The sequence below is a fragment of the Lontra canadensis genome, unplaced genomic scaffold, assembly GCF_010015895.1.
Source record: "Lontra canadensis isolate GAN:19392208 unplaced genomic scaffold, GSC_riverotter_1.0 scaffold8, whole genome shotgun sequence".
Lineage (NCBI taxonomy): Eukaryota > Metazoa > Chordata > Mammalia > Carnivora > Mustelidae > Lontra > Lontra canadensis.
Genome location: NW_022631002.1, coordinates 18460146 through 18746723, shown reverse-complemented (window position 1 = coordinate 18746723; position 286578 = coordinate 18460146). Strand labels below are relative to the sequence as shown.

The 286578-nt window shown below is 44.3% G+C and overlaps 8 protein-coding genes, 1 long non-coding RNA gene, 1 other non-coding gene and 1 pseudogene across 24 annotated transcripts; 6 read left to right on the top strand and 5 right to left on the bottom strand.

Annotated features, from left to right (window-relative positions):
- The first annotated feature begins 4094 nt into the window (after positions 1-4094).
- On the top strand, positions 4095-20546 carry CMTM2 (CKLF like MARVEL transmembrane domain containing 2). The gene is made up of 4 exons (XM_032854304.1): positions 4095-4507; positions 4651-4809; positions 19370-19471; positions 19912-20546. The coding sequence occupies exons 1-4, from the start codon at positions 4268-4270 to the stop codon at positions 20125-20127; spliced, it is 717 nt and encodes a 238-aa protein (XP_032710195.1). The 5' UTR covers positions 4095-4267; the 3' UTR covers positions 20128-20546.
- An 11182-nt stretch (positions 20547-31728) lies between these two features.
- Positions 31729-35261, bottom strand: LOC116865802. Its single transcript, XR_004382267.1, has 3 exons — positions 35182-35261; positions 34347-34474; positions 31729-32151 (listed from the first exon to the last, which is right to left on the bottom strand). It is a non-coding gene; the product is annotated as an uncharacterized LOC116865802 (long non-coding RNA).
- Positions 35262-35597: 336 nt separating this feature from the next.
- CMTM3 (CKLF like MARVEL transmembrane domain containing 3) lies at positions 35598-42430 on the top strand. Its single transcript, XM_032854305.1, has 5 exons — positions 35598-35785; positions 38788-38943; positions 39977-40072; positions 40449-40569; positions 42090-42430. The coding sequence occupies exons 1-5, from the start codon at positions 35627-35629 to the stop codon at positions 42116-42118; spliced, it is 561 nt and encodes a 186-aa protein (XP_032710196.1). The 5' UTR covers positions 35598-35626; the 3' UTR covers positions 42119-42430.
- Positions 42431-51168: 8738 nt separating this feature from the next.
- CMTM4 (CKLF like MARVEL transmembrane domain containing 4) lies at positions 51169-113154 on the bottom strand. The gene is made up of 4 exons (XM_032854301.1): positions 112840-113154; positions 61315-61491; positions 53015-53113; positions 51169-51438 (listed from the first exon to the last, which is right to left on the bottom strand). Exons 1-4 carry the CDS (start codon positions 113023-113025, stop codon positions 51274-51276), a joined length of 627 nt encoding a protein of 208 aa, XP_032710192.1. The 5' UTR covers positions 113026-113154; the 3' UTR covers positions 51169-51273.
- On the top strand, positions 109781-109887 carry LOC116866004. The gene has a single exon (XR_004382299.1). It is a non-coding gene; the product is annotated as a U6 spliceosomal RNA (small nuclear RNA).
- A 17949-nt stretch (positions 113155-131103) lies between the features above and the next one.
- Positions 131104-155664, bottom strand: DYNC1LI2 (dynein cytoplasmic 1 light intermediate chain 2). The gene is made up of 13 exons (XM_032854300.1): positions 155486-155664; positions 155236-155309; positions 153032-153148; positions 148716-148946; positions 143120-143289; positions 141996-142089; positions 140874-141009; positions 138552-138663; positions 137889-137948; positions 137047-137088; positions 136523-136640; positions 135450-135566; positions 131104-134075 (listed from the first exon to the last, which is right to left on the bottom strand). Exons 1-13 carry the CDS (start codon positions 155590-155592, stop codon positions 133975-133977), a joined length of 1479 nt encoding a protein of 492 aa, XP_032710191.1. The 5' UTR covers positions 155593-155664; the 3' UTR covers positions 131104-133974.
- Positions 155665-160421: 4757 nt separating this feature from the next.
- Positions 160422-210194, bottom strand: TERB1 (telomere repeat binding bouquet formation protein 1). Of its 13 annotated transcripts, none has more exons than XM_032854288.1 (19): positions 209931-209991; positions 209434-209513; positions 203713-203775; positions 194168-194278; positions 193851-193979; positions 191107-191238; positions 190145-190205; positions 189724-189839; positions 189503-189625; positions 184730-184882; positions 183960-184091; positions 182806-182931; positions 181573-181730; positions 173598-173947; positions 172117-172181; positions 171700-171795; positions 165399-165548; positions 165031-165096; positions 160422-160786 (listed from the first exon to the last, which is right to left on the bottom strand). In XM_032854288.1, exons 3-19 carry the CDS (start codon positions 203747-203749, stop codon positions 160599-160601), a joined length of 2193 nt encoding a protein of 730 aa, XP_032710179.1. In that variant the 5' UTR covers positions 203750-203775; positions 209434-209513; positions 209931-209991; the 3' UTR covers positions 160422-160598. The 13 variants fall into 13 exon arrangements, with proteins under 13 accessions (XP_032710179.1, XP_032710178.1, XP_032710180.1 ...); XM_032854287.1 differs by lacking the exon at positions 209931-209991 and adding an exon at positions 209720-209853; XM_032854294.1 differs by lacking the exon at positions 209931-209991 and adding an exon at positions 161138-161175 and having other exon boundaries at positions 160587-160673; positions 209434-209601.
- Positions 210195-211495: 1301 nt separating this feature from the next.
- Positions 211496-239784, bottom strand: NAE1 (NEDD8 activating enzyme E1 subunit 1). Its single transcript, XM_032854285.1, has 20 exons — positions 239654-239784; positions 236621-236724; positions 236472-236532; positions 234847-234877; positions 234056-234127; positions 233248-233327; positions 232691-232800; positions 227296-227405; positions 226158-226220; positions 225702-225765; positions 225123-225214; positions 222523-222582; positions 222300-222433; positions 220083-220158; positions 219733-219772; positions 217299-217385; positions 216477-216569; positions 213633-213747; positions 213501-213550; positions 211496-211733 (listed from the first exon to the last, which is right to left on the bottom strand). Exons 1-20 carry the CDS (start codon positions 239704-239706, stop codon positions 211624-211626), a joined length of 1605 nt encoding a protein of 534 aa, XP_032710176.1. The 5' UTR covers positions 239707-239784; the 3' UTR covers positions 211496-211623.
- A 4655-nt stretch (positions 239785-244439) lies between these two features.
- Positions 244440-245261, top strand: LOC116865792 (annotated as a pseudogene).
- Positions 245262-248690: 3429 nt separating this feature from the next.
- On the top strand, positions 248691-257680 carry CA7 (carbonic anhydrase 7). Of its 3 annotated transcripts, none has more exons than XM_032854281.1 (7): positions 248691-248858; positions 251450-251647; positions 254408-254526; positions 255299-255394; positions 255498-255560; positions 256061-256216; positions 256907-257680. In XM_032854281.1, exons 1-7 carry the CDS (start codon positions 248819-248821, stop codon positions 257027-257029), a joined length of 795 nt encoding a protein of 264 aa, XP_032710172.1. In that variant the 5' UTR covers positions 248691-248818; the 3' UTR covers positions 257030-257680. The 3 variants fall into 3 exon arrangements, with proteins under 3 accessions (XP_032710172.1, XP_032710173.1, XP_032710174.1); XM_032854282.1 differs by lacking the exon at positions 248691-248858 and adding an exon at positions 249427-249762 and having other exon boundaries at positions 251523-251647; XM_032854283.1 differs by lacking the exon at positions 248691-248858 and adding an exon at positions 249701-249762 and having other exon boundaries at positions 251527-251647.
- A 16824-nt stretch (positions 257681-274504) lies between these two features.
- On the top strand, positions 274505-279314 carry PDP2 (pyruvate dehyrogenase phosphatase catalytic subunit 2). Its single transcript, XM_032854280.1, has 2 exons — positions 274505-274639; positions 276734-279314. Exon 2 carries the CDS (start codon positions 276788-276790, stop codon positions 278381-278383), a length of 1596 nt encoding a protein of 531 aa, XP_032710171.1. The 5' UTR covers positions 274505-274639; positions 276734-276787; the 3' UTR covers positions 278384-279314.
- Positions 279315-286578: the final 7264 nt, after the last annotated feature.

Sequence of the window (286578 nt, the reverse complement as noted above, 5' to 3'; positions counted from 1 at the left end):
GACCGTCTCCACCCTGGTGCCACGGACCCACTGAGTACCCACTTTTCCATTACTGCTCTATTACCGAAGCCCAGCCTCTGCTTATTTCCAGGAGTGGCCTCTATCTACCCATTCTTGTCCTTTATTTGGCACACAAAGCTGCAGTTTGGGCTAGCAGTTAAAGAACCCAGTACTGGAATCCAGAAGAGAGGACAAAGGCAGCCCACAGATGCCAGGACAGACCCAATTCCAGCCATTTCTTAGGAAAGAACAGAAGTCAACAGCATAGGCATTCACTCTAGAATACCAACCCTGCTCCCCAGATGTGTTCCTGCCTCCTTGGGATACGTGAACCCACAGAATAAATCTCAACTAACTTCTAGACTAGCGATTCTACCTGCAGATTTGGGAATGCAATTAAATTAATAAAGTGCTAACCTAAAATTTAATTTTTATATCAAAAAATATATTACAGAATAGAATGCAGGATTTACATTAATTTAACATATAGGATTATTAAAAATCATATATATGGAGGTAGGGCCCTATACCTCTAGTGTTTTTCATGCTCACTTTCTTATGCCCTTTAAAGGAGAATATAATGGGAAAGTTGTCAGCTTTTTTTTTTTTTAATGGCACTCTTTAATGACATTAAACCCATTTCTGCTAACAAAGTCATATCCAGGACCTTAAAATCACATAAACTCATGTCTTGGAAGATGCAAGAATTTTGCTGCTAATAGTGCCTCTTAATATTAATCAAAGGGAAAGTTTTAAAAAGACACCCATCCTTAGATGGGTAATTCACCAACTTAAAATATTTTATGAAATCACATTTTCATGTAGAGTTGACAGTTTTCAATTCTGTATTACAGGATCTTGTCAACAGTTTCATTACAGCTGTGTTCCTTTTAATAGTTGCCATCCTGGCAATGCAAGAAATGGAAAGAAGGCATTTATTCTATGTTGGAGGGGTAAGTCAAAGCCTTCATGACCCCATTTAAGATTAGTATTTCAAGGGTGCCTGGATGGCTCAGTCGGTTAAGGGTGAGCTCCTGGTTTCAGGTCAAGTCGTGATCTCAAGGTCATGGGATGGAGCACCACGTTGGTCTCAGTGCTCAGCAGAGAGTCAGCTTGAAATTCTTTTCCTCTCCCTCTGCCCCTCCCACTTGCTCGCTCTCTCTCCAAACAAATACATAAATCTTTTTTTAAAAAATCAGTACTTCAGGGTGCCTGGGTGGCTCAGTGGGTTAAAGCCTCTGCCTTCGGCTCAGGTCATGATCCCAGGGTCCTGGGATCGAGCCCCACATTGGGCTCTCTGCTCAGCCGGGAGACTGCTTGCTTCCTCCTCTCTCTCTGCCTGCCTCTCTGCCTACTTGTGATCTCTGTCTGTCAAATAAATAAATAAATAAATAAATAAATAAAATCTTAAAAAAAAAATCAGTACTTCAAAACTCTGCAAAGGGAAACTGGCAGACCATAATTACTTCGTTTACAGAATGATATCCCTACCACCACCCCTTCTTCTGCACTGACTTCTTCAGAAGATGTAAAGTTACATAAATTCTAAACTCATGAAAATCATCGTCCTAATACTCATTCTCCAAATAGGTACAAACTCCCCTTTCGAGAAATGTACACAGTATTTTTTGAAATGTTGCAACAAGGTATTCTTGTCTATAAATAGGGCTTTGACTCTTTTGGATTAGAGAATTGTATTTTAAAAGCATGTGAAAAGAAAAGTATATGACTAGGAAAAAAAAAAGTACATTGTCAAAAATGAATGGCCCCATAGGAAGGAAGGAAGAAAGGAAGGAAAGAAGCTCCCAGCATGTGCCCCACACATAGCCAGGCATGTTCTGACTTGATTTTTACACTTCTCATTTTTACAGATATGAGAACTGAGGTTAAATAATTTGCCCTGGCTCACAAGCCTGGGACAAGCTGGGACTCAAATCTTTACCGTATGAAGAGCACAAGAAATGGCAGATTAAAATGCTTTGAAGATAGAGGGTGGGAACTGAGGAGGTGAGACTTTTGGTTCTGGAAGTTAAGCAATGGGAACAGAAATTAATCTAGAAAAAAAAAGTTTGATTTCTTTATACTCATTCCATCATCAGCAAATATTTGTCAATCCCATTGGATTGTGCCAGGCCCAGGCTTAGTGTTGGGAATAAAGTCCCTTATCCCTGTGGGAGCCCACAGATTAGCTGGGGCAAGACCTACCAAAGGAAAGTGCATTCAAGAAACCAGGGATTAAGTGACAGGTAAAGAGAAACATCCAGAGCAGGCAGGATGGGGGAGGCACCTAGAATCCTGCTATGCACTGCAGGTCCCCATCTACTAACTCAGCCACCAAGCCTTCTCCTACCTGCCAGGGGCTCCCACCATCTGGAACCCCTCAGTTCTTACTTGGATGACAGGAGCCCCCACCACACCCCACCAGGTGTGCCTGCTCCTGTCCTTTTCACCTCACGGTTACTGCAAGTGTGCTTTCTGACTCTGGCACCTGATCTCACCTCTTGATCAAGTCCCAAATCCTGCACTTCCTAGCCTCAACTCTGCCCCCTCCCTCACCAGCTCCAGAGGTCTGAGCCACACCACACTCCTTGGAGACCTCCGTCCATGATCTGAAGTTCTTTTCCTCCCAGTTGGTCCGCTTGGCAACTCCTTCCTGATCTTTTCAAACAAAGCCCAAGAGTCCTTTCTGCTGAAGGGCCTTCTCAGGACCTCATACTTATCCAGAGCTTCCTACAGCTGACAAATAGTCTTCTCTGGTTCTTTCTGATGCCTCAGGCATCCGGTGACGTCATTACCCACCATTACCCACCATTTCCAAAATCCCTTTCTCTGGAAATTGCAGAATGTGCCTCAGCAGCCGGCTAGGCAGACACCAAACAGGTAGTGCTGGGTCAGAGGGGAATGGGATGGGATAGGGAAGCCAGGTTGTCGCAGAGCCGCAAAATTAACCCAGCCTTCCCTTCCCGTGTATGGTCTTGTGTCTGACAGACCCAGTGTCTCACAGCGGCAATCGTGTGTATCCTGGATGCGATTGTGGTCACCAAGAAGATGAGGCATAAAATGAAAAGACTCCTGGGACTCGAATATGAAAGCAGTTCCTCCCTGCTCCTGGAACCCAAGAAGACACCTGAGCCAGGACCCACTCCGGCACCCGGGAAAGCAGGCACGCCAGCAGCGGGGAAAGCACCCACTCCCGCAGCCGAGAAAGCAGGCACGCCGGTAGCCGGGAAAGCACCCACACCCGCAGCGGGGAAAGCACCCACGCCCGCAGCGGGGAAAGCAGGCACAACCGCAGCAGGGAAAGCAGGCACAACCGCAGCAGGGAAAGCAGGCACGCCGGGATCCTCAAAAGCACCCACGCCGAGATCCTCAAAAGCACCCACGCCGGGATCCTCAAAAGCACCCACGCCGGGATCCTCAAAAGCACCCACGCCGGGATCCTCAAAACCAGCCACGCCGGGATCCTCAAAACCACCAACACCCGCACCCTCAAAAGCACCCGCAGCAGCACCCGCGAAGGCACCGGCGAAGACACCTGCAAAAGCACCCGCGCGGGCAGCTGGAAAAGCACCCACGCCCGCAGCGGGAAAGGCACCCACGCCGGCCCCCGCCGCAGACGCCAGGCGCGCATCCACCCAGGCATCCTCGAAGGCATCCTCGAAGCCATCCACGATGCCATCCTCACGGGCATCCTCGCTGCCACCCTCGCGGACATAAGCGTCTGTGCCTCGTCCCTCCCGCTAATCCCGCCACTGAGCTTGCATGCTGTCACCCATCCTGGCTCACACGCGATCATAAAATCAGGGCTGCTAAATCGGGAACATTTGTGCTTCCTCGTGTTGCCTTGTGTGAAAGTCGAGTTACCTTTTTTCGCGCGGTGCCTAACGAGGCTGCCCCAGGGGGCGGTGGCCAGGGCCTTGACCCCGCTGGGCTTCCCACCCATGCAACTCACCTGCGGCTGGAACTGGGGGGAGAAGAGGCGGGGGCTCCCGCATGGAGGTGGGCAACCCTGGAGGCAGTCGGCTGGCACCCACTGGGGTCCTCGCGGTGCGACCGGGCAGCGGTGGCGCGGAGCCAGGTGATGCCGCGCAGGGAGGCGCGGCGCGCGGGGGAGCGCCAGGCGTTGGCGTTCGCCAGTCCTGGCCGTTGGCTGAGCGGGACCTCTGAGCAGGTCGGTGGGCACCAGGCTCGCTCAGAGGCCAGGCCTGTCGGGGGACAGCGGGAGGGATCGGGCAGGCGGTGAGAAGTTAAGAACTCCCACGCAAAGATGGCTGACAAAGGCAAAAAGGGCAAAGCAGCAGCCCCGGAGCCCGAAGCCGCGCCCCCTCCGGGGGACCCCCAACCCGAAGACAAGAAAGACAAGGAGCCCAAGAAAAAGGAAAAGTCGGTGCAGCCCCAGGATGAGGTGGGCACGAGGAAGGGCTGTCGCCGCTACAAGTGGGAATTCAAGGACAGCAATAAAGAGTTCTGGGTTATGGGGCACGCTGAGGTCAAGATCCTGAGCTTGGTAAGTTGGTCTGGTACCCCAGGGGGTGGGGAGGGAGGCGATGATGGGAAGAGAGAGAAGGAGCAGGCTGCAGAGGGGCTCTGGAAGAACTGTAGAGCCGGTGAGAACCCTCTGCCAGAGCTCAGGTGCGTGTCTCCCAGCAGGGCTGCCTCATAGCTGCAATGGTTATGTTCACCGACACCACCGTGCACCCTCTCCTGACACTCATCATCACCATGGAGTTGTCCGTCTTCTGCTTCTTCTTCATTATCTACACCTTCGCCATCAACAGATACATGCCCTTCATCCTGTGGCCCATTTCTGTAAGTGAAAGGAGATGGGGAGCACCTGAGGCTGGGGAGCATTCACGCGTGGGTCTTGGTACCTGAAAGTGACTGAACAGAGAGACATGAGCCACCTGCCCCATCTGTGTCCAGGGCATGGGCTCAGCACCTGCCATGGGGTCAGGGTAGGGGCAGCTGAAGTTGGGTAGGAAAGTCAAAGAGCCCAGCTTTGGGGTCGTGGGGGTGGGCCTCCATGCCAGCTCACACTTGAGTGGGGAGATCACTCCAGAAGGTACCCCATCCCCAGAATTCAAAGAAGAAAACCAGTCTTCCAATAAATCAGTAAAATAAAATGAGAATTTTAAAGAAATCCCTTCTAAAGCAGTCTTAGAACTGCAGGGACTATCCCTGTAAAGGACGTTAAGCATAGAGGCATCTAGGTGGCTCAGTCGGTTAAGCATCTGACTCTTGATTTTGGGTCAGGTCATGACTTCAGTGTTGTGAGATTGAGCCCCTATAGTGCTCAGCACTGGGCATGGAGCTTGCTTAAGATTCTCTCTCTCCTTCTCCCTCTGTCCCTCCTCCATGCACATGTTCTCTCTCTCTCTCTCTCTCAAAAAAAAAAAAAAAAATGACTTAAGCCCAAAGCAGTCACCCATTGGAACAGGAGCTGGGTAAGTTACCCAACCACTTGTGGCCTCTGTTTCCTTCCTCTATAACATGAGGACAGTAATAACCTCTCATGGGATTATGCCTGAGAAATAAATGCAAAGTGCTTGATGCTGTGCCTGAGAACTTAGAGACTTGAAACCCTGGCCATCACATGTGTCACCACAGAGCACACCCACTGAACTCCCATCTCACTACACATTCATAGCATGCCTCCAGCCCACTAAACTCAGGGTTTTACTTGCCTTACAAATGAAACGGTCTCAGAATGGCCAAAGACCCACCCCCAGGCAACTCAGCTTGCAAGTGGCAGAAAAAGGATCAAAATCCAGCTTTGTCAGTAGATTCTGAGCCCCGAACTGCACTTGGTTCTGCTTCTTGATCAAAAGTGCCTCGGGCCCAGGGATTCATTGGTCTCAGCAGTGTAGGTGAGGACCCCCAATATAAGGAGAAAGGCGAGGAGGACCAAATAAGACTCTTGGGAGGGGGATAAGCAGCAGACAGAGTAAAGGGACAGCCAGAGGGCAAGTTCCCAGCCAAAGCACTTGAGAAGATAGTTCCAGCAAAATTAAAAAATCAATAACCCCTAAAAATCCTCCTCCTGCACCTACCTAAAACTACTACAAAAAATGTAAACACAACTGCTGAGGCTGAATGGCTGAGCCAGTAGGAAAAAAAAGGAAACACATGAGTGCCAGAAAGGAAAAACAGGGGTGGCGATGACTCAGCACTGGCATGTGGGTGGGACGGGCCCTGAAGTATTGCCCCAGGAAGCAGGAGTTAGCGGAGGAGAAGCCTTGGTCTCAAGCAAAATGGGGAGTTAGAACTGAGACCCCTGCATAAGCCAGCACCCTGCAAAGACAAGGAAAAGACAGGGAGAGAAGACACCTTTCGCTCCACACACAGGAACAAGAAGCCATGTTCACCTCTGTCTGGGCTTTGAGTGGGGGGGAAAAAAAAAGGAAAGGAAAAAAGACTACCTTGAGAAATAGAAACCTTGAGTCTGAATTTTGTACAGAGTTGGTTTGAATTTTTACTACTTTCACCCTTCACCTTTATGCAGCCTATCTGTACCTGGGAGTTAGCATAAAAACTGATCCTAACTTAATGATGTTCTGGTGATGTCCCTGGGACTGCTGACAGAAACAAATGCAAAGTCACAATCAGAGCATAAAGAGGTTCCCACAGGACAGATTGGGATGGGGAGGAAAGGCTTTTCAAAAACAAACTCACAATCCAAAACTACAAAACACCTGAGTTTTAACATTCCCATGTTCAAGAATTGAGAATCAGCAAACACAACAAAAGAGAGGATTAGAACTCTGAGAATATGAGAGGAATAGAAGAGCTGTCTGGAAATAGTAAGAAATATACTTAAAATAATTAAAGACATAAACAGAGCCCTAAGAGCAGATTAAGACATTCCGAGGACAGAATATACTTTTTTTAAAGTCTAAAATATAATATTTAGAATTAAAATATACAGTTATTGAAATGAAAATGTCAATAAATAGGTTATAAAGCATATCAAACAAAGCTGGAGAATTAGCAAACCAAATGATACAGGGAAATTACCCAGATTATGGCACTGAGAGATAAAGAGAAAAAATATGAGAGAAGTTGAGATAAAGAAAATGGAATGAGAAAGTCCATCATAAGCCTAATAGGAATCCCAGAAGAAGAGACTCAAAAGAATGGAAGAGGAGAAATACTCAATGTGAAAATGCCTGTGAACTCTCCAGATTTAATGACTATTTTTTTAAAGATTTTATTTATTTATTTGACAGAGAGAGAGAGATCACAAGGAAGCAGAGAGGCAGGGAGAGAGAAGGGGAAGCAGGCTCCCCGCTGAGCAGAGAGCCCGATGTGGGGATCAATCCCAGGACCCAGAAAGGACCAAGTAGGATAAACTCAAAGCGATCCACACTGAGACACATTATAATCAAACTGTCAAAAGACAAAGTCTTAAAGACAAAGTCTTAAAAGTCACAAGACAGAAGCAACTAATTTCCTACAGGGGCATCTTTAATACGATTAACAGCCAATTTTCCATCAGAAACTATGAAGCCCCAAGGCAGTGGAATGATGGCCTTAGGAAAGAAATGGAACAATACAAACAAAACCCTGCCAACCAAGAATACTATCTTTCACATCTGCTATCTGTTATGAGTTGAATTGTGTCCCCCCAAAATATGTTGAAGTCCATACACCCAGTACTGTGAATATAACCTTATTTGGAGATAAGGGCCTCTGCAGATCTAGTTAAGACAAGGTCATTAGAGTGGGTTCTAACCTAGTATGACTAGTATCTTTATAAAAAGGAGAGATCTGAACACGGAGACAGATGTGCTCAGAGGGAAAGTAATGTGAGAAGACACAGGAAGAAGACAGGAAGGTGAAACAAGCCAAAGAATACTTAAAGTTACCAGAAGCTAGAAGAGAGACCAGAACACATCATTTCCTAGCACTTCAGAGGGAGCATGATCCTGCCAACACCTTGATTTCAGACTTCGGCCTCCAGATTTCAGACTTCAGTCCTCCAGAGACAATAAATTTATGTTGTGCCTTTTTTTTAGTTTTTGTTTGTTGATGTTTGTTTTGTTTTGTTTTAATTTATGTTGTTCTAAGCTGCCTAGTTGGTGGTACTATGTTAGGGCAACTCCAGGAAATGAATACAATATCCTTCAAAATTGAAATTATCCTTCAAAAATTACCATTTAAAGAACACATTGGGGGCTCAGTTTGCGAAGCATCTGCCTTCAGCTCAGGTCATGATCACGGGGTCTAGGATCAAGCCCCACATCAGGCTCCCTGCTCAGTGGGGAGTCTGCTGCTTCTCCCTCTCCTTCCAACACTCTCCCATGCTTGTGCTCTCACTTGCACTCTCTGTCCCCCTCAAATGAATAAATAAATAAATCTTTTTTTAAAAAATCACCACTTAAGAGGTACCTGGTGGCTTGGTCAGTGGAGCACCCAACTCTTGCTTTCGGCTCAGGCCATGATCTCAGGATCCTGAGACTGAGCCCTGCATTGGGTTCCAGGCTCAGTGCAGAGTATGCTTCTGTTTCTCTCTTTCTCTCTCCCTGTCCCTCTGCCCCCACCCCTGCTTGCACATGTGCTCTCTCTCAAATAAATAAATATATATATATATATATATATATATATATATATATATATTTAAAATTATCATTCAGAAATGAAGGAGAAATTAAGAGACTCCTAGATAAAACAAAATTTGAGGGAGTTTGTTACTAGTAGATCTGCCCTATAAGAAATGCTAAAGAGAGTCCTTCAATCTCAAATGAGAGGACACAAGACAGTAATTTGAACCCATAAAAGAATGAAGAACATCAGTAAAGATAACTTCATAGGTAAATATAAAAGCTAGTATTATTGTATGTTTGGTTTGTAGCTTCTTTTTCTGATAGGATTTAAAAGATGAATGCATGCAAAAATAATTATAAATCTATGTTAATAAGACTATATGTAAAGATATCATTTGTGATGACAACAGTAAGTTTTTATATACTATTGAGACTAAGTTGGTATTAATTCAAGCTATACTATGTAAATGTAAGATATTAATTGTAACCCCAAGATAACCACTAGGAAATTAACTAAATAATGTGTAGAAAATGAAATGAAATTTCAGGAATGAAATTGGTACATTATAAAAAATTAAGCACAAAAGAAGGTAATAATGGAGGAATTGAGGAACAAAAAGATATTATATATAAAAAACAAACATCAAGGGGCACCTGGATGGCTCAGTGGGTTAAGACTCTGCCTTCAGCTCAGGTCACAATCTCAGGGTCCTGGGATCGAGCCCTGCATCAGGCTCTCTACTCGGTGGGGAGCCTGTTTCCCCCTCTCCCTCTGCCGGCCTCTCTGCCTACTTGTGATCTCTCTCTCTGTCAAATAAATAAATAAAATATCTAAACAAACATCAAAATGACAGAAATAAGTCCTTATCAGTAATTACTTTAAGTGCACATGGATTAAACTCTCTCATTAAAGCAGAGATTATCAGAATGGGTTTTTTGAGTGATCCATTTTAAACTGATATAATATGAACATAGGAGACTCAGTTTAGTCCAAAGATACAAATAGGTTGAAAGTGAAAACGGGAAAAGATATTCCATGTAAACAGTGACCAAAAAAGTGCTGAGGTGGCCATACTAATATCAGATTTAATGAAAGACATGAATTCTCTAAGGTGTACCAAGAAAAATAAACAAACACAAAACCACACCTAGGCATGTCATAGAGGCACTGCTGATCACAAGAAACAAAGGGAAGCTTACAACCAAACCAAGAGAAAAGACAACTTACCTTAAAACAAAACAACCCACAAGAAAACCCCTCAAAACCCTCAAAATACTAGACTTAACTTCATATATTTCAACAGCAGTGACACTGGCCAGAAAACACTGGAATGATTTCTTTAAAGGGATGAGGTGGCAAGAGTAAATTAACGATATTTTTTTTAATTTATTTTTTATTTTTTCAGCATAACAGTATTCATTGTTTTTGCACCACACCCAGTGCTCCATGCAATCCATGCCCTCTCCAATACCCACCACCTGGATCCCCCAACCTCCCACGCCCCGCCCCTTCAAAACCCTCAGATTGTTTTTCAGAGTCTACAGTCTCTCATGGTTCACCTCCCCTTCCAATTTCCCTCAACTCCCTTCTCCTCTCCATCTCCCCTTGTCCTCCATGTTATTTGTTATGCTCCACAAATAAGTGAAACCATATGATAATTGACTTTCTCTGCTTGACTTATTTCACTCAGCATAATCTCTTCCAGTCCTGCCCAAGTTGCTACAAAAGTTGGGTATTCATCCTTTCTGATGGAGGCATAATACTCCATAGTGTATATGGACCACATCTTCCTTATCCATTCATCCACTGAAGGGCATCTTGGTTCTTTCCACAGTTTGGTGACCGTGGCCATTGCTGCTATAAACATTGGGATACAGATGGCCCTTCTTTTCACTACATCTGTATCTTTGGGGTAAATACCCAGTAGTGCAATGGCAGGGTCATAGGGAAGCTCTATTTTTAATTTCTTGAGGAATCTCCGCACTGTTCTCCAAAGCGGCTGCACCAACTTGCAGTCCCACCAACAGCGTAAGAGGGTTCCCCTTTCTCCACATCCTCTCCAACACAAGTTGTTTCCTGTCTTGCTAATTTTGGCCATTCTAACTGGTATAAGGTGGTATCTCAATGTGGTTTTAATTTGAATCTCCCTGATGGCTAGTGATGAACATTTTTTCATGTGTCTGATAGCCATTTTTATGTCTTCATTGGAGAAGTGTCTGTTCATATCTTCTCCCCATTTTTTTGATATGATTGCCTGTTTTGTGTGTGTTGAGTTTCAGGAGTTCTTTATAGATCCTGGATATCAACCTTTTGTCTGTACTGTCATTTGCAAATATCTTCTCCCATTCAATAACGATATTTTTAAACAATGAATGAAACAATTTCTTGTCCCTGACCTTCACTGAGAAAACTACTGAAAGATGTACCTCAGGAAGAAGGAAATTAAACCAAAAAGAGATGTAATGTGAAAAAGGAACACTAAGCAAAGAGCCTACTGAGCTTGTGGATTGACCTAAATAAACATTAAGACAGAATTGGGGTTTTAAAAAAAGGTATTAACAGTTTCAGGAGGTGCGGAGAGAACACTAAAACAAGGTAGAAACGAAGCAGCAGCAACCCAGTAACAGGTTAGGACCACAGCAGTGGTGTATGACAGGAATGAAAAGTCACTGATTTAGAAGGACATTTGGTAATGATGTTAACACTAACATATTAAAACATAATTCTGTATTCTGCTAAAGAATATATTAATAAAAAATTTTTTAAAAAGAGTAGAATTCCCAGGCATATAACATCAAACCTAATGAGGAGAAAGAGTGAAAACAGAATAGAGTTAAGTCAATAGAAGGGAAAAGGAGAAAAAGAATGTGGTGTATGTTAAATAGAAAAAGTAAAATGGTAGAAATACCATTTATATGGTATTTCTTCAATAAATGGTATTAGAAATACCATTTATATGGTATTTTATACCAAATATATCAGAAATGGTAGCAAATACAAATGGACAATATTCTTCACTTAAAAGACAGAGGACTCTAAGAATTGATTTTTTTAATCTAGCTATAAGAGATGGAAAAAATAATAAAAGGAAAATACTAACTAAATGAAAGCTGGCATAGTTTTAATACCAGATTAAGCCAATTTTATACGTTTTTTTAATTTATAAAGATTGCCATTTGTAGTAATTCTGAACTTGTATGCACCTAACAAGATAGCCCCCAAATATAAAAAATATATATATATATATATATATATATATAAAGTTATTTATAAGGAAGAATTGGCAAACAGCAACTATAGTGGTAGATTTTAACATGCCTCTGTCAGCAACTGATAGCTTGATCCAATGACATACATAGAACATGTGGAACACTATACCTGACAGAAGAGGCTATATATTCTTTTTAAGTGCACTTGGAAGAATCATAAAAATTCATAAAATCATAAAAAATAAAATCATAAAAAATCATAAAAATCCTCGGGATTCCTCGGTGCCTTAGTCGGTTAAACGTCCAACTCTTGATTTTTGTTCAGGTTGTGATCTCAGGCTCCTGAGATCAAGCCTCATGTTGGCTCCATACTCACCGGGGAGTGTGTAACAGATTTTCCCCCTCTCCCTTGGCCCTTCATGCTCTCTTTCTCTCTCTCTCTCTCTCTCTCAAATAAGTAAATAAATCTTTTTTTAAAAATTACCCTCAGGGCACCTGGGTGGCTAAGTTGTTAGGTGTCTGCCTTCGGCTCAGGTCATGATCTGGGGTTCCTGGGATCGAGCCCTGCACTGGGCTCTCTGCTCAGCGGGGAGTCTGCTTCTCCCTCTTCCTGTGTGCTCTCTCTCTCTCAAATAAATAAATAAAATCTTTAAAATTTATCCTCAATAAGACCACAGTGTAAATGTAGGTAAATTACCAGTAATTGATATCATACAGACCATATTCTCTAATTTCAGTGTAATATAATTAGAAATCAATCAGTAAAATTTAACTCAATCCCCAACTGCCGGGAAATCTAGTGTGTTCTCCAAACATATGAAGATTGAGTATTTATGTACTATTCACAGATACTATCCGTAGAATGTCCCTAAACTATTCAAATTCAAATCTATAGAAGTAGAAAAGAAGACTGAAAATAGTTGTAAGAAGGTACCAAAACAAAATAAGACACTGGAATTAAGAAGAAGGCAATGCCAAAGATAAGAGCTAAAATTAATGAAATAGGATACAAAGATCCACAGTATGGACCAACAAAACAAAATATCTAGTTCTTTGAAAAAGCCATAAAATTGGGGTGCCTGGGTGGCTCAGTCGTTAAGCATCTGCCTTCAGCTCAGGTCATGATCCCAGGTTCCCAGGATTGGGTTCATCAGGATCCCTGCTCCAGGGGGAGTCTGCTTTCCTTCTCCCTCTGCCCCTCCCCACTGCTTGTGCTCAAGCTCTCTCCCTCTCAAATAAATAAAATCTTTAAAACAAAAAGATTGGGGCTCAGTGGGTTAAGCCTCTGCCTTCAGCTCAGGTCATGCTCCCAGGGTCCTGGGATAGAGCCCCTCATCAGGCTCTCTGCTCAGCGGGGAGCCTGCTTCCCCCTCTCTCTCTGCCTGCCTCTCCGTCTACTTGTGATGTCTCTCTGTCAAATAAATAAATAAAATCTTTAAAAACAAAAACAAAAACAAAAAAAAACCCCCAAAAGTTCAAAAAGACATTTTTAAAGATTACAGGGAAAATGTGGACTTTTATGCCAATAAATTGGAAAGTTTAGATAATTGTTAATTTCCTAGAAAAAATATAACATAAAATTGACTCAAAAAGAAATAGAAAAACAAGTTATAAAAAATTCATCCATGTTTTCATTTGGCACTTGTTTCCCTTTTTACACTTAAATCTTTTGGTGAATTTGGAGTTATTTTGGGAGCCTGAGTGGCTCAGTTGGTTAAGCAACTGCCTTCAACTCAGGTCATGATCCCGGGGTGCTGGGATCAAGCCCCAAATCAGCCTCCCTGTTCATCAGGGAGTCTGCTTCTGACCCTCCCCCCCCATTCTCTCTGTCTCATTCTCTCTCTCTCAAATAAATAAAATCTTTTAAAAAACTAATTTGGAGGGCACCTGGGTGGCTCTGGGTTAAGCCTCTGCCTTCGGCTCAGGTCATGATCTCAGGGTCCTGGGATCGAGCCCCGCATCGGGCTCTCTGCTTAGCAGGGAGCCTGCTTCCTCCTCTCTCTCTCTCTGCCTGCCTCTCTGCCTACTTGTGATCTCTGTCAAATGAATAAATAAAATCTTAAAAAAAAAAAAACTAATTTGGAGTCATTTTGGTATATGGTGTGAATGATGACTTCAACTTTATATCTTTTTTTTTCCTTTAAGAGAGACAGGGTGTGCACATGAGCAGGGGGTGGGTGTGGTGGGGGGGCAAAGGGAGAGAGAGAGAGAGAATCTTAAGCAGGCTCCACACTTAGTGCAGAGCCTGATGTGGGGCTCAATCTCACAAGCCCAAGATCATGACCTGAGCTGAAATCAAGTCAGATTAACCAACTGAGCCACCGAGGTGCCCTTCTAGCTTTATATCCTGATGATTGTCCAGTTGTTCTACCCTATCACTCAATTTATTCATTTACTAAATAGTATATCTTTTCGCCACTGACTTCCCTTCCTCTCTCTCTGCCTGCCTCTCCGCCTACTTGTGATCTCTCTCTGTCAAATAAATAAAATCTTAAAAAAAACCCAAAAACAAAAAAAAATTTTTTGAATAAAATTCAAGATTTTAATTTGAGAGAGAGAGAGAGAGCATGTGTGAGAGAATGAGAGAGAACATAAGTGGGGGAGGGGCAAAAGGAAGGGGGTAGAAAGAGCCTCCCCAATGAGCAAGGAGCCCAACATGGTTCTCTGGGGGACCATGGGATCATGACCTGAGCCAGAGACAGATGCTTAACTGACTGAGCCACCCAGGCGACCCTTCCCACTGATTTTAACTGGCATTTTTGTTAAATGTTAAAATCCCAAATGCAGGGTTTATTTCTAGATTTCACGTTTGGTTTCATTGATCGGTCCCTTTTTTCTTCTTTTTTAAAGGCTTGATAATATGTTGTATTATCTAGTAGGCTTTTGACCTTAAAAGCAGACCTATAAGAAAAGTAAAGTATATATGCTTGGCTTATCTGAATGTGGTTATACAAATCCTCAATAAAATATAAACAAACTGAAAAAAAATACAAGCAAACTGAAGCAAGCAATGTATAAGCAAGCAATACATCATGATTAAGCAGGGTATGGGTCAGGAATGCAAAGACGGTTTAGTCTGCAAAATTCTATTAATTTAAAATCTTGTATCTAAAGAAGAAAGCCATATCATCTCACAAGCTTCAGGAAAGCTAGTAATATTAAATACTAATTTTTAGAAAACTCTTAGCAAACTACTTTAAAAGAGAACCTCCTTATCTTAATAATAAGTACCTACCCAAACAGACAATAACCAGTGCATTTCATGGTCAGACTTTAGAAGCATTTCCTTAGCAATGCCTACAGTCCCCCATCCTGTACATTACTGTGCTGGAGATCTTAAATTAGTCCCAATGTAACAAGAAAAACAAAAAGTGTATGAATAGAGAAGGGGTAAAAAAAACTAGCATCATTCACAGATAATAGGATTCTCTACATAGAAAAATCTAAGAGTATCTACAGTGAAATTTCCAGAACTGTTTGAGTGCCGCAGGGCAACCAGAGACAAACACAGTATCGTTTCTGAATATGAGTAATGAACAAGGAGAAAATCTGACTTTTCACGGTAACCATTTAAAACAGCAACAGAAACTAGAAAAATCTTAGAATAAACCTCTTCAAAGATGTGTAAGACTTTACACAGAGATCATAACTTATTGATAGAAAACTCTACCTAGAATTGAAAAGTATATCACATTCACAGATCTGAAGAACCTCTATCATAAAGATGATACCCTTTTAATTCCACAGTAATCTATAAAGTAAATGAAATTCCAACCTGACAGAGGTTGTTCCTGGTACTTTACAAGGTAATTCTAAAATTCTTACAAGGATGGACTCACCCAACAAGATACTGGAATTACGATAAAGCTTTGGTATTAGCTCAAGGATTAACAAAAAGACTAATGCAATTGTTGCAGACTGAATGCGTATCCCCCAAATTCACAGGCTGAAATCCTAACATCTAGAGTGACTAATCTTACAGATTGGGCTTCTAGAGTAGTGCTTAAGATGAAATGAAATCCTAAGAGTGGGACCCTCATCCAATAGGATTAGTGTCCCTATAAGAAAAGACAACAGCGAGGGACGCCTGGGTGGCTCAGTTGGTTAAGCGGCTGCCTTCAGCTCAGGTCATGATTCCAGAGTCCTGGAATCGAGTCCTGCATCGGGCTCCTTGCTTGGCAGGGAGCCTGCTTCTCCCTCTGCCTCTGCCTGCCATTCTGTCTGCCTGTGCTCGCTCTCTCTCCCTCTCTCTCCCTGACAAATAAATAAATAAAATCTTAAAAAAAAAAAAGAAAGAAAAGACAACAGTGAGTTCTCCTTCCTTCTTCCTCTCCCTCATCCCTCTCCCCTTGCCTCTTCTCCACCCTACTGTGCACACCATGGAAAGGCCATGTGGGGACATAGAAAGAAGGCAGCCATTTGCAAACCAGGAAGAGAGCCCTCACCAGAAACTGAGTATGTTGGTACCTTGATTGTGGATTTCCAGCCTCCAGAACTGTGAGAAAATAAATGTCTGTTGTCTAAGCCACCCAATCTGTGATATCTTGCTAAGGTCGCCTGAGAAAATGAACAAAGGAATAAAAAAAGAACTCAGAAACAGACTTACATACATATGGCAATTCGGTATATGAAAGCGGTAGCATTATAAAACCATTGAACAGAATATTTAATAAATGTTCCTGGGAATGTGTGTGTGAGCAAGAGAGAGGGAGAAACTCTACATCACATTAAAATTAAAACCTTACAACAGAAGACATCATAAACAACATTTTTAAAACCGATTAAAAAATGAGATTGGGGCACCTGGGTGTCTCAGTGGGTTAAAGCCTCTGCCTTCGGCTCAGGTCATGATCCCAGGGTCCTGGGATTGAGCCCCGCATCGGGCTCTCTGCTCATCAGGGAGCCTGCCTCCTCCTCTCTCTTTGCCTGCCTCTCTGCCTACTTGTGATCTCTGTCAAATAAATAAATAAATAAATAAATCTTAAAAAAAAAAAAAAGAAAAGAAAAATGAGATCAGGAATATGATGAGACCTTTTATTTCTTCTTCTTGTCTGACTGTTCTACTTCAGTTTCCTACACACTGCTGAACAGGAATGGTGAGAGTGGGCACCCTAGTTTTGTGCCTGATCTTAGAGGAAAAGCTTTCAACCTTTCGACATTGAATATGAGGTTAGCTGTGGGTTTGTCATGTATGGTATTTATTATGTTGAGATATGTTCCTTCTATGCCTGATTTGTAAAGAGTTTTTTTCATGGATGGCTGTTGAATTTTGTCAAATGCTTTTTCGTTGTCTATTAAGATGATGATGTGATTCTTTCTCTCATTCTACTAACATGACCTACCATGTGGATTGAGTTGCATACTTTTAAAACCTCCTTACATCCCAAGGACAAATCCTACTTGATCATGGTAGAGGATCCTTTTAATGTACTGCTGAATTTGGTTTGCTGGTATTTCATTGAGACTTTTTGCATTTCTATCCATCAGGGATTGGTCTGAAATTTTCTTTTCCAGTAGTGTCCTTTTCTGGTTTTGGTATCAGGAAAATGATGGCTTCATTAAATGATTTTGGGAATGGTTCTCTCCTCTTTGACTTTTTGGAAGAGCTTGAAGACTCGTGTTAATTCTCCTTTAGATGTTTGGTAAAATTCACCAGGAAAGCCATCTGGTCCTAGGCTTTTCTTCATTGGGAGATTTTTGATTACTGGTTCATACCAGGAGGAAATAAGCAAAGAAGATACACACAAGTGTGTTCACTGCAGCAGAGTTTGTAATAATAATTTCCTAAAAGGTAGAAAACAACCTAATGTCTCTAGTTTGGTTTCTTCATAGACTACATCAGTTAAAATTTTTGAATTCAACATGTATTCCTCAAAATTGATAAATCTCACAAACTTTGTTCAGTTTAAAAAGCCAGTGCTGTGGGGCACCTGGGTGGCTCAAGTCGGTTAAGTGTCTGCCTTCGGCTCAGGTCATGATGAGAGCATCCTGGGACAACAACCCAAGTTGGGCTCCTTGCTCAGCAGGGAGTCTGCTTCTCCCTCCCCCTGCTCTTGCACTCCCTTTTTCTCTCCCTCATAAATAAATAAATAAAATCTCAAACACACACACACACACACACACAACCAATGCTGGGGCCTTTGGGGGTGCTCAGCCAACTGAGGAATTGATTCAATTTCAGCTCAGGTCATGATCTCAGGGTTGTGAGATCAAGTCTCATATCAGGCTCCGTGCTCAGCATGGAGTCCGCTTGAAATTTTCTCCTCCTCCTCCACCACCCCACCCCTGCCAACCCTGCACAAGCACTTGCCCTCTCCAAATAAATAAATATATAAAATATTTTTTTTTAAAAAAAGACAATGCTAGAAGATATATTTTATTTAAATTTAAATTTCTGAAACACACAAAACAGCATATACTGCTTGTGAATATATAATATGGAAGAAAATACGAATACACTCCTGGGAAACGTATCCATTAGCTCCAACGCGTGTAGTTGCCTGTGAGCAAGGGGTATCAAAGGGCTAGAATGGTGACACTATGGCTCTGAGAAGTTTTACTTCTTGCTTTTTTTTTTTTTAAGCAATCTAAGTAAATATTGCAAGATAATAACATCTGTTTAATCTCAGTAGTTCATGGTTGCTGGAGGTTGGAATGGGGAATGGGAGGTTTGAAATGTATTAAAATTCAAAAACCTGAAAAAGAAAAGAACAGGCCCTTGACAAGTAGCCAGGGAAGGACAATGAACAGAAAACGGCATCACAGGAACCAAGGGGAAGGGAGGGCAGGCCTCGTCCAGGGCTGCCATGTTGGCTGCTGCCCAGAGGATTAAGAGGGTGCACAAACTCTGGGCCACCATCACCCCACGAGCGGTGGGGAGGGCAAGCTGTGTTGCGATGGCCATGCTTTGGCCAATTCTTAAGCTTGGCTATGTCAGGGAGTGGCTGTGCATGGTGCCTGCTGGGAAAGCAGCCTTTTGCCCAGTCTACAAACATCTGGACCTTATCAGGAAGGTAAGGGAGACAAGTATGGGGCAAGCTTAAGGGTGAGGCCAGAAGGGATTCGAAGGAGGGCTGATGATGGAGGAGGCAGTGTGGCCTTGCAAAGGGGAGACTGTCTAGGAAGTAAGATGGGAAGGGGGTGTGGGGACAGGGGTGGAGAAGGCAGCTCCCAGCTCCCAGCTGGGGAGGCCAGAATCCAACGGAGTCTCCTGCCAGCGACACAGCCCACCCTGGATCCAGAGAGGGGAGCTGGCCCCCAGAACAGAAAGATGATGAGGGGTTGTATCGCAATTAAGTTGAACAGTTGTGCATTTACTTAAATGAATATTGGAGGGGGAAAAAAAAAGAAAGAGCCACTAAATGTGTGATTTCAGAGGAGATGGCAGCAGAGGGGTCCATGAAGGCAATTAGGCGCCCTGGGCCTCAACACACAGGGCCCAGCCCTGGGAGCACAGCACATCCACCAGCTGATGCATACTCGTATTCCCACATAGGTTTTTAAAATGAGGCCAAAGTTTGGAAACCATCCCCTCCGGGGGAAGCAATGCCAAGGCTGGGTGTTGAAGGGGGTTTGGTTCTAGTTGAGGTTGGCTCTCCTGCCTCCCACGCTTTCAGGACCTTCTCAATGACCTGTTCGCCTTCATCTTCCTTGTGGGGGCCATTGTCATCGCGGTAAAAAGCCGGACGAGCATGCCGACGCCCTACTTCATCGCTGTGGTGAGTCTTCCGTATTGGGCACTTCATTTGCTCAGAAATCACCTCTTCTGGAGAATGGGTGTTCTCTCCTGACTTAAGGACTTCTTTTCTTTTAAAAAATCTTGGGACCCAGGCAAAGTTTAAAAGTAAAGCTGGTCAGTGTTTCCAGTGAAGAAGATGTGGTCCAGAAAGCCAGGGGAGCTAAGGGCTTCCTCCTGATCCTTAAGGCAATGGGCCACACCCAGGCTGGGCTTTAAGAGAAGGGAAGAGAGATGCATGGGGGGGGTGGGTGTAGGGGGGATAGGGAGGCTGAGATGGGGGAGCAAAATCGGAGTATCTCTGATCTGGAAGTTTGGGGGGACCAAGGGATGTCTTAACCAGCACCTGCTGATGAATTAAAACAAGGAAAGACGATGCCAGCTTTGGAACGAAAAGTAAAAGTTCATTCTTTTGTTTTCCAGATCCTCATCGGTGTGGCTGGACTTTTCGCTTTAATCGATATATGTCTTCAAAGAAAACATTTCAAAGGCAAGAAAGTCAAAAGGAATGTGCTGATTCCCCCTCCACCAAGGGAAAAGCCAAAGGGACCAGAAAAGCCACCGGAAAAGGCAGGAGAAAAGCCCCCGGAAAAGGCACCAGAAAAGGCCAAGGATAAAGGAAAGGGAGGCAAGAAATGACGGGAAAGAGACCCCCGCTGTCAAAGCGATAGGGTGTTTTACCACAAAACATATGTCCGCTGTCTGTCTTGTCTTCTCTCCAGAATGGTTTTCCTTTCCATCCTAGTAATCACCTTTGCTTGGAAAAGAAATTCCTCTTTAAATGGATTTCAAAGCGTAAAGTTGATGTAAACATTATTTTGTTCAACAAAAGTTTTAGTGCAGAGGTCAAGGCCAGGCCTCGGGCTCTTGGGGTACCTGCAGGGCACATGAGCTTTGGGGGAGCACCAGTGTGGGTGACACCGGCTGTCAACAGTGATCAGCCTGAAGGGCCAGAGGAAAACAAGAGACTACAAAAGAAAATGAACATTTTGTTCATATGGCTATTTTTATTTCCCCCCCTTTTTTTAAAAAAAGCATCCAGGTAGTTCCTATGAGAAAAATCAGTTGTTGGCGTGCCTTCCTCTTACTTTGTAGTTCAGCATTGGTCCTCCTGTGAGGTGCACTCGGGAGGAGGGTGAAGAGCTGGTCTCGTCCCCTCAGGGCTCAGGGCCTCCAAGAGCCACAGTCAGGCTGGCGCATGGGCCAGGCAGGATGGGCACAGGAAGAACTGAGGGGACTCCAAGCAGCCCTCTAGGATCTGCAGTGTCTCCCTCAGTGAGGACCAGGGCATAAGCGCTGAGCCAGGGTCAGCTGGGCCCTGGAGCCACAGTTCTCACTCAGAGGCCTCAGTCAGGGCCACAGTCTCACTGGACAGACCAGCCATGTGGCACAAGAAGGGTCATCCAGATGACAGGAAAGCAAGGTCCCAAACTGATGCATGAAGAGCTAGAGGAGATGGGGGGGGCGAGGAATAATGGGGCACACCCCCCCCAGCCCAGCCAGGAATGAAATGAGAGGCAGGCTGAGAGGTCCATTGGAGCCATGGTTGTGATTCGAGTCTGTGGCCTGTGTGCCATGGGGAGTCCCTGAAGTGGCACGGTCCGCCTCTGCCAGAAGAGAGGCTGGAAGGAGGATGCAGCTTGGCATTCCAGGGGAGTGGGGGGAAGCAGGCAGAGCCAGGGGCTTGGATGGCCCCACTCACAGGCCCCCCATGCCTCCAGTCCCTACTCCCTCTGCAGCACCCCAGCACCCACCCAGGCTGGGCAGGAGAGACACAACCCTGCCGAAAGTGGGAGCAACACAAGGGAGGTCCCTTGTACAGAAAACTCAAAAGTGCACCCTATCCTGCCATGTGACCCAAAATTCCTCTCCTCGGGGTTGAGCCAGGACGAATGGTGTATTAGAATGTTCATCATAGCCAAAAGGCAAAAAAGACCCTAACTGTTCAAAAGGAGACAAACTGTGCTACATTCACAAAATGGAATGCTACTCAGCAATAAAAAAAAGAATACCAATACAACATAATGATGAATAATGACAGAAATAAAATAGTCACAATGATGACTCTCACATCATACTGAGTGAAAGAAGGCAGACACAAAAGAAGGAAAGTATCCCACGATTCCATTTCTATGAAGTTCAAAAACAGGGAAAAGTACAGTGAAAGAAATGGACATACTGATTGCTTCAAGAGGAGTTGGAGGACTGATTACAAAGGGGCATAAGGGTATGAGAAAGTTCTTTATTTTCATTAGGGGAAGTGGTCACACGGAGTATACATTTGTCAAAGCATTCAACTGTATATTTAACACCTGTGTATTTCATATGTAAATTTTATCTAAAAATGTAAGCTAAATAGGACCGTACTCAGAATTTCATGGAAAATGGTAGACCTTGCTGAACTCCTCTGTGTGGCCACTCCTCTATTCCCTGGAGGCGGCTCTCTGCGGGGAGGTTCCCCACACCCAGACAGAGAAGGCCTGCGGGCAGGGGTGGGGGGTGGGGGGAGCAGGGCTGGCGGTGGAACATATCGATGCAGCCACCTGTCATGCAGAAAAAAAGGGACCCTGGGACAGGGCTGTGGTCACCAGAGACTTCAGGAAGATGCCCCTTTGGAGCAAAACTACATCAGAATACCTGCTAGGAGTAGTGAATGCATCACCTATAGATCTGGTCAAAATGCAGATTCTGAAAAATCTTACCTAGTATATTCAGAGTAAAGATGGATACCGTGTGCCTAGAACAGAAACTGTGAAGAAGATAATAAACAGCAGGTCTTAGTCGGGGAGGGGAGGGGAAGTTTATTAAAAATATTTTAAAAATTTAACAGAAGGATTGACTAATAGAAGGGACAGTTAGAAATAGGGAAAACAAAGTCCACATTGCTCAGTAAAATAAAGGAACTTGAAAGATAAAGAGAAAATCTCGAAAGTTCTCAGAGCAAGAGAAACAGTACAAAGATATTACTGACACGAGAACAAAACCAAACATCACAGACTACCTGGATATGAGAGGAAAAGGCAGGGGCATCTGGGTGACACAGGTGACTGGATACCCTACTCTTGATTTCAGCTCACGTTGTGATCTCAGGATGCTGAGATTGAGCCCTGCGTCAGGCTCTGCACTGACTCTCCCTCTGCGGTGCCCCCAAAACGAATACATCTTTTTTTTTAAAAAGCAGGGGCAGGGCTGACAGCGGGGAGTGCCTGGGTGGCATAGTTGGTTCAGCAAACAACTCTTGGTTTCAACTCGGGTCATGTTCTCAAGGTCATGAGATCGAGCCCCACATTGGGCTCCCCGCTGAGCCTGAAGCCTAATTTTATTAAAAATAAAATTAAGGTTAATGTCACAAGAGTGGGGCTCACATCCAATAGGATTAGCGTCCTTATAAGACATCAGATAGCTCATTTGCATTCCCTATAGAAATGCACAGGGGGCGCCTGGGTGGCTCAGTGGGTGGCAAACCTTATATCAGATAAATTAGATTTTAAGCCAAAGAGTACAATAAGAGATCAGGAAGGACACTATATCATACTTAAAGGGTCTGTCCAACAAGAAGATCTAACAATTTTAAATATCTAGGCCCCTAACATGAGAACAGGCAATTATATAAACCAATTAATAACAAAATCAAAGAAACACATCAACAATAATACAATAACAGTAGGGGACTTTAACTCCCCCCCTCACTAAAATGGACAGATCATCCACCAAAAGATCAACAAGGAAATAAAGGCTTTCAATGACACACTGGACCAGATGGCCATCACAGATATATTCAGAACATTCCATCCCAAAGCAACAGAATACACATTCTTCTCTAGTGCACATGGAACATTCTCCAGAATAGATCACATCCTGGGTCACAAATCAGGTCTCAACTGGTACCAAAAGATTGCGATCATTCCCTGCATACTTTCAGACCACAATGCTCTGAAGCTAGAACTCAATCACAAGAAGAAAAGTTGGAAAGAACTAAAATACATGGAGGCTAAAGAGCATCCTACTAAAGAATGAATGGGTCAACCAGGAGATTAAAGAAGAATTGAAAAAAATTCATGGAAAGAAATGAAAATGAAAACACAACTATTCAAAATCTGTGGGACACAGCAAAGGTGGTCCTGAGAGGAAAGTATATAGCGATACAAGACTTTCTCAAGAAACAAGAAAGGTCTCAAGTATACAACCTAACCCTACACCTAAAGGAACTGGAGAAAGAACAGCAAAGAAAGCCTAAACCCAGCAGGAGAAGAGAAATCATAAAGATCAGAGCAGAAATCAATAAAATAGAAAAAAACAAAACAATAGAACAAATCAACGAAACTAGGAGCTGGTTCTTTGAAAGAATGAATAAGATTGATAAACCCCTGGCCAGACTTATCAAAAAGAAAAGAGAAAGGACCCAAATAAATAAAATCATGAAGGAAATAGGAGAGATCAGAACCAACACCAAAGAAATGCAAACAATTATAAGAACATATTTTGAGTAACTATATGCCAGCAAATTTGACAATCTGGAAGAAATGTATCCATTCCTAGAGACATATAAACTACCAAAACTGAACTAGGAAGAAATAGAAAACCTGAACAGACCCATAACCAGTAAGGAGATTGAAGCAGTCATCAAAAAATCTCCCAAAAAACAAGAGCTCAGGGCCAGAACGCTTCCCAGTGGAATTCTACCAAACATTTAAAGAAGAATTATTACCTATTCTCCTGAAACTGTTCCAAAAAAATAGAAATGGAAGGACAACTTCCAAACTAATATTAGGAGGCCAGCATTACCTTGATCCCAAAACCAGGTAAAGACCCCATCAAAAAGGAGAATTACAGACCAATACCCTTGATGAACACAGATGCAAAAATTCTCACCAAAATACTAGCCAATAGGATCCAACAGTACATTAAAAGGATTATTCACCACGACCAAGTGGGATTTATTCCTGGGCTGCAAGTTTGGTTCAACATCTGCAAATCAATCAATGTGATACAACACATTAATAAAAGAAAGAACAAGAACCATATGATACTCTCAATGGATGCTGAAAAGCATTTGACAAAGTACAGCATCCTTTCTTGATCAAAATTCTTCAAAGTGTAGGGATAGAGGGTAAATACCTCAATATCATCAAAGTCATCTATGAAAAACCCACAGCAAATACCATTCTCAATGGAGAAAAATTGAGAGCTTTTCCCCTAAGGTCAGGAATACGGCAGGGATGTCTACTGTCACCACTGCTATTCAACATAGTACTAGAAGTCCTAGCCTCAGCAATCAGACAACAAAAAGAAATAAAAGGCATCCGAATCAGGAAAGAAGAAGTCAAGCTCTCACTCTTTGCAGATGATATGATACTTTATGTGGGAAACCCAAAAGACTCCACTCCAAAACTGCTAGAACTCCTACAGGAATTCAGTAAAGTGTCAGGATATAAAATCAATGCACAGAAATCAGTTGCATTTCTATACAGCAACAGCAAGACAGAAGAAAGAGAAAATAAGGAGTCAATCCCATTTACAATTGCCCCCCAAACCATAAGATACCTAGGAATAGACCTAACCAAAGAGGCAAAGAATCTGTACTCAGAAAACTACACAGTACTCCTGAAAGAAATTGAGGAAGACACAAAGAAATGGAAAAATGTTCCATGCTCGTGGATAGGAAGAACAAATATTGTGAAAAGGTCTACACTGCCTAAAGCAATCTACACATTTAGTGCAATCCCTATCAAAATACCATCAATTTTTGGGGCGCCTGGGTGGCTCAGTGGGTTAAGCCGCTGCCTTCGGCTCAGGTCATGATCTCAGGGTCCTGGGATCGAGTCCCACATCGGGATCTCTGCTCAGCAGGGAGCCTGCTTCCCTCTCTCTCTCTCTCTCTGCCTGCCTCTCTGTCTACTTGTGATCTCTCTCTGTCAAATAAATAAATAAAATCTTTAAAAAAAAAAAAAAAATTCCTGTTAAAATACCATCAATTTTTTTCAAAGAAATGAAACGAATAATCCTAAAATTTATATGGAACCAGAAAAGACCCCAAATAGCCAGAGGAATGTTGAAAAAGAAAGCCAAAATAAATAACTAAAAAATCTTAAAAAAAAAAAAAAGAAAGAAAGAAAAAAAGAAAAGAAAAGAAAAGAAAAGAAAGCCAAAGTTGGTGGCATCACAATTCCAGACTTCAACCTCTATTACAAAGCTGTAATTATCAAGACAGTATGGTACTAGCACAAAAACAGACACATAGATCAATGGAACAGAATAGAAAGCCCAGAAATAGACCCTCAACTCTATGGTCAACTAATCTTCGACAAAGCAGGAAAGAATGTCCTATGGAAAAAAGACAGCCTCTTCAATAAATGGTGTTGGGAAAATTGGACAGCCACATGCAGAAGAATGAAACTGGATCATTTCCTTACACTATACACAAAAATAGACTCAAAATGGATGACAGACCTCAATGTGAGACAGGAATCCATCAAAATCCTTGAGGAGAACACAGGCAGCAACCTCTTTGACCTCAGCCACAGCAACTTCTTCCTAGAAACATCACCAAAGGCAGGGGAAGCAAGGGCAAAAATGAACTATTGAGACTTCATCAAGATCAAAGCTTTTGACAGCAAAGGTAACAGTCAAGAAAACCAAAAGACAACTGACAGAATAGAAGATATTCACAAATGACAGATAAAGGGCTAGTATGCAAAATCTATAAAGAACTTATCAAACTCAATACCCAAAGAATAAATAATCCAATCAAGAAATGGGCAGAGGGGGCACCTGGGTGGCTCAGTGGGTTAAAGCCTCTGCCTTCGGCTCAGGTCATGATCCCAGAGTCCTGGGATCGAGCCTTGCATCGGGCTCTCTGCTCAGTGGGGAGCCTGTTTCCCCCTATATCTCTACCTGCCTCTCTGCCTGCTTGTGATCTCTGCCAAATAAATAAATAAATAAAATCTTTAAAAAAAAAAGAAAGAAAGAAATGGGCAGAGGACATGAACAGACATTTCTGCAAAGAGGACAACCAGATGGCCATCAGACACATGAAAAATTATTCCACATCACTTGGCATCAGGGAAATAACAAATCAAAACCACAATGAGATATCACCTCACACAAGCCAGAATGGCTAAAATTAACAAGTCAGAAAACGACAGATGCTGGAGAGGATGCGGAGAAAGGGGAACTCTCCTACACTGTTGGTGGGAATGCAAGCTGGTGCAGCCAGTCTGGAAAACAGCATGGAGTTTCCTCAAAAAGTTGAAAATAGAGCTACCCTACGACCCAGCAATCGCACTACTAAAGATACAAATGTAGTTATCCGAAGGGGCACGTGCACCCGAATGTTTATAGCAGCAATGTCTACAATAGCCAAACTATGGAAAGAGCCTAGATGTTCATCAACAGATGAATGGATAAAGAAGATGTGGTATATATACACAATGGAATACTATGCAGCCATCAAAAGAAATGAAATCTTGCCATTTGCAATGATGTGGATGGAACTAGAGGGTATTATGCTGAGAGAAATAAGTCAATCAGAGAAAGACAATTATCATATGATCTCCCTGATATGAGGAATTTGAGAAGCAGAGTGGGGGGCTTGGGGGGTAGGGAAGGAAAAAAATGAAACAAGATGGGATCAGGAGGGAGACAAATCATAAGAGACTCAATCTCACAGAACAAACAGGGTTGCTGGAAGGTGGTGGGGGTAGGGGTAGGGTGGCTGGGTTATGGACGTTGGGGAGGGTATGTGATATGGTGAGTGCTGTGAAGTGTGTAAGCCTGATGATTCACAGACCTGTCCCGTGGGGCAAATAATACATTATATGTTAATAAAAATAATTTTTTAAAAAGTACATATGAAATAGCCTGTTAAATAGACCAGATGTTAGGAACAAACCAAGTCTCAATAAATTTAAAAACACTGAAATCATACAAAGCATCTGCTTTGATCACAATGGAATGAAACTAAAAATGAATAACAGAAGGAAAACTGGAAAACTGACAAATATGTGGAAAACAACCAATGGGTCAAAGAAGAAATCAGAAAAAGAAATATGTACAGATGAGTGAAACTAAAATACAACGTACAAAACTTATGAGATGCAGCAAAGGCAGTGCTCAGAGAGATACTTACAGGTGTGAAAGCCTACATTTAAAAGGAAGAAGGATCTCAAACAAATAACCTAACTTTACACCTTGATGAACCAGTAAAAGACCAAACTAAACCCAAAGCTAGAAGAAAGTAAACAAGACAGATTAAAGGCAGAGATAAATAAAACACAGAGTAGAAAAATAATAATCGACAAATCCAGAAGTTGGTTCTTTGATAATATCAACAAGCCTTTACCTAATGACAAAGAGAAACAAACAAACAAAAAACTTGTCAGAATTGAAAGTGAGGACACTACTACTGATGATAGAGAAATAAAAAGAATTACAAGATAATTCCATAACAGTTGTATGCCAAAAAATTAGATGAAATGGACATACACACAAGAAACACACGAATTAGCTAAACCGACTCAAGAAGAAATAGAAAACTTCCCGTAGATCTACAAAATATCAAAGTAGTAACCAAAAACCTCCCAACAAATTTAAGTCCAGTACCACCAAACATTTAAAGAATGAATACCAAACCTTCTCAAATTCTTCCAAAAAAACAGAAGACAAAGGAATACTTCCTAACTCATTTTGTGGGGCCAGCACTATCCTGACACCAAAACTAGATGAAGATATCACAAAAAAAGAAAACTATATACCAGTATTTGTTATGACTACAGATGCAGTCTGGTTGGCTCAGTCGGTTAAGCATCTGCCTTCAGCTCAGGTCATGATCCAAGAGTCCTGAGATTGAGCCCCACGTCAGGGTCTCTGCTTGGTGGGGAGTCTGTTTCTCCCTCTGCCCCTTTTGCTAGTGCTCTCTTTCTCACTTGAATAAATAAATAAAACCTTTAAAAATTGTTTAAAAAAAAAAAGATAATTGAACTGACATCGGAGCCACAGTTCAATGGTGGGTAGGATAGTGTGGCCTAAATCTAATCAGTTGATTGTATGGTTACAAAAATCAAAACCAAAACAAAACAAAAACCTATGATGTCTATAGGAATTAACTCCAGAGTTCATAGAATATTAAAAAGGTCCAAGAGGGGCACCTGGGTGGTTCAGTGGGTTAAAGCCTCTGCCTTCGGCCCATGTCATGATCCCAGGGTCCTGGGATCGAGCCCCACATCGGGCTCTCTGCTCAGCAGGGAGCCTGCTTCCCTTCCTCTCTCTCTGCCTGCTTCTTTGCCTACTTGTGATCTCTGTCTGTCAAATAATAAAATCTTAAAAAAAAAAAAAGGTCCAAGATACATTCAATATTTACTTGACATTTTCAGACCTAGAAAAATCTCAACAATATATGAGAAAAAGACAGTCAATAGACAACAACCCAAGAATAACACAAATGGTAGATGATTAGACAAAAATTGAAAGAGGGGTGCCTGGGTGGCTCAGTCGTTATGTGTCTGACTTCGGCTCAGGTCATCCCAGGTTCCTGGGATCGAGCCCCGCATCAGGCTCCCTGATTGGCTGGAAGCCTGCTTCTCCCTCTTCCACTCCCTCTGCTTGTATTCCCTCTCTCGCTGTGTCTCTCTCTGTGAAATAAATAAATAAAAATCTTCAAAAAAAAAAATTGAAAGAGAATACTGTAACCATGCTCTAAGAATAAGTGAAATAAATGGATAGGTAGAAAGTCTTAAGTCTTAAGTTAAGAAATATAAGAAATTTAAGATATTTTTAAAAATCAAATGGAAATTTTAGAAGTGAACACAATAACCAAAATACAAATTTCACTGGGTGTGCTTAAAGCAGAATGGAAATGGCAGAGGAAGGAGTTAGTGGACTTGAAGATAGATCAATAGAAATTATCCAATGTCAACAGAAGAACGTAATAAGATTGAAACAAAATGAATAGAGCCTTGGGGACTTTAGAGACAATACCAAAAGGTCTAATATTTGTATCACTGGATTCCCACAAAGAATGGAGTAAGAGTATGGCAAAAAACTTTTTGAAGAAACGATGGCTGACAACTTCCCCAAATTAGCAAAGGACATAAATTTACAGATTCAAGAAATTCAGTAAACTTCAAACAGAAGAAACAAATAAAAAAATGCCTATCAAGATACATCTTATCAAATTTCTGAAAACTAAAGATGAAGAAAAAAATATTGAGAGTACCTACAGAAAAATGATGCAACTATTTGAATGACTGAGGATTTCTCATCAGGTACCCAAGGAGCCCAGGAAGAAACAGCACAGTTTTCAAGTGTTAAGAGAAAATAACTGTCAGGGCACCCAGATGGCACAGCTGGTTAAGCATCTGACTCTTGGTTTCAGCTCAGGTTGTGACCTCAGGGTCAAGACTGAAACCTGCACTGGGCTCTACACCCAGCATGGACCTTGCTTCAGATTCTCTCTCCCTTTCCCTATGCCCCTCCTGCTCGTGTCCTCTCTCTCTCTCTCTCTCTCTCTCAAATAAATAAATCTCTAAAAGAAAAGAACTGTCAAACCCAGAATTCTATATCCAGTAAAAATACCCTTCATGAATGGGGGTTTAAAAAAAAAAAAAAAGACATTGTCAAAAAGAGGAAAACTGGAGTGCCTGGGTGGCTCAGTCAGTTAAGCATCCAGCTCTTGATTTCAGCTCAGGTCATGATTCCTGGGTCATGAGACCGAGCCCCGAATTGGGCTCTGCACTCAGCAGGGAGTCTGCTGGAGATTATCTCTGCCCCTTTTGCTCTAACCTGCCCCCCACGCTTCCTCCCCTCCACACTCTTTCTCTCAAATAAATAAATCTAAAAAAAAAACAAGAGGAAAACTAAGAGAACATATGGCTAGTAGATCTGCTCTGAAAGAAGTGCCAAAGGAAGTTCTTTAGACAGCAGGGAGAATATACTGGGAAAGAAACACAGAATTTCAAGGATAAAGGATGAGCAACAGAAATAGTAAATATCTTAAAAATTAAAAACAGAATTACCATATGACCCAGCCATCCCGCTTCTGGGTATATAGCCAAAGGAAATAAAAACATCATGTTGAAGAGATATCTGCACCCCCATGTTTATTACAACATTGGACTCTTGATTTCAGTTCGGGGGTGATCTCAGAGTCCTGAGATCTAGCCCTGCACCTGGCTCCTGGCTCAGGGGGAAGTCTGATGCAGATTCTCCTCTCCCTTTCCCCCCGCCTCCTGTGTTCACGCTTTGCCTCTCTCAAATAAATAAACCTTAAAAAAAAGCGGGGGGGGGTAAGTATACAGAGAGTTTAAATTATATCATTAACAAGATATATAATAGATACATGGTACCCAACTAAGAGAGAATTTTTGATCATTTATAGCATGCAAGGAACACTTACAACCTCTGACTCTGTATCAGAACTCAAAATCACAAGAAGTTCCAAAAAGCAGAACATACAGAGTTGTTCTCTGAATAAAATAAATACTAAAATTTGATATTCACCACAAAAGTACAGCCAAAAATTTATCAAACTGAAAATTTTAAAACACCTTTTTAAATTATTCTTGGATTAAAGAGGAAATTTAAAATGGAAACTACGAGCTAATTAGAAGTGGATAAAAACTAGAGCATTATTTTAAGAATGTGTCCTAAGCAGTCCTCAGAGAAAAATTTATAGCTTTAAATGCCTTCATTAGGAAACAAAGACTTAAATAAAGGATAACACAACACACAACAAATAAAATGAAACAAAAACTAGAGGTCAATTCTATTTATGAAAATAAAGGCAAAAATCTCCCCCCAGATAATAACTAAAGGAATCTAGGGGTTTATCAAAAGAGCAAAGCAACAGCAACATGACCATTAAAGGCACATCTCATGAATGTAAGGACAGTGAGCCCTGGGAAAAAATTGCTATCGTCAGTCACCACATTCATAGACTGAAGGAGAAAAACACCACATTCTAAAAGGAGAAATCTGTATGGCAAAAATGCAAAGTAAAAGACAAATGATAAGCCATGAAGAACTATTTGTAACTCAAATTTCAGAAAAAGGACTAATTTCCTGAAAATATGCTTTCTTATGTGCCCATTTTTTTAAACCAACAATTAATAGAAAAACATACAAAGTGTATGAAAAGTCAGTTCTCAGAAAAGCAAATGCAAATGGTTGTTATATATGCAAACAAACAAAAAGCAACCAAAAAAACCCCCGCCTGATTCACTTATAACTAGAGAAATGCAAATTAGGAACGCCCTGAGGGATTTATCTTTAAATACCATTCTCCAGTAAAAACCAGAGCTTCCTGGAGGAATATAGGGCTGGGATGGAGAGAATACAAAATGAACCTGAGGCATCTTATAGGGCCAGAAAATAAGGAAATGGGGAGGAGGAGAGGATGGGGGATGGGTACCCAGAAGCCCACCAGTAAGAGCTAATAAAGGCCAAAGATTCAACAATTTAACCAACAAAATCAAGCATGATAGTATTCAATTATAACCCAAAGAATAAAATAAAAAAATCAGCGCAGGAGAACAGAAAATATTCCTCACGCAGGAATGTAAAGGGAATTAGCAGCACCTTTCTTCATCCCATAGCAGACACTTCCTGGTGCCATCTGAGTGACAGGTTCTGGGCTGGAAGAGGACAGTCTCCCATGCAGCTCACAGCCTGTGGTGGAGGGACAGCAAACACAGGCATCCAGTCACCTCAAGCAGGGGCACCCCTCGGGTTCTCCTTGCCTCCCCCTGGGCCCTTTCAGCCACCCCAGCGAGTTCCCTTTCAGTAAAGTGAGATAGAGATCACTTGAAATAAAATGCAACCATTTTAAATGGAGCATTTGATGTGCTTTGACAAATGCGTATTTCTGCGCAACAATCACCCTCATGAAAATAAAAAACAGTTCCAGCGCTCCAGAGAGCTTTCTCCTGCCCCCAACCCAGGTCACCACTGATCCGACTTTGTCATCACAGCTGAGTTTCGCCTGTTCCAGAAATTCATAAAAATGGAATCATACAGCATGTACCCTTTTGAGCCTGGCTTTTTTCATTCATCATCATGTCTGCAAGATGCATCCCTACTGTTGCATCTGTCTGTGGTTTACTCCTGCTTCCTGCTGAGCACATTCCAGCGGCGGGAAGCCCGCAGTGAGTTCATACTCTCAGCTGTATTGTGCCATTGGGCGTTGTGCAGTTTGAGTAATTAAAAATAGAGCTTTGGGCCCCTGGGTGGCTCAGTGGGTTAAACCACTGCCTTCGGCTCAGGTCATGATCTCAGGGTCCTGGGATCGAGTCCTGCATCGGGCTCTCTGCTGGGCCAGGAGCCTGCTTCCTCTTCTCTCTGCCTGCCTCTCTGCCTGCTTGTGATCCTTGTCTGTCAAATAAATAAATAAAATCTTAAAAAAAAAAAAAATACAGCTTTGAGCCCCTGGGTGGCTCAGTGGGTTAAGCCTCTGCCTCAGGTCATGATCTCCCAGTTGTGGAATCGAGCACTGAGCCCCAAGCCCCACGTCAGGCTCGCTGCTCAGCGGGAAGCCTGCTTCCCCCTCTCTCTGCCTGCCTACCTGTGATATCTCTCTCTCTCTCTCTCTCTCTCTCTCTCTGTGTCAAATAAATAAATAAATCTTTGGGGGGGGGGGAATAGATCCTCGGGTCCCCTGCGGTGGCTCAGTCGGTTAAGCCTCTCCCTTTGGCTCAGGTCAGGATCCCAGGGTCCTGGGACTGAGTTCCACATCTGCTCTTTGCTCAGCAGGGAGCCCGCTCTTCCAGGCTTCTGCCCCTCCCCCGCCTTGTGCTCCAGCTCCTGCGCCCCCATGCACTCTCTCTCTCTCTCTGACAAATAAATAAATAAAATCTTAAAAAATAATAAAAAATAAATTAAAAAATAAAAATAGAGCCACTATGAACGTTCAGGTCCAAGCCTTCTGAAACACACGCGCTTTCATTTCCCTTGGGTAAATCCTTCCAAATAAAATGTCCAGGGCAGGGCACCTGGGTGGCTCAGTGGGTTAAGCCTCTGCCTTCAGCTCAGGTCATGATCTCAGTGTCCTAAGATCTAGTCCCGCATTGGGCTCTCTGCTGGGCAGGGAGCCTACTTCCTCCTCTCTCTCTGCCTGCCTCTCTACCTACTTGTGATCGCTCTCTGTCAAATAAATAAATAAAATCTTTAAAATAAAATAAAATGTCCAGGGCATATGGTATGTCTCTAACATTTTAAGAAACTGCCAAACCATCTTCCGCAGTGGGGGTCATCACTTCCACCCCCATCAGGGGTGTATGAGAATTCCTCTTCAGCACTTGAATGGGAGAGTCCCCTTTTCTGAAGCCATTTTAATAGGTATAAAATAGTATCTCACGGTGGCTCTAACTTGCACTCCTAGATGTCTAATAATATTGAATATAGTGTCAAGTGTTTACTGGACATTCATATATCTTCGTTGGATTGTCTGTTCAAAACTTTGGCCAATCAAAAAAAAAAATTGGGTTGTTTTCTACTTCTTAGTGAGTTAAAATTTTGAGCCAAATTAACACTGATTAGTATCAGGTTGTCTCTGTTCTAACCTTCACCTGGCCTTCTCCCAGGGGATCTAGAGTAAGATCCAAACACCAGGGTCTGGTTCTTTACCATCTGTCTTCTTCCCCTGGCCCTTTGCTCAGTCCTTTCTTCCACAAAGGCTCCTGGCAACCCTCAGAACCCGACATAACCAGGCAGACGCCTATTACCAAGAATCATCTCATTCAGGAGTCTCCGGACACACTGTTGACCCACTCCCCGCAAATTAAGGTGATGCATCCTTGCATCCTGCAAATGCAATCTTCCTAAGCACAGCTGTTGAATGAATAAATAAATGAATGAATGCCTCTTACCCAGCAGGAGGTCCCATCGAAGTCTTCTTTGAGAAAATGACACTGTGGGATATCCCAGAGTGAAGAGTCATCAGATAAGGAGGTGGAGAAGAGCATTCTGGGTAGCAGGGTCAGCAGGCTCCAAAGCCCTGGAGTGAGGAAGGAGCACAATTTGTTCAAGAAACTGTAAGAAGGCCTATGTGTGGGAGAGACAGGGAGCAGAGGACACCAAGAGATAACATTTTTAGTCTAACAAGACTCTGAGCAAGATGGGAATCTCCCCATCTCCCAAGGTTTGGGGGATAAGGGAAATGGGACTGATCCTGATTGAGGATTTAAGCATCCTTCTGGCTGCCAAGAGAGGAAGCAGAGAGGCCTCTTAAAGACATGTTTCCAACAGTCGTGGGAGGGGACGGGAGTATTCTGGGGCCTTCTAGAGGTCTTGGTGATGGTGAGAAGTGAACAGAGACAAAGAAGGCTTTAGGAGGTGAAGAGGTACGGGCCTTGGTGATGGACTGGTGGTGAGGGTGAGGGAGAACAAGGACAACCTCGGGTCTCAGATCTTGGGGGAGAAGGATGGCTGGCGGTGCCCTTCATTGGGGCCCAGGTGCCCTCTGGGAGTCCCCCAGGTATGAATGGGAAGAGGGAGCAGAAGGCATGCTGGGGCAGCCAGTACAGGAGGCTGGGCTGGCCAAAGATGGGAGGGGTGGCCAGGGGAGAAAGAGGGAGTGGGGTGGGGAGCTGACAGCTCCACGAAAAGCGCAGGAGGACGAAACAGGGGTCTTGCCGTTTGGGCGCCTGGCTTCCTGGGTCCTGGACATGAGCAAGGACACGGGTAGGAAGCTAGACGACGCACGAATGTACTCAAGCCTTCAGGGCAGGCAGAGAAGACTGGAAGCCCCGACGGGGCGTTCAGGGGACGCAAAAAGGTCTCGGAGCTCCGGGCCAGGGCTGTGCGGAGAGTGCGGGGGGTGTAAGGGGGCCTCAGGCCAGCCCCACGGACGCTCCCGCCCCGGGGGCCCCGGAGCAGCTGGGGCAACCTAGGCCGGAGGGGAGGAAGGGAGGAGGAGGAGAGCGAGCGGAAGAAGAGAGCTGGGTCGCTCGGAGCGCGAGACTGCTAAGGAGGGGAGGAGGGGACGAGGCAGGAGGGGCGGGGCGGGGCGGGGGCGGGCCGGTGGGGGATGCGCCCCCGCTCCTGGGTCTCGCCTTTTTCTCCTTCCGCACAGCCCGGGTTTCCGCTTCCCTCCCGGCCGCGGGGTGAAGGAGCGGGGCGCGCCTCGGTCCCTGCCGCCGCCGCCGCCATGTGGCCACCAGACCAGGAGCCCGACCCGGACCCGGACCCGGCCTCGGCGCGCGCCGGCCGCTCTCAGCCCGGCGCGGCGATGCCGGGGCTCCGCGCCCTCCTGCCGGCGCGCGCCTTCCTCTGCTCGCTCAAAGGCCGCCTCCTGCTGGCCGAGTCGGTGAGTGCGGCGCGGGGCCCGGGCATGGAACTGCAGAGGCGCTGTCGGGACTCCCGGGCCCCGCCGAGCCCTCGGAGGCGCGGAAGACGGGCGGAGCTGGGAGCACTTCCCGAGGCGTCGGGGGGCGCCGAAGCTCTGAACGCGGGAGGCAGAGACGAGGCGGAGCCCGAACCCAGGCCCTTCGGGCTCCCTAACCCAACAGTGGGGGCTGCTCGGGAAGCCTGAGGCCGGGGCCTGCCAAGGCGACGGGCAGGCCCCTGGAAACTCATCCCGGCGCTGTGTGACCTCGGGCGCCTCCGCCGTCTCTGGGCCCCCGGAACGGGCTGCGGCCCCGCGTCTTCTGGCATCCGTCTTGGGTGCTCCGCTCCCCAAACCCTCCCGCCATTCCTGGCTGCGCCCCGGGAGAAATCAGCCGGCGCGGTGTTTCACGACGCCCGAGTCGGGGTCAGGGTGGGCTCTCCGCGCCCCTGCCTGCTTTCCTGGGCGCAGGGAGGGCCGGCCGGGTCTCGAGCTGCAGGGCGGAGGCCGGGGTGGACTCCGGCCAGCCAAGACGGGGAACAGCGGGAAGTGGGAAGGGGACCCCCGGGATTGGGTGAGGCCCGGGCCGCACAGTGCGGGGTGTGCAGGCCGACCCCTCCCCCCGGGTGCAGGGGGCGGGGGCAGGAGCCCAGCGGGGTGACTTCATCCCCCTCCTCCCCTCCCCTGCTCAGATCCAGCCGCCCCGCCCCCGCCAAGCTCCTTCCTCCTTCCCGCAACCCCCACCCGGGCCCGTCAGGCCTTTGTCTTGGGGACACTACGAGAACTCCCGCACCATCCGCGGGTGGGGCGGGGGCTTGGTGCTGGGCCTCTGTGCAGGGAAGGGAACGAAGTGGCCCTGCGCGGGGAAGGCGAGATAAGGAGCAGCTCTTGTTACTTAGATCCCCGGCAGTTTGGCTGTCCCTCTTGTTATTCCCACTTTGCAGACAAGAAGGCTGAGGCCAGGACGTCTAGGGAATTTGACAGGATTTGAGGGTCAAGTGAGGGAAGGATGAGAGTGGGGATCAGAGGAAGGAGGCTTCTGCCCCAGACCTCTTTTTCCTACTGCCCAGGGCAGATGGCAAGAGGCCTTCCTGCCACTTCTTCTGCCCCTGGGGTCAGCCCAGAGGTCACCAGCCCAACTCTCAAGTGAGGCACCAAGGGCCCAGGACTCAGCCCATACTCCAGGGAGTCGCCTCTCGTTGGCACCCCAGTCCCAGCCTGGAGGTGGATGGGAGCCACTTTTGCAGAGAAGCCTTAAATCCACAGGCCAGTGAGGGACACCAACCCCAACTCCGCTCCAGCCAGCCTCAGACGAGGCCCTTGGTGTAGCTGGGTGTCAGGAATCCAGATCTAGGAGGATGAAGAAGTAGGGAGGAAGAACTGGTTAGAGTTGATCACGAGGGGAGCCACTCTGGTCAATCTTGCCTCCCTCTGGTCACCTCTCGCTGCCTCCAGGCCCAAGGAAATGGGGAGGCTGACGGACACGAAAAGGGAGGAAGTAGCCACCAGGAATCAGGGAATGAGGAAACAGGAATGAAGAGGGGGCTGCCCAGAATCTGGCTTTGGAGGGCGGTGGACAGGAAGGGGAGGGACACAAGAATAGGACTTGCAGCAGGAGCTATGGACGGGGTGGGTCAGGGTCTCATGGCCTTGTTTTCCTGGGAGGCCCCTCTCTGTGCCTTAATTTCCCATCTGTTCAGGTTGAACCCAGCTACTTCCCTGGCCCTGTTCAAGGCAGATGTGGGTGCCTTGGGGACTCCCTGGGATCTCTGCAGCTCATTTGTCTGAAGCAGCCACAGCGTTTCCTGTGGGGCATCTCAGTGTCCCTACAGGGCCCCCTGGGCCCCACTCCAAGCTACTCAGCCATGGACATGCTCAAACCCTGCCCAGCCATAGTGACAGAAATCAAGACAGATAAAGGCCAGCACCCATAGGGCAGGGTTCCCTCAGAACTACAGGTGTGTGGTCAGCCAGCCTTGGGTTCAAATTCCCATGCCTTCTTATTGGCCACATGACACTGAGCAACTCACTTCACCTGTCTGTCCCTCAGTCTTCTGATCTGTGAGGTGGGCTGTGGGCAGCACCCGTGTGTGGGTGGTTGTGAGGATGCCCAAGCCTCAGGCCCTGGCCAGGGAAACAGCGCCTCCTATGGTCTGCAGACCTGGCCAGGGGGCCTCAGCATCTTCGGGCATCGGTTCCCACCCACAGCAGGTAGACAGGGCTGAGGAGACGGTGATCCTTATTCCTTAGTGCGGCGTGCACTGAAGCGGCAGGGTCAACGCTCCCCCTCCTGGAGGTTTTTTCTTCGTATGAACTGGCAGACAGAAAACCCAAAGAATTAAACCGTCAACGCCCACATAGCCACCGCCTAGACTGTACAGTTGTTAACCTGCTGCCGGCTTTGCTTTCTCACGCATCTTATCCTTCTGTCTGTCCACCTGTTAGGTTTTCGTGCAGATTAAATTACCTGCATCAGTACATTTCAACTCTGAGCACTTCATCATGCATATCATTAAATTCAAGATTTGTATATTGTTTCTCATTCTCGGGAGTTGGGTGTCATTTGTTGAAGTGGTTCCTGCTTCATGAGCTGCCTCTGAGACTGCTTGGGTTTGATTTGCCCTGTCGTGCACCATCTAAGTTGGGTGGATTCTGCCATAGAGTCTGCTGGAGTGGGGGGCTGGGTAAGCAGCCGCAGAAGGCAGCCTCCTGGGAGGCTGGATACACATGGGAAGCTGGGGCGTCCTGACTGGGTCCTGACAGGGCACAGGCACGGGAATCAGGGTGCAGACCTGTGTCCAGAGGCCTCGAGGGAAGCAAGCATGTGGGCCAGGGCCCCATGATGGGGTTCTAATCCTGGCAGCTGCAGGATTGTGGGCAGGTCGCCTCCCCTGCTGGAGCGAGTGACCTCTGGCCCTGGCTGCAGAGCCCAGGGCCAGGGGTTGTAAAAAAAAGGTTCTGATTTTTCCTCCCGTCCCCTCCAGGGTCTCTCATTCATCACCTTTGTCTGCTATGTGGCGTCCTCTGCATCCGCCTTCCTCGCAGCGCCTCTGCTGGAGTTCCTGCTGGCCCTCTACTTCCTCTTTGCGGATGCGATGCAGCTGAATGACAAGTGGCAGGGCTTGTGCTGGCCCATGATGGTGAGGGCTGGGCCCAGGAGGAAGAGGCTGGCTGCATTTTGACCCTCATCCTTTCTTCAATGCGCCGGAGGGGCTCTTTACAGTTGGTTGGAGCCGGGACTCCCCACTCAGCAGCCACCTGACCCAGAGGAGGTTGTCTTACCTCTAGGAGGTCTCTGGATGAGGCGGAGAACCCCAGCTGACATCCTGGCCACTGGCCACCAGGTGGCGCTGGTGCTCCCAGCCGGGCCGGCCGGAATGAGCCTCGGCCACAGGAATTCAAGCCATTTCCACAAGAGCAGGACAGGTTAAATGAGGACTTGCGGGGTTTAGCCAGACCCCAGCCATCTGGCAGCTTGTCTGGTCACCCAGGAGGCCCCAGAGCCCCACCTCAAACTTTGCTGTTTGAGAAGGGACAGAAGGGCTGCGAGTGAACCCTAGTTCCTTGGCTTCATATCCAATGTGCTTCCTGATGGGCTGCACCCTGTGTCCCCATTTTAGGAACAGGCGAGCAGAAACCATGATACGTAAACGTCTCTGCCACAAGTATGTGGCACAGCGAGGCCCAAGGCCAGATCTCCCCACTGGAGAGCCAGCAAGAAGCAAGTGACCAGGTTTCCCACATCTTTCTCATCAAATAGGGAGATCTGCGTGTGGGCCCAGCCACAGGGCAAACTGCAGGCTGGCCCACGTCCTGTTGTCCACTGGGCAGGGGATGGCCAGCTGGACCCAGAACGGGGCAGCCCAGCTGCTGGAAGCCTCCAGGGGCACCCGGGCAGGGGCAGGAATGGGGGTGGGAGAAGGACTAGGGAGTGCAGGGTGGGGCCATGACAGGGCGGGAGCCCCAGGGGTGCCAGACCTGCAGGGCACCGGGTGTGTATCCAGCCTGCGGGGCCCATTGTCCCCTGCGAACAGTGGGTTCCAGCCTCGTTCCTGCCACCTGGTAGCCTTCTGAGCCCATGCCCCTCTCTGGGCTCCCAGCCCTGCTCCAGAGCCCAAAGCTGTGCTCCACTCCTGGGAGCCCAGGGCAGTGACCACGCCCACCTCTCCCCAGGACTTCCTGCGCTGTGTCACAGCCGCTCTCATCTACTTCGCCATCTCCATCACAGCTGTCGCCAAGTACTCGGATGGGGCTTCCAAAGCAGCTGGGGTGAGTAGCCACCCTAGCCCTGGAGGGGGTTGCCCAGCAATGCCCCCTCAAGTTCACCCCAGCCCTGATGGAACCCCAGATGCCCCTTAGACACTCAACGTCTGGGGCAGAGTCTGTGCCCACAGGGGATCTCAGAGATTCCAAACTCCTCTTACTGGAGACTTAATCTGCCTCAAGTTTTGAAGGCTGTTTGCCGAGCCAAGGTAACAGCTCATTTTCCTTCTTGTTGGTACCGGGAGGAGTGCGTTTGCTATCTGAGCTACGTATCCGAGCATATCGAGCAGGGTGGCAGCTTCTCCGCTTCTCCTGGGCTCTTGGACTGGGGACTCCCAGCTTCTGATGATGGGTCCCATCCATCCTGTCCCCTGTCTCACAGGTGTTTGGCTTCTTTGCCACCATCGTGTTTGCAATCGACTTCTACCTGATCTTTAATGACGTGGCCAAATTCCTCAAACAAGGGGACTCCGCAGAAGAGAACACAGCCGATAAGGCAGAAGGTGGGTGGCCACCCTGTGGGTTTTCACCTGGGACCCTGACTTCTCAACCCAGGACTGTTGCTGGGGACCTGGGGACCCTGTTCTCCCTTAGGGATACTTGACCAATTGAGGTTGGAGGAGCATTCCCTCTCTCCCAATATGGGCAGGAAATGGGTTCCCAGCCTGGTTCTCCTGTCCCTTTATGGGGCATGGATCATAAAGTGGGCTGGGCTGGCTCCCCAGGGCCTCGGGCTTTCCAGGAAAGGCATGCTGAGGGCAGGCCTGGCACCTCCTGCTGACAAGACCTTCCCTGGTGAGCCCCCAAGGCAGCCAGAGCGGCCACCTACCCTGAAACCCAGGCACCTGCCCAGTTTCACCAGGCTGTGGCTCAGGGGCCAGAGAACCAGGCTCTCATCGTTATCCGCAGCACCTGGGCAAGCTCAGGTTTATGAGCCAGCAGAAACCACCTTCTGCTAAGAATGGATGAGGCTCATCTCCTCCCATCCTGTACTTCAGCCACACCTAGGGTCGCTGTCCCTAGACATTTTCCTTAGGCCTTTGTGACATACTCATTCCCTGCCCTGGGTGTTTCTAGACCACTAGCCCAGTAAGCAAGTAGGAAGTGACAGTGGAGACACGTGTTTGAGTATTGTGGGCTTTGAGACTTGGAGATGGACGTATGATTTTTTTTTTTGATGTAAAATGATTCCTAGCTTATGTGTTAGAATACAGCAAGCCCACCAGATCAGATCAGTCTAACCTTCGGGACAGGGCCAAGGGAGTCAGGGTTTACAGAGGCTCTCGGAGCTCATCCATGACCCGGCAACAGTGTGAGGACAAACTGGGGCTCAAGAGACAGAGTTGGCCGGTGAAGGGGTGTCCCTCCCTGAAATTAGCAACTGGCAGTGGGGCTGAGGCTGGAGGGTTAGCGACTTGGGTGCTTTTCCTTCCTGGAGTGGGGGTTCCAGAAGACTCTAGAAAGTACTATTCAATATTGGACTTCAGGAACCCTTGACTCAAACTTTAAATAGGCCCTTAATGTCATAAAATGTGTCTGGTTACCATATAAAATTAGGACTGGGGGCAAGGGGGACTCAAACTGTAAGATGGCTAAAAAGCAGCTTCCTGATTTTCTAGTATATTTTACTTTCTTGTGCCAGAAAAGAGCGGACCCCACCCTGCCCTGCTGAATTGCATGGTAGGGTTGAGTTTGGTGAGTTTTCATGCTGACAGCCCCAGCCCACTCACGGCCCAGGGGAGACTGGGGAGGGCCTGAAGCAGGAGCATGTGGGCTCCCCGTTCCATGTGGCCACATCCTGGAGGTGACAGCAGCTGCCCCGGCAGGGTTGGGTCCCAGGCCCCAGGCCCCAGGCCAGCCCTCCTGCCAAGCTGCCACCACCAACAGCATAGTCCACGCGGGAGGGGTCTGAGCCTGGGGCTCCAGCCAACAGCCAGAAACCCAGGCAGTCTCCCCAAAAACAACTTCCAGGCCCCACTGGCCTACAAACTCCTGCCAAGCATCCCCTTTGCTTTGCTTTCAGAAGAGAATTCTGACTCTGACTCTGACTGAAGCCCTGCCCCGCCCCAACCACCCGAGCCCCGCAGACCCCTACAGTCGTGCCTTCTGGCCGGGTGCAGTCAAGACACCACATGCGCTGGGAGAGAGGCGGTGACTTCTCCAGCAGCAGTGGGAGCTGCTGACGGAGCCGGCCTCCTCATGGCTCCGAGGTGACATGCCCAAGCCCGGCCTACCCAACAGCACCCCTCGGTTGAGCAGCATCTAATAACCACTGCACACACGGGGGCATCGTGAATAGTCTGCCATGCCTCCTCATTTCTGCCTCACAGACCTTAAGCCTTGTACACTCTCTGCCAAAAATAAGCAAAAATAAGGGGACAGAGCTGATGGAGCCTTGTCACCTCCGTCACCTGCAGCGGGGAGAGGGGGTAAAAGTAGGACCAAAGCCACCAGAGGGCCAACCTGCTAGGCCCCAGGGATTTTTGGCTGCATTTGGTGTCCCACTCACGCCAGGCACTTTGTCGAGAATGATCCTTGCAAGATTCTTTTGTTCCAGGAGCACCAGTTCCCTCTTCGTTTTTGAAGCAGGAAGAAAACCGACCTTTGCTCTCTCCTCTAGGAGCGAGCAGGTCACAGTGCCCAGAACAGGCACCTCACACGCTGGGGGGGGCCATGTCTTCTCCGGAGGACCTGACAGTTGTAGATCAGCTTACCAGGTCCAAGATCCGGATACCTAACCATGAAATAACTGACGGTTTCTGGGGGGCTGGGCAGGCCCGGCCAAACCCTCTTTCCCGGGGGCCCGCCAGCCGGCGAAGGGCTCTCGGGCACTCAGGATGATAGTCTCTCGACACCAGAGCAGGTCTCCTGACTGCCTTTCGAGAGGTGAGATGTGCCTTCTGCGTTCACCTGAGGATATGTGCTGTGTATGTTCAATGGGATTTTGTAACTTTATGTAATTTTTTTTTCTTTTTTTACACAAAAGTAGCTTTTTAAATGGCATTTCCTCTGACCCAAGAGGCCTCATGAATGAGCCAGATCTGGACCCATGTCTTGGGCATTTGTAATCTTTGTTCTTCTCTTGCATATGAAAAAAGCCATAATGGATTAAACCAGACTGACTGTGCTTGGACTGTATGTGTTTGAAAACTCCTCACACCACCCAGAGCAGTGCAGTCCAGTGTCCTATTCAGCACAGATGGCTCCTGTCGATGGTGAGTCCGACAGCTCCGGGGCTCAGCTCCACAGCTCACACCGCCGACACGTCTGACACATGTGCTCTCCCTCACTCCTCACACAGTCCTGGTTCACAGTGCAGGAAACCGAAAGAAGGTTCTGGAGCTTGCCTTGGTCCCCGGAGCCCCTTTGAAGGGGCCCCGGGCCTTCTCACTTAGTGTCAGCGTAACGACCCACAGCGCCTCTGAGGCAGCCACAACCTGGGGCTCTTGTGGTTTGGAAACTGGTTGCACACGGGACCTCAGAGTTGAAGCCTGGGAGGATGCTGGGTCAGCATCTGGCCTAGGCCTTCTGCTCCAGCTTTTGCACACGTTTGAAAACCTGTCTGAAAGTTGGCGTGCAGATGCCGAGAGGCGTGTATGGTGGGAATTTCTGCCCCACCTTGCCTGTGCAGGTAAGCCAGCCTCGCTGCCTGTCGACACCCACACCATGGCCCCTCTCGTGGACGCGGACTGTGTTCCGCCTCCACCTCCGAGGCCTGTTTCAGGAACTGGGTCCACAGCCTTTGAAGGTACTGAGAAGTGAGAGTGAGGACAGAGACAATGCCACTTTTATGTGTCCATTTATTAAACAAGTACTCCTTCATGACAATTTAATACAATATTTATTAGCGATTAGTGTTGAGAAAATTATTTCCCTCTACATACAAAAATACAGATTTGAACACTATGAAAACAATCAGAACAAGTACCATGAAAAATAGGTCCTTCAAAAGAAATAAAGGGGCAAAATTGAGGGCAATGTGAGGCTCTGTCTGCTGTCAGGGACAAACCGCCTGGAGCAAAGGCTTTGGGGCGCCAAAACCACTCCAAATGGATAGAGTCAAACCCACAAGCCAAAGTCTGAGAAGCCAGGAAACCCACCAACAGCATACACCGTCGTGTGCCACATGGCACCACCTCAGAATGCCCACAGCTGTGTCCAAACTAGCAAAGGAAATAGATTTTAAGAAGCAAAATGTAAAATGTTAACATTGCTCCCCAAAGTACCACCGGGCCAAGTACCAATGAATAAAATCATATTAGAGTTATTAGCCATCTGACTTGACGTCCTTTGTTAAAATAATTACATATTCTGACCCTTCAAAGGGACAAAAGAGAAGCTATAATCTTACGTTTCCATAAATCCATTCCTTCATGTTGCAACGGCTCAGCTAGTTTACTCAAGAATTTTCTTGACCAGACAGAACCCACATCCTACAGGGGTGGGAAAGCCAAAGGAGCAGCTAGAGTGTAGCAAGTCTCGATTTCGTGAAGCTCCTCGCAGCAGGACATCTATTTTGTCCAGGCAAAAAATCAGAAAGGGCCATGGAGTCCACCCCACACATCCGTAAACCAATGTGAGGTCCGAGGAGAAGGCCAGCCAGTGGAGGCTGCGCGGGCAGCCTGTCTCCCGCGGGCAGAGGGAAGCCAGCAGCAGGGCAGGAGCACTGGCCCGAGCCGGTGCTGGAAGAAATCAGGCCCGAGAAGGCCCTCAGCCTCACCAGCCCCCAACAATGGGGCTCTTCGCTGTTTTGGACCCAAAGAGGGGGCAGTCAGCACCACGGGTATCCATCCTTTATGAAACCACTTTCTCCTTTCTGCTTGAGGTGAGCAGTGGCTCTCTAACTGACCAAGTGGTTTAAAAATGCCAGATGCAGTTATACTGATTAATAATCATTTCACAGAAATATACTCTTACTCTCAGACTTGAAATAAGCAATAAGTTGCTGGGGAGAGAAAGCAGCAGAGAGGAGACAGGAATAGCCAAGGTGTTTTGTTTTTTTTTTCTTTTTTAAAATACATAATGAAGTTTAAAGGGATAATGGCCAAACCTCAAAACCATCATTGCTAAAAGCAATATTAAAAGGACACAATCTAAAATCATGCTACAAAAATAGTGTCATCTGGTTTAACTAAATGTACATCTTTTTTTTCAATTCCATGATTGACAAGTGTTTATGTGACTGACACACGGAAGGCACCGAAGGTGAAGTGATTATTATTTGTCTTAAAATATACAAAGACAGAATTACCTACTTTGTGGGGAGGGGGAAACACATACAGTCATACCTGTAATAAATAGTTAAGTGTTTTTGCCACGGGTTCCTGAACCCCTACAAACTTCAACATATACAAATAGTTTCAATCCCTACAGTCGCTTCGAGGGAACATCAAAATCAAGTTATTAAAAGCACTGGTTTTATCCACATACGTCAGTTTCATCATGAGGCAGGACTGGAAAACTCATTTTGGGTTACAGAGTGGAAGCGCTGGAAGTAGGCAGCCCCCATGTGGGTCTAGACCGGCCTGGGGGTCCATGCAGGCCTTCTGCCCTCGTCCTCCCCCAGCCCTTGGGTCAGCCAGTTCTCTCTTCAAGCCCTGATGATTTGCCTTCCTCCGTTCTCTAGAGAATGGAACAGAGTTTCAAAACTTGCAAAACCTATTCTGGAAAAGGCAGGAAAGCAAAATGGCCCACAGAGGGAGGCAGTCATCTGTTAGACCTGGCCCTGCCTGGCCTGGGTACCAGCACCGCCCCCCCAACCTAGCGTCTTCACTTCCTGGTTAAACAAAATGCTTCCCACCAGGGTTTGGCATAGTCCTCCAGAGACGACTCAGATTTGACCCATTCAGACTATTACCAAGTCCCATACAAACCAGTCCCTGAATCAACCTGTCACACCTCCTCTCCTCAGAGGCTCAATTCGGAAGAGAAACTTTGGGCCGAGCCCTAATCCCACCAACAGAGCTCACTCAGGTCCTCTGAGACAAGTTCATTAGAACCAGGAAAGTTCTGAGAGCTCCCTACAAGCCAGGCTTTTAACCCCTTAATGAAGGCTCTCTCCTCTCTGGCCTTTGTGTACAATGCATCCCAAAGAAAACAGGCCACTCCCAGGAGTCTAATAAGCAAGTCACCCAAATTAATGTCCTGGCATAAAAATGTAGACAAAAAAACTAACCCTATAAAAATGATGCACTATTAAAGGGTCCATAATCTAAGTTTTACTTTAGGCAAGTTGCCACTGATTCAAGCTCAGTGGGCTTATAGGTAACTTTTTTCTGTACTGTTGATGGAATAAGAAAAACTAGAAAGGCGGGGGGGGAATCCCCAAGGTTGGGAAATGACATCCAAATGGAATAAAAATGTAATCTAGACCAAAGAAGGAAAAACACATCAGGACCCATTGCTCTGTTTCAAGCCTAGGAGTGTATAAATGCCACTTACAGGTGTAAGGAAAAGTCAACCGGAACATTCATTTTCAGAAGGAAATTCCCGATCGAACAGGTATTGAGGGTGTTTTCTGTCAGAGATGGTTTCTAAAGAAAAGCAAGGGACAGGGTCAAATATTTCAAATTACCTTTTCAACCAGACAGTTCTTATGATCTCAGTAATATCTGCTGAGGAGAGAGGAAACACAAGATTTTATGAAGAGCCAGGAAGATTTACAAAGCTCAAGGCGGGCAGCGTCAGGGCTGTGTTCCCTCCAGGCCCGCACACCGAAATCTGAGGCACCCCGTCCAGACTCAAGAGACACCCAGAACCCATGCAGAGCACCAGGGCGGTCCCGTCCCCACATCCAGCTCTCACTCTTAGGCTGATTCCAAACACAAGACCTCATTTTTTCCAAAGCAAGAGGATAGGAAGGTAGGTCACCAAGTACATTTTTTCCAAATGGCCCAGGTCGGTCACCATGTGTGGTGTGATGAAGGGTCCCCCAGTACACAGCTGGGTGTGCTGAGCCCCTCCCTCCTCTCACTGCCCAAACTGGCCCCGCCCCCTGCTCCCACCTCTCCAGGTCATTGCCTAGCTGGTCCTCAGAGTGGGTGCTTGCTGATAAGGTAAGAAACACTCAAAGACAGAACCCCTGGGTTCTGTAAAGTTCACTAGGAACTAAAAAAGCGTCTGGGACCTCACAAGCTCATGGCAATCCCTGGGGCAAGAAGCAACTTTTTATTTTGCTGGAGAGAATCAAGCGGCAGAAGCCTTAAGTCTAGAAAGTGTTTTTTGTTTTGTTTTGTTTTGCCTTTCGCTACCTGTTTAATGTCATTATTTTCCTATAAACAAGATAGGGAGAAAACAACAGGCAGCAGCAAATGACTTCACGGTTGCTTGGTTTTGAACACGGAGGCATGATGGGGACCACTTAAACCATCACTGACTCCCAGAATCACGGAGCTGGCCACACACTGCCTCCACATGTTATTCATCTTTAGGGAAGATCTTGCATAGCCAGAGATTAGAACCCGGTCCACCTCTTAAACACATGCAGGGGTGAGGAATTTCTTCCCAAAGAGCACACGAGTGTCTACAGGAGAAGGACCACACGTAGGATGTGACACACGGAGGCATTATTCCAGGCTTACTTGGCTGCAAGCAAGAATTCACATATGTGCGCAGACAAAGGAGTTGGTGCTTCCTCTCCCCAGGAGACTGCCTGTGGCTTAACTGATATCGAATCACTAAGAAAGCATCAAAGAAAGACCAATGAAACTGCAAATTTTAAAAGAGCAGACACGTTTTCAGTGGAGTCAAAAGCTCTCACCAGAAGCATCCAACACATCAGACTTACCACCTCTACCCATGGGCAAGAGCATCCTAGCAAGGGACTGTCATGGTGCCCCGAGGGCTGGGGGTGGGCTCTGCCTCCCGGAGCTGAACCCTCAGAGCCATGCTGGGTCCTCACTGGCTTCCGTGAGGCTGGGCCAGACTCTGCCCATAAGGGCACTTTAGCTCTGCTTGCTGAGAAAGCAAGGTGTTGGGACTGGACAGGTTACACCATCCCTGCCTTTTGGTAGGCAAAGGTCATCCCTCTTGGACAAGTGTTGCTGCACAGAGTAAAAATTGAAAATAAAATACTTCGTATCAAACTTCTGTGAGAGTGTAATCCGTACTGCCTTTGTCCTTTCCTGGCTTTCTATGAGGCCAATGAGGGTCTTTAAGCCTCCATGACTGTAATCCTTCTGTTTGCAAGGGAAAGACCTCTCCCTCCATGTCTTCAGCAGTGAGAAAAGACACAGGAGAATCGGAGGGAAAAAATACCACATCAACCGAATCAGTGCCAAGACCAACCTTCCCTGAAGACGTCAGTGTCTGCGTCCATCCAAAACCCCCACAAGTTCCCCGAGATGCTTGCGGGTTTCAACCACACTGTCTCCAGGAACAAATTCCAACTTACACAGCAACTGCAGTTCCCATCAAGTCTGGCTCCCACTATGAAAGCCAGCATCATCCTACCAGAAAGCTGAGAAACATGAAGATTGCTTTAGCCTTAAAATCCCCCAAACCAAATCGATGTGGTCCATATTGGAACTATTAAATGCACACGTAGGCTTCCTTCAATTTGGAGAAAAGGGGGAAAAAAAAAAAAAAGGCCTGTTAAGCCCCCCTACATCTAGACTGTCTTTTTGTACACAGAGACAACACAAGGAAAATGCAGGTGGCGTCATACCCGCCCTAGACAGCCGAATTCCCTCCACCAGCGCTCACTGCCACACCGCCCAGTGCGACCATCTGTGTCACCACGTCACCCGGGTTTGTGAGCTAGAGAGTGGGCCTGGCCGCTGCTGGGTTTGCTGGGAGCTAATTAAATATAAAGAAACGTATTTACAAAAAGCAAGGGGGAACCTCATGGCACAAAAGATATTAAATAGTTACAGGGACATAAATAATTCCGAAGATTCTAACACTACGATGCAAACTGACTCTAAGCCCCTCTGTGGCACAAGATGCTGTCACTTATTATCAGCTGTAAGCCTTCACAGTTCTGATGGACTTCAGAACCATTTCTTGCAGCTTTCAACACATCCTCAGGAGACCAATAGGCCCTTTTTCACCGGACAATAAACTGGTTTTATTGTAGTGACTTGGGAAAACTTACGCAGCGAGCCTGCCTGAGTGGTATTCCTGCCCCCCCCATCTCACTTCAAAGGCGGCTTTTTAGTGAGGCCAAGTAACACGATTCCCGGCAGATTGCTGATAAAGCTCAGGGTGGTCTTCCCCAGTGGGCCCCGCTGAATGCAGGGCTGAGTCTTCCCCACCCTGTGTCTAACTGGAACTCTCAGAGGGAGATAAGCCCATTTTTGACCATGCAGACACACTCAACAAATGCAGAATAAATACACAAAAGGAGCAGATAAAATCCAGATGTCCTAATCTCCCCCAAAGTCACTCCATCTACTAAGTTCAAAGTCTGCGACTCCGGACTGGTACTGCCTCACAACACACGCACGGGCCGGGGGCTCCATCCCACCTGCGGGGGAGCGGGGGTCTGCACGGGACACAGACAAGGAGCTTGCACATGTGACCCAGGCCACTGCCCCAGAAAGGAAACACAGCAGAATTCCAGTCGTACTGGATGGCCTGTCCACGGGGCTAACCCCTTGCCCCCACTCTCAGAACTGCAGGCTGAGCAGTGGGACCTACACTGGGAAATCAGAGGCATGGGCAGAGCTGGACGCTTTCTCACCTATGCTGTGTCCCCCGCCACCGCCCAACACACTCACATCCGCTCCCCCCTTACACGGTGCCCGGCCACCACTGCCATCATCCACCACTCCCCGAGGTCGTCCCGGGGGCTCTCCCGGGGCTGCACACTTGTCCCCCCAGCGGGACAGGTCTCCTCTCGAGGGATGGCCAAACACAGAATAAGTAGAGCGAGAAGAAGGTCTGTAAACATTAATAGTTCAGAGAGGGGAAACCCAACAAGGTAAAACAATTTTTCCGTGAACAATACAGATAGTCTCCAACAGGAAGAATACGAAGGACAAAAAACACTACACTATAGGATCAGAGGGGCTCAATGAACACATTCACTACATAACCTTCACTTTCTCAAGAATCCGTTCAAAATCTGACGTCACCAGAATTCTTCCCAACAACTTCCAAGATCAGTGTTCATAGTTAGGACCCTGAGGCACGAAAGCTACAATCTGTGCCTCCCGAAACATCAGTGAAACCATGTGTCGTGGTGGAAATTCAAGTATTTTCAAATCATAGACAAACCTACTCAGAATCACTTTACAACTGTCCTCAGGCATTCAAAAATTAGCACACGTCCCTAAAACAGAGATGTGTCCCCACCCGTGGTCCATGAAGCCAGCAAATGGGCAAGCATTCTGGCCGGTGGAACGGACTGTACTTTTTTGTGTGACTTTTACCTGAGAAGGTAAAACTGCAGGAAGTCTGCAATTCGGCCTCCAAGTAACAAGGGTGGGTAGGAAACTGGAAAACAGGATGGTCCCATATTCCTGGAGGAGATCGTGGGATTCGGGGAGCTGACGCATGGGAGGAGCAGTGGAGTGAGTTCTCAGCAGGACGGGAAACAAAGGGCGACCTTCTCGCATGCCAGCAGGCCTGCCGGGCTGTGCCAGGAGGACAGCAGCTCTTCCCATCCCCGTAGAGTCCAGACCCGGCAAACAGCTCCAGCAGCACACCTGGGGCCAAACCCTCGGCGTCTCCACGGCCCAGGGATGGAAGACGAGGAGCAGGGGAGGGGTCCAGGGGAGGGCTACACGCTGCCCTGGGGCCCGCAGGGGGCCTGGCCAGCAACTACTGCTGGCTCTTCACCCATGCACCTTCAGTCCTTGATTTTTTTACCCCTCTTAGCAGCTCCCATTAATCCAAAGTCTTGACTTGTCACAAAAACATGGGACAGGGTGGCTCAGCGTCAGATGTGAAGCCTGTACTCGGGGACAGTGAGGACCTAGAGGAGATATGGCAGCCAGTGAGGCTGGCGGCTCCGACAGCTACCAAATGCTGGAGAAGCTGCGGGCCTCTCCCAGCCGCCCCTGCCCCCATCTCAGCAGCTGCTGCTGGGGTCCCGCCTCACAGACCCGCCAACAGGGCCACTCTCTGAAAACCCTTTCCCGGAATGAACTTTTACCAAGAGGACAAAATTCAGCTTAATCACAGGAAAATCTGACATGACAAGGAAAAGAAAACTTGGTTGGAAGGGTGGGCACGAGGATGAGAGGGAGGAGGGCCCCTGGGGCTCATGTGTCCAGGCGCTGAATCTCAGGGCGACCGTCCACGTCTCTGGACTCCGTGCGGGCCCGGATGTAGTCACTGGCGCTCTGCTGGTGGACACTGACTCTCCATTTCTGCACAGCCAGGAACGTGTTCACCGCATACACGGCAGTTGCCAAGAAGCCAAATATCTACAAAACACGGGCACGGTTAGTCCTCGGACCATTAGCCGTCGACGGGGTGTCCGGGCAGGACCCGCCCCGAGCGGCTCTTGTTGACCTGAGCCGTCCCCACAATGCCCAGACCCACTGTCATCTGGCTGTCAGACGATGGCCAAGAGTGTAGTTAATCATGATGCCCAGAAAGTCCTGCCTGACCAGAAGACAGACAGCCTGAGGTTTTCTCTTCAAGTATTTTGGATCTATGAAACACACACACACACACACAATTCACAGAAGTGCCTCTTTTTCGTGGCCACTGGTCTCAGGTAAGAAAGTACAATGTAGCCAAAATACCAAACAGAGAGAAAATGAGTGTCAAGCCACAATGCTTGACGTCCCAAACTGTGTCCCCCAAGCCTCTGCCTGTTGCCCAGATGCCTTCCCCTGGACAGCCCCAGGTGGGCAGCTCCTCCGAGAGCAGCAGCAGAATTTTAATGATTTCCTAATGACGGATCAACCTACCGAGTGACACTTAGGTGAACAGCTTGTTCCGTGTTTTTTTACAAACCTTTCGAACTCCCCTTCACATCACGAAAGTGCTGCCTGTTCATTATAAATACAGAACAACACAGAAATGCAAAGCACAGAGAATCAAAGTCTTAACATGATCTGCTTCCTACCCTGCCTGCAAAGGCATTCTACCTTGAAGAGCAAAAAAAAATGTCATCTGACTGCTAAATGGCATTAAGACTGCCCTCTCCTTCATTAAGAGCCCCACACAGACAGATCAGGCTCTTAAAAGCAACAACACTAACAGACACCCAGGGCTCTGTTGTGAACTGACAAAATAAGTGATTCTCAAATTTGAGTGTGCACCTGAAGCACCTGGAAGTCTTGTTACAATGTATTTCTGGTTCAGGGGCTCCAGGAAAGCACAGTCGACTGAGGGTATGATTCCTAGTTCTTAGCTTAGGTCATGATCTCAGGGTCGTGAGATCGAGCCCCGCGTCAGGCTCCATCTGTGCTCAGTGCAGAGTCCGCTTGGGACTCTCACTCCCTCTCCCTCTGCCCCTTCCCACCATGCTCTCTTTCTCAAAGAGATAAATAAATCTTTAAAGTAGGGGGGTTGCATTTCTGATTCAGTAGCTCTGGGGGAGCCTGGGAATGGCCTTTCTTCTTTTTTTTTTTTTAAGATTTTATTTATTTATTTGACATAAGAGATCACAAGTAGGCAGAGAGGCAGGCAGAGAGAGAGGAAGAGAAGCAGGCTCCCCACCAAGCAGAGAGCCTGATGTGGGGCTCAATCCCAGGACCCTGGGATCATGACCTGAGCCAAAAGCAGAGGCTTTAACCCACTGAGCCACCCAGGTGCCCCGGGAATGGCCTTTCTAAAAAGTTCCTTGGTGATGCAGAGGCTGCTGTTCTGGGGACCACACTTTGAGAACCACAGCACTAAAGGAACCAGGACCTCCACTGTCTCAGTAACATCATCATCAGCAAAGAGAAAGCCCAAGAAGAACAAGCAGGACACATGCTAGGGGACAGAGGAGAGCCCGTCACAGTGTGTATGAATTGGCCTGTGTTTTCACCAGCCGAGTGCACTTACCACAGCAGCGATTTCTGCCCCAGTTTGGTGGTTTAAAGCAGCCAGTACGGTCGAAGCGATAAAGAAAAAGAAAGTGCTGAGTCCAGTGTTGACCAAATCCTAAAGAAAAAATAAAGTCACTTGAAAAGAATTTTTTCATGCTTTGCCCTGAAAGCAATGGAAGGATTTTCAAAATAAGAAGCACAACATCCAGCCTCTCTGATGGTTCCGCAGTTTAGTCCTAAAGGCCCAGGGGTGCTGGCCCCATGGAGGGAGGCAGAGATGGGACCGGTGTACGATGTACATCACCTGATAGGTCACCACGGCAAAATTCATGTTTTAACCAACCACACAGTCATTTCTAAGTGAATTTTTCTAGAAACCCAATGGCTAACCCATCAAGGACATGCAGCTTCATTGCCGTTCAGAATTCTGTTGTCATCTTTTTAAAAAAATACGTTCAAAACACCTTGGCATGGACAACACTCCCCGGGAGTCCAGAATATACCAAAACTGGCGATATACCCCCCAACGTGCCCTCGTTCATGTGTGACATTCCGAGCACACTGTTTTCCAACCTAGACAACACACTCAGCCGGACCTCATGCTCTTGCTTACACAGTCTTTCAAGGCTCTGTGTGGCTAAAACCCAGAGGATTTTCTCCTAAGCTCTCCGAAAAGCAAAGGAGGTTACACATCCAATGCTTCCAAGATTGAACTCTTTTCTTAGTTGTTGAGAGGAACGGAGCACAGCGATTAAGTGTCACAGCCCAACTGGGACCTAACCAGGCACGACGTGGGGTAAGCCACTTCACTTCTTGTGTCTCATGTGAGAACAGCACCCACGCCTCACCGAGTTCTCCTAGGGCCCCCGGGGAGCCACGCAGGGCCCCCAACAGCCTGGACCATGCCAGAGCCCTTCTATCATCTCCACAGAGGAAGAACCCAGAGAACATGGAGAACATGTTAGACTGTTTAAGTGCCCGGGGTGGGGGCCCTCAAGGGCCATCTCCTCTTTCTAAAGATGCACGAAGAACAACGTTCTCATCACGAAGGTACTGAGCATGCGTGGCAGGAAGCCTGGCTCCCTCCTGGCGTGGGCTTCTGCGGGGGCTCACCGTGGGCTGTGAGTACCCACAACTACAAAACTATCCAGAAATGTCGGCCAGCGGGGCCACTTTTAGCTGTGGCCAGTGTTCAGCAAGGGCAGATTTTTCACAAATTCCAACCAGGAAGTGTTTAGTTAGAATGCTCAGTTCTGCATAAGGTGCTGTAAGGGTAACGAAGACTATAAAATGTCCTTTCTGAACCAAAGACTATTCAGAAGTGGGGGGCACGCTTTACGATACAATGCTGAGGTCAGACATCAAACAACATTATATGTACATCAGGGGCGACAACAGAAACATACGTGTGGTCAAGGGCCTACATGCCCTTGCTGGTTCATGCTATTTGTCTATGTGATTTCCACATTTGGAAATTCACTTTAAATATCACGCTAGTGCAGAAAGGTCCAAGTATAAGGACGTTCGTGGTAGAGCTTAAAATAGCAAAAAAAAAAAAAAAAAAAAAAAAAATCGGAAGCGAAGAAAATGCTCACGAACTGGGGATTTGTGAAATAAAATGGTTTCGCCACAATGGAACACTATGTGGTCATTAAAAATAATGATGCAGTTGTACGTTTAGCATGGAATATACCTAAGATAGTTTAAGTGAAAAAGTGTGATTCTGATGGCTCCATTCTCCCTGCTTCACACATCACTACGTAATGCCAATGGGAAAGCTAGTCTACCTGGTCTGGAAGGTTGTTACACCAAGTAATACAAGTGGTTATCCCAATGGGTTCTATCCTGTAGGACTTTTTGACAGCTTTACTGAGATGTAACTCATAGGCCACATACTATGCCCAATTAAAATGCACAATTCAGTCACCACGATCGCATTTTAGAACATTGTCAGCACTCCAAGAAGAAACTCATCAGCAGGCAGTTTTCCATTCCCTCCCCTAATCCTAGGCAACCACTACTCACCTGCTTTCTCTCTCTGTGTTTTCCTGTTCTAGATACTTCATATAAATAGAATTATATATTATGTGGTCTTTTGTGACTGGCTTCTTCCACTCAGGAGGACGGTTCTAAGGATCACTCCTGCTGGATCACGGATCAACACTTCTCTCCCTTCCGTGAGTAGGCCATATTCCATCATACGGATACACCATGTTTTTATCTACCTTCTTGTCCGTCTTTGGACACATGAGTTATTTCTACTTTCCGGTTATTTTGAATGACCCTTGTGTGAACTTACAAGGTTTTGGGGAGATGTATGTTTTCACTGGCCTTGGATCATCACATGATTTTATTTTTTTATTACCTGCATCTTCCAGCTTTTCTGTAACAGACACTGCTCGGGACAGCTTAAAAGACTTAAAAGTGGAATATTGCGGTTGTGGGTCAGCATCAACTACTGGAGTTCCTTGTCCGTGAAACAAAAATCAAGGTTTGCAGGTTCATCCTTCACATTGGGGGAACCCACAGACATGCCCTCTGACTGGGCTTTGGGGGCGGTTTAGTCAACAATGGTGACCCATATTTTTTTTAAATATAGAAGTAACATTTTATTTAATATTTATTTATTTATTTATTTATTTTTTAAGTAGGCTCCACACTCAACATGGAGCTTGAACTCACAACCCTGAGATTAAGAGTCAATGCAGTCTACCTACTAAGCTAGCTGGGTGCCCCCTAAAAGTAATAATTCTTGATATCTACCTTCACCAGCTCCATTTTAATGTACTCCTCAATACACGCTTTCATTTAATTCTCACATCAAGCCTATGCAGTAGATATTCCCATTTTACAGGAATGGGCTGAGTCTTTCAGGAGTTCAGAAACTTGACCAATGAGGTGATCCATTTTTTTAGTGCAATTTTTTTTTAATGCTTTTACTGGGACGTGTACTCTCTCAGCCACATGCTTTCCAGTTTGACCCAGCCATCCCCACTCCCTATCGTCTCACACCTCCCACCACTTTATGCTTCCGGTCTGGCCCCTAGAACACCCAAGGGTGCAGACCGTCCTTGTGCTAGGAGATGAAGAGGAAATCCACCCTCCCAAACACAGGCTCCCAGGTGTCTCCTTCGCTGACACACTGGTAGATACAGGGGTGAGCCTCTCTAACTCCACTAACAGGTCAACAGGATGTGGCCTAGAGGGTATGAACCCAAGGCCTACTGGCCATATCTGGCCCACAGATGGGTCTGACATGCACAGCATTCCAACAAATTTGAACACTCCAACATCTAAACACCAGAAGACTGCACATAAAAACTAACCTCTTAAAGAAAAAGAGAAAAAGAAAAAAAAAAAAAAGAAAAAGAAAAAAAGAAGCTTCTAGCTGTTCTTGAAAAGCTGTTCCAGAGACGCCCGGAAGCAACGACACAGCGGGGACTGGGAAGGAGAGCCACCTGCCCCATTGCCCCATCTCCGGCCCATCTGCTCAGGTGCCCAGCCCTGGCAGGCCCACCGTCTCCAACCCCATCTCCATTCCAGAGAATGGGCCATCCAGCAACGTGCCCTCCCCATCCGTCCACACTCTGGGCCCAGTGGGTACCCACACAGCTTTCAAGGCCCAGCCGGCGGCAACTGGCTTCTTCTTTGAACATTCCCCTGCTGACACCCACTCCAGGCTTCTGCCCCAAGGCATGTACTACCTCTTTGCCTCTGTTCCACCAGGCCTTACACAAAACTGGATCTCACGAAGCACACTGACCAAGGGGCGAGCAGCTTGCATCGACCCACCCCATGCTTTTGGTTCCCAAATCCCAGCCCAAAGCAGGTGTCCAACAGATGTCTGCTGGACTGGCCACAGGTGAGACAGCTGTAAACAGGCTCAGGCCCCAGGCTTTCACTGCAGTTGCCCCCAAACCACGAGGATCTATGGCTGGCTCTGGTGTCAGCTCTACACATGGATGCAAATGGTCAATGACTTTAACTCAATCATGCCTGTGTAATGACATCTCCACGAAAAGCCCCAAACCACGGTGTGCGGGGAGCTTCTGAGCTGGTGCTGCACCCCCACCCCATAAGGACAGAAGCTCCAGAATGCTGAGACTCTTCTGGACCCTGCCCTACACATACACATCCCTTCCATCTGCCTGCTCCTGAGTTGTACCCTTTTTGGCAAACCAGTGAGCCTAAGTACAGCACTCCTCCCAAGTTCTGTAAATTGTTCTACAGAATTACAAACCCCAGGAGGCAAATCTGCACTCGATGCAGGTTCCCCGGGAGCCCCATTTGTGGCAGGTGTCTGAGCAGGGGCAGTCTCCAACTGGGCCCTTCTCCCGGGGGTCTGTGCCAACTGCAGATGTTAGCGTCGGAACGGAGCTGAATTTTCGGACACCTTGTTAGTGTCAAGAGAATTAGAGATCTGCTTGGTGTGGAAATACTACACAGATTCAGTTGTCAGAAAAAAAAAAAAAAAGACCTATATTTGGTGTGAAAAGGGGTGTCAGGAAACATTATACCACGAGTCATGGCCAAGGCCTTGGGGCTCTGCAGGTGGCCCCTCTGGGTGATTCAGACTGTCCCCACTCAACAGCCAACCTGGGTTCTTGATCGTGCAAGGTCTGTGGGGTGAGCAGGGGCCACCGAGGCACTGAGGAAGAAGAGCCAGGACAGTCTGGTGTCACGGCAGGCAAGAGGAGAGAGTGCAGCAGGAAGGACACAGAACATTCCAGGGCAGTTCTGCTCGCACTGTTCAGTGGAGGGGGTGGGGGGTGGGGGTACGGAGACAGGGGAACAGCCAAGGGATCCAGGATCATGGAGGCCCCAGTGATCCCGACCAGAGGACTTTCAAGGATGTCAGGTGTCTCTCTTAACCCAGGTGGTTGCTCCACAGCCTGTATCAGTCTTCATTCAACGGTACATTTTAGCGTGTTTTCTGAGTGAGCTGTATTTGACAGTAAGAGGTGAGAAAACAGAGATGGGAAGGAGGGAATAGAGCACAGACCTCCCTCCTTGTTAGAAGTTCGGAGAAGCAGTCTATGACAGGACTCAGCGAGCTGGCTAAGGAGAGCGGGAGCCCCTAGCCGGCTTTCAGTAGCAGGCGGGGATGGAAGAGAGGGGTGGCCGGAGGGAGGAGGGCTGGGCACTAATTAAGGTAAACACGGGTGGGACACAAAGGTGTATGAGCCCCTAATATACAGAGAAAAACAAGTATCACCAGGTAAGTCCCACAGATTCATCAAAATCAAGCAAATCCAGAGCTAACAGAATCTTTCTGCTTGCATCAAATAATTCTTATATAAAATATATACTTTGCAGCTTCCTCCTTATTTACCATTTTCCATGAATATTTTTGTGTCAACAAAGGCTCCTGAAATCACCATTTTTCTAACTCTATACCAATCACACCCTGTTTCACTCATTAGCCATAACTGGCTCTATGAGGACAAAATATTCCCACCACCTTGTTAGAGAAAAAACACGGTCCAGGCCAACCCTCTGTAGCGACTCAGTGAGTTGTGTCCAGCCCTGAAGAACTCACTTTTTTCTCCCCTCCCAGAGAACAGATGACCTGAGCTCCCCTGAGTAAGTACACTTCCTCAAGTTCATGTACTCGTGCACTCTTCTGTTGAATAAGCATACACCTTCATCTGCTCCAAAAGGGTAGAAATTCTGGAAAGGATCCCAGAGGACTGAAAGTGTTCTCAAGTGACCATATCACACATAGGTGTGTGCCCTACCCAATGCTGTCCAGGAGAAGAGCATGTACGTGAACTTCCTAGTGAAAAAGATGCACATCAGTATGACCCAACATGTGGTAGCCACCAAGAGGGAAAAGCCCTTCATGTTTAAAACAGAAAAATCGGAATTCTAGCAAGCTCACTAAGGAGGTATTTCTGGGGATAATGGCCAGTAGGAATTAGTTATTAAGCTGCAGTATGAAATCTTTTAACAGATTTATAGCTGTCAAATCAGCAGATAAGACTGAATGAGGGGGGTGCTTGGGGGGGCTCAGTGGGTTAAAGCCTCTGCCTTCAGCTCAGGTCATGATCTCAGGGTCCTGGGATCAAGCCCCGCATCGGGCTCTCTGCTCAGCACAGAGCCTGCTTCCCTCTCTCTCTCTCTGCCTGCCTCTCTGCCTACTTGTGATCTCTCTCTCTCTCTGTCAAATAAATAAAATCTTTAAAAAAAAAAAAAAAAAAGACTGAATGAGGGAGTGAAGCCAAACCTGGTAGAAGTCGCAGGGGAAACGTGGTTGGTAGGAGACCAGGGCCCCTTGCCTGCAGTCATATTAATTTCTCTCAGAATGGCAGCTGCGTACACAGGCTTGAGGTCCCTTATACGCACGGTCTCATTTCATTCTTAAAACAACCCTATAAAACAGTGTCGTCTCTACTTTACCAACGGTGGCCTTCAATATGGGGCTCTAAGCGGAGTCCGCTTGGGTTTCCCTCTCTTGCTCTCTCTGCCCTTTTCACCCTACCCCTTGCACGCACACTTTCTCTCTCTCAAATAAATAAATAAAATCTTTAAAAAAAAAAAATGGTGAGGGGCCCCTGGGTGGCTCAGTCGTTAAGCGTCTGCCTTCGGCTCAGGTCATGATCCCAAGGTCCTGGAATCGAGCCCCGAATCGTGCTCCCTGTTTGGCAGGAAGCCTGCTTTTCCCTCTCCCACCTCCCCCTACTTATATTACTTCTCTTGCTATGTCTCTCTGTCAAATAAATAAATAAAACCTTAAAAAAAAAATAGTTGATGGGCGCCTGGGTGGCTCAGTGGGTTAAAGCCTCTGCCTTTGGCTCAGGTCATGATCTCAGGGTCCTGGGATGGAGTCCTGCATTGGGCTCTGCTCAGCGGAGAACCTGCTTCCTCCTCTCTCTCTCTCTCTCTGCCTGCCTCCCTGCCTACTTGTGATCTCTGTCTGTCAAATAAACAAATAAAATCTTTAAAAAAAAAAAAAAAAAAGTAGGTGACTCACACCCCCCCCAAAAAAAAAAGTTGAGATGGTAAAACCTGTCACAAAACCAGGACAAAACCAGCTGAGTTTTCATCTGACACCAGCTTTTCTAGTTCAGCTCTGCTTTTCTTCTCCCTCCTAGAAGCTCGACCACCACACAGAATATTCTGTGGGAAGACCCTCTCCTCTCCATAGGCCACAGGATCACCATGGGAGGGGCCCTCTCAGGCAGGGTGACCAGCCCCACCTCCTCCCAGGCTCCCTTCCCACAGTGCTGCACACACCCAGCACAAGGCAGCAGAAGGGGAGCTCACACAAGGGTAGGTATCTGCAGCGCCCTGCTCTGCTGCTGCCACCATGTGCCCTCTCGGGGTTGGGGCCCCACAGGGCTCTCCTCCCAAAGGCACATGTGAGGCAGGTGATGGTGCTTTCCTGTGATTCTCTGACTGATTCCCTTTGAGGCCTTGCACATGCTTGTTTGCAAAGAAACATCAAGAAAACCAAAGTTATGCCACTGCCTTTGGCTCAGGTCATGATCCCAGGGTCCTGCCATCAAGTCCCACAGCATCGGGTTTCCCCTGCTCTGCAGGGAGCCTGCTTCTCCCTCTCCTTCTGCCTGCCATTCCCCCTGCTTGCGCGGGCTCGCTCGTGCGCTCTCTCTCTCTCTCTCTCTCTCAAATAAATAAAATCTTTAAAGGAAAGAAAGAAAGAAGACCAAGCGCTACTAAGTTTCCATTCTCACTGAGCAGGATAAGGAAAAGTAACACAAGACCAGCCTGGGCGTGACCAGCCAGGAGCAGCTGGGGCAGGCCTGAAGGCGAGGCTGTCAAAGGGGGTTAAGAACCCAAACCCCTGAGGGCTCAGGCTTCCACTCAAAACTCTGATCAAAGCACAGAACCCTCCGTGTCCTCCCAGTTGTCTTTGAATTTAATACTAATCCTAGGCTTTGCACGTCACGGGCATATTCATTCGTATTTTCAATTCTTCCCAAATCAATGCTTTTGTAAATGGCTTTTGGGTCCAGTGTGAAAAATATACAAACGTATTAATTCCATTTTTTTCTTTCCAGGTTCTGCAAATATCAACATTACCAATCTGCTCAGAGGAGCATAAAACTGAAACGACATCTTCCAAGGGGGCAAATAATTGCTATACGACGGCTCTACTGTTGGTGAACAGTCAACTTACTTTACAGTTTTACTCAACCCAGTGGAGAAAGTCAAACTCTCACAGCTGCATGCCAGTAAACCCAGTATCAAAGAAACGGGCACCAAACAAGATGGCAGAGAGATTCCGGGCTGCCCTTGGAGCTGGGCAGCACCCGGTCCTTTCAGGGTCAGAGCGCGCTGGGGGCTTGTACTCACGGTCAGGTTCCAGTTGATCTGGGGGATCCTCATGTGGAGGTTCAGACTGAACAGGATTAGCAAGACTCCCGTCACCACAAATGCGCTACAGCTCACAAACTCAAAAAAGTAGAGGCCTTCACACGGGGAGCACTCCATGATGGTCTCTATGCAGATGAACGCAATCAGGGCCAAGATCTAGGAAGAAAATTGGAAACACACACACGTGTGTATATTTAGTACCCGTCCGTGGACATATGTGCCTGCCACATTTAAATAAAACCCCACCGCCACCGCCATATGCGGCCAGTAGTCCTCAGGGGACGGCAGTACCGCTGTCAGGAACAGGACCTGATGAAATTCTTACGTAACAACAGGTATGGCGACCTTCGCGAAGGGATCAAGTCCTAATGTGGACACCTCCGCCCCGCTGTGGTCCCCGGCCACTGTCCGGGGGTGGCTCGGGCCCCGCGAGGAAACAGAATGGCTCTGCCATGTGTTCAGTGCTTCCTCCGCCACCAGTAAGTGGTCGCGGCCGACACACGTTTCTCATTTCGAGTCCCTACCACAATCATGCTGATGCCAAGAGGGCAGGGTCCAAATGGTGTCTGTTTATGCCATCTGCAGCTACCCTGGGGGTTCAGGCAGAGGTCAAGAAGGTGGTCGGGGACCCCGGAGGGCTTTAAAACAGGAAGGGATGCGAATTATCCCCTCTTCTCCCAATTATAAGCGCCTAAAGGCGAGGCCCACCTAATTCATTCACAAGCTATGCTTTTTAAAGGCGATCACTGGGCTTGGCCATTACAAAGTCAGAACGACAGCTTATAAAAATGCTGAAAAATTGGGGTGCCTGGGTGGCTCAGTCAGTTGGGTGGCTGCCTTCAGCTCAGGTCATGATCCCAGCATCCTGGGATGGGGCCCCATATGGGGCGCCTTGCTCAGCGGGGAGCCTGCTTCTCCCTCTCCCTGCCTGCATGCCACTCCCCCTGCTTGTGCTCTCTCTCTCTATATATATATCTCTGTGTCAAATAAATAAAATCTTAAAAAAAAAAATGTTGAAAAATCTACCAATAATGGCACCAATTTCTTCCTGAAGGACCAAAGTAACATCCAGCAATATGTCCTAAGAGCTTGGAGATCATAGTCAAACAGGTATCGGTGGAAATCACCATGTGAGCTTTTTTTTTTTTAAAGATTTTTTAAATTTATTTGACAGACAGAGAGCACTAGTAGGCAGAGAGGCAGGCAGAGAGAGAGGGGGAAGCAGGCTCCCTACCGAGCAGAGAGCCCAATGAGGGACTTGATCCCAGGATCCCGGGATCACAACCTGAGCCGAGGGCAGCAGCCGAGCCCACTGAGCCACCCAGGAGCCCCACCATGTGAGCTTTTAAAGAAAGATTTCAGGAGAAGGAGGCGGCCCAAAGGCTCAGTGGATGGCCCAGGGAGCAATGAAAGGTCAGGTGATCTTGCACCAAAAACCAGATTGATCTTGGGCTCCTGGCCTCTACTCTAGCACTTCTCCAACCAAGTACCTTGCAGCCCACCACATGTCCAGCCTGGGTCAGAACATGAGGCGACCCCCACTGCAAAGGTCCAGGACGTGTAGGCAGGCAGCTCTATTGGGCCCAGATCTGTCTTCAGAGCCAGCAACATTGGCATCACCAGAGAGCCGGCTAGAAGTACAGAATTTCTGCCTCTCCTCCTTGATCTATGCAGTCAGAGTGACAAGATCCCCAGATGACTGAAGTGTGGGGAACACAATGCAAGGGCTGTTCTGTGGCCCTTCTCTGCCTCCTGGAGTCCCACGCATGCCTTTCGGGGCGCTACTCAATGCCACCTCCTCACCATGCCTTCCCTGATTGTCTCTCCCCCTGCCAGACATTATTTGATTCCACCCTCTCCCAGGAAAGCGTGTTCATCTGTGACTGCATTCTACCCTTTTTTTATACTTGACATTATGCGTCCCTCTGCCTCCTGAGCTTTCTGAGGACAGGGCCCAGCCCATCTCTCTCCACCCGAGGTACCAAGTGCAGTTACTTGCACACCGTCAACAAACAGGGTGGGGGGTGGGCTTGGCAGGATCTCCCCGAAAGAGGTAGGACAGGGCAGCTCCGCTCTATCGATTATCCATATTTGTGCCCAGCAATCATAAAAGACACGTCTCCTATCAATTTGTGGTTCACAGTGTAAGTCAGCATATTAAGAGACAGGAGTCTTTAAGCACATGCTTTGTCCTTTTCCTAATGGCTCTTTTAATTTTCTATAGAATCAGGGACCTGAATTCTCCATCTGAATTACATGCTTGACTTGCAATCAATTCACAAAGAAGTAGTTCATATAAGGGAAACTCCTAAACTTTTTCTTCCCCCTGTAATTGGATCTAGTAATCTTGGGCAAGAAATAACACACTGTACTGATGAGTTACAAATGTTTCTGGTATGCTAACTTCAACCATATTTGTGTGGGAAGGTAACACCTACAGTCTTAAATATTAAAATAAAAACAGTTTCAAGAATATGCAAATCTAACGGGCCACTCATGCAGCAGCAGTGAACAAAACAGAAATCTGCTCTCTAGCTCATAGTCTAAGAAGAAGCTTTCAAAAATGAAATCAGGGATGCCAGGCGGTATGAAATACAAAGGGGAAGAAAATCAAAGTTGGGAAGAAGAATGCAATGTAACTAGGGCAAAGGTGTTTGAAGTTTTAGGGAGTGACTTGGAAGGCCTCACAGGAGAAGGCTCTAGATTTATTACTAAAGTTCATTACAGTCTATTAGAAAGGTTATTCACGTGGAAGAGAACTTCAACTGCCTCCATTCTGACCTCAGTCTGTTATCTGATTGAGTTCTTTCAAGCTTATCTCTCCACTCAGGAAAAACACCCTGCAGGCAAGGCATTCTGGGCTAGAAACCGAAACTACCCCCTCAAGCAACAGGGACTGCCCTGAGCCAGCAAAAACCCGGTGGGGTTGACCCCAAGACAGTCATGCACCTGACCTTTCCCGCCGACCGGCTTATACCTACAACCTCTGCCCCATATTTTCCTTACCTAAGCCCAGAAGCATTTTCAGCGCTTAAGAGATGGCTCTGAGATGTCTGTCTTCCCGGTGTCCCCCTCACGGGAATGAATTCCTTTCTAGTTTCACCACACTGTCTCTCTCTGCCTTTGGATTTTGTCCGTGGCCAGTAGCCGAACCTGGTCTGTGTGGAACCCCTGGAGCCAGGGGCTCTGGCACCCAGGTTATGAAAGGATGTAACTGAACAGCGAATGGATAGGCAAGGCAAGGTCCACAAGGGTCTGGGCAGCGGTCCAGTCCTGTGTTCAAGTTTTTATAGCACTCAGTCTGTAGCCCTCTTCCCCCTCCCAGAGATGAGTGCAGCTGACACCTCCAACTCTCTAATCTCATGGCTGGTTCCCTGGCGGCCAGCGCCCAGCCCCTAGGTCCGTCCCCTCATTACCACAAACTCGGATGTGGGTTGAAAGCGGGTTGCTGAGAATATCAAAAGACACCTCCTATCATGTAGAAAATTCAAGGGTTTTAGGAGCTCCACACTAGAAACAAGATGAAGAACACGTATACACAATACCACAAGTATTCAAATGCAGACAGAGATATGGACAGATCGGCGCCCACACACAACTATGCTTGTAATAATTTCATCAGTCCCCCTTTTTTTTTAATTTTTTTTTTTTTAATTTGACAGAGATCACAGGTAGGCAGAGAGGCAGGCAGAGAGAGAGAGGAAGGAAAGCAGGCTCCTTGCTGAACAGAGAGCCCGATGCGGGGCTCGATCCCAGGACCCTGGGATCATGACCTGAGCCGAAAGCAGAGGCTTTAACCCACTGAGCCCCCCAGGGGCCCCTCATCAGTCCCCTTTTGATAGGTATTTTGGTGGCCTCTAATATTCTAATAAATAGAACACTTTTTTGCCTGCTTTCTGGCACAGCAAATGTCCAATTTTCCTCCAGCACAGTGAAGTCTAACAATCATTGCTAAAATAAAAGCTACCTATTGACCCACAAGAAGAAAATAAGGGCTCAAAATTATACGGGACGCCAACAACTTCAAAGGAACCAAGGAATGAAAAGTCATTCAAGTTCTAACAGTTCTGCAGCAGACAAATGCCACAATGTGAAACAGCACAGAGATGTTCAAAGAGATGCAAATAAGCAACAGTTACTGCATTTGCCAACTGGAGGATCCTGCCCATCCTTGGACAGAGCCCTTTCCATGGGGCACTGACTAGCTGACCAGGAGTATTTTCACAGTTGGTAAGTGAGCTGGGATTCAAAGGTTGTCAGGTTTCCACCACTGCCGCAAATTATGATTGACAACATCAAAAAGCATGAAGGGAGGGAGAAAAAGACTTGGGCTGATTAAGTTACTATTAAATTTTAAAAAAATTTCAGGGGTGCTTGAGTGGCTGAGTTGTTTAAGCATCTGCCTTCGGCTCAGGTCAGGATCCCAGGGTCCGGGGATCAAGTCCCGCTTTGGGCTCCCTGCTCAGCAGGGAGCCTGCTGCTCCCTCCACCGCCGCTCCCTGTTTGTGCTCTTTTTCTCTGACAAAGAAAAAAATTCTTTTTTTTTTTTAAAGTTTTATTTATTTATATGACAGAGACACAGTGAGAGAGGGAACACAAGCAGGGCAAGTGGGAGGGAGGAAGCAGGCTTCCCACTAAGCAGGGAGCCCAAGGTGGGGCTTGATTCCAGGACCCTAGGATCAACGACCTGAGCTGAAGACAGATGCTTAACAACTGAGCCACCCAAGTGCCCCAAGAAATAAATTCTTAAAAAAAAAAAAAAGTATACAGAATCAATCTGAAATGTCAATGTACACCAGGAACAATTCAAACTTCAGACTGCCACTATTTTGCATCGCGCACAACACCATTATACAATCCGTGTGCTCTTACGCCACATACATTAACTTATAGACAAGTGTGTCACACTTTATCACTAGCACATTTGTTCAGTCTGTTTCAGTGCGTGGGAGGCAGTTTTATGTGGGGACATGGAGGGGAGGCCTTCCAATGTCAGTTCAAGGTTTGTCAGATACCATCTGACAGGGACGCAGGGCTTGTGATCTCCCATACACAAGGACTGTGCTCTGTCCTACTGCTGTAGGCTTTTGCCGCACAGACCCTGGGATTCTGATCAGTTCTATTTTTTGTGATTTCCACCCAAAACAGAGAAAATGTACAGTGTGTTTATAACTGCATATTCCGCATTACTGAATAGAATCCTGATCTATCTTGTGGGTTTTAGGGCCCGTTTCTTCTCCATGATGTCAGCTCGGAGCCTATCTGAAAGCCATTCCTGCAGCAGGAAGGCTACAGTAACTAGCTAGGGGTGGATGTGACAGAGGGACCAAATGTAACCTCTCTCTCACTCGGCTTCCAATGAGCCAAATCCCCGTAACGCCCACTGTTACTCCATCACCACCCGCCCAGAGGAGTTGTGATTAGAAACCAGAGCGGCAAATGTGGAGTTCTGGGGCATAAACTCCACCAGGGTGAGCATATATCTGCCTGGGGAATATCTCACAGCACAAATGTCCAACCCCACAGTGTGCCTGGAAGCCCGAGAACGGGACATCCTGGTAACAGTGCTGTTCCTTACTGGGGCCCTCCAGAACGGTCTTAACACCTGACACTCCCACCAGTAGAAACATGGGGTTTCAGGAAATTTTTTAAAGATTTTTTTTAAGTTGTATTCATCCATTGGACAGAGAGCATAAGAGAGCACAAGCAGGGGGAGCAGCAGGTAGAGGGAGATGTTAGGTCTGTTTGTTGCTGCAGCATAACACAACTCATACTGACTAGAAAAGGTGCCGTGGCACACTGTAAAATTTCACAACGTATCTTAGGAGGTATCTAGTATGAAACTGCAAATCGGGGTGCCTGGGTGGCTCAAATGGTTGAGTGTCTGCCTCTGATTCGGGTCATTGTCTCAGGGTCCCAGGAGCAAGTCCTGCATCCGGCTCCTTGCTCCTTGGGGAGCTTGCTTCCCCCTCTGCCTCTGTCTGTCTCTCATTAATAAATAAATAAAATCTTAAAAAAAAAAAAAACTGCAAATTTTACAGAATGAATATGTCACTCACTCTTCAAGACACCAGATCCAAATTGTTTTACAAACTCTTACCAGATTGTCAAGGTTAAGATACAGAGATATGGGGCACCTGGGTGGCTCAGTGGGTTAAAGCCTCTGCCTTTGGCTCAGGTCATGATCCCCGGGTCCTGGGATCGAGCCCCGCATCAGGCTCTCTGCTCAGTGGGGAGCCTGCTTCCTCCTCTCTCTCTCTGCCTGCCTCTCCACCTACTTGTGATCTGTCAAATACATAAATAAATAAAATCTTTAAGATATAGAGATATGGACCATGTTATTTATACTTTTAAAACAAAAGAATAAAATATGCGGAATTTTATTTCAGGAATGCATCTATGTGATAGGACTGTGGATAAGTTTTTTGTTTTTTGGGGTTTTTTTTGTTTGTTTTTTTGGTAGGCTTCTTTTATTTTCCAAAATGTTTACAATGAGTATATGTGCTTCTTAAAAAAAAAAAAAAATTCAATATTCTCTCCATCAACACTTTTTGAAGCACTCAGGTTTATTTATTTTTTTTTTTTAAAGATTTTATTTATTTATTTGACAGAGAGAGATCACGAGTAGGCAGAGAGGCAGTCAGAGAGAGAGGAGGAAGCAGACTCCCTGCCGAGCAGAGAACCCGATGCGGGGCTCGATCCCAGGACCCTGAGATCATGACCTGAGCCGAAAGCAGAGGCTTAACCCACTGAGCCACTCAGGCGTCCCAGCACTCAGGTTTATTATGAGTTAAACGTTAGTGACCTCCAAGAATCAATCCTTATTTGTTTTGAAACCATTCATGAATATTTTACAATGACATTAAAAGCTCTAATGGAAAATGAGAGTCATCCTGCAAGCCCATGTTGGTCCCATTTCTTTATCAGAAGAGTTCATCATTTCTAAAGCCTTCTTGAGAGCACATCCCCACAGCCCAGCCGCCACTGCACTCTAAGTGCAAGCTGTGGGCACAGAACAGCCTAGAGGCCAGCATGTAACAACTCTGACTCAAGTAATGGCAGGGACCCCCCCCCCCCGGAAGGAACAGAGACCCTAAAATCTGTGAAGACATTTTCGAAGATTAAGCAAAATCCTAACCTTCTTTCATCACCAGTTTATCAATGGATCTGATGAAACTCATTCAAAGATATTCATGGAAGGGCGCCGGGGTGGCTCAGTTGGTGAGGCAGCTGCCTTCGGCTCAGGTCATGAGGCTAGAGTCCAAGGATCGAGTCCCACATGGGGTTCCCTGCTTGGCAGGGAGTCTGCTTCTCTCACTGACCTCTCTCCTTTCATGCTCTCCCTCATTCTCTCTCTCTCTCAAATGAATAATAAAATCTTTTAAAAAAAGATATTCATATAAGCAAAAATCACAATATTTAAAAATAATTTTAAGGAGCCTTAAAACAACCAGATGCAAAAGGGACTGCCCGTGTGAAGACCGTCTCCAACAATGCGATCTGCAGTGGCTCCTAGGTGGCCAGTTTCTTCAGTGACGCTGATGGCACCTAGAGGCCTGCTGGGCTTGGGGTCTCAGTACCAACGCAGCCAACACACCCCATGATACCCACAGACAGAGAACTACCCAGGTCCGAAGGCTCAGTGTCCAGGAGTTGTTGAGGCTTGGACGACAGAGAGTCCCTGAGGGCGTGGGCGGCAGCAGAGGGCTTGAGAAGTCTGCCTGGAGGGCACTGGACTCAGGTGGTCTTAGAGGAGAAACAGGAGAGAAAGCCCGTGTGAGGCGGTGCCTGACTCCCGAAATGAGAGCCTTGGCTGGTTTGTGCTGAGGAGCATCAGTAACGTACGACGCTCTCAGGCCCCGTCCATTTGCTGTCACACTCATGCCCACTCGGGAAGCAGAGGGCGTCTTCATCATGTGGCCAGAAGAGTCATCCAAGGCCCCCAAGCTATTGTTCCACATACCCTGTTCTCCTACACCAGATGTTTAACCTGTGACTGACCAGGGTCCAGTCCCCCCTACACCCCCCTGGAGGAAAGCGTCCCTGTATGGTTTCTCTTCCAGGAACACAGTATGCGACCTGCGCAACCAGGGCCGTGAGGGCCTGTGACAAAGCTCACAGCTTGGTTACTTGTTCTCAAAGGGATCTAACTACAGTCATATCTTAATTTTTCTAAGAAGGTGGGGGGATGGGTGAGTCCGGTGATGGGTATCAAGGAGGGCACGGACTACACAGAGCACTGGGTGTTATACGCAAACAATGAATCACGGAACACCAGAAACGAATGATGGAATGTATGGTGACTAATGGAATATAAATGTAAAAAAAGAATTCATAAGTCATAAAAAACATTTTTTTTTCCTAAGGAAAGTGATCCATGAGTTGCTCCTCTCAAGGGAGGCCATCCCCTCAGGAAAGTGGATTTAAAATTTTTCCCTCCTCTCCCCTGAGACAGTAAAGCAATGAGCATTTTTTTTTTTTTTTTTTTTTTTTGTGGTTCTCAAACCAGGGAGCTAACTGCAATGTCAATGGACTGGAGCTATAGATTGGAGAGAGGCGGAGAATTAGGAGAAATAAGAGAACTACCTGCTTAGGAAGGGCTGAGAGCCACCCAGGCTGGCAGGGAGTACTGTTCAGGCAGGAGAATTCGTTAGGCAAAGGAGCCCAGGGGCAGAGGCAAATAAACGCCTTATTGTTGAGAAGAAAGGGAGAGAGAGCACAGAAAGGGAAGGCTGCCACGGACTTGGGGCAGAGAGCAGCAAGAAGAAAGCAGACCAGGGGAGGTGACAGGCACCTGAGGCTCTGCCAGGTATGCCCCACGGGCACCCACGTTCCCAGCCACTCCCAACCCCGAAGGCTTCATTTTCATTTCCGATGAAGGACAGGAGGGATTAGGCTACGGCCGGTCTGGGAAGCGGTCAGCCTGGTCTGGTCCGGGCTTGGCCCATGTTACGAGGCCAACTCGCCCAGTGCTCCTGACATATTTTCCAAGCTGGGTTCTGCTGTGTCAATAATTTTGCCATTTTAAAATCCTAAAGACATACATAAGTTAGAGCTGAACTCAAGGGACTGCACGTCAATATCTTTGTTTGGCTTGACTCTCACCTTCAACACCAATGATTATATTTACAGAAGTGAGCCTGATATCTCTCTCTCTCTCTCTCTCTCTCTCACACACACACACACACACACGCACACACATTAGACCCATGGGTCACTTGCATGCAATGGCTAGCCACAGCACACCACAGTCCTGGACAGATTAAAATAGGCTTATTTTTGGACATCCAACAACGCAGAGCACACCAACAGTGTTCCCAATGAAATGCAAAACATTTTCTTATTCTTTAAAAAAAAGTTTCAAAAACTTATTATGTGGTTTGATGATAGAATTGCACATGACTTCAGAAAACCACAGGACGGTCAGCATCTTTCTTGCCAAAAAAATGCCCACAACATTTTCCTGCAAATGCCACCCTGCCCCAAAAGCTACATTTTCAGACTGTTTCAATTAGTAATGGAGCAAAAAACAACGCACATGTAGAGGACACAGGAAACGCGATGCCTTCAAACCGTCCACATGTGAAGGCAGTTAACTGTGAGGCTGGCATTCCTCTCCCGGCTACCCTTCTCAAGTCCTTGCTTCCCGGATGAAGCTGAAGTCCCAGGAAGTAGTATCACATCCCTACTGGATTCAAAAGCAAAACCTGCCCCCTCTCCTCCCTCCCCCTGCTTGAACTGTCAGGCAGCTCCCCACCCTAGCATCCTCGACAAACCACCTTAAGTGACGAGGGCACTGTTTTTCTCATTGAATGAGAAACCAGTCAACCAAGAGGAGCTTTTTGTGAAAGATTAATTTGGGCCTCGACAGTGAACTGCATATACTAAGAGGCCAGGAGGCAGCGCGCCTGGAAAACCCTCACAGCCTGGAGACCCAGAACCCGACCAGCCCGGGACCTCTGCATCAGCCAACGGAAGGAGGGTCCAAGAGGAGAGGAACCTACTTCAGGGGCCAAACCCCATGGTCCTCAGGCCCTTGCACAAACAGCGACTTGCAGATTTAAGTACCTTCTTCCAGACCTTGACACACGAATTAGGGGACTACCACTCAGCAGGATCTGTCAGTGGTGTCCCCAGCTCCACAGACAATAAGGATGGTGGCCCTCCTACTGAATTCAACATTTGCTGAGCCTTTTACTGTGGGCCACATGATGTGGTGGGCACTGCCACAAGCATTCTCACTTGATTTCATCTTCATTCCACCCTGTGAGGAACACACGGTTGATCTACTTGTTTGTAATCGAGATATAATATATAGGCCATAAAATCCACCCATTTAAAGTATACAACTCAGTGGGATTTAGTATATTCAAAGCTACACAACCATCACCATAAGGTAATTCTAAGAGGAACACGTTTGTTTGTTTGGGGGGCGGGAGAGAGAGATGCTTACTTAGGCAGCAGCACACCCAGCAATGCCCGACCCAGGGGTCAATTTCACCATCTTTGACTTGAGCCCAAATCAAGAGTCAGATACAATAAACCAACTGAGCCAATCAGGTGCCCCAAGGAACGTGGATGCATTTTTAATCTCCCATCCTATTAATGAAATTTTAAAAATTAGGGCAAGATGTTAAGCAACTGGGCACCCAATCAGTGGGTTAAGGCTCTGCCTTCGGCTCATGATCATGATCAGGGTCCTGGGATGGAGCCCTGCATCAGGTTCTCTGCTCAGCAGGGAGCCTGCTTCCCCCTCTCGCTCTGCTTGCCTCTCTGCCTATTTGTGATTTCTCTCTCTGTCAAATAAATAAATACAATCTTTAAAAAAAATTTTTTTTTAAATAGCTGTGTCCACTGAAAGGGCCTAGAAACACAAGGCCAATAATCGTAACCATCCTAGTGCCCAGACTGAGGTCTCTGAGTATTATTTTACACTAACAGGAAAAAGAACTTCTAGGAGAAATGACTGATTTCAGGTCTGGAGCAGGGCACATACAAGGTAAGCCTATGCGAAAGCAAGTATAAGGTCGAAGGCCATTGAGGTTTTGTCAGAAGGAGGCAGGAGTCAACCTGAAGGGGCTCCCAATGGCGAACAAGATAATACAAGTAGATGTATTAATACAATATACATAGAAATATACACATAAATACTATTATAATAAATGTATACACCTGAGGACATTGTATACATCTGAGTAACATTCAAACCTTGATTTCTAAATAATATCATTTTCCAGTGAAGGGAACCAAGGCTCCCTGGAGAACTCCAGGGCTGAGGCAGGAGGATCTAAGATGAGCCTGGAATTCTTGTGTCTGAGGAAGAAGGGAACACGTCTAAAGTGCACTGGAAATGGTTCAGAGGGGCTCCCATTGGCCAAATCTGGGACAATCTGAGCATCAAAATAGGTAACAATTAAATATTAAAGTCTGTGAATAAAACATCAACCCATAAACACATACTGACATAAATAAACAGGGAAGAGGAAAAAACTCTTCCTTACAGTTGAAAATCCAGCTAATAAGAGGTGCCTGGGTGGCTTAGTCGTTAAGCGTCTGCCTTCAGCTCAGGTCATGATCCCAGGGTCCTGAGATCGAGCCCCGCATCAGGCTTCCTGCTTGGCTGGAGGCCTGCTTCACCCTCTCCCTCTGCCTGCTGCTCTGCCTACTTGTGCTCTTTCTCTGACAAATGAAGAAATAAAATCTTAAAAAAAAAAAAAATCCAGCTAATAAGACAGAAGGAAAGATGGATCCATACAATGGTCATTTGCCAGCCATCATAACAACACAGGATTCAAGCAAGATCAATGGATATTAAGACTAATGAGTGAAAGCTTGAGGAGTTACGGGATGTTTACATACTCAAAGTATCTTCCCACAAAAATACTTACTAATTATACAGGGGGAAAAAAGAGTAACCTGAGAGGGTGCCTGGGTGGCTCAGTGGGTTAAAGCCTCTACCTTCGGCTCGGGTCGTGGTCTCAGGGTCCTGGGATAGAGCCCCGCATGGGGCTCTCTGCTCAGCAGGGAGCCTGCCTTCCCCTTCTCTCTCTGCCTGCCTCTCTGCCTACTTGTGATTTCTGTCTGTCAAATAAATAAAAATAAAATCTTAAAAAAAAAAAAAAAAAGAGTAACCTGAGAGTGGAGATGCCTGGCAGATATCACTTGAACCAAATTAAGATCACCAGTAAGGGAGCAGGTATCTACGTCATCTGCCTCTGACAGGAGGCACTGAAAATAAGGCATCATTATTTCTGCGGCATTCCTGACAATACCACAAGATAGCCAGAGTCTAAACATGAGAAAACGTCACACAAACCTAAATTGAGGGACGTGCCACAAAATAACTGGCCGGCATTCCTCCCAAATGTCAATGTCACAAAACACAAAGGCTGAGGAACTATTCCAGACTCGAGGAGATTAAAGAGAAATGACACTGAACGCAACATGTGATCCAGGATGTTCTTGTACTATGTATAGTAGGTTGTCGGTTTTTTTTTGTTTTTTTTTTTTGTTTTTTTAAAGAATTTATTTATTTGACAGAGAGAGAAGGAACACAAGCAGGGGGAGTGGGAGAGGGAGAAGCAGGCTTCCCGCTGAGCAGGGAGCCTGATTCGGGGCTCAATCCCAGCACCGTGGGATCATGACCTGAGCTGACGGCAGACGCTTAATGACTGAGCCACCCAGGCGCCTGCGTTTAACGGTTTTGAGGCAACCAGAGAATTATGAATAATGTCTGCAGTTTATCTTTAGTATTGTATCAGTGTTAATTTCCTGACTTTGATCATTGTACTGTGGTTTTGAAACAACAGGGTCTTGTCTTTAAGGACAATGAAGTATTTAAGGATAAACCGGTGTCAAGTCCACACTACCAAAGACTTAAAAGACTCAGAAGTCTTAAAATACTACATAAATATACACATACACATGTGTCTGTACACACACAAAGGGAAAGGATACAGCAAATATGGTAAAAAGTTAACATTTGGAGAATCTAGGAGAAAGTACAGATCACTCTGTACTACTCTCGCAACTTTTGTGTGAGTCTGAAATTATGTCAGATTCCAAAGTCTTTTTAAAAGACCACAAAATAATGAAATATATTAAATACACAAAAGCCATGAGTTTTTAATGGACAGTTCAAGGGGAAAATCCCACTGTTCGCCTTTGGGGGTTGCTAAAGCATCAGCTTGTTATTAGGAAAGCGGATAAAGGGGCACCCGGGGGGTTCAGTGGTTAAGTGGCTGCTGTCAGCTCAGGTCAGGATCCCAGGCTGGGACTGAGCCCTGCATCAGGCTCCCTGCTTCTCCCTCTCCCACTCCCCCTGCTTGTGTTTCCTCTCACTGTCTCGCTTGCGCTCTCTGTCAATTTTTTTTAAGATTTAATTTATTTGACAGAGAGATCACAAGTAGGTGGAGAGGCAGGCAGAGAGAGAGAGGAGGAAGCAGGCTCCCCGCTGAGCAGAGAGCCTGATGCGGGGCTCGATCCCAGGACCCTGAGATCATGACCCGAGCCAAAGACAGAGGCTTTGACCCCGAGCCACCCAGGCACCCCTCTCTCTGTCAATTAAATAAATAAATTAAATCTTTATTAAAGGAAAAAAAAAAAAAAAGGAAAGCTGATAAAGGTGTCAGCATTCAACCCAACCCCTGCAGTGGTAACCAAAAAATAAATGTCTCCAGATATTGTCAGATGTTCCCCGAGGGGCAAAATCTCCCACCTCCATTCAGAACCAAGGATCCAGGTCATGATCATCACTGGCTGTTAAGCTACTAAGTAAAAGGCTGATGATGGGGGCGCCTGGGTGGCTCAGTGGGTTAAAAAGTCTCTGCCTTCGGCTCAGGTCATGATACCCCTGGGATCAAGCCCTGCATAGGGCTCTCTGCTCAGCAGGGAGCCTGCTTCCTCCTCTTTCTCTCTGCCTACCTCTCTGCCTACTTGTGATCTCTGTCTGTCAAATAAATAAATAAAATCTTTAAAAAAAAAAAAAAAGGCCAATGAGGAATTTTAAGTAGATGGATCAATACACTCATACTCAGCCATCGATCCCGGTCTCACTGAAAGCGAGACCATCAGACACTTTTGCCTTCTGATGTCGATGCAACAGGACGGACATGGCAGCACCAACGGAGCTTTCTTGCCGTCCCCCGAAACAAAGCCTCCAGAGTGAACTAGTTTACAGGAACGGCGAGAGTCAGAGAAGCATGTTAACTTTACACCCACGAGACCATCAGCCAAATTCAAGATGTGGCCAATGCTACACAACAAATTACCTCTTCTCATCAACAGACAACCAGCGTAAAAGGAGAGGAGGGCTCCTCCAGACTAGGAGAGCCTAAGAAGTGTACTGAGCAGAGGCAACGTGCGGATCCTGTTTAGATCCTACTTGAAACAAACCAAAAAGGCACTTCTGAGATCCCTGGAGAAAAAGAAACACGTTCTGGATCTTAAGACACTAAGGAACTGTTAATTATTTAGATGTGACAATACTGTGGCCGTGTCATTTAGGGAACACGGTCTTTAACCATTAGAGATGCATACTAAGTATTTTACAGCTGAAATGCTGTGGTATCTGAGACTGGTTTTAACAGGACAGCCAGAAAAAGTTTGGGGCGGGGGCGCGTGGTAACTGGTAAAAGAAGAAGATAAAATGTTGGTAACTGCTGAAGATGGGTGAAGGGGATATGGGGGTGGGGGTCATAATACAATTCACTGTACTGGGATGAAGGTTAATTCTATGTGTCAACTTGAGTGGGCCAAAGGGTGCCCAGATTAAACGCTTCCTGGGTAGGTCTGTGAGGGTATCCAGAGGGGAGCAGCATTTGAACCTTAAGTAAACTCGGTAAAGCAGATTGCCCTCCCCAGCGTGGTGAACACCAACCAGTCCACTGAGGGCCTGAAGAGAACAAAAGGGGAAGAGGGGAAGAGTTCATCCCTTTCTTCCTGGCCCACTGCTTGCATCCCATCTTCTCCTGCCCTTGGGTTGGAGTTTCCGTCATCGGCTCTGGGCCAAGAGGACTCTGAATTACACCACCGGCTTTCCTGGATCTCCAGCTTTCAGACAGCAGATCATGGGACTTCTCAGCCTCTACAACCATGTGAGCCAATTTCTCACAATAAATCTCCTTTTATATCCTACTAGTTCTGTTTCTCTAGAGAATGCTGATTAATACAACTAGTAAATGTTTGTAAGTTTCCATAATAAAAACCTTAATTTAAAAAGAATGTGGAGGGCGCCTGGGTGACTCGGTTAAGTGTCTGTCTTTGGCTCAAGTCATGATCCTGGGGTCCTGGGATTGAGTCTTGAATTGGCGGGGGGACGGGGGGGTGTCTCTGCTCAGCAGGGAGTCTGTTTCTCCCTCTCCCTCTGCCCCTTCCCTCAGTTCATGCTCTCTCTCTATCTCTCTCTCCCTCTCACTGACTCCCTTGGTTGCACTCAAATAAATAAAATCTTAAAAAAAAAAAAAAGTGGAAAATAAAAAAGTGGGTAGAAGATTAACTCATGAAAGAAGATACATACACAGATGGCAAACAGATACAGAAAAGACCCTCACCACCATCAGTCACTAGGGAAATGCAAATTGAGATCACAATGACATGCCATGTCACACTCACCAGAATGGCTACAATTTAGAAAATAAAAGACAATTCCCAGAGATGACAACAATGCAAAGCCACTAGGACTCTCATACACTACTGGTGAGAATGCAAAATGGCATAAAGCCACTCTACAAATGGTCTGGCAGTTTCTTATAAAGCCAAACATACACTTAATGCCATATGACCAGTAATCCCACTCCTAGGTGTCTGCCCTAGAGAAAGGAAAATTATGATCATGCTAATACCTACACGTAAGGTTTACTACGGCTCTACTTATAATCACCAAAAACTGGAAACAATCTACGTGGCCCTCAAGGAATGGATAAACAAATAGTGGTATGCCCCGAAGATTGGAATACCACCTACCCCCCCAAAAGGATCAAACTATTGATATACACAGCAACACGTCAGAATATTTCAAATACATCATGCTAAGTGAAAAAAGCCAGACTCAAAGGCTACAAGACTGTATGAGTCTGCTTACGTGACATCCCGGAAAAGGCTGAACTATAGGGATAGAAACAAGACATGCTGGTTGCCAAGGGCTGGACGGAAGAAGGGGGAATGTTTAAGAAGAACATGGCAGAACGAGACAATTCTGATGCAACTATTCTGAACTTTGACTGTAGGGGTGGATAGAGGACTATGTATTTGTCAAAACTCACAGATCGGCATACACTTGAAAAAGTGAAATTTATTGTATTCAAATGAAAAATAATGAAAAACATTGTGTGACAACTTAAAAAAATCTAAAATTGAGAAACAATAAAAAAAAAAAGGCTGTGACGTCTGTTGATAAAAGAAGCATGTTATCATCCCGTTATAGAGCAGACTGCAGGTAGTGTGTGTGTGTGTATGTGTGTGTGTGTGTGTGCACCCATCCATAGCACAGAGACACAAGCCTTATGCACAATGTGAATAGTGCTCGTCTCTGATTAGTAAGATTCCAGGAAATTCGCTTTTTTTCTTTTAAGGTACTGGTATTTTCTGATTTTTTTTCCCTAAAAATAAGTTTGTGGTACCTTTATGATTTCTTTAAAGAGTAATCTTGAAACAAACAGATAAAATGATAAACACTAGCTTCTCTGGGAGGCTTTTCCTGATTTCTCCACAAGTAGCCTTTCTCCCTTCAGGCTTCCCTTCGATGTCTTCCAAGCAGGCTGCCCTCAGTCTCATTTTCTCCATGGCCCTTCAGGCTCTCCTGCTGACTGAGCTCAAGGAGGAAATGCCTCTGACGTACCTTGCTCCCGTGATCACTCAGTTACTGCATGGCGGTGCCTGTCTCAGGAATCGTGTTCTCTGGTAGCCTGCTCCGTACCCCCTTAAGGGGCATTCAATAACCAGCTGGTTAATGACTGACCAGCCAACGACCAATGAAGAGGCATCGAATAAATGACCATTAAGCCATACCCACAGGGTAACCAGACACTGTCCAAAGGGAGATAATTAATGTTTCAGGTCAGCCTAGAACACAGGCTCAGGTGAAAGGCTTCTGGGATGACCCCTGGCCAGGTAAGTTTCTAGAAATTATTTGGCAGAAAACATGCAAGGCTGGCTTATCACTTGCCATATCTATGGATCAGACACCCGGAACTGTCAATTCATAAGATAATAAGCTTTAAAATTACCCCAACGGGATAGAGGGCCAGGCTAGTGCCTTCTGACACACACTCAAGGGTCAAAGATTCAGCTACGGGAATAAGGAAGAGGCCAGATGTGGTAACAGCAGTCAAGTGAAAACGGAATTTAGGTGATTTTAGGTGACATCAGTCACACTGAAGCTAAAAGTCAGTAAAGGATGAGGTAGAAGACTTAAACTTTGATGGCAGGGCTGAACTGAGTGGTCACAAATCTTTTCTCATCTTGGACATTCCATTTTCACACCTACAGGATGAAGTCTGTCTGTTAGTTTGAAAAGATATGAAGACCCAACTCATTTCGATGTATATTTTTGCGGGGCACCTGGATGGCTCAGTCGGTGAAGCATCCAACTCTTGATCTCAGCTCAGGTCTTGATCTCAGTGCTGTGAGTTCAAGTCCCACACTAGGCTCCATGCTGGGTGTGGACCTTACTTTATTTTTTTAAAAAAGATTTTATTTACTTATTTGAGAGCGAGAGAGTGAGCATGAGTGCGGAGAGGGGCAAAAGGAGAGGGAGAAACAGACTCCCCACCAAGCAAGTGGCCTGATGTGGGGCTCGATCCCAGGACTCCTGAGATCATGACCTGAGCCGAAGGCAGATGCTTAACCAACTGAGCCACTAGGTGCCCCTGGAGCTTATTTAAAAAAAAAAAAAAAAAAAAAAAAGGTGTATTTTTGTGATTCCCTGCACATGCCAGGAAGATCCAGAGCAGTATTTTAAATATTTCCTTACTTCTAAAACAAAAATAAATAAAAAACCAAAAACACCACAGCACTACGATTTCTCTCTAGCCTCAGCAGGCTAAGGTCCCTGCAGCCTACAAGCCAATAGCCTATTTGCTATAGAAAATGTAGGCACCTGGATGGCTCAGCCAGTTAAGCGTCTGACTTCTGGTTTTGGCTCAGGTCACAATCTCAAGGTCATGAGACCAAGTCATGTGGAGTCAGCTTGAGATACTCTCTCCCTCTACTCTGCATCCCTGCTCACATGCTCTCTCCCCCTCTAAAATAAATAAATAAATCCTAAAAAAAGAAAGAAAGAAAGAAAAACAAATTAAAAAGCTTCCAAATATCACAATTTGGGAATTCCTGTTCCAGTTAATGGATTAAGTACAGTGCACCCCATCTCTCCAACTAAATGCAGCTGTAAAATCTGGAAACAGTGCATGGAGCAGCTCCTTCAGGACACTGAAAACTAAACAGTAGTAGGCAGATGAGGGAAGCAGACCAGAATTCGGAGTTCACTGAACCAGCAGCCAGTTTCCTATTTTTCCTCTCAGTATTGCCCAACTTGGACTCAAGGCAACCTCAAACTCAGAAAAGGGAATCAGGTATGGACAGAGAGCTCTAGGCCAATCCCTCCAGTTCTGGCTAGAGAAGTGGTCAAGGGCATTCTATTTAACACTATAAATATTGGTGGGAAATCCTGTTTTTAATTTTCCTTAAAAAAATTTTTTTTTCCTTCACTCTCCTATTCCAGACCCCAGGCGAGCGTGAAGCAGCAGAAGCAGCTGCAGCAGCAGAAGCCTGCAGACGCCCTAAATTTTGATGAAGGAGACTCTTCCATATGATCCAAGGAAGCAGAATTCCAAGAGGGAGTCCGACTTCCTTTCCCTGTCCCAGTCCTCCTACTGCTTGCTACTGGGCATAGGCACAGCCATGAAAAGAGGACAGTAGCAACTAACATGCCAGCTGCTGGACACATGTCTAAAAAAGGGGGTGAAAAAGGGAACTGGAACTAGCAGAAAGGGAAAGCGATGCATCAGTCGCTCATACACTTGGGGGCTCACTCCCAACTGGACATGTGTAGAACTGACCTTAAGCAGCACAGTGAAGACTTTCAGAACTGAACTATGGGACAGGTCACTGCACAGCTCTGAGACTGACCCCTGGATAGCACACACAAGGGGACCATCCAAATAGCACCACAAAGGCTCTGAACCAGAACTGACATGGAATCCTCAACCCCACAGAAGGCTGGCTTGCCATCTGAATCCAAGCAGGCTGATGGCCTTCTAAAGCAAACAAAACAAAGATCAGCATTCTTCACAGGATTTAAACAAGACCAGAGTCTCAAAACATAACAATCAAATGTCCATGATATAATCCAAAATTACTTGGCATACAAAGAACCAGGAAATCACATGGAAAAAGGAAATCAACAGATGCCAATGCTGAATGACACAGTGCTGGAATGACCAGGTTACAAAGCAGCTGTAGTAAAAATAATCCAAGGAAAAAGGATGGATGAGTACATCTGAAACAAACAGAAAGAAAGTCTCGGCAAAGAAACTGAGATATAAAGAACCAAGGGCACCAGGGTGGCTCAGTCGGTTAGGCATCCAACTCTTGGCTTCAGTTCAGGTTGTGATCTCATGGGTCATAATATCCAGCCTGGTGTCAGGCCCCATGCTCAACCAGGAAGGAGTCTGCTTGAGTATTCTCTTGATCCTCTGTCATTTCCCACACTCATGCTTATGTGTGCAGGCTAATAAATAAATAAATCTAAAAAAAAAAAAAGAAGAAGAAGAAGAAGAAGAAAAATCAAGTGCAAATTTATAAAACAATATCCAAAATAAAAAAAACTCAATGGATGGGCTAAAAAGCAGAATGGAGCCGATCAAGTAAAATAACCTCAAAATAAATCAATAGAAATCACCAAATCTGAAAAATAAAGAGGAAAAAAAAAATTGCAGAGAACCTCAGGGATCTATGTGATAATACCAAAAGGTCTACTTGTTTCTGTCACTGGCATCCCAAAAGGAGAGGAGAAAAAACAAACATGAAAAAGAAAGAAGCATTTGCAGAAATAATGCCAGACAAATCCCCATATTTGACAAAAGACATAAATTTAAAGATTCAAGAAGCTCAGCAAATCCTAAACAAAAAATTAAAGAAGTCTGTGCCTGGATGCATCATAACCAAACTGCTGAAAACTATGAAAAAAGGTCCTAAGGGCGCCTGGGTGGCTCAGTGGGTTGAAGCCTCTGCTTTCAGCTCTGGTCATGATCCTAGGGTCCTGGGATCGAGCCCCGAGTCGGGCTCTCTGCTCAGCGGGGAGCCTGCTTTCCTTCCTCTCTCTCTGCCTGCCTTTCTGCCTACTTGTGATCTCTGTCAAATAAATTTTAAAAAAAGAAAAAAAAATTTAAAAAAAGGTCCTAAAATCAGCCAGAGAAAAAAGATGCATTCTACATAGTCAAACAATGATTTGAATGATGCAAATTTGTCATCAGAAACCATGGGGGCCAGAAAGAAAAGGAATAGCATTTTTAAAGTACTGAGAAGTTCTATATCTAGCAAAGCTATCCTTCAGGTTTAAAGGTGAAATAAAGACATTCTTAGGGGCGCCTGGGGGACTCAGTCATTAAGCATGTGCCTTCAGCTCAGGCCATGAGCCCAGGGTCCTGGGATGGAGCCCCATCATCACATCAGCCTCCCTGCTCAGTGGGGAATCTGCTTCCCCCTCTCCCACTCGCCCCTGCTTATGCTCCCTCTCTCGCTATCTCTCTGTCAAATAAAAAATAAACTCTTAAAAAAAAAAAGACATTCTTAGAAAAAGAATTAAGAGAATTCATAGCCAGCAGACCTGCTCTAAATGAAATGGTAAAATTTCAAATCATCAGACAGAGTGGATCCCAGAGGAAAACCTGGAATGTCAGGAATGGAAGCAGAGCAACAGAAATGGTAAAAAACCTGGGTAAATACAATGGACAATCTTCTCCTCTCAAGTTCTTTAAAATACGTATGATGTTTGAGCGCAAAATTTCTAACACTGTTTGATGGGATTTCAGTGTATTTGACAACTAAAATGAGGGAAGGGAGTAAAGAGGCAAATGAACCCATGTGATGGTAAGGTTTCTATACTTTACCTAAAGTAGTAAAATAGTAATTATAATTAGACTGTGAAATGCTATAAAGTAATTCTAAAGGCAAACACTACAAAACTACTGAAAGACATACACGGTCAAAATCCAGCAAGATCAAATACAATGGGATACTAGCAAATATCCAAATAATACAAAAGAAGAGAGGAAAGGGAAAACGAAGGAACCAAGCACAAAGGGAACACACAGAAAATAAATTTTAAAATGGTAGGCCTAAATAAAAACATATTAACACTAAATGTAAGTAGTCTAAATACATACCAATTAAAGATGGACACTGACAGATGGATTAAAAAACAGGATCCAACTACATGCCGTCTTTAAGAAACTCACTTCAAATATAATGATGTAAGTAGGTTAGAAGGGAAATGATGAAAAAACATACACCATACAAACACCAATAAGAGAAGTTGGAATGGCATATTAATACCAAAGGACACTCAGAGCATAGAAAATTACCAGGGATAAAAAGGGAAATTATATAAAAAATACAAGCTTCAATTCACTAAAAAGGGGTAATAATCCTAAATACGTATACAATAACAGAGCTTCAAAATACATGAAGCAAAAACTGATCCAAATGAGAGAAGAAATAACAAATACAGTTGAAGACTTCAGCATTCCTCGCTCCATAACTGATAGAACTAGCAGACAAAAAAATCAGCAAGAATATAGAAGAAAGTTGGATCAAAGAGTGAAACAGACGATCTAAAACAATAAAACTCTTAGAAGAAAGCACAGGGGAAAAGCTTCATGACATTGGATTTAGCAATGATTTCTAGGATATAACAACAAAAGCACAGGAAACAAAAGTAAAAACACATAAATTGAACTACAGCAAAATTTTAAACTTCCATACATCAGAGGACATAATTTACAGAGTAAAGAGACAACCTAGAAAATGGGAGAAAATATCTGCAAATTATGTCTCTGACAAGGGGTTAATATCCAGAATATATAAAGAACCCCCACAACTCAACAATAACAAACAACCAGATTAAAAAATGGGCCAAGGACTTAAACAGACATATTTCTCCAAAGATATACAAATGGCCACCAAGTACATGAAAAGATATTTAACATCACTAATCATTAAAGAAATACAAATCAAAACCACAGTGAGGTATCACCTCCTGCCCATCAGGATGACTACTATCCAACAATACAAAACACAGAAAATAACAAGTCTTGGGGCGCCTGGAGGGCTCAGTCCCTTAAGCAGCCATCTCTTGATTTCAGCTCAGTTCCTATCTCAGGGTCCTAGGACTGAGTCCCACTTTGGGCTCCATGCTCAGCGGGGGGGCGGGGGGGTCTGCTTGAGGACTCTCTCTCTTTCAAATAAAAAAAACAGATCTTTAAAAAAAAATTAGAATAAAAAGAAGAAAGTGATGAGTATTGGTGAGGATGTGGAGAAATGAACTCCTGAGCACTGTTGAGAACACAAAACAGTGTAGCCACTATGGAAAAAAGTATGGTGGTTCCTCAGAAATTTTTAAATAGAATTACTGCATGACCCAGCAATTCCAATGTTGTGTATATATCCAAAAAAATTAAAAGCAGGGTCTGAAAAAGTTATCTGCATACCCATGTTCCTCGCAGCATTATTCACAATACCCAAAAGATGGAAGCAACCCAAAGGTCCACTGACAGATGAACGGATAAATGAAAATGTGGTATATGCATACAGTGGACTATTATTCCGCCATAAAAAGGAAGGAAATTCTGAGATATGCTACAATATGGATGAACACTGAGGGCATTATGCCAAGTGAAATAAGCCAGCCACAAAAAAATAAATATTATATGATTCCAACAGAAAGTAGAATGGCGGTTGCCAGAACCTAAGGGAGAGGGAAACAGGCAAATGTTTACTGGTGTAGAGTTTCAGTTTTGCAAGACAAATAAGTGTTAGCGATTGCTTGTACAATCATGTGAATGTACTTAACACTACTGGACTGCACTTTTAAAAATGGTTTTAACAGTAACTTTTATGGTAGGTATATTCTATCACAATTTTAAAAATATATGAAGTACTGAAAAATACCACCAACCACGTGAATCTAACAAATTACAGAATATGTCACTTATCAAGAAGAGAGTACACAGGGGCACCTGGGTGGCTCAGTGGGTTAAGCCGCTGCCTTTGGCTCAGGTCATGATCTCAGGGTCCTGGGATCGAGCCCCGCATGGGGCTCTCTGCTCAGCAGGGAGTCTGCTTCCTCCTCTCTCTCTGCCTGCCTCTCTGCCTACTTGTAATCTCTGTCTGTCAAATAAATAAATAAAATTAAAAAAAAAAAAAAAAAAAGAAGAAGAGAGTACACAAACTTCGCAGGTACACTTAGAACATCATCATCACCAACTGTATCCTGGATCAGAAAACGTACCTTACTGCATTTGAAAGCATCAAAACTGCATAAAGTACGTCAATTCTAACTCAACTTTAAAAAAACAAAATCGCATCAAGTATGTTCTCTGACCATAACAGAACTAAACTAGAAATTAATAATGCAACAAAAACTAGAAAAATCTCCAAACACTCGGTAATTAAAACATATTCTTTTTTTTTTTTAAGATTTTTATTTATTTATTTGACAGAGGGAGAGCAATATCACAAGCAGGCAGAGAGACGGGGGAAGCAGGCTCCCCACCAAGGAGAGAGCCCGATGTGGGACTCGATCCCAAGACCCTGAGATCATGACCTGAGCAGAAGGCAGAAGCTTAACCCACTGAGCCACCCAGACATCCCTAAACAACATATTCTTGCATAACTGATGTGTCAAAGAGGAAGTCTCAGGGGAAATTAGAAAATATTTTGAACTGGATGAAAACGACAGTACAGCTTATCAAAAAGTTGTGAGATGCTTATCTTAGAAAGAACAGAGCTCTCAAATCAACAATCAAAATCTCCACCTTAAGAATCACCCCTTAAGAAACTTTTCTTCGAGCAAAGAAATCGTAAGGTGAGTAGGAGAAAGGAAATACTAAAGAGTTAAAAATCAATAAAATGAAAAATGGGGAAATACCACTGAAACAAAAAAACTGGTTTAGTTCATTAGCCAGATGGATACAGGGAGGAAAATGAGGAAAAAATCTACCAACTATCACGAATAAAAAAGAAGATATACCTCTGAACCCCCACAAACGCTAAATGAATAATACAGAAATACTACAAACAAATCAATACACAAAGTTTGACAGTGACAAGGACCAATTTCAGGAAAGCAACAAGCTACCAAACCTCACCCAGGAAGTAAAAGAGAACTTAAAAATAGTCTAATATCTATCAAATAAATTGGATTAGTAGTTTAAAAATCTTCTAAAAAATAAAACTCCAGGCCCAGATGGTTTCACTGACAAATTCTACCAAACATCAAAAACAGAAAGCGAACTCTATAAAAATCTCTCCCAACAAACAGAAGAGGAAGGAATATTTCCCAACTCATTTTATAAGGCCAGCATTACCTTGATAACAATCAAAGACAGTTCAAGGAAAGACAACTATACCTCTCCTCTATTCCTCATGAACACAGACACAAAAATCCTTAGCAAAATACTAGGAAATCAAATCCAGCAATTTGTAAAAAGAATAGTACATCACAACCAATTGTGACTTAATCCAAGAATAAACGACTGGTTCAATTTTCAAAAATCAACAGATGTAATCCATCATATTAACAGCTTAAATAACAAAAAACACATGATTATGTCAATGGCTGCAGAAAAAACATTTCACATAATTCAACATTCATTCATGAGAAATGCTGCCAGCAAACCAGGAAGAGAAGGGAACTTCCTCAACCCAAAAAAAGAGCATCTACTCAAAATCTACAGTTAACATACTTAGTGGTGAAAATGAATGCTTTCTCCCTAAGGGGACCAAAGCAACAATCTCTACTCTCACCACGGATACTCAACATTGTACTGGTATTGCTAGCCAGTGCAGGAAAAATAAATAGAAGGCATACAGACTGGAAAGAAAGAACAACTGTCCCTATGTGCAGATGGCATGACTGTCTATGCAGACCATCCCATGGGAATCTCTCAAGACGTTCCTACAACTGAGTGAGCTAGCACAGTTGTAAGGTCCAAGGTCAACACACAAAAGTCAATCATATTTCTGTATCCTAGCAATTTATCACCAGAAACGAAGGTTAAAACAACAACAGCAACAAAAATCTGTATCAGTTACAAGAGCTGAAAGAATGAAGCACTTATGTAGGAATCGAACAGAATGTATGCAGGATCCACATACTGAAAACTATGAAACTACGAAGAAAGCAATCAAAGGTGACCTAAGTAAGTGGACAGACAGACTGCATCCATGGACTGACTGGAAGGTTCAAAATAGTGACAATGCCCATTCTCCACAAATTCATCTGTACATTTAACACAATCCCAAAATCCCAGCAATATTTTTTTTAATAGATAGAAACAAGTTGATTGTAAAATTTATATAGAACTAAAATAGTGACAACAATTTTGAAAAAGAACGAAGGCAGAGGATCCACACTACCTCATGTAAGAATTAGTAGAGGGATGCCTGCGTGGCTCAGTCACTTAAGCGTCTGCTTTCAGTTCAGGTGGCGATCCTGAGGTCCCAGGATAGAGCCCCAGGACCACATTAGGCTCCCTGCCAGAGAGGGAGGGAGGAATCAGCTTCTCCCTCTCCCCCAACCCCTCCCCCAAACCTGTGCTCACTCTAGTGCTCTTGCTCTCTCGTTCTCTCGCTCTCAAATAAATAAAATCTTTAAAAAAAAAAAAAGAATTACTACAAAGCTACAGTAAACAAGACACCGTAATATTGATGAAAGGACGCACACAGAGATCAATGGAACTGAGCCAAGAGCCCAGAAACAAAAGAGCCAATTGATTTTTGACAAAGGTGGGAAGGCAGTTCAAGGACAAAGAACAGCCCTTTCAACAGACAGTATTTGAACAGCTTTATACCAACAGGCACATAGATGAACATCAATCTACATTTCTCACCTGGCATAAAAACTAACTCAAAAGGGATTATAGGGACGCCTGGGTGGCTCAGTTGGTTAAGCGGCTGCCTTCGGCTCAGGTCATGATCCCAGCGTCCTGGGATCGAGTCCCACATCGGGCTCCTTACTCGGCAGGGAGCCTGCTTCTCCCTCTGCCTCTGCCTGCCTCTCTGTCTGCCTGTGCTCGCTCACTCTCTCTCCCTCTGTCTCTGACAAATAAATAAATAAAATCTTTAAAAAAAAAAGGGGGATTATGGATCTAAATGTAAAACATGAAACTATTTCTTAGAAGTAAACAATGGAAAAAATCTTCATGACCTAAGATTAATTCTTAGATAGGACGCCTGAAGCACAATCCATGCGAAAAAAACTGACAAACCAAGTCTCATCAAAACTAAAAACTTGTTCTGCAAAAGGCACTGTTAAGAGAATGAAAAGAAAACAGAATGAGTTAAAATATTTACAAGTCATGTATCTGACAAAGGTCTTCTATCTAAAGTATATAAAGAATTCTCAAAATTCAACAGAAAATAAATTGTCGGGACACCTGGGCAGTAGTTAAGCATCAGTGAGTTAAGCGTCTGCCTTCAGCTCAGGTCATGATCCCAGTGTCCCAGGATCGCACCCCTGCATCGGGCTCCCTGCTTGGCAGAACCCTGCTTCTCCCTCTCCCTCTGCTGCTCCCACTGCTTGTGCTTTCTCTGTCAAATAAATGAATAAAATCTTAAAAAAAAAAAAAAAAAAAGAAAGACAGAAAGAAAAGAAATCGTCCAGTTAAAAATGGGCATAAGACCCGAACAGATTTTTCACCGAAGAGAATATAAAGATCACAAAAAAACCCACAAGATGCTTGACATCATTAGCCATTTAGGGAAATGTAAATTAAAACCACTGTAAGAGGTCACAACACACCTATCACACTGGCTTAAAAGAAAAAGAGGGGAGGGGGTAATACCAAGTGCTGGCCAGGATACAGAGCAACTAGAATACTCCTCATCGCCCAGAGAGGGCAAAATGATACAGTTACTCGGGATAACCGCATGGTTGTTTCTTAGACAGTTAAACACACACTTAACATATGATCCGCAATTCCACTCCCAGGTACCAACCCCAGGGAAATAAAAACCTATGTGCACACAAAACCCATCTATGAATGTTTACAGCAGCTCCATTCAGAATCACTAAAAACTGACAACAACTCAAATGTCCTTCAACACATAAATGAATAAAGAAACTGTGGTAACATACTTACAATGGAAAACTGTTCACGGAATGAACTGATTCAAACACAAGATGAGGGGTGCCTGGGTGGCTCAGTCATTAAGCATCTGCCTTTGGCTCAGGTCATGATCCCAGGGTCCTGGGATCGAGTCCCGGACCGGGCTCCTTGCTCAGCGGGGAGCCTACTTCTCCCTCTGCCTGCCACTCCCTTGCTTGTGTTCTCTTTCTCTCTCAAATAAATAAATACATAAATTCTTAAAAAAATAATAATAAACACAACATGAACACATCTTTTTTTTTTTTTTAAGATTTATTTATTTATTTATTTGGCAGACAGAGATCACAAGTAGGCAGAGAGGCAGGCACAGAGAGGAGGAAGCAGGCTCCCTGCGGAGCAGAGAGCCCGATGTGGGGCTCGATCCAAGGACCCTGAGATCATGACCTGAGCCGAAGGCAGAGGCTTTAACCCACTGAGACACCCAGGCGCCCCCGACATGAACACATCTTGAGTGTATTACCCTGAGTGACAGTTTCAAAAGGTGGCATGCTTGGTGATTCCACTTCTACGGCATTTTGGAAAAGACGAAAGTACAGTGATGCGGAACAGATGAATGGTTGTTGAGGGCTGGGTGTGACTGCAAGGAGCATGAAACTTTTGTGGGTTGGTGACACTGTTGTGCCCTAATTACAGTAGTGGTTACGTCAATGTATATATCTGTTAAAAAAATCATAGAACTGTACACCAAGAAAGTTCATTTCAGTGTATTTTAATTGAAAAAAAACAGAACATGTGGAGACCACCAAAATTCTTGGCACGTGCCCAGACCTCCAGAGCTCAACTTCTGTCAGTTTTCTTATGTGCTAAGAAAATGGTGTGTGCTCCCTAATTAAATGTTTTCTTGCTGATTTAGTTCAAAACCGTAATATGACAAATTCTAAATTAGCCTTTAAATGCTGTTCTTCCAGATTCAAATACAGAGTAAAAGCCTTCAATTTTGCCATTCTGTCATTAAATGAAACAAAAATAATTTTAAGAAAGAAACAGATTAGACCACCTGGGTGGCTCAGTCGGTTAAGCACCGGCCTTCGGCTGGGCTTATGGTCCCAGGGTCCTGGGATCAAGTCCCATGTCGGGGTCCCTCCTCAGCAAGGGGGTCTGCTTCTCCCTCTTCCTCTGTCCTCCACCCCTGGCCCCAATCTCTCTCAAATAAATACATAAAATCTTTTTTTTTTTTTTTTTAATTAAGGGGTTCCTAGGTGGCTCAGTCAGTTACGTGTCTGCCTTTGTCTCAGGTCATAATCCTAGGGTCCTGGGATCAAGCCCTGCATCGGGCTCCGTACTCAGTGTGGATTCTGCCTCTCCCTCTGCAGCCCCATTCAAATAAATAAACAAGAGGGTATAGCTCAGTGGTAGAGCATTTGACTGCAAATAAATAAACAAAACATCTTTCTAAAAAATCCATTAAAAAAAGAATTAAACAGATCAATTTCCAAAATGGCAACCAAAAAGCAAGCCAGAGTCTACTGGACAGGTCCGAACAGAGACAGTCTATAAAGCGTAAGGAAGCACACGCTCAGATGCTAGCTGTCTTTCGGGACACAGTGTTCAATGTTCATAGTTTAAATATTCAAACAGGGTATTTTTTGGAATTATAAATATATCCAAAAGTTACAGAAGTAACATGTATAGTATTCCATTTCTACAATATATACCTGCTAATGGAAATTTTTTATAGCTGACTGAGAATACAGTACTGGTGATTTTTACTTCTTTTGTTCATTTTTCTGTATCTGATCTTCTTAAATTTTATTTATTTTTAAAAGATTGCATGTATTTGAGAAAGAGAGAACAAGCAGGGGAGGGGGGCAGAGGGCAAAGGAGAAGCAAACTCCCTGCTGAGCAGGGAGCCCAACATGGGACTCGATCCCAGGACCCCCCCGATTCATGACCTGAGCCAAAGGCAGATGCTTAATGGACTGAGCCACCCAGGCACCCCTGATCTTTTTTTTAAACAACAAATACAAAATACCTTTAAAATTAGAAAATAAGTTTTTCCCACTTTGGAAAACAGAAATCAAGTTTAAAATGTGGTATTTATATTACAGATCTATTTATGTATGACTTAACACTGCGTGCTTCTTGACATAAAGGAGCTTTGTAAGTCTCACATAGTACCAGATCCCAAAAGACACTTTATCAGATGGTTGGCTGGAGAATAAAGAACAGAAATATAGAAGGCTTCTCAAGGGGCACCTGGGTGGCTCAGTCGTTGGGCACTGGGTGGCTCAGCCATTAAGCCTCTGCCTTCAGCTCAGGTCATGATCCCAGGGTTCTGGGATCAAGCCCCACATCGGGCTCTCTGCTCAGCGCAAAGCCTGCTTCTCCCGTTTCCACTCCCCTTGCTTGTGTTCCCTCTGTGGCTGTCTCTTTCTTTGTCAAATAAATAAATAAAATATTTAAGAGAAAAAAGAAAGAAGAAGAAGCAGCCTTCTCGAGAGAAATGCCTTCTCTGGTGTTTCTAAATAAAGAAGGGGGAAGAAACCAGGCCAATGATAATGGCGTTCAGATGCAGGGAGGCCCATGAGTGATGGTGAGCAGGAAGAATGGATCCTGACATGAGAAAAAGGCAGAGGAGCGGACCCAGGGGGAGACCAGGAAATCTGGAAGAGGTATGAAGGAAGGAGAGCTGAAGGGGGGCGTGTGATGGAGAGTGACAGTAGTCTCATAGGAAAAGATCTGTCCGTGCTCACTGATACCTCAGAGAGCTAACTAATCCATCCCTCCCCCCTCCCCTAGGAGAAGTGACCCCAGGCTGCTCCTTGCACAGGGGTGTCACGCTCAGGACCCTGAAGGCACAAGAGGGGTGGACGCCTGACCCTAGGGCAGCCAGTCCACAGGCTGGCCAGGCACTCCGATCTGGCCTGGCTGGGAAAACACCACCCAAATAAAGTCAGTGGGAATCAGGCCAATCAGACACTGCCTGTAATTCAAATGCAGTCCGCAAGCTGGTGGCCAAGAGAGCAGACAGACCTGGGATGAACATTTTCCACAGCCTATCAGACTTGGGGCGCCTGGCTGGCTCAGTCACTGAAGCATACGACTCTTGATCTCACGGTCATGAGTTCAAGCCCCATGGTGGGTCTAGAGTTTAAAGAATAAATATAATAAAGTAAATAACCTCTCAGAATATACTTCTAATATGTATAGCTATAGCTTTATCAGAAAACAACACGACTGCACTTTCCTAAGCGTTCTTTCATGCTTCTTCTGACCTTTAAGAGCTATTTTTGGGGTTATGCAATCATTTCCAGAAAACACCGAGGTGTCACCCTGCAAAGTTGAGTGTTGTCCCGCACTCATGGGCTGCCATTTAACAGCGAAATGAGTTTGTTCCATAGGGCCTCTCACTCAGGCATTCCTTACAGCCCCAAATGGTGTTTCCCTCTGCAAGCGAGCAAGGCAACAAGGGTTTTCACAGACTCTTCCTTGTAGTCTCCTTACTTTAAAACAGTGTTTTCTTCAGCCAGTTTTCTCTTCTTGGAAGCAACCAGAGCATTCACTTTTATTAGGAAAACTACCTTCCTTCACCGGGGTGTTCAACTTCCTCTCAGGTCCTGGACCAGACCTGCTCCCGGGATTCTCGCGGGTCCTTGGCTCTGTGAGACAGACACAGTGCCAGATGCCGCCCTCCACAGTGGGGGTCATGGCCCCTGGCCCCCGCCAAGTTTTTGCCCCCAAGTTCTCAGGCCAAGTTAGTCCATGCTCATAAGCTCCTGCCAGATACAAGTCCAAGGGACAGATTATCTATCCCCAAGCAGCCCCCAGCAACAGAGGATGAAGCACTTGGCGGCCTCAGATTAGAATGGGACCAACATGAATCTGGGCAGAGCCCAGACCTCTTTCAGACGTGGTTAGTTCACAGTCCATTCTACGAAGGGAGGACACGGGCCCTCTGTAGCCCAGGAGCCATGGGAGGCCCTTGACTGGGCAGCGAGAAAGAAACGTTGAGTCCCATACACTCTGCTCAAGTTAAACTCCCAATTCGTGAGGCCCTACGGCTTGGCCCTCCCAGGGCTCCCCCCAAGGCCTGGCTTACCTGTCTCGCAGCAAACCCCAAAGAACTGAGAGCTGATCAAGGCCGCAGGGATGGGCTCAGCCTCGGGAGCAGCCCGCCCAGCTGGTCACATAGGCGGCTCAGTGCACATACCGAAACGGGATCCCCTAGAGGGGAAGTCCCATCCAGTTATCCGCACCAACCCCCATGACCCATCACACGCCATCAAGTGTCTGACAGATGCTCTGAGCGGGACTGAAAGCTCTTAATTTCAACGACATGGGAGGTGAGTCAGCAAATTACTCCTGTACCTGTCTTCATTTACTTGCATGGTATTAAATACATCTTCATCCGCACACACTACAGAGGCCCACATAAGGTGCTGGGAGGCCCAGTACACGCACACGCTTGTTAATTCAAAATAAATCTGTTTAAAATACTCTATCTGGAAAATTAAATTCCAAGTTTACGGTTTTTTTGCTTTATTTGGTCTTATTTAAAAATACACTTTCCTATCTAGCTTAATATCGCAGCTAAGCCGTGTCGCCAGTATGTTTCCCAATTAAGTACCGAAGACACAAGCTGCTGCATCCGTACCTCTGTGCTGGTTAGAGACGGAGCCCAGTCTGGGTGGGCCTGGCTCGGTAAGGGAACAGTGAGTTAAAAACGGCACACACACACACCCGGGCTGACGAAGTGGAGGAGGCAACCCTTCCTCCCAGTGGACACAGCCCAGCGCCGGCCATGTGCCGGGCCAAGAGCAGCATGCAGGCTGGAACTCAGTACCCCCTCACCCTCCCAGTCAGACCTGCCGTGCAGCACACAACCTGCCCAACTGTACAAAGTAGCTCTGGACACAGCAGGACGATGAAGACTCTCCGTGTCCCTCTAGGACACTAACAGTGCCGAACCACTCCGGCTAAATCCCGTAGCTGGCGGATTCCTAATCATCTGTGTGTTCAGTAGTAAGACGTTTTCTACTGCAGTCGGTGAAGGGACCGACCCCTGGTGTCTGCTCAGGGGGTGATCTTACGGTTGTGGGTTCAAGCCCCGTGTCTGGCTCTGTGCTCAGCACGGAGGGTGGTTGGGACAGACTCTCTTTCTCTCTCAAATAAATAAATTGGAAAAAGGAAGGAAGAAAGGAAAAGAAAGAAGTTTACTGTTGCAAATGGGTAAAATTTTAAAAAAAATTTTTTAACTTTGTTTTCATTTATACTGATCTGGTCTGAGACACAATGGTAGATTTTACGGTCCATCAAAAAACAAAAAAGAACTGCAGGGCTCCTACAGAATTCTGTGGAACCAGACAAAAAAGAGGGACTGCACAAAACACTGACCATACAGGACACCCGCAGGCTTCCCTCCATCTGGCAACTGGTCACTCTGTGGGTCTCACTCATCTAATCAGAGTGGCAGCCCTTAGGGCCCCCAAAGTCGCACCCCAACAGCTGAAGCTTTCCCAAAGCATCCGGTGCAGACGCGGCATCTGTAGTGTCTCCCCAGCCAGCCCACCGCCACCCGCCTGGGCACCGCCATCCCAGTAACGGCCTCAGCCCCCCTCCACCATCACCACGCTGTGTCGGGACCATGCAGAGAGCCATCCAGATCTACTCCCCTGGGACAAATGGGGTCTGTGTTCCCAGTTTCAGCTCCAAAACCGTACTCTACAAGAAGACAGACCAACCTGCTGGCAAATTATATTGATCTCAGTTTATTATCAGAGAAACGAAGGGACAAAAAGGCAACTTTACTTCTACCAACATTTGGGTTTTGTTATAATCCAAAGTTTAGGGCCCCCGAGTCAACTGGCCGCCCCAGGATGCTCACCTGGGCCCCCTGCCTGGGCTGGTCAGACAAATGCACTTTCCGAGGGACATCACAGCCAAGGACCTGATCTGTCCTATCTGGTCTTTACTAAAGTAATGCCCTAGGAAGCACCCAAGGATATTTACTACTCATCCTCTCTCCCCATAATCATTAAAGGGTAAGAAAGATGATCTGAATTCAGAGAGCTGTTCCACAGCTGTATTCACAGAAGAGAAGCAGCTAAGGAAAGAATTCCAGCCTGAATCTCGGGGTCCAGGGCCACCAACAAACTGGGTAGGCACAGGCAAGCCACAGCTTCTTTAGGGATCAGATTCATTACCCATAAAACAAAGGAGGGGCATACATGAATGGCTTCAAGTTTCCTCCTAGTATAAAATTCTGAGATTTTTTTTTTAAGATTTTATTTATTTGACAGAGAAAGACACAGTGAGAGAGGGAACACAAGCTAGGGGAGTGGGAGAGGGAGAAGCAGGGTTCCTGCTGAGCAGAGAACCAACCCGATGCAGGGCTTGATCCCAGGACCCTGGGATCATGACATGAGCTGAAGGCAGACGCTTATCGACTGAGCTACCCAGGCACCCAAAATTCTGAGGTTTTCTGAATCTCAAGAATTTTCTGAATCTCTTGAGCCATCTTGGACCTCCACTATTGATTTATACCATAATCTCACCTGGCTACAGACTTAAATCTATGCCCCCTCTCCAATTCATATGCTATCTGGTATCTGGCAATGGGGCCTTTGGGAGGTAATTCGGGTTGGATGAAGTCCGAAGGACAGAGCTGGCGAGATGAGGTTAGTGCCCTTGTAAGAAGAGGAAGAGAAATAGAAAAAAAAAAAAAAAAAAAAAAAAAGAGGGAGAGAAATGCCTCTCTCCTTGCACGTAGGAAGAGACCATGTGAGCACTCAGCAAGATGACTGTCAACGGCAAGCCAAGAGAAGTGACCTCAGAATGACACCTCGCAGGGACCCTGACCTTGGCCCAGCCTCCAAAACTGCGAGCAACGAAACTACTATTATTAAAGCCACCCAATACATGGGATTTTGTACAACATGTGAAGACATATCCTCAACGTGAATTAGCTGTTTTTCTTTTCTTCCTGGATCTGGGGCTGGTTCTAGACTCACTAATAGATCAAACTGAACCCGGATGAACAGGAAGTGCTTACCAAGCAGCAAAGTGTTTGCTACTATGAGAACTGAACAGGAGCAAACTGGGTCTCTGCCTTGCAGGTGTTTACGGACTTAGGACAATTAACTGTAAGTATACCTGAATCTATTCAGGAAGCCAGAAAATCCAGGGGCGCCCGGCTGGCTCAGTCAGAGGGGCTTGCCTCACCCCAGCCCACTCCGGGTTGTGAGTTTGAGCCCCTCTCCCTGAGTATAGCGATTACTTAAATAAATAAAACTTGAAAAAATAAATTTTAAATAAATTTTTAAAAAGCCAGAAGGGGGGGGCACCTGGGTGGCTCAGTGGGTTAAGCCTCTGCCTTTGGCTCAGGTCATGATCTCAGGGTCCTGGGATCGAGCCCCGCATCGGGCTCTCTGCTCAGCGGGGATCCTGCTTCCCTTCCTCTCTCTCTCTCTGCCTGACTCTCTGCCTACTTGTATTCTCTGTCTGTCAAATAAATAAATAAAAATCTTAAAAAAAAAAAAAAAAAGGTCAGAAGGGTACCTGGATGCACGGTGGGTTAAGTTCCAACTCTTGGTTTCAGTTCAGGTGTGATTTCAGGGTCATGAGACTAAGCCTTGCCTTGGGCTCTGCGCTGAGCTCACCAAGTCTGTTTGAAATTCACTCTCCCTCTCCCTCTGCTCCTGCTGCTCATGCGCACTCTTTTCCTCAAATAAGTACATTGTTTTAAAAGAAAGAGGGGCCCCTGGGTGGCTCAGTGGGTTAAAGCCTCTGTCTTTGGGCAGGTCATGATCCAGGGGTCCTAGGATCGAGCCCTGAGTAGGGCTCTCTGCTCAGTGGGGAGCCTGCTTCTCTTCCTCTCTCTCTGCCTGCCTCTCTGCCTACTTGTGATCTCTGTCAAATAAATAAATAAAATCTTTTTTAAAAATTAAAAAAATAAAGAAAGAAGGGAGGGAAGAGGAAAAGAAAGGAAGGAAGGAAGGAAAAGAGAAAGAAAGGGGAGGAAGGAAGAAAAGGAGAGAGAAAGAGAGAGATGGAGAGAGAGGAAGAGAGAGGAAGGGAGGGAGGGAAGGGAGGGAGGGAGGGAGGGAAGGAAGGAAGGAGAAAGAGAAAGAAAGGAAGGAATAGAGAGAGGGGAGGGGAGGGAGGAAGGGAACGAGAAAGAAAGGAGTGGTGCCTGGGTGGCTCAGTGGGTTAAAGCCTCTGCTTTTGGCTCAGGTCATGATCCCAGGGTCCTGGGATCGAGCCCTGCATCGGGCTCTCCTCTCTGCTCCACGGTGAGCCTGCTTCCCACCCCCCTCTCTCTGCCTGCCTCTCTGCCTACTTGTGATCTTTGTCTGTCAAATAAATAAATAAAATCTTAAAAAAAAAAAAAAAGAGAGAGAGAGAGAAAGAAAGGAGAGGAAGGAAGGGAGGGAGGGAGGGAGTCCAGAGAGGGAGGGCCACATGGAGTGTAAGCTGGTGTTCCATCCCAGGACACAAACTGGACCAAGAAAACCCGGGACGGGCCTGGCAGGACCAGAGGAAGAAGGCTGGGGGAGAGCAAAGAGGGAAGAGGATGACCCTGCCTCACCCCAGCCCACTCCTTGCTGGGGTACCTTGTGGCTGGGCAAAGGGCTCCAGCGCCCTTGCAGGGTCCGTGTGTTACTGTGGGAGAACACGGAGCTTCCAGCCAGGATGAGGCGGCTGATCTAGGTCAAGAGACCCTTAAATGAAACAGACCCAGCCGGAGGAGCCAGGACCCATGGGCGGCAAGGGTAACAGCAGCACTCAGCAGGCACTTCCCTCGGCCAGGTTCCACGCGAGGCCCTGTCCGTTCAACCTCACGCCAACCCCGTGACGGCTGGTGGTTCTCTTACCTGTACTCCCTGCCCTTCTGGCCTGACTCAGGCCCCTGAACACCAGGCTGAGGACTAAAGGGCATGGCCCTAAGTGTAGGTGGTCAAGACCTCTTTCTGTGAAGGAAAAGTGACCAGGGAGAAGCAAGAAAACAACAGAGAAATCCAGACTGGGGTACAGAAAGCCATGACGGGGCTCTTCCAGCCACCCAACAGCACAGCAGGAGCAACAGAGGACAAATGAAAGGGACAAATGAAACTGGGAGGGCCTAACACGCATGAAAACGCAGCCCACAGGGGCCCCTCTCCAGACAGTCCACATCTCAGAATAAACTCTCAAAGATTTTGAAATGGACCAAAAAGGGTTATTGAGTATCTTTACTACAAGAAGGGGCCTTGTTAGAACATAACTTTCCAAGTTACCTGATTCTGTGGGATTTGTGCCTTTTATGACCTTTGAGATATGTTGCAACTTATCAGTTGTACAAAACTGATAAGCAGTGCAAATGATTCTTGTCTGTAGACAGGCAAATTAATCTTCTGGTGGAGAGACAAGTGACCCTCCTTTTTTTTTTTTTAAAGATTTTATTTATTTATTTGACAGACAGAGACCACAAGTAGGCAGGGAGGCAGAGAGAAAGGGGGAAGCAGGCTCCCTGCTGAGCAGAGAGCCCGATGTGGGGCTCGATCCCAAGGACCCTGAGATCATGACCTGAGCCGAAGGCAGAGGCCTAACCCACTGAGCCACCCAGGCACCCCACAAGTGACCCTCCTTAAAGCCAAAGTGGCATGTATTCAAAATTCATTTCATGGTGAGTGTGTATCTGTGTGTGTGTGTGTGTGTGTGTGCGCGCGCGCACGTGTGTGTGTGTGACGCACACATACTCTTTCTGTGCAAATGTCTTGACTTTTCCTTCCAACACACTGTAATCTTACAGGTTTAATCTTACTAGTCCCATCATTAATTAATAAAATTTTTCGTATTTGTATGAGAGTTCTGACTTTATCCTTTAAAAATCATCTTGTAAGGCCCATAAACAAGCTAAAGTCCAAATGGGTGGCAATATAGTGCAGCAGCTGTTCTCCCAAGGGAAAAAACAGGTTCCAGAGGTCAACTGTTTGTTCAAACCCACATACTTTGAGGCGCTGGCTCAAGGGAACAGGACAATCAAGCCTCAATTTCCACCTCTCTACCCCTCTTCCACCAGCCGGCAGCCTCCGGCTTCCTCAAGACTTTCACTGGCTCTGATCTAGAAATTCTTAAATTTCACTGGCAATCCGAGGAGCCAGAAGAGAAGGGCTGAGAGGCTCCCCTTTACAATGAAACCAGCACCTCTCCAGACTCTGACAGATGTGACCCCTTCGCTGTGGAACTTGCGGGAGCCGGAAGGGCTCTCAAGGCTGGCAGACCTACCAGGAGCAGGGCTAGATGAAGAGGGGAAACTGAAATGGACTAAGTCCCTGTGGAATGGGAAAGACGCAGGTGGTTGGAACAAGGCTCAAAACCTACCTCGTGGTTGTAGAAACCCCTGTAAGGGGGTCCCGGGCGGGGTCTCTCCAGGCTGGCTGCCGGGCTCCCCACCTCGTAGCCGTGGGGACCATGAGCGAGTTAGTGATACCAAAGAGCCTGTTTTCTCCTCTAGAAAGCATCTGCCTCAGAGGACGGCTGCGGGCATTACATGAGAGAACACGTGTGTAACACTCCGCAGTCTGGCACATAGTAAAGGCACAATAAATGTCAGCTTCAGTAGTTTTCTGACTGAGAGTGAATTGAATATAATGTAAAATAAAAACAAGGACTACAATAAAACCTAACTGCCACCTATAAATCGCATTTGTCACATCCTTTCCACTACCACTGCCAGCAGACCAGCTGGGTCTCCAGCCCTCACCTGAATTACTCAACGTCTCCTGTCACGCGGGCTGTTCTCATCGCATCCACCTCAAAACCATCCCTCCTCACCCCCTTTAACCCAGCGACAGCCAAGAGAAACACGAGAACCACGTAAGTGATTTTATATTTTTTAGTAGCCAGACTTTTAAGAAGTAAAAAAAACAGAATTTTCCGAGTATATTTACCCAATTATATCCAAAGTATTATTTCGACATGTGATTAATATAAAAAACTGAGATATTTTACATTCTTTCTCTTCCGGTCACGGCTTCATCATCTAGCGTGTATTTAGTACTTACACACATCTCAGTTCGTACTACCCACATTCCAGGAAACCTCAGCTCCAACTGCTCCCCATGTCTTCCAGAAAATCCAAATTCACCGGCCTCACAAATCAGGCCTTTTTCAACCTGGGCCCTCCTCCCTTCGTCCACAACTCTGCCTGGGTTTACCCCTCTTCCTTACCTGTCCCCCAACTCCCAGCACCTGGTATATTTCTCCTCCACAGGACACACCACACCTTATGCCAGCCACTGGCTGTTCGCCACTCGACATGTGACGGCCCCTTTCCCACAAGGGCTTCCTTGCCAAGCCGTCCCCCGCCCCTAAGAGAGCACCCTTGGCTCTGGTGGTAACAATGGTTTGTGTGCTTTTCCACCCCACACCACACCCTCACTCCCAAGCCAACCAAGCACCCATCGGAGGCAAGGATTTTTGTCCTGTTTATGTGTAACAACAGCAGCTGACCCAGCTGAGCGTTTCAAACACATACAGATTTTTTTTTTTTAAAGGGAAGAATACGTTAGAACCTTTACCATTTAGCCTCTGATCTTGATCTAACTCTCAAGTCATTCAGCCAGCTCTTAAAGGACACATACGTACGGGGTTTGGACCAAAAACGGTTGAGACCAACCACGCGAGCTAAAGCAGCAACTACCGCTGGGACAGCCCTTGCTCCTGGGGCTTGGGTGGTTGTTGTTGTTTTGTTTTCTTTTATTGGCACAAAAATCTTTTAGCCTTAAACTGTTTTTCAGAGCTGCGCTGGGATAAATGGGAAACCACAAAAATGAAGGCTTCCACTGCGCCAGCCATCAAACTGTAGTGGTAAAAAAGAAGCCATCCAAAACTATCCACATCTGATTGAACTCTGAACATTTTAAGTGTTTATTAACCCATATAATTCCCAAATTTAGCCAATCATTTGAAGTGCTCAGAGACAAAATTCTGGGTTCCAGTATTTCCTTCCAGCCCCCTCCAGCCTCCAGAAGATCGAGGCCTCCCTTCCCAGGCCCCATGAACTGCTGTTCTTTTATTTCCAAAAGTCTTTATAAAGACAACCACTAGGACCCTCAGCCTCAATCCCGGTTGCAACTTTTTCTTTATACATGTTAAGCGTCTGCTCTGAGGGCTCTCAAAGATGCCAGCTTGGCAGATCCTGAGCAATCCTCTCTCTTAACATGTTAATCAGAAAGCAGACAACTTCGACAATAATCGGAGAATCCCTGGTTTTCATCTTACACTCTCCCAAGCAAGAAGCTTGGCGAGGCCTCTTATGGTTTCCCCTCCTTTTACAAAAATCTGCCTTCTAAGCAAAAGTTTCTGTTTCCTAGTAGCAGTAGATACCCTTCTAAAACTCACAGTTTAAAAAAAGAAAAAAAGAACTACAGTGGCATTTTGTTTCCATACTTTTCTCCCCAGTATTTTCCACTCAGAACTGAGTCCAGAAGCTTATTTCTAAGTACACAAATATAGGTTATTTTTCCCTCCAAGATCCTGTTTTCCAACAGTTTGACCTTATAAGCTCCCTTAAGTAATCCTCCTTTATTTTTCTTTTATTAAACAGAGATGCATATTCAACTGGCTGCTCAGGGCCTTACTACGGCCAGGCACCGTTTTAGACCCCAGGGACATAGCAGGAAACTTAACACACGACATGTCTGCTCTCAACGAGCTGAGGTTCTAGTCTGGTGGTAAAAACTATGAAGAAAGGGGCGCCTGGGTGGCTCAGTGGGTTAAAGCCTCTGCCTTTGGCTCAGGTCATGATTCCAGGGTCCTGGGATCGAGCCCCGCATCGGGCTCTCTGCTCAGTGGGGAGCCTGCTTCCTCCTCTCTCTCTCTCTGCCTGTCTCTCTGCCTACTTGTGATCTCTCTCTGTCAAATAAATAAATAAAATCTTTAAAAAAAAAAAAACTATGAAGAAAAATGAAGCAGGAAGAGGGATCAAGAGTGGGGATGGGGGTGTCCTACTTTACACAGGGGGGGCTCAGGGATGGTCTCTTTGGAGCAGAACAGAAGAACAACGGTGCTGAAGAACAGAGCCAAGTGACATTTTGGGGGAAGGGGGCAGGGAGTGGAGGACATAAGAATAAATCTCAAATGCAAAGACTCTAAGGCAGGAGTATGTTACTCAAAACGTCGATCAAAGCTTCTGATCAACATAAAATCATCAGTACCGTTAAAATTCCAGCCAAAAAAGAAACTGGCCTGATTACTAGTTAATGTAGCTACATTAGACTTGTGGAAATATAATGCACCTTGCACCACAGTCTCTCAATCTATTTCTACATGAATAAACTCTAGGGCTCCCAGGGGACCCCACTCTGAAAACCAGGGATGGACCCCACCATTTAATGTCTGGAGACAAGACCACCATCAACATCGGACCTCACTTCAAGTGAGAATCTTCCACACCAAGAATCCTCCCCATCAAGAAGTTAAACTGCTTAAAAATAAAGCAAGATTTCCCAAAGGAGATGTTGCTTTCTAAATTCCGTCCCCTTCCACTCATCTGTCCCTTCTTCAGCCAGCTGCAGGCCTGCTCCCAGTCCTGGACCACTCTGAACGGGGCCTTTGAAAGTTTAAATTGGCTTTCCGCCACCAAACACCATGCTGAGGCCATCCCCTCATCCGGGGGTGCCTTGTTCTCTCATTCTCTACCTCTCCGGGTCTATCCTCCTTCCTCCTGGGATCTCTGGAGTCCCACTTCGCTAATGAATCCAAACCCCAGCTCATCTCACCCTGCTTTTTACTTCTCGCGCACACACAGCCTGTGCCCCCGGGATAATCTCATTTTCCAAACAACAATATCGGGACACAACTGTGAGTACATGGGTACTTGCTGTATGAATCACTGTAATTTCAATGCTTGGAATATTTCATAATTTAAAGTAGTATCATTTTTTTTTTAACTTCAGATGTACTTATGCATCATCTGATGACACAGCACAGCACACTAGGACCATCTGGGAAAATTCAGAATCTGTGATCACGGTCATGGGCCTTGGAGTATAGCTCTATTCTCTAACAAACAACTGGACTGTCCACAGAAGTCGGACATCATCCTACAAAAGGATCTGAGGCTACTTCGAGCAATGAGGAGACAGAGGCACTGACAGCAGCTGTGGGGGTCAGGCCCGAATGCTGGCACTGCTGGGTTATTCCAAGAGCTCGTGGAGCTAGCCAGTCCACCGTCCAAAACCATCAGCCTCAGCTGCCACACAGACCTCAGCCCTTTATGGGGCGGGCCCTGTACGTGCTGTAGCTCAGGTGTCTTCGGCACTCCCTCGAGGCTGGAAATACGGCTCTCTTGAGCACCTAAGCAGACATCGGTTTTACCAGGAGGGAGAGGCATCATGGACTGGGCAGTGCGCATACACTCCCAGTCTACCTCCTCTCAGCATCCTCTGTAGGGCCATGCATGACCTGGGAAAGGCTCTTCCTGCTTTCCAATTAGGAAAAAAGGTCCTCCTCCAAGGCTGTCAAGGAAGAAGTGATTTTGCCCTGTGACCCTGGAGAAGCCAGAAGGTCTTAACCAAGCTCACGGTTCCCCACTGGTAAGTACTTGAGGTTAGGCACACTGGAGACCTGGAATAAACTGGGACCTTCAGGCATATTGTACAGAAATGCTGACCAGCACCACAATTCTTTAATGCTCAGAAATATAATGACATTGTCCTTTGATCTAATAAAAGCATTCCTTGAAATATAACAAAAAGGAGTAACAAATCAAAAGAAGAGTGCAGGACATTTACTGAACATTCTTCTTAAATAGCCAAAAATTGGAAATCATGATCCCATTAAGCCTTTGGGAGAGAAAAACTCCAAACATCTTTTCATTTGCTCTGTCATACTAAGATTTCTTTTTTCCTCATTTCCTATCTGTTACAGTTTGGGTTTTGTTTTTTTTTTGACAGAGATAGAGATCACAAGTAGGAAGAGAGGCAGGCAGAGAAAGAGGGGAAGCAGGCTCCCTGCTGAGCAGAGAGCCCGATGCTGGGCTGGATCCCAGGACCCCGAGATCACAACCTGAGCCGAAGGCTGAGGCTTTAACCTACTGAGCCACCCAGGTTCCCCTGTTACAGTTTTTTTAAATGGTAATATAACTGACATTTAATAATTTATCAGTTTTAGGTGTATAACAATGATTCAGTATTTGTTTATACTGGGAAATGATCACCACAATAATTCTAGTTAATATGTGTTGTCATCCATAGCTATAAAATTTTTTTCTTGTGATGACAACTATTAATATAGACTCCCTTACAATTTTCAAATATGTAGTATAGGATTATTAATAATAGTCACCATGCTATATCATGTTACAAACCCACATGACATTTCAACTAATAGAATGAGGGTAAATTCCTCTCAAATCAAAGAAATTTTGCCTTTAGCAAATAAATTAAATAGAACAAGTGCCTGCTATCATACAGAATCCTTTTTTTTTTTTTTAACAGGAAAAGCTACTGAAAAAATCTTCAAGCTTTTAGTTTAACAGTTCTGTATTATCTAGATCATTCTCCTTGAGGGCCTCCAAATTACAAAGTAGGTAAAAGTAAGTTAAAGGTTAAGTTAAAAGTAAGTTATGGTCAGGGGATGCCTGGGTGGCTCAGTCAGTTACACGTCTGACTTCAGCTCAGGTCATGATCCCAGCCAGAGTCCTGGGATTGAGTCATGGTATCAAGTCCCGCAAAGGGCTCCACGCTCCGTGGGGAGTCTGCTTCTCCCTCCCCCTGCTCTTGTGCTCTTGCTCCCTCATTTTTTCTCTGTTTCTCCCTCTCAAAAAAATTAATATATATTTTTAAAGATTTTATTTATTTATTTGACAAAGATCACAAGTAGGCAGAGAGGCAGGCAGAGAGAGAGGAGAGAGAAGGAAGCAGACTCCTCGCCGATCAGAGAGCCTTATGCAGGGCTCGATTCCAGGACCCTGAGATCATGACCTGAGCTGAAGGCAGAGGCCTTAACCCACTGAGCCACCCAAGTGCCCCAATAAATCAAATCTTTAAAAATAAAGGTATTGGGACGCCTGGGTGGCTCAGTGGGTTAAGCCTCTGCCTTTGGCTCAGGTCATCATCTCAGGGTCCTGAGATCGAGTCCCAAATCAGGCTCTCTGCTCAGCAGGGAGCCTGTTTCCTCTCTCTCTGCCTGCCTCTCTGCCTACTTGTGATGTCTCTTTCTCTCTGTCAAATAAATAAATAAAATATTTTAAATAAATAAACGAATGAATGAATAAATAAATAAAGGTTTTGGTCAGTACATCAGCTTTCAGGCTACTGTATGTTAATGTAGAACTAATAACAGCTAACATTTTAATAATTTTTGAATAGAAGATATTTGCATGTGGCATCCAATTCAACAAGTATAAAAAGCCATACAGTAAAACTCAGTCTCTCTTCTACTCTGTCCTTCAGCCACGAGTTTCCCAGCTCGTATCATTTTAGAGATATTCTATAGTGCCAACAGGTGTGTAACAAGTTATACTGGAGGCTCAGGATTTTGTCTGCTATGTTCATCAGCGCAGGTAAGTACTATCATCAACCCCAATTGTAAGTCAAGAGACCTGCTTACATGAAATGAACAAGAAACTGGCCAAACATCTCATACTCCCCATCTTTCTATTCTCCAACACGCGCACCCGCACATGCATACACATACACACACACACAGACACACACACACACAGACACACACATGCATCCCTAACCAAAGGTGACTTGATGTTACGTTGTTCCCTGTCCCCTAAATACTCTCCCACCAATCTTCATCATCTGTTTGCCTGGCTAATTTGACTTTCCATCTAAATTTTAGTATCGGGGGACCCGGCTGGCTCAGTTGGCAGAGTACGCTACTCTTGATGCTGAGGCTGTGGGTTTGAGTCCCACAACGGGTGCAGAGATAACTTTAAAAAAATAAAATTCTTAAAAAAAAAAAAAAATCTTTAGAATCAGTTTGTCTCCACCTAAAAAAATCTTGCAGGAATTTGGGGATTGTGTTAAACCTATAAATTAATTTGTGTAGAGTATTAAACCTACACTGAGTCTTCTATGGGGCACCTGGGTGGCTCGGTCATTAGAGGTTAAGCAGCTGCCTTCGGCTTAGGTCATGATCCCTGGGTCCTGGGATGGCGCCCCGTATCAGGATCCCATCTCAGCCAGAAGCCTGCTTCTCCCTCTCCCTCTGCCTGCTGCTCCCCCTCCTTGTGCTCTCTCTGTGTCAAGTAAATAAAATCTTTAAAAAACAAAAACAAAAACAAACCATAATGAGTCTTCTAAACCATGAACATAGTAAATCTGTCCACTTACTTAGGCTGTCTTTGATTTCTTTCTTCAGTGTTCTGGAATTTTTAGTGTGCATTCTGTACATATTTCATCTGATTTATACCTAAGAGCTGTTGTAACTGTCAGGTTTTTTGGTTTGTTTTTTCCCCGTTTCTGACAATGTACTGCTTTTATTGTGAGGATACAGAAATACTGATTTTTGTGAGCTGACCTTATGAGCTTTATCTAGAGATTCCCATGGGATAGTCTACACAGACATCTGCAAAGAGAGACAGTTGTTCTTTCCTTTTTTTTTTTTTTTAAGATTTTATTTACTTATTTGGAGAGAGACACAGCGAGAGAGGAAACACAAGCAGGGGGAGTGGCAGAGGGAGAAACAAACTTTCTGCTGACCAGGAAGCCCGATGCGGGGCTCAATCCCAGGATCCTGGGATCATGACCTGAGCTGAAGGCAGTCGATTAACAACTGAGCCACCCAGGCGTCCCACAGGTGTTCTTTCTTTCCAGTCTGTATGCCTTCCATTTATTTTTCCTGCACTGGCTAGCAATACCAGTACAATGCGGAGTATCCGTGGGGAGAGTAGAGATCACTGGTTTCATCACAGGGGGAAAGCTTTTTTTTTTTTTTTTTTTTAAGATTTTATTTATTTATTTGACAGACAGAGATCACAAGCAGGCAGAGCGGCAGGCAGAGAAAGAGGAGGAAGCAGGCTCCCCACTGAGCAGAGAGCTCGATGCAATGCAGGGCCCCATCCCAGGACCCTGAGATCATGACCTGAGCCGAAGGCAGAGGCTTTAACCCACTGAGCCACCCAGGCACCCCGGGAAAGCTTTCATTTTCACCACTAAGTATGTCAGCTGTAGATTTTTGGTAGATGACCATTTTTGGGTTAAGGAAGTTCCCTTCTCTTCCCAGTTTCCTGGCTGCATTTAGCCGGAATGAATGAATGTTGAATTCTGTTAAATGTTTTTTCTTCATCCATTGACATAATCATGTGTTTTTTGTTATTTAAGCTGTTCATATGGTGGATTACATCTATTGATTTTGGAAAACTGAACCAGTCTTTTATTCCTGGGATAAGTCCCAATTGGTGGTGGTATACTAGTCTTTTTATATACTATCCCTGGATTTGATTTCCTAGTATTTTGTGGAGGATTTTTGAGTCTGTGTTCATGAGAACGACTGGTTTGTAATACTCTTTTCTTGAACTGTCTTTGTCTGGCTTTATAAGGTGGATGTGTACTTAACACTTTCCTGAGGTCTGAGATGATAATTTACTATTTTGAACACCATAAAAGGGAAGAGTGGTTTTAACTTAGCTTTTCTGGTAGAATTAATTTGGTTTTAAGTCTCTGGCCAGGAAGACAACTTCCAAAGATAACAGTAAGTTCCTAAATGAAAGGGAGATTGTTTTACAAGGAGCCACGAAGGTAGATCCAAGAATACAATGCAGCAAAATCCACTACTTCATTCACCCTAAGGCCCTGTCACATGGCCACCCCCCTACCCCCGCCCCCCAGCCAGCACGAGAAGGGGCTGTGCCCAACTGGCTTGAGATAAAAAGCAGACAAGGTTTCCATCAAATATAGATATGTTATTACTCCACCCTGAAATGTAAATACTCACATTTGCCTTTGAATTACCTAAGAAAGCACCTATCAGACACGGACTTCTGAGTTCTTACAATTCCTAAAATGCTCTGTCACTACTGACCACATTATACTATTGAGGAAGCCAAGCCAAGGATGGGGTTAAGAGATTTCAAGATCAGTAGAACTAAAATCTGATTTTAAACACCTCGTATCACCCAACTTTGCTTATAAAAAGTTCTGAAATAATGGCAATGCAATGTCAGAAAGTCGATCAGGCATGGGAGAGGCTTAAGAAAAAGATCTGAGGCGAAAGAGCTTCCTCAGAAATCTTTTTAGAACTGAAATACTAGGGGCACCTGGGTGGCTCAGTGGGTTAAGCCGGGTTAAGCCTCTGCCTTCGGCTCGGGTCATGGTCTCAGGGTCCTGGGATCGAGCCCCACATCGGGCTCTCTGCTCAGCGGGGAGCCCCCCCCCCCGCCTGCCTCTCCGTCTACTTGTGACCTCTGTCAAATAAATAAATAAAATCTTAAAAAAAAAAAGATTTTATTTGTTTATTTGACAGAGAGATCACAAGTAGGCGGAGAGGCAGGCAGAGAGAGAGGGGGGAAACAGGCTCCTCACTGAGCAGCGAGCCTGATGCGGGGCTTGATCCCAGGACCCCGAGATCATGACCTGAGCAGAAGGCAGAGGCTTAACCCACTGAGCCACCCAGGTGCCCCTCTTATTTATCTTTTCAAATAAATTAAAATCTCTACGGAAAAGAAGCTGAACTGAAATGCCGACTCTTTGGGCACTTTTGAGAAGGCCCATCCCCTCCCTGAGGGAAGTGCACGATCTGCTGGGTAGGGGGAAGGACCCCACCCGGGAACAGCACACCTGCACCACGGCCACTGAGAAACCCAAAGCCCTGCAAGTCTCTTAAGCATGCAAAAGTCTCCCCAGCCATCACCAGGCTGGCCCCAAACCAACAAAATGTCCTTGAACTCAAGGTTGTCTGCTCTGGGTAACTCAAAATGATGGGCTCAGGAGGCAGTAAAGAGTACACTCTGAAACCAGACTGCCGCGGGGTTCAAACCCCAGCACAACCACCCACCAACCAGGGGACCTTGAATGAGACACAACCTGTGTGCCTCAGTTTCCTCATCCCTCACAGGGGGTAAACAACAGTAGAGTAAGCTCTAAGTAATGCCTGCTGTTATTATTATTATTGGGAAAGTCTTGACCAATCCAGGGCCCGTCCTCTTCTGAGTCTGTCCTAAATCATGGCATAAATGACAGTACGCCTTCCCCAACCAGGCCCACCGACCCGAGAGCAAAACTCTGATTTCAACCAAGCTGATGAGAAAAAGCAAAAAGCCTACAGCCTACATTAACTATTTCATTAAATGACACCTGGGAGCTAAAAACCAATAAGCAGTCACAGAATCCACATTCAAAAGACGGTAGTATTTATTTATTTTTAAGATTTTATTTATTTATTTGACAGAGATCACAACTAGGCAGAGAGGCAGGCAGAGATAGAGATGAAGGGAAGCAGGCTCCCTGCTGAGCACAGAGCCTGATGTGGGGCTCGATCCCAGGACCCTGGGATCATGACCTGAGCAGAAGGCACAGGCTTTAACCCACTGAGCTACCCAGGCGCCCCAGACGGAAGCATTTAAATCAACAGTTTAAAGCAAGTCCTTTCCCAAAAAGGAACATTATTGTTTTATATAATAAGACATATCTAAGAGATAGCTATAAGTTTCATTTTTTAAAAAATTTATGGGGCGCCTGAGTGGCTCAGTGGGTTAGGCCTCAGAGTCATGAACTCAGGGTCCTGGGATCGAGCCCCTGCATCGGGAAATCTCTGCTTGGCGGGAGCCTGCTTCCCCCTCTCTCTCTGCCTGCCTCTCTGCCCACTTGTGATCTCTCTCTGTCAAATAAATAAATAAAGATCTTTAAAAAAAAATTAATCAATAGGGGTGACTGGGTGGCTCAGTCAGTTAAGCGTCTGCCTTCAGCTCAGGTCATGATTCTGGGGTCCTGGGATGGAGCCCCACACCGGGCTCCTAGCCCAGTGGGGAGCCTGCTTTGCTCTCCACCCCTCCCCCCATTCATGCTTGCATGTTCTCTCTCTCTCTGAAATAAGTAAATAAAAGCTTTAAAAAGATTTAATCTACAAAACTACACTGATCAATTTTCATATTTCAGATTAGTTTTACTATCAAAAACATCCCAGTGCTCGCTTCGGCAGCACATATACTAAAATTGGAATGATACAGAGAAGATTAGCATGGTCCCTGCGCAAGGATGACACACAAATTCGTGAAGACTTCCATATTTGTTTTAGGGGCGCCTGGGTGGCTCAGTGGGTTAAAGCCTCTGCCTTCCGCTCCGGTCATGATCTCAGGGTCCTGGGATCAGAGCCCAAATCGGGCTCTCCGCTCAGCAGGGAGCCTGCTTTCCCCTCTCTCTCTGCCTGCCTCTCTGCCTACTTGTCATCTCTCTCTTTGTGTCAAATAAATAAAATCTTTAAAAAAAAAAAAACAAAGAAAAACCTTAGCCCTGAGGTTGAGTATTAATAGTTCTGGTAGACCCTCGACTTTCGGCTCAGGTTATGATCTCGGGGTCCTGGGATCAAGCCCCACATCAGGCTCTTTACTCAGAGGGGAGCCTGCTTCCCGCCCCCCCATGCCTGCCTCTCTGCCTGTGATCTCTGTCAAGTAAATAAATTAAATCTTTAAAAAAAAAAAAGGAACTGATTGCTAACACCACTGTGAAGCTTTAATATTAAAATGATATAGAGGGGTGTCTGAGTGGCTCAGTCTGTCTGCCTTCCCTCAGGTCATAATCCTGGGGTCCTGGGATTCAGGCCCACACCTGGTTCCTGCTCAGCAAGGGAGCCTGCTTCTGCTTCTCCCTCTCCCCCTGCTCATTCTGTCTCTCTTCCCACTCTTTCTTTCAAATAAATGTTTAAAATCTTAAAAAAAAAAAGAAAGAAAGAAAGAAAGAAAAGTCTGAAACTTGAAAGTGCGTGTGAATCACCGGGGGAATCCTGTTAAACTGCAGATTAGGATTCAGAAGGTCCCGGGTAAGCTCTCTGATCCTGCATTTCCAACAAGCTCTGTGATGCTGGCAACGTGGCCGCTCTGTGGAGCACACTTGGGAGTGCCAAGGATCGCTACAGGTTATAAGAAGGCCACAAACCACAAAAAAAAAGTCCATGAAAAAGTCAGATTTTTCTCAAAACAATACATTAACCATAATATAAGCTCTAATGTAAGAATTAAAACTTATCCATATTTCCTGATGGGATTCTGAACTTTGTAACATCTTTAAAATATCTTCATAAGGACTTCTTAAACCTAGAGGCCAATTTCTCCGAGCTTTGTGAGGGTCCCTGTCCCCACTAAAATCCCTGACTTGAGATCAAGACCGAGAAGCCACATAATGGGAGACTGTTTCAAGCTGCCATAGCCTTCCAGCAGGTCCCTTTCTTTCACTCACCCACACATCCTCTTGCGTTTAAATTCAAACATGAGACAAATGGCAGGATTACGTGAGATTTTAGGGACTGGGCCCCCACGTTTTTCCAGATGAAAAGCAAACTTCTACAACAAAACTGCACCTTACCAAAAGGCAATGACAAACACCACCGGTTTCCATTTCTGCTCTTCAGTGACAAAGTTCCAGCGCTAAGAAGGCAATTAGAGCTTTACACAAACTACTTATTTTCATTCTTTTACATAGATCCTTTGAGTGGCAATTTCTCTTTACTTTCAAAAGTCCACGGAATAAACAAAGGAATGTACGTAAGAAGGTCCTATTTTCCACCTGGGTCCAAGTTCACGCCCTGCTCTTTTCTTTACTCATTTCTGATCATCGGCTGTACTCAAACATTGGCTAGCTGCCTCTTTTAAAAGGCACCACCCTCCTCCCTCCCCCAACCTCCTCCATTCTCCTTGCTAACAGCAGTGCCTAACTACAGAACCAACATATCCCTGAGAACATTCCAGCTTACCGGATAAGGTCAGTTTAAAATTCTAGAGAGGGATAACCTATTCCATTCGTCTTTCTTTAGAGCCCTTCAAAAATATCCCCTGGCCATCAGCAGAACAAGCAGGAGAGAAAGAATAGTCTCAGATTCTGCAATTTAGAAATACTGAGACCTTTACTTGAAGGGTATCCACATTTTGTATTATTCCTAAGGGATGTTTATCTATGTACTCAAGTAAGCATAAGCCCAGTGCTTGGAAGAAACAAAATGTACATACATTGCAGCTCCAAGCAAATAGCTTCTCTAGCTGAGAAGGCTTTAAAGTTTTGTTGTGGGGCCTCAGAGGAAGGCCTGCCTACCTGTGGACAGGGAAGGTGGGGACGCACTTTTTTCCTGAACTGGAGCATGCCTTGTCCGCAAGAGAGCTAAGCAACTACCCAGAGAGGCCTGTTACAAAACCATAAAAGAGGGGCAGGGCTGGCAGGCCCCTGCCCTAAATATCCTGGAAGCGGAAAATAAGAATTCTGAGATATGAGCGACAAGTCTGACGGAAAGTTCTGTTGCTGTTGCCTCCAACACTGGCTGCCCTCCTCGAGTGATTTAACTCTGGGTACCAATTGGGCAATGCCAGCGACCCAGCCGGGACAGAGGCTTCAAGGATGCTGGTTGGGTCTTCTAGGTTAATCAGGGGGAATCAAACCTCCGCATTATAAACTGGAGACTCTGAGGGGCACATCTGGGCACCCCCCACTGCATCTAGGCTACATGCCTCCATTCAACACATCTGTTGAGTGTCTACCCTATGCCCCGCACTGGGCCAGGTGCGGCGCAGGAAATCAAGCCACAGTCCCCAGTGGTGGAAAAAGACACAGAGAAGGGCCTTTAGGGGAGGTGGAGGTTGTGCGGGCCCCGAAAACCTGCCACAAACTGCTGTGACCAGTAGTCACTCAGGGGACAGCATGACCTCCGCGCTGGGCTTCGCTGACCACGAAGCCCAAAAATGAAGAAGGCTGCGACGGCGAAGGCGGGAGTGAACAGGTAGGCCCGGGGGGGGGGGCAGGTGTTCGAGTAGGAGGCGCACAGGTGAAGTGAGGGGCTGGAGAGGGCACGGTCCCCAGGGAAGGTGGGAGGGTGGCCCAGGACCCCGAGAGGAAGAGGGGGCGCGAAGGGCTGGAGTCTGGCCCCGGGACGCTAGTGCGCGGCGGCGGCCGGCCGGGCCTGCGCCCCCGAAGCGGGAGCGGGGAGGGAAGGAGCCCAGCTAGGCCGCCCGTCCGCACCTGGGGCCCCGCCCGGCACCTACCACTTGGGCGACCTTGAGGCAGCCGAGCGCGCCGCGCAGGTAGTCGGGGTCGCAGCGCAGGCCGGCCAGCCCGCGGCGCTGGCTCACCGGCTCGGTGGTGGGCTGGTACGGGCTGCTGGCGCCCGAGATCATGGAGGTGCTCGAGGCCTCGCCCTCGAAGCCGTCCAGCTCCTCGCCGCTCCGCATGCTGCCGCCCGGCCCCGGGCCGCCTCGCGCGGCCGGCCCCCGGCGCCCGGAGCTGGCGGGCTCAGCGGGGCCGCCGCATCGCCGCCGCCGCCTGCCTGACCGCCCGCGGCCCGCCCCGCCGCCGCCGCCGCCGCCTCCTCTGCGCCCGCCGCCCGGCTGCAGCCGCGGCTCGGTCCGCTCGGGCTCGGCTCCCGCCGCCTCGGCAGCGGAAAGGGAGGGAGGCGAGAGCAGGAGAAGAGGGAAGGAGGCGGGAGCCGGCGCGGCGGGCCGGGAGGAGGCGGAGCGAGTGCCCACCCGCCCGTCTCTCGGCGGCGCTCCGCGGCTGCGGCGAGACGGGGGCGATGGCCCGCGCCTCGGGGGCCTCGGTGGGGCGGGGCTCCGGAGGGCGGGGCGGGGCGGGGCGCCGTCTCCTCAGACCCCGCCCTCACCTGCCTGCGCGCTAGGGCCGCAGGGATCCGCTCCAAGTTCTGGCAACCCCGCGTGCGAGTGAGGCGGTCGTGAGGGCGGAGAGGAATGCGAGCCGAGGAAGCATCAGAGTGAACCTAGACTACACAGAGTTGCTCTCTCAGGGCGCTGCCTTAGTTTCTCTTCTGGAGAGAGTGGGGTCCTCTGCAGTAGGCTGGGAGACTTCCCCGTGAAGACCAAGACGTGCTGTACGACCCCCTGCTGCGAACGGTGCTCGGTCCCGGTTGGGTCGGGCTAGAGGAAGCTAAGGGTCTGTATCCCCTCCCTGGGAGCCTTGCAACAAACCAGAACTGAAGCCAGACTGAGGGCGGCGGGAGTGAAAGAATGAATGAGGGGTCGCTCAGAACGAGGTCTGCAGAACAGACACGATAAATATTTGTAACTCCCGATGTAAGTTCTGGATCCACCGGCCTGACCGTGGAGGGGCGCTAGCACATTGTAGACCCTCCGTAAGCAACGTTAGTTGCCTCTGCTGAAAAGATTTTGCAATCTCTGTCTAATCGTCAAGTCAGGTTGAACACAGATTTTTGCTCTGACGGGCATTAATTAGGGACCAATTTGCAATTCAAGTGTGAAGGCTAATTTTAAGCTTAAGTAAAACACTGACTTTCTAAGAATTGTCGCTTTGGTACTGAACTCTTATGCACTCTAGGCATTAAGCAAGATGCTTGAAGAAGGTATTATTGTTCCCATTTTTCAGAAGGGCAGACTAAAGCTCAGGAGTGGTAGTAGCTTGTCTCCAGCAACACAATTCCGTGGTGAGTACCAACTCACCAAGTACCAACTTTTCACCAATGTTGCCTAAAATACAATGTAGATAGGCTGGTGAGCTCCAAGCTGAGATGCAGTAAACATCATAACTAAAAAGATCTCCATTTAAAGGGCTTTCACCTTTAGGTTACCAAAGAAGGGAAAGCCAATATCTCTAATACCTATTCAACCAAGAAATCTGTATTGGGCACTTACTGTGTGCTAAGAAATATACTAGGATCTGGAAATAGACTGCCAGATAAAGATGATGGGTTGGATGTAGGCTTTGGCCTCTGTTGTCTCTCCAAAACCCAGTAAAATGACAGCGATGGGGGATTTATTTACTTATTTTTTTTTTAGCATGAAACCACTGGGTCGGGGCGCCTGGGTGGCTAGATCTTTAAGCGTCTGCCTTGGGCTCAGGTCATGATCCCAGCGTGCTGGGATTGAGCCCACATCAGGCTCCCTGCTTGGCTGGAAGCCTGCTTCTCCCTCTTCCACTCCCCCTGCTTGTGTTCCCTCTCTCACTGTGTCTCAGTCAAATAAATAAATAAAATCTTAAAACAAAACAAAACAAACCAAACAAACAAACAAAACACTGGGACAAAGAATGGGAATGGGAGACAAGGGCAACAAAGTGTTGGAAACAGAATAGCAAATGGGCAAGTAATAACTGACTTAGCAGATCTAAGAAAGCTAAACCCTAAACTGGCACAGGGAAAAGCTGAGTTACAACCTAGGTTATATCACAGGACAGAGGGCTCCGGAACGGGCAGCACCAAGCCCATGTAGGAGTTGATCACTAGGCACAGTGAAGGGCAGGAGTACCATACTGAAAACTATGTATCTGTGTGTATCTATGTGTATCACCTTGGATGCTAAATAATATGAAAGCAAAAAAAAAAAAAGTTTAATGGAAGAATTGAAAGGAAATTGTATGGGAAGTAGAGCTGAAAGACAAAGAAATGGGAAATGAGAGAAAAGAAAATTAGAGAAATAGTCCAAGAGAGTAATAGAATAGTAAGGCTTCCATAAAGCTAAAACCAAGGAAATGGAGGGAAGAAACCATAATAATTCAATAACATTTTCCAGAACCAAAGCATTTAAGTTTTGGACATTGCCCAGGACAGTGAATGAACATGGACTTGCACCCAGGCCCATGGGACTGTCAAGGAGAAGATTCTCAAGGTTACAGAGAGGAACACAGCAGGTTTCACTATAAAGGACTGAGAATCAGAAAGGCATCAGACTTTTCTACAGCAACTTTGGGAGCTAGAAGGAAATGAAGCAAACCCTTCCACATCCTGAGGAAAAATGATCCCCACCTTGAAATCTGGTTCTGTCTGGAGGATCAATCAGGTACGAAAGTTGATGTCTCTTTCAGATATGCAAGACTCCCTTTTTCCTTTTCTCAGGAGGCTGCTGGAGGACACCGCCAGAATTAGGATTTATTTATTTTTTTTTAAAGATTTTATTTATTTATTTGAGAGCGAGACAGTGAGAGAGAGCGTGAGCGACGAGAAGGTCAGAGGGAGAAGCAGACTCCGCATGGAGCTGGGAGCCCGATGTGGGACTCGATCCTGGGACCCCGGGATCATGACCTGAGCTAAAGGCAGTCGTCCAACCAACTGAGCCACCCAGGCGTCCCCAGAATTAGGATTTAAACCAAGGAAACAAAGGACGTGGAATGCAGGAAAGGGTGGATGCTGTCTAGAGAGAGGCGGTGAAGAGCCCAGGGAGAGGCAGGCAGAGACTCCAGTGCAGTGAGGCTGGAAATCAACCAGCCCAGACTGGAGCAGCCAGAGGCTCTAAGAAACCTCTTCAAGATGAAATTAATGTGTTGAATGTACAGAAAGAGAGATACATAGTTTTGGGAAGATTTTGAGATAAGTTACAGATAAATGCATAGAGAATGAGGCAAATATTTATATATATTTATTAACTGCAAGGGAAATAAAATGATGCATAGAAAACAAATATGGTAAATCTCAAGGCTCAAAAATATTTGCATAAATGTAATAATCTAAACAATGAATGCTGATCTAACCAGAAATAAGTAACTGTAGCAGAAGGAAAGGAAAGAGGGACAGGATGTGTGCAGGTGTGATAGGGAGAAGGAAAGGGTATGCGAAAGATTGAAATACTCATCATCTATCATGAGAGATCAGTAGATGCTTAAAACTGAAAAATCCAGAGGTAGCAGTATATGCATGCTAATTAAAAATATAAAGATAAGTATAAAAACAATCAGTTAAAAGTTTCAAAGTGTTGCCTATGGGGAAAAGGAAATTTAATGAGGGTTCCAGGCCTTGTAGAACTATTTGATATTCTCAACTTGGTGCACATACAACAAAAATAAAAGCCAAGCTGGGGGTCCTGGCTGGTTTAGTCAGCAGAGCATGTGACTCTTGATCCTGGGGTCATGAGTTCGAGCCCCATGTTGGGTGTAGAGATTACTTTAAAAAATAAAATATTTAAATATGTTTTAAATATCTAAGAAGAAAAGCTAAGTTAAAAAGAATTTATAAAAAAGGAACTTGAGAGTCCATGGTGAGCAAGGCCAACACAGGCCCCCCCAGCACAGGTGTGGAGAGCAAGCCCCGGAAGCCAGTAAGTCTAACAGAGCATGTGCTGAGTGTTGTTCATGGTGCTATGGGAATTTCCAGCAAGGATTTAATTGAGTCTTGGGATCAGAATTTCGGCTGAGATTTGAAATGTGAAGAGCAGTTAGCAAAGCAAAGAGATGATAAAGGTTGAAGGAAGTGTGTTCCAGGGAGAGGGAACAAGATGTGCAAAGGCCCAGAGACAAGCGAAAGCAAGGCACCATGAAGAGGCTCAAACACAGAATTCAAGGGGAGAAGGATGGCGGACAAGACCTGAAGCTGGAAGCAAGCCTCTGGTCGGTTCCTACAAAACCCTTGGGGGCTGTGTGGCAGGGTGGACTCTGAACAGAAGAGTGTTCAAATGAGACAGTGACCCAGGGAGGCCTGACTGTTAGAACTCTGACTTCACTGAGGGAGAAGGATAGAACGGAAGTGAGACTAGAGTCTCCTCCAGCACGTATTAACTGTTCCCTGTTCCTGGACACTAGCCTAGGTTTATTTTTAGTTCTAGGGACAGACTCAAAATTTTTACTTCTGGTTTTTAGCAAAAGTTAAACAGACTTCCAAAGGATGTTGTTAGGAATCCCACATCGTAATGGTAGGTACAACCTGGTATTACAGTGTCTTCCTCAGTTTTAAATTGTAATATATCGTGAGTCTGTGGCTGTAGCTGTGCCTTCAAGTGTCTGTCAGTGCTGAGATCAGAATGAGGATGATAATGACAGAGAAGTGGGCAGCCTTCTGCCAGGTTCCTTGGTTTCAGGGTCTAGTCCACATATCCAGGGCTGAGACAAGGCAACAAGACTCAGAAGCCTGATGGATAAACCAGATATTACTTTATTCATTGCTGCCAGTGCATAGACTCTACCGGCAATCATAATGCCAACTTTGTATCTCACCCCCTGAACCCCTCCTGAAAGAGTTTCTTGGAGCAAAACATCCTTAGATAAGGGCTAATTCCAGGATACCCTGGCTCACCTGATCAGGCGTTTCTCAACCTCTCATTTAGCCCCGAGCTTAGTTCCCTCCAAGGACAACCACCTCCAGGGCTGGGGGCCCTCCTCACTCTAGCCCCACTCCAAAAACAATGATTCCATGGACTCATGGAAAGTTCTAACCTCAAGAGCATCGGTCCTCCAAGGACTTTAGATCCCTCATTCCAGGAAGGACTGGGAGCAAAACACCTTCCTGAATGGTGTGGTCCCTGGTGGTCTATACCTGGAGGTGGTGCTTGGTGTTGCTGAGGCAAAAGGGGGTTCATATTTCACTTCATTTCTTCCTGAGGCCTCTCCCTCGCGCATCTGTCAGTGCTGAAGGTGCGGGTAGCTTTTCCAGTAACTTCAATTAAGCAACAGATCTAATCTACTTTTAATAAGCTCAGTAATTAGCAGGATCCCTAGAGACTTCTCCTTCAAACAAAAATATAGGCGGTGGTGAGGAACAAGAACATTTCAAGCATGAAGTATAGAGTGAGAAGATGAATTAGGTTTAGCATTAATAATTATCAGTGTTAATGTCAAAATGAACCAAATGCCCAAGAAAATCTTATGATTAATATCACAAGACAAACAAGTTGCTTTGAAACGATTTCACTTGTAAATGGCCTTTCAAGGAAAAGTACCCATACAAATTCCTTATGTCTGAAGGATTAGACTCAAAGACGTAAAAATAAACAACCCATTTTTATGTTTGAAAGAAGCAGATGCCCCTTGTCCTCCATGGGAGGACTGACCGGACCCCTCCAGCCACGTTCCCACATGCCTGGAGGGAGGGGCTGGGCCTGGGCGAATTCCAGGCGGGAGCAGTTCGGGGACTGGAGTTAACTGCTGCTTCTGAAAAAAACGTTTCTCTTCAGCCAGAAAAATGCTCTCCAAGCCTTCTCTAAAAATAGTACTTGCTGGGATTTTCCAGTTTGACATTCTTTCAGTTCCTGTGTCCAAGGACAACTCAAGCCAATGCATCTGCGCCCCTTCCCAGAGATGCCGGTGAAAGCTCACCCTCCGTGGGAGGCCAGTTTGAAGGTCCTGCTGCCACCAAGCTTCGTGGGCACTTGAGCATTCAGGCAAAGATTCGCCTGCTCAGCAGCTGCCTTGCTTCTCCCTGGCAGCCCTCCACCTTCCTTTCTTGTGGCAGAGGGGAGGGAACGGTTTTCTGGGGAAGGTGGAAAGTGCGACTGTAAGGAAATGTGGGTGCTGCCTTCACTTACCTCCTGTCCCCATGGCCATGCCAGGCCGGATGCTGAGTAAACTAGCCTGGGAAACTCAGGGAGCCTCTGTGGTAGCCAGGCGGGGACATATATAAACCAAACCTTTGCCAACGGCCTGCTTCCATGTGCCAGCCATTGGGCCACATGCTGCAGCTTCGAGGCTCTCACGGAAGAACTGGGGGGGGGGGTGGTCACTGTGAGGCCATAATGGTCATGCTTGCTTCTGTCTGCCTAGCATCCATCCCCCTGCTTCTAACAACAGCACCCCCACCTCCTTCTGCACTACTCCTCTCTACTCCGATTTCCACTTCTCACCTCCCAGGTGATCCCCACCCAGGATAGGTCAGCCCCTGACTCAAGAATGAGAAGTCATGGTCCCCTTCTCCCCTAGATTGACTAGGGTGGCCTTGGGGCATAAACTGAGCCAATGAATATCCTACCCTGGGCTTTTTTGCTCTAGAATGAGGGGTATACAGATTTAGGTGTGCATGGGAATAATTGAAGGGGTAGATTTTCAGGACCTCCTCCAAGAGTCTGATACTTAGGCCTAAAGTGGGGACAGGAATCTGCTAATGCAAATGTCTACAGGACTACCAGACCAGTAAAATTGCCTGGGGTAGGAGAGGGCAGGGAAAACTTCAAGGAGCTACCCTTGGTCTTGAAGGCCAGGTAGGAATTCACTCAGCAGCATGTGATCCCGCCAACAGTTGTGCCTTCTTGAAACAGTTTCCTTGCCTGGTATAATATGGCCCCAGGCTCTCCTGATTTTTCTCCTACCTCTCTGGCTGCTCTTTTCAGTCTTCTTATAGGTTTGGTCCCTGGAGTTCAGTATTTCTCAGGGTACTAGCTTCATCACCTTTCCTAACTCCACACCACTCCCCTGAGCTCAGCCACTTAGATCCACTTAACTACTGGACGTACCCTTGGGTTCCTGAATTTCATGAGGCTGAAACATAATTCATAATCCCACCTGCTGGCACCCCAAACCTGCAACCCTGCCCATTCCTTTATGAGGCCAAAAGGAGGAGGAGGCATTTTTAAAGTACATTCCATGGGCCAGACACTGATCTACCCAGTTTTCATTTAATCCTCAAAGTAGACCAATGAAGAGGGCTAACTCCTAGGTCTCCTGTAGGGCTCAAGCTAGATGTCAACTCATTCAGGAACACCTTCCTGAGTCCCCAGGTAGGGTCAGGGGCTCCTGCCCTGGCTTCCCCAGCCCCTTGCATCGAAGTATTTACTAACCCATCCGCAGCCCTTCCAGATCATGATCTCTGTTGTGTCCGCTGAGTCCGGCCCAGGGCCTGACATGTGGTAAGCATGCAAGGAACCATCTGAGGAACAAAGGACCATCTTCACTGGCTTTGTCACTTCAGATGAGATGTTAACATCTGTGGGCCTCAGTTTCCTCGTCTGTAAATTGAAAAGGGTTTAGAAGTCTGTCTGAGACAAAGTAGACATTCAGAAAATGTTCACTCATTATTGTTGTCATATTGTGACAGAAAGGCCTGAGAGGTTTGGAAAGAGGTGAGCAGTCTGAGTGTGTGTTCAGACCGAGGGTTAAAGGGTCGGAGTAGGGCAGGGGCAGGGACGGAGAGGCAGGGGAGGTTGGGAACACATTCTGAAGGCCCCTGCACTCAGGAAAGCCATCAGAGTTGTACTGAGCTCTTTAAGCAGGGGACTGACAAGATCAGATTGGGGTGAAAACAAAAAGTAGAGGTGAATAATTCAAAGTCTTATCTTCTCTATCAAATGGGTAGCAGACTCTGTTGCCTTAAATAATGTATGGAGACTTTTAAAAGAAAGGTCTCAGAGCCCCCAAGAAGACATCTGTGGATGCCTAGGGATCACCAGTCCTATTTGGGGGAAACCCTGGTGCGGTCAGAAACACGCAAAGAGTTCAGGGAGCCTGATTCTTGAAGTGGGGACTGGAGGTTGCCTGCATCTGTGGGCATCTGAGCTAAGCCTTAAGGGAGGGACAGGCCTTGGGCAAATGGTCAGAGTGAGCAGGAAAGTATGATAGTAGGACAAGCCAAGGGCAGAGTCCGGGAGGCAAGATTAGAGGGAGGGAGGAAATGAAATAGCGGCTGCGGCATGTATTCATTAAAGAAGTCATGGGGGTGGAGTGGTTTTAGGAACTACCGTCAAAGGCACAAATGATACGTGGTTTTTGCCCTTTAGCCTGTATACATGGGCAGACTTGAAAGTTGTTTGTTTTTTAAGATTTTATTAATTTATTTGAGAGAGCAAGCACAGAAGCAGTGGGGAGAGGCAGAGGGAGAAGCAGACTCCAAGCTGAGCAGGGAGACTGATGTGGGACTTGATCCCAGGACCCCGGGATCATGACCTGAGCTGAAGGCTAACACTTCACCGACTGAGCCACCTAGGCACCTGGAAGTTGTTTTAATTAAATGTATTTACTTGGGGTAGCCTGGGTGGCTCAGTTGGTTTGGCATCTGACTCTTGATTTTGGCTCAGTTCATGATCTTGCGGTCATGGGATCAAGCCCCACATTGGGCTCCACGCTCAGCAGAGAGTCTACTAGAAAGTCTCTCCCTTTGACCCTCCTCTGGCTCACATGTGCTCTCTAATAAATAAATCTTTTTAAAAAATGTGTTTACTTGGAAACAATCTCAAAATTACACACACACACACACACACACACCCTCCAAAAAACCAAAAGCCTGTCAGTACAAAGAACGTTTTCCCCCTTGACTATTTCAAAGTAAGTTTCCAACCTAATATCCCATTACACCCAAATATCTTAGCAGTGTGTATGTGCTACAAACAGGGACATTATCCTCCTTTACCAGAATATAACCATCAAAGGCAGGAAATTATTATTGATATGTTCCTACCATGTAATCTTTGGATCCCATTCACATTCTGTCAAATGTCCCTATGTGTTCACAGCCAAAGCTATCCCAGTAAGGATCATGCACTGCCAGAGCCGTCCTATCTCTTTAGTCTCCTTCTGACTAGAACAGTTCCTCAGACTCGTCTTGACTTTTATGACATTCACACTTTTGAAGATTACAGCCAAAATTCTGCAGGAATGTCCTGAAATTTGGGTTTCTCTAACATTTCCTCAGGATTAGATTCAGATCATACATTTTTGGCAGAAATATCCTAGAAGCAATGTTGTATTCTTCTCAGTACAGCCTATCGGGAGGCACAAGATTGCTGTTTGTCCGATTACTAATGACGTTCACTTTGATCAGTAAGATGAGGCTCGTCTACCAGCCTGATCCACTGTAAGTTACTCTTTGTAATGAACAAACCTGAGTCACATTGAGCACACAAATAAATATTGATTATAATGGACAACCCATTGAATAAATCATGCATTGAAATACTGATGAGGAATGAGACATGGAAGGCTGTTTCTGATTAAACTTCCAATTTATACCAGCTATAGACTCATGATTTCTTATTTTTTAATGGGTTATAATCCTTTTCAATCTCTGTTTTTTTCCCTCATATTGTGTCTGATTTGACTATGGGGTCCTGTGGGGGTTTTTTTTTTCCTTTGTTTTTTTGTTTTGATATGTCTCCCTATTCTTTTAGCCCTTTATTACTTTCTGGCACAGATCTCCCAAGCTCACTTATACTTTCCCTGCCCCAATCCTAGAATCAGCCATTTCTCCAAGGAGCTCCAATGTAGTTTATTGGAGAATGGTATTTGGAAACCAAAATCTAGGCATGAGCTGTGGTCACTTGGGCTGATGCTGCTCCTGGTCCCTGGTGGTGCAGAGCTAGGAAATACACACATGTGTAGTATATATCTGTATCTATAGGCTTATATGCAAATCTGTTATTACTGAATACCATGAGTTCACACTAATATCTCTAATTCCAATATTCTAGTTTTCCCTTTTTTAAAGATTTTATTTATTAGAGAGAAAATAGGAGTGGGGGAGGGGCAGAGAGAGAGGGACAAGCAGACGCCCCACTGAGCAGGGAGCTCAATGGGGGACTCAAGCCCAGGACCCTGAGATAATGACCTGAGCCAAAGTCAGATGCTTAACCGAGCCACCCAGGCACCCCTCTCATTTTTTCTTTCTCCATTATTTGTTACCCCCTTCTCTGGTGATAAGAAACCTGGCTGTTATCTTTCATACATTAATTTACATGATCAATGCCCCTGTATGTAACCACTTTCCAATGCCCATCACCCCAGTCCCTGCAGATGACCCCACACTGGGCCCCAGCTCTCACATGGAGACTCACTTCATCCGACTCAGTTTCTGACACTCCATGTGGATGCCCTTCTTCCCCACTCTGGACTGATACCTGGAGTTAGGACAGCCCCCCATGGGTCTGCCGTCTTCACGCCCCCGAGAAGAGTGAGGTTTTTTAAATGCCAGGCCATTCCCCCATCTACCCCACTCCCCGAGACAATCTCTTCACTCTGCTGTTTCCAGAAACTGGCTTTGGGTCACCACAGCTTCTCACCCCAGCCCCAGCCACCTACTGTGCTCTGCCCATCTAAAAACTTGAGGGCCACATCAGTGGGGAAGAGGAAAAGCATCAACGATTTGAGGTTTTATTTTGAGCAGAGAAGCTGACTGTGGTGTTAGACACATTGCTTGCGTTGTCTGTTGCTCCCAGACTATCAGTCCTGGATGGGCAGAGCCTCTTGTTTACCTCCTTATCATCAATATCTCAAGTGTCACCCACTCGTGCCCACTGTTCCTTGGAAGATGGCAATGGTTACCGAGGAGAGGCAGGGGGAGGCCCCAAGAGACCCCATACCTCAAGCACGTATTTGAAAGCCCACGCGTGCAGATGGCGGGGAGCTGCCTTGCCCGAGAAACCAGGCAGTTGCCCAGGTGATGGAATTTATAGTGTGCCGAAAGCTTGTCTGCCCTAAAATAGCTCTCTTGCTCACTGTCTCAACTAGCAATTTGCTTCTTTGTATTTCAGGCCTGGTGGTTAGCACTGCCCCTGCGGGTGGGGGCAGGCATACAGATTAGGTAGAGGAAGGCAGCCGGGCAGCAGCAGTGACACCTGGATTCTCGGTTCCCTTTTGTGTAACTTCCCTCCCAGGCCTTATTTCCCCATCTCGAAAGTGGTGATTTCAAGCACTAAAGGTCTCTCTCTCCCACAAATAGTTCAGGGCTGGTTCTGTTTCAGGACCATCTGCACACTTGGCACTGTGCCCAGCAACTCACCTCAACGCATCCAGCCTTCCCATGAGGCATGAGATGGGAGTCTCCTCACCACTTTCCAGATGAGGATGCTAAGACTCAGAGAGATGATGTGACTCACTTGTCCACAATTTACACAACTCTTCAACTCTGGAGCCGGGACTCAAAACCCCAGCCTACCTGACAGCCCATGTGTCAGGGCCGGGGCCGTGGGCTATGTTTTTCCTTTTATGCAGAGCAGTTCTGGTTCAGCTCAATGCCAGAAATACTCATGGCTCCAAGCGTGGGCGAGAACCATCTGGCAGAGTGGCTGGTTTGACACTGGGTTTGGTGATGCCTCCCTTGAGGACTTGGGAGCCTGGAGAAACGAGGTGTTTGCTGGATTGCCCTTTGTGCCTGCCACCATGCCACCCCTGGGAGTCGCAGAAACCTACTCCCAGGGGCAAAACTTCCCAGGGGTGTCCCTATAATGGCAAACCCACCAATTTACAAATGCTGATTTCCCCCAGTTCAGGGAAGGTGAGAAGGAAGAGTAGGTGGGGCAGGAGGGAGGAAACTAAGAGGCCACACAGAAATATCACCGGACTCTAAATTCCAACAGTCATACAAATCGGGATCTTGGCCCGGCCTTAGTAACCCCTTCATATGAATGTTCTCAAAGAACATTCTGTGGAACCTAGAGGATGTCCATAGTCACAGCTAGCTGGAAAAGCCCACACGGGAGCCCTTCTGAGAAGTCACACCTACCGAGTCACCCATGAAACAAACTGAAACAAAAATCCATTTAGTTCAGTTTAACCCTGAGTCTTCCAATCCCACTCAACCACCCATAATGATATGCCCAGAACACACTGTGGGAAACCTAGATTTAGGCTTTTATAAGTGGGAAGGAGAATGTCAAGAGTAAGGCCGCCCAGTGTGGGGCAGAGTCCGCAGCAGAATGAGGGACATGCTCATGCAATTACAGCAACGGGAAGCAAATCTTTGCTCTAAGAGGGAACATGTGCTGCTGTAAGACGGAACATGTCTATGTTGCTGTGAGAGGAAACATGTCCTCTAAGATGGTTTTCAGGGTGCAAACCACCTAATTGGAACCTCTGAAATACTTTCTCAACATGCACAATTTGTGTACAAAGTCTAAACAACCGCAACCTTTAGCTTCCTGTATACTCCAGGGTTTAATTCCAGGATAGCATTTGTTAGCCGATTCGGAGTAGGTCAGAAATGGATTCACAGTAAAATGGCGCCAAATATTTTAAATATCAAGGACAGATGTAACATGCCACAGACTGCTGACAGATGTACCAAGCGCCCCCACTCTTTCAAATAAATTACTGCCTTAAAAAAGGAGTTTAAATAGTTGAATTCTTCCCCAAATAAAAATTAAGATGCTTATAATCTTAAGTTTACATCTTGCTTGCCTTTTGTAGAACTTTAAATAGTTCTTTAAAGAAGCTGATTGGGTGAGGTGGCTTTGGAGGGGAGGTAGGGTGAGGAAGATGGAGGAACCTGATGATCATTTCTGAATGTTAATTCAGTTCAGTTAAATGTTCAAGAAAAACATCATATATGAAGATATCTCAACGGTCTTGTGATTCATCTTGGTTGATGAAAACAAGATGGAAAACAAAGTTAAGTGTTAACAGTACTGGGAAAATTTTTAACTTTACCCACATTGGAATTTCTTTTTTTTTTTTAAGATCGTATTTACAGAGTAAGTGCATGAGCAGGAGGAGGGTCAGGACAGGGGGCTCGATCTCATGACCCTGAGACCATGACCATAGTTGAAATCAATAGTTGGCCATTTAACTGACTGAGGTACCCAGACACCCCCACAAGCTGGAATTTCTCAGGATCGGAAATTCTAGGAAAGCTAGGCAACTCCTTTCTAAAATGCTGCCCAAGGTTGCGGAAGGGACTTCATGACCTCAACCCTCCCACACAGAACCCTTCCCACTGATCTGATGCCCACCTTCATCCCCCGACTGCTGCCCTCTCAAACTTCTCCTTTCCCTTCAAGCTCCAAGATTCCCTCAGACTCAGGGCCCAGGGAGACTTCTGGGCTGCTGCTCAGCTACAGTCTGGCTCTTTGTACCAGCAAGGTGCACTGTCCACCCATGGTGGGCATTTTGGCTTCCTCCTGCTTTCAATCCCGTGGCTACAGCCCTGTTGTTGCTGTCTCCTCATTAGAACAAACGCCCTGTACCTCAAGTGGCAGAGCACCAGGACAGGACACGGCATCCCTGTGGCTACCTGCAGGCCTTGCAGGGGAAGAACTATGGTACTGAACAGCAAGCACTGTCCTTGCCTTCAGAATCCAGGCTCAGGTGTGGCATCCCACGGGAACTGCGCCAGGCAAGTGCTTACAGGTAATCCATCCCTTCAACCTCTATTTCCTTTACAGATGAAACACTGAACTACAAAATGTGAGATGCCACAAATGGAAAGTACAAATGGGGTTGATGGAACAATGTTTAAATTAGTTTCCAAGAAGCATCTTCAAGGCCAGCAATCACACTAAAGACCAACCACATGCCAGGCGCAAGTATGCGTCCTCTACTGTTCACAATGACTGGAAAGAAATTTTATCCTTCCTTTATAGAGGAAGGAGGCCTAAAAGGGTGACGTCCCCCAATTTGGGCTGCTTTCTTGTCCTGTGGGGTTTTTTTTGTTTTTTTTTTTAAACACTTATTTTGAAGAGCAGGCCCTGCTGAGCGTGAGCCCAACATGAGGCTTGGTCTCACAACCTTGAGATCATGACTTGAGCCAGAACCTAGTCAGACACTCAACCAATTGAGCCACCAGGCACCCCTCTCATTTTGCTTCTTGATCCATCCCCTATCTGTATAAGCTGTACCTGCCTGATTCAAAAGTAGTGAGACTTCAGTAAAGTCGGAGCAAGCACCAGGATTGGAACCCAGCAGAGCCCCTGCCTGCCCCATTGTGCCAACTGCCTCCCTCTGTGTGCTGCTCCCAATCTAAGGTGACAGGTACAGGAAATCTAGAGTGGGCTAGATTTGGTGGGCCCCCACAGCGTGAGGGCCACCAGGCAGGCAAACAGGCTGGCCTTGCACGCACACTCAGGGGTATCTACACTCACGAGGGTCTGTATGTTAGGGCCTGACAAGAGCTCTTACCACAGGTGACCCCCAAAACTCTTCATGCCAGAAGAGGCAGAGGTCCTTCTAAGACAGGAGAGTGGCAGGCCCCTCAACCCACCTTTTTCAGCAAAGAAACTATGATTATGGGCCCTTCTCAGGTCATGGTCTATGATTATGGGCCTATATAATATACCTCTGTACAGGTATATTCTGTATTTTCTCTTTGGGTGCATTCTCTGCCAGTTTTCCCACCTAACAAGAATGACTTCTTCATCCAGGACAGAAATAGGAAAAGGTTAAAGAGCAATATACGTGCGCTTAGTATCACAGATGAAAACTTCCAGTTGATAAATTTCCCTCATCTGCTTTATAGGAGTACAGTACACACCAGCACAGCACCACAATGAGCTCAAACTCCAAAGCAAGACGTCTTGGGCTCAAATTCTCACTCTGACCCTAGTAGCTGTTCAGCCTGTGCCTTTGTTTCCTCTTCTGGAAACTAAGATGGAGATGATGGCAGCACTTGCCTCACAGAGTTGTTATGAAGATTAAATTGATTTATATAAAACATCTAGAGGAGTCACTGGTATACAGTGATCTCTAATATACTTGCTATTACCATGTGACTGCTAGTCATGAAATAAAATAATCCCCCAAGTACATCTTTATTCACCAAACTTCCTAAACTCAATTTCAAGGCAAAATATAACAATGAGTTAGTAAGTTCTACAACTGATAGGTGTTCAAAATGATGTAACCTTTAAAAAAAAAATGATGTAACCTTCATGGACGGGATTCTGATAACATCTAACAAAAACTACAGATGTACAGTTACCTTTTACTAAGCAGTCCCGCTGTTAGGAATTTACCCTGAAGATACATCCCCAAAGATAAAAACAACAGATGCATAGTTACTAATTGTAGCATTATGTACAAATAAGACCAGAAATGTCCACCTATGAGCTTGGTTGAAAAAGCTATGTTACATCTGTATAACTGAGTACTACGCAGCCATAAAAAAGGATAAAGACTTGGGACGCCTGGGTGGCTCAGTTGGTTAAGCAGCTGCCTTCAGCTTGGGTCATGATCCCAGCGTCCTGGGATCGAGTCCCACATCGGGCTCCTTGCTCGGCGGGGAGCCCGCTTCTCCCTCTGCCTCTCCTGCCACTTGGCCTGCCTGTGCGAGCGCTCTCTCTCTCTCTCTGGCAAATAAATAAATAAAATCTTTAAAAAAAAAAAAAAAAAAAAAGGATAAGGACTTCAAGACAGAAGACCGAACTCATATAAATCAACTTTTAGATGATATTAAGTGAAAAAAGCATATATGTCCACTGAAAAGGCCTAGATCCAACAGCATCCTAGATCATAACATTCACTATGCCTACTGTCTAGACCTTGGCTCTAAATACCGATCCCCACTAAAAAGAACCAGGACTCCTATGAAAAATAGCTAATTCCAGGTTAGAGGCAAGGAAAATGCAAGGTGAGCCGAAACATCTTTCTGTGCCAGCAAGTAAGGAAATGCTCCAAGACCAATGGGGGCATATCAAAAGGACACAGCTGTATCTGACTCTAGTATCCAGTATATATAAAGAACTCTTACAGTGCAACAATAAGACAAATACCTTAATTAAAAAATGGACAAAGGATCTGAAAGACAATTCTAAGAAGATATACAAACGGCCAATAAGTACGTGAAAAGATGTTCAACACCATTAGTCACTGAGATACCACTTTGCACTCATTAGGGTGGCTATAATTAAAACAAATGAAAACAAACAAGAAACTCCCAGAAAACAAGTGTTAGCCAAGTTATGAAGAAATCAGAACCTTTATATATTGTAAGTGGGAATGTAAAATGGTTCAGCTGCTGTAGAACATAATTTGGTGGTTTTTCAGTTAAAACAGAATTGCCATATGACCCAGCACATACTTGTAGGTATGTGCCTAGAGAACATGTTCACACACAAACTTACCTATGAATGTTCCTAGCAGCATTACTCATAATAACAACTGAAAAAACCCAAATGTGTATCAACTTATAAGGGGATCAAATGAAATGCAGTTTTATCCATGCAATGGGGCATTATTTAGCCACACAAGATCAAGTACTGGTACATGCTATGACATCAGTGAACCTAGAAAACATGCTGCTAAATAATTGGGGTGGGGGGTTGTTTGTGTGGAGATTTGAACTAATAGGCATGAGGTTTCTTTTTAGGATGATGGAAATGTTCTGGAATTTGATAGTGGTAGTGGGTGCTCAACATAGTGAGTATACTAAGAACCCTTCAACATTTTAAAGTGGTGAATTTTATGCTGCAGATTATAGCTCAATAAAAAGAAAAAAGGACAGAGTTGGCTGAAGGGGTTCCCACTCCTCAAATCTGGGGCAATTTGAGCATGAGAAAGAATGAGTTATTGGATTATAACACTCTGAATTACAAAATTCACAGTGAAAACAACCACCCAAAAAAGGAGAGAGAAGACAGAAAACTCTTTATATATGAATGCCAGCTAATAAATGCAGGAGGAATGATGGGATAAGAATACAGCCATTTAAGACTCCTAATGAGAGAACTGACTTAGGCAAGGATCATCAGTGGATGCTCCAACCAGCGTGTAAAAAGGTGGCTGAAGGGTGCCTGGGTGGCTCAGTTGGTTAAGCAACTGCCTTCAGCTCAGGTCATAATCCCAGAGTCCTGGGATCGAGTCCTGCACCGGGCTCCCTGCTCCATGTGGAATCTGCTCCCTCTGACCTTCTCCCCTCTCATGCTCTCTCTCAAATAAATAAAATCTTAAAAAAAAAAAAAAAAAAGTGGCTGAAGACCAAGATACTCAATGGTACCACCCACAGTTTTCTGGATAGATCTAGGAGACACCACCTTAACCAAAGAATCAAACCCAACATCACCAACACAGGACAACCTGATGTGATGCCCTAGAACATACACAACCTCACTTGTGTAGCTTCCTTGCAAAAAACATTTAACCTGAATTGAATCATGAGGAAACAAAAAGACAAATCCATAATGTGGGATTTTCTATAAGACAACTGACCTGGACTTAGCAAATGTATTTATGGGTAAAATGCCCTGACGTTTAAAATTTACTTTAAATGACTTAGGGAGGGAAAAGTGTATGCGTGCATGCATCTGTGTATGCACGTGACAGAGAGAGAGAGAGAGAAGTGGAGGGAAAGAAAAACCAAATGTTTCAAAATGTTAAAAATTGGTGAATCTATATTAAAAAAAAAAAAAAGAACATAAGCATTCAATATACTTTCAACTTTTCTGTAGGTTTATAATTTTTCAAAATAAGAAATCAGGAGGAAATGTGTATTATAAATCAGCTTTAAAGAACAAAAATTTAACATGCTTAAATGTAATAAACAGAAACTAGGTATCTCTGATACAAAAAATGTGATTTTCTTGAACGTATTTTACTGTTCCCCATTTAAATTGATAAAAAAAAAATTACGGTATAGTTGCTCGAAATTCCTCTATGAAGCCTGAAGCTTCTAAATTAGTTAAGTAAAAGTAGCCCAATTCAATTGATAAAAAACTTATCTAAGAGGCAAGAAAATATGTTGGATAACTCACAAACCCCACTGTACTGTACCCAGCTTAGAACTCCACATACTTCAAAATATGGCTTCAAGATGTTTCTTCTTTAACAGAATTTCTGTTAAGTTTTAGTGAAAGAGGTATACATTTTTTGCTACACGTTAGGCCATATGATTAGCAGACAATTCAACTTTTATCTCCAGTGAGATGATTTACCATAAAGAAAGCCACCAAAAGTTGTAAGCAGTCTGGATTCGTGTTTATTGAAGCCAGTGATTAGAGACATCTTCTCTTCCAGCACTAGAAAGCAAGGTTCCACATGACTGCATAACTGCATCCGGCTAGAGCCACACCCCTGGACTAAGGCTGGTGGGGGAATAGTCTGCAGTCCTAATTTTAAGTTAAAAACACCAATAAACTTAGTATAGAGATGACAGTGAACTTTCACTTACAGCATCAACATTGTTAAGGTCATGATGTACAGAGCAGTCACTTTCAACTTTGTTAAACTAATAAAAAACAACAAAGTCTTCAGTTTAAATAGTGATTTTAAAATGCCAATCCAAAAAAAAAAAAAAAAAAGTGCAAACAAAATTAAATAATTCTAGCAGCATACCCGTTGCATTTTTTTAGGAAAGACCAATTCATGGCCCTTATGGCCACATCTTCAAGGTTGGGCTTATTTCTTTGATTTTTCCATTTTAAAGACAAACAGCAGATGTAACCACTATAATATATATAAATAGTCATAAAATTGTCTTTAACAGTCTACCATACAAGTGTATTCTGCAAATAAAATGAGTTTTACTTTAAAAAGTAAAGGCTGTTTACTGTTCGGCCTTTGGTTCCACTGCTTGAAAACCCCGAAATAACAAAAAATATCTCCCCACCTCCCCCCCAAAAGAACCCTGCAGCTCCCCAAAGTTGGTAGACTTTGGCAACCACTGAGCACATGAAATTATATGCACCTGTGTCTTGTTACTAGGAGCATCCACTTGTCATGAGAAACTAAAAGTGATCTCCGAGAAACCTTCCCTCACAAGACAGGTGTCTTAGCATTTCATCATTTTATAGTGACACAAAAGTGCTTTTCAGTTTAAATGACAAAAAAAATTTTTTTAAAGTAAAATTTTGCATGACGATTTGAAATCACACTGTATCCCCTGTAGGCATGTGCTTTTCCAATAATTCTTTCTTGTTTCTGAGGTCACTCATTTTGCCCCCACCCCCACCCCAGCTGCTGTGGAGAGAGGGGTTAAGTGACCGCATCATCAGTGTGGCCACAGCTGTTGAGCATTTATTGGTCACTACACCACAGCTATCCTTATACAGTCAGTTTACTGTCATTATCTGGACAATCTAGTAATTGGAAGCCACAATACATTTAAAAACAAAAACTGAATTTAAAAAGGGGTGAAAAAGTGTATTTTTAACAAAACTGGCACAAGGAACATGTTTCTGTTTGTCGGAAAGGCAACTAAATACTCAGCTTTCTCCTTAACAGTGTTCAGACCTTTACAAAAAAGCAATTCAAGACAGTCTTAGAGTCTTGTCTTGTTATATAACACAGGATATTAAGTTATGCCCAGTACTATGTTAGTGGTCAGTCAAATGTGGTATGTAAAAGTAATGACATTAGGGAAGTTATGCTCAGACACAGTACAACAAACATTCATATAAAAAAAAGTAAACTCCACATAAGTGAACTGTGGTTTTTTTCCCTTGGTTTGACAACAAATGTTTTATACATTATATTAATGGTAGTGTTTGCATTCAAATGTTCTGTCACATATAAAATTAAAAGTGCCATTTCAAATCCACAGAAATCATTCCAGAATGGTGGTATGACATGACGATGTGTATGAAATTTGCCCTAAATGGAAACACTGAAACACTTATTTCCATAAGAAAAAAAACAAAAAAAAAAACGCTACACTTTATGAAAAACACAAACAAGAGAAATGTATCATTTCCATTTTCAATATAAAACATTCACACTTATTTGTCCATCTGATAGCACTAATCAGACCAGAGAGCTAGGACAAGACCCTTTTGCATCAATGGAACTCCGTGAAGGTTTCCACAGACCGTAAGGAAGGGACTGGTGCAAGCCAATTCAGAGTGCAATTACATTACAAACCTCCCTCTAACTTTCTGTAGCACATTGCATTATGGTAAAATGAGAGGTTGGTTACCCATTCTCTATTAGTAGGCCAGCCTGTGGTAGTATAAAAAAATTTAATTTAAAAAACAAAGCAGGAGCTATTTAGAAAACAATTCAAAGTAAACTAATTTTGTAACTGCTGACTTTAAACACACCCCACAGTGACTGTCTGCCCTGATGCAAACCCGTGGAGCCCAGCACGTCCCACGAGACATGGCCTGGGCCACACACGTGACTGTGAGGCAGCCGCCATCTTCCCCACCCGTGTCAACTCCACCTGACTCAGGCACCCCCACTCTCCACATCTGTCATAAGTTAAAGATGCATTCAGAACAAGTCTAATTCCCATTTTTCTTAGTATTTAGTCTGGAAATGTTTCTGATTTTAAGCCTTAAAAATGATTATTCGACTTTCTACGGACCACACAGTATTTACTCACACTGCTCATCTCTGCCTTCCTCATCTCATTCAACATTCGGCTTCCCCACCATCACTTCTCTCATTCCTCCTTTCAGTCTTTCTCTTTCCTGGACTTGCTGCTACTTAATCTGCTTCCCAAGAACAAGTGAATTTGCTAACACGCAACTGGTCAGACTAACCACCCTCTGATCAATGATTTCCTGGTCTCATTTGCTCCACCCTGAAAGAAAGCAGGCCTTCTTCCTCTCATCTACCTTCCCTTCCACAAGAAGCCCAGATGCACTTGCTTCCCACGGGAGAGCCGCATGCCTGAGAGTCCAAGGGTTATCCTTAACAAAGGGGTCTGACACGTAACCTTCCTAAATGTGCATTTCATACTCGGACGAGTCAATGAAGTATATTTTAAGTTCATCTCCCCTGCCCCAAAAAACTGATAGCATGTGCCATATCAGAAAAATCCTTGTCTTAGCAGATCAATATACATAGTTATTTGGTCATTTTACATATGCACTTTTTAAGGAGGATCAGGCTTCATTTTCTGTTGAAGAGTTTGTTACCATGGAGTCTGGTTTTCGAGTCATTCTATCCAGTTCTTCCTGAACATTTGTCAACACAGTCTTTTGTCCTTAAAAAAAAAAAAAAAAAAAAAGTCAGCAGTGATGGGGGAAATTATTTTCCTAAAAGGAACATTTAAAATTACACAGACTTCTGTAATCATTTGTGGCGATACCAACCTCAGTAAGAATAAAACCAAGTCTTTTTTCAGTGCAATGATTATAAGGAGATCCCCTAATTCAACCCTTCTTAATTCCAACATCACAGGTCTGCGTTCCCCTGGATACATAACTGCCCCCTGCCTAGGGATGCCTTTGTGCCAAATATAAGGGCCTTTCTGAAAAACACTCTTACCACCCAACTCCAACTCCATGCACTGTCATCACCTCCTTCTTAGAGGCGGTATGTAAGTTTCTGGTATACCAAAAACTACTTTCTGTGCCTCAGAACAGGTGTTTAGGTTTTGTTTTTAATTACGACACTCTAACTCACATGGGTAGTCCAGAAACACCACGTTTCAGTAAGAATATAAGACTAAGGCCAGACATTTCAATACTGCACAAAGCCAGTCCTCATATTCTTTTGTTATCAAATGCTAACTGAGGCATGGAAATGACCCTTATCTCCTATCAGGGGATACCAGCCTGCAGCCTGGGCAACCAGACCCAACTGAGATTAAGAACCGAGGAGTCCCCGAAGGTCTGGCTAACCTAAGCATGGAGTGATCTCCTGTGGACCTCCTCTCATCTGAAAACACCAATTAGGGAAAATACTGTATTAATATTTCTTATGGTCAACGGAAAAGTAAAAGCAAAAACCCTTATGGTCTCAAGCTTCCTGGCAAAATGGGTAATTCCCAAGGAATTTGGCTCTTCTGTTTCAGAGGCCTCCAAGATAAAGACTTGCCCTACTGCCCACAAGGAAGGACAGGAGAGTGGGCTGCCACAGAGGGTAGTATGTGTGACAAGTGGGGAGCTTCATGGAGGAGGAAAGGACAACCCTCCAGTGAGACAGGGAGGGGTCACAGGCTCCAGCTCATGGCAAGACTAGGCACAGTGAACAAAAATCTTTATAAAGCATTACAGAATACTAAATATCATAAATAAAATATCCTCCCATGACCTCCCATGAATAGCTCTGACACCAGTCACATGTACAGTTTAGAATGTATCTCAATTCACCCAACAGTCAGTTCCTGAGAACCCAATGTACATAAATTCTACCTTAAATGTGCCAAAGAAACCTGCATGCTAATAAGGTAATCCTACTGTAAAGTGTACTGCTGGGTATAAGGTGGGGAGGAGCTTACTTGCTTGGCTGCTCAGAACACGGAGGATCTGCATGTCAGGTGAAGGCAGATGCTCCTGTCCACTCACGCCCCCCACCCCCACCTCCAGTGCTGGTCAACCACAAGGATCAGAGGTCTCCAAGGGCCCTTCGGTACCTGACTTCTTGGCTGTGCTCTGCACACCACTAGCACCAGGACTGCCAGGAGAACCTGTTTTTTTACTCAGCAGGCTGTTGAAGAAGCTGGCCAACACACCTTCACTTGCGGCATTATCTATGGAAACATTAAAAAAAAATAGCATCACACCACTGGACGACCCAACACCACCACAAAACTAGTTTTCAGCTTGGAATTATCCATTTGTGGCTATCATCTTCCCTATACACTCAGCACATTCATTCACTATGATTCCTTATATATGGCCACTGTTAGCGTGATTAATTAAGTGCAAACCTGTTTACATTTTCTATCTGTTTAGGGACACAATATAACTCATGCTCCACATCATCTCCCCGTCTACAAGGCCGTGTTTTTCAAAGTTTTATAAACTCCTTTTTAAAAGATTTTATTTATTTATTTGACAGAGAGAGAAATCACAAGTAGGCAGAGAGGCAGCCAGAGAGAGAGAGGGAGAAGCAGGCTCCCTGCTGAGCAGAGTCCCAATGCAGGACTCGATCCCACGACCCTGAGATCATGACCTAAACCGAAGACAGAGGCTTAACCCATTGAGCCACCCAGGCACCCCAAAAAATGACTTTTTTTTTTTTTTTAAAGATTTTGCTTATTTGACAGGCAGAGATCACAAGTAGGCAGAGAGGCAGGCAGACAGAGAGGAAGGGAAGCAGCCTCCCTGCTGAGCAGATAGCCTGATGCGAGGCTCTATCCCAGGACCCTGGGATCATGACCCGAACCGAAGGCAGAGGCTTTAACCCACTGAGCCACTGAGGTGCCCCCAAAAATGACTTCTTATGTTGTATTTCTCTCTGAAGGAACCCTCATGGCCACCTGGGGTCTTAGATGCAATGGTCACTGATTCCAACAAAGGGACAGGCCTTGGTCCCTGTCAACCATGAGCCCCCTCCCTTTGAGCGAGAAAAAGGGGAAAGCAGCCCCTTCTTGGGAGAAGCGAACAGCCCAGCTGCATGAGTCTCTACCTTTGAAACCCAGCCACCGAAGCCCTTCAGGGCTCAGGCCTAAGACTAAGCCCTCTCCAGAGACAGGATACATACTTTTGATGTTTGGGTCCGGCTTCTTTACTGATGTGCCTGGGGAGGCGCTAGGTACACTGGCTGGCCCTCCCCGGCCCTGAGTTCTTGGGGAGCCAGAGGGTCCTCTTGCAGGGGATTCCTAAGTCCAAAACCAGCCCAAGTTACACAGAGGCATAAAAATAACAGGAAATACATATTCCAAAAATGAAGACATTTTCTGCAGGATATTTTTCAGTCTAGGGAGACAGGTGTCAGGACTGGGAGTTTGTTCCAGCTCAGTCTCTTTCTAGACTTTAGTTTCTCCTTAGAGAAGAGATATCAAGATCAAGGTAATAAAGCCTGCTCACTCTATTTCCCTGAGCTATATTCCTTCATCAGACATTTCCTGAGTCCTTATTATGTTCCTGGCCCTGGGCCTTCAGAGAAACCAAATTCCCTTGAAAATACAAAAACCCACACAAATATAGGCTCTTAGAAATAATGGCATGAAGTTTGAAGACACCTACAACACTGGGCCTTGACCCTGTTTAGTTTAAGGTACTCACAGAGGCTCTTGTAGGCGTGGCTGGCTGCTTGGCAAGGAGTGACTGCAAAGAGAGGGACATATTGGCCATTAACCCAGGCCTGCAGAGTGCACTAAAGAAACACTTCCAGTGCACTCTGCAGAAACACTTACTTCCCAGTGTTCCACTAGAGGGCGCCATGAACAACAACCAAGCCATAGATTTTATATTATGCATGCAGGAAGTTTAAATTCAGCAATTTGGTATGTATTGAAAAAAATAATCCAAGTAACCAGTTCTGGAGCTAAGGAAGCAAGGAGGGCACAGAAGGGAGGACCAGTTGGCAAAAGAACCATCAACACCTCAGCCTGCTGAGCTGCCTGCACCATCAGGTGGACCCATGACACGGCTAAGAGACAGGTCTAACAATACTGCTAGTAGAACAGAAAGGTGAGACTGGGTTTCCATTCCCAACTTTCAGCTTGGGGAAGTTACTCTCCTCACCTAAAAAATGGATATGTCAGCTCTCCTGCCTTCATGCACAGGGCTGTGTGGAGCTATGTAAAATAATGGAAGTAAGATCAAGGCACTTGGTAAACTGTCAATACAGGAGGTATTATGTCAGGAAACCTAGTTTCCAGAGAGAAAGGTTACTTAAAAAAAGATACTAAACCTCAGAGAATCTGCAAGCAGGCAGGGGATCACCTGAGGCAAACAGTCTAACCCCTACTCTGTACCAATGCTAGAAATGGGAGGGAACAAGGAGACCTGGTTACAAGCCCGTTAATGCCGCAAGCTCTTTGTGATGGCCTCAGCCTCACCCCAGGGGGCTGGCATTTCACGCATGAGAAGGTCTCTGCTCTGGCCTCACCGGTTCTTCTTACCTGTTGTTTCATTAGGAACACCTGCTCATCCTCCGCTGCCAACTCTTTGTCATGGACCAGCTGTGAAGTGAAGTGACATACTCATTTGTGGTCACAGGGCAAGAACACCCAAACTACTATCAAAATTCTCAATGAAAGAAGAATCCTGGGCTCGGGTCTCAACACGGGACAATCCTGGGGAGAGTCCCTGCTGCAAATGCACCATTATGTTTTTCCTAGTCGGGAACCAACTCTGTTCCAAGACCAGCCTTGGCATGTGGCCAACCGACATATTTAAGCCTGGCAGGTTCTAAACACATCCCAATCAGGGTCTAACCCTAATCCTAACCCTAACCCTGCAGGTCAGAGAAGCACAAGGATCTCCTAACAGTTATCCAGAGGCAGGGGTGGACTGTCAGGACTTAGTGGGAAACTTCAGCCCAACTCCATGTGGGCACTCCATCACTCATGCCCCACCACCTGGAGCCATTTACTTCACACCAGACTTGAGCTGACTTTTTTTTTTTTTTTTAAAGGCCCTTGGATTACTTTTTTCTTCCCCCGAAAGTGGTTCAATATGCAAAACATATTTTCCTTTTAGGTTTCTTGTCTCACAAAACAAGCAAACAAAGAAACCTCCAACAAAACACAAACTCTACAACTCAAAGTGACTGACATGGGTACCTTTCTCACAGGTGGTTTCACAATAAAATCTTCATATGCATCTTCTGGCTTCACAGTTGTGAAATTTTCATGTAAAATTGCTATTTTCTTTTCATTGTCCCAACCTGCAGGTCTAAAAGCAAGGAAATGGGGATTGATTTGCTTCTCCTGGGACTGTCTCACAGCACTTTAGACTTTAGAGCACATTCTGGGTTAGAGAGGACTCTCCGATGAGAGCCTTTCCCACAAGATCTGGTCTGTAGTTGCTGGGGCTGGCTTGTAGCTTGTGGCAGACAAGTCAACGTTTAGTGCCAGCATAACCCATCAGCCTGACATCGCAGGTCCTACTCCAGACTGAGCTCATGGGCCCAATATCCAAGGAGCCAAAATGAAAGCTGATGGACTACACATGTTGACCCCCAGGAAGTGCTCAGGGCTTTCACACGGCTCCACCCAGAAGAGCAAGGACACAATGGGGCCTTACTCCGACAGCAGAGGATGCACAGAATGGCACAAAGGACAGAGCCCAGGTTGAGACTGTTTGTCTCGGGTTTCAGTGCAGAGGAACTCTCTGAGAACTCTTCTGAAAAGTTTTCTTATGGACTGCTTCATTAATGTTACTGGTGTGGGAAGATTCTGAGCAAAGGAGGGCACGAGGGCACCTACACTCACCTGGGCCCCAAAGCAAAGGGACACAAGCAGTCCTTGAGGCTCCTACATGGGTGCTGCCCTGACTGATTTCGCTAACCAGGATGGCACCCAGGTTCCATTAAGTTACGCTGCAGTAGCCTACATTCCCACCAGGCTCTCCTGGTGCAGCGTTGGTGGTATAGTGGTGAGCACAGCTGCCTTCCACCAGGCTCTCCTGAAAGAGCAACTGCAAAAAGCCCGACACAACATACTTTAGAACTCTACAAGCTGTACAAAATGGCACCTGATTGTTCTCTCAGGACTCCCTTTTCCCACATAACCCCTGCTTCACAGCTCTGTGACCAGACCTCGTTCTCAGCCAGGGTGTTCCACCCTGACTTCGCCAGCTTCCAAACAGCTAAACTACCAACAGGATCAAAGACACAAAGGGACAAGGTGTGATCGAGATGCCACCAGGACCCAGATGGCCTTCGGAAGCTGTGAGATGCTTCTCCTCTCCACAACAGCCCCAGTCCCCAATCCATCTTCCTGGGCTTCCTGTTCCTCAGGATCCCAAGTGATTTGGGCACTCACATAACACTCACTGAGCTTGCGTCTTTTCTGCTTGCCTGATTGCTCTGGATAGCAATTCTCTAAAATCCATCTGAGGTTCTAGCTTTGCCATCTGTAAGCAGCCCGAATCAGGCTCTCCCCGAATGTCCAGGAAGCAACCCTATTCAGTCCTCATAGCTCTTGGCTTTCACATCTTCAGTCTTCTCAGAAACTGTCCCTCCTGCCCCTCCACTCCTTCTGGCCTGCTTGGCACATACACTCAGCCTTCCGCCATCACCCCCTTTGCCTTCCCTGCCACACCGCCTCCACTACCCCATTACTGCCCCACCCCTGCCCTCTAGTCCTGTGTGCAGGGACCACATCTTGTTCATTGCAGCATCCTAAGCATAGAACCTGGGCATCTAGGAAGTGCTCAGTAGTTCCTGAAGAACTGTAATTTCCAAGTCAAGAGAATATTTAAGCTTAAAACACCAATCTACTAGCACAAGTCCTCTCAGAGGCCACACAGCTTCAACATTCACTCATGCACCCAAAACGCACATCATTCTCCAGGGACAGAAAGACACAAACTGGAGCAAACAGGTATCCAAATCTCTGCCCAAGACCATCAGCCCCAGTAGCTCCTAAAATATGAAATGCCAAAAACCCAGTAAGTATTCAGTATAGCTGAAGTCCATGCCGACTAGGTCCACCAGTGAAGGTGCTCGCAATCTTCCCAGCCAATGGGAAGAGAAATCAAATACTTCAATAGAAGGGATCAGGCTCCACAAAGCCCAGTTCCCTACACTTCAACTCCCTCCTCCAGCCAGTATTCTATCAGAGCTGACACCAAGTGGCAAAAATGGCTAGCTTAAGTTTTGGCACCTTGCTCTCAATAAAGAAAGGCAGCACCCCGGCCTCACTTCACCTACTTCCCTTAGAGTAGAGGCAGAATGGCAAGTCATCTGGAGAGGAATTGGGCGTATCTATTCCCTGTGAGGTCCAGCCCAAGCACTTCACCCCAAGGCAGCAGAAAGCTGGCTGTGTACAACAGAGACAGAAGGAACCTCACTTGGAAGGATAAAATGCGAAGGGTAAATGTACTATAAAAAGAAGCATTTAAAACAAAACAGGATTTGAAATAACCTATATGGGACTCACATAAAAACTGCATCCTTTTCCACAACTAAGGCAGGTGTGATAAAGTGGAAGCCATACGTTTTATGAACAATGTACTTATACAATAAGTCGAGGTTTTTCTCCTCCTTCACTGATGTGTAAATCAAGGCTGCTCCATCTAATCAATCTGCTTAAGGAAAACAAATTCATTGCAAAAAGATAAAGGCAAACACATGCAAGCATAATCCTCAAAGTACTACTCACAGGTGAATCAGTTTTTGATCAATACATGATCACTAGAAAGCATTAAAACTTTTAAAACTAAAACAGTAATCATAACAGATGAACATGTCAAATGCATAGAGCATGTCAATGCTGGCAGACCATGCACTTCATTTAACACACAGACCGCTACCTTTTGATTCATCAGGCTGATTCCTAAGCAGTCAACTTAATGGCTCTGAGGTTAGCCCAGAAAAACACCCTCAGCATATCCAAGGTACACAGATTCGTTCCTAGACAGATGTGCACACGGGATCCAGTTTATCATTAAGCACATCAAAGACATGGGTACCTAACATGTAGCAGCACCCTTCACTGAGCTGGACAAGATAAAAGGCCCAGAGGAAGTGGAAGGGACCTATCCCTCCTCCCCATATTCCAGAGCACGGGTCCATAGCACCAACTGCTATTGTATTTTTATAGAAGTAAGACTCAAAAAAGACTGCTGAACACTATCTCTCTCAAGGACAGCACACAACAAACATATGGGAAAAACTGTGTGGCATCGAAACTAATATTGTGTTGGGTAATTTACTTTTTCTGCAAAAAAGCAAAGTTTAAAAAGATTTCCAAAATATGACAAAAGTAGTTGGTAGTAGACTACCCATATCAGCTTTCTTCTTACTATGAAAGCCTTATTAAATGTAGAGCATTAAAAAAAAAAAAGGTGATGAAAGACACAAATTAGCACATCTCAAATTCCAATACAGTAAAATACAAAATTAGTAAAAAGATGTACATAATTTCTCCACGGCAGAAGACTTGTTCTGAATTCAGGAAGTACTTGAGCTTTCTGAAGATGCCCCGTCTGGACAACAGCCTGGCTTGGCACAGAGCGGGGAGTCTGTGCTCTGATGCCCTGACACAGCGTTCCAAGGATACACTGGAGGCAGAACCTCCGTAGGTATGACTGGATGAAGTCAAAGTGCTCGTCCCTGTAATCATGCTCCTTCTCCAGGACACTCACCGCATCACACTGCAGGGATGGCAGAAAGAGAAAGGAGTCACCTTTTTGCTTCTCTCCCTGCTGAGATGGGAATAGCATCATCTTTAATGTTTCATAGTTCCAAAGAATAAAGCTATAGCCAAAGGTCTAAGCGTTAATTAGACAAGAGTCAAAAACAACTGGGAATTTTTTTCACCCTGGACCACAGTTTCCAGAGCTGTAAAGTGGGGACCGAACAGTCTGATCACCTCACAGCTGTTCCAGGAATTAAACACAGTCACATCGGGAAGCAGGCCCGGGGACATGGCTGTGCACTGCACACTCCACAGCACTCCTGTTCCACAGAATATACGGCAAATGGCACATTTTGTGATTGAGAATAAAGTACTTTTGAAACCCAAAATGGTGTGTGTGTTTTAAGTCTATTTATTTATTTAAATAATCCCTACGTGCAATGTGGGGCTCAAACTCACAACCTGAGATCAAGAGCCCCAGGGTCTTCCGACTGAGCAAGTGAGTTGTCCAAAAACCCAAAACAACTTTATTTCTCTCTGACTGAACTTTTCATTCAATGATGACTAAACGTCATCATTCTATAGGGTAGAAGAAATTGAAACTTTGCATTCCCTTCCTTCTTTTTCTATTGAGTGTTATGTTACTTTCTGAAAATCATCTAACATCCAACAGATTTTATGAGACCAAAACCCTAAAGAATTCTGCTCTTATTATTATTTTTTACCATCAACTTGGGCTAGACCAACTGGTTCACAGAGCCTTAAGAAAACTGCTTTTAGTTTTAAGTTTGAATCACTCAATAAAGTTGACAGTGCTTCATGGAGAGATTAATTCAAACTATGAACAAACTGAGTGATGTCATGTTTCCAGCAACAACACTAAATGACAATATTCTCTAGCCTGACCTATTCAATGTACCTTAATGAATCCCGAATTAGTACAATTCTCCCTTAGGAAGACACGCAAATAAAGCTCCTTAGTTTTTTTCAGATGGTGACTGTACACTGGCCAAACCCTGCCAGATTTACAATTCCCTGGCACATACCTTTGTGCATACCACCAACACTGGGATTCCCAGGTTATGAGTCAGCATATTGTCACCAAGAGGCAAGGCAACATTTTCTTCATCAGGACCTGACGTCAAAGGTCCTCTTCTCTGTGGGGAACCTTGACAACCTTCTTCAGGCTCAACATAGTCTTGAAAATCTTTCACAACTACAGGTGAAAAATGGAAAAGAAAATCACACACAAATAAAAAAAACACACACCAGTTTTAGAAAACTAAAAAAGGCAGTAATAAGCACAAAACATAGAGTCATGACAAACTTCCCAACTCTGCTCTACTGCGATATTAGGGATTTGGAGGTAGTGATGCAAAATCCCAATTCTGACACATTCAGTCTGAGCACTGTGACTTCAGAGCAGCAGAGACATATCCCTGGACATCTTGAAATAATAAAAATTAAAAAATTATTCAACTCTTAAATAGGTTTTAATTTTTTTATTTACCTACTCTTTTTCAAAAGATTTTATTTTTAAGTAATCTCTATACCCAATGTGGGGATCAAAGTCAACCACGAGATCAAGAGTTGCAGGCTCTACCAACTGAAACAGGCAGGTGCCCCTTAAATAGGTTTTAAAAATTTCTAAGGTCTTGGGGCGCCTGGATGGCTCAGTGGGTTAAGCTGCTGCCTTCGGCTCAGGTCATGATCTCAGGGTCCTGGGATCGAGCCCCGCATCGGGCTCTCTGCTCAGCGGGGAGCCTGCTTCCTCCTCTCTCTCTGCCTGCCTCTCTGACTGCTTGTGATCTCTGTCAAATAAATAAAATCTTAAAAAAAAAAAATTCTAAGGTCTTAATACTTTCTATTATGAAAAAAAAAGCCACATTTCTTATATATCTAATATTTTTAAAAAATGAGACTAGTAAAACCATCTGAATTCCACAAGAACATGCTGTTTCCACTCAGCTGACACATGTCTGCACTAAGGAGCGAGGCCGGACTTGGCCAGCCCATCCACATCTCTTCATCACCCTCACTCTTGTGGACTCAGCCTCATCTTTCGAAGATCCTGAGTCACCGTGCAATGCTGAACAACCTGTTCCCGCCAAACACATGAAGGAGTCAGCAGTATAACGTCCACTTCTTGGCACAGGCAGTCACTACTTCAGGCCAAGACTGCAATCCCACAGGAGCGCCTTCAGGCTGAGAACGGTCCATGGCCCTGGTGAAGCTAAGTGAACACAAAGCTCACAGACCCACAGCTTTTCATGGGTACTTCAAGGCTTGCGTGTCAGGCCAGAAAACAAGGATATGATACTTAAAGCTACTTTGAGCTAGAACAGCAAATATGAAGCTCTATACCCTCTATACCCGATGGGACAAAAGGACCAAAATGCCTTTTAGTCTCATCCACAACATGCTCATTAAGAAAATGCAAATAAATGGATTAAAGAGAACCTAAAGAGAGGTGCAGATACTACTCTTCATCCACAGAACAGGTTTCAAACATTTTTTTAAATATATTTTTTAAAGATTTTATTTATTTATTTGACAGACAAAGATCACTAGTAGGCAGAGAGCCAGGCAGAGAGAGAGGAGGAAGCAGGCTCCCTGCCAAGCAAAGAGCCCGATGTGGGGCTTAATCCCAGGACCCTGGGACCATGACCTGAGCTGAAGGCAGCGGCTTTAACCCACTGAGCCACCCAGATGCCCCTGTTTCAAACATTTTTTAAGGGAGGCAAAGGCAAAGGGAGATGGAGAGGGAAAGAAGCTTTTAAGATTTTGTCAGAGAGAGAGAGCACACATGCATACAACCAGAAGGAGCAGCACAGGCAAAGGGAGAAGCAGGCTCCCTACTGAGCAAGGAGCCTGATGTGGGACTCGAACCCAGGAACCTCGGGGATCATCCCTTCCCTGAGCCGAAGGCAAACGCTTAGCCAACTGAGTCACTCAGGTGTCCCACAATTTCTCCTCATTAAGCTCATTCATATAATTTCATTGTCAATATAAACAGTCAAGAGATCTTTACTATATTTCGAAAAAAAAAAGATCATTGAAGGGTTTTCTGATGCACTTAGCATGACTGTTGAAGGATTTTAAAGAAATCAAAGGTTCTCAAATTTTCTCCCTGAAAGCATTTTTTTCTTTTTAAAGATTGAATTTTTTAAAAGATTGAATTTAAAAGATTGGGTGGCTCAGTGGGTTAAGCCTCTGCCTTCAGCTCAGGTCATGATCTCAGGGTCCTGGGGTTGAGTCCCGAATCGGTCTCTCTGCTCGGTGGGAGCTTGCTTCCTTCTCTCTCTGCCTGCCTCTCTGCCTACTTGTGATCTCTCTCCGTCAAATAAATAAATAAAATCTTTAAAAAAAAATAAACAAACAAATAAATAAAAAGATTGTATTTATTTATTTGACAGACAGAGATCACAAGCAGGCAGAACAGCAGGCGGGGGTGGGGGGGTGGGGAAGCAGGCTCCCCGCCGAGCAGAGAGCCCAATGCGGGGCTTGATTCCAGGACCCTGGGATCATGACCTGAGCCAAAGGTAGAACCTTTAACCCACTGAGCCACCCAGGTGCCCCCCCTGCATTTTAACAAATCTTCAAATCAATAGAAAATAGAATGCCTTAAGTCTGGGTAATACCTATGACTGCCCAACATCACATAAGGCACTCAACCAGGAATTCCAAGAGAGTGAGCATGGCAGAGCCTAGAGCAAGTTACAGGTCAGCTAAGTGGCTATGGGAAGTGAGGCAGGGCTAGGGCAGCTCCAATGGTGAGCTCCAGGAAACTCCGTCACCCAGCGCCCTGCATGAACTGCTGTATTCTACATATGCCAGGATGTAAAAATAGTTGGGAAGCCCGGGGTTAGACTGACTTAACTATGGCTATCCAGCAACTGTAGGAAACACATGTGTTTTTAATAACTCAGCGTCCTAGAAAGTAAGTTGGAAGGCAATATAAGTGTCCATAACGTAGAGGTTGGTGAAAAAGGAGGATAAAAACATAATGACCATGTAATTCAGGTAATAAAATGTGCATTTCCCTTAGGGTGCACACATGCCACAGTATTAACAATTTCTCTCCAATGGTGGGATGGCCAATATTTCACAGTCCACCTGGGGGTCCCCCTTTAGCATCTCATGGGAGTGGGAAGGAGATCAGACTGCTCTACCCTAGCTGCTGCCTCTCTCTCTCTCTCTCATCTTTTCCCTCCTACCTCACTGATCACCCACTGGTTCCACAATCCTGAAAACGTCCCACAGAGAGCACCTAATCTTTTTTCTCAATTTGATAAGCAAGGGAAGCCCCAGACATAAAGCAGGAAAGACTAACCTACACAAGCACCACCTTCTAGCAGCTCTGGGGTTGCTCTGCCTTCCCCCATCACCGTCAGTCAAACAGATGCCATAGACTCTGGGCTGCTGGGGAACCAAACCTGAAAGAGTGGCCTACCATGGAGCAGCATTCCAAACTCAGCAGACTGGAGACTGGTGTTGGATTGGAACTAGGCTGGGTGCAGCCCTTTACTCGTTCTACAAAACCTAGAGTCCAACTGATCTGCAAAGCAGGAATCTGATGAGCAAGAAGATGGCTGACTGCTTTATGAAAACATAACCTAAAGCCAGCACTAACAAAGGCACTCCTTCAACATGTAGCACAAAGGCATGACTACCATCTAAACTTCTCAGAGGAAGGGCGGTGAAAACAACAGAGGCCTTCAGAAGGATAAGCAGAGTCAGGAGGCATGGACGTGGTTCCAGTAATCGCTAGTTGCCAGCCTGTGTCCTCTCTTCCCTTCTTCCTTATAACCAAACCCAACCTTGATACACAGAACATATGGCCATTCAGAACTACATTTCCCAGCCTCCTTAGGAAGACGATAGACACGCACCCTTCAGCCCCTTTTTCCTCTTCCTCCATGTGCTGTCTGGAACACGGATGTGAAGGCTACAGCTCTAGTTGTCCAGAGTAAGAGAACCACACCCTAGAGATGACAAAGCAATAAGGAGAAGGAGCCAGCATCTTTGACCTGACTTCCCAGAGCTGCTTTCCAGGCCTCAATTGCTTACCTCTGGATTTCATTTACAGGACAGAGAAATCAACTTGTCTTGTTTAAATCCCTGTTATTTTGGGTTTTATGTCACAAGCAGCTGAAACTAATCCTAAGTGACAGACATCAATGACTAAGCACAAAATAAATTTAATAGTTCATGGGGCTACAAGCTCCCAGAGCAGGCATCTTGTCCACTGTGTGCATCTCTGATGCCTAGAACAGACCCAGCACAAGACAAGACACTTTTCCTATCTGGAAAAGAACAATATGCTTGGCTTGATTTTACTTTTTTGTTTCAAAAGTATTCACAAGGTTATAACACTAAGAAAACAGACTCAGAGACTGAAATCTTCAGGGTATTAACCCATTAATCTGGTAAGATGTTAAATGGGCAGTGAAAGACAAAGAGCTCTTCAGCCTCAGAACTATTCTAAGAAGTTGTCTTTAAGGTCTCTCTCTATTCCAGGGGAAAAAGAGGCATTATCTAGAAAGGTCAGTGGTTGAAGAGAGATGAGCTGAGCTGCCTAACAACCACTGTAGAACACATGCGGGTGACCTAGGAAACACACATGCACACAGCAAACCAAAGATTTAGATGTTAAACTCCCATTTTAGCTAGTGTGGGACAAGAACAAGAGGAATTTATGATAGGAAGACACACAGCCAGAGAGCTGATTTAGAAAACACATCAAAATTTCTGAACCCTTCCGCCAGTAAGTGTGAAGATCCTGTGTGCCATGCCCTAGAAGCCCTTATTAATTCACTAAAGGGAATGATGTCATCCTGTGGCAAAGAGCCAGGCTGAGCCCAGCCTGCCCTGGCCAAGACTGCTGCTGCTGCACACGGCCACAGCCCCAGCCCCTGCTCCTCCCATTTCCCTGGCAAGTGGACAGAAGCTGATGTAAGTGCACAGAAGCAAGGGAAAGGAAAAAAAAGCTTCTGAATCACAGTAAGGAAAAACAAAACAAAACAAACTTCATTTAATTTGAAAGTTCCCTGTTGTCAAAAGGACTTGGGTGTCTTAGTCTCAAAACGGCCTTTCATTTTAATGACAAAAAAATGACCTTCCTATTTCTAACTAAAATCATACTTGCTGAATCTCAAAATGAACTAAGGTAGAAGCTGAAAGATTTGTCTTTTGTAGGGCTTCCTTTAAGCCTGACAGTAAGAGAGTCCATGGGGCCTCAATGGAATCCCAGGGCAATGGACTCAAGCTGCAGATCCCACATTAAGTCTCCACAGCCACTGATGCTAACTCAGCAGCCAGAGTAACAGAGAAATGAAAAGACCCACAGAACTGACTCAAATTTGAGAGGCGAGGAAAGAACCCTTATTTTAAGAGAACCAATGAAGAACAAGGAATATGGATTTGTTCTACTTTCTTCAACTGTGATGCTTGAGAATAAGACTGCTTTAAATACTTTTTGACTACTGAATTTACAAGAGCAATTCTGAAATAAATGGCGCAAACAAAACCACATACTCCATAACGGAAGCTTTGTAACGTCTTGACACTGAAAAGGAAGGTGGCTTGAACCATCCATAGAACTAGTGAATTTTCCTATTAAGAAAATCCTATTGTACTTACACTTCCGTTCCAGTTCCCTCATTTCTTCTGGTGGAATTTTCATTTTATCAATGTGCTCACGTAAAACACTAGCCCATTTCTGTAGAGATTCCATCACGGTCCAAGGCCTAGACATGTCTGCGACAAAAATGACCAAGGTCTCCGGCAAGGATTCAGCAGAAACTGCAAACTTCAGCAAGCCTTTGTGGTACAGGTCTCCATCCAGAATCCACACATTGCAGCGTGTGTGATCTGAAAAAAGTAGTAAAGTTAAGTTACTACCTGACAAAAACCATCAACACAGCTGGAAAAAACCCACATCAAGAACTTGAGGAGCGCCTGGGTGGCTCAGTCAGTTAAGCATCTGCCCCGGCTGAGGTCATGATCTTGGGGTCCTTGGATTGAGCCCTGCATCAGTGCATCACGCTCCCAGCTTAGTGGGGTCTGCTTTTTTCTCTCCCTCTACCCTCCCCCTGCTCCACTGCTTGTTTGTGCTGTCAAATAAATAAATAAAATCTTGAAAAAGAAAAAAAAAAAAGAAAACTTGAAGGTGACAGCCACAGAATTCCAGACAACACCAAAAAGAAATCCTAATTGGAAAACGGCCCAAGTGCTCAGTGAGCAGTAACCCTTGGTTAAGAGGCCTGGTGAACTATCTACACTTTAAAAAAATTTTAACTACAATAATATGAATAATATGTTATATCCACGTCTAAAGAGATTCCAGCAATGTCTGAGGAATAAAGAGTGAAGGGCATTTTAGCTCTCAATAAGAATCAAAAGATACATATAAAAGCTAAAATGTTCATTGGTCAACTGCACCATAGTCTACGTAATCCATTCTCAGCTATCAGCAATCTATGGCGCAGTAAGCTGTGCCGAACAGCCTGCAGTTAAACAAGCTCTTCTTGTCATGCACACTAAACAGGGAGTTCACATACTACAAACAGTGCCAAAGAGATAGGATCTTTGTGTTTAAATGCCAAGATAAAATTATTACATATAAAAATTGAGGTATCAATTATTGGATGCCTGGTGATATTAAGGAATTAGTTATTTTTGGTATAAGAAGAATATAGCTATGTTTTTAAAAATCCTCATCTTTTAGGGGCACCTGGGTGGCTCAGTCCATTAAGCTTCTGCCTTTGGCTCAGGTCATGATCCCAGGGTCCCTGCTTGTACTCTCACATTCTCTCTCTCTCTCAAATGAATAAAAAAATCTTAAAAAAAAAAAAGGTCCCTATTTTTACCATACATATGGGAGGGAGTATTTGTAAACAAAATGATACAATGTCTGAAATTTGCTTCAACATAATCCAGTGTGGAGTGAAAGGAGAAGCAAGTTAGAGTATAGTTGAAATAAAACTGCTACAGAACTGTTTAAGGTAACTGTTCAAGGCAAATAACACATACACTGGGTTTCATGATCCTAAGTCTATGTTGTACCTATTTTTAAAGGTTTTTCCATAATAAAAATTTAAACATACACACAAATGTGCAACTACTGACATTTAATGAAGCACATGATTCCAAAATTATAACCTGGATGATCAAACCACAGAAGATAAGTCTCCATAATGATAACCTATTTTTAAAAGTTTTTAGGTATCATTTTTGAGAAATATTTTTTCAGAAAAGTGCCTTGAGTGAGAACTCCTACAACCAGTATCATTTCACTAATTTCTTTCCCAACAAACTCCAAAATACACTCTAAAAACCCATGTTCTGTTAGCTATCCTTTTTTGTGTAACTGATTCATTAAAACAAATGCTGTTAAAATTGTTATATTCATGACTATTTCAACAGTATAATAAGCTATCTACATCTAACTAAACTTTCAAAATTCTAATACATTTAGGACAGTGGTTTTGGTTTGGGTTCTGTGGATGTCTTCAAAGATACTGCTCTGTACCTGAAGCCCATTGATTTTAATGCCTACCCCTCACCAGGCATGGTTCCTTTCTTTAGCTTCTCTTCCCACTGCCCACTACACATAATCACTCACTTACATGGAGATCATACACACCACATGTGATGTTAAACGAATGCCCAGAACCCTGGAGGCAGTGGTTCTGACACATCATGTCCCACCACAAACCAGGGATAAGTCAGAGACCATTTTCTCTACCTGTGTGATAGTCTGCAAAATGTATTATTTATAACCCACTCACATCAAACAATAAAAAAGACTATTGCTGAAAGATGTATAACTAACCACTGGTAAGGGCAACTCCTCCAATCAAAAAAAAAGACCTGCAAGTAGGTGGCCTAAAAATGCCAGAGACCAGTAAATTTTTAAGGCAACCTTAAAGAATCTGAAATAAATGTTAATGGGTTCTTCAACTCAAAGGGAAGTGAATATTGGTTAATATGATGCTTTGGTATGATATATATTTATGTCATCTTGATACAAGCAGATTCACAGAATATCTACACCAGGCTTTGTACTTTCAACATAGTACGAGAGCTACCACTGTGTCTCAAGTAGTTGGCGACACCTAATACATGCCGCCTCTCATTCCAACAACCTACAAAACAGTACTATTACCCAAATCTACAAACAAGGAAACAGAGGTGTGGAGGGCTTAGGTCAGTCACAACTAGTGATTATGGAAGCAGGACTCTGAATCAGTTCTGGTGGCTCCAAAACCCAAGCGCCTTCCACAATAACCACGCTGACCAACAAAAACAGGATGCAAGACTCAGACAATATGAAGTCCTCCAAGCTTGGCTCAGTGGCCCCTCAGTCTCAGACTTACCCACACTGATGCTGGTGGGCCCAGCTGGGCACCCGAATGCCTGTCATCCTTACACAAGAAGAGCCCTCAGCACCAAGCCTACCTCCTACCTTTCTTTCACAACTTTCAGGCAATGTTCAGCATGGCAAAGGAAGCTAGGAGAGGAGGAACAGGAACCAAGTCTCTGGGGTTCTAAAATGACCACTCAGTTAACTTTAATACAATGCAGGTCTCGAAGGGTTAACAAGAGAGCCTTATCCATGACCTCTATCAAATGACTCTCAGAGATATGAATTATCCTGGTCCATCTTCTTCATTTTAGCAATAAGGAAATGGGGAACCAGAGGTGGTGGGATTTGCTCACTTATATAATTACCCTTATACTGTGATCCTTACTGTTTAAATGGGTAAAGGCAAATATAAAGTAATCTAACACACGTATTTCACCTACAGGTGAAATAATCTTCTTACAAATGAAAAGACCTAGGTACCAATGATTATTTGTTTTAGAGCCAGTCATAAAGCTTGAAAGTTTACAAAAGAGGCATTACTGAGTAGTGGTAACCAAAAACAATTACTCCAATCCAACTTATCATGATACTTATAAGAAAGAATTTTTTAAAAATTTTATTTATTTGACAGAGAAATCACAAGTAGGCAGAGAGGCAGGTAGAGAGAGAGGGGAAAGCAGGCTCCCTGCTGAGCAGAGAGCCCAATACAGGGCTCAATCCCAGGACCCTGAGATCATGACCCGAGCCGAAGGCAGAGGCTTAACCCACTTAGCTACCCAGGTGCCCCAAGAAAGAATTTTTAAATAATAGCTAATCTTTATAAGAGTGGTTATCATTTACTTTTAATATTCTCAACTACCCTGCAGGTAGAGACTATTACTATCCATTATCTTTATCTAGAGATAGGAATTAAGAGAGAACATCATCTCCAAGCCTCTTATTTCCTCCACTGAAAGAAACACAGGAAATTAGCATTTCTACATTGCCACAAAAAGACTCAGAAAAATGCTACTATGAACATCTATTAAGCTGTTATTCTCTGAATCATACCAATTTCAAATTCTCCAGTAGGACGTGGCAAAGTAACAGTGTGCCCAAATCAGTCAGCCAAGCATTTCTCTCATAGAAAGGTCCAAAGCATTTATGCTTTTATTTTTTCCAAAGCTTTTAAGAATATCTTTTTTACTACCTTTATGTGCATTTGAAACTTTACCTTCAATATCTTTTAATTGGGGGCTACCCAGAGCAATAATTAACGGTCCCAATTCCTCATTTTTATTAACATACTCTAAAAAGGAAAAGTGGGTACGGGCTCCTGACCATCTCAGTCGGAAGAGCATGCGACTCTTAATCTTGGGGCTGTGAATTTGAGCCCCATGATGGTGGCAGAGATTACTTAAAGAAATAAACTTAAAAAAAAAAAAGTGGATATAAAGTCCTCCAAAGACATATGTTTCATCTGTTCCCCTGTGACTAACTCTCTTAGAACTAAACAGAAAACTGAGAATACCTAGACACATTACAGGAGCCACAACCATGGAGTCTGAGACATGCTAAGCCCCTTAACACAGATCAACGTTTCACTTACCATCTCGGTCCTCATCATGGACGCTGAGGTAGAGATACTCTAGGCCTCTTCCTTTTTTGCCATGCTCAGCTCCTTGAAGTTTAGTCATGAGGGTTGTTTTCCCAGAGCCATCTTCACCTACAAATGATATACATAAGAAGGCAAAGTGTGCCATTTATTCTAGGCAAGGATGGGGAGTCTTGACACTTACACAAGTGACAACTGAGAATTTCACACAAAGCCTGCTGCTGAGGTCTCACCTGCATTCATCATAAACAGAGCAGGCTTTGCTTTAAGAGTGGTTGAGGAGGATGGTGATAAAGGTGGCAAATTCTAAGATCTAAAATGACATTCTACTGCAGTCATCCTTATTTCACAGTCATTCCTTTATTACATGGAATAAGGCAAGCCCTATCTACAATTTATAAGACATGCAGTGCTCACTTCAGCAGCATATATACATTTTATAAGAAACGCATCTGGAGAAGTGAAAGTAAAGGTGGAGTCAGTTTCTCACAAAATAAACTTTTACTATAAGAAAAGCAAGAAATCTTCAAAATATAATTAACCTTAAAGCCCAGGAACTTTGAATTAGAAAAAAAGTCTGATCCTGCCTCATCATCATGAAGAATAGAAGCTATTATTCACTTGATTTTAGTACCTCTCTTTCATAACTCATCCTGAAGGCTAGGAAACTGATGAAAATAATTACAGACCCAAGCAGAACTCTTAGGCACAGTCTCAGTAATTATCAAGCACCTCCTCATTCCCCTCCCACCAACTAACAACCACCCCCACCCCCAAAACAGAAACCTTAAACATTAAAACAAACCACCACCCAGAAACATTACTAAGCACTCCTGGGATTTAATAATATGGAATTACAGGACATGAGAATGGAGAGGCATTCCACAGATCAAAGGCCTCCTCTCCATCCCCCATGCCACTACCCCATTCAGATACTCCACATTCCATCTGGGCCATGGTGAACACTTGACAGCCTGACTTTAATACCTGCTCATTTTTGCCACCAGCAACTCTGCTCCCAGAATTCCCTTTCTAAAGCACAGATCTGGTGACCCTGATGCTCCACTTAATGAAGATCTCTGAAGGTCCTCTATTACCTTCTGTAGTGACCATCACCTAAAAACCATAAACTTCTCTCAAACACACTGAGAAAGCCACCCCAACAGTGATCGCCAGGAGGATGAGGATGGAGGGGAAACAAAAGACCCTTGAGATTCAGGGGCCTCCAGTAAAAAGCATCAACTCTTCAGTCTTCCAAATCTGCCCCAACTTACTTCATTCATCCATCACCTTCCACAAGGAGCTTCTGGCAGCTTTCAACACCCCACACCCTCCTGTCACTTCTGTGTTCCTGCAAACACTAACCCTCTGTGCCCCTGCATGTTGACATCCTTCAAAACACCTGACCCCAAAAGTATCTGACCCCAAAACATCAAACAATGTGATGCTCCCGCAATAATCTTGCCATGCCAATATGGTGTAGCACAATTACCAACACGTTAGTCTCTCATTAACCTGAGGTTCTCGTGCAAAGTTGAAGGATGTCTGTGCTGTCTCCGTGCCCAGCCTACAGGAACCACTCAATCAAAGGGTTCTCTGGATGAATTAACCTGACCAAACCCTCTCACTTGTAGAAGGAATGGAGACCAGACACACTAACAGACATGACCCAGGTAACCCAGTAGTAAGGGCTGGAGTAATGCAGCGAAGTCCCTACTAAGGACTCCAAGACCTACTGTCGTTTGCAGAGTCTCCCCAACTGTCCACTACTCATGAAGATGAAGGAGTGGCCCCGGTGTCATCTCTAGCCCTGACCCCAAGTCACCTCGTTCCCCCACCCCCTTCCCCTAACCTTCTCATACTCTCTCCCCCGTCCCTACACCAGCAATTTGGTGAACTTCGAGGCTATGAAGGCAGGAAATCAGAGGCATTTAAAGCAAGGTAGATGTTGCGGCAAGTGACTAAGGAATGTGCCGACAACTCCATGCCAGCATCACTCGACTCTCCAAAAGAGATATCCCAAGCTCAGGCAGGTGGACTTGGCCACGCTCCGGCTGTGCAGCCAGGATCTCCAGCCCTCCCGGACGAGGCAGGCCGCGCGGGCAGACGGGAGGTGAGAGAGAGGCTGGGACCTGTGAGAGGGGCGCCCATCTCGCCCACCCCAGCTCCCCGGGCAACGCCCCGCCTCCGGCGCTCACCGAAGACCAGGATGTTCTTGCCGGACGGCAGCTTGGACCTAGCGCGGGTGGACACCTCGCTCAGGATCGAGGACCTGTGGGGACAACAGCGGAGCGGTCAGCCCCGGGGCTAGACTGGACCCGACTGGACCTACTCTGCCCGCGACGGCCCGTCAGACTGTCCGACGGTCCAGCCCAGTCCGGCCGGCTCCCCGCCCGGCCGCGCCCTCCCCGGCCCAGCCGGCTCAGCTCGGCCGCCTCGCGGTCTTACCATAGGCTCTGGCCCTCTTCCTCCTCACTGGTTAGGTCGCCGGCGGCCGCCACCGCGGGCCCGTTCGGACCCAGCAGCAGCTTCTTCTCCACCCCCACCGGCGCCATCTTGCCAACTGCAGCCACAAAGAGGGCCCTCCCCCGGGCCCGCCGAGGACCCGCGAGGACCCTGGCCGGGCCGCCCGCCGCCCGCCGCCCCCCGCGCCACACCTCACGCCCCCCGCCCTACAGGGTCCACGCCGCCCGCCGCGCCCCGCCGGGCCCACGATGTCCGCAAGCTCCCACGGGACTGTGAGACCGCGGCGGTGGGGGAAGGTGGGCGGCGGTCAGGCGGCCGCCGGGACAGCCATGCGCAGAGAGGCGAAGGCTGCTGCAGGGGGAGCCGCCCGGACGGAGGGAGCGCGGGCGGCCTCTGCTGGCCAAGGGGCGCAGCGGCATCCAGCCTGGTGTAATCGCCCAGCGGGGCTCTCGAGGTGCGCGGTCGGGGGTCAGGAAGCCCAGTGGGCTGGCGCGAAGAGTTCAGGCTTCCGAGTGAGACCAATGCACGACAGCGCCATTTATCTGGCGCTTACCTGTGCCACAGTCACACATTATCTCACTGAATCGTATCTAACCCTTGCACAGACGAGGAACCTGAAGCTTGGAAAACTTAAGAAACCTGCCCAAGGACCGCAATGCCCCAAGACAGCATCCCAATACTTCAATCTTACGCACTATTATATCATGAACTTTGCCCAGTTCTCACCAAGCCCCGCATTGAAAGATAGACCTTAAACTAGAGTCTCAACTCCTCATAAATATCCCCCTTTCAACTCCTCTTTCCTTGACCCTATTAAAACTGCGAGATAGTGATCTTTTCCACAGTAAACAATACACTTGAGTTACTAACGGATTTTTTTTTTTTTTAATTGTATTTCCAGGGAGCTAGCATTTCACATCAGAAATAGGCGGCTTTAATTTCCTTTCTCGGGACGGGGGAGGAGGAACGAAAAAGATGTGAAAGGATAAAGGTCAAGAAGCAACAAGGGGAAGTATGGAAGTGATGGGAAAAAACTAGGACATTTCACCTACGGAGCTTAACGTTAGGTGTGGCCTCTGAGGGCTCTTTGCTGTCCTCAAACAGCTCACTTTATAAGGCATTTCTAAATATCACAAGGAAGTGGGATATGGCAGAAAAGCAACCACCTACATCAGTTTCAAATGAGTAGAATTCTGATCCGGCTCTGCCAAATGTTGGCAGCAAGAGTTACAGGATCCGACAAACGGGCATAGCATCTGCCAACCTGAATGTAAGGTTCGAACAAGACAATGAGAGTGAAAAACCATTAAGAGTCACACCCTTGGAAGTATGAAAGTGTTGTAAGTCATAATGTCTGAATTTTCACAGGATAGAAGGTGGAGTTTAAAACTACAGGCCAGTGAACTTCATCAGCCCTAAGTAAGATTCTCTAACGTGCCAGTTGGAAAAGGAAAAGATAGGACCAGATTAAGAGTCTTTTTTCTTTTTTGCAGGGAATACCAGGTAGGAGGATGCTGCAGACATAGCAAATGCAGTTTTCAACAGGGCACCTGAAAATTCACATCACAGATAAGAAAGTGAAAAATGCAAGCTGAATGATAGCATTGAGGCAGGATAAAGACCAGGCCCAGAGCAGGTGGATGAGCAGGAACAACCAGAGGCTGCTAGGAGCCTGCCCAACCTCTCATCCTGGCCCAGCCAACTTGAGCCGCCATCGGTGACTTGGATGAGAATGCGGCAGCACACTCAAGCTGTGGATGACCTGAAGCAGGAAGGGATGCCCAATATACTGGATGACAGACTGGGTACGATTAAATCTAGGAAGATCAAATTTAAGAGACTACAAAGTTCTGTAGTACAGTTAAAAATAAATGCATAAGAACAAAATAGAAATTAATTAAAATTACAATTTGTAAATCTTTTTTTTTTTTTTAAAGATTTTATGCATTTGACAGAGAGAGACACAGCGAGAGAGAGAACACAAGCAGAGGGAGTAGGAGAGGGATTAGTAGGCTCACTGCCGAGCAGGGAGCTTGACGTGGGGCTCAATCCCAGGATCGATCCCTGGGATCATGACCTGAGCCAAAGGCAGACACTTAAGGACTGAGACACCCAAGCAGCCCATAATCTGTAAATCTTAAACTATATTAACTAGAGTCTGAGACTTGGTCATGTAGAAAACCAAGAAGTATCTTAGGTGAGGTCCATAAAATCTCATTGGGTCCCTCAAAGTTGATCCCTTATTCTGGCAGGCCACATTTCTTTCTGGATACAGTTTATAAAGGCAAAGAAGTGGTCAGTGACTAAGCTCATAGGAGACATGACACTGTTCTGCTGAAGTAACTGGGGCTTATTAGCATGAAGGATAAAGGATGTAGAGGGAAAAGGGGAAAGTGATCTATCTTTGCCTTTCTTAAGGACTGGCATCTGGAAAAGAAATTCAACTTTTTTGGTTCTACAAAAGGTGCTCGAGGAAGGCACATTTCATTTTAATGTAAAGAAGAAATGACTATCAATTATCACCCTAAGTAGTAAATTCCCTGTTTCTGAGAATTTATGTAAAATCAATGATAGCCATCAATGGACAAATTGTTGTAAATGAACTATACAGCAGTTCATGCCTCTGGCAACTAACTATAACTGAGGTCACCTTTAATTCCAAAGGTCTATCATTATTAAAATCATTTTTTATTCCCCATTGATTTGGCTAAGTCTGAATTCTTAAAGCCATACAGTTCTCTAAAGTGTCATCATTCTTTGGCTTTCCTTTTGATATGTCTTCATTTCTTTTATTACTAAATATTTCCATTTGAAGGAAAAAAAAGCAGCTCGTGTTAACCAAAAGATAGTCAGGGGTTAGGACAAAATTTCAATGTTTCAGAAAAAAATATAGAGGGACTCCTGGGTGGCTCAGTTGGTTAAGCGGCTGCCTTCGGCTCAGGTCATGATCCCAGCGTCCTGAGATCGAGTCCCACATCGGGCTCCTTGCTCGACCTGCCACTCTGTCTGCCTGTGCTCGCACTCTCTCTCTCTGACAAATAAATAAATAAAATATTTTTTTAAAAAGAAGGCAATATAGTATTGGTTCTTTTCTTTTCTTTTCATTACTATTATTTTTTAGAGGGGAAAGGGGCAGAGGGAGAGAGAGAATCTTAAGCTCCTTGCCCAGCAAGGAGCCCAATGCGGGGCTTGATCTCACAAACCCTGAGATCATGACCTGAGCTGAAACCAAGTGTTGGACACTCAACCGACTGAGCCACTCAGGTGTCCCAGTATTGGTATTTTATATACAGCTTCAATAACTGACACAAATCAGTGTCTATGCTATAGTATGTCATTCTTGGGGATGCTTCACTGAAGCAGTGTTTGATTTTTCTATTACATACATAATTTCCAATCAATAAAAGAACTATTACCTGAGACCCACTTGAAGTGGAAAAATACATTTAAGTCATATCTGGAACAATAGTAAGAAACAACTTCTGATTATCTAAACTGGTAAGGCTGAAGCAACAGACAAAATGTTTTCCCTTTTGACCTAAAATAACTTGAATAATCGTGAGAAGTACAAATTGGAACAACCCACCAGACTATTTAAGTATTTCCCACAGTACTTAGGAAATACTGATAGATAATGGAGATAAATGGGCTAGATTCATTCACACTTTGGGCGCTTTAAGAATTTTCCTAATTGTAAATTATTCTTTCGTTTAAAGGAAATTTTGGATTTAAATAGAAGATTTTGTGCATATTGACTCTCTGGAACTTTCACTACAGATCAGAAAATAAAAAATTTAATAAAAATTCTGAGTTTATCCAAGTAGAAATAGTCATGATGTGAAAAGGTCAAAGACTAAAAACTTATAGGAAAGGAACCTTTGGGACTGAAGAAATCTACAGTGACATGAAGCAGTGAGCCAATGGGTATATAAGTACAGATAAGCTTGCAGGTCCTGATACATAATCACTTTGCCACAGCATAGCCTTTTAAGTATAATACAGGCTGTAACAGCATCCTTTGGGGATCATGATAGGAATATAAAAAGAATAAGAAAAATAGAAAATTGAGATCAAATAGTTTGCTTTCCCACTAAAAGAAAACTAACTTAAAAAAATGTTCTAGGGGCGCCTGGGTGGCTCAGTGGGTTAAAGCCTCTGCCTTCGGCTCGGGTCATGATACCAGGTTCCTGGGATCGAGCCCCATGTCGGGCTCTCTGCTCAGCGGGGAGCCTGCTTCCTCCTCTCTCTCTCTCTCTCTCTGCCTGCCTCTCTGCCTACTTGTGATCTCTGTCTGTCAAATAAATAAATAAAATGTTCTAAGCTTTTAAAAAGCAAAAGTAAATAAACATGCACCAAAAGGAAGTGTACCTGACCACAGAATTTGAGAGTATTCAAAGGAACTGCACAATCAGCCTTTGGAAGGGGAACATTTTAGTTAACAAAATGTCAAACATTGATTTAATGTGTGGGAACTTCACTTGAACAGCTTGGGAAACTATTCTAAGTTCCGGGAAAGAACTTTCGCTGGGTAAGAATATACTAAAATCCAAATATCTCACATGGTATCCATCACAATATAATGTTAAATAATGTTTAAAAGGCCGATCATTTTATTTCTCTGACCTGTATTCCTTGAGCTTAAGGAAAAATAAAAGCATATTCCTAAATGAATGTTTGAGCTCATAAAGGAATTTTGTCTTACTAAGCTACACATTAAAAATGTATTGTTTTAGAGGCTGCCTGGGTGGCTCAGTGGGTTAAGCCTCTGCCTTCAGCTCAGGTCATGATCTCAGGGTCCTGGGATCCAGTCCCACATCAGGCTCTCTGCTAGGCAGGGAGCCTGCTTCCTCCTCTCTCTCTCTCTACTTGTGATCTCTTTCTCTGTCAAATAAATAAAATTTTATAAAAAATGTATTGTTTTATAAATTACTTTAATAATTCAATGAGCTAGAGCATCACAAAAAGTATGCAATTAAAACAGTATTCCTGTTTTCAGATTTCCTGCTTCATGAGAGTTTAGAAGAGTATTTTAAATTGTGTTTCCTCAAGATATTGTATTTTAAGTGTTGAAACTAAAAACTGGCAAGTATTCCGATCAAGGAGCTGCACACTCGGGATGTTTGGTCAGCTTGTGGTATTTGTGAGCAAGGTCCACAGCCTTCCGTCCTTGCTGAAAGGGGAAAGACCACAAAATTAAATTCCAGTGATTTCCCATTTTCTTAACTCCATTGCAAAGGTAATTTATTTCTTCTTCAGTAAAGTTTTTACGAATTCTTCTTTTTTCTGTAATTAAGAAGAATTGTAGAATATATTAGTACTTGCTGAAAAAATGGATCTTCTTGAGACCCAAATAAGTGCTTAACTTTATTGTATGGATATGAACTATATAGTGAGAAAGCTTCATGCCTGCACTACTCATCACAGAGAAATGCTTGTCAATTTTAAAAATTGAGTGCCTATTATGAAGCTAGGCCTTATCATTCTGAATTCTTCAATAACTGTAACTTAATCCTATTGTAATAATACTTGCAGTAATACTTGCAACATCTTTCAATCAAGAAACACAAGAATTTATAAACATTTGACTTTTAAGTCTCTCAACATTCCTGTGAGGACAATTAACAAACAGCTTACCTATCTTACAGATACAGTCTTCCCAAAGGGCTCCATTACTTCATAGAATAAAAAAGAATATCAACACTTGTTACTTTAATTAACAGGCTTAATAAATATTTTAAAGTAAGGGTCTTTTGAAATTCATTTTAAAAAGCACATTCACTACCTATATGGGTGCTCAGCTTGATTAAAACTCAAAAAATAGGGGCACCTAGGTGGCTCAGTGGGTTAAAGCCTCTGCCTTCGGCTCAGGTCATGATCCCAGGGTCCTGGGATCAAGCCCCACATAGGGCTCTCTGCTCAGTGGGGAGCCTGCTTCCTCCTCTCTCTATGCCTACCTCTCTGCCTACTTGTGATCTCTGTCAAATAAATAAATAAATAAATAATTTTTTAAAAAAAATCTTCAAAAATAAATAAATAAATAAAACTCAAAAATAGGTGGCACGGGGGAAGGAAGTTTTCAACTATCTGGCTTTTAGGGATACTTTCTACAAAAAAAATAATAAACAGTTGGTGTTTATTAATATCTCCTGGTGATGATTACCAGGAAATAGTTTTCTTTGAAGTTTTTTCATTCATTGCTAATTCATGTTATCATTGTAGATAGATGCTGATAAGGAAGACTTTTTTTTGTATTTCCACTTAAGGCTGCTGCTACTTGAAACAGTTGTGCTGGGATAACCTTAGAAAATCTTGCCCTTGCAGGTCAAGACTGTTAGCTATTTATCTACCTCTCCTAGGACAGGAGCCATAGTTCAGATCTTTTAAAACAGAAACTAAAATCTTACCAACAGAAGGCTGAGAAATCAATAAAAGTAATGTCTGGTTATTACTTAATGGTATTACTTAGAATGCAAGATCCATGCAGGTAAGAATTTTTGTCGGTTTTGGTCACCACTGTATCCCAATGCCTAAAATAGTATCTGACACATAGAAGAGGATCAATAAGTATTTGTTGAAAGAAAGAATTTATTGGTAAAAAAAGTGCTTCAAAACTTATCAATGGGGCACCTGTGTGGCTCAGTTGGTTAAGCGTCTTGTCTTTGGCTCAGGTCATGATCCCAGGGATCCAGCCCCACATCTCCTTCTCCCTTTTCCATTCCCCCTGCTTGTGTTCTCTTTCTCTCTCTCTCAGATAAATAAATAAAATCTTAAAAAACAAACAAACAAAAAAACTTATCAATGAAGTTACTCCTTACTTTTGGGTCTACTGAAAAACTGTTGTTTTCCAGGAAATACATGATTTCAACTTCACTTGCTAAATGATTTGAACTCATAATCAGGACTGGACAGGTTGTTATAACATTCAAGATATGAGCATCTGGAAGTTGTTCATAGTCAATTTCCACTTTTCTAATCAAGCTGACATTTCACTGACTCCTACATATGTGCCCAATTCCTCAAAGGTTACTGCAGCAGAATACAGAATACAGCAGTCTAGAAGGAGGAAGCAGCTCTACCCCACAGGGCTCCCTTCTGTGGCTTCTTTAGTGTTCCTCTTATATTGAGGTGCTTGGAAAGAGTAGGGGAAAGGAGGAAAGAAGGCTCAGTTCTAGAGACCCTTATTTTTCAAACCCTCTCAAGATACCAGTCCATTCTGGGGGCGCCTGGGTGACTCAGTGGGTTAAGCCTCTGCCTTCAGCTTGGGTTGTGATCCCAGGGTCCTGGGATTGAGCCCCGCATCGGGCTCTCTGCTCAGCAGGGAGCCTGCTTCCTCCTCTCTCTCTGCCTGCCTCTCTGCCTACTTGGGATCTCTGTCTGTCAAATAAATAAATAAAATCTTAAAAAAAGAAAGTACCAGTCCATTCTGAACAAGAGCCTAGGCTCTTTAAATGCTTAGATGTTGCAATGGTCTCTTCTTAAAAGGATGGTTTAAAATTTGAATGTAACCTACAATCAAGCAAATGGTCATAAATGTCTCTCAAAAAGAAAGGGAAATCAAGTGGGTGGGAAATGGCAACATATCCAAAATTCCTAGCCTGCTTGAGAAAGAGGTATAAGACCAATCTATACCATACCTCCTGAAGACGCCTTTCTAAATTCTAAAAAAAGCAGGCCAAATTATTAACTATTTGCTTTAAGCTAAAGAATTTTAACTCATAAAAAAGATGTAATTATTTATGAGCTGGACATCACTTAACAGTATTTAGGATCCTTCTGTAAAATCAATGTATAACCCTAATTATTTACATTTCATGAGGCTCCACAAATGAGTTTACCATGTAAAATGAGTATAGGATATAATTTTAGTTGTTACACATTTGCTTTTAAGTCATGTTGTTGAAAAAAAATCCATTATTAATTTGATGCCAACTCCTTGTCACAACCAATTTTTCCAAGTGCAACATGTTCCTATGGAAAAGTAACCATTTTCTAACAGTTTCTACAGGAAATATTTCTTTAAAAAGTGGGCTGCTCTAGGGAGACCTGGGTGGCTCAGTTGGTTGAGCAGCTGCCTTCGGCCCAGGTCATGATCCCAGCGTCCTGGGATCGAGTCCCACAACAGACTCCTTGCTCAGCAGGGAGCCTGCTTCTCCCTCTGCCTCTGCCTGCCATTCTGTCTGCCTGTGATCGCTCTATCTCCCTCTGACAAATAAATAAATAAAATCTTAAAAAAAAAAAGTGGGCTGCTCTACATGAGTACTGTACTTAATTTTAATTTGCATTCAGAACTTTAAACTTAGAAAAAGACCCAGACATAAAAAGTAAATTTGAGGGGCACCTGGCTGGCTCAGTCTGATAGAGCATGTGACTCTTGATCTTGGGGTTTTGCGTTGGAGCCCCATGTTGGATGTAGAGATAACTTAAAAAAATAAAAATCTTTTTTTTTTTTAAAGATTTTATTTATTTGTCAGGGAGAGAGAGGGAGAACGCACAAGCAGGGGGAGCAGCAGGCAGAAGGAGAAGCAGGCTCCCAGCAGGGAGCCTGATGTGGGGCTTGATCTCAGGGCCCTGAGATCATGACCTGAGGTGAAGGCAGATACTCAACTGACTGAGCCACTCAGGTGTCCCCCCACCGACAAAAAAAAATCTAAAAAAGTAAATCTGAAACTTCTTTTAAGGCTTTGGAAATGAAAATGGTATGTAAAAGTATATGGTAAAACATTCCCATATGTATCAAGTCTAAATATCTTTGCAATAAATGACAGAATAACACCATAGATATTACTAAATTCCAGGTTATTTTGACAAGTAAGGTTATTCAACTGCTTATTCTTACTCTGCAGGTATTAATTCCATATGAAGATAATAAAATGATAACATTCTTTAAGTCTCCATAATAAATTTGGAATGGTGATAAACCTGAGACATTAACCTATAGTTAAATAAAAATTCTCATAAATTAACTCATCATTTAAGAAGTATTTTGATTTTTAAGCAGGGCTCTATTTGTCTCTTCAGTTCTGATGGTATGAAGTGCTGTAGTTATGAACCAAAACCTTCTGCAAAATCTCTCTGAAGCACTTATTCATAGGAGAATAATTTTGTTCTTAAAATAGAAATGTGATCCAGAAGATAGACTAGGGGCTTATGAAGAAAGACAGGCTTGCATTTGAATGTAAGCTCTGTCATTTGCCAATTTCTTATACCTTAAAGTGGGAATAAAATAAAACCTACCTTACAATATTACAAGAATTAAAGGAAATGTCTATAAAACACGTAACATACAGTAAGTGCTTAATAAATGTTAGTTTCCTCCTGCATCCTCCCCTGCTGGCAAGAAATGAGTGAGGAAAGCAACATGAGGAAGGAAAGTGAGAATTTCGTTCTTAGGAACTATGGCCCTCACCAGAGCCAAGGGTTATCATTTAAGAACCACTGACGATGAGACAGAGAACAATTCTTCAGCTGTCTTCTTTTTCTCAGAACTATATGCAATTTAGGTTTATTTAAAAATTAAATATATTCACTTATTTCTCCAGAGGCAGTAGATTCATGACTGAGTTGTTGTCTTCTACGTGGGGTCAGCAGAATTTCTGAAAAATACAGAAGACATTTAGGATACTTACAGTATCAATCTGAGTAAGAACACATCAATTCCATTAGTATGGTATTCCCCCCACCCTTCTAATGGGAATCCTTAGATGGATTAGGAAGAATTTTTAAACCACCAGAGACTAAATCTGTTCCCTGGGTATATCTTAAAACACTGGTTTCTCAGAGACGTTTTCTTTTCAACATTATTTTGCCCTCTAGCTTTTTAATATATTTAATGTTCTAGATCACAGTTCAGAAGGTATAGTCATAATTATAGTTTCAAAGCTGCTGAATTAATTACTTTTGTTACAGATAAGTGATTTCCTTAGTTCACTTTTATATCTGTCTTCAGCTTCCACAATGACTTTATGACGATCACATTGGTATGGGCAAGAGTGCAAGAGCTTGCTAAAATTTCGGCTATTCAGGGATTTTCCTACTGCTATGCAACCTAAAAGAAAACAAATTAAAATGATATATAGATATTACAAAATATCAAGTAACAAAAATCTATGAAAGCAAATATCTTTATGATGGTAACTGAAGTGAAATCAGGAACTTAATTATAAATATGTCAAGAAGCTCAGTCACAGGAGAGATTAAAGACAACAGATACAATACAATGAAGTAAGTGTTACAATAGAGGTGTGAACAGTTAGAGTGATATATAAAAGGACCACCTAGGTTGGTTAGGTTCTGAGCAGGAGTCACTATTAGGAAAGATAACCAAAAGAAGTGGCCTTTATGCCCAGTTGTCTTTTTTCCTCCCAATGTTTTATTATGGAAAATTTCAAACACAAAAGAATAAGGGGGAAAGTATAATGAACTTCCACATTTCCATCATTCACCTTCAATAATTATTAGGTCATGCTCAGTCATATTTTGCCTTCAACCCACTTACTCTGCTCTGTCCTCCATGTATACACTGGATTATGGAGCCTGGAACTGGCATTTAAGTATCATTTCATCTGTAAATATTTCATATGTGTCCCTAACAGAGAAGGGCTCCTTTTTCCAAATACACAAAACCATTATCAAGCCTAAAAAAATTATGCCTAATATAATCTAATATCTAGTCAGGGTTCAAATTTCCCCATCATTTCAAAACTTTTTTTTAAAAGATTTTATGTATTTATTTGACAGAGAGAGACACAGAAAGAGAGGGAATACAAGCAGAGGGAGCGGGAGAGGGAGAAGCAGGCTCCCTGCTGAGCAGGGAGCCCGATGTGGGCCTAGATCCCAGGACCCCGGGATAATGACCTGAGCCTAAGACAGCTGCTTAATGACTGAGCAACCCAGGCGCCCTTAAAACTTTCTTTTTACAGTTTGTTTAAACTGTGACCCAAAGAAGGTCCTGAATTACATTCAGTTGAAATGTCTCTTGAGTTTCTTTAACTCTATCAATTTTCCTCTCTTCCTCCTTCTCATTTACTTGATATAGACACTGGGTCATTTGTACTTGGAGCTACTCCAAGTCTAGGTTTTATTGATTTTATGCTAATTAGATGCTTTAAAACGTTCCAGGGTATCCGATAAACTAGTAATTAGATCTGAACGACTGATAATATTTAGATTCAACTGGGTTTTTTTAAGATTTATTTTATTTTTAAAGATTTTCTTTATCTGAGAGAGAGCCGGCGAGTGAAGGAATACAAGCGGAGGGCGGGATAGAGGGAAAGGGACAAGCGGACTCCCTGCTGAGAGAGGATCCCAATGCAGGGCTCAATCCCAAGACTGAGATCATGACCTGAGCCAAAGGGAGACGCTAAACTAAGCCACTCAGGTGTCCCTATTTCATTTTATTTTAGAGAGCGAGCGAGCGAGAGAGAGAGAGAGAGAGAGAGAGGGACGGGGGAGGGGTCAGGGGAGAAAATCTCCAAGCAGACTCCAGAGTCAAGCACAGAGGCTGATACAGAGCTTGATCCCATGACCTTGAGATCATGACCCAAGCAGAAACCAAGAGTCAGATGCTCAACCAACTGAGCCACCCAGGAGCTCAGATTCAACTGTTTTTAGTAGAGCTCCTCACAGGCAGTCTTGAGGACTTCTTACTTAATCATATTAAGAGGTACGTAAAGTTTCTCTCTCTCTTCTTTGAATGCTAAGAACCAGTAGGTTCAGGTGATGTTAGCCACTTCCATCCATTATAGTTTCCCATCTGCCAGTCACCTAATGGCCCACTCCTAAAGGGCTAGAAGTTAGTCAGGCAGAAAGCTGGCTAGGATGAGGACATTACAAATACAATGAACATGGGCAAAAGCACAAAAAAGCGAAAAAGCATAGCATGTTCAGATAATTATAGGTACTTTGGTGTGGCTGGAGAGAAATGTGGGAGGAAAGTTGAAACTAGTGAAGGTTGCAGGGGGCCATATAAGAATGGTCTTAAAAGCCACACCAAGTATATCTATCTTCAAGTCGGTGGGGAGGAGCTAATGGATATTTAGTAAGCAGGGAAATGACTTTCATTTGTCTCATAGAAAGCTTAGGTGAAGATAAGAGGATCAGTTAAGGGGTTACTTCAATAGTCCAGAATATAAATGAGGGGATTCTGAAACAGGACATTTACAGGGAGAATGTAGAGATTTCTGATGTAAAAATTGGTGAATGATGAGCTGTTAGGGTAAGGGAAAAACTTAGGATAATTCTTAAGTACTTTGACAGTTGATTGAATGACAAAGTTTGGAATAAGCACGGCAACTTTCTGGCAGACTTAAGAAGAACAAATATGCAATAAAATTTAACAAGTGGAAGCAGTACAAAATTCCACAAAAATTTAAAAGCCAGGCAGAGAGTTTGAGTCAATGAGTTACAAAGAAGCACTGAGGGTTCTTTAGCTTGATGACTTGATAAAAAGCACATGTTAGAGAAGTTAACAGCAACATGCACATTATAGTTGCGGGTTGGAGAAACTTGAAACTGCAAGACTGCTAGAAAGTTGGTGTAACTGAGACATGAAGCAAAAAGGGTCTACGTGGGAATGAAAGAAAGAACCAAATCTGACAGAATAGAAATAGGAGATGTAAAGACATAAAAAAGTTTATAGATGACTGAAATCTGGGAGGCCAAAAGAATAGCAACAACAAGAAATGGAGTGGCTGGAGGGAAGGCAATTTAAGAGGGAAGAAGATATTATTTTAAATACATCAAGCTTAAAGTAAAAACAAGATACTGAATAATGTCCTGGATACAGCTGGAAATGGAGGAATGAGGCTATAACTGGTTCAAGGTAGAAGCCAAGTATAGAGACACAGATTTGAAAATCAGTAAAATGACAGCTGATGCCAGTGGCGCTGAGAAAGTGCTACAGAGTATGTTTGGGGGAAATAACAGTAGAAATTTGGCAGAAAGAGAGAGATAAAGTAATGAAGGTGATAAAATGGAGTGGTTTTTAGACTTTTTGAGGTAAGGATTGAGATCTATTCATCTTTTTTTTTTTTTTAAAGATTTTATTTATTTCACAGACCGAGAGATCACAAGTAGGCAGAGAGGCAGGCAGAGAGAGAGGAGGAAGCAGGCTCCCTGCAGAGCCGAGAGCCTGATGTGGGGCTCGATCCCAGGACCCTGGGATCACGACCCGAGCCAAAGGCAGAGGTTCAACCCACTGAGCCACCCAGGCGCCCCGAGATCTATTCGTCTTTGATACCCATGCCTGCCATGGAAGAAACACTCCCTAAGTATCCATGAAATGAATGAATCATCAATGAAGAAAGGAACGAAGAGAAAACCATCTCAAACAAAGTAAGGGATGAAAGGGAGTTAATGGTTATAGAGCACCCACACTGCCCTCTGACATACATCAGATTAGAAGTTCCCAAACTTGGGGTGCCTGGGTGGCTCAGTGGGTTAAAGCCTCTGCCTTTGTTTCGGGTCATGATCCCAGGGTCCTGGGATGGAGCCCCGCATCAGGATCTCTGCTAGGGATCTCTGCTTGGCAGGGAGCCTGCTTCCTCCTCTCTCTCTGCCGGCTTCTCTACCTACTTGTGATCTCTGTCAAATAAATAAATAAAATAAAATAAAATAAAATAAAATAAAATAAAATAAGTTCCCAAACTTTCCCAGTTCATGGCATCCTTAAGTTCTTGGTGATTTTTTATGGCACCCCTGGGTCAAAAGAAATACTGATTTGCCTGTTAAGTCCAAAACAATTTAATAAGTATTTATGTTCTAATAACTTAGTAGCCATTTGAAAAAATAATATACCTAAATTGAAAATAATAGGGGCACCTGGGCAGCCAAGTTGATTGGGTGTCTGACTCTTGATTTTGGCTCAGGTCGGAATCTTAGGGTCATGGGGTTAAACCCTGAGCTGGGCTCCATACACAGTGCAGAGTGTTCTTGTCCCTCTCCCTTTGCTTCTCCCCCTCTCGCAAGCCCTCTCTTTCCTCTCTCAAATAAATAAGGAAGTAAAATTAGGGGTGCCTGGGTGACTCAGTCGGTTAAGCATCTACCTTCTGCTCAGGTCATGATCCCAGGGTCCTGGGATCCAGGCCCATGTCAGGCTCCCTGAGTCTACTTGTTCTCTCTCTGAGTCCCCTCACCCCAATCATGCTTGCTCACACTCTCTCTCAAATAAATAAAATCTTTTTTTTTAAGTTAAAAAAAGAAAATAATATTTAGATCTCATTCTTACTAACCACAATCATTCCTAATGGGATATGTGCATCTCATAGGTACAGCACAACTTCTCAAACCTTGGAATCTGACACTGCCACCCTCATTTCCTGTTCCCTGTTATTTTCATGTGGTGCTTGCTTTTTATCAAAACCACTGAAAGCCAGACTCCACAAAGACATCATCAGGGGGAATGTAGTGCAATCTAATGCTGAAACTGTAAATGACTTTGAGCTAGTAGTGCCTGTGGTATCCAAAAGATGTTAGCTATTTTGCGTTTCACTTAAAATTTAAAGTATTGTGTAGTGCCCTTTTGAGTTCGCCGCATACCTCCAGGGAGCACAGGTGGATGATATGGGAAGTGTGTCTTTAAACTACTGAGAGGAGAGGACTTCAAGGAACTGCAGTCAACAGTGCAGAAATACCATAAAGGATAAGAATTTTTTATTTTATTTATTTTATTTTTATTTTTTAAGATTTTATTGACTTATTTGACAGAGATCACAAATAGGCAGAGGGGGCAGGCAGAGAGAGGGGAGGGGAAGCAGGCTCCCTGCTGAGCAGAGAGCCCAATGCGGGGAGGGGGGTGGTCTCAATCCCAGAACCCTGAGACCATGACCTAGGCTGAAGGCAGAGGCTTTAACCCACTGAGCCACCCAGGTGCCCCAAGGATAAGAATTTTTTTAGAAGTCTTTGGTTTTGGCACAAAAAAAGAGACTTCAGGAAATCTTTAGCATTTAAGTTTAGTAGAATGGCACTAAAAGAAGCCAAAGTGCAGGGAGTTAAGAAGGGAATTAATATAATGAAAGGGAAAGGAGAAAGAACAGTTATCTGATAATGAATGATGGAAGAATAGATGAATGCTCAAAGAGACAGCAAGTCACATCAAGTATTTAATATTCTCTCCTCTTTTTTGAAATTTTTAATTTTAAGATTTTTTTTTAATTTGACAGAGACAGAGATCACAAGTAGACAGAGCAGCAGGCAGAGAGAGGGAGGAAGCAGGCTCCCCGCTGAGCAGAGAGCCCGATGCGGGGCTCTATCCCAGGACCCCAAGATCACGACCCGAGCCGAAGGCAGAGGCTTTAACCCACTGAGCCACCCAGGCGCCCCCCACAACTTTTAAAAGTTTTTATTGACTTAAGTAATCTCTACACACGTGAGGCTCAAACCCACAACCCTGAGATCAAGAGTCTCATGCTCCTCCAAATGAGCCAGCCAGGTGCCCTTAGATTTTTCTTTTTTAGATGAAGAGAAATGAACATAGTTTAAGGTGGGCCAAAAGGAGTTAATTAATAGAAAGGTAATGAAAAGAAATATTTCACAAGTATTAAAATGGGAAGGAAAAAAGAGATGGGATTCCGATTATAGCTAGATAGAGCTAATTTTAGAGTCATAGAGACAAACCCTACATCCAAGACTAAAGAACAGTGTTATTTCAAGCCTAATATAGAATAGCCTCAATTTTGCCCATAGAGCAGCGTGTGACACCAAAAAAAGAAATATCAGGGTATGGAGGAAAAGGGGCTGGGTTAAGCATTGTGGCACATTTACAGGGGCCTTGCAGAAAAAATAAAATAATGGGGCATGGAACACTATGAACATATATACATTAAATAGAGACATAAAAATAGATATTGTTTAATACTTAATGTCTTATGTTTAGAGCATTATCCAGAATACATACCTATTGGCTCTCTGAGAATATAAAAAACGTTTACCTAACTCAGAAAAGTTAAACTTGTAGATGTTATTCTGTCAAAAATATAATAATAAAGTATTAAAGTATTAGCTATGGTGATTCATATAAACAAATACTGGAAGCACAGGCAAATGCAGGTAAGTATTGATCTGAATATTTTATGATGTTCCAGATCGTTATTTTTCCAAAGGAAATAAAGTTTAAATCACACAGGCAGAACTACTACAAATCCTAGTTGACTAATATACAAAGTTTAATTGCAAAACAACTGTAATTAAAGAATATTTACCTGAGCATCTGTATTTTAACATTTTGGAATGATTGTCACTTGCTAGAAAACTGATGACTTCTTTATTTATTATATCTGAACATAATGTAAATGGATCTGGAAAAAAAAACTGCAACATGTAAGGTTCTTCTGATTAATGAAAATTGATTAATGAAAAGGGCCTGACATTTACACAATATATTAATTGTCAAGATTCTCATAAACTTTAGCACAGTACTACATATCCAGTCACCCTGGTAGATAAACAGAAAGGTTCTGGTTATCAGTAAAAGGTGACTGAGGCACTTACACCAGAAAGAGAGTCAAAGGTGTGGCTTATATGCTAGAGGGGAAATATATCAATGTACATTTTTATCTGTATTAGTCACCTAAATATGTTTTCTTAAAAACTCAAAGAAGAAATATTTTTAAACATACCTGTTACTGGTAACTGCTGCTTTCTATTTTTGACAACGGGAACTGGATGTTTAAAAACACGGTCACTAAAAGAAAATAGACACCAAATATTTAAAAGTAAACATACTGTTTGGTGTATGGACAAATGTTTCTGTAGGCAGTGGTGCAATTCTGGGTATTTGGCAGGCAGAAGGAGATGGAACCAGGGTCTACCAAAGTCTATCAAATTCTGCCAAAGTAGTGTTTGTAATGGTTATAGCCTCCTTTCCAAAAATGGCATTAAATAAGACTCTGGGGAACCTTGGTGGCTTAGTTGGTTGAGCATTTGCCTTGGCTCAGGTCATGATCCCAGAGTCCAGGGATCGAACTCCATGTCGGGATCAAGCACTAGTACAGCTCCCTGCTTGGTGGGGAGTCTGCTTCTCCCTCTGCCCTTCACCCTGCTTGTGCTCACTTGCTCTCAAATAAATAAATAAAATCTTAAAAAAATATATATAAACCACAAGACACCAAAGGGCAATACCACTGATGCCAGCAGAAACATGGGAAAAAAGTTTTGCAAGAGGAAAACACGGGGCACTTGGCTGGCTCTGTCGGAAGAACATGAGACTCTTGATCTCAAGGTCATGGGTTCGAGCCCCGAGTTGGGCATAGAGATTAATGAAATAAATACATAAACTTAAAAAAGGAAAGAGGAAAACAGGAAAGAATGAGGAAGTGAGGGGAGAAGAGAACAGAATCAGAAAGCAATAAGGCTGGTCCAAGAACATATCTCAATGCTTTCCAGTTCCACATTCCTGAGAAATCAATTTAAAACTGACATCAAGAACAGTTTTGCAAAGGAAAAAAAGGAGTTGTGATGATGTAATCCATCTCCCTAATATCCTGCTCACCCTGCAACCTTCCCAGAATGTAACAGCATACTCCTCAGTTTCCTACCTGGCACAGTAACCTTTAGAGGAGAGAACACAAGTAAGGTTTTAAGAAATGCGACAATCCCAGGTCTGAACCCATAAGCTACCAGAGGGAGAAGGCACATCAGCTAGAGGTGAGGTGCAAGGAACAAGTGAAAAGGTAAGCCTAAACCAGATTTTTAGCACACACTACTCCCTTTTATCAAATTAAATTTAGAAACTGGTTTTTGATACATTGTTAATGGATTACCAATGTGCACATTGTTACTTCAGGTATAGGGTTTCAGGTTATGTTTTCTGAGTATCCTTTCTAAAATTCAAATCTGACGTCACTCAATTTAAAATCCTCAGTGGCTCCCATGTCCTATGAGGGAAAACTGAAAATCCTGAGTGTGACATTCAAGGCCCTAGATGAACTGGCTTATACCTTCCCATCCAAACTCCATTCTCAACACTTCCATTCAGACTCCTCCCAAGACCATATTTTATCATTTCTGTATCCGAAGGTTTAACAGAGTGGCACACAGTACTGCACAAAAAAATACTTGAATAAATACATAAAAGTTAGAAACAATTATTAAACTATACCTTGATTGAGAAACAGAATTCTTTTTTTCAAAAGTTGTTCCTTCATGTAGATTTTGATTATAGTTTGAATTGGCTTTACATAAAGTCTTATTTTGCCCACTCTCCCTATAACAAGCAGTAACTGGATTTGCACTCTTTAACAGGTTCTTCATTTGGTGATCATTTGTACATGCTGTAGACAGAACTCCATGGGATTGGTAACTCTGAAGCTTTCTAGACTTGCTTTTATCTTTATCTTCTGCTGTAGGACTTCTGCCAATACTATCGGCATGGAGGTGTTTCAATGTATTTTGAATATTTATGTTCATAGATGAAACATTATGCTTATCTTTTTCTCTTTGTAGTTTTTCCTATAATGTAAAAATGACAAGTGAAGAATCTCAAAATAATCCATTTGCTTTATAATCCAATTTACACTCTCTTTAAATAATGTAGGAAAAGTTCATGACTGCCAATAGAATATACATAGTAAAAGAGACTATTTACATTAGAAGAAAAGGGAATATATTTAATAAATTATCTGGGGACAACTGGGTAGTCATCTGGGGAAAAAAATAAATTGGATCCCTATCTCAGAATTTACACAAAAATAAAGTCAAAATGAGCTAAATATTGTTTTGTAAAAAATGCAATGATTGTTTTAAAAGAAAACAGTATTTTAACACTATTAAGGGGAAGAAGACTTTTCTAAATATCACAAAGAATAAAAAAATCATAAAAGAAAAAACCAAAATATTTTTACAAAATTCTGCTACAGACCAAGAACAATGCGGGTGGGTGGGGGAGGAACTCAGAAGAAAAAAGGGCCAGAAGCCAAATGATATTCAACACATATACAGAGAATATGTGTGTTATATCTTGGCATATGATTTTTCTATTAACATTTATAAAAAGCTACTGCAATGAAATATGAAAAAGATTAATGATGGTGTAGAAAAATAGGAAAAGGAGATGAACAGTTAACAGGAAAGGAAATATAAATAGCTCTTAAACATATGAAAAAATGCTCCATCCCATTTGGAATAAGAGAAATAAAACCACACTGGGACAGCATTCATCTAGGACACTGGCAAAGATCAAAAGGGCACACAGAAACAGTCTTATACATTTACAGGTGGGAGTATAAATTGTACAACCTCTATGGAGAAATAATTTGACAGTATCTTTTATAATAAAACCTGTGCATATCTTAAAAAAAAAATCCTATAGGTATACTCGTGTAAAGGTAAGCACATCTTACTTTTATGTGAAAGTACTCAGGTAAATGCAGAATGTTAGTGTTATTAACTGCAACACTGTTTGTAATTGCCAAAAGTTGGAAATAACCTAAATGCTCATAAGAGAGAGCTACCATATCCACCAAAAAAATTATTCTGCAACTGTAAATAAAGAATAAAGCAGGTGCCTGGCAGGCTCAGTTGGTAGAACATGTAACTCTTGATCTCAGGGTCATGAGTTCAAACCCCACATTGGGCATGCAGCCTACCTAAAAAAAAAAACTTTTTTTTCTTTAGGGGCGCCAGTGTGGCTCAGTCAGTTGGGCATCCGACTCTTGATTTCAGCCCTCTTGGTTATCTCAGAGTTCTCAGACTGAGCCCTTGGTAGGCCCCACACTCAGCAAGGAATCTGTTTGGAATTCTCTCTCCCTCTCCTTCTGCCCCACCCCCGAAACTTTCTCTTTCTCTAAAATAATAAATCTTTAAAAAAAATTTTTTTTAAGATTTATATTTATTTGACAGAGAGAGAGAGATCACAAGTAGGCAGAGAGGCAGGCAGCGGGGGAGGGAGAAGCAGGCTCCCTGCTGAGCAGAGAGACGGATGTAGGGCTTGATCCCAGGACCCTGAGATCATGACCTGAGCCGAAGGCAGAGGCTTAACCCACTGAGTCACCCAGGCACCCCTTTAAAATTTTTTTTAAAGGATTCTATTTATTTGAGAGAGAGCAAGAACGAGAGAAAGAGAGTGCGGGCACGGGCACACACATAACCTAGGAGTGGAGGGGCAGAAGGAGAGGGAAAATCAGGCTCTCCACTGAGCAGGGAGACCAATAAGGGGCTCAATACCAGGACCCTGGGATCATGACCTGAGTCAAAGGCAGATGCTTAATGGACTGAGCCACCCAGGTGCCATTAAAAAAAATTTTTTTTAAATAAAGAGAGAGAAGTAAATAGGCAAACAAACAAACCAATAAAGAGGGTTTCCAGTAAATATGATGAATTTAACAACACTATTTATTTTTGGTCCTTCCAAGAAAACCAATTAAAGAACAGTTTTCAAAAAGGCATAAACCCACAAGGACAAGGAGAAATGAAAGAAGAAATAAAGGCAACACAAGTTTGGAAATTGGAGAGCAGGTAGGTGAATGATAACCTACTTAGCAGTCTTGATAAAGCTGAATTCAAAGCTGACCATCGGAAAAGCTAAGAAACTACCTAGGATGGGCTGCCAAACTCTCAAAAGGCTTGGGAATCGGAGGTGTTCGAACCTCTAGAAGAAGGGATGAAGATGGAGCTAAAAATAGGAAGACTGGATGAAAGTCTGTTTAAGAAACAGTTGGATTGGGGTGCCTGGGTGGCTCAGTGGGTTAAGGCCTCTGCCTTCGGCTCAGGTCATGGTCCCAGGGTCCTGGGATCGAGCCCCGCATTGGGCTCTCTGCTCAGCAGGGAGCCTGCTTCCTCCTCTCTCTCTCTCTGCCTGCCTCTCTGCCTACTTGTGATCTCCATCTGTCAAATAAATAAATAAAATCTTAAAAAAAAAAAAAGAAAGAAAGAAACAGTTGGATTACAGGGATGCCGGGGTGGCTCAGTCGGTTGAGTATCCAACCTGGATCTCAGCTCAGGTCTTGATCTCAGGATTTTTAGTTCAGACCCAGCACTGGGCTCCGGGCTGGGTGTGGAGTCTACTTAATTAAAAAAAAAAAAGTTGCCTTATTAGATCTCGACCCCTCATATATACACACTTAACAAGCAGTTGACTGACACCAGAAGGTCCCCTCCTTCCCCAGGTGAAAGGGGAAGTTTGAATCTCTGAAAGGGATAAAAAAGAGTTTCTACACTGGAGGACACCAAACAAAGCTGAAAGCAGAATACTAAAGAAACATATCTAAGCAAGTATTCACATACTGAATACTAAGACCCACAAGCTCTCTTCTCCCATTTTGATTCCAGAAAAATGGTTGACAATCTCTAGGCAGATTAGACATTGGAGGTTCTGCCCCAAAATGATCTGACTAAACCTATGAGAATCCATCATCAACAAATTTTCAGAAAGACTTTCAGTATCTGATTCTTAAATATGAGTAGCAACCAAAGACCTCCAGAAATATGAAGAAAGCTAGAGACGAAGGAAGGAAGGAAGGGAAGAGAGGGAGGGAAAGAGAGGGAGGGGTGGAAAGAAGAGGGAAAAAGAGGGTCAGAAAGCAAGCAAGCAAGCAAACAGGCAAGGCAGCTCAAAGGAAAAAGATGGGTTAGGAAGAAAAAAAATTTTTTTTAAGATTTATTTAAGAGAGGGAGGGAGAGAGAAAGTGAGACACAGAGTGCTCACATGAGCAGGGGGAGGGGCAGAGGGAGAGGGAGACAGTCTCCCCGTGGAGCATGGAGCCTGACGTGGGGCTTGATCCCAGGACCCCAAGATCATGAACTGAGCCCAAATCAGAAGTGGGATGCTCAACCGAATGAGCCACCCAGGTGCCCTAGAAGAAAAAAAAAAGTAATGAAAATTATCACTGAGGGGCACCTGGGTGGCTCAGTTGGTTAAGTGGCCCACCCTTAGTTTTGATGCAGGTCATGATCTCAGGATTTGGGGATTGAGCCCTATGTCATCGGGCTCTGGGCTCAATGGGGAGTCTGCTTCTCTACTTCTCTCCCCCTCTTCCTCCACTCATGCTCTCTTTCAAATAAATAAATAAAGATTTTTAAAAAAGAAAATTATTGATATATTTAAGAGAAGAATGCCAATGATGTCTTAAGTCCGTGAAATAAGAGTAAGATCATTTAAATGGAGTGAAAAAAGAGGATTTGGTAACTACAAATACGATAGCAGAAGTGAAAAACATATTTGTTTAAAAAGTAAGTATGAGGGGCACCTGGCTGGCTCGGTGGGTTGAACCTCTGCCTTCGGCTCAGGTCATGATCCCAGGGTCCTGGAATCGAGCCCCGCATCAGGCTCTCTGCTCAGTGGGGAGCCTGCTTCCTCCTCTCTCTCTGCCTGCCTCTCTGCCTACTTGTGATCTCTGTCTATCCAATAAATAAATAAAATCTTAAAAAAAAAAAAAGTAAGTATGAGAACACTTCCTTAAATGTAGTAAAAAGAGGACGACATGGACTCCAAGAAAGAGGAAATCAAAGTAGGAAGGATAAAAAGAGCATCTGTGAGATGATGGTAAAGGAGTATCCCAGGGTAACAGTGACAGTTGTATACTTGGCCTACAGGATGTACTAGTTATTAATTTATTACTCCTCAACATCCATCCCAAGCTTCCTTGCCCTACATTGCAAAACTGAAACTAGACTCGATGGACTGCTATTCTACAGCTAGCATTGATGTTAGTCTCTGTTAATAGCAAGTGCTGGAAGAACAATACAAGACTGCCAGAGGAAGGAGAGACTTTTTCTCCTTTTGGTGTTCTGTTGTTTGAGTGGTCGCAAGTAAAAGTAGATGCACTATGAGAGAGGTCCATAATTTCTTTCAGGTATAGCTGTCCAGTGATTTCACTCCTAGGTATTTACCCAAGAGAAATGAAAATGTAAATCTCACAAAAAGTAGTGCAACCCAATGTTCAGAACAATATTATTCACAATGGCCAAGATCTAGAAGCAATCTAAATAACCATCAACTGGTAAATCAAAGTTGTAGTACATCTATACTATGGAATATTCAGTCTCCCATAAAAATGAGCAAATATTGAAAAAACAACATTGATGGATCTCAAATACATTACACATTAAGTAAAAGAAGTCAAACACAAAAGATTATATAATATATAATTCCGGGACACCTGGGTGGCTCAGTTGTTAGGCATCTGCCTTCGGCTCAGGTCATGATCTCAGGGTCCTGGGATCTAAGCCTGCATTGGGTTCCCTGCTCAGCTGGAGGACTGCTTCTCCCTCTCCCACTCCCCCTGCTTGTGTTCCTTCTCTAGCTGTGTATCTCTCTGTCAAATAAATAAATAAGATCTTTTTTTAAAAAGGACGCCTGGGTGGCTCAGTTGGTTAAGCAACTGCCTTCAGCTCAGGTCATGACCCTGGAGTCCTGGGATCAAGTCCCACATTGGGCTCCTAGCTCTATGGGGAGTCTGCTTCTCTCTCTGATCTTCTCCCCTCTCATGATCTCTCTCTCTCAAATAAATAAATAAAATATTTAAAAAAAAATAAAAAATTTATAATTCCATTTATGTGAAATTATAGAAAAAGAGAACTAGTGACAGAAAACAGATCAATGACTGCCTGGGTCTGAAGACAGGGAATAGGACTGTCTACAAAAGGACACAAGGAAATATTTTATGAAAATATTCTAAAAATGACTATAGTTACACATAACTATAAATATACTAAACACTACTGAACTGCATAGTTTAAATGGGCAAAATGAACTATAAATTCAAAGTGAATTGTATCTCAATAAAGCTTTTTTAAAAAAGAATGAAATACTGATATAAACATGTATAAACCTTGCAAACATTATGCTAAATAAAGGAAACCAGTCACAAAAGCCCACATGTTATATGATTCAATTTATATAAGAAGTCCAGAATAGGCAACTAAGAGTGGTTTGGTGGTTGCCTAGGCTGGGGAGGTGCGGAGAATGGAGAATGGATGGGAGAAATAGGAACAATGACTGCTAAAAGGCATGGGATTTCTTTTTGGGGTGATAAAAATATTCTAAGATTGGTTGTGGTAATGGCTGCACAATTTTAGGAGTATACTAAAAACCAATGAAATGTATACTTTAAACAGGTCAATGGAATTGAATGTGATTTATATCTCAGTAAAGCTGTTACATATATATGTATATATATACATATATATATATATGTATCAAAATGTTTATTCTAGAGTTGTCTGCACTGGTCACAAATTGAATATAATCTTAATGTCCCTTAACAAAAGACTAGCTAAATAAAATTATAATCATCTATAATAATGAAATTAGTCATTTAAAAGAATGAAATTACTATACTGTCATACTAAGCTGAGCACTATGCTTTTATTTTTATAAACGTATGCACAGGGGCAGCTGGGTAGCTCATTCAGTTGAGCATCCAACTCTTGACCTCAGCTCAGATCTTGATCTCAGGGTTATGGGTTCAAGCCTTGTGTTGGGCTCACACTGGGGCTGGAGCCTACTCAAGAAATAAAATAAATAAAAATAAAAATAGGGGTGTCTGGGTGGCTCAGTCAGTTAGGCGTCTGCCTTCGGCTTGGGTCATGATCCCAGGATCCTGGGATTGAGCCCCACGTCAGGCTCTGTGTTCAGCAGGGAGCCTGCTTCTCTCTCTCCTTCTGCCTGCCACTCTGCCTACTTGTGCTCTCTTTGTCAAGTAAATAAATTTTTAAAAATCTTCAAAAAATAAAAACAAAAATGCATGCACATACAGAGACATTAAGTGTACATACACAGAAAAAAATACTGAAACATACATATACATGTACATATACATGTATGTAAAGAGAGGAATTAATACCTCTCCCTCCCTTCTCTAACTCTTATTATACAAACCTTAGATCTCTATCTACGAGGTCTCTTATTTTTTCAGTCATCATTTCCACTTTTTTTTTTTAAGGTTTTATTTATTTATTTGACAGAGAGAGAGTACACAAGTAGGCAGAGCAGTAGGTGGAGGGAGGAGAAGCAGGCTCTCCCATGAGCAGGGAGCTTTATGTGGGGACTCAATCCCAGTAACTTAGGATCATGACCTGAGCCAAAGGCAGCTCCTTGACTAACTAAGCCACCCAGGTGCCCCATTTCCATCTTTTAAAAATGTTTTTTCCCCCATGTTCAAAGATGGTTTCTCAAGTATCAACTGAATTTTAAATTTGAAACCATTAAAATCTGGTGGTTCAGTCGGTTAAGCATCATACTCTTGATTTTGGCTCAGGTCATGATCTCTGGGTCATGGGATTGAGCCCTGTGTCAGGCTCCATGCTCAGCAGGGAGTCTGCTTGAGCTTCTCCCTCTCCCTCTGCCCCTCCCCCCACTCACAACCTCACTCTTTTACTAGAATAAATCTTTTTTTAAGATTTTATTTTTAGGGGCGCCTGGGTGGCTCAGTGGGTTGGGCCTCTGCCTTCGGCTCGGGTCGGGGTTCTGGGATCGAGTCCCGCATCGGGCTCTCTGCTCAGCGGGGAGCCTGCTTCCCTCTCTCTCTCTGCGTGCCTCTCTGTCTACTTGTGATCTTTCTCTGTCAAATAAATAAATAAAATCTTTAAAAAAAAAAAAGATTTTTTTTTTAAATTTTATTTATTTGACAGAGAGAGAGAGAGAGATCACAAGTAGGCAGAAAGGCAGGCAGAGAGAGAGGGGAAAGCAGGCTCCCTGCTGCGAAGAGAGCCCGATACGGGGCTCGATCCCAGGACCCTGAGATCATGACCTGTTCTGAAGGCAGAGACTTAACCCACTGAGCCACCCAGGTGCCCCAATCTTTTTTAAGATTTTTTTAAAAATGATTTTTATTTATTTGACAGAGAGAGACACAGCGAGAGGGAACACAAGCAGGGAGAGTGGGAGAGGGAGAAGCAGGCCTCCTGCTGATCAGGGAACCCGAGGCAGGGCTGGATCCCAAGACCCTGGGATCATGACCTGAGCTGAAGGCAGACACTTAACAATTGAGCCACCCAGAAGCCCCTAGAATAAATCTTTTTAAAAAAACATTAAAATATAAAAAATAGTTTAGCAAGAAAAATTTTTTACCCTCCAACCTCTATTATAGAAAAATACTTGAAAAAAGTTTTATATTCTTTGAAACAAAAAAGCCAACCTCATTTCTTTCTCTTTCAAGCTGTTCTATTCTGTGTAGAATTTCCTTTGCTTTCTTCCAGTACTCTTCAAGATTCTTCTCTTTCATATTTATGTCTTTTAATTGTTCTTCATTTTCATCAAAAGAATATTCTCCTAGACTTAGAGATAATTTCTCAGCTTTGTAATATGGGAGAAAAATAGTGAATTTATTCATTATTAGAAATGGGTTTTTTTTTTGACACTTTAAATGTAATTCTAACACTTTAAATAAGGACTACCTCATACCCCACATCCACCTCTCTAAATTTTGCCCATGTAGACTATCTTAACTGTCTAGGTGGTACTGAAAATAAATGGAAAGCAAGTGCATGGCAGAAGTCCAAGCCCCAGTCATAAATTAGACTTTACTCATCAGAGCTATAAGAGAAAGAACATCATGAAAATATGTTATGTCGGGTACATAAACATCCCCAGGTATGTGGATACTGGTTTTAGGTTTGGGTTTTAACAGTTTTCATAAAGCAGCTCTTCCTTTAATCTTTTAAGTTTTCTTTTTATATACCACAGCAGCAATTTTTCTTCCACAAAGACCAATTCAATGGCCATCATTTCTTCAATGTATGTTCCCTCCTATCATAGGGTCTTTGTGCCTCACTGTTGCTTATGGCTGACCTAGTTAACACTATACATTCAGTTCTCAGCTCAACAATCATTTCCTCTGAAGCCTTTTCTGCTCCAAGTCTAGGTCACAGTCCTTTGTTATATGCTAAGATCTATGCTCCATCCATTCCTAACCCTTCAGTTAATATAGAACAATTCATTCATTTTTTAGATTATTCAAGGACTATTTATCTAGTTAAATGAAGCTCTATGAGTGCTGACTGTTGTTTCTAATCACTGTATCCCTAAAACCTAGCACAGTGCCTGGCAAATAATAGGCACTCAAACATTTTTTTAAGTAAATAAACAAATGTACTTTGTATTATAATTTAACCTTAAGTCACCTGTAGGCCTCAAATTTAATTCCTACAACTAAATTGTCCATATTGCATAAAATAAGTGAATTATCTATACTGTTGTTCTCTTCCAGATAGGGTTAAAGGCTGAAATACGCTTGTTGTCATGTCCAAATTATATACTCCACTTTTCAAATTAAGAAGAGCCTGGGAGCCCAAAAGATTGGGCTCACCAAAGCAGATATAAATTTCCCTTCATAAACTTCCGTATTTTTTTTAAGTAACAATAAACTTACTAATTTTTTTACAATTGTGAAGCACAAAAGTGGCAGCTTTGTTTAGTTCCTCACTCTGCGATTCAGTTAAGGCTTGTATCATGAGTGGAAGCCCATTGTTTTTAAAAAGATCATACTGATTCTCCTCTGGAAAACATCAAAAGTCAAAGTAGAAAATAGTTATGTTATTTTTTCATAAATTATCTGTATAAGGTCATAATTCTTTTCTGTGATAATTATGAACATAGTTTAAATCTTGAGAGTAAAAAAAATAGTTTCAAAAGTATTTTCCATTTAGAAAATAATCTTCTGACATAAAAATACCTGTCTCATAAGTGATGATGTTTGAAATATAGCCACTGAGTAGCCATACTTCATGAGAGTAAAAAAATAGCCCACACCTGGTTTAAAAAAAGGTATAGTTGAAAACAAAAAAAGATATAGTTTTTAGATTAAGCCTCAATAAAAAATTTTTAAAAATTAAAAACTTAGAATAAATCCAGAGCACCTGGGTGACTCAGTTGGTTAAGCATCTAACTCTTGATTTGGGCTCAGGTCATGACCTCAGGATTCTGAGATGGAGACCCACATCGGGCTCCATGCTCGGCATGGAGCCTGCATAAGATTCTCTCTTCTCCTCCTACTCCCTATCCTCCCCCTCTTAAAAAAAAAAAAAAAAAAAAAAAAAAGAGAGACAGGAGAGGAGGAACACAAGGAGAAATCTATTCCAATTTCATTGGTGAAAGACGCTGAGGGGCGGAGGGCCTAAACTGGACCTGGACAGAAAGGGATAAGGAAGGATATGGATGAAGAAGGATGAGGAGCAAAATGACAGGTTTGGGCCTGAATGACTTACAGAAAGGCAGTACTTTCAAGCCTCCCATATGACAATAAGGGGGGGGGAGTGGATTTCCACTCCACTGGTTTTTTTGTTTGTTTGTTTTTTTAAAGATTTTATTTATTTATTTGACAGATAGAGATCACAAGTAGGCAGAGAAGCAGGCAGAGAGAGAGAGGAGGAAGCAGGCTCCCCGCCGAGCAGAGAGCCCAATGCGGGGCTCGATCCCAGAACCCTGGGATCATGACCTGAGCTGAAGGCAGAGGCTTTAACCCACTGAGCCACCCAGGTGCCCCCCACTGTTTTCATAAGCACACTAAATAAATTCAATACTAACCACAATCCTCTGTGCAATGACCAAGGGTAAGTATGATGCTAAATTTTTCTCCTGAATCCAGACTTTCATGAAGCAGTAATGTCAGAAGTTTTGAAACAATCTGATACTTGGATAGTATTACTCCAAAAGTAGCTATTAGTAAAAAATAGGGGGAAAAAAGTATAAGCTTAAAACTATATATATGCTATTTGTCAGATCTTATCCTGGGAGAACAATATCATGCCAATATAATATCTAATATTCCCATCTCATCTATATGCATATGTATATGTAAATATAAATAAATGTATTGTAATAAGATAATGGCTTATATAGCCCTCTTAATACCTAGTTATGGCTGGGTGAGTCAGACCTCATACTTATCAGAAAGAGGTATACCTTAATTCTTTATACAATTTTTAAAATCTATAAATTGGGTTTTCCATTATGTTTATGTTTTTGTTGCTTATGTTTCCAAGATGTCTCTTCATTTCTCACTTAAAGCTTTTCATTTAATACTGCTCTTTCAGTGAAACAAAAGTTTAGAAATGACAGAATCTTATCTTGTTCTATCATTAGACTTGAAGTCAGAAGACTTTAATTTGAACCCTTAGGGAAGTCCTAATCTCCACATGAAAATAAGTTGGACTAGATAATTTTTAAGATTCCCTCCTGCTGTGAGACATGGGAAGTCCAGCCTACATTTGTGTTCAGCCTATCATTTCAACACTCACCATGCTGAATTCAAACAAAACTCAATTGTAGAAAAATTACTAAGCATGTTCACTCACGATTATCAGCAATACACGCATCCACTGTCTTTGTCACCACGACTGCAAGCTTAGCACTGGAAAGAGTCTTGTGTGAATCTGATTCCAGTTGCACAAGAACTTGAGACAACACATCCAGTCCACCCACAGATATAAAGTATTTTTGAACATATGCTTAAGGAATAAAGTAGCAAAACTATTAATACCTCAAACAAGACAAGTGTATGGTTCCATTCAATTAAATTACACTAAATATGACATTGACATGACTTTTTCAAATATTAAAAATCCCCAAATTAAAGAATGAAAAATCCAATCTTTACCTATGCATACAATCATAAAATGGGTCATTTACTTAGGTAAGAAACAAACTTTTATACTGAACAAGTACATATACAGTACAGTGTTTCCTGTGTATTAAATGTGTTTTTTGTTTCATTTAGCAAGAACTAGTATATTTTGCAAGAATGACATTAGTAAACTCAAAGTCCTTCAATAGAGCTATGAAGAATAACTTCATTCATTTAGTTTGGTATAGCAATTATCAAGCTGCCTATTTTCTGAATTCCAACATTTACTCATTCCTTAGATTGCTTGAATCTACAAAGGGTAAAGTAATTATTCCAAAGGAACACATATTTTCTCCATCTTGTTTAAGCCTATTTATTTTACTTCTTAGACTATAAAATTATAACATATTATTGAGAGACATAACAACTATTCCAAGCAAAGTCTCAGTGAAAAATACATTTTTTAAGAAGTTTGAAGTGTCTTGTTTTGCTGTTGAAAATGGTTCTGATGGGAGAGTATCGCATGGGTCTGTGCATTCAATAGTCCTCACAGCCCCTATACAAGCAGTAGGTTTATAATAAATGGATACACGGATTAGTGATTATAATTCTGCCACAAATCTTTCCAGTCTACCCTCGTATCACAAATTGAGCCAAGATTATTTTTTAAAGATTTTATTTATTTTTTTGAGAAAGCACAAAAGAAAGAGTACAAGTGGGATGAGGGACAGAGGGAGAAGACTTGATCCAAGGACTCCCAGATCATGACCTAAGCCGAAGGCAGGCACTTAACCAACTGAGCCACCCAGGCACCCTGAGCCAAGATGATTTAGATGAAAAAATTACTTTTTACACTGTTTGATAAAACATAAAGATCTTAACCTAAAATAAACCATCAAGTTCAGGGACACCTGGGTGGTGTGGCAGGTTAAGCCTCTGACTACTGATTTCAGCTCAGGTAATGATCTCAGGGTTGTGAGATCAAGCCCTGTGTCGGGCTCCAGGCTCAGGGCAGAGTCTGCTTAGGATTCTCTCTCTTTCCCCTCTGCCCTTCCTACTTGTACTCTCTCTCTCTTTCAATTAAATAAATAAATATTTTAAAAATATGTATTTAAAAAAAAACATCAGGTTCAGAATTTTCTACACCTGGGAAGGGAACTGTTAGGAAATGTTAAAGAAGGATGAGCAAACATTTTCAATATTATGGAGACTCCACAACAGGTTTCTTTTCTGCAAAGTATTTTCATTAAAAAAAAAAACAACTCCTGAAAAAAGAAGTATCTTTAAATGTTTAGATAAAAATGGCACTGTGTTACCACAGTTTCTGGTAATAGCTTATGTAATAAAAATTCAGGCTTATAAGCATAAGAACATCCTTATACACTGTATACTGAATATTTCAGATTTTATCTAACTGGTATTTCATACCAGTTCACTAAGAGTAATGAAGTCCTAAAATTATTACTATTTCAAGCTGACTTTTAAAGAAAAAGGAAATGTCAAAGCATCATGGAAAGAGAATCCAATTTTTGGAATTATAGAGATATGTTCCTTTGTTGAGAAACATGACTATTTGCTTTAAATATGTGAATAAAGGTACACACAAACAATGTATGAGAAAGTTCTAGTTGCTCCACATCCTCATCAACATTTAATATTACTAGCCTTTCTGATTGTAGGCATGGCATGAGTGTGTAGTGGTATTCTTGGGGTTTTAGTTTGGTTTTTTCTGATGACTAACGATTTTGAGCATCTTTTCAAAAATTTTTTCATTGCTTATTCACAATTTAATATTCACATCATCTTTGGTGAAGTATTTGTCCAAATCTTGCTCATTTCTTTAATCATTAGATTGTTTTTTGTCCTACCAATTTGTAGGAGTTCTCTATATTTTATAATACTGTATTTTCTTTCTCCTTTTTAATCTCTATGCCTTTTATTTTCTTGACTTATTTCATTGGGTTAAACACCCAGTAAAATTTTTAAGTAGTGGGAGTGGCCATCCTTGTTTTTTTCCAGTCTTGGGGCTGGTGGGAGGCACATTAAGTCTTTCACCATTGAATATGTTAGCTGTGTTTTGTAGAGACCCTCTACCACCTTGAGAAGTTCTATCTATTCCTAGTTTACCAAAAGCTTTTGTCACGAATATATGCTGAACTATGTGAAAAGATTTCCTTGCATCCTTATAGATTATTGTATAGTTTATTTCTGTCATAGCCTGTGAATATGGTGAATTTTCCAATGTTTAACCAATCCTGCATTCCTAGGATAAATGCCACTTGGTCAAAACATATTATTCTTTTTTTTTTTTAAGATTTTATTTATTTATTTGACAGATAGAGATCACAAGTAGGCAGAGAGGCAGGCAGAGAGAGGAGGAAGCAGGCTCCCTGCTGAGCAGAGAGCCCGATGTGGGGCTCGATCCCAGGACCCTGAGATCATGACCTGAGCTGAAGGCAGAGGCTTTAACCCACTGAGCCACCCAGACACCCCCATATTATTTTTATATATTGCTGTGATTTAAAAATTTTAACTACAAATTTTTTTTCAAATTTCTTTAAGTAAGCTCTGCACCCAACGTGGGGCTTGAACTCATGACTCCAAGATCAAGAGCCACATGCTCTATAGACTGAATCAGCCAGGCACTTCTGACTGTTAATGTTTTGTTAAGGATTTCTGCATCTATATTCATAAAGGATATTGACCTATAGTATTCTTGTAAGGTCTTTTTCAAGTTTCAGTATGGGAATAATGCTGACCTAAAATGTGTGGGGAAAGGGGTGCCTTGATGACTCAGTCAACAGAGCATGCAATTCTTTCTTTTTTTTTTTAAATATTTTATTTATTTATTTGACAGACAGAGATCACAAGTAGGCAGAGAGGCAGGCAGAGAGAGAGGAGGAAGCAGGCTCCCCGCTGAGCAGAAAGCCTGAAGCGGAGCTCAATCCCAGGACCCTGGGATCATGACCTGAGCCAAAGGCAGAGGCTTTAATCCACTGAGCCATCCAGGGCCCCGCGCATGCAATTCTTGATCCTAAGTCATGAGTTCAAGCCCCATATTGGGCTAGAGATTACTATAAAAGAATTTTTTTTTTAAAAGAACAAAATGAAATAAAATAAAATAAAAATATCAAAATCTGCTGGGAAGTGTTTTGTTTCTTCTACTTGCATTTCCTGGCAATTTATGTAGAATTTATTTTCCTTAAATGTGTGGCATAATTCACCAGTGAGTCCATAGGGCCTGGAAATTCCTGTTCTAGGGTTTTAAACTATAAATTCAATTTCTTTAATACATATAACATCATTCAGGCTATCCATTTCTTCTGAGTGAGCTTTGGTGGTTGGTGTCTTTCAAAGAATTTATCAAATTAATGTAAGTTGTCAAATTTAGTGGCATAAAGTTGTTTTGATTATTCCTTTATTATCCTTTTAATATCTGTTAAGAGCTAGAGATACTTATTCCTGATATTAGAAATTTGGGTCCTCTCTCTTTATATTGTGGCTAAAGGATCCATTTCATTGATCTTTTTAAAGAACTAGCTCTGGTTTCATTGATTTTTCCCCATTCTGTTATTTTTCTATTGTGTTGATTTCTGATCTTCTCTTTACTATTTCCTTCTTTACTCTGAGTTTAAGTTGATTTATTTTCTAGTTTCTTTTTTTTTTTTTTAAGATTTTATTTATTTATTTGACAGACAGAGATCACAAGTAGGCAGAGAGAGAGAGGAGGAGGAGGCAGGCTTCCCACTGAGCGGAGAGCCCGATGTGGGGCTTGATCCCAGGACCCTGGGATCATGACCTGAGCCGAAGGCAGAGGCTTTAACCCACTGAGCCACCCAGGCGCCCCTATTTTCTAGTTTCTTAGGTGGAAACTAATATAATTGATTTGAGAGCTGCCTTCTTTCCTTATACAAAGTACAGTGCTGTAAATTTCCCTCCAAACACTACTTTTGCAGCAACCCAGCTTTTAATTTTTCATTTATTCATTCATTTATTTATTTTTAGGAACACAGTTTTTTAATGTTATGCTTTCATAACCATTCAGTTAAAAACATTTCTAATTTCTTCATGACTTATTCTTTTGCTCATGGGTTTATAGGGTTTTCTTCCTTAGTCTTTTTTTTTAGCACTGAGTTGTTTAGTTTTCAGACATTTTGGGACTTTTCTAGAAGTTTTCTTTTTATTTATTTCTAATTTAGTTATATGTGATCAGAGAACATGCCGTGTGAAGTTTTAGTTTTGCTATCTAGTTGCTCTGTTTCATGAGGGTATCTGGGGGGATTCGAAACTATGCTGCTACCTCCATCTTCCCAATTATCTTCCTAACAATGTCTACTTTCAAGATTTTCCTATCTGTAATAGTCTAAATGCAACTAAAATGACCCAACTTACTATAATGAAATTATTCCATTGATTAAATTAATTCAATAATTAACTCAATAGGTTTTTGTTATCCTTTGAGCTATGGATCTTCAAGTAAAACTAGAGAATAATGAATACTTACTGTTATTTGCAAGAGTGAGTCCAATAAATGAGCAAACAGGGCGAATTATCTCAGGTTTGACGCAATTTATTAGCCAGTCATTAGCATGTGGAAAAAGTGAACAGCAAAGCATTTGATTTTCATCTGAAAGGAGACAAAGTCAATCATGTTTTAATATATTTGAAAATATCATCTCATATGTTTTTAGTTTATTTTTATATTTAAATATTTGAGATAATTACCATTTTGAGGATTGTTGACACAGACACACAAAGTACTACAAACCGAAGACCATAACTGATAGCTCTGGAATGCATTTTCATCCAACAAATTCAACTCATATTTTGAAAGAACTGTCCTATTTGGTGGGAAAAAAAAAAAGGAAGAAGCAAGTTAAACAAATGTGTTAAAGTCTTTTTTTTTTTAAGATTTTATTTATTTATTTGACAGAGAGAGATCACAAGTAGATGGAGAGGCAGGCAGAGAGAGAGAGAGAGGGAAACAGGCTCCCTGCTGAGCAGAGAGCCCGATGTGGGACTCGATTCCAGGACCCTGAGATCACGACCCGAGCCGAAGGCAGCGGCTTAACCCACTGAGCCACCCAGGCGCCCGTGTTAAAGTCTTAAGTAATGAATAACAACAAAATATTTTTTATTTTCTTACCTGAACAACTGTGTCAGAACTGTAATACAACCTGTTTCTCTTACAAGTGTTTGTCCAGTCCCTTAAAAAGACAGACATATAATACACAAATATGACTTTTGTTTATAAATAAGTTTGCAAAAATGAAAAACATTTAAGTAGTTTTTTTTAAGTAGTTTTTTAATAAATAACTTTTAATCACTTTAAGGTATTACAAAGTATAACAGAATTAGAATAGATAAAAATCTGTAATCAGGGTTATACATTACCTATGCTCAGAGAATGACAGCATTCAAATTTCCTCCAAAAATAAACAAAATTTAAGAGCTACATGAAATTTAAGACCATTGTTACCTGATATAATAAACACTGTAACTAAATGGTTAACTCAGTGGAAAATCAACCAAACTAATCATCAAATGCCTCTTTTTCTTTTAAAGCTGCTCCTTTTCAACGTTATTTAAATAACACAAATCAATTTACTATTTCTTATAATTAATAAATATCAAACAAATATATGTGATTCTATTTTTTTAAAGCTAATGGTTCTCAGAAGTTAGTAAGATTTTTAAAAAGACACATATAGGGGCGCCTGGGTGGCTCAGAGGGTTAAGCCTCTGCCTTCGGCTCAGGTCATGATCTCAGGGTCCTGGGATCGAGCCCCGCATCAGGCTCTCTGCTCAGCAGGGAGCCTGCTTCTCTCTCTCTCTGCCTACTTGTGATTTCTGTCAAATAAATAAATAAAATCTTTAAAAAAAAAAAAAAGACACATATAAGGGCGCCTGGGTGGCTCAGTCATTTTAAGTGTCCGACTCTTGATCTCAGGGTTGTGAGTTCAAGCTCTGCATTGGGCTCCACACTTGGCATAGAGCCTACTTAAAAAAAAAAAAAGACACTGATATCAAGAATAGAACAAAAGGACAAAAACTATTTCAATTTATTATTTTTTTAAATGTTTCTACACCATAAAAGAATGTACTTACTATTATTTGAAACTAGAACCAAAATAACATAGACAGACATTCTTTTCAAATTTGTGTTTGAATCATCATTAGATAAGAACCAAGTTAAGTCTTCAAACAATTCTGAAGTGCATAAAGTCTGCTGACAGTAAACTGAAAAATAAAAATATAATTTCAATTCCTATGGATTAGCATAAGTTTTAAAATATGTTGAACAAAATATAAAGTTGCCAAACAGATGGTTCTCAAGAAGATCTCATTTCATTGACATTTATTTGTCATGCAATAAAATTTCTGACAAACTGATATGTGCTTACTCAATTAGCAGGCCAAAAAAGCCTTAATCAGAAGTATTTGACTGAGGCTTTAAAACATGTACACAATCTCTGAGAATTTCTTAAAAAAACCTAACTAGGGACACCTGGGTGGCTCAGCCAGTTAAGCACCTGCCTTTGGCTCAGGTCATGATCCTGGGGTCCTGGGATCAAGTCCCCACATCGGGGTCCCTGCTCAGTGGGGAGCCTGCTTCTCCCTCCGCCTGCCACTCACCCTGCTTGTGCTTGCTCACTCTCTCTCTCACAAATAAATAAATAAAATCTTTAAAACAAAAAACAAAACCCCCAAAACCCAAACCTAACTAAACAAAAAAATAAAATATGAAAAAAAAATTTAAGGGGATGAGTAAGTAACAAGACATAGCAAGAGAAAATTTTTTTTTAAATTCAGAAACCTGTTTTAGAAGATAGGCAAATGAAACTTGTGCAATTTTTAAAGAACTTTCTAGAAATAAAAATATCTTTCCGGGGCGCCTGGGTGGCTCAGTGGGTTAAAGCCTCTGCCTTCGGCTCGGGTCATGGTCCCAGGGTCCTGGGATCGAGCCCCGCATCGGGCTCTCTGCTCGGCGGGAAGCCTGCTTCCTCCTCTCTCTCTGCATGCCTCTCCGCCTACTTGTGATCTCTATCTGTCAAATGAATAAATAAAATCTTTAAAAAAATATATATATCTTTCCGAAAAGCAAAAATGATACCTAACAGTAAGGTTTTGTGTGTGCATGTATGTACGTGTGTGATACTAACACAATAAACAGAATTTTTAAAAAATAATTTGAGAGGGCGCCTGACTCACTCAACTGGAAGAGTATGCAACTCTTGATCTTAGGGGTGATGAGTCTGAGCCCTACATTGGGTGTAGAGATTACTAAAGAAAAAAAAAAAGACTTAAAAAATAAATAAAACTTTTAAAAAATAATAATTAGAACACAGAGATATAATTTGTATTTTATCCAGTATTTAGAACAGTTATTAGACTTTCTCTCAAAGGCAAGAACAGTGTCTCATTTATCCCAATGACTAGCATACAACTTGGTTCCTACCAAATGATGAAGAAATATGTATGGATGATAATTTAAGGGGCATCTAGGTGGTTCAACAGGCTAAGCATTTGACTCTTTTATCTCAGCGAAGGTATTTATCTCAGGGTCATGAGTTCAAGCTCCACATTAAAAAAAAAAAAGAATGAAAATTTAAGAATAGAAAGTCGTTTGACAAAACAATACTTTAGATTCAACTTCATTTTGGGTATATTACAGGAAAATGTTTTTACCAACATGAACTTCTATACACAGAGTATACTTATCCATATACAAGATGTTTTAGGTTATCTTTGTCTTTTGATTCAAGCACCTAGATATATAGAGAATGAACTTAATAGAAAAACCAGAGATAAACCCACCACATATGCAAATTCATGTAGCACTAATAGCATCTCAAATCAATGTGAAAAAGATCTTTTTAATAAGACGTGTTAGAATAGCTGAATTGCCACATAAAGAAGAAGAAATTGGAAAATATAAAAGTAAAAAAATAAAACCATACTAGTACCAAAAGTCAATGTGGGTGGCTTCCTCTAGAATCTCAGAGTATGGAAAACTTTCCTATGACTCAAAATCCGGAAGGAAAAAGGGGAAAGAATTATGAATTTTATTTTTGTAAAAATAAAGAACTTTTGCATGACAAAAAAAAAGATATGCACAGTAGAAGACAAAGTGAAAAAAATGTTTCCGACTAATGACAAGAAAAATTGTGAAAGATTTTGAAATGATTACTGAATGTCCCACCTAGCAAACCCTTCTAGATTATCTGTGTTTTTCACTGTCGTTGGGCTATTCTACATCTCTATAAATTGTAGAAAACTGATAATAGAAGTCTCCCTTTAAAAAATTATTTATTTATTTATTTATTTTGAGAGAGAGAGAGAGAGAGTGAGCATGCACAGGCATGCATGAGCAGGAGGGGCAGAGGAAGACGGAGAGAGAATCTCACAGGGAGCCCCACACAGGGCTCAATCTCACAACCCTGAGATCACAACCCAAGCCAAAACCAAGAGTCAGACGTTTAACCAACTGCACTACCCGGGTGCCCCAGGTTATTCTTGACCATAGATATATAAAACATTTCGGCCAGTAGAATGCAAATCACTGTTGCCCTGCAGATACTGACCAGTTGTGTGCCTACTTACAAATCTATTTCAGCATTGCCAAAGGCCTATGTTGTTTTTTTGTCATTGCCTTCGAAACAGTTGTCATATTTTACTGGTTCCTTCATTAGTTAATAATTGGCATGCATGGATTTTAAAAAATAAAATACCTGGATGAAACTATCCAGACATGTAAAAAAGCAACTTAATTCTAAAATTTCTTTTTATTGGTTTGTTAAAATATAGCACAATGCTTGAAGGATAATGAAAAAAAAGTTTTCATATTTTACCATTTTGTTCTGCAACAGCTCCTAATGTGTATAAGGCTGCTTCTTTTACCATGCTATGTTTACTTGACTTTGCAAGATTTTTTACAAACATCAAACCACCAATTTCCCGAAAATAAACACCTGCATTACCTATAGGGTGTGCAGACAAAACAAAACATAAATGATATTATGAATCTCTTAAGGAGAAAATAATTCACATAAACATAGTAACAAAGCATGTAGAGTAACTGAATTAAAAAGAAATAACTATGCATATTCCATTTATCACAATACTAAAGAACTAGAATCACAGATAAAAATTCACTATCATGTCTTACTGTTTTGTTGACAAATTGAAAAAATAGTAACCAAAGCTTCCTTTTGTGAGAAAGGGTTGTCCATTTGATACTTCAGGCACTCCAATAATAAGTTCAGGTCAGTCTTCATTTCTGAAGAACAAAAATTTCATTTTTTTTTAAATCAAGTGTTTCCTTTCAAAAACTAACCATTTAATTTTCACTTTCTAAATATATCTTTGTAATGTTCACTTTTAAAATAAGTATATATTCGTTTTACAGTCTATCAAACTGTAAAGATATATAAAAGTGTTCCTTAAATAAAAGAATTTGAAATAAACTTTTTATAATTATTAGATTTTCCCCTTGCATGAAACATAAGAATAGAAAATTCAAATATTATTTTCTTTAAATAAAGCTACACTAGTTCAAATGTCTGCCATTTAGAAATTAACTGGATGAAAATGAAAACACAACACATTATAACTTGTGGGATGCTACCAAAATAGTATTTGGGAGGAAATTTACAATACTATAGGCTTATATTATTAAAAAAAAAAAAAAAAAAACAACAAAAGTCTTGGGGTGCCTTGGTGGCTCATTTGGTTAAGTATCTGCCTTCCGATCAGATCATGATCCCAGATCCTTGGATCAAGTCCCGCCTCAGGCTCCCTGCTCATTGGGGAGCCTGCTTCTTCCTCTCCCTCTGCCGCTCCACTACCCCACCCCCTGCTCGTGTTCTCTCTGTCAAATAAATAAATAAAATCTTAAAAAAACAAAACAAAACAAAAAAACAAGAAAGAGAGAAAGAAAGAAAGAAAGAAAAAAGAAAAAAGGTCTCAAATTAATGACCTCAGCTTCCATCTTAAGAAACTATAAAAACAGGGCACCTGGGTGGCTCAGTTGGTTAAGCAACTGCCTTCGGCTCAGGTCATGATCCTGGAGTCCTGGGATCAAGTCCCACATGGGGCTCCAGCTCCAAGGGAAGTCTGCTTCTCCCTCTGACCTTCTCCCCTCTCATGCTTTCTCTCACTGTCTCTCTCTCAAAGAAAGAAATAAAATCTTTGAAAAAAAAAAGGAAGAAGAAGAAACTATAAAAACAGTAAATTAAACCCAAAGTAAGTAGAAGGAAGGAAATAAAGATCAAAGCAAATAATCAATGAGACTAAAAGCAGAAAAACAATAGAACTGGTTGAGAAGATCAATAAAACTGATAAATCTCTAGACAAACTGATGAGGAAAAAGGAGCAAAGACACAAAATACCAATACCAGAATGAGAGATGGCATCATCATAGATCCCATTTATATTCAAAAGATAAATAATAGTTATGCACAACTTCTTATCCATAGATTCAATGACAGGTGAAATGGACAAATTGCTTGAAAAACACAAATTAGGGGAACCTGGCTGGCTCAGTCAGTGAAGCACACAACTTTTGATCTTGGGAATGCAAATTCAAGCCCCACATTGGGTGCAGAGATTACTTTTAAAAATAAAATCATTAAGAAAGACACAAACTGGGCACCTGGGTGACTCAGTTGGATAAGCCTCTGCCTTTTTAAAAAATTATTATTTTTATTAACATATAATGTATTATTTGGCCCAGGGGTACAGGTCTGTGAATCATCAGGTTTACACACTTCACAGCACTCACCATATCACATACCCTCCCCAATGTCCATAATCCATTCTCTCCACACATGCCCTCCCCCCAGCCCCCCTCAGTTTGTTTTGTGAGATTAAGAGTCTCTTATAGTTTGTCTCCCTCCCAATCCCATCTTGTTTCATTTTTTCCTTCCCTACCCCCCAAGCCCCCTACTCTGCATCTCAAATTCCTCATATCAGGGAGATCATACAATTGTCTTTCTCTGACTTATTTCACTCAGCATAATACCCTCTAGTTCCATCCACGTCATCGCAAATGGCAAGATTTCATTTCTTTTGATAAGCCTGTGCCTTTTGCTCAGGTAACGATCCCAGGGTCCTGAGAATGAGTCCTGTGTCTTGTGTGAGGTCTCCTGGCTCAGCAGGAAGTTTGCTTCTCTTCCTGCCCCTGCTCCTCCCCCATCCCTGTTTGTGGGCGCACACATGCTCTCTCTCACAAATAAATAAAATCTTTAAAAAAAAAAAAAAAAGAGAGAGACAAATTATCGAAACTCACCCAAGAAGAAAACCAATAACCTAAATAGTCCTATATCTATGAAAGAAATTGAAATCATACTTTAAAAACATTTTATAGGGGCACCTGGGTGGCTCAGTGGGTTAAAGGCTCTGCCTTCGGCTCAGGTCATGATCCTGGGGTCCTGGAATCGAGCCCCGCATCGGGCTCTCTGCTCAGCAGGGAACCTGCTTCCTTTCCTCTCTCTCTGCCTGCCTCTGCCTACTTTGATCTCTGTCTGTCAAATAAATAATAAATAAAATCTTTAAAAAAATTTTTTATAAAGAAAATTCCAGGTTCAGATAGTTTCATTTGTAAACTCTTCCAAATGTTTAAGGAACAAGTAATACCAATTCTACACAAACTTTTCCAAACATTGGAGAGAAGTAATACTTCCCAACTTATTCTGAGGCCAGCATTACCTTAATACCAAAACCAAAGCCATTAGAAAGAAAAAAAAAGGGGTGCCTGGGTAGCTCAGTGGGTTAAGCCTCTGCCTTGGCTCAGGTTGTAGTCCCAGGGTCCTGGGATCGAGCCCCGCATCAGGCTCTCTGCTCAGTGGGGAGCCTGCTTCCTCCTCTCTCTCTGCCTTCCTCTGCCTACTTGTGACCTTTCTCTGTCAAGTAAATAAAATCTTAAAAAAAAAAAAAAAAAGAAAGAAAGAAAGAAAAAAAAGACAACTAGAGACCAATATCCCTCATGAACATTCATGTAAAAAATCCAAACAATTTTAGCAAACATAAACCTAAAAACATATTAAAATAACAATACACCATGACCAAGTGGGTTTATCCTAAGAATTCAGGGTTGGCTTAAGATATGAAAAATCAACTGATGTAATACGACAAACCAACATAGAAAACCATATGGTCATCTCAATAGATGCAGATAAAGTATTTGATAAAATTCAACATTCATTTATGATAAAAAAGAATTGCAGCAAACTTGGAATAGAAGAAAACCTTCTCAACATAAAAAAGTATATCTACAAAAAAAAAAAAAAAAGAAAGAAAGAAAGAAAGACCCTACATCCCTACATTAAACATAATACTTAACAGAGAAAGACTGAATTCTTATCCCTGAGATCAGGAATAAGACAGAGATGTTTAGCATTATACAGGAGAGTCTAGCCAATGTCATTCTATTTGACATTCCATTTAACATTGTACTAGAGAACAAAGCCAGTGCCATCAGGTGAGAAAAAGAAACAAAAGACATTCAAATTAAGAAGGAAGTAGTAAAACTATCTGTTTTCATGTATAACATGATCTTCTATATAGATAATCTGATGGAATCTATAAAAGAGCTGCTGAATAAAGTAGATTTCAGTATATCTATTTAACATACAGAAATCAATTATATGTCTATATATACAAGCAATAAGTAATTAAAAATTGAAATTGAAAAATAATGCCATTTATGGGGAGCCTGGATGGCTCAGTCAGTTGAGCATCCAACTTTTGATTTTGGCTCAGGTCATGATCTGACAGTCATGAGTTAGAGCCTTTCACTGGGCTCTGCTTTGGGCATGGAGCCTACTTAAAAAAAAACAACAACAATGCTGCTTATGAGTATCAAAAATATGAAATACTTAGGGATAAATCCAACAAAAGATGTAAACAACATGTCTACTAAAATCTAAAAAATACTTCTGAGACATAATAAAGAAGATTGAAATAAAGGGAATAAAACATTTTTTTCATGGGTTGAAGGACTAAATATTGTTAAAATGTCAATTTCCCCAACTTGATCCACACATTCAATATAATCCCAACAGGTTTATTTTTCACAAAGGCACAAAGGCAATGCAAGAGAAGGAAGGATAATCTTTCCAACAAATGGTACTGTAGCAACTAGATATCCACATTCAAAAATATAACCAAACTTAAATCAAACCATATACAAAAATTGACTCAAAAGGGATTGCAGACATAATGTAAAATCTGGAACTATAAAACTTTTAAGAGGTAACACAGGAAAAAAATCTTTCCACCTTGGTTTAAGCGAAAACTTCTTAGACACAACATAAATAGCACAATCTGTTGAAAAATAATGAATAAACTGTATTTCACCAAATTTAAAACTTCATTTTCTTTTTTCTTTTTTTTGAAGATTTTATTTGTTTATTTGAGAGACAGAGAACACAAGCAGAGGGAGAAGGAGAAGCAGGCTCCCAGCTGAGCAGGGAGTCTGACACAGGGCTCATCCCAGAACCCTGAGATCATGACCCAAGCAAAAGACAGACACTTAACCGACTGAGCCAACCAAGCACCCCTCAGCAGTTTCATAATTTGTTAAACATACATCTATCATTTGATCCAGCCATTCCACTCTGAAGAATTTATCCAAAAGAAAAGCAGGTATGTGTCCATACGAACACTTATACACAAACATGCACAGCAGCATTATATGTAATAGCCAAAACCTGAAAACAACTTTAATGTCCATCAACAGATGAATGGATAAATAAATTGTGGTATGACTGTATGCTATTGCTAAGTATAGCAATAAAAAGGAGTTAACTATTGATACATGCAACCACATGAAGGAATCTCAAAATAATTATACTGAAAGAGACCACAAAAAATATATACTGTATTATTCCATATATTGGGGGAAAATGTGAACTTCTCTCTAGTAATAGAAGGCAGATCAGTAGTTGCTTGGGGGAAAAGGGGTCCAGGAAGGGTCAAAAAGAGGTATTATAAGGGTGCATGAGGATATATTTCCTATCCTGATTGTGCTACTATATGTATACACACACACACACACACACACACACACATACATATATATGTGTCAAAACCTATGAAAATATAAACTTGAAATATTTATTTGCAACTAAAAATGAAAGACAATCATTTTCCTATAAAACTCTTCACTATAACATTTAAACAATTTCTTCTCTTGGTTTTAAGGATTTAAATAAAATTGTATGCAGATTTTTTCATAATGCTTGGATTAACATTCAAAGTTCTCAAAGATACAAGATGAAGAGAAAATATAAAAATATAGAGGAGCACACTAAAAGACTATTGTCAATCAATATTTAGTCTTCCTCTTAAAAGAAATTGAACAATTTGGCTCAATAAAATTATTCATGACTCAACTTTTTAGTGAAAAACCACAGTACAAAGGTTATTACTAAATTAACTTGAAGCAAAAAATAAAAAAATAAACTAACTTGAAGCAACAGCAAACATTTATTGATCATATTCTATATTAATAGAAACTATAAGAAGGGTAGTTTGACTGTATGGATAGCAATAAGCCAGTCATCATCAACAAGCCAAAGAGCATTTTTAATGGGACATGGTGATTTTCAATTCCAGGCACAACCACAGAAAACAACACACTTCTTTATGTATTCCTCTATTCTCTCTTGTACTCCCCTCTCCTACTTTGATATTTTCGATTAGAATCTCTCCCTTCCCAGACAAAGCACCTAATGACGTCTACAACTCAGTTTTATCGTCTCTAGCCTATGCAACCTAGTTCCTTTAATACTTCCTGAAGAAAATAAAACAAAAACTCAAGTATATACAATACAAAAGCACAAGTTATAAAAGAAAATTGGATAAATTAGACCTAAAAAATGAAATTTTCTGAGCTTCAAAAGATATCAAGAAAAGACAACTCAGAGAAGGGAAGAATAGATCTATAAATCAGATATCTGATAAGGGGCTTGTGTTCAGAATATACAAAGAACTCTTAAAACTCAATAATAAAAAGATAATTTAAGTAAAAAGCACAGAATAGACATTTCTCCAAAAAAGATACACAAATGGTCAATTAGTATATGAAAAGATGCTCAACATCATTAGTCATTAGGGAAATGCAAACCAAAACCACAATTAAATACCATTTCACAGGGGCACCTGTTGGTAAAGGGACTGCCTTTGGCTCAGGTCATGATCCTAGAGTCCCAGGATTGAGTCCCACATCAGGCTCCCTGCTTGGCAAGGAGTCTGCTTCTCCCTCTGACCCTTCTCCCCCTCTCATCCTTTCTCTCCCTCTCTCTCTCCAATAAATAAAATCTTCTAAAAAAATTGTTTAAAAATACCATTTCACATTCATTTGGATGGCTATAATCAAAAAGACAGATTATGACACATGTTCATACTTGAAGAAACTGGAGCCCTTATACATTACCGTAGGAACATAAATGGTACAGCCGCTTTGGCGAAAAGTGTAGCAGTTACTCAAAAGGTTAAACATGAATTTACCAGAGACTCAACAATATTACTTCTAGATATATACCCAAGAGAAATGAAAACATGTCACACAAAAACGTGCACATGGATGTTCACAGCAACATTACTCATAACTGCTCAACAGCCGAAACTGAAATTTCCATCATATCTCAAATAGATAAAATATGATATATCCATTCAATGGAATATTATTCGGCAATAAAAAGGAATGAAGATACTGATAAAATTTGAATAATCCTTGAAAATACTATGCTACGTGAAAGAAGCCAGCCACAAAAGCCCACATATTGTATGATTCAATTTATACATCCAGAATAGGCAAGTCTAGAGACAGAAAATAGACTAGCAGTTGCCTACAACTGGGGAGGGGTGTGATTGCTAAAGGGTACAGGGTTTCTTTGAGGGGGGTTAAAAATGAACTAAAATTGATTGTGATGATGGTTGTATAACACTGTGAATATATTAAAAAAACTAAATTGTATACTTTAAATGGGTGAATTGTGTGGTATGTTAGCTATATTTTAATAAAGCTAGTCTATACATAAAAATCAAATTACTGGTATGCCTTGCAGTTGTCCAAATGTCCAAAGTAACCCCAATCTCAGTTCTTCTGGATGACTGATATGGATACTGGAAAAAAGACAGTCTCTCTTTTTTAAATCTCAGACTGTATGTAAATTTGGCTACTCACTTCCAAGGCCAAACTTTGGACCCCTTCCATTAGTCATAACAGGTCTATGAGTAATATTTTCAAGTCTGTATTTTATTTCGGGAATGTTATCCCTAATTCTTTCAACTGTCTTACTCTTACTTCCTTATTCTATGTTACTCCTTGACCCCTAAGATCTCTCATCCCTTTACTCCTATTGTTCACTGAGGCTTCTCATTTTATTTCCTTCCCTATTCATCCTAGATCCCATAATTTGTGACCTCAACCATATCTCTCTAAGATTACTTTGATCCCGTCCTTCTACTAAACGTGTCCTATAATCCTAACCATGACTCAAAAACACTTTGCTTTCTCTTGCTCTTTCAACCCAAATTTGGGTATTGCTAAAGGAAAAAAACAAAAAACAAGCAACAATGCCATTACAAATATTTGGTATGCATTCCAAGTTATAACCCCCATATCTACTCTGCAATGCCATCCATGGTCAGCTCTCTGTCTCACACCCTTCTGCTTCCTCGGCCATTTTCCTTATTGGCTATTCCAAATCTTCAGCTATCTTTAAACCTCCAACCCCTGTCCCACATCTCCTCTTCCACTTTGTTTTAATTGGGTTTCCCCAGAAATAGAGCAAGAGACAAGGATTTGAGTGTTAAGTACTTTTTGAGAAAGTGAGAGGACAGGAAGGCAGACAGAAGCAAGTTATTATTAAGGATAACTGGAGCTTCACTGCACAAGGGAACTCTGGGAGCCAGGGTGGAACCACGCGTCTCAGAGTCATTCCAACCATCAGTGAAGAGTATTTATTCATCAACTCCAGTCAGTCATTCATTCAGGGCTGCTCCCAGGGAAAGGGCCATTAATTATCTGGCATCTCTGGCTTGCCTTGCTGGGCAAAAGCAGGTTACGAATGCCAAGATAAGTCCTGAAAGACACAGATGTTAGGCCTCACAGAATTATCCACTTTCCACAACACAGAATTCCTACAAAATATTTACAGCCACACTCATGCTTATCTCTTCCTCCATAATCTCAGAACAGGCATCTTAGCACCCTTCGTGTTCCTGATTAAACCATTCACCTGTGTTGTGGGACCCTACTGTGACTACAACTAGCACACTTTGGTGGGGGTTTTTTCCCTGCCAAAATGACTTCCCTCCTCCTTTTTGTGCTTTCTTTGAAGAACTTTTCCTCAAAATTCTGAGTTTCCCAGTGGTATGAACTGAAATATTTCCTTTCTTGCTTGTACTAGTTCAAGTTGATTTCTCTCACACGCAACTCAAATGGCACCATTACAGTCCGATGAATTCCTTAAAATATATTCATTTATTCATTTAACAAATACTTATTGCCTGTCTACTATGCATCTACTCTGTACTAGATGGAGATTTTGATTCTAAGGAACTCAAAATCTGGTGAGGAAAGATGTGAGTAATTCCTATAGTGTAATAAAGGGTGTGAGAGGGGCATCTACAATTATCCCCCATCTCTTTTCAGTTTTCTTCAACCTCTCCCTCTCCAGAATCTTCATTCCCTCTTCATATATTCTCTTGTTTCTACTCCCCTTAAAAGGCTCCCTTAACATTACAGTCTTCCTCTATTACCATGTATCTTCAGTCAAGCTTTTTTTTTTTTAAAAGATTTTATTTATTTGACAGACAGAGACCACAGTAGGCAGAGAGGCAGGCAGAGAGAGAGGGGAAGCAGGCTCCCCGCTGAGCAGAGAGCCCGATGTGGGGCTCGATCCCAGGACCCTGAGATCATGACCCGAGCCAAAGGCAGCGGCTTAACCCACTGAGCCACCCAGGCACCCCTTCAGTCAAGCTTTTAAGAAGAATTAGGTATTCATACAGTTTCCAGATCCTTATTTCCCATCCAAAAGTCAATATAGTGCAACCTGGCTGAAATGTATTAAATTTACTGTTAGTAAAACAAATGATCTCCTAAATAAAAATCTAGTGGATAATTCAGGCATAATGTGTGGACATTTGACACTGATGAGCTCAAGCAATCTTTCTCATGAAGTATTCTTATAAGGCTGGTTTCCAAAATTCCATATTCCTGACTTTCCATTCACCTTTCTGAAATGTTTTTGTCTTTGAGGGCCCTCTTCCTCAGCCAAACCCTTACATGATGGTGTGCATTAAGGAACACCATTCCCCAACCTTTTTTTTTTTTTTCTTTTTAAAGATTTCCTCTCTGGTGAATCTTCTCCATGGCCATGGATATAATTTCTATCTTTCTAAGGACAACTCTGAAACCTGTACTTCCATATATATTTTGGCGGTGGTTCTCTCAGGTTCCCACTGTTCTTGTATATATCTCTATTAAATAAGCTATCATATGGTATTCTAATTATCAGCATGCCTTTACCCATTAGAATGTCAGTGTCCTGAAGTCAGTGTGACAGGGCAGATGCACAATAAATATGTATGTAAATTGCTGAATAATTCTTTCATTTCCTGGGTCCTGTCAGATAATCTGCAGTGTATCACACAAATAGATTATAAAATTAATTCCAAATAAATAATCCATTAATTTCTCACCTTGTATCTTCTTTGTGTCCTCACTTGCCATGCTCATCTGTATTCTTTTTCCTTATATTTCACCTATAAGATAAAGGCATTCTCTTAATTTAAATCAATGTTTGAGAATTACAGAATTATAAATGCAAAGAAGTAGGGAAAAAATAGTTTTCCAGAAGCCAGAGAGCAGGGACTGAATCTACAGCTTATTAAATATGTGATAATGGGGGCGCCTGAGTGGCTCAGTGGGTTAAAGCCTCTGCCTTCGGCTCAGGTCATGATCCCAGGGTCCTGGGATCGAGCCCCACATTGGGCTCTCTGCTCAGCAGGGAGGATGCTTCCTCCTCTCTCTCTGTCTGCCCCTCTGCCTACTTGTGATCTCTACCTGTCAAATAAATAAATAAAATATTTAAATATATATATATATATATATATATGTAATAAAGGTTGTACTTAAGTTCTCAGAGGCTCAGTTTCCTCACCTGCAAAACAGGAAATTCCTACTTTAAAAAGTTGTTACAAGTTAAATTGGAAACCATACATAAAAGCATGTGGCATTCTTAAGTACTACAGGCATTCGATACATTTTATTAAATAAACATAAAAATGGCTGGTTAACTGAATCTAACTGATCCTCTTCTGGTACTCCTTATTTTCTTTCCTATAAATTGTAATCTCATCATTTCTGACCAGTCACCCCTCCATGAATCAAAAATTTAAAACACACACACTTAAGAACTCCATTTCTCTATACAAGCTAAGTTTAATATTAAAAATCTATTTTTTGAAACAATAGAACAAATCAACGAAACTAGGAGCTGGTTCTTTGAAAGAATTATTAAGATTGATAAACCCCTGGCCAGACTTATCAAAAAGAAAAGAGAAAGGACCCAAATAAATAAAATCATGAATGAAAGAGGAGAGATCACAACTAACACCAAAGAAATACAGACAATTATAAGAACATACTATGAGCAACTCTACGCCAACAAATTTGACAATCTGGAAGAAATGGATGCATTCCTAGAGACATATAAACTACCACAACTGAACCAGGAAGAAATAGAAAACCTGAACAGACCCATAACCAGTAAGGAGATTGAAACAGTCATCGAAAATCTCCAAACAAACAAAAGCCCAGGGCCAGACGGCTTCCCGGGGGAATTCTACCAAACATTTAAAGAAGAACTAATTCCTATTCTCCTGAAACTGTTCCAAAAAATAGAAATGGAAGGAAAACTTCCAAACTCATTTTATGAGGCCAGCATCACCTTGATCCCCAAACCAGACAAGGATCCCATCAAAAAAGAGAACTACAGACCAATATCCTTGATGAACACAGATGCAAAAATTCTCACCAAAATACTAGCCAATAGGATTCAACAGTACATTAAAAGGATTATTCACCACAACCGAGTGGGATTTATTCCAGGGCTGCAAGGTTGGTTCAACATCTGCAAATCAATCAATGTGATACAACACATTAATAAAAGAAAGAACAAGAACCATATGATACTCTCAATAGATGCTGAAAAAGCATTTGACAAAGTACAGCATCCCTTCCTGATCAAAACTCTTCAAAGTGTAGGGGTAGAGGGCACATACCTCAATATTATCAAAGCCATCTATGAAAAACCCACCGCAAATATCATTCTCAATGGAGAAAAACTGAAAGCTTTTCTGCTAAGGTCAGGAACACGGCAGGGATGTCCATTATCACCACTGCTATTCAACATAGTACTAGAAGTCCTAGCCTCCGCAATCAGACAACAAAAGGAAATTAAAGGCATCCAAATCAGCAAAGAAGAAGTCAAACTATCACTCTTCACAGATGATATGATACCATATGTGGAAAACCCAAAAGACTCCACTCCAAAACTGCTAGAACTTGTACAGGAATTCAGTAAAGTGTCAGGATATAAAATCAATGCACAGAAATCAGCTGCATTTCTCTACACCAACAAGACAGAAGAAAGAGAAATTAAGGAGTCAATCCCATTTACAATTGCACCCAAAACTATAAGATACCTAGGAATAAGTCTAACCAAAGAGGCTAAGAATCTATACTCAGAAAACTATAAAGTACTCATGAAAGAAATTGAGGAAGACACAAAGAAATGGAAAAATGTTCCATGCTCCTGGATTGGAAAAATAAATATTGTGAAAATGTCTATGCTACCTAAAGCAATCTACACATTTAATGCAATTCCTATCAAAATACCATCCAGTTTTTTCAAAGAAATGGAACAAATAATCCTAAAATTTATATGGAACCAGAAAAGACCTCAAATAGCCAAAGGAATATTGAAAAAGAAAGCCAAAGTTGGTGGCATCACAATTCCGGACTTCAAGCTCTATTACAAAGCTGTCATCATCAAGACAGCATGGTACTGGCACAAAAACAGACACATAGATCAATGGAACAGAATAGAAAGCCCAGAAATAGACCCTCAACTCTATAGTCAGCTAATCTTCGACAAAGCAGGAAAGAATGTCCTATGGAAAAAAGACAGCCTCTTCAATAAATGGTGTTGGGAAAATTGGACAGCCACATGCAGAAAAATGAAATTGGACCATTTCCTTACACTACACACGAAAATAGACTCAAAATGGATGAAGGACCTCAATGTGAGAAAGGAATCCATCAACATCCTTGAGGAGAACACAGGCAGCAACCTCTTCGACCTCAGCTGCAGCAACATCTTCCTAGGAACATCGCCAAAGGCAAGGGAAGCAAGGGCAAAAATGAACTATTGGGATTTTATCAAGATCAAAAGCTTTTGCATAGCAAAGGAAACAGTTAACAAAACCAAAAGACAACTGACAGAATGGTAGAAGATATTTGCAAACGACATATCAGATAAAGGGCTAGTGTCCAGAATCTATAAAGAACTTAGCAAACTCAACACCCAAAGAACAAATAATCCAATCAAGAAATGGGCAGAAGACATGAACAGACATTTCTGCAAAGACATCCAGATGGCCAACAGACACATGAAAAAGTGCTCCATATCACTCGGCATCAGGGAAATACAAATCAAAACCACAATGAGATACCACCTCACACCAGTCAGAATGGCTAAAATTAACAAGTCAGGAAATGACAGATGCTGGCGAGGATGCGGAGAAAGGGGAACCCTCCTACACTGTTGGTGGGAATGCAAGCTGGTGCAACCACTCTGGAAAACAGCATGGAGGTTCCTCAAAATGTTGAAAATAGAACTACCCTATGACCCAGCAATTGCACTACTGGGTATTTAGCCTAAAGATACAAATGTAGTGATCCGAAGGGGCACGTGCACCCGAATGTTTATAGCAGCAATGTCTACAATAGCCAAACTATGGAAAGAACCTAGATGTCCATCAACAGATGAATGGATAAAGATGTGGTATATATACACAATGGAATACTATGTAGCCATCAAAAGAAATGAAATCTTGCCATTTGCGACGACGTGGATGGAACTAGAGGGTATCATGCTTAGCGAAATAAGTCAGTCGGAGAAAGACAACTATCATATGATCTCCCTGATATGAGAAAGTAGAGATGCAACATGGGGGGTTAAGGGGGTAGGAGAAGAATAAATGAAACAAGATGGGATTGGGAGGGAGACAAACCATAAGTGACTCTCAATCTCACAAAACAAACTGAGGGTTGCTGAGGGAAGGGGGCACTGGGAGAAGGGGGGTGGGGTTATGGACACTGGGGAGGGTATGTGCTATGGTGAGTGCTGTGAAGTGTGTAAACTTGGCGATTCACAGACCTGTACCCCTGGGGATAAAACTATATTATATGTTTATAAAAAATAAATAAATAAATAAATAAATAATAAAACTAGCTAGAAAAAAAAAATTTATTTTTTGGATCCCTGGGTGGCTCAGTTGGTTAAGCGACTGCCTTCAGCTCAGGTCATGATCCTGGAGTCCTGAGATCAAGTCCCACATCAGGATCCCTGCTCAGCGGGGAGTTTGCTTCTCCCTCTGACCCTCCCTCTTTTCATGCTCTCTCTCTCTCTCTCTCTCTCGAATAAATAAAAAATCTTAAAAAAAATTATTTTTCTAAAAACTTATGTTTTTTTCAACACAGCATTCTACTGTTAAGCTAAAAATTTTGTTTATGTATCACTTGTTAGAATAATTTTTAAAATAACCAGCAACCCTGATATGGCATCTCATATGCTAAACTGAAAAAAATCTATCAGAGTCCAATTAACTTCTTAGAGTCATCAGGACTCATAGAACTCTAGAATTCTTACTTACTCCAACACTATATGGTTAAAGGGAGATAGCTACTTATCCTTTCTATTTTTTTCTCATTCCCAGAATAGAAATAAAATTCCTAACCAAAAAAAAAAAAATGTGAGAATCTTTTATAAGGTAATATATAAATATATACAGTTTTGCCCCCCTTTTTAAAACTTAGATATTCCATTAAAAAAAATAGTTGGGGGACGCCGGGGTGGTTCAGTGGGTTAAGCGTCTGCCTTTGGCTCAGATCATGATCCCAGGGTTCTGGGATCGAGCCCCACATCGGGCTCTCTGCTCTGGAGGGAGCCTGCTTCCTCCTCTCTCTCTCTGCCAGCCTTTCTGCCTACTTGTGATCTCTGTCAAATAAATAAATAAAAATCTAAAAAATTTTTAAAAAATAGTGGGGGAGTATCTGGGGACTCAGTAAGTTAAGCAGCTGCTTTTGGCTCAGGTCATGATCCTAGGTTCCTGGGATCGAGCCCTTCATCAGGCTCCCTGTTTCACAAAGAGTCTGCTTCTCCCTCTCCCTGCTGCTCTTTCTGCTTGTGCTCTCTCTCTATCTCTGTCAAATAAAAAAATAAAATCCTAAAAAAGAGAAAAGAATGGTTAGGTACATTATGGTACATTCACAGGCTACTGTTACAAGAATACTGATATTTACTTGAAATGTTTAATAACAAGGCAAAATGCTTATGCTACAATTAATCTAAAAGAACAGGGCTCAAACTTTTACCTACAGCATGATCCCCATTATGTAGAGGCAAACATAAAACCACACAGAAAATATCATATTAACACTTGTCTTTAGCTGGTAGTTCTATGGGGTCTTATACCACTTTTTTCTATTTTTACAATTTTTTAAAAGACTGTTTATTTATTTGACAGAGATCACAAGTAGGCAGAGAGGGAAGCAGGAGAGCAGGCTCCCCACCCGGAGAGAACCCGACACTGGGGCTCTATCCCAGGACCCCGGGATCATTACCTGAACCAAAGGCAGAGGCTTTAACCCACTGAGCCAACCAGGCGCCCCTATTTTTACAATTTTTATAATAATAAAAATCTTCTAACATTCAAGTCCTATCATAGGCAGGTGCTGCATTCTGTAAACCTTATAAATACTATCTTTTTAGTTTTTAGAACAATCCTACGAGGGCACTATCAGGATGCTCGAGCTTGGATTCATACATGCAGAAAACTTCCTTACAGTAAGAGAAGCTTGGGAGAAAGGCCCAGAATGCAAATAAATTAGCTGTTACAATAGTTTAAATAGACTGAGAAATAACAGGTGCAGAAAACGAGCTGAGGGTACCAGGAGTGAGTTCACACTACATGTACATTGCCAGACTCAGTAGACCGGAACAGCTGTTTCGCCTCAACCCTCATCACTGCTTCCGGGTTTGCACAGGTGGGCGACGCCTGATCTTTCCAAGGAAGAAAGGCTACCTCCACCCCATTTCCCCAGTTTGCACTCATTGACACCAAGGCCCGGCTCACCTAAAGAGCTGGGAGATCGCCTTTTGAAGAACAGAGGTCTTCCCCAGGCCCTCTCTTCGCAGACCAGGGCTCTCCAGCTCCTGCCAAGGACGGGATGCTGGTTAAAGGCGCGAGACACGCCGGATCCCGGCGAGTCACCAGCAGCGAGGGGGCGCCCCTCAAGTGCTGCAGCCCACGCTGCCCGCCCCGCCCCCGCCCCGTCTGTTAAAGGGCCCCACCATTGGCTCCCCACCCCTCCCATACACCAGAATCAAGCGGCGAGAGACCCGGGGCGATTCTCAAGTACAATCGGGGTTGGAAACTTGTGTGGGCTCCACACGCCGGACTACATGGTACGTGACAATTCTCTTTCTGCCACCAGGTGCTGTGGAGACTGCAGCCGGGGTCTGTTGCTCCTCACGAAGACCCGTTCCCGCCAGCTCAATCCACCCCCTTAAGGAAGGGTAATTGCCGGGGGTCCCGCATCCCAGCGGGTGTGAGGGCTGACCCGGGCCTACCCGCGGCGGCCCACCTTCCACAGGAAGCCACAGCCTGGTTCCAGGGCGGGACCCGGGCAGGATCCGAACGCTCAGGGAGCAGAGGCCGTGACCTTTACCCTCAAGTCGCAGCGCGCTGTGTTTCCGCCCTTTCTCCCTCGCCGCCAGCGTACAGCGACGCTCGACTCGGTTTCCCGCCCAACGCGACGGGCCCACTTCCGTGGGGCGGGACTTCCTGCCACCCCCACCTCGCCGGAACCGGTGTTCCTCTAACGACCGTCGCTCCCTGATGTTTTAAAAGCGGGTCCCGGGTGTGAAAAGGGTGGATGCAGTGTCTTTTAGGGGTAGAAAGTCACAACGTAAACGGGAAATCCTATGACCCGATGGCCCGCAGTTTTTAGGGCTTTCTTTGCAAAGAGGGGCGTTGCCAACAGGGAGTCAGGAGAGCAGGCTCTGGGTGGGTGAGGCTGGTTTGGGGACTGTGGCTGCAGGGCATAGCATGGGTTAAGAGGCCATCTGAGCACCAAGCCTAACCTTATTCTTCTCTCCCAAGCTTCCTATCCTTGTTTTCTAATAAAACTGAAACATTTGGGGCGTCTGTCTGCCTTCGGCTCGGGTCATGATCCCGGGGTTCTGGGATTGAGCCGCACTACTCCTCCCACCCCCCACCCCCGTTGGGGCCCTGCTCAGCGGGAAGGGGGAAGCTTGCTTCTCCCTCTCCTACTCCCCCTGTTTGTGTTCCCTCTCTCACTGTGTGTCTGTCAAATAAGTAAATAAAAATCTTAAAAAAAAAAAAAAACCCTCAAATATTTCTTTTCAAACAGCGATGGTCCTAAGATGTCCATAGCTAAAATCTACGCATGGCTTAAATTCATTATTTAAGACTGTAAGAAAAAAAAAAGAGCCTATTTTAAGCCGTTTCTAATGCAACATAAGAGATTTTTTTAAAAAAAGATTTTATTTATTTATTTGACAGAGATCACAAGTAGGCAGAGAGGCAGGCAGAGAGAGGGGGGAAGCAGGCTCCCTGCTGAGCAGAGAGCCCGATGGGGGGCTCGATCCCAGGACCCCAAGATTACAACCCGAACGGAACGCAGAGGCTTAAGCCACCGAGGCACCCAGGCGCCCCAAGAGATTTTTTTTAAGATTTTATTTTTAAGTAATCTCTATACCCAAGGTGGGGCTTGAACCTATAATCCAGAGATCAAGAGTTGGATGCTCTACAGACTGAGCCAGCCAGGCACCCCGCAAGAGATTTTTATAAGTAAGCTTGAATTAGCAAGCCAGAAATAATGAACTCAATTAAAAGTGGATAGCTTGGGGCGCCTGGGTGGCTCAGTGGGTTAAAACCTCTGCCTTCGGCTCAGTTCATGATCCCAGGGTGCTGAGAGATCAAGCCCCACGTGGGGCTCTCTGCTCGTCGGGGAGCCTGCTTCCCCCTCTCTCTGCCTGCCTTTCTGCCTACTTGTGATCTCTGTCAAATAAATAAATAAAATCTTAAAAAAAAAAAAAATGGATAGCTTTTATTCTCTGAGAAAAACGACTGCTTCCTTTCCCCTTAGCCCACAAAGGAAAAGACTACATTATTACAAATGAGAAAAATGTTTATTAAGGAAACATTTAACAATCCTCCCTTAACAGAATTATACAGACTAGAGCACAACTTGAAGGCAATTACAGTTCAAATCATTAACAATACATAAGGGTGCTTATTCTACAACTGGAAAGTTGCTGAAGTCTGTGACATGCCACTATAAATGTAAGTATTATTAAAAATTACAAATTGCTTAGTGATTATTTTGATAACCTCCTGAGCAGCAGCTCCTGCAAGGAAAAAGGAGAAAGGCAAAGCTTTGAAAAAGGTAAATTTCAAGTTATATAAAAAAATATCCAATTCTGTAAAGAAAACCTTTCCTTTCCAAAGGCAAAAGTGTTTAAAAATAAGCCAAAACAGGCATAGCTTACCGAATCATATCAAAATCAAGGACTGCAATTTTTTTTTAACTATTATTACAGGAACTTAAAATGTTGTCCTATACATTCACACTTTGGGATATTATGCCACAATTTAAAAGAATGAAGTATTATGGTGGTTTTGAATGGTTGATATTTTAAGTAAAGTCAAAAGAGCAGTATGGTTGATAGTAATGCTTTTTAAAAAAATACATATAGACAGAAAAGAGTCTCAAAGACCACCCTTATATTTTACCCTGTGCCTACTTTACTTTAATAAGACAGGGATAATGGTATATTTGTTCTAAATACACCTGTACTTTGGAAACAACCTATACTAAACACCACCAGGCTGCTATACTCAGTAACAGTCTTATACAGTAACAAGTTTTGAGTGATCAAAGCAAACAGTAGAAAAAGCAAAAAAACTACAGGAAAAAAAATTCTTCACCTATTATGAGGCTTCATCTTTCACAAACATTAATTGACATGTTATTATATTATTATAATATTATTATATTATATTATTATATTACGTACAAAATACTCTTCTAGGCACTAGGGATAAAGAACAAAAGATATACATCCTTGACTTCATGGATCTTACTTTTTAGTAATAAGGGAGAGGTAATTTACAAATAAGTAAAATGTATAGTAAGTCAAATGACTCTAAGTTCAAAGGAGAAAAAGCAAGAAAGGGGGATATATATGAGTACAAGAGGAGTGACTCAGTTTTAAACTGCGGAGTCAGAAATGGCCTCACACAGGGAAGATTAACAAAGACCTGAAAGAAATGGAATATAACAATGTCCCATAGAATACAGAACACATTATGGACTGAACTGAATGGCCTAAAAATTCATGTTAAATCCTTAATACCTAATGTGATGGTATTTGGAGACGAAGATGGGAGTCTTTGGGAGGTAGAGAGTCATGGGATAGGGCCCTCATGATGGGTTTAGTGCCCAGGTAAGTATCCCATCTGTCCTCCCCTCTCTGAACAAAGACAATGTTATATAATGGCACACAGCAAGAGAGTAGCCACCTACAAGCCACAGACAGGCCTCACCAGAAACCAGGTGCCCTGGCCCTGACCTTGGAGTTCAGGCCTCCAGGGCATTTTTATGAAAGAGATGCTAATTTTCATATGGCCTTGAAGAACAGGTAGATTTTAGACATGCAAGAAATAGGGAGATTTAAGGCAAATGGACCCTGAGGGTTAAGGATTGAAGGAGCAGGAAATAAAAGGGCATGTCTCTGGGAAAAGGAAATAACTCAAAAAAAACAAGGCCAGAAAGGCTGAATGGAACCAGAACATGGTGTGTTTTTAATGTCAAATCAAGGACTCTGCACTTGTTTTCTGAAGATTACTATAGTATGCTTGTGTATATTGCCAGTGCATAGGGTCAGTTAAGTAAGACACATGATCAGAGCTGTGCTTTAGAAAGATGACTCTTCACTTTAAGATGGACAGCAGTGGGAGATGGAAAGCACAGAGACAAGTAAAATAACCTAAACAACACAACATCCTGTGTCAGTGACTTCCCTAGTTAAAACTGCTCAGAAAACAAAACTTCCTAACTGTACTGTGTTGCCAGAGATGCCAGTCTTCTCATCTCTGGCATCTATGGAACTCACCCCCTAAGAATGCAGCAACGGTGTGTGGCTCAGCAGCTCCGTATCGGCAACTACAGAAAAAGATGGAGACATGAACTTAAATTAGCCTTACAAGACAGGTATTATTTCTCCTATGCCCTAAAAAATACTCACAATTCATGGACATAGTCATCTTTCACCATTACAGATAATCCATATTCCTGAAGGAAGCCAGTGAGACAAGACTTCAGCTTTCCTATATCTTCTTCAACTTGGTAGTTAGATACCCCTAAAAATAAATATATGAATTAATTTTCATTAATAAAATTTAAAAACCAATGGCACCTACTTTTCTAAATCCAGTTTTAGGTGTCCTAGTCAAAATAGTAAGGTATGACATTTACAGCTATCACAAAGCTGTAACAATCAAAGAAACCATCTGAAACCTATTAAAAATTCAAGTTTGCTAAGTCTGCTTTGTTTACTGTTCTATACCCATTATCTAGAAACCTATCTGACACCCCTTGGTGCTCAATAATTATTTGACAGAGAACTGAATGAGTAAGAAAGTGATGTCCCATTTATACTCTGTATAAAAATTATGGTGCTTGGGATGCCTTGGTAGCTCAGTCATTAAGCATCCAACTCTTGATTTTGGCTCAGGTCATGATCTCAGAATCTTGAAATCAAGCTCCACATCAATGGGCTCTGCAATGGGCATGGCGCCTACTTAAGATTCTCCTTCCCTATCCCTCTGCCCCTCCCACCCTACTAAAAAATAATGGTGCTTATAAAAATTATGGTGTTTATTATTAATTTCCAGAAGATTAAATGACACAGAAGACATAAAGCTATAATAGGTAACATTTATTGAACATTAGTAAATGCTGGACAGTGTTCTAAGTACCATATAAATTGAGTTAATCCTCATAACAACTCTATGAAGTAGGTACTATTATTATCTCCATTTATAGGTGAGAAAACTGAGGCACAGACAGATGAAGTTATTTGGCTGAGTTACTTAGCTCCTAAGTAGCAAAACTGGGATATGGGCCTGGGCAGTGCTTATGCTTATGATTATAGTATGTCTCCAAAGGCAAGCTATTATTACTCCTGGAAGGAAGAACACAATTGCTGTAATATTCAAAAGTTACTAAAACAAATAATATTTTTTAGCCCTTCTGGTTTAAAAACCATCACTACTCTTCCTAATAATAATAATACCAAGCCTTTATTGAATACTTACAAGGTGCCATGTAGTATGCTAAGTGATTTTCATGCATCACCTGCGTAATCCTTAAATCCAAGAGTAGGCAGACACTATTATTGCCATTCCAGAAGTGAGAAAACAGACTTGGAAACAGTGACTCACCCATGATCAAGAGATAGTAAGTGACAGAACTTAGATCTGAAGCTAGGTTCAACTCCAAAGCCTATGCTCTATGTGGTAGCTAGTATCCCAAGATGGCTCCCCAATGAACATTCCTTTGTGCCCTCACATAGTCCCCTCCCAGTCTTAATCTAAACTGGCCCTATGAAGCCAATAGAACATGGCATAAGTGATGCTGTATGACTTCTAAGGCTAAGTCATAAAAAGCTTTGTATGTTCCACCTAGGTCTTTTGGAATGTTAACTTTGGGAAAGCCAGCCATCATGTAAGAAGTCTGCCCTAGGAATACAACACTAAAAGGAAACCCCAGTTAGCCATGGAGAGAGATATCTGACCAACCGCCAAGCAGTTCCAGCTGTTCAAACTAACAGGCTAGTCACAGTGAAAATGTCTTCTTGGATGTCTAGCTCAGTTAAGCCTTCAGAATGATCCCAGCCCCAGGTGTCACACAACAAGAGTGCCCCCTCTCCCCAGCAAGAACTGCCTGAGCCCAGCCAATCCACAAATTACAAGATAATAATTTATTGTTTTAAACTACTAAGTTTTGGGATGGTTTGTTATGCAGTAAACCAAAAATACAAGCTATCAAACAATACACATAAAGTAATACATATTTGGTGTTTATTCCTTTGCTTTCTTCTGGTACACTTGCTCATTAAGACTGTAACTCAGTGGGCATACTACATAAGTTGGGGCAGCAGGTTTTATGATACTCCTAAAATGTGCTGCTATGCAATAATACGGCACAATTAAAATTATCTTAATAAAAATATTCCAGGCAACTGAAGATCTTTGAGATTATGCCAATTCTCCAATTAACTACATTTACAGACCCAAAAAAATAGATTCTGAGCAAAGAAATCCCTACATCTTCAGAGTTCTGAATTCAAGTCACTGGCATACTTCTTATAGCTTTCCCATTCCACTAAATTAAACTCAGTCTGAGTCTTAGAAGTAAACTATGGAACCTGACAGAAAAACAAGTTTTATTCTAGGGGCACCTGGGTAGCTCAGTCGGTTAAGTGTCCGACTCTTGATTTCAGCTCAGGGTTATGAGATAGAGCCCTGAGTAGGGTTCTGTGATGGGCGTGGAGCCTGCTTAAGATTCTCTCTCTCCCATTCCCTCTGCTCCTTCCCACAAACTCTGCCAAAAAAAGAAAAAGTTTTATTCTATATGCATTCAAACAACATTTCCCTGTAATAGTTAAGAATCAAACATTATTCGCAGGGCGCCTGAGTGGCTCAGTCGTTAGGTGTCTGCTTTCGTCTCAGGTCATGATCCCAGCATCCTGAGACTGAGCCCTGCATTAGGATCCCTGCTTGGTGGGAAGCCTGCCTCTCCCTCTTCCACTCCCCTTGTTTGTGTTCCCTCTCTTGCTATGTTTCTGTCAAATAAATTTTTTAAAATCTTAAAAAAAACAACAAACCATTATTTGCAAATACTTACACTTAAAAAACAAATGGTCTTTTCTCACTGACCTGAAGTAGGTGTAAACTGGTTACAGTGTAAAATTCAAGCACCACTACTATAAACACTCCAAGAACACCCAAGAAACTTTAAGATTTAATTCAATTTAATTATTTATTCAAGACTTTATTGTATATGATAATGAGGTTACTACTCTTACCTGGATATCGACCATGTTGTTTATGAAATCTATCAACAGCCCGTAACATTAAATATAATACTATCTCATTATCTGGATTGTCCATGCTGGAAACTGAAAGGGAAAAACAATTCATATAACTTGGGTAATTCATTACATAAAAACAATGTAGAACTGAATTTACTATATACTCAAGCTTCAGGATACAAAGCAATTCTATCACAAAATTTAAATATTTTGTGACAATAAAATACAAAATGATAAATAATAGTAAAATAAAGGGAGAGGGAGATATTTTAAGATCAAACCCTGTGTTCTTAAGGACTATCAGCTACTCACATAATCCCTATTAATGTAGTAATGTTCTGACTTTAGCTCTTCTTCATATCACACAACTTACTCAGTAGTCTAAATATGATTTCATGTAGGGGATCCTGGGTGGCTCAGTGGGTTAAAGCCTCTGCCTTCGGCTTAGGTCATGATCCCAGGGTCCTGGGATCAAGCCCCGCATTGGGCTCTCTGCTCAGCCGGGAGCCTGCTTCCTCCTCTCTCTCTCTCTCTCTCTGTCTGCCTCTCTGCCTACTTGTGATCTCTGTCAAATAAATAATAAATAAAATCTTTGAAATAAATAAATAAGATTTCATGTATATACTAAGTTTTTATTTTGCAGTTATGACTATTTGGAAGTATGACTACTTCTTGGTTTATAGAATAAAATTTATAGTACAATATTTACATTATCCTGTCAACTATCATATACTCACTACTATTAAAATATATTTATTTATATCTCTAAATTTAATTAAAATTAATAAGCTAGCATCAAAAGGTTATTATACTTACTTATTTCCTCTTTGTTAATTGTATCCAATCCATATTCTTCAGCTAAGGATCGACATCTTACCACTCGAAGAAATGCAGAATTGGTGCCTGAAACAATAAAGACATTATGGAAGAAAACAGTTAAGACATGTGAATATTCCAAATCACAAGTCACTCTAAGAACAGGGAATTCTGTGTATACTCTTTGCAGACATGGAAATCCGAAGAAATACCTCTTTGGCTTGAATGGTTAGCAGAGAAGGCACTAGAGCACAGATCAACTGAAATTCATATCCCTGGCAGTACAACCAGCTCAGCACTGAGTAAGGAGGTGATGGCAAATCTCTGAGCTTGCTTTCATTTGTAAAATGGGGATTTGAAATTTGAAAGCTGTTCTGTGGATCAAATGTGCAAGTGTAGCAAGTGCATACCTAGCACAATGCCTGATAAGACTCAGTGAATAGTTGTTTTTATCATTATTAAGGATAAGTAGTCCTAATGGAGAGCATTATATATATTGTACACTTAAATATGTAAAACTTTATTTTTTTAATCGATCTTTTAAAGATTTTATTTGTTTATTTGACAGAGAGAGATAGATCACAAGTAGGCAGAGAGACAGGCAGAGAGAGAGGGGGAAGCAGGCTCCCTGCTGAGCAGAGAGCCCAATGTGGGGCTCAACCCCAGGACCCCGAGATCATGACCTGAGCCAAAGGCAGAGGCTTTAACCTACTGAGCTACCCAGGCGCCCCTGTAAAACTTTCTTTAAAAAAACCTTTGTATTATGGAAATTTTTTTTTTTTATTTTTTTTTTAAAGAATTTATTTATTTATTTGACAGAGAGAGATCACAAGTAGATGGAGAGGCAGGCAGAGAGAGAGAGAGAGGGAAGCAGGCTCCCTGCTGAGCAGAGAGCCCGATGTGGGACTCGATCCCAGGACCCTGAGATCATGACCTGAGCCGAAGGCAGCGGCTTAACCCACTGAGCCACCCAGGCGCCCTGTATTATGGAAATTTTCAAACATACCACAAAGTAGAGAGAACAGAATTAATTGTCAAGTACTGAACATCCAGCTTCTAATTTTGTATCATATAAGCTAGTAGAGCAAACACAAATGCAGAAACAAGATGCAAGATTGGTAGTGAAACAAAACATTAAAACTAAGCCTCAACAAGCACAATGGAAGAGTCATTAAAGGGAGAACATGGATAAATATATTTTAAGGCTGGGGAACATACAAAATAAAGACTTTTGCAGAAGCTAAGAGCAATAGCTACAGGGAAAAATTCTCAGCACATAAAACAAATTTTATTATTCTTAAACTTACTCTTAGTTTTTTCTTTGCTTTCTTTCTTTTTTTTTTAAAGATTTTATTTACTTATTTGAGAGAGAGAGAGCACAGACAGAGAAAAAGAAAGCACAGAGGGAGAAGCAGACTCCCCAGTGAGCAGGGAGCCCAACAGACTCGGGGCCTGATCCCAGGACCCCAGAACCCTGGGATCAGGATGTGGGCCAAAGGCTGATGCTTAACCAACTGAGCCACTCAGGTGTCCCTCTTAAACTAATTTTTTTTTTTTTAAGATTTTATTTATTTACTTGACAGACAGAGATCACAAGTAGGCAGAGAAGCGGGCAGAGAGAGTGGAAGAAGCAGGCTCCCCGTGGAGCAGAGAGCCCAGAGTGGGGCTCGATCCCAGGACCCTGGGATCATGACCTGAGCCGAAACAAAGGCAGAGGCTTTAACCCACTGAGCCACCCAGGTGCCCCTTAAACTAATTCTTAAATAAAAGAAAATGCTTTGGGCCTCCTGAGGAGTTATCAAGATCCTAGGAACTGACCCACTCTGAAACTGGATGGCAAAATTCTTAACTCATCAGTCATTTAACACAAACCAAAGTATTTGTTTTTTTTTTTTTAAAGATTTTATTTATTTGACAAAGATCACATGTAGGCAGAGAGGCAGGCAGAGAGAATGGGGGAAGCAGGCTCCCTGCCGAGCAGAGAGCCCAATGCGGGCTCGATCCTAGGACCCTGAGATCACGACCTGAGCTGAAGGCAGAGGCTCAACCCATTGAGCCACCCAGGCGCCCCAAATCAAAGTATTTGAAACAATACTGTCAATGCACATGTGACTCAAGACTTCACGTCCAAAGTCTTCAGATAAAACTTTCCCAATTTATTTAAAAGTAATAAGCTGAAAATAATTCTGTATTAATAACAATTTTCAATTGACCTTCATGTCTTTTCAGCACTGCCATAGACAGATGAGCTCTATCTGTGACCCACTCTTAAAACACCCTCTCCTTTTATTATATTATGAGGCAAAAAAACACCAACTCTTAGTAATTCTTATCTATACCACTGAGACCATGGAAAATTTTTAATTTCAGCCATTTAAAATTCCTGAAAACATTTTGATAAAGCAAATAAGGAAATTAATTCAAGGGGACTTACAGAGTAATTTTAATTCTTTCTCTGAAATGGACTCTGGTGCCTGTAAAGAGAGAAACGCAGGTTTTGCTCCAGTATAAAAGAGGAGATGAACACAGACTGCAGCACAAAACCAATCACTGGGAGACAGAAAGGCTTTCCCCAAGCGCTGCAAGAGTTCTATAAAAACATCTTGTTTTCTTAGTGAAGGCCTTTCTCATTAGGCAGGTAAGTGAGTGATCCCTCTAAAGCGGCCTAGAACCAGTGCCACACCCTCTATGTCTAAACCTTTCTGGCTCCCAGAGTTATGCAATCAGGCCAAATGGAGCTGCACTGTCCACAAAAGGCACAATGCGCTCAGATCAGAAGCTTACCTGGCCGATAGACTGCAACAGTTTGGCAACATGATTACCCACAGCAGCAGCATCTTTCTTTGCTTTTTCACGGTAACTGGAAAAAAACAACAAACATCTGTTTTAATAATTTTTAAAGTTAGCAAAATTTAAATATCACCATGAAGCAAATTTCTTTACTTTTCATGAAAAAATACTGGTTTGGTAAGATACAAAATGTGAAAATGCCATGGAAATGCTACCAGCAGCAGCTGTTAGTGGCTGGGAATCTCCCCAGTGTTGGCAATGGACTTCTGGAATCTGCTAATGCCCGAGCTCCGTCTATAGTAACAGCAACTTAAAAACTACCCTCCTAGAAGGATCTATGAGCCATGCTTCTGGGAGGACCTGACTACATATGTTACTGAAGAACATGATGTATCTCCTTGAAGTTAAATCCAAGGAAAGTTAAATACTTCAAAACTGTCTATCTACAGGGGTGCCTGGGTGGCTCAGTTGGTTAAGCCTCTGCCTGCGGCCCAGGTCGTGATCCCAGGGTCTCAGGATCAAGCCCCACATTGGGCTCCCTGCTCAATGGGGAACCACCTTCTCCCTTTCTCTCTGCCTACTGCTCCCGATTGTGCTCTCTCTGTCAAATAAATAAATAAAATCTTTAAAAAGAAAAAAACTATTTACAAATTCATGTAAAACCTTTAAGTCTGTTTATACTTTCATTCTCTAAAGATGATCTATGTTAAGCTGACTACCTTCAATGTGAGGTCATACTTCCGTCTATCCTCAACTGACTTTCCCTAAGTTTTAAATAGTTGAAATCTTAGGCTAGGCGAACAAAGATGTGTTAGACAGTGGCTGAGGTGAAAAGTGCAATATCTAGAGAACAGAGATCTTCTGTGTGACATCCTTTGGTCCTTGGGGAACTCAAGCCAGCGGCCCTGAATTCATCAGCAACATGCCTAAACTACATAAGGGTAATATCCACTGAGACCTATACTTAGGACAGTCTATCTGGGTTCAAACTAGTGACACCTAGAGAGCTGGTGTTCATCTACAGTAACAAACTCTTTAAATTATGAAACATTACGATAAAAAATTCATCAAACTAAGACTTCAAGTTTTAAGTTACAGATAAAAGTTCCTACAGGGCCACAGTTAAGGTGTAGAGCTGGGCAGCATCTGACTCCTGGTTTCAGCTCAGGTCATGATCTCAGGGTCATGGGACTGAGCCCTGCGTTGAGTCCTACCTCCGCCTCTGCACTCAGTGGGGAATATGTTCCAGGTTCTCTCTCTCCCTCACCCTCTGCCCCTACCCTCCTCATTCACTCTCTCTCCCTAAAAATAATAATCTTAAAAAAAAAAAAAAAGAGTATAGAGCTGGGTTTCATGGATTCAAATCCTGGTTCTGCCATTTCCCAGCTATCTGACTCTGAATAAATTACATTTTCTATGTTTCAGTTTCCTCACCTATATAACTGTGACAATAATAGTATCTCTGTCTGGGGCTGTTATAAACATTAAATTAGTTAATATACAGAGCAGTTCATAGCACAGAGTTAAATGCTCAAATATCAGGTGTTTGTTTTTTTTTTAAAGATTTTATTTATTTGACACAGAGAGAGAGATCACAAGTAGGCAGAGAGGCAGGCAGAGAGAGAGGGAGAAGCAGGCTCCCCGCTGAGCAGAGAACCCAATGCGGGGCTCAATGCCAAGACCCTGAGATCATGACCAGAGCTGAAGGCAGAGGCTTAACCCACTGAGTCACCCAGGCACCCCAAATATCAGGTTTTTATCATGAAATATGAAAGAAAGAATCTGCCCCCTACTCAGTAGATGGGAACTCTCTGTACTTTCTGCTCAATTTTGCTATAAAATACCTAAAACTATTTTTTAGCTTATTTTTAAAGAAACTATTACAGAGTTGCACTTGATTTTTTTTTTAAGAGATTTTATTTATTTACATGACAGAGAGAGACACAGTGAGAGAGGAAACACAAGCAGGGGGGGTGGGAGAGGGAGAAACACGCTCCCCACTGAGCAGGGAGCCCTATGTGGAGCTTGATCCCAGGACCCTGGGATCATGACCTGAGCTGAAGGCAGACGCTTAATGACTGAGCTACCCAGGCGCCTGTTGCATTTGATTTCTGATAGAGTGATAAAATATGTTCATCTGTACTATAAACAGGTTAATTTTTCAGAAATATAGTTTGAAACAGTAAACATAGTCTGAAAACAGTGACTTACACATTCTGCAGTTTTATATATTTGCTTGAATCCGCAATCATATCCGGAATTGTGCCTCGAACAGGTAAATTTCCCTGACCCTCTTTGGCCACAAATTCCTTTAAGGCACGAGCTAAAATCCAAAATGATGGAGTCTAAAAGAATGAGAAAAAAAAATTAGTATTAAATGGCATCTGAAATGGACCCAAAGATTAAGATGGCACTATTTACTTTCGGTTGTTACCTGTTTGGTGATATTTATGCAGTTATCATCATTAAATATATCTTCAATACTGCTTGGGATCTAACAAAGGAACACAAAAGATTTACTTATACTAAGAATGTGGCCATCTGTATTTCCACTATTTCCCAAACAAGTTCTCTGAATTCCTACATTGTAATCAAATAAAAACTTCTGATGGGCTTAGACAATTTTGTAAGGATTTTATTTATTTGAGAAAGAGAGAGAATGCACGCACACAAGTGGTGGGGAGAGGCAGAAGAAGAGGGAGAAGCAGACTCCCTGTTGAGCAGGGAGCCCCCACTTGGAGCTCACTCCCAGGACTCTGGGATCATGACCTGAGCTGAAGGTAGATGCTTTATTGACTAACCCACCCAGCCGCCCTGTGCTGAGACTTTGAGAATCAGTACCAGACAGAGAACTGATGAGGAAACAGAAAATGGAATGAAGTCCCCTCCTGCCCGCTGGGGTCAGCACTAAAGACTGACCTGTTCTCTTCCATCACACATGGATTACAAAAGGAGCCAAAGTAAATCTTTGATATAGTTACATCTAAAGACATAACAAAGATTTCAGATATTTGTAATTCAGAACGTCTGAGTCAGACATTCAGATCTGTAGTCCTTCATGTGTTTCCAGCTTGTCAAAAACTTGAAACCCTTATACCCTAAATCAGTAACTACTGGAAGAGACAACTCTGGTAAAAACTACATAGTTTAAGTACTTTTAATGCTGGCAAAATCATCACACATTAGTAACAACTATTGAAATTGTAGGCTTTGATTCTACAGCTTTGTGGAAAAAAAAATTTACCAGTAACCTCTTTTTTTTTTTTTTAACATTTTATTTATTTATTTATTTCTGAAAGTAATAACAGAGCATCAATCAGGCCACCCTTCTGTCTCTTACCAGTAACCTCTTAACTGGTTTCTCTGTTTCTGTTCCCAGTCCTCTGCAGTCTATTTTCCTCACAAGAACCAGAATGATTTTTTAGAAACATAAATCAGGTCACTCCACTCCCTGCTCAAAATGCTTCTATGAACCCCTTCTGATCCTAGGCCTCCTCACCCTCATCATGCTCTACCCCTCTGCTCTGCTTGAATTTTGTTCAAAACACCTAGTGCATTTGTCTGTTTGCTTAGTTCACTATACAGAACCTAACTATGAGAACCTTGGTTTTTTTTTTAATTGGGGTAAATTTTACATTTAGTGAAATGAATCTTTTTTTTTTAAGATTTTATTTATTTATTTTACAGAGAGAAATCACAAGTAGACAGAGAGGCAGGCAGAGAGAGAGAGGGAAGCAGGCTCCCCGCTGAGCAGAGAGCCCGACGCGGGACTTGATCCCAGGACCCCGAGATCATGACCCGAGCCGAAGGCAGTGGCTTAACCCACTGAGCCACCCAGGCACCCATAGTGAAATGAATCTTAAAGGTACAGTTCGATGCATGTCCTTTTAACCATCACCTCAGTTAAGACATAGAAAATTATCTTCACGCCAGAAAACTGATAAAGCACACACTTATTTTTTTTTAAGATTTTATTTATTTATTTGACAGAGAGATAGAGAAAGAACACAAGTAGACAGAATGGCAGGCAGAGGGAGAGAAAGAAGGAGGCTCTCCGCTAAGCAGGAAGCCCAATGCAGGGCTTGATCCCAGGACCCTGTGATCATGACCTAAGCCGAAGGCAGCCGCTTAACCGACTGAGCCACCTAGGCGCCCCTAAAGCACACACTTTTAAATACTCAGCCATACTACCTCATTGTCTTCAAAAAGCTTGTAATGACAGCTTAAGTGCTTTCCTAATGTGAAAGACAGCATTTTTTTGCTATATTAAAATTATAAGAAAATTCTTAACTTACCAGTTGTGTTATTCCAAATTTCCCAAAAACCTCACTGGCAAGACCTTAACAACAAAACAAAGGCCATCTAAATGGAGTTATCCTCCAAATAATGTCTTACAATGTCATTAAGAATGTCTTCCATTATAGCCAAGTAACTATTGTCAAAAGCAAATGCAGAGTAAGATTTAACTTTTAGGCAACACAATTTTGGACCAGCAAAATATCAAACTCATTATATATTTCCTACACCCAAACTGTTACTATTCACAAATCATGTACTTCAAATAATGTATATAAATCATTGTATCACTATTATATCCTGAAGCACTGATATCCATTTCAACAAGGACAATATGGTCTTACTAAAACATGATTCAATCCGTATTATAGACACTAATTTCTAACAACTTTACAATTTAGGAAATATTAATTTAAATCTAAAGTCAGGGCACCTGGTAGCTGAGTCAGTTAAGCACCTGACTTGTGATTTCAGCTTAGGTCACAACCTCAGGGTCATAGGATGAAGCCTGGCAGCAGGCTCTGCACTCAGCTGGGAGTCTGCATGGGATTCTCTCCCTCTCTCTCTGCCCCGCCAAATCACGCACACATGCACGTATGTCCTCTCTGGCACCCCTTCTCTAAAGTAAATAAATGCATCTTTGAAAGAAAGAAAGAAAGAAATCTAAAATCAACTATTTCACGTGAGGACTTCAAAAAACACCTTTCTTGTATGAATTCTTCAGAAACACTTTAATACCTGAGTTGTATTTAGTGCTGTGTTCACATTTTTAATAGCTTCTTCAAAATTCTCTTCATCTTCTGGCGCCCCGTTTTCATTCTTTAGAATTCCTAGTAAAACAGAAACTGGTTAGCAAAAAATAGCCCTTTCCTTCTCACCCCTATGCTCTTCCTAACATTATGGAAATAACCTCACCAGATCTTAAAAGGGAGGATTGGATACTGAAACTTAGGAAGAAACAGGTTTCTCATTAGTCATTTTTTATTAATATATTAGTAGCTATCTTTTTGAGCTTTTACTCTGTATCAGACACTATTAAATGTACTTTACATTTTATGGTATGAATGAATCCTCACAACAACCCATGAGGTAGGTATGAGCAGCCCTCAGTTCCTCATTTACTGATGAGGAAACTATCATTAGTCATTTAAAAAAAACTGTATGATGAGTGGCTCCTAAACCTCCCCTGAGAAAAAATAAAATACAAGCTCATGATGGCATCATCTGATAAAGTTCCTGACAGAAATCCGATAAACAGCTTCAAGCAATATGCTTTTCAAACTTTATACAACATTCAATTATATCCCATCATATTACCTTGTCTAATCAAATCTCTGAAGTCTTCTTTCTCTTTATACGTTTTAGGTATTCGTCCATTTGTCTAAATTGGTTAGAAATTTTTAAATCCTAGTTACAAAAAATCAAAGATGGAAGTCGAGAGTCCAAAGATTCCCCCATTCTCCCCTCCATGCTGAGATTTCATCAGCAAATACCTCAGTGAAATCAGAGGTTGACTGGAAAGAAAACAAAACTGGGCCATTTCGCTACACTCATTCCCCACGGCCAGTTTCAGAATGACATTTATTGGTATTTCATTTTGTTAATAAAAATATCAGTCTCAAAAGAGGAAATGCCAGATTTAAAGAGAAAAGCACCCACCTCCCCTGTCACCACATAAAGAAAAGAATTAATCTCCCACTTTCCTCCAATGAAATCCTTTAAACTGAAAGTACAGTCACACATGGAATTTGTGTTTTTTAAAAAAGGACGTACTTCACTATACCACTGTGCTAAATATTTAGCTACGATCACAATCCATGGAGTATGGCTATGGTCCTAAAAACAAAAGAAAAAATCAAAGAAAATGTCAGTATTAGCTAACGTTAATTGTTTACCTTTATTCTTCATCACATCATCTCATTTTTAATAAATCCAACAGTAATTATGATCATCTCCCAGTATGTGTAGTATAGTGAATGGAGAGAAATGAACTGAGTTAATGAAAATTGCTTTATAAACTTTTTCTAGAAGTAATATCCAATTTAATCCTAATATGGCAGGTTTGTACTATGACTGTCCCTATTTTACCATCAAGAAAAGTGTCTCAGAGACATACCGCCCAAAAAGAAAGCACAAATCTCTTGATTTCAGATAGCAATCGTAGACTGAGAAAACTGTCTTCTAGTCAAAAACCTGTATTTTAATAAATACAAGGGTAGGAAAAAAACACATACTCCTTAAGTTACATAATCTATTATAAATATCATTATTTCCATAATGAAATATGGAGTTGCCTGGTAACTCTTCAAACACTAAAAATAACTTTCAAGAGGAATTAATTTCAATAAACACCCAACCCCAATTCACACTTTTTAAGAAGTATATCTAATTGTTTACAAAGGGGTCATGAAGAGGGCTGCTGGGATATGTTTATGTCTAATTCGCTGACCTGGGTGTTGATTACACTGATATGTTCAGTTAACAAACTTCTCTTCAATAAAAGAACTTTTCAGGGGCGCCTGGGTGGCTCAGTGGGTTAAGCTGCTGCCTCCAGCTTGGGTCATGATCTCAGGCTCCTGGGACTGAGTCCTGCATCGGGCTCTCAGCTCAGCAGGGAGCCTGCTTCCCTCTCTCTCTCTCTCTCTGCCTACCTCTCTGCCTACTTGTGATCTCTCTCTGTCAAATAAACAAATTAAATCCTTAAAAATAAATAAATAAATAAATAAAAGAACTTTTCAAATTTTGCTGGAAAACAAATTCACTTCAAACAAATTAAGTACAATGTTGTTACTATGTAATCTGGATGACAAGAATATGGATGTTTATAGTATTTTCTCATTGTGGTGTAATTCAAAAACCTGAGGTTAAAAAAAAACTTTTAATCTATCTTTAAATGGAAGGTCACACATACCTTTTTTTCCATATGATCCAAATCATAAGACTGAAAATGTTCTCTCAGTTCAGGAAATGGCTTATCCAGTCGTAGATCCTCTAATGCATTATCTGGATGAGATTCTATTACTGTGAAACAAATAGTCCCAAAAAAAAAAGACTTCTTTAGTGATACTTCTAGAATACACTACATTATAGGGGCTTAAGAAATCTGTAATTTTTGAGAGAGTGGGATATCCAGCTTGTAAGCAAGCAGCTTCATTTTGTGCGTGACAAAAGAGTGATTTAAAATTGGGTGATGTTGAGAGGGGCAAGATGATTTTTTGTTCAAAAAAGTGCCCAGTGGGCGCCTGGGTGGCTCAGTGGGTTAAAGCCTTTGCCTTCAGCTCAGGTCATGATCTCAGGGTCCTGGGATCGAGGCCCGCATCGGGCTCTCTGCTCAGCAGGGAGCCTGCTTCCCGCTCTCTCTCTGCCTGCCTCTCTGCCTGCTTGTGATCTCTCTCTCTCTGTCAAATAAATAAATAAAATCTTAAAAAAAAAAAAAAAAAAAGTGCCCAGTGCCATACTGTGGAAAAGGGAGGCAAGCACAAGATCGGGCCAAATCTCCATGGTTTATTTGGTTGAAAGACAGTTCAGGCCCCTGGATTTTCTTACACGGATGCCAATAAGAACAAAGGCATCACCTGGGGAGAGGAGACACTGAAGGAGTATTTGGAGAATCCCGGGAAGTACATCCATGGAACTAAAATGATCTCCGTAACATCAAGACAGGAGGAAGGGCAGACTTGATAGCTTATCTCAAAAAGCTACTAAGGAGAAACAGCTGGCCATGCTCATTTATTCTAAAACAAAAATGTCTCGAGACTTTTTTTTATGTGTAGCATATTTAAATTGATCTCATACCAGAATTCAGATCATGAATGGCTGACAGAATATTTCTTTTGAACAGTTCTGACTTAAATAAGATTGGCTCACAGTTAAATGAATATGATCAGCTTTTTGAACTTTGATAGTAATTCTGGTTCAGCAAGTGCTATCACTATTTTCCCCTTCTAAAAATATGATAGGAATTGATTAGTAATGTTCAGCTTTTCACATAGATGGCAAATGCTATCTCTAAACTTATAGATTTTTTAAAATTTAGATTTACATAACTGTTTATATTAATATATTTAAATCCTGAGGAAATCCCTTCACTGTCTCAGAAAAACAAGACTCAGCTGTGTTTCAAGTTGTGCTCCTTAGCCTGTTAAAGGCAAGGCTAAAGAAAAACTGACAGTGTCCACTTTATATTTCTGGTCTTAACTATGCCAATTTAATTAAAATTCCCACATCAGGTGCCTGGGTGGCTCAGTTGGTTAAGCAGCCGCCTTCGGCTCAGGTCATGATCACAGGGTCCTGGGATCGAGGCCCACATCGGGCTCCCTACTCAGCAGAGAGCCTGCTTCTCCCTCTCCCTCTGCCTGCCACTCTGTCTACTTGTGCTCTCTCTCTCTGTGTCAAATAAATAAATAAAATCTTTTAAAAAACTAAATATAATTCCCTGCATCTGAAATGTTGCCTTTTACTTAATGAAAAACATTTGTGTGTTTATGTATAATATTAAATAAAGAATATTTAACACTTCTCACATTTTATAGATGGTCTGTAAGGTCAGATGCTTTTAAAATTCAGTGTGACAAGATATAACAGCAGACTTGGCTTGTGGATTCTTTACTAAGTCAGACTAAGTTATAATTCAGGATTGTCTTCTAAGCAGCTATTCAAAGACACAACTGTGGGGGTGCCTGGGTGGCTCAGTGGGTTAGGCCTCTGCCTTCAGCTCAGGTCATGATCTCAGGGTCCTGGGATCAAGCCCTGCATCGGGATTTCTGCTCAGCAGGGAACCTGCTTCCCATCTCTCTCTCTGCCTGTCTCTCTGCCTACTTATGATCTCTGTTTGTCAAATAAATAAATAAATCTTAAAAAAACAAAATAAAAACAAAAAAACAAAAAACAAAGACACAGCTGTGGAACTACCATATATGTATGATTGGTAATCGTGCTTTTGCCAACTCATCAGAAGGGTTAAAATTGAGGAGACAGATCATCAGCACAAGTTTGTAAATTATGTGATAAGGCTTAAGATAATTAAAAACAAAATCACAGGGGTGCCTGGGTGGCTCAGTTAGTTAGGCATCTGCCTTCAGCTCAAGTCATGATTCCAGGGTGCTGTGATCAAGTCCCACATCAGCCTCTCTGCTCAGTGGTGAGTTTACTTCTCCATTTCCCTCTGTGATCTCTCTCACTTTCTCTCTCTCTCAAATAAATAAATAAAACCTTTTTTAAAAAATTAAAATTAAAAAAATTAAAAATTAAAAATCACAGACCATGGAAAAAAGAAATTTATAATTTCTTTTTTTTTTAAAGATTTATTTATTTGACAGAGTGAGATCACAAGTAGGCAGAGAGGCAGGCAGAGAGAGAGAGGAAGAAGCAGGCTCTCCACTGAGCAGAGAGCCCAATGCGGGGCTCGATCCCAGGACCCTGAGACCATGACCTGAGCCGAAGGCAGAAGCCCAACCCACTGAGCCACAGAGGTGCCCCAGAAATCTGTAATTTCTAAATGGGCATAGGGCTTACATGGTTTTTTTTTTTCTGTTTCCTTTTTTTTTTTTAACCCAAGGAACTGATTTTAATTTTTTAATTTTTATAAGTAAGCTTCACACCCTATGTGGGGCTCAAACTCGCAACCCCAAGATCAAGAGTCACATGCTCCACCAACCGAGCCCTCCAGGCACCCCTTTTCTGTTGATAAATTTATATATACATATACCTTCACATTTTTCCAAATGCACAAATCATAAAGTGGACTATAGTTTTAATAAGAATAAACTCAAAATTCCTTTAGAGTTGAATTTTCTTGCTATTATAATTTTAAAAGATCAAAATTGATAAAATATGTGTTCAGATAATACTTAACAACAACACTACCTTTCCCCTCCTGTGGTCTTCAGTAGACATCATCACCATCTACCTAGACCTCTTCCCTAAGAACCTGATGGTTGTCCTAGCCTTCTTTCTTTTTTTTTAAAGATTTTATTTTTAAGTAATCTCTGCACCCAAAGTGGGGCTCAAACTTATAACCTCAAGATCAAGAGCCGCATGCTCTTCTGACTGAACCAGCTGGATGCCCCTCTTTCTTTCTTTCTTTGGCCCAACATCAGTCATTCCACATGTCCTAATACCACAGTCTCCATATGGGGGAAGAACAGGAATGTGTAATTTCAGTGACTGTTTAGAACTAGGCCAAGTTTTGTCACTTGCGAGCTGTGTGACTTTAGGCAAATAACTTAATCTCTCTGTGCCTCAGAATCCTGATCTGCAAAAAGGAGATATAATAGTACCTACATTATAAGGATTTTGTAAAGATTTTATGAAATAATCTACTTTAAGGCAGGCACACAGCCAACAATATTAACCCTCATTATTTTTTACCCCCTCTTCCCTATCCTTGTAACATCAGCCTTAGGTCAGGGGCTTGGTCTCTGTCTCTCTCACCTAGCTACACCACTGGAAATTTCCTAACAACAACCCTTTCCTCCAATCTTTGCCCCTTCAAATCCATTCATTCTCTACCCCACTTCAGGGTACACATTTGAAATAAAATTTTCACCCTGTCACTCTCTCACTAGTAAGTCTTAAAAGGCCTACTAGCACCTGCCAAGAGTTTATCCCCACAAGCCACCCCCTAACTGCCCAAGCAGATACTACTCCCCAGTAAAACTAGCAACACCAAGCGCTATCACTACACTAGCAGAGTACCTGGCTCAGAGCCATGCAGGAATACCGAATGAAAACTGGATGATGATTTAAGATTAAAAATTTGTAGGCAGGGGCTGCCTGGGTGGCTCAGTGGGTTAAGCCTCTGCCTTCAGCTCAGGTCATGATCTCAGGGTCCTGAGATCGAGTCCCACATCAGGCTCTCTGCTAGGCAATGAGCCTGCTTCCTCCTCTCTCTCTCTACTTGTGATCTCTGTCAAATAAATAAAATCTTTAAAAAAGAAAAAAAAATTGTAAGTAGAGGCATGCCTGGGTGGCACAGCAAGTTAAGCGTCTGGTTCTTGGTTTTGGCTCTGGTCATGACCTCGGGGTCATGAGATTGAGCCTCTAGTCAGGCTCCCACTTAGGGCTGAGTCTGCTTGAGATTCTCTCTCCCACTCTCCTCTCTCTCTCTGGCCCTTCTGCTCATGCTCTCTCTCAAATAAATAAATAATGGGGCATCTGGGTGGCTCAGTGGGTAAAGCCTCTGCCTTCAACTCAGGTCATGATCTCAGGGTCCTGGGATTGAGCCCCGCATCAGGCTCTCTGCTCAGCGGGGAGCCTGCTTCCCCCTCTCTCTCTGCCTGCCTCTCTGCCTATCTCTCTGTCAAATAAATAAATTAAATCTTTTAAAAGTAAATAAATAAAATCTTTTTAAAAAAATTTGTAAGTAAAGGTCTAACATCATCCTTGAGCTAACGCAAGCCTGCCTGTGTACCACTCCAGTTTCCTGCAACACTGTTTACTTGGAGCAGTAGTCAGGTAAATGCCTTATTTATCGTGTAGAACTGTACCTGAACTGTACCTAATGCCTCTATGAGAATGTAATGAAAGATTGGGAGAGAAAGGTAGTATGACGTCTATGTGTCACTGTGACCCACATACCTTGACTCTCACCTGTAGCAGCTCTACATGCCCTATGTGGGTTAGGGGGCGAAAAAAGCTACGGACTTGCTTTGCTGGTGAGCCTCCTAATAAAATGAAGAAGCTGTACCTGTTGTATCTTCTGCTCTGTATCCTTCTATAATGCTAAGTAAAGGAAATATTAATGACTATTGATTCTGAACCTGTAACCAGAGTTGTACTGTTAAAATTTATTTTGCAATTTTTTTTTAAGATTTTATTTATTTATTTAACAGAGGGAACACAAGCAGGGGGAGCAGCAGAGGGAAAGGGAGAAGCAGGCTCTCTGCTGAGCAGGGAGCCTGATGTGGGGCTCGATCCCAGAATCCTGGGATCAGGACCTGAGCCGAAGGCAGACACTTAACCATCTTGGGCCACCCAGGTGCCCCACTCTGTAATTTAAAACTGACTTCCTATGGGTCTGGTGGCTCAGTCAGTTAAGTGTCTGCCTTCGGCTCAGGTCATGATCCCCAGATCCTAGGCCCAAGCTCCACATTGCAGAAGCAGAGAGCCTGCTTCTCCCTCTCCCTCTGCTGCTCCCCGTGCTTGTGCTCTCTCTCTCTCTCTCTCTCTGTCTTGTCTCTCTCTGTTGAATAAATAAATTTTAAAAAAATAAAAATAAAAAATAAAATTGACTTTCTCAAATGTCAGGTTTCTAAAACTGTAGCTAAAGCAATCAATGACAAGCCCCATATGTGCAACAGAATTACCTGGATGTTCTTTTATAATAATCCTCATATAACCAACTAGTCCGTAAGTCCTACAGATCAAAAGAGGTATTTGTGAATTCCAGAGGACATCTGCTAAACGTAGTAATGTACTGTAAAGGAAAGCACAATAAATAAAAACATAAGCAAATGGATACAGGCCAAACAGGAAAATACCCTAAAATAAAGCAACTTTCTTACTAAGTAATAAATGCAAATACATATCTGTTACATTTACACAAGCAAGTCATGGATACACTGAAAAACAAGCAATTCCACAAGGCTGCAGTCTCACAGAAAGTTTATCTTTTGGACTACAGGGACATGAAAGCCTTCTCTTTTGTATTAGGGAGAATATTATTGAAAGACACTTCTTCAACAAAGAGGAAAGTATTTATAAAACCCTTATCTACACCCCCAAGCACACTGTATAATTAATAAATTAATTTTAAAAATTTTTTAAGTAAAGAATTTTAAGAACTACAGTCTTTGCACAGAAAACAAAACTATGCAAATCTAGTAGGAGACCAAAATAAAAATGAATTAACATAAAAATTTACCTTTCAGGAAGCTGAGTTGCAACCACAATGGTAAACCTGCAGAAAAATGAAGGATCATTGTCTAGAAGGTTTTCTGGACTCTAAATAGGACACAGGAAAAAAATTGAAAAATTTTACAATCATATTAAACATGGCAAAACAGTTAAGCTATTTTAGAACAAATGAGGCAACATGTTAGACTCCAGTGTTAAAGTAATTCAACTCTCAACTAAACATGAAGATACAAAGATTCAAAATTCTAAATACTGGGGTGCCTCGCTGGCTCAGTCAGTAAAACAGGAGACTCTTGATCTCAGGGTCATGAGATTGAGCCCCATGCTGGGTATAGAGACTACCAAAATAAATAAACTCAAAATTCTAAATTCTTAGGGCTTTGAATTATTAAAAAATTACATTTCCACACAGAAATAATAATGTGTAGGGGTGCCTGGGTGGCTCGGTGGGTTAAAGCCTCTGCCTTCGGCTCAGGTCATGATCTTAGGTCCTGGGATCGGGTTCTCTGCTCAGTGGGGAGCCCGCTTCCCCCTCTCTCTCTGCCTGCCTGTCTGCCTACTTGTGATCACTGTCAAATAAATATATAAAATCTTTAAAAAAAAAAAAAGAAAAATAATAATGCATATACATATGTTCTATTGCCCTCAAAACAAAGATCAAACATCTTTAAACTGACTTTATAACTATTCTGTGGGAAAGCAAGAAAAAATTTTTTAAAATCCTGGTTTGTATTTATATCCAATAATCCTATATGGGGACTACACCTCTGTCCCTCCTCCATCTAGTCAGACTTCATAAGCTTTTGGACATATACCTCTTCCACAAAACTCCCAGAGACATCGTTATTTAATTCTTGTAAGAATTCCATGGCAGCTTGAGCTCGGTTCTTTAAAAAAAAAAAAAAAAAAAAAAAAGCATTTGACTTGAATTAGAAAAAATCTGGTTAAAATGTAACCCCTCAACTTACAGATCAAGCAAACATATTATAAAATTACCCAAATTTCATACATAGATATGACAATTCTGCTCTTCATAGTATTTAAACTAAGGCTCAACCACAATATTATTTTAAATATTACTTAAATGACTGTATTATTTGTACCCAACATTCCTGAGTACGCAAATGACCAGACAACCTTGGGTAGCAGGTAGAGATATTCTGGACCAAGTTTAGACTCACTACAACCTCCCACATTTATAATCCTATATAAGAGAGGTCAAAGAAATAATCATTTCTGTTCAGAACATTGTATTAAGTTGACTATTATGGCTTCATAAGAAGATTAATATGAATGTACAAAAATAAAAGATATGCTGCTAAGTCTTAGAAATCTTGTAAACCAGAATATTCCATCCTCTAAACATTTACACTTTATGTTAATCTCAAGTTGTAGCTTTAATACAGGATATAGCATAAAAACACAGACAGTACTTTTAAGTTCTTAAACTACTAAGCATATAAAGATTTGCAAGATTTAAAAAAAAGCTAATTTAACTTTTTTCTCAGAGAAATAAGCTCTTTCAAAACTTTTCAAGCAATCAAAACATAGTGGCATGATTAGATGCTCAAACGCAACTATATTCTATAAGAAACAGATGGTTTACCTTGCCGATGCTGCTTCTTTGAAGGAAAAAACTATAAGAAAATTTAAAAAATTAAGGGCTTCTTTGACTACAAAGGGAAGGTTATTTGTAACACCAAGTATATTTCATTCATAATAGAACACTAACTATATTTTGATTCTAGATTTTAACAGTCTTCCTGGAGGAAGATAACAGGATGAAACTTGTAATCAAAGACCAGGCTAATAAATCAATATTCCCAAAGTGTATGCCACAGAGTATAAATTTTTTAAGATGCTCTGAGAGAATTAAAGTTCCCTGGCTTTACGAAGTTTGGCATGTTATATTTCCCCCTTGGAAATTAATAATAAATATAACACATGATATTAAGGTCTTATATTAGAGAAATGTTTAACTTCATTTGGCCCATTTCCCAAACTCATTTGACCATGGAACCCATTTGCCCATTTAGCAGATATTACCATTCCCTAGAGCCAGTATTCCACAGACCATACTCGGGAAGTGCTATATTGAACCGCTTGCTTTGCAGGTTAACTAAAACACACTTATTCAGGTTTCTTCCCACACATACCCTTGTCATGTCTCAAGGCCCAGATCTCAAACTGGGTACCATTTTGTAGCAGAAAATCAGTGGCTCCATAAGAAAAAGAAACTTTATTCTCATCACACACTGCCCTAACCAACCAAGTAAGCAAAGATAACAGGACTTTTTCTTTAAAGATACCAATAAAAGGGTGCTGTTGCAGAAACACTACCACCCAAAGAAAAGATATCAGAGTTCAATATGAACTAATTCTGACTTTTCTTGTATGTACTCACTGTTGTCATATACTAACAAATAAGAGAGATTCCAGCCTCCAAATCCTGAAAAGAGCCTGAAATCCAAATCTTGCAATGCTTTGGAAGTCTATATTATGATCATCTTTAAAAAATAATATGCAGACCATCTTTAAAACAGCATTTTTAGGGGTGCCTGGGTGGCTCAGGGGGTTAAAGCCTCTGCCTTCAGCTCAGGTCATGATCCCAGGTCCTGGGATGGAGCCCCACATCGGGCTCTCTGCTCAGCAGGGAGCCTGCTTCCCCTCCTCTCTCTGCCTGCCTCTCTGCCTACTTGTGATCTCTCTCTGTGTCAAATAAATAAATAAAATCTTTTAAAAAAACAAAAAAAAACCCACAGCATTTTTACAGAGACAGTGGAGTATACAGAGAGATATATATGGTCTAAGCTCAGAAGAAACACAAATAAAAGGTAATTTTTTTATTCTTATAATCCAAAAATATAATTTTTTTCAGTAACACAATAATTTCAAATTATGTACTAACCCCTTGGGATCAAGGCGAGGACTTAGGAATTATCTAGATTTCACAAATCAAGGAATAAGGATTACTCCTTTGCACTAATAACAACAATGAAGACAGTAACGGCAGGTACCTTTTATTAACGGTCTATCTGCTGGACACTATGCTAGCACTTTACCTATATCGACTTACTTCATCTTCACCATAATCCTAAACACAGGGATTATTTCCACCTGAGAGTCAAGTCATCTTCACTGAGGAAGTGAAGTTGGGATTTAGGCCTTAGTCTCCTGTGGCAGTGCACTGCCCTTCCTAACCCACATGTGTTTGAAAAGAACAGAACATACTTATTTCCAGCATCTTCTCCGCTGACCTGATTTCCATCAATAACTGTAAATGAACCAATACCTAGAAGACAAAACAGAGTCAGTCAAGAACACATAACTTCTAGTTCAAAACCGTATAGAGTAAATTGACTCCCACAAAACTACATTACCTGGTAGTACCAAGTTTTTAAGAATTTCAGTTCCTGTGGCTGTTGCATTTATTAGGCAAACATGTGCAGATTCTAAAGCCTCTTGCCCATGGTCACCCCACAACCTACAAAGCAAGACAAAAATTCAACATTTCTAAAACTTCCACACAAATGCAACTTTCTTATTTGGACGGTGATCTTAGACCTTCAAGGTGTTCTTGGACAGAATGGCTGATGTGATAACCATAGTAAACACGTGAGACAGGAAGAGCAGCAGGTGTTATGGGGATTATACAGCTGAGTAACCTAAGACTCAGAATGATGCCTTGCATGATTAGAAGGGGGTCAAATCCGTACTAAAAACTTGGGTCTTCCAGCTCCTTGTCCATTACTCTTTTCAAGATAACTTACAGTACAGATATATTAGATACACTAACATTAAATAACTGCGTTAGACTTAAAACCTATTCCTCTATATCATTTCTCCTTAAATTACAGAGCCAGTATATTTAAGTACTTCTTATCTTGACGTCAAGGTATCTTATATCTACGTCAAGTATATCTTGACGTAGAACTTATCACTATGACATCTCCAAGAGAAAGCTTTACCAAGAAAACCGAATTACCATCATCTGAAAAGCCTCACAGTGACTTCTACAGGAGTGCTTTAAAATACAACACCCAGGGCGCCTGGGTGGCTCAGTGGGTTAAGCCTCTGCCTTCGGCTCAGGTCATGATCCCAGGGTCCTGGGATCGAGCCCCACATCGGGCTCTCTGCTCTTCGGGGAGCCTGCTTCCTCCTCTCTCTCTCTCTCTCTCTGCCTGCCTCTCTGCCTGCTTGTGATCTCTGTCTGTCAAATAAATAAATAAAATCTTAAAAAAAAAATAAAATAAAATAAAATACAACACCCAATGTTATTTTAATATCATGATTAATAAATGTATACATTTATACATTATCAAACACAAAGATATAATAAAGATTAGAAATATATGTTACATATATTCGCACTGGCGTATCATTAACAGGGCAAGGCGCATGATCACACTTGTATCATGGCATCTGGCCCAGCCTGGTTACCTTCACCCAGAAAGCCTATGATCCTTCCTTGTCAGTGTGGGAAGTCTGAAAATCACCAGAAAAATGCCACAGTCTGGAGGACTGACAGGCTTTACTGTGCTTTCCCTGTCACCTAATCTAAAACAGATGCCCTGTTATTGTTTAGCCAGTATGTCCTCCAGAGCATTTCACAATGGTAACTACTTCATTTGTTTTTTTTTATTTGAGGAACATCCATCTCTCCATTCCACTCTAAACTCCACGAGGGCCCACATAACTCCGTACGTGGGCCACTGGAGCCCCAAATGCCTGGCACACTGCCTTGTCCAGAGTAAGTGATCAGTGAACAGCTGTCAAGTGAATGGAGGAATAGCCTAGAAGAACCAAACAGATGGGAAACATCTGTTTTTTTCTATGAAAGTAGGGCACACAGAAGACACTGACAGATTTGGTTGATGGATGCTTGGGGACTCAGATATTGAGCCTAGAGAGAGTACTGGTGCATGTCTAGGGTTACATGTTTCAAGAAAGAGGCCAGACAAGAAATCAATCCTCGTCGCTCCTCGCCTGGCTAACTGCTGCCTGGCTATACCACTTTACGTCTAGCTGCCTCCCTATGACACTCCAAAACCGATAACCAATTCTCACCATGAAAAGTAAAATTTGGTCCTTAACTGGATGGGACTCAGCAAAAATTCTCTTTTGTCACGGTTACTAAGTAAGCTAAAATATCTTCTCAGCTCTGTCTTGTATAGTTACATCTGAATTCAAAACACAAGCAATGCTAAGAATTTACAAAAGGACACAAGCTGGTTACAAGGGCTCTGTCACCTTGCTTCCTTTCCCAGAAGCTTGGGAGGAGAGTGATGTGACTGAGAACAGGCTCTGAAAGAGCCACTAGGGCCTATGTTTACATCAGGGCTCAAACACATGGGACACTCTGGACAAGTTATCTAAGTTTCTCCAAGAAACTCCAAAAGCCAAGAGAATGTCTGCCTTCAATGCTGCTCTCAAAATTAAGTGCCTAAAGCCCCTAACACAGAACTAGGCTGTAGGTGTATATGGGAGTTCCAGGGGACCTATAGGGACATACTGTAATTTCTCCCAGCTTGGGGGGGGAGGCTCGAAAAAGGATGGGGTCCAAGCATTTGTGTTACTTCCACTGCCTTAACACATAGTAGATGCTCAATAAATAAGGAATGGGGAGTGTAAGGAGAAATGGCAAGGGAGAAGAATTAGCCAAGGACCTGTCTGATGGCTTAGACCTGCAGGGTCCACTAAGGTAACCATCAACCACGTTTGGCTACTGAGCTCCAAAAATGAGGCCGGATAGTGGGAACTGGAACGTGCCTACAAGTGTGTAAAACGCGAGATTTCGAAAACGGTATGAAAAAAAGAGGTAAAAAATTCCTAATAAATTTATTTTATTTTATTTTTTTAATTTTTATATTAAGTGTTAAAATGGTAATTGTTTCGGATATACTGGGTTAAAGAAACTATATTAAAATTAATTTCACCTGTTTCTTTTTTCTTTTTAAGGTGGCTACTCGAGAATGTATAATTACATATGCGGCTCACACTCAAGACTGGCATTATATTCCTATTGGACAACGCTGGCTCAGGACAATCCCTAACACTCGGGATGGGGTCCACCCGATCCCCCGATTCTGCTAAATGAGGAGTGAGCGCACAGCGAGGCGGGGCCGGCTGCCGCCCCGGTCACCCGGTCGACGCTGGGACCGCGAACCTCGAACTGCACACCGCGTGGCGGGCGGGCGCACCCCTCGGAGAAGGGGAGTTCCAACCCTCAAGGGACACCCCAGGGCCCCAGGCCAGGGAGCCCCGAGAGCCGGCTCCCCAAGCCCAAGACTGCCCGGCCCGGCCCAGCGGGAGGCCTGGAAGAGGCCCGACCGCGCCGCCCGCTCGCTTAGGCCCGGCCGGGACGCAGAGGAGCCCGCTGGCCCGCCCGCCCGACTCGGTGAGCCCCGGCTCACCTCAGCTGCCGGTCGTACTTCTGCTCCTTGAGCAGCTTCCCCGGTTGCGCCATGGCCGCACCCGCAGCGCGAACAGCCGAGCCCCTGCCGAGTACCGCCACCACCTCCACGAGCACGCAGGCGCACTGAGCGCCCCCTTCGCCGTCTCTGCCTCCCGCGCGCCGCCCGCAGGGGGCGCCACCACCTCACTGCGCACGCGTCCCTAGCCCGCCCGCGAGTACACGACCACAGCCCACAGCCGGAACCCGGACTCAGGCGGGTCTTTCCCTCGGGCTGCGTCCCTGCTAGTCGGTCAGTCCGTGACTTTGTACGTGCGGTAATCATGGGGCACTCGGGCTCTGGCATCGGGCAGATTGGTTTTTAACCACTTACTATTTATGAAATCTGCTCTTTACTTCTTAAATCCTCTGTTTGTTCATCTGTGCAGTGGGGATAAATGAGTCTCTATCACCGGCTCCTCTTAGCCTTAAATGAGGTTTTGAATACACACAGAGCCAGGTTCACGAAAAAATCCTGTGTGAATAATAACTTTCATTATTATGGTCATTGCTGTTCACTCATTTCTTCCATCCTCTCGTGCCACAAGCCCACGCAAGGTCTTGTTTCAAACCACAAAGTTAGCTGCTCCCAGCTGCAGATACAAAGACAAATAAGTCCGCGGCCCTGTTCTTGAGAAGTTCATAGCCTCCAGAAGGGAGAGGGACAGTAAGTAAGTACAATATGGCCCTAACCCTAACCCTTAAGCTGGGGTCCCGAAAGGTGTGCAGAGGAACTCTACCCACTCCCCCTCTTCCCTCTCCAGGAATGTTTCACACGGTGTGGGCAAGGAAGCATGTCTTAAGCAGAAAGAACAGCAGGTGTCATTCCTGGGAGGCAGAGAAGGCAGGGTAGGATGGAGGCTCTAAAGGAAGTTTGATGTGGTGGGGTGTGAGGTGAAGGGTAGGACATGGTCAGGGGAGGCTTGAGAGACAGCAGGGGCGAGGTTGTGAGGCCCTTTAATATAAAAGCAAGAAAGAATGTAAAGCACTCTATTTTCTGTAAAGAGCCACTTTTCAAGAAGAAGATGGCTGCCTTGTGAGGATGGGTGCCAAGGAAGAGATTTACCCCAAGAGAAAGGGGGGAGAGGAGACTAGAAGTCAGAAGAGCAGCAGGAAGGTTGATGAGGGTTCTTTCCCCTCTATCTCCCAGACCCTAAAGGCACCTTCGGGTTAATAATTGCCTGAAATATGATGAAAATGAGCACAGATCCCTGTCCCAATGAATCCTGGGATGGGAATGGGAGGAGGGACAGTTTGATGGTAATGATGCAGTAAAGTGATGGACATGATTCTCCTGGATGATGTCCCCAGGATCAGGGTGGGGCACACCCTCTTATGACTTCCCTGGTCCCTACCCAATACCCATAGAATACAACTGATGGGAAACAAAGGCATGAGGTTCTCCCAGCATGTCATGTGCTTATGCTGTCACATTTCCTTCTCCAGTTGGACAGGTGAAATATAAGGGATAATAAAATACACCCAGGGAATGTGAGAAGGTCAAAAGACAACAGGTGAGAGTCCACAGCTTAGCTTCTCCTGCTCTGAGCAGTCAAGGACTGCATAAAAGGAAACATCCCCAAATTTGGTGGGGGAAGTCATAATGCCCATGCAGAATTGTATGAATTTGACAAGGGTTTGTGTTGGTGGTGTCTGTAAAAAGATACCATGCAGCATTAGTTTCCTAGTGGTGTTATAACAAGGTACCACAAACTGGGTAGCTTAAAACTATAGATTCATAGGGGCATCTGGCTGGCTCAGTCGGTAAAGCATGTGACTCTTGATCTCAGGCTTGTGAGTTCGAGCCCCACGTTGGGTGCAGAGATTACTTAAAAATAAAATCTGTGAGAAAAAAAAAAATTCTTATAAAAAAAAAAAAAACAAACCTTACAGAAACGTATTGTCTCGCAGTAAAGCTCAAAGTCTGAATCAAAGTGTGGGCAGTATGTTTGTTCCTTCTGCAGCCTGAAGGGAAGAATCCTTCTCGGCCTTTCTAGTTCCTGGTGTTTGGCTGGCAGTGCTTGCCTTACAGCTCCCCACACTTCAGTCTCTCCTTCCATTGGCACCTGGTACTCATCTCTCATGTCTCTGTCTGGATCTCTCCTCAAAAAGACATTGGGTCACCAATAAAGACACCCAGTCACGGGGCTCCTGGGTGTCTCAGTGGATTAAGCCTCTGCCTTCAGCTCAGGTCATGATCCCAGGGTCCTGGGATAGAGCCCGGCACCGGGCTCTCTGCTCAGCAGAGAGTGTGCTTCCCCCTCTCTCTCTGCCTGCCTCTCTGCCTACTTGTGATCTCTCTCTCTGTCAAATAAATAAATAAAATCTTAAAAAAAAAAAAAAGACACCCAGTCACATTGGGTCAGGGCTTACCTCCAGGTGATTCTGATGCACACTCAAGTTTAATAACCACTGACCTAGGGTCTCCTGGGTGGCTCAGTCAGTTAAGCATCTGCCTTTGGCTCAGGTCGTGATCCCGGGGTCCTGAGATTGAGCCACGCAACGGGGTCCCTGATCAGCAGAGAGCCTGCTTCTGCTTCTCCCTCTCTTTTCCCCCTCTCCCTCTGCCGTACCCCCTGCTTGTGCATGCAGCCAACAAGTACTCTATCTCTCTGTCCAATAAAAAAAAAATCTGAAAACAATCAAAAACACCCACTGACCTAACCTAGCCCCCCACTGAACAACGCAAGTGGGAAAAATGAGCCCCACAACCACAGTAGGACCCCCACTTACTGAGCACTTACTACCTTCCAGCCTTGCCATGCACCATCTCATTTTGGGCTCACCAATGCAATAGATACGTTGCTCACCCCATTTCATAGACAAGAGAGCAGAGGCTTGGAGAGGTGAGTACAATCCAAGGCCTCACAGCTATTAAAAAGTGGTACAAGGATTACAAATAAATACCCCAGCAGATCTGGCCAGACCCCAGTCAGATCTATTATTTTACCCATCCTGGTTGGTCTTGGCTGGGGCAGACTAAATCCTTGGGCTCCCTGGCAGTTTGGGGCTAGCTCTACCCTGAAAGAGCATACAATATGTGGGAAATCAGCCATAAAGAATGAGTCACACCCAGGACACTCTCCCTGGCGTCCACCACTATCTCTCCCTCCTTGTCCTTGCCTATCTTTGCCCTTCTCATTCTGGTGCTCTTTGGCCAATTTCTTGTCTTTCTCGCTCACCCCTCCCCTGAGGCAGGTGTGGCTCTGTAATGTTCACAGTTTTATCACCCAAGCCTGGCTCAGAATGTGGCACCAGTAAGGCTTCAATAAACGTGTACTGAATGAAAGAATAAATTTTGCAAACTACTTCTACCATACTTGCTCATTTTCAAATGCCTTACTGGCAATATGTGTATCATCGGATTTGGCATTCAGCAGTTTGTCCCAAGGAAATCATCAGACATACCCGCACAGATGTATAAATAAGAATGTTCACTGTAGTGCTATTTACAATAGTGAAAACTGGTTATTATCTATACATTAGAGCATTGTGCAATTATTAAGTGTAAAGTTCTCCAAGGCTGGCTGAGCAGGGAAATGCTTACCATAGGGCATTGGGTGAAAAAACCCGTCACAAAGCTATACGTGTGACTCTGATTGTTTTTTCAGAAATACTAATACATATCTAAAAAGCCTGGCAGATGGCCACTGAAATGTTAACACTTTTGGCTCTTGGGTAATCATATGGCCAGTGGCTTTAATTTTTTTCTCTGTGTTTTTCTGATTCTTCCAAGTTTTCTACAATGAATAGGTGTCACTATTGTAATTGCAAAAGGAATGTTTGGGGTCCTAAATGTGTCCAACAAGTTAAGGAAAAGGGGGAAAGAATAGATGTTCTAGGGTCTGAGGAGTACATCCTTGACACCAGGAGTCTCATAGACATCGTGTTACCTGACCATCCTATTAGCCTTCTAGACTCTCTGTTCCCATTTTATAGATGAGAAGACAGGTTCAGAGAGGTGAAGTAACCCACCCCAGGTCCCACAGCCAGGTATGCTGGAGGCCATGTCAGGGCTCATCCTATCCCACTGTTTGTGCACACATACCTACATACTTGGGAGTGGAAATTTTTTTTGTTTTTGTTTTTGTTTTAAGATTTTATTTATGAGGTGCCTGGGTGGCTCAGTGGGTTAAAGCCTCTGCCTTTGGCTCAGGTCATGATCCCAGGGTCCTGGGATCGAGCCCCGAATCCAGCTCTCTGCTCAGTGGGAAGCCTGCTTTCCTCCCCTCTCTCTGCCTGCCTCTCTGCCTACTTGTGATGTCTGTCTGTCAAATAAATAAACAGAATCTTAAAAAAAAAAAAAAAGATTTTATCTTATTTATTTATTTTATTCTGGGGTGCTCCCCAGGCGCCCCGGAAATTTTTTTATTTTTAATACAAAAAGCTGACCCTTTCTCAGTCCCACCGGCCGGCTTTGGATGTGGCGGCCAACCCTGGCAAGGTCATCCAAGCAAGCAGTCACTACTTAGAGGAGACAGTATAAGGAATTAATATTATTAACAGTGGCTTTCAAATATTTGTGAAATTTAAGGATTGTGACTGCAGTTCTGATTCATGGATCTTCAAAGAAAGCCCAGAAGATTTCGGGATTTAGAAAGGTACAGGTTTGTACAGATTTGAAGACCAGTACCTTATGAGCTTGTAAAACAGGAGCTAGAAATATGATGGTAAACAAAACGGTTGGTTCCTGATCTTGCCAGAAGCTAAGGTTTAGTGAGGAAGATAAAACCAAGCAAACAAGCAACAAAGACCTATTTGAGATGTGGTAGTTTCAACAAGGTCTCAGTTTCCTCCCTTCTGCCCCAGTAATTTGGACAGCTACTGCTTTCATATTTTCATACATTACGGCCATAACACTTCACCATGCTGACCCTGCTCTGCCTTATATCAGTGACACTGGTTCAGTAGCTCCAGAAAAATGCTTGTTTGGGGCAATGTTAAATACTGCCGCAGTTTTGTGCGTTGCAACCATTTATGTTCATTACAAGCAAGTTCATGCCCTGAATCCTGAAGAGAGTCATATCATCAAATTAATCAAGGCTGGTTCTTGTACTTGGCTTAGAGCTGTTTTGGACTTTCTGTTGTGGCAAACTTCCAGACAAGAGCATTATTCTTGTACATGTATGTGGAGCTGTGCTCACCTTTGGTATTGGCTCGTTACACATGTTCATTCAGACCATCCTTTCCTACCAAATGCAGCTCAAAATTGGCAGCAAACAAGTCTTCTGGATCAGACGACTGGTGGTTATCTGGAGGAAGTTATGTGGAGGAAGTGCATTTAGCCTGCTGACTTGTTCATCACTTCTGTCCAGTGGGAATTTTGGCACAGATATTGTACAAAAACTCCATTGGAACCCTGAGGACAAAGGTTACGTGCTTCACATGATCACCACTGCAGCAAAATGGTCTATGTCTTTCTCCTTCTGTGGTTTTTTCCTGACTTACATTGTGATTTTCAGAAACTTTCTTTACAAGTGGAAGCCAATTTACATGGATTAACCCTCTATGACACTGCTCCTTGCCTTGTTAACAATGAATGAACTCGGATACTTTCCAGAGATTTATGATGAAGGGATAAAATGTATCTGTGATGGGGCACCTAGGTAGCTCAGTCGGTTAAGCATCTCAGCAGAGAACCTGCTTCTCCTTCTCCCTCTGCCTGCTGCTCTGCCTACTTGTGCTCTCTATCTCTCTGTCAAAGAAATAAAACCTTAAAATATAGATTTGTATCTGTGATGATTGTGATTCTCAGGGATTTGGGAGAAATGTTCATGAAAGTTCTTTATTCTGCTCTGAAATTTTAACCAGTTAATCAAGGCTGACAGTAATATTGATGAATACTGATAATCAAGAGACATGAATAAAGCCATTTGATAAGTTATTTTAAAGGAAGGGTATCTTCAAGAAGACCATGTAAAAACATTTATGCCTTACTTTATTTTTAATCCCAGAAAATAAAACCAAAGGACTACAAAAAAAAAAAAGAAAGAAAGAAAGAAAGAAAGAAAGAAAGAAAGAAAGAAAAGAAAAGCTATAATTTTGCTTTTAGAGTCTCCAGGGCACAAGTCTTCTGGCCTGGCCTGTAGGCCCTGTGCATAACATACAGGAACAAAGTCACATACAGTACATAGGACTCTGCTTGTTGGAACAGCATTGGACATCTGTTGTCTCAACCAATACTCACAGGATCCCCATGAAGTAGGCCAGGCAGGGACAATCCCTTCATCACCTTGTAGAGCAAAGACATTGTACCTTTGAGAGAGGAAGTGAGATCTGGTCAAGGTCACTTGAATGAGTTATGCTGTTTAAGCTGCTCCTGCCCTCCTCCCCCAACCATTCATCATGGCCCTCATACCACCCACACCCTCTCCCTGCTCCCCCTCCCTTATAAACAGTGAAATCTAGGAGCCACTAATGCCAGTGAGACCAAAGAGTAAACTTCTGGGCAGTGAAACCAATTCTTTTTTTTTTTTTTTTTAAGATTTTATTTATTTGACAGAGAGAGAGATCACAAGTAGAGAGAGAGAGAGGAGGAAGCAGGCTCCCTGCCTAGCAGAGAGCCCGATGTGGGACTCGATCCCAGGACCCTGAGATCATGACCTGAGCCGAAGGCAGAGGCTTAACCCACTGAGCCACCCAGGCAGCCCCGAAACCAATTTATTTTTAAAGACAGCACATAACTGAGACAGGAGGCACCTGAATGGGGTTATCAGCTTTCCCAGATTGACCTGAAAGGACTGCTGGGGTAAAGAGGGCTTTACCTGAAATGGGCAAAACTGGGCAGAGCGCACTGGCTCCTCTCACCTGCCCAGCACTCCAGAACCCGGAGAAAATTGCTGAAGACAGAGTGCAGGAAGCAAAGAATTAGATAAACTTGTATTTGGTTGTTAAAGAGGTAATCGTTTCCTCTGGAAGGTACAAAGGAATAAGCAGTGGTGTCCCTCCCACCCCCATTCTGCACCTTCCCCCACCCTTCCTGTCTCCCAGTCTCCTTCCAGGAGGCAAATACTCTCCCAAGCTTAAGTCCTTCCAGGGAAAGTCTTGCATATATGCAAGTGACAATCAAATTTAAAATCCACTTCCTCCCCCTCTCCATGCTTTTAGACATGTTAAATGAGGGACTGGGCAGCACTGGACTTTCATCTTTGCTATGTCACTTGCTGTTCCCTAACTCAATTTCCTGAAGGCTTACTTTGCTCATTTGAAAAAAAAAAGGGGGCAAAAATCCATCTAGGGTTACTGTGCAAATGAAATTGGTTGCAAAATTATATGCATAATTCCAACTTTTTAATTAAATACTACAAATAAATATGGACTACGTCTGGGTGACTCTGAAGGAAGAAGTAGCTCTGTGAAGGAGAAACATTTGGGTCCCCTCCCCAGACCTGAGAGTGTTGCAACTCCCCCCAGGAGAAGGGACTGAGCAAGCTTTTGTCTTCTTGGTCTGAGGATGAGAGTTCTGGCTTAGACCTGGGGCCTTGACAACGTTGCATTCTGTCACATGCTGATTCCGGGAGCTCCATAGTCCCGAATCTCAATCAGGAATCTCCTGCCCCCACCTGCTGGTCCTATTTCTAGTAAGGACGCCTTCCAGCTCCTGGGTCAGAGAAGAGATCTAGGCAGGGCTGTGAAGTCACTGACTGACCTTGACCCAGCCAACCAGTTGTCAATTAATCTCTGCAACTCTAACTTGTGGAACTGAGGTTTGGGGCCGAGAAGAGGGAAACTGAGATAACCACAGAGATGTAGGGGAGTCAGGCAGACAAGATGGCAGATTCCTTCACAAGGTCAGTGAAGAGCAGGGCCTGAAAAAGTCTCCTCTGGTCAAGGGCAAATGGCCCTCTACCTCCTGTCGGGTACAGATCCCTGAGTGGGATCTTCTGTCCATACTTCCATCAACCCACCTACTTGTCTTCCCAAAACTGCCTGCTGAAGCCTAGTCAGAGATGAGGCCTATCCTTGGCACAAGGCCACGTCCTAACATGAATCAGATTGGGTGGCCTGAAGCCAGTGGGTGGAAGACAGAGGACTCACCAGCAAGGAGGGCACAGCAAGGACCAAGACCTATCGGTAGGAAAATGTTGGGCCAAGGCAGGCAGGGAGGTTGAGTACAGGGTGGAGGGCCTGAGTTCCCAGCAGGTGTGCCGAAGGTCATGAAGAGAAAAGGAGAAGAAGGACAAACAGCAAGCTGGAGAGGGATGGGCAGGTAGTCCTGCAGGGAAGGAGGAAGCAATGGAGAGAAGAAGAGGGTGGGAGGCAGGGTCTCAGACTTGGTTCTTGGCTCTTGACCACCTGTCCTCAATGCCCACTGGATGCTACTTCCTCCCTATTCCCCCTTTGGGGCCAGAGGTTTGGATTGCCAGTCCTGTCCCCTCTCCTAGACCCATAACCATGGGACCCCTGCCCCCAGCACCAAAGAGAAGTGGTAAAGAGCACAATGTCTAGAGTGAGACCACCTGGGCGTGAATCCTTTGCACACTGCACAGATCATATACCTCTCAAGGCTTCAGCCCTGTCTCTGTGAAAGTGGGCTCTTGGAGTACCACACAATGTCTAGGGTAGCTAAGAGAGTTAGATGACCCAAAGGATCCAAAGCTTGGTCCAGCACCTGCCATATAGTTTCTAGCTCCAGTTCTGGACACTTGATGGTCAATGCACTTTGCAGTTTCGAGGGGACTCTCCAATCCCGGAGGACTCAGGGCCCAGAGTCCAGGTTCCCCGGTAATGGGTAATGGGATTTGTGGCTCATGGGATGGGATGTGGAGAACCCAGGGCGGTTCACGGCTCAGTACAGTAGAGCCTGTACACGTGAATAGAGGGGGAGAGTAGCCCAGCCAGGGTGGGGGAGGGGACGTGGGGAGTATGGAGAGGTCTTTTGGTCCCTTGACTCTTCACCTGGACTCAACTCTGGGGTTCAACTGGTCTGCGGGTGGGCGGGGGCGGGGCACCGCCGGCCTCTTTAGCCCTGCCGGGGGTTGGGGGGCGGGTCCCCCGGGAACTGCTCCTCCCGCGCGCCGCAGCTTTAAGAGGCAGCTCGGAGGTAGCGAGCGGGGCCGGAGCCGCAGCCGGAGCCAGCGGAACTGAGCGGAGCAGGCAGGTGCACGGCTGCGGGGACAGCAGCGGCATGACCGGCCACCACGGCTGGGGCTACGGCCAGAACGACGGTAGGTATAGACCCCGCCAGCCCCGACCTTCTGGATCTAACCCCCTACCCTCGAGCCCAGTCGGATTTCCCGGATCCGCAAGCCTCCACCCTCCGGACCGGACCGGGACACCCCTCTGGTCCAGCCCCCAGAACCCAGGCCACCTGCCTGACGCGAGCCCTGGCTCCCCTGTTCCCCGGCTCCTGGCCCAAAGTCCGCGCTGCGACCCCGCCGGCCCCGCCGCCAGCGAGCCACGCCGCGGGTGAGCGTGAGTCTTGCCGCCTCCTCCGCGCAGCCCGACTGCCGTGCTCGTCCGGACCTGGGCCCCGACACTCACTCACCCGCGGCAGGCACAGCGGGCGAAGGTGGCCCTGGGCCGCGGGGGGGCGGTCGGGGCCGAGCGCTGTGCGCGGGTGTCTATGCGGGGAGCGCGCACGGCGTGTGTGCGGGGACCTCCCGGGAGCCGGGCTCTGCTGGACAAGGGCGCGGTGTCCCCGGGAGAGTTTCCCCGCGGAAGTGTCCGAGCTTTCGCGTCGGCAGGTATGTGAGGGAAGGGGGCACTGGGGGTGCACGCGTGTGTCTGGGTGTCTACATCGAGGAGGGTGTCTGAGCACGTCCTGGTGTGAAGCGTGGGAGTGCGTGGCCCACATCAGCCTCCTGTCTGGGTGAATAGCTCCCAGATCCTGCCTCAGTTTCCTTAGGATGCAGAGGAAGGGAGAAGGAGGCAGGGGTGAGAGCCAGATGGCTTGAATGTGTTCTGGGGCAGGTCAGTTACCTTTTGAGCTATTTTTTACCAAGCTGGGGTGGGGGTGTGGGGTAAGGGCTCCCCCCTTTCCGTCAGGTGAACAATGAAGACCCAAGATCCACGCTGCCAGAAGGAAACCCCAGGCAGGGCAGGTGGATGTGGGGAGACAGGGAAGTGCTGGTGAGAGAACACTCCTCATCTCCCCTTTTCCGGGAGTTACTCTTTGAGGGAGGGTGGGGGTCCTGGGCTAATCTTTGGGTTAGGAAGTGGCAGTGTGCCAGAGGGAGCTAGGGAGGTGCTGTGATGTGTCTGGCTCCCTCTGGAACACAGGGACACAGGAGCATACTCTGGAGGGGAGATCCCCAGATCTGGGCGTGAAAAAGCTAGAGACAGTCACAAAAAGGCAACAGAGACCAGCAGAGTTGGAGAGAGAGAGACGGAGAAGGGGCAGGTTGACAGTACCCATAGAAGATCATCTTCCCTCCAGCACCAGCTCCGAACTAGCTTCTGGGTGCTTCCTCCAGAATTGGAGTCCCCTGACTGTTAGTCCTGCCTACCAGCTCTGAGCATACAGTATCCTATATGGCCTGCCCCAAGGGCCTGCCTGCTCAGGCCACTGCCCCTCACCCAGCCGGACCTGGGCCATTCAGTCTAGGGGCAACGAGGGAGGGAAGGACAGAGGATAGAGGTGCGGGCATGCGGCATGCTCGCAGGACTTCAAAAATAACCCAGTGGGTCTGGGCCACGATTCTGAGTCATCCATTGGGGACACAGCTCTGTCGGCACCTGCTGCTGTTTTCTGAGGAAAACTTAAGAAGCCAAAAACGGGGAGAAGCACCAGCCGGCAATAGCTCTAAAAATAGGTTGCATCTCAGGATGTTCCCCGGGGAGATGCCGAGCCTCTCGGCTGCAGATGGAGCCTCTGGGAGGCAGGTGGTGGGCGCTCGTGGGTGTGCACGCAGGTGTGTGTGTGTGTGTACGTGCTTGCACGAGTGTGTGTTTTGCTGTAGTCTTTTATTGCAGACCTGGGTTTGCAACAGGGGTGTTTGTGTGTGATGGCGCATATGTGTGTGTCAGGTGTAGTTGGCAGGACTGTGGGTGTGTATGTACACATGTATGTTGCTGGGTCCAGCCACTCTGGGCCTGACGAACCCAGGTCACTGTGCACATATGTGTGCACACGTGAAAATCTCTATAGATCTGTAGGCACACGTGAGAGGAGGGCAACTGGGACTGCCCAGGCACAAGCTGTATGTTTATACCCGTACCCAAGTTTGTGTGTGTGTGTGTGTGTGTGTGTGCGTGTGCATGCACGTGCACACGCACGCGTGCCTGAATGGCCTTTGTTTCTTTCACCTATGAAATGGGGATCATGCTAATCTCTGCTTCACAATGTGGTTGTGAGAGGCAAGCACATGTCACAGAGCCACAGCTAGGTTGACTTTAGCTCTTGTTACTATTATCACAAACACCAACAAGAACATGCTCAAGGTGTGGGAAGAGGCCAGATACCTGGGAGGACCAGGTCAGGGACTTCAGAGGCCTGGGGCCCTCTGGGACCATGTTTTGGGAGTTGGGGAGGAGTTACTGCCTGGAGCCGCACCCCCGGGCTTGTGGCTATCTTGTGCTCCCTTGCATGAATTACCTCTCTGGTAATTCCTCTCACCTCTGGGGGCAGAGTTTTAGTGAGGCCATTTTGCAGAAAGGAAATGGAGGCAGAGAGGGAAATGGCAGAGCTGGGACTGGAGCTCCAAAGCAGGGGCTGACATCTGAAGGGGTATGGAGAGACTGTCCCCCACAGGCATCCTCCACCTGCAAACCCAGAGATCCAAGCCAGCCCGAGCCCTTGCCCTCTCCCCACCTGCAGGCCCCTCACAGTGGCACAAGCTGTATCCCATTGCCCAGGGAGACCGCCAATCACCAATCAATATTGTGTCCAGCCAGGCTGTGTACTCGCCCAGCCTGAAACCACTGGAGCTTTCCTATGAGGCCTGCATATCCCTCAGCATCGCCAACAATGGCCACTCTGTCCAGGTGGACTTCAATGACAGCGATGACCGAACTGGTAAGTGGCCCTTGCCAGAGGCTGGCCCCCCTTCCCACTGGGGTCCTCACCCTGCGTGGGGCAGGCTCAGGAAGGGCAGGATGCTGTGGTGGGGTAGGGAGGCTCCACCTCTCACCAGCTGTGAAGCCCTGGGCTGAGCCTCCATCTCCTTATACATACAACGGGAGCAGTAAGACCCTCTTTTCCTCTCTGGGTCATAGAGAGGAAAAATAAAAAATGGAAGTGATGTTTGTAGTGCTGGCATATAGCAGATGCTCAAGAAATACGAATTCCCTTCCTTCTCTTCCATTTACAGCTTTAGGTTAGGTTTGTTTTCAGTCCAGGCCCTCTCACTGACCTGCTGTGTGGCCCAAGGCCAAACCCTCCTCCCTGTGTGATCTGGCCAAGCCCAGAGAGAGAAGGGAGCTGGAGTGTTCTGTGTGCCAGGTCCCTTGCTAAAGTCTTAGGCAGCTCTTTTATTCCTCTCAAGAACCCACCTCTAAGATGGGTAAGCAGAGACTCAATGAGCAGGGGCATGCCAAAATCAGCCTGGTCCAACTCCAAAGGTCTTGTCTCCAGTCCACCCACAACCTCAAGATTCCAATCAGCTTGGGCCAGAGAGAGGCCCGCAGAACTTATGACATCTGTTTATCCTGGGTTGAGAGTTCAGGTTCTTTCATAATAAATTCCTAGGCAGAAGCCTCAGAAATGCTCCTCAGTGAAGAGATTTTATCCTTATGAACAGGCCTATGAGGGGTGGAGTGAATCAAGGAGGGAAGCTGCTAGAGTTTCTTGCGTAAGGAAGTAATTGGTACTCTGCCCCTATCCACCTTTCCCCCCCCACACACAATGAAAGCACACAAGGGAACTTAAGTTTCAAGAAGAAAATCAAAAAGCAGAGAAGAGGAGGGAAGCCAGAGAAGAGTGATCTTAGTTGCTTAGCACTGAGTTCCCTGGTAGGCTAGGAAAAGAGGGAAAGAGGACCAGTTATAGTTCTTGTTGCAGATGGGAAGAAATCCAGCAGACCCTCAGAAGAGAGACACTTCCTGGTACTGAGTTTTTAATAAAGCCTCTCATCCAGAGCTTGGGGGAGGGACATGGTGCTCTTGATGACCCTAAATGACAGTTTTTAAAGGAGCAGTTTTCATACGACTATACCTTCTAACAGCCTTCAGAGGGCACTGAGGGTTCAATTCAGACCTCAATAGCTTAGTGAAGGCTGTTGTTGGGAGGCAGGGAGGGAGTACAAGGGGGCATGCATCTTGTGGGTGGAGCTGGAGTGATCCAGTGGCTTACTTTGAGGCCTGGCTCCGTCTCCTACTAGGATACCCAGGATCGAAGGGGCAGGGAGTCAGCGGAAAGAGAGTGGGCTTTGAGAGTGACACTGCTGGGGCTCTGCCACTCACTGGCTGTGTGACTTTGGGCATGACATCTGCTTTTCCGAGCCTCAGCCATACATCTGTCCGACAGGGGTAATAATATGTTCCTCTCAAGGACACTATGGGGCTTGATGGCAACAGAGTGCAGAATACATGGTGAGGGCACAGTGAGTAACAGTTTGTTCGATAGTCAGGACATTGGGAGAGGGCTAGAGGTGCTATGCTCAAGGGCTTAGGTGGGGAGTTGACTCCCTGACAGACCACACTGTAGCATCCCAGGTGGGGCATGCTCAGAGTCGTGGGCCCTCACAGGTCCTATCAGGAAGCTCAGCCTGCAGGCCCTACTGATCCTGCCTCCCCAGGATGGGACAGCTTGATCAGGTCCCTGCCATGGCCACCCTCCCAGGCTCTCTTTGTCAACCCTCCAGCAATGCTATGGACAGACCTTGCTTCTTAGATAAGGCCGGGTAGCAAGGGTGGGCCTTTGGACTGTTCCGTCATCCTCCCCCTCACAGGCCCCACAAAGGGGCAAGGCCCTGCCCTGGTCACCCATCCTGGAGGGGCCTTAGGGTGGAACTCTGAGCCGAGGGCCGTCACCTGATCCCAGGGCTCCCTCAATGGCCAGATCCCTTTCACCTGGAAATTCAATCAGTCCCAGGAGGCCTTGTGTATGGCCCCAGCTCACCAGGTATCAGGGTGAGAAAGTCACCAGACCAGCACAAGTAGGGACCTACTAAGAGGCCATGGGAGATGGCCTGGGCCTGGTCATCAGAGTGTGGACCCTTAGGAGCTGCACTCTAGACAATACCAGGTCCTGAGAAAGCTCAAGGTTCTAGGGAGACAGTGTGATCTGGCGAGTAGGGGCTTGGGCTCTGGACTTACGAGGGAGATAAAGGCTTATATCTTAGCTCAGTGCCTTGCTGTGTGACCTGGGCCAAATGTCTTGCCCTTTCTGTGCCATTTTTCTCCATTATGAGATAGAGATAACAATGGGTTCTGTCCCTCATGACTTCTAAAAGGCTTCCAGAAGGACTGAACAAAAGAATCCTTCCAATATAGCCCTTGGTCAGGGATCCCGACATGAGAGTCCTCTTATCAGTGGTAATGGGGACCTGGGAGACAAGGTCCCAGCTTCCATACAGAAGTGGGAGGGAAAGGGGAGGATGGCCAAGTGGACTGGCGTATTCTATCACTACCTTTGCCACCTTCAGGCAACCACCATGGCCCTGCTAAGGGCCTAGGGGACTAGGTGAGCATGGCCCCAAGCGTAGTTAGCCCAATGAATTTTCCAAATGAAAACTTTCTCTGTGTCCTGTACACTGGCCTGGTCCTTGCACCACCACCTGCTGGGCCACATGGGATCTCTCACATCAATGACTACACACCCCACTTCTTCCTGCAGTGGTGACTGGGGGGCCCTTGGATGGGCCATACCGGCTCAAGCAGTTCCATTTCCACTGGGGCAAGAAGCACAGTGTGGGCTCAGAACACACCGTAGATGGCAAGTCATTCCCCAGCGAGGTAAGGGCCCTCTACCTGAATCCCTTTACTGTTTGGGGAAGGACAGGAGAGTCAGGGACCTGATTGGTGCCTGCTGTGGGGCTCTGGAGAGGGTGAGGAGGAGCACCCAGGGGTTTTCGGAGAGACACCTTCCTCCGGCCCCTGGCATGGGGTCTTCCACCTGAACTCTGCCCACTGATAGCCTGCTCTGTGGGTCCAGAAGGAGTTTTCTGAAGAAAAGTCCAGTCCCACCACATGCTTGCTAACAACCTGTTAGGACTGAGCCTGGCATTTAAGGCCCCACACATAGTGGCTTTGCCTGACCTCATCTTTTCCTTACCTCTCCCCATATTGACCGGCATGTGATGAATGTCCTGTCCACACCCAGCTCTTCCTTCAAACCACCAAGCTTTTGCCTATGCTATTCTCTCTACCTGGGGTAGTTTTCCCGAGGGTTCTATCTGATAACCCCCTACTCATTCTTTGGACCCAGCTGCAGGCACTGCCTCCTCCAGATGTGTCACACGGAGGGCCATTATCTATTTCACGGTTCACTAAGGGCAGGGCCCCAGCCAGATTCCTCTTTGGTCACCGGGGGCTCAGGAAAAGGTGGGTCCCAGAGCAGTGTGGATGCTATCTGTGACCACTGGGGGCTCCACTGCGGGCTCTTCTGGGTCCTCCCAGCCTTACCCCACTTGCAGAGGGGCCAGGAGTCCAGTGGGAGTGAAGGAAACCTGGCTCTGAGCTCCCAGGGCCCCCTCGGAGGCACTAAGCACTGGCCTTGCCCCCGCAGCTGCACCTTGTTCACTGGAACGCCAAGAAATACAGCACCTTTGGGGAGGCAGCCTCAGCACCTGATGGCCTGGCTGTGGTCGGTGTCTTCTTGGAGGTAAGGGGTGGTTACTGGGGGCAAGAGGGGTATGGGAAGCCTGGCGCTGGGCCTCATTCCAAACGTGGTGGGTACTGGGCTCACACTACCCTTTCTCTGACAGACAGGGAACGAGCACCCCAGCATGAACCGGCTGACAGATGCACTGTACATGGTTCGGTTTAAGGTGAGCCCGGGGGTCCGTAACCCTGACCGGAGCAGCCTGGTGGGAGGGAGGAAGAGGCTGGAGCAGAGAGTGGGCCCATGCACTGCTCCAACCTGACAGCAAACCCCCGCTGAGCTGAAGGTTACAGGTTAGCAGCTGCAGGGCCCTGCGAATGACTCCTCTTCACCAGAGTCAGTGGCCTCACGGAGTGCCCAGCTTACCACCCATTTGGGTGTAGGATTGGTCAGAGGCCATCCTACAGGCAGCTAAGGGCAGTTGAAGGACAAAGCAGAGACAGAACACGGAGACTAGTGAGCTTAAGGAACCACAGCTTTTACATACCGGCCAACAGGTGGACAGGGCCCTGGTCGGGCCAGGAGATGGCCTCTGGTATCACAGGCCTAGGCCCACATTTGCATCAGTGAGCCAAGGAGAAGCCTAAATCCCACCGACAGGAAAGAGTGGGGAGGATGCTGGTCTGGTCGAGTGGCAGGTCTATGCTGATTCCTGCCCTGCCCCAGGGAACAAAGGCCCAGTTCAGCTGCTTCAACCCCAAGTGCCTCCTGCCTGCCAGCCGGCACTACTGGACCTACCCGGGCTCCCTGACGACGCCCCCACTGAGTGAGAGTGTCACCTGGATCGTGCTGCGGGAACCTATCAGCATCTCCGAGAGGCAGGTGAGTTTTCCCAGAGAACCAGGTGAGATGGGATGATACGGCATTCAGGGCCCATCCCAGGGAGAGTGACTCTCCCAACCAACAAGCTATAGCTTATGGTCCCACCATCAACACTGCCACCTTTTACTAATAGACATTTAGATTCTTTAAAAAAAAAAAAAAAAAAGTATGCTCAATGCCCAACGTGGGGTTTGAACTCATGACCCTGAGATCAAGATTTGGTTGCTTTCTGGATGAGTCAGCCAGGTGCTGCCCACCACCACCTGCACAACCTCCTTTTTCTTTCTTGCTTTCTTTTTGTTTGTTTTTGTTTTCACATTTAGATACTTTGGGAGTTCACTTGATTGTAAGTCATTAGGACCTCAGCACAGGCTGAGAGGGGAGGTCCCTGGATCCTAGGACCACCCCTACCTACTGTGTAAGAATCTGAATCCTGCAGTTGTTGATAAGTCTTAACTAGACGGAATTGGAACTGGAGCTAGGTGGGGCAGGGTCCAGGTTCAGAGGGCCTTTAGTGGGTAAATATTTGAGGTCGGGATCCCAAAGAAAGAACGAGTGGGGAGGAGTGGGGACAAGACCTAGGAGCAAGAGGAGGGAGAGGTGGAGCTGATTGGCCAGATGATATGTCTGGGATCAGAGAGGACCACACCACCCCCATTCTGCCCTGAGTATCTCTTCCATCTTCTCAAGATGGAGAAGTTCCGAAGCCTGCTTTTCACCTCAGAGGATGATGAGAGGATCCACATGGTGAACAACTTCCGGCCACCACAGCCACTGAAGGGCCGTGTGGTCAAGGCCTCTTTCCGGGCCTGAGCTGCCCACCTGCCCAGGCGGCCACTAGAGCACCATTTTCCCAAGGGCTTCCACGTCAGCAGACACCAAACCATCTGAGGCTCCCTGCCTGGGGGGGGTGCTGTGGACCCCCCACTTCAGCTGGCTTGCTCCTTGGCCACCCTGGAGGATTCTTGATGGGACCCTCAAGTCAAGGGACACCCTTCAGCTGGGGACAGGAAGGACAGGAGCTAAGCACGGTCCAAGCCTGAGGCTGCCTCTGCTCTCCAAGACCCAAAGGCCCCTGGGAATCTCTCCCATCTTCCCCACTGGCAGTGGCAGCAGCCCCACCCTGAGCTCACACTGTGATGGACGAGACCGAGCTCTCTGGGGCAGGCAGCTGGCATTGCCAGAAAGACTCAAGCAATAATTAGAGGTGGGCAGGGCTGCCCTCTCGGCGTTACCTCTTCTGCAGGCCTCCGCCATGCACGCACCTCACTGCCGGGCCATTAAAATCAGCACCCAGCCTGCTGGAGATGACATGGCCTTTTCCCTCCAGCCACCTGCTGCCATGGGCAGACACTGGCTACAGCTTCTGTAGTATCTTCCCTCAGCCCTACCCGGTCACCAAAGCCACCTACATGACAATCCATCCATGCAATTATTAATAAACTTATCTATTCATGCCACAAATACCCACTGAGTGTCTAGGCTGTATCAAAGACTGTTCTAGGCATTGGGGGAACTGACAGTGGTAAGTCAAGCAGAGTATGTGGGGAGGGACATAGGTACTGAGTGGGTGAGGGTTATATAGAGGGCAGGGCGGGGGCCATGGAAGTAGAGAAGAGGGGGAAGGCCTACCTCATCTAAACTAAACTCCAGTCAGTATTCCAAAGCAGAGAGAAGGGACCAGCAAGTTTGAAGCCAAGGGGAAGCAGGTGTGCAAGCCTTAAGGTGAGAGAGAGCCCAGAGTATGGAGCTGTAAAGGACCAGGGGTGTTGGGGCCCTGGGGGAGAGGCTGGGACTCTCCCGAGGCTAATGGGGAGTCACAAAGAGTCTGGGGTAGAGGCAGATGTAGAAGCGGGGAAGGTCCCTAGGGGCTGTGAATGAGCATGCAGGAGTGGCAGCAGGGAGGAGGTGGTGGCCAGTGGCCAGGAAAAAGGGGACAGGATGGTAGAGGTGAGGAGCAGGGGGCTAGATGAGAGAAGTTTAGGAGGTGGAGCCCAAGGACAGGGTTTGGCTACAGGGAAGGAAAGGGGACCCAAGGGTAGGGCCTCCACCTGGACTGGGGAGCCTGGGCAGGAGCTGACCAAGGTGAACGCAGCATTCCCAGGGCCCTGGAGAAGAGTGCTAGGAATTAGTGGAATGTTGGGGTCTTAGCCAGGAGAAAGGTAGAGGGTTGGGCTGCTCTGGCATATCTTAATTCAAGGTGATTGGTCTAGAGGCTGCCCGGAGGGTACACACGAAAGAGGGGGCCCAGGATGACCGGAGGAGGAACAGGAGGGAACCCTGAGCAGGAGCTGCTGAGAGGTGGGAGAAAAGCCACAGAATGGGGTCCAAAACACCAGGGGAAATGGACCCACTGGGGGCTGCTGAGGAGTCTGAACAGGGCTGGGGCCAGGATGAGGCAAGCACCCTCCGGCCTAGCCCTGCATTTATAGGAGCCTGCGAGTGGGCACTTCCTTAAGTTTGCACCCTAAGTGCCTCCTTGCCTTGCCCTAGTCCAGCCAAATCTGGAGGGCTCCCTAAGCAAAGCCCCAGCTATAATGCCAGATGATGTGTCTGGGAGGTGTTTGTAACCCAGACAGATGGGCAGGGGGTTGAGGACTGAGGAGAGGTGACAATCGGGACAGCAACTGTGAAGCAGAGAGATACACTGCTGAGGGGGCGCTGGGTCAAGGCCTTTGGAGAGCTGGGTGGGGGCCTGTCTGAACACCCATGGGAGGGAGGCTGAGCTGCAGAGATGGGAGGGGCTGCTGGCATGTCTGTCTGCTCACTCCACCACAGCTCCTGTCACTGTCACTATTACCAGAAGGGCACTCCCGTGTTACGGGGTACTTCTGAACTTTGGGTGAAGCCACAGGAAAAGGGAGGAGTTGGGTCTGAGATGTTTAGCTTCAAGCCAGGGGTGTGGGGAAGGGAAAGCCTTGTTCTGGTGGGCCCTCTCACTCCCATGCTCAGGACGAACCCGTCTCCAGAGTGGGGCTGAGGCTGGGGGACAGAAGGGACAGGGCCCCTCAATGAGAGGCCAGGCACCCCTGGTCTGATATAAGGGCCATTCTCTTCCTCTGTATTGCCAGAGACCGTCTGAGGACGGCATTTGCTTAGTGTAAACACAGGCAGCAGCAGAGAAGTAATGTTAGGAAAGCTGCCTCCGAAGGCAGGCCAAGGGCCCTGGGCAGGTGCCTGACTCTCTCCTGAGGATCCAAGAACTGTCTTCACCCCCATTTTACAGATGAGGATGAGGCTGAGGGAAGGTAAGTAGGCAAGCAGCAGAGTGGGATTTGAACCTGGATCTGTCCTGTAACTCTCCAGCTCTATGCCACAGCAACTGGGCCCAAGGGAGGGAGTGGTGGGCATGGTGGTAGCCATATGGAGTTGGAACAACAGGCCGACGCTGCTGGCCATGCCAGGGACCTTGGCCAGCCCCTCCCAGGGATGGTGGCACGACAGGCTTGGCACCACAGAGGACTTGAGAAATGGGAGCTAGTTTAAGAGTAATTATCCCAAGGCAGCCAAGAATCCTCACCCATTAAATCCTTCCCCTTAACTCATTTTTTAAATATAAAACTATTTTAAAATCAAAAGTAGCCTCTTTATAATCGCAGCCCAAGATCTGACCCTTTTACCTCCAAATGGGGTGCCCCAGCAGGATCCCAAATGCCTCCAGCAAACCTAGCCTCAAGGGACCCAGGACCATGTCCTCAATCCTTAGCCAGGGCAAGACTGCCTCCTGGAGCTGGCGCAGGGCACATTTGGAGCGTTGAAGACGAGATCGGCTCTGCTTGCTCCCAAGATCCCAGAGAGCCCTCCCTGGCAGCCAGGGTGGCCCTCGAAAAGATCTGGGTTGGTGGACCAGGCCAGTGGCCACAGCTTGCTGAATCTGCAGTCTAGGGGCACTGCCTTCCCTCCAAACCTGGAGGAGCCAGGCCCTGGGTCTCAGAGCAGCTCTTCTCTGGGCCTCAGGAGATAGGGCGGTTGTAAAGACCTGGCCCCCTGGGGTTCTGTCTACAGAGGACCTGCTCCCAACCTGCGGGTTCCCTACAGGGCTAGCCAGGGACACCCATCTGCCAAAGTGCTTATTTACGAGAAAAGTGGCCTGTGGCCTGAGCAAAGGTTGGGAATACAGACAGAAATGGATCTGAGGGGGCACCTGGATGGCTCAGTGGGTTAAAGCCTCTGCCTTCAACTCAGGTCATGATCCCAGGGTCCTGGGATCATGCCCCACGTCAGGCTCTCTGCTCAGCAGGGAGCCTGCTTCTCCCTCTCTCTGCCTACTTGTGATCTCTGTCTGTCAAATAAATAAATAAAATCTTTTTTAAAAAAATGGGTCTGAGGTGATGGTTGCAAGGTATGCTGATGGCACTGCTGTCAGAGTTCATGTCTGGGAGGGCGCCCCACTGATGTCCAAGCTGAGAGGTCCTGGAGCAGGACAGAGGCTTTCGCCACAGCTGGGGCTGGCCTGAGGATGGGGTCACACAACAACATCTGCCCAGCCAGGACAGCTTAGGAGTCCCCCATGTCCATGGGTCACAACATCAACTCTGAGCTTACTTTTGAAGGAAGACTAAACTGCTGGTTGGTCATAATTCCGAGGGGAGTGGGGAATGTGATTCTGGAGCCTGGAAGGTTCTGGTATTTGTCCTGCAGCCAGAGGCAGGGCCTGGGGCATGCATCCCTTTTGGAGCCTTTTCTGCTCACAAACTTGGGCAGATGCATGGGCACCTCTATACCTGGGCATTGTACCACATGTCACTCAAGTCCTTGGAAGCTTGTGTTCTCCTCTGTAAAGCAGAAATGATATAATGTGAGTCACATTTGTAATTTCAAGTTTTCTAGCAGCTCCATTTTCAAAGGTAAAAAAAAAGGGGTGCCCTTTTTTTTTGGCTCAGTTGGTAGAACGTCGGACTCTTGATCTTGGGGTTGTAAATTCAAGCCCCATATTGGGTATAGAGATTTAAGTAAATAAATAAACTTTAAAAAAGAAAGTGAGGAAATATTAATAAACAAATAGTAAAAAAGAAGTAAGTATATTTAATTTGAATAATATATTTAACTTAATTATGTCCAAAGTAATTGCCATTTCAACATGTCATCCATATGAAAAAAATAATGAGATATTTCACATTGCATTTTGTGCTCAGTTTCTGAAATCCAGTGTGTACTTTACACTTACAGCATAGCTTGATTCAGAGTAGCTACATTTCAAGTGCCTAAGAGCACATGTGGTCAGTGGCTACCACATTGGATAGCACAACCCAAAACGGATGTTTCCCTTTGCAGGGCCGTCTGCTAGCAAGGTGTCCAAATAGGCCCTCCAGCTGAGCCGGTAGCCAGGCAAGGTGGTGGCAGGAATGAGCCAGATCTGCTCCAAGCCTCTGTCCTCCACAAGGGCAGTTTCAGAACATTTGATGCCAAACTGGCTTCCTCTGTCGGGGCCTGCCACCTCCAGGAAACCTCCAACCTGGCCGGCCCTGCCCCAGGTCACTCTGCAGGACCTTTGCTGTTCCTCCAGGAGAAAAGCCAAGACCCCTCAGTGAGGAACTGACTGCAAGAGACCATCAAGAGTGGGAGAAGGTGGTCGTGTCCCCGAGAAGGGTACTGGCTTGGTTGAGGAGACTTGATCAGTCTGAGAGGGCTTCCTGGAAGAGGGGTCCAAAGCCAAAGTAGTTGGCATCCCAGCAGAGGCACAGAAGCCTCAGCAGCAGTGAACATTTACCAGACCGAGAGGAAGGCCTGGCTATGACCGAGCATGTATCAACCAAGAGGGGATGTGTGGCTGGGGCCACAGGCCTCCCCAGGCTATGGAGGCCTCCAGTGCCAGGGAGAAGTTGACCTTATATATCCAGGTGGCGTGAGGAGCTGCTGGAGGTCTGGAGCAAGACGGGGGCCTCCCAGATTAGAGGAAGAGGACGCTCTCTGAGGCTCAGAAAGCACTAGGCATCATTTGGCCTGACTCCACCTTCCAACACAGGCTCAAGTGCAAATTCTGACAGGTACAATCCATCAGGCTCTCCCACTGCCCCTCCTCAGCCTAGCGGAATGGACGCACACCTGGGCCCTGGCGGTTCTTGGCTTGGCAGTCTCTGAGTCTAATCTAAATCCCTTTAGCTGCAATTCAAATATTTTTGTCTTCAGAGGCTTGGGAGGGTGAGCAGGTGGCTCTTCGGTCCCCCTGAGTTGTTCTCTTGGGACAGGCATTGTGGAAAAGGTAAAGGAACACAGGGCTAGAGGGTCATCTGGGCTCCCAGGGGTCCCTCAGGTTTTCAGGAAGGAGCTCTTCCTCCTCCTCCTCCCCCTCTCTCAGCTCCTGCTGTGAGCGGCAAGTCCTTGGTTGCTCTGGGCATGGTGCCTCCAGAGGGCACACCATCCTGTCTCTCCAGCTTCCCAGGCCTCCCCAGGGAACTGGGAAGCGGGTCCTTGCTGCTGCTGCTACTGTACCCACATGTTCAAGAGTAGAGTTTGAGGGTGCCTGGGTGGCTCAGTGGGTTAAAGCCTCTTGCCTTCGGCTCAGGTCATGATCTCAGGGTCCTGGGATCGAGCCCCGCATCGGGCTCTCTGCTCAATAAGGGAGCCTGCTTTCCCCGCCCTCTCTGCCTGCTTCTCTCTGCGTACATGTGATCTCTGTCAAATGAATAAACAAAATCTTAAAAAAAAAAAAAATAGTAGAGTTTGGAGGGTATAACTTTTTCAGCCCGAGGAAGCCATAGTAAGAATCAGTAAGCTGCTCAGAGACTCCCAGAGGAGCCACACCAAAGGATTTCCCGTTCTGACCCCTCTATACAGACAGAACAACTGAGGCCCAAAGAGGGAACAGAGTCTGTCGAAGTGAACTGGGGGGAGAGCTGGGATTTATGACTCCTGGTCCAGTGCTCTTCACTCCTCAGGAGAACCTTACACAGCAGGGAGACCTGGACACAGAATAAGCATGTGCTTGCCTGTCACGGAGCCCGGAATCTCACCACTGGAGCTTCAGTGCTCAGTTGACGTGGTCCCCTGACGAAATGCAGTGGCACCTTCTGGGGGAATGATTTTATCATCTCCCTTTCAGTCTGCCCTGTGACTTCTTCTATGCATCTCAGTTCCACATCTGCACAATGTGTCAGCAGGAGGGCTGAGGGGTCTAAGGTAGGACTTGAGGGAGGAGAGAAAGCAGATTTCCCAGAAGTGGAGGCAAGCTGTGGCTGAGTTCTGGGCCAGAGGACAGCTCTGGATCTCAGGATGTGGGTCACCCCCTGTGCCCCCAAACTACAAGGGGCCAAGGTGCTGGGCCCAAACCAGCAGGGCTAGATGAACTGGAAGTGTCTCCCAAACCCTCCAGACCTATGCACATCAGTGTAATGGGATTACCTGGCTGAATTTCCAGCCAGCCCAGCTAATGTGGGCTCAGAGCTTATCTGAAATGGTTTACAGGAAATAAATACATTCCCTGTGTTTCACATATCGAAGTCCATGAACTATGCCCCATACAAACAACAGCATCTGTACTTCAGAAGTCAGTGCTTGGAAATGATTTCTCTCCTAGGAGAGCAGAGCTCTAATGGTTTAATTTCAGGCAGAGGCAGGTGAGCTGAAAAGATATTTCGGGGGCAGCCAAGCCTTTGAAGCCCTGGCCCCGGTACTAAATCTAGAAGCCTGTGGTTTCTGGGGGCAGCAGAGGGGACCGGGAGGGGAGCTCTTCCCTCCTGTTACAGCTTGGGTCTACTAGGTGCAGAGCTGCTCACATGGAGCCTATGACCCCAGGTTGGGGGTAGGGGAGCCCTCCGTCAACCGGGCTACTTTAGCTGGTGCCAGTGGTGGCTCCAGCAACTCCACGGGCTCAGATCAGGGCAGCAACAGCCAGCTCTACAGTCTTGGGGGCGCCTGCTTCAATCTCAGGGCCCCCTGAGGTTAGATGTCACACTGAGGAAAGAAAGTCAGGTGTCTGGCAGCAGGCAAAAGCTTGACCAATCTCAGCCGACTTTCCTAAGCCTTTACTGTAAGCCGAGACCCCCAGAGATGGATCCTCGGTGCCTGTGGCCCGTAAGACTTGGAATGTCAGGAAATGTCAGGCTTGGGATTATTCACATTGACACCCAGGAAAACCGCGGTTGCAGCCACAGGAACAGAGAGATAGGGATGGCTGATGTTTAGGGCTCTGCTAGCAGATCCAGAATCCATTACCCCCAAACCTTTTCAGTTTAGCATAATTTCAGACTTTAGAAAAGTTAAAAAAATAATAATACACTGAATATACTGTAGACTTGTCAACAGACTCCCCATTTTATCGCATTTGCTTTCTCTCTATCCCTCTTTCTCTCCATATATATGAATTTTCCCAGTGCATTTCCTAAAAATGAGGGCATTCCATTATGTAATCACAGTATGAGAATCAAAAGCAGGAAATTAACATTGTTATGTTACTATGACTGCATCAACATACCTTATTCATATTTTGCCAATTGTCTCAATGATGTCTTTTGTAACAGCAATGACAAAAACTCCCAGATCATGTCCCGGATCATGTACTCCATTCGGTTGTCCAGTCCCCTTAGTGTCCTTTTCTCTGGACAGTTCCTCCATCTGTTTGCCTTTCATGACACTGAAACAGTCAGAGAGGACAGGCCAGTTAGTAGTAGAAAAAGTCCCTCAGTTGGGTTTGTCAGATGTGTCCTCAAGGAGACTCGGGTTATCCACTTTTCACAGACTGAGCACACCTATGGAACTAGCATCCAGAGCAGCAAAGGTATGTTTCCAGCATTCCCCAAACCCCCATGTCTTCATCAAGTTCCTACCTCCCAAAACTAATCACCATCTTGACTTCTAAGAGCATAAATTACATTTGTCTGGTTTGGGTTTTTTTTTTTTTAAAGATTTTATTTATTTATCTGACAGACAGAGATCACAAGTAGGCAGAAGGGCAGGCAGAGAGAGAGAGAAGAGGAAGCAGGCTCCCTGCGGAGCAGAGAGCCCGATGTGGGGCTCCATCCCAGGACCCTGGGATCATGACCTGAGCCAAAGGCAGAGGCTTTAACCCACTGAGCCACCCAGGCGCCCCCATTTGTCTGGTTTTGAACTTCAAATGAAATCATTCATTTCAGAAACCTTCCTAGCTTCTGACTTTTTGGCTCAAATTATGTTTGTGAGATTCTCGGCACCGACTTTTTTTTTCAGAGCCTACTTTTTATAATATAAATGCAATACCTCCCATGATGAACCTTCAATGGAAATCAAAGAAAATACAATTTATCTACGTACCTGATTTTTTAAAAAAATCACTTAAATGCCTTAGTTGTAATATAAAGGACAGCCCTTTATATTACATGTTTATATATACAAATAACATACTTTTCAATAAAATAATACGTGTATCAGGAATGTAAATGCTAGCTCACAAGGATGTGATGAGATCTTTTGAGGTTTCTACCCATATACAGAGGCCTCACAACATGGCAGCTACAAATTCATTCCAGGTAGAGGGACATGAGTATTTTGCCACCATGGTGTGATTTTCCTAGATAGTGAACCACTCCTGTACTTTTCAGAACAGACATGAAAAGATTCCATCTACTCACTGGATTTGAAAAGCATGTTTATCCACTGTACAATGTTTCATAAGTCATCATATTTTAACTCATAGGGGGTGAAATTTGTCTCACAAGACTATGAGCAGAACAACCCACAAATTAGACATAATTGGTAAAATTCCAAACAACACAAAGTACAATAATTTGTTTTATATTAAAACTGTGCAAGCATTACTCTGTGTTTCTAAATAAAATGGAACCGGGTTGTATGAAGTGAATAAGTCATGGGGATAAAATATAGAGGACAGGGAATATGGTCAATGGTATTGTAATAGTGTAATATGATGACAAATGGTCCTACACTTGTGGTGAGCATAACATAATATATGGATTTGTCCACTGTGCTGTACACACTGTGCTGGACTAACATTGTTTATCAACTATACTCCAACTGACAAAAAGGAACAAGGCTGTAGGCTCCAAAGAAGATAAACCGATTCTTCACCCGTCTGAACATCCAGGTGAGACATTCAAAGGTAGGGCAGGACTCGGACAATTCTTTGTTGTGTCAAACTGCTCTGTAGGATTTCTAGTACCACTGACAACCCCGAATGCCAGGAGTCTCCCCAACCATGTGATTGGTGCCTTCGAGATGCCCTACATGCTCTCCAAGGTGGTCCCATGAGTCGAGGACACAAAAGAGGAGGCCATCTGGAGGTCAAAGGACCACAGGGAGAGGCACCTGAGTGAGAGGGTAGAGGGTTGGGCATGGCCTGAAGAAAGTGGGGGCCCAGGTGAGAGCACTAATGAGGGGTTCTAAGGGGCCTCTCCAAAGTCAGCTCCAGAGAGGATAGGTTGCTTTCTAAGGATGGAGGGTTGCACACCCCGTGTGAACTTTGCTGCCTCTCACCCAGCTCTTCCCTCAGGGGATGCCACCGGATCTACACTTTCCTGGTTATCAACTACTCTGGGCCCCTCAAGGACTGCACCTAAGCCACACACTGAAAGGATTATGGGGCCCTCACATTGGTAATTAAGTACAAAAACAGTGCAAGATGTTACTAAAGTGGTAGGTAACTATAAAGAAGGTAAACATAATTCTGATTTCTCTCCTCACATTTATTTCAATAAAATGTTAACTAACAAATTCTTTTAAGGCACCTTCCTTTGGATCTCCTCTGAGACAGGCTCCATGTGCCTGTGGGGTGACCCACCAGTGAACACAATCTATGAATTAACTTCTTTTTAATGAATAGACTCATTAATTAACTCATTTCATTAATTGACCCACGACCTTTTGAAGTGGGTACCATTCTTATTTCCATTTTGCAGATGAGACACTGAGGATCAGATTGATGAAGACACTTGCTCTGGGTCACATGGTTGGAGCTGGGGCCAGGACTGGCCTACCTCGAGCCAAGACTGTGCACCACTCTCTAGGCCTCTTGAAAGGCATTGGTCAGGGGATGCCTGGGTGGCTCAGTCCGTTAAGCCACAGCCTTCTGCTCAGGTCATGATCTCAGGGTCTTGGGATCAAGTCCTGAATCAGGCTCTCTGCTCAGCAGGGAGCCTGCTTCTCTTTCTACTTCTGCCTGCCACTCTGCCTACTTGTGTGTGCTCTTTCTTTCTCTCTCTCTCTCTCTCTCTCTCTATATATACATATATCTGACAAATAAATAAATAAATAAATAAAATCTAAAAAAAAAAAAAAAGAAAGGCATTAGTCAGCCTCCCCACTGATGACAGTTTTGTGGAGGGATGTGTATGCATGTAGACTCTCTCTCTCTCTCTCTCTCCCTCCCTCCCTCCCTCCCTCCCTCCACCAGCTCTGGGAAGTGAGAGATGCTCGCTCAGGTGCTTCCCGCAGTATGTTTACGCCCCCTTGTGGCCACATGTGAGGCTGTAGCTCGGTCTAGATTGACTAGTCCATTCTAGTCAATATCCACCAGCAGGAGCCCAGCCTAGCTACTTAGCTAGCTATGCTAGGAAAGAACCTTGGGAGCGAAATGGGGGAGTAACTCTTGTTAAAATATTTAAAATATTGTGGGGCTCCTGGGTGGCTCAGTGGGTTAAGCCTCTGCTTTCGGCTCAGGTCATGGTCTCAGGGTCTTGGGATCAAGCCCCGCATCGGCCTCTCTGCTCAGCAGGGAGCCTGCTTCCTCCTCTCTCTCTGCCTGCCTCTCTGCCTACTTGTGATCTCTGTCCATCAAATAAATAAATAAAATCTTAAAAAAATTTTTTAAAATATTGTTGTTGCTGTTTGTGCTCCTGCTTTGCTGGGCACCTTAAGCTCTTGCTTCCTCTGCTGTCCAGGGACTCCCGTCCTGGGTGGAGCAGGAAACTGGTCAGTGCCACCAAGCACCACTGGGCTATTGGGAAAAGGGCATATGGAGGCCTGAGGCAAAGGCCCCACTGTTCATTAAAGGTATGGAGGATTGAGGAGGGCATGCCAGGCAGGGGAACAGCAGGGGCTTTGCCTTGGAGGTAGTTACATGAAACTGAAGTTAAGTGTGAAAAAAAAAAAGCTGAATTAATTTTGACCCAGTCTCCAGCATAGCCTGGGGATGGGGGTGCCCTGATTACAGTGATGGGTCCTAGTTCTTCAGACAGAAATAGCTCCAGAGCCAAGGAAAGGAGGACAGCTCTGCTTCAACACCCTCACATACTCCTTTTTGCCCCCATTCCATAGTCACTATACAGCTAGGAGGAGGGATATGACCCTGCAACAAACATGGGAATGACTGCCCCCGTTGAGCAGATGGTGATACAGAGACTCTAAATTTGACTGATGTCCCTTGCTCAAGTCATGCATCCAACTGACGGCAGTGCTGGGGTTCTTATGTCTGCCTGACCCATAGCCCAGCCTCTGAAACCACCACATTACATGGGGTACCTCATGCTAGAAGACGCTCTTGTCTTTTGGAAAAGCAGGTATAAAAAATGCTCAAAAACTTCATAAATGAGCCCTGAGGTCACAGTGGCACCCTGTCCCTAGGCAGGGAAGAAAAACTACCCAGTCCGTGGGTTCTCAGCCTTCTACAAGAAGTAGGGTGTTGAAGTGGAAGTTTAGATTGTTGCTATTGGCCGATTAAAGTATCTTTGGTTTTTCATGAGTGTGTTTGCAAGGCACTAAGAGACCAGGCTCAGAAAAGACACATATGTCTTTTCACATATGTCATGGAGATGAAGGCCCAATTTAAATTAGTCTTTACCTAAAGATGCCTAAATAAGGGGTGCCTTGCTGGCTCAGTCAGTAGAGTATGTGACTCTTGATCTTGGGATTGTGAGTTCAAGCTCCACATTAGGCCTAGAGCTTACTTAATAATAATAATAATAATAATAATAAGATTGACTAAATAAAATGACAGTATGGGGAGAGAGTATCTTTCCCTCAGGGGAACTCTTCCTCTGGCTTTAGAGAAGCTCCAACAGGCCCCTTAGGCTATTAAACATGGATAAAAAGCTTCTAGAAGAGTGGCTTGACTGTGAGTCCAGAGAGCAGGGCTTGGAGCCTTCTTAGCCACAAGCATGAAAGTGGGACCCCTGGGAACCTGGGTAAGTCAATTCAGGTCTCTGGACTTCATTTTGCTCTTCAAAGAACGGCTATCTAAGCATTTCATGAAGTACATGGGTTCTGCCAGATGTGACTAGATTTATAGCAAAAAGGAGGCCCATGGTGAAATATTTAGAATTGCTCCAAGAAAGTTGGATGAATTCCTTTTACTGCATGATTTCTCAGTGCCCTGACTAAGTCAATGTCCTTTTGAATCTGTTCCAGGGGTGGGTAGTACAGATGGGGCTCTTTATCTCCTGGAGATTTTTCTGGGACGCTGCTCCACGAAGCACACTTTTAGAAAGTGAGATGCTTTCTCCTGTTCTTTCCAGCCCTGGCGCAAGGGTTAAAGATGAGGAAGGCAGGCCCTGCCATAAAATTCAAGTCCAAGACCTTTGTCCTTGCTGTTTTTTCTCCAACGGAATGCTCTCTCCCAGAGAGGACAGCCTCACTCTCTAACTTCCTTCAGGTCTCTCTCCAAAGCCTATCTTATCAGAGGAGCCTTCCCTGATTTCCCTGTATAGAACAGCCTTGGGGTCCCTGGCCCTCTCTCCAGGTGCCTCCATTGTCCTAAGGCAGCCCACTGTGCCTTCTCCTCTCCCAGTCCTACATGTAAGGGTGTAGGACAGACATTATTGGGGATTTTACTGATTATTAAATAACGTGATGCATGTCAGAAAAGAAAAAGTGTATAAAGAAACAAATGGAAAAGGAAAAAATGTGAAAGTTTCATGACCCAGAGATAAGCATTGTTAACAGCTAGGTGCGGGCCCTGCTGTTCAACTTTTCTCTGCACGCAAAGATATAGGCACAAAGGGAAGAAGAGTAGGAGGAAAAAATGCATAAATAAATATTATTATCACACACACACACACACCCAGTTGTAATCTGGCTTTTCATCTGATGTTCTCTTCTGTCCTAGCTAATAGCTCCTTCCTGGCCTTTCCAACCACACGCTTAGTGTCTTGTTAGATGTCGGGAGGACCCCTGCTCAGGTGACACTTGTACCCCCTCACCCCTTAGCCTAGGTCACTGTGTCCCTCAAGGAATTGCCCCTGGGCCTGAAAGGGGCGCTCCAGGGCCTTGGGGTGGGAGCCCCACAGGAGCAGCACAGAGCACCTGCTGGGCACCCTTAGTTTCTTAGAGAATTTCACAGGGTAGCTTAGGCTATGCCGCAGGGACATTGTTTGCTGATGGAGCCTACTCCACACCCTGCAGCTACAAGAGAAAGCATGAGAAGCGTGGAGGGGCTCCAGGGCTGTCTTCCAACTCCCTCTTGCTTCCTCTTACCTATACCAAACCCCAAGAGCGGTTCTTCTGCTCCACTCCAAACTTACTTTCAAGAAAAGATATGAGTCACTGGCAACTTGAAGTGCCAGTGCCAACTACCAGGCCCACAAAACTGCCCCTTCCAAGCAAGGGTAGTTCTACAGAGGCTCAGAGAGAAAAAGTGACCTGCCCAGCAAACAGGAGCAAGAGTTGGGCCTCAGGTGTAGGACTCCAGGATGATGGAAAATTCTGGGCCTGCTGGTGAATAAGTCTGAGTCAAGATGGCTGTGGGATGGTGGTGGCCAAGGGACTGATTGTTTTGGGGTTACAGGAGATGACCTCTGGCCTAGGTCATCACAGCCTTGGGTGCAGCTGATCCACCAAGCAGGTAAGAGATTGATCTGTGTTTGGAAAAGCCTTCAAGAGACAGAAGTACCAAATGAGTTTTCCCCTAAGGGGTCTGCCCGTCTGCCTCCAGGGAAGGCCAATCTTTATCTTTGGCTCTACTACCTAGGAGCTTAACACAACCACTTTGAGGCTTCCTGATAACCTGGTGAGGTCTGTTGCTTCAGAGCAAGTTTGAGGAGAGGGCTGAAACAAGACCTGTATTTTTAAAAAATTCCCAAGCCTTTGTCACTAGTGTCCCCAAGACTTGCTAAATATGTCCTTGAGTTTGCTACTCTGTATGGATTGTTAACCATTCCCTCTGAAGGAGAGAGGGCCTGTGTGTGTGCGTGCGTGCAAGCACACACGTGTCCATGTGTGTGGTCAGTTTGGGAGAAAATGGCACCAGGAAAAGCCACCTGCTTGGACAAATGTGGTGAAGCTGAGTTACTTGATTTGGGATGGCACCAGTCTGGGATACAATTGTCTGAGAGTACAGATGTGCTCAGAGCAGTGGGAAGGTTTTTCTGGGTTTATTCAGATGTGTTGAGGAGCGATGATGCCTCAGAACCTCTCCATGGATAAGCGCATCTACTCACTGGCAAAGAAGAAAGATACCTGAGGTTTCTACAGATTCTCACAGATATCAGGCCTAGACGTTATAGTTTTGGCAGTTGGGGAAAAAAAAAAATGGCTGTACCATTTCAGTTCCCCCGACACAACATTATCCTCAGATCCAGCTTTCCTAACATTCCATAGAAACTCTTATCCGTGTAGCTAGCAACTCAGGGAATTTTGCCAAAATCATCTAAGATATCTAACTCCCTACCCAGGTCAGGCTGTTTTTTAAAATACAGTTTTGCTGCTGCTGCTTCTCCTTCCTCTCCTTCTTCTCCTCCCCCTCCTCCTCCTTTCTTCCCCTGATTATACAAGATAGGCCAGATGGAGTGATATATATGTATGTTTACTGTAGAAAATTCATATTGGGGATGCTTGGGTGGCTCAGTGGATTAAAGCCTCTGCCTTCAGCTCAGGTCATGATCCCAGGGTCCTGGGATTGAGCCCCACATCGGGCTCTCTGCTTAGCAGAGAGCCTGCTTCCTCCTCTCTCTCTGCCTGCCTCTCTGCCTACTTGTGATCTCTGTCAAATAAATAAATAAAATCTTAAAAAAAAAAAAGAAAGAAAGAAAATTCGTATTGTTTACCTTTGACTGTCTCTCTCTCTCTCTCTTTTTTTTTAAAGATTTTATTTACTTATTTGATAGAGAGCACACATGCAAATGTGGGGAAGAGCAGAGGAGCAGATAGAAGGGGAGGTGGAGGGAGGAAAGGGAAAGAATCTCAAGCCCACTCCACACTGAGCACTGAGTGTGGAGACTAAGTTGGGGCTGGATCTCACTACTCTGATCACAACCTGAGCAGAAACAAGAGTCAGATGCTTAACGGACTGAGCCACCAAGCCACCCCTACCTTTGACTATCTCTTTAAGATAAATTAAAAGAAGTAGAGTAAGTGGATCAAAGATCTGTCCATTGGGTAGCCTCAATTTACACTCCCAGCTGCCTAGATGGCAATGCCTACTCACCAGTATGAAGTACTCATGTTTTAATGTTTGTCAGGCTGATTGACAAAAACCAGTATCTCATTTTAATTCATGTGCTCAGTTTGGACTGAGGCCGAGTATTTTTACATTTCCTCAGAAAACGATAGCTGATCTGCTGCTCTTCCCTTCTCAAGGAGAGTAAGTCCTTTTTCTTCATTTGTCTTCTTATAAGGCCTTGAAACAAAGAACCACTAGGAGACTGGCTGGAGTTCTTGGGCTGACTATCATATGTCAGTGACTGAGCTACTAGTTATAACCCTTGAAGGAAAGTTCCAGTGCACACAAAATTATCAAGGGTATATTTTTATTTTGGAATTGTTGTTGTGTGTGGTAACTTAGAAAAACTCTGTGGTTTCAGAGTTAACAGAGTGCTATAATTTTTCTCAGGAAAGTGTGGTAGGGGCAGCCAGCTGTGTGTCTCCAGCAGTCACCTCAGGCACCCATAAACACCTACAGATGGAGTAATTAAGCTGTGTCACTCTTTGTCACCCCAAATGAATTATCTATATGAAAAATAAAAATAAAATTGCACCATTTCTTTAGAATGCCTTGGAGCTACTTTTAGTTTCAGTCTGAAAGAGTCTTCTCAATATCCAGGAAGAGAGATAATGCAAATTCTGACTTACAGATAAAACTTCCGGAAAGGGCCAAGGGTGAGCGGCAGTATGTCATACCAGGAGTAAGTCTGACAGGAGCTATCTGATGGCACACATGTCCTTGGGTCCAGGTGGGCTGGCCAGGCTCTCCAGGTAAGCCGGCGTCTTCCTTCCCGAAGACCACATTCTCAGGGCTCTCTAAGTGGCCTCTCTGGTCATCTCCTAGTTTTCTCTCCTCCAGGAAAGGACTGCACTTGCTTTACGACAGTTAGTAGAAGAGTTTGAGTAAAGCCATTAGTAAGCAAATGGGATAACCGGAATCCCACAAGGCGAGGGACTGAGGGATTATCTGGTATCTTGGTTCTCAGCCTTTCTCAACCTACCAACTGCTAACCATTCCCAGTAACTGTCAGTGACCAGACCAATGTAATTGTCTTTTGAAGGCCCAATGGTCCCTAGGGAACCAATGAAGACTGTAGAGCAGGAATTTAAGTTTTAGAAGTGTCACTGCATATTCTATGGAAGAAAAGCTGCTAAATTGTTAAGTGGAAGGTAGAGAGCCAGATGAGAGGATTGGAATAGGGCCCTGAAGTCGCCGGAGACAAAAGCCTGGATTGGAGAGATACTTGGGAGATAAAGCAAACGGGATTAGACAACTGACAGGAGAGGGGGTGGAAAGAGGGAGAGTAAAGACTCCCAGACTTCCAGGGGCACCCAGGTGGTTCAGTCAGTTAAGCCTTCGAGTCTGGGTTTGGGCTCAGATCATGCTCTCAGGGTCCTGAGATCCAGTCCCAGTTAGGTTTCCGCGTTCAGCGGGAGTCTGCTTAGGATTCTCTTCCTCCCCTCTCCCGCTACCTCTCTCTCTCTCTAATAAAAATAAATAAATCTTTAAAATAAAAAAAGACTCCCAGGCTTCTGGTTTAGGCCATCTGGGAAGACAGTGGGCCCATTACTGTAGGTTAGGGCAGGAGAGCAAGCGCAGGCTTGGCAGGAAGGCGTACCTACCGCCCCCCGAAGGAGGTGTACAAGTGGTTGAATATAAGGCTGTGGCGCCTGGGAGAGGGGTCTGGACCGGTCGGCAAAGCAATGGAGAGGAAGCCGTGAGGTATTATTAACAAGAGTAAGAAACTGAAGAGGCTTCTCGGTTTGGGGTGTGCAGAGTGTGGGAGGTAAAGTGGTGGGGTTCCAGACGGGCGCTCAGCCCACTCACCATTCAGAGCCCAGGAGACTGGTGGGGATGGGTGGGGAGGAACCGGATTTGGTCCCTCCCGCCCTTCCCGCCCCCTTGTCCTCCTCGGCTATTGGACAATTCCTCTGTCCGTCAAGAGCCCGCCTCCGCAGGTGAACCAATAAGAGCCGGCGAGAGGATGCTTCCTTCTCCATCTAGATTTGCACAAGGGGCCGCTTCAAGGAGGTGAGGCTGGAGGAGCGGCAGCCGCGGCACTGTGCGCAGGCGCGGAACTGACGGGACGGACCAGGCGGCGGTGGCGCTAGCTGGTGAGAGGAGAGCGAAGGTCCGAGGTAAGGAAGGGGGGCGATCGTGGGATGCGGACTCTTCCTCCAACCCCACTGGGTGTCGCCTGCGCCTGGCTCATCCCGGCCCGCAAGATCGGATCAGGTGATGGGGTGGAGAGCCCAGGTGAGATGAGGTGAGTGGGCGGACCCGCAGCGACGGTCACCCCACCGCGCGCACGCGCCACGTGGGCTCGCGGACTTGCCAAGGACCCTTGGCTTCGGACCCGGGCACCGCACGAGCTGCTTTAGCCCTTGGAGCACCCCTGTGAGCTAGGCGCCTGAATTTGCCTGTTTCGCAGGCTGAAGCTGGGGCTCAGGGACGTGGCCGGTGCGGGCTTGAGGGAGATCGGGCTCGGTGGACTCCGGAGCCCGAACTCTTCTTTATGAGGCTGTGGGTCAGAGACTTGAACTTGGGACCTGTTTGGTTTTTTGAGGGGCGCGAAATTGTTTGGATCCCGGCTGCGGCGGACCTTCTTGGGCTGGAAAGGGTTGCCTGGTTTCTCTGCAGGGCCCGGGCGGAGTGGGAGGTGCCAGGCGCCCTCTGTACTCCTTGACCTACCACCCGGTCCCCAAGTTCAGCGGGGTGGGCTGAGGGGAGGAGGACGATCCTCAGTTCTGTAAGCTCCCAGTGCCTCAACAGACAAACTTGTGGAGGGCTGGTCTTCTGAACAAAATCCGAAAACACGTGGGAAACGCTCCTCTTAGGTCATCTGAGAAAATAAAATAGAGCAGGGTTTTTTTGGTTTGTTTGTTTCTTTGTGTTTTTTTGGTCTAAGAAAAAAATGCCATCAGAGTCTGTTGAAGCTGCTAGGAAACTGTTCCTTTCGTGTCCTTGGGGAGGCATATGAATCTTGTGGAAATCAGTTTGGCAATATGAGTCTACACCCTTTGACCTACTGATTCTGGCCTTTGGAAAATAAGTAGGTTAAAACCTAAGTAGGGAAAAGGTTGGTGTGCAACACAGTGCAGTTTGGTGTTCATAAATGTTAGCCAGTGGAAACGATCTCTAAATCTACAACATTGGAGAACAGTTAAGTAAATTGAGATTGTTTATGCCAAAATGGGGTATTGCACATGTATGGAATGTAGTATTGTGAATAAAATACTCTTAAAAAGAAAATCACAGTGTAAGTTGTGGTTTCAACTATATAAAAATGTATACAGAAGGACTAGAGGAGTCACCTAATGATAAAAGTAATTACTACCTTTTTGGAGCAGAAGAGTCATATTTCATTAAATCCTCAAAAAAACCTCATGAGGCTAGTGTTCTCATCCCACCGTCAGACAGCTGGAGCTCAGTCAAGTGAAGCAGTGTATCTGATGTTAGAGAGCTCATGTCATACCTAGTTTGCTCTTGGGCCTTTGGCAATGCCATGTCAACCAGTAGTTGAGGGCCTGTTGTACACCTTGTGTAGGGCTGGGCCCTGGAAAGCCACTGGTGAGTAAGGGAACCTGGGTTCCTGATTTCATGGAGCTTATAGAACAGTGGAAAAGCAGATATTTAAATAAACACTTACAATCTGCTGGGGAAAGTGAACATGGAAGCTAGATCCTGGGCTCTGGCAAGGGAAAGGATTCGGGAAAGAAAAGAAAAAGAAGGAACCCCTGCGTCAGTTGTGAGGGATGAGTGAGCCCTGTGGGGAAGCCTATAGTGGCTCTCTAAGAGTGGAGAGCATATAAAAACCCTGTTTTCTCCACTTTCTGGAATGTTACTTATGTGTTGTAATGGGAGGTAGGGCAACTTACTTATGTATTTTGAATTTAGTCAACTCTTTTGAAGTTTATCTTAAACTGCATTTGTTCAGGATGGTAGCACATGTTTTCAGAAGTCATTGTTTGTTTGTTTGTTTGTTTTTTAAGATTTTATTTATTTATTTATATGATAGAGATCACAATAAAGCAGAGAGATAGGCAGAGAGAGAGGGGGAAGCAGACTCCCCGCTGAGCAGAGAGCCCGATGTGGGACTCAATCCCAGGATCCTGGGATCATGACCTGAGCCGAAGGCAGAGGCCCCAACCCACTGAGCCACCCAGGGTCCCCCAGAAGTCATTGTTTTTAAGAAAATGAATTTGAGCTTTCTTCAACTCTTTAATTTTCAGGTCTAAAGAAAGCCCCTTTTGCTGAAGGAACACATTTGCTGGTATAGTTTCATAATGCCAAGTACTTTGCCCTTCTGGATCTTAAAAAATTCTGCAAGGAGCGGCATTGCCACGTTACAGGGGGGCAAACGTTTATATTCAAGGTGGGCCTCAAATGGAAATGAAGCAAGTTGGAGACTCTTTTCCCACCTACCAAGCACCAGAAAAAGCAGTGTCCCGTGCAGTGGCTTCACTCTGCAGAAAGCCTCCAGACATACATCAACAGAGGAAGATGACTTTCAGTTGCAGCTCAGCCCTCAGCAGGTAAATGAAGTTCTGAGAGCTGGCGAGTCAGCCCACAAGATTCTTGACCTTGTCAGTGGAGTCCCAAATTCTGTGTTACGGTTTGAGAGCAACCAGCTGGCTGCCAATTCCCCAGTGGAAGACCGTCGAGGTATCGCTACCTGCCTGCAGACCAATGGTCTGATGTTTGGCATCTTTGACGGACATGGTGGCCATGCGTGTGCTCAAGCAGTGAGTGAGAGGCTCTTCTACTATGTGGCTGTGTCACTGATGTCCCAGCAGACCCTGGAGCGGATGGAGGGAGCTGTGGAAAGCATGAAGCCCCTGCTGCCCATCCTGCATTGGCTCAAGCGCCCAGGGGACAGTATCTACAAGGATGTCACGTCCGTGCACCTCGATCACCTCCGTGTCTACTGGCAGGAGCTGCTTGACCTGCACATGGAAATGGGACTCAACATTAAGGAAGCATTAACGCATTCCTTCCAGAGACTGGATTCTGACATCTCGCTGGAAGTCCAGGCGCCCCTGGAAGATGAGATGACAAGGAACCTTTCACTCCAGGTCGCCTTCTCTGGGGCAACAGCTTGCATGGCCCACGTGGATGGAGTTCACTTGCATGTGGCAAACGCTGGTGACTGTCGGGCCATCCTTGGGGTCCAGGAGGACAATGGCATGTGGTCTTGTCTACCCCTCACCTGCGACCATAATGCCTGGAACCCGGCCGAGCTGTCGCGGCTGAAGAGGGAGCACCCTGAATCAGAGGACAGGACGGTCATCGTGGACCACAGGCTGCTGGGCGTCCTCATGCCCTGCAGGGCCTTTGGGGACGTCCAGCTGAAGTGGAGTAAAGAGCTGCAGCACAGTGTCCTGGAGAGGGGCTTTGACACCGAGGCCCTCAATATTTACCAGTTCACCCCCCCGCACTACTATACTCCCCCCTACCTGACTGCCAAGCCTGAGGTCACCTACCACAGGCTGAGACCCCAGGATAAGTTCCTCGTGCTGGCCTCGGATGGTCTGTGGGACGTGCTGGGCAATGAAGAAGTGGTGAGGCTGGTGGTGGAGCACCTGGCGGAAGCAGGTCGGCACAAGCCAGACCTGGCCCAGAGACCTGCCAACCTGGGACTCATGCAGAGCCTGCTGCTGCAGAGGAAAGCCCAGGGGCTCCACGCAGCCGACCAAAACGCGGCCACACGTCTGATCAGACACGCCATAGGGACCAATGAGTACGGGGAGATGGAGCCTGAGCGGCTGACAGCGATGCTGACGTTGCCAGAGGACTTGGCGAGGATGTACAGGGATGACATCACTGTCACGGTGGTGTATTTTAACTCAGACTCAATAGACACCTATTACAGGGCGGGTTGAGAGGCTCCCGTCTGGCCAAGGTTAACTTAAATGCTTTGCTAAGACATTTTTCATTTATCCTTAAGCTGGCTCTTCAGACCTTACTGTTAAAAAGGCAGGCAGATGTCGCTTGCTTAAAAATAGACTGACGTGAGCGAAAAAAACCAGCCTTGGTTTAAAAACAGTAGCAGTGATTTCATGTCCCCGTGTGTTTTGGTCACCTTTTCCAGGTAGAGAGGGCAGAGCGTGGAGAGCATATGGGCTTGGGCCCATAGCCAAAGCCCTTTTATAAAGACACTGTTGTTAAACTCAGCCTGAGCCTTCCGAGGGTAGGTTTAATCATCGTTCTGAGAATGTAAAGAACTTCAGGATTTTCTGAGGTTATGCCGCAAAATCAGCACACTTGGCAGTTTTCCCCAGTTCACAGTCGTGGACAGCTAGACTATGAAGGAAGGTTTTGTTTAGTTTTTATTTTTAAATTGCTAAGACCTAGGTTTACAAAGCATATTCTAGAATACTTTTCTATGCAACATTCGAACTTTTTTGTGTGACTCTACTTGTGAAAACATTATGTGATGCTACACCCTCGTTGTGTTTTAGTTTGGCCTAAAACCAAGTCCTCAGAGTTGCAAACCGGCCTGCTTGTAAGCATGCTTGGAATGACTCGTCTTGGTTTTCAGCCGAGAGGGGTGAGGGTGGGTAAGGCCTCTGCACCAGCTGAATTCACTTGTGCAGCTGGCGAGCGCTTCTGCTGTGTCTCACCCCTTGAACCTTGAGCCATACTAGGAGGTAACTTCTGTCTAAGCCTTAATTCCTGGCCTTCCCTGCGTTAATAAAATACCCTCCAGGGCTTAGCCTCTGGGCAGGTTAATTGAGAGCACTTAGCCTTTCTGATTATACCTCTCAAGCGTTCTTCTGTGAATTCCACCTAATCCTCCTGCCTCTGCTCTGCTGACTGTGCGGTGCTGTCCCGGAGGAAGGCCCCCTCTCCATAGGGTTGCAGGGAAGGAGAAGATGTGATTATGTACTATGATAGTTGGGACAGGTCAGTGGGCAGGACTGGCACGTGCTATGGATTTTGGACTTAAGACTAGACCTGAGCCTGGACTGTGAAAACACAAAGGATTTGAGAAGTCACTAGCGAAGGCTGCCTGTTCGTCTCCTGAAAGGCGGGAGGGTAGGGGGAGGAGTGAGATTGGTCAGACAGGACACTTGCCTGGAGACTGTACCCTGAACGGCCTCAGCTGCTCCTCAGGGAGCGGACCATATTTAGTATAGGAGTCGGGGCAAAAATAAAAATGTGACCCGTAATGGCTTCTGTGGGCAGCACAGTCTTCGTGTTTATTTCAAATGAAGCCACGTGCCTCCTTTCTCGGGGAACAAATTTCATGTTCTCGTGAATGGCGGTGGCATTTAAACAACAGGAAGTGTGTCCCTAAACAGAAACACACATATAATCCCACAAAGCTGACCATTCTGTCTTCCCACACTACATTGGTTGAACCCTCTCTTCGTCTCCACCTTGTGCCATCCACTGAAAGAAAAGAGAGTTTGACTTTTCGTGTCCCGGTGATATCCATTCACGTGTTGGGGGACTTCTAGCTGGGAGACATTCCTCTGTCTGCTTTCCAGTGTAACTTTTTGGTGACGGGGGCTTCGTCTCTACTCAGTGCTTCAGCCTTGGTCATTCTGTTCCAAAACCATTAGTGTTCCTTTTGATCTCCTGCATCTTAATTGAGAAATGAAACGTGAATCACTGCTATTGTGCTTGCAGGAAGGTTTTTGCTGGAGCTGAAGACTGCTTGTCTGTCATCCTTTGTTCTTGATGCCAGCTCAACCCTGGCCCACCTTGGGACATTTACCGTATTACCCCGACTGTCTGAATCCTGTTTGGGAGCCTAGCGTGGGTCACAAAATACATCTGATGCAGTAACTCATGGGACAGCTGAGAGGACACAGACTTCCTGCCTGCTTCTCCAAGCATATCTGTGTTCTCTCTCTGCCTAATATATTGCCCGCTTTCTAGTCGGTATATTGAAGTGGAAAAAAGGCTGATTTGTTGTCTGCCTTTTTTCACAGTGAACTCTCTCAGGCTCTCTCAGCTCTTTCCCTGAATGCTCCAAGGAGAGCCTCCTGGTTAAGCCCCAGCATGTCTGTCTCCCCGACCTAACTTCTTGTGTCACTGGCCTTTCTGAGACAACATAGGCTATTGCTGGAGGACACTGGAATTTGAGAGGGGGTTGGTGGTACTTGTCAGTCTTCCAAAGCATTTATCATTTCTTTTATGTGAAGCTTTCAATTTTGAGACATCTAAAATGAACTAAGAAATAAGATGGACCATTTAATATTTTGGATGTAACTTGAATACAGTATGCTTTGGTTCTTTAAATTGCGTCTTAGTTTAGGTAAGAAGCTTTGGTAATATTGGCATAATTTAGATATTGTTTTATGTATAAATAATACAACCCTGCTGATTCCAGGGATTGGTCAAAATAGAGAAGATGGTATAGTTCTAGATTCAAATTAGAATGCTAGGTCAAGTTACTTAGATTCAGTTTTTCTGAGGTAGTATTTGTAACAGTCAAGCTAATTTGTTATTTTTTAAAAAGATGATTTGTTAAAATGAAAATGTGAACTTTGAGGTATGTTAATATATAAACAGTTTTCCCAGAAGTCGGATTGGCCTAAAAGATCATTTGCATCAGACACACTGGGTAAAAGTTCAGTTTAGACACAACTAAGCTGCACCTTGTGTATGTCAGTGCAATAGAAACAGCTTGAACTTGAGTCACCTAAAGAAGAGAATAATGAATTGTATGGAACAAGAAAATGTGTTCAGAGCGAGTCTGGCTTGACTCTTTGGTCTCTCAGTTCCTGGTAACCTATCTTCACTTGACAGCTCTTGGGAGAACTCTGCTTCCCAGGTTAAACCAGAGGATCCTGGAATGGAGCCATCGTAGTTTCATTTTAAAGTGGTGCATTTGTCTCTGAACATGACTCCTTCCCCTGGCAGAAAAAAACCCTGGTGTAGCTTTGGAGCTGGGCTATGAAGACTGGTGCTGCTGTCATCGTGTGGACTGCCTGGCGTATCACTGAGCAGGAACGTGGGCTGCTGTGCCATCATCTCCTGAGCTGGCTGAGCCTCTGTCCCTTATACCTGGGGCACCTGCTGTGTAACATGCTTCCTGGAAAATAATTCTTATCAAGCATTGACTTGGAAAAATGATTAACCCTGTTCTTTCATATTTACTGACATTTGTATTTTAAGATGTATAGCAATGTTCTTACTGGACATTGATTTTCTAACTGTTAGAGATATTTAAATGAAACTTGTCAATAAAAGAGGCTAAATGAAAGTTGGTGTCTTTTGGTTTGAATAATAATTTCCTTCGGTCCTTAGGGTACTGGATTAGACCAGCCTTTGAGTCACCACCCTTATCTGGCCAGGGAAGATTTTAGTCTGTTCAAGGCTCCCCCTCCCCCACGCCCCAAAAGAAGTTTTCTGTGCAAATTTGTGATGGCTGCTGACCACACAGGAAGTCCTCATTTGGTGTTAACCCTGTGTGCAGGGACCTGAAATGAAGGAAAAGGAAGTGAAGGCTTGTGTTGTAAGGGTGTCCACACACTCAGTGCCAAGTTCTGCTGGGGTTTCATATTATTTAACTGAGTTCATAAAACCAGCTTGTGTTCAATGCAGAGCCAGCGTTAGGGAAAATTTCCAGGCAGTTACCTCCAGTGTTGAAGAGCCCCCTCCTTCCCATCCCTACTCCCTGAGCTCTGTCTTCCTGCCTCTGAAGAGAGAAAGTTCCTAAGGATTGTTCCCCCAGCCCCCGCAGGGTGCTTCTTGAAAGCAATCCAACTATTAAGTCATTAACACTTCAGTGTGGGCTAGGGTGGTTCACCTGGGCTTGAAGAGGAGCAGGTTTGCTGGAGGGAAAGGTGGAAAAGGGAATGTCTGAGGTCTGATGAAGATAAGAGGAGGAGCTATTTCCCTCTTTAATATCACAAAACTGAAAAACTTGCCCCCGACACTATGGTAGGGCTGAGATTTGAACCAAATCCGCAGTCCATCCACTTGTCCCAATAATGGCCCCTTAAAAAAAGGAACATAATGCATGAAAGCTCTTTCATTGCACAGTTTCAGCCCAGGGTGGGTGGGGATGGGATGGAGAAGTAGGTGGTGCTGAAAAGAAGCTAGATATACTTAACACATGTGTTCCAATATTCCGTCATTTTGGAACATGATAAAAATACAAGGGGAAAAAATACAAGGGAAACGGAGAATTAAATTTTAAAGATTGAGCTCTTTGGACTCCTTCCAAGGGGAAGAAATAAATTCATGTCGTTTCCTTCATATCTAGAGTTTTTGTTTTTATTTCACTTGATGCTGTTAAATCCCCTATAGTGGTTCCCAGGCTCGTGGCCCTCTGAATCCTGGGTGGCCAGTGCTCCAAGCAGCTCCCTCTGGAATGGGTGAGTCCCTACCAGACTTCTATGGGTCAGAATGTCTTTGTTCCATGAGCCCTTGACCTTATCTGTCCTGTATGGGAAACTGCCTAGCTGCAAGGAGCAAGGCGGAAGTAGGCCAGGACACATTCCTTTCCCTCATGTCTGGAAAAGTGGTCTGTGGAGGGACTTTCCTAAACCTGCTCTGTCCCACGTCTTCACTCTTCCTGCCTTTCCAGAATTCTGGAAAGACCTCACTGGCCCAACCTCATCCTCCCTACAGCGGATGAAAAGAAAGAACGTCTGCCACCAAATGCTGCTCTGTCCGGTCCACCCTGCACACACCTCATGCCCTGGGTCCAAGGCTCCGGGGATGGCCCCTCCCAGTGGGGGGCTGAGAGGTGTGACCTTGGGCACAATGGCCATGAGGATGGGCCAGACAGAGCAGGGAAAGGAGCATGAGGAGTGAAGAACAGGGGTGGGTCTGGTCCAGTGGGTCTGAGGACAGACTCTGGGGTCTTTATGGATGCAGGGATGAGAGTGCAGTGAGGGTTGAGGCGGGAGGTAGCCAAATGTGGCTGGGTGGGCAAGGGGGACCCCTTCGGGTGGTCTCCTGGGAGAGGAAAGCGAGCCCAGCCAGGCAAGGAGCGCAGAAGGGACTGTGGGCGTGGCTTACTCCTGGTCAGCGTGGAGGTGCGGTGGGCGTGGCTTTCTCCTTCTCGGCTTGGAGGTGCGGCGGGGACAGCACTGCAGACCCCACCGCTCCCCTTCACTTCCCCTGCAGAGCTGAAACCAGGTGCTTTGGGGCGTTGGTTCTTGTTTTTCTCCTCTCCACTCCACTGCTGTAACATCAGTCCTGGCCCCCTGTTCTGCTGATTGTAGAATGAACGAGGAAGGATGGGGGGATTGACAGTGGGAGGGATGATTGGGGGGAGGAGGGAGCAGATGAAGAGGAATCAGTCAAAGAGAGGTCAGAGAAGTAGTAGCAAAACCGTGAGCGGTGGTGTGAAAAGGTGTGAGGAAAGGGGGTGAGGAGAAAACCGGTGGGTGTGGATAGACGAAAATGCACAAGTGATTTTCAAAGCATCGCTAAGGAGAGGCAAGGAATTCTCATGTGGGACTCAGGACACAGGGTGGGCCTGGATGGTGGGGGCTAGCTCTGTGATAAGAGGCGGGCTGAGCTGCTGGGATGACCCTTCCTCTGAAATAATGTGGCGTGGTGGGTAGCGGATGGGGAATGTCAAGGAGCTCACAGGTCCTTGGCTTGTGGGAAGGGAGAGTATCCCTGGGTTCACTTGGGGCTCCAGCGGCTTTGCTGACTCCAAACTGGACTTTGGCATGGAGGGACGGAGGAGCCAGCTCTTTTCTGATCTCTGCCTGGTGGTTGGTCACTCAATCCGGAGGAGGACGTGACAGGAGCACCAATGGGGAGCGCTCGCTCCTGGCACCGCCTGTCTAGGCCCTTTGCTGGGGGATTCTGCCCAGAAGCAATGTGAGACAGGAGTCTGCCTCTAGATGTCACCATCTGGCCATGTTGGTGCCAGCCACAGCTGGAGCGAGTGGGAGGACAGCATGCCTGAGAAGAGACCCTGAGGCACGGTTCTCCCAAAGCAGGGGGTCCCTGGGACTGCAGCCTGGGACACCCTTCAGGGAGCCTCACCAGACCCTGGACCTCCCTGGGGCTGGAGTGAGTGTGGGGTAGGAGAAGGACCCTGTCCTATGATCACTTAACCCTGCTTTGTGGGGATGGGGAGGCTGAAGTCCCTAAACAGCCAGAGCCAGGTGGTGGCTGTAGGTGGTGCGGGATCAGTTGCCACCTTTTCCAGTCTCCCCCAGTGTGGGTGCTCCCCTCTGTGGACTGCTCTACACTTCTGAACCCTTCCCACCTCCTCTTCCTGCTCCCTGAATCTGGGCCCCACAGCCAGCTGCCCAGCTCTGGAGTCCACTGCCCCATCCCCTGTCCCAGCCCCAAGAGCGGTTCAAACCACCTTTACCTGCCCCCCGCCCCCACCCGAGGTCCCCAAACAACAGCTGCCCCCTCCTGTCAGCTCCACCCAGCACACAGCAGCTGGAGTGACCGGAGTGACCGTGGTCAGACTCAAATATTATGCATCACTCACCAGATCCAAACCTTCTAGGCTCCCCCTCACTCCTGGGAGAAAGCTCAGAATCTTCCTCCCCAACTTCCTCCACTCCTCCCCAGGTGTCACACAGGAAGAAAGAAGTGAGGAGAGAGAAAAAGTCCTTTCTTCCACAAGCCGAGGTCACCTCTTCCAAGAGTCAGGCTGCCCCCTGGTCACCCCTGGGAGGGAGGCTGGAACCGTCCCCCCTTTTGCTCCTTGGTGCGATTTTAAGGATGACCAGATTCTTTGCCACCCCTCCCATCAGGCTGTGGGGTCTAATTCTCCTCCTCTTGAATCTGGGCTGAACTTAGCACTGTGATACTGGGGATTGATATTTGTGTGTGGCAAAGTCTGGATAACTGGTCAATCTGAGAGATGGCTGTGATGGTTAATTTTATGTGTTAACCTGACTGGGCTAAGGGATGCCCAGAAAGCTGGTAAAATATTATTTCTGGGTGTGTCTGTGAGGGTATTTCCAGAAGAGATTAGTATATGAAACAGTAGATGGAGTAAAGAAGTGGGTGGGCATCAGCCCAAGACTGGAACAGAAAAAAGAGGCCAAGGGAAGAAAGAGAAAAATGTGCTGTCCATTGAGCTGGGACATTCACTTGTGCTCTGGGACATCTGGTGCCCCTAGGTTTTAGGCCTGTGGACTCTGACTGGAACTTAGACCATTGGCTCCCATGGTTCTTCGGCTTTGCACTGGAACCACACTGCTGCCTTTCTTGGCCTCCAGCTTGTAGAGATCAAAGCATGTGGAAGAAAGGCCTTTTTCTTTCCTGCATAAGCACGTAAACCAATCCTTCATAGTAAATCTCACGATTATATGAAGCAAGTATCATGAACCCATTCTACAGATGGTGAAACTGAGCCTGGAAAAGTGAACCAGTGTGCTCAAGATCACAAAACTAGTAATGTGGAGCTGAGTTTTGAACCCTGGTATCTGACTTCAAAACTTCCTCTTCACTTTCATGCGATTGCCTAAGCGTTCATGTGATTCTGTTGAATATCCACTCATCTGATAAAAAAAAAAAAAAAAAAACCAACATGCCCTCTCTGCTCCCTTAAATTAAAGTCAGGCAGGGAGGAGTGAGCTATCTGTGGAAGCATTCTAGCAGAAGCTAGAGGAACGTTTGGCAAGATGTGATTTGGATGGACTGTCAGGGGTCACACCCTGAGGCTGGGCCTCTGCCTCTGCCTGGAGCAGGGCTGTGTGGGTGCAAGACAGGACCCTCTGTGTAGGGCCTTTACTTGTGTTCCCAGTCGGCCTGGCCTAAGGGATTGAGAGGGCAAGAGCAGGTGGAAACTGGGGGAGGGGTTGCTTGCCTCAAGCAGGTGGGAGGGACCCGCAGATCAGAGCCTCCCTGGCTTTCCTGACCTCTGCACCCTTCACTGGTCTCCAATCCCCCTCCCTGCCCTGGGCTTGGCACCTCTGGCTTGGGGGAGAGCCCAGAACTATTCTGCCACACAGTGAAACCTGCTCTCCTGCCCAGCACCTGTCAGAATGTATCAGAGAGAGAAACAGAGAGAGAGGGAGAGAGGGACAGGACCAGGCAGCTGCAGAAGGGGGGTTGGACAAATATGGCCATGGCCCTGGTGTCAGTAAGAAAGAGAAAGTGGACACCGCTGACATGGCCTTGCTCAACA

What these genes read in the sequence shown, in the direction of transcription:
- TERB1 (XM_032854289.1), bottom strand. Translation starts at nt 203,749, where the DNA reads ATGAGCATGGCAAGTGAGGACACAAAGAAGATACAAG. An exon ending in ACTCACTCTTGCAAATAACA is followed by an intron (nt 184,883 to 189,502) that starts GTAAGTATTCAT and finishes TTATTCCTTAAG; the next exon opens with CATATGTTCAAAAATACTTT. An exon ending in ATCACTTATCTGTAACAAAA is followed by an intron (nt 165,097 to 165,398) that starts GTAATTAATTCA and finishes TGTATTTTTCAG; the next exon opens with AAATTCTGCTGACCCCACGT.
- DYNC1LI2 (XM_032854300.1), bottom strand. Translation starts at nt 155,592, where the DNA reads ATGGCGCCGGTGGGGGTGGAGAAGAAGCTGCTGCTGGGTCCGAACGGG. An exon ending in CAAGAACATCCTGGTCTTCG is followed by an intron (nt 153,149 to 155,235) that starts GTGAGCGCCGGA and finishes TATCATTTGTAG; the next exon opens with GTGAAGATGGCTCTGGGAAA. An exon ending in GAGCACAGCCAAGAAGTCAG is followed by an intron (nt 134,076 to 135,449) that starts GTACCGAAGGGC and finishes TTTTTTTTTAAG; the next exon opens with GACAAAAGACTGTGTTGACA.
- CMTM2 (XM_032854304.1), top strand. Translation starts at nt 4,268, where the DNA reads ATGGCTGACAAAGGCAAAAAGGGCAAAGCAGCAGCCCCGGAGCCCGAA. An exon ending in TCATCCTGTGGCCCATTTCT is followed by an intron (nt 4,810 to 19,369) that starts GTAAGTGAAAGG and finishes CCACGCTTTCAG; the next exon opens with GACCTTCTCAATGACCTGTT. An exon ending in CGCCCTACTTCATCGCTGTG is followed by an intron (nt 19,472 to 19,911) that starts GTGAGTCTTCCG and finishes TTTGTTTTCCAG; the next exon opens with ATCCTCATCGGTGTGGCTGG.
- CA7 (XM_032854281.1), top strand. Translation starts at nt 248,819, where the DNA reads ATGACCGGCCACCACGGCTGGGGCTACGGCCAGAACGACG. An exon ending in TGACAGCGATGACCGAACTG is followed by an intron (nt 251,648 to 254,407) that starts GTAAGTGGCCCT and finishes TTCTTCCTGCAG; the next exon opens with TGGTGACTGGGGGGCCCTTG. An exon ending in TCAGCATCTCCGAGAGGCAG is followed by an intron (nt 256,217 to 256,906) that starts GTGAGTTTTCCC and finishes CATCTTCTCAAG; the next exon opens with ATGGAGAAGTTCCGAAGCCT.
- CMTM4 (XM_032854301.1), bottom strand. Translation starts at nt 113,025, where the DNA reads ATGCGGAGCGGCGAGGAGCTGGACGGCTTCGAGGGCGAGGCCTCGAGC. An exon ending in GCCTCAAGGTCGCCCAAGTG is followed by an intron (nt 61,492 to 112,839) that starts GTAGGTGCCGGG and finishes TTTTCTTCCTAG; the next exon opens with ATCTTGGCCCTGATTGCGTT. An exon ending in AGATCAACTGGAACCTGACC is followed by an intron (nt 53,114 to 61,314) that starts GTGAGTACAAGC and finishes TTTTTTCTTTAG; the next exon opens with GATTTGGTCAACACTGGACT.
- PDP2 (XM_032854280.1), top strand. Translation starts at nt 276,788, where the DNA reads ATGCCAAGTACTTTGCCCTTCTGGATCTTAAAAAATTCTGCAAGGAGC.
- CMTM3 (XM_032854305.1), top strand. Translation starts at nt 35,627, where the DNA reads ATGTGGCCACCAGACCAGGAGCCCGACCCGGACCCGGACCCGGCCTCG. An exon ending in GCCTCCTGCTGGCCGAGTCG is followed by an intron (nt 35,786 to 38,787) that starts GTGAGTGCGGCG and finishes CGTCCCCTCCAG; the next exon opens with GGTCTCTCATTCATCACCTT. An exon ending in GGGCTTCCAAAGCAGCTGGG is followed by an intron (nt 40,073 to 40,448) that starts GTGAGTAGCCAC and finishes CCTGTCTCACAG; the next exon opens with GTGTTTGGCTTCTTTGCCAC.
- NAE1 (XM_032854285.1), bottom strand. Translation starts at nt 239,706, where the DNA reads ATGGCGCAACCGGGGAAGCTGCTCAAGGAGCAGAAGTACGACCGGCAG. An exon ending in CTGGGAGTTTTGTGGAAGAG is followed by an intron (nt 233,328 to 234,055) that starts GTATATGTCCAA and finishes TGTCCTATTTAG; the next exon opens with AGTCCAGAAAACCTTCTAGA. An exon ending in TGGATCATATGGAAAAAAAG is followed by an intron (nt 226,221 to 227,295) that starts GTATGTGTGACC and finishes TTTTGTTTTTAG; the next exon opens with GACCATAGCCATACTCCATG.